General features: G+C 43.8%; 2 protein-coding genes and 1 pseudogene across 4 annotated transcripts; all 3 read left to right on the top strand.

Moving 5' to 3' along the window:
- Positions 1-20,725: 20,725 nt before the first annotated feature.
- On the top strand, positions 20,726-43,058 carry DGAT2 (diacylglycerol O-acyltransferase 2). 2 transcript variants are annotated; one of them, XM_074918771.1, is made up of 8 exons: positions 20,726-20,856; positions 28,567-28,686; positions 29,609-29,716; positions 30,575-30,645; positions 37,110-37,314; positions 39,895-40,069; positions 40,623-40,825; positions 41,641-43,058. In XM_074918771.1, the coding sequence occupies exons 1-8, from the start codon at positions 20,817-20,819 to the stop codon at positions 41,793-41,795; spliced, it is 1,077 nt and encodes a 358-aa protein (XP_074774872.1). In that variant the 5' UTR covers positions 20,726-20,816; the 3' UTR covers positions 41,796-43,058. The 2 variants fall into 2 exon arrangements, with proteins under 2 accessions (XP_074774872.1, XP_074774862.1); XM_074918761.1 differs by having other exon boundaries at positions 20,726-20,877.
- Positions 43,059-46,791: 3,733 nt separating this feature from the next.
- On the top strand, positions 46,792-47,527 carry LOC141958724 (uncharacterized; annotated as a pseudogene).
- A 17,550-nt stretch (positions 47,528-65,077) lies between these two features.
- UVRAG (UV radiation resistance associated) lies at positions 65,078-162,845 on the top strand. 2 transcript variants are annotated; one of them, XM_074918746.1, is made up of 15 exons: positions 65,078-65,194; positions 84,674-84,791; positions 86,245-86,279; positions 88,601-88,762; positions 90,874-90,948; positions 95,956-96,041; positions 109,439-109,544; positions 111,779-111,905; positions 112,865-112,949; positions 113,428-113,515; positions 114,092-114,152; positions 116,128-116,293; positions 131,895-131,973; positions 149,040-149,131; positions 160,850-162,845. In XM_074918746.1, exons 1-15 carry the CDS (start codon positions 65,078-65,080, stop codon positions 161,550-161,552), a joined length of 2,100 nt encoding a protein of 699 aa, XP_074774847.1. In that variant the 3' UTR covers positions 161,553-162,845. The 2 variants fall into 2 exon arrangements, with proteins under 2 accessions (XP_074774847.1, XP_074774850.1); XM_074918749.1 differs by lacking the exon at positions 65,078-65,194 and adding an exon at positions 66,740-66,956.
- Positions 162,846-209,021: the final 46,176 nt, after the last annotated feature.

Genomic DNA, 209,021 nt, shown 5'->3' with positions numbered 1-209,021 from the left:
CCAGGAACCATGCTTATAATTTTATTAATTTAACGCCAGACACACCTGCATGGGAACACCTTGGACTAGTCACCAGCTATGGCAGGACAGTCACTGTGCATTTCATTTTACAAACAAGGCCATTTTCTAGGGAGAGAGCATGGCCTGGAGACAGGAGAAGTGATTTGGGACAGGAAATATGGCTCACAAAGCCACGTCTGGCAGGTGATCAAAGCTTTAAATAGCTGGCTGCTTCTTGATAGCCAGAACTTTTATTAAACTCTGTACTTAATTGGATTTTGTAACGTGGAAGTTGTAGGTGGCAGGAAGCCATCTGCTCAGGTCAGCTTTACATCGCCCCTATAGAGCCCTTTTACCATCACCTTCTTCTCTCTTTCTCCCTTCTATTCTCTTTCTCTTCACCACGTCCCATTCCCCACCTCCAAGGAGCCACCAAAAATCCTGCAGAGCATGTGCACTTCATTGCACCTGGGATTTTTGTGACCGCAGCTGCAAGAGTTCCATTTAACAAGGAAAACACACAGACCTGTTTCTCAACTGACAATACCAGGGTCACCATTGCGTTTTATTTTCTTTTATACCTTTCCTCCTGGCCTGATCAAACTATTCCACCAGATTCTTAATCTGAATGGCCCACTGCAAATCCCTCCCATTCCCAGAAAACAAGCAGCAACAGGGAAGAGTTTGATGGAGTCCTTATCGACATTTCTAAACACTCCTGTAATTCCACACTTAATCCAGTCAAATAAAGCAGGTCACTTGCTATGATTTCTTGCTTGCTTTCTATTAATAGACTTTTCTTTTTGTCCATAATTAAGGACAGAGGTGACTAAGCAGGCACCAGAAAAATAAAAATAATTGTCTCACGCCTTTTCGTTGTTCATCACCATCCAAGCTTTACTCTAAGTCCAGTTGTTTTTTCTTACACTATCCTCTCCTTCCCTGTTATTGGCCATACCACCCACAGGTCCCAGCAACATCGTCATGACCTTCTGCAAACATCCTGATGGGGATCAGTGCTGGAGGGGAGCGATGGGGATGTCCCCAGAGACGCAGCAACAGTGTGCTGTTAGGATGGGGGAGGTCTCCAGGAGTAAAGACAAGATCTTGAGACGATGAGAAAAGGAAAAAAAAGGTGCTGTTGTTGGGTGAGGAGATGTCGAATGGGTGATTGGATGTGGTGTTATTGTGGGGTTGCAGGAAATGAGCAGGTTGCAAGGTTCGGTCCATGGCATGGACAAGGATGGCAAGTGTTGGTACAGACAAGAGGGGCTGGGTCTGTAGGAGTGACATGACTCTGCCCAAACCTGATGGAGAAGCCGCATTAGAAGGTGTGTATTGTCCACAGAGGCCTTAGTCTTCTTCCCCTTCGGGGACCTGGCATGGCGATGCCTCTGATGCCAGAGACACACCTACTTCGGAGGTGGGATGGCCCCTCAACTTCCTGACTGGTGATGCCATCCTGAAACAGAGAAAAGGCAGAAAAGGGGTGGTCAGGAAAAAATCCCAGGGAGAAATGAGGAGGAGTACGTTGGAGCTGTTTGAGGGCTGATGGGGTGGTCAGGGGCATGCAAGACCCAAATGCAAAGGAAGACCGCAGTACTGGAGAAGAGGGGTCAGAGGGGTGTGTTGGTTATATATAATTGGCTTCCTTTGAGTTCAGTTTTATTTCACACACTGGAACGTGTTCTTAATCCCTCAGGGACCTATATAACCCTGGAGAGGTCAGCACCTGGGCTTGGGTTACGTGTGACATCAAGAATAATAATTCATAGGTGTCCTTACAGCTGGGGCTATTCGGGGGGCTCAGTGTGATGAGAGGTCTCATCTTGAGAGGCCAAAGCTGTCTCTGAGTGCAATGTCATAAGATGAGAAACTTTTATCCTATTTCAGCCTCGCACAGAGCTATTTGGAGGATTAAAACTCCTCTGATGTAACACAGGGCAGGAGAAAACTTAAAAAAAAAACAACAGAGGAGTGCCCGGATCAGTCAGTCAAACCAAACTACATTTGGGTTTGGACTCTGCAGCTTGGGACTGGGTCAGCTGGAGGCACAAATGCTAGGACTGGGGGGCACCTAAACTGTCACCCCAAAATAAAGATCATTTAAAGCTAAAACAACACAGCATGTTTCCTTCCATCATGTCCACCCCCCTGTTTCTGCTACTGGTTTTGATTTGAGAAACAAGCCAAGGAAAAGAGATAAATTCGTTGCCTCTCTCGCAGAAATTTCAAATTTCAGCCTTTTGGGAACTTTTATGGAAATTCCAGATTGGAAAATACAGTCAAAAATAAAAGTGTAGTGATTCGGTATTGTCCTCCTGCCTGTCTCTTCCTCCAACCACTTCCCTCATGATCTTCCCAGTATTTCTGATGCAAAAGGCTCTAATCTGGATTTGCTTTACTTAACGGGTTCAGATCATGAGTCTCAGAAGAAAACCTCCAACGACTGAAGAATACAAAATACAGACTAATTCCTCAAGACGAGTAAAGCCAAGAAAAATGCCCTTTTTTTTTTTTTTTTTTTTCTTTCCCTCCCTTCTGTAGCTCTAGTCCCGCAAAATTATTTTACTGCTCTGGGAATGGGGTTAAAAGGTTGCTTGCTGTTGTGGCAAACAACTAGAAAAATGTGTTGTTTTCTGTTCAGGGAAAGATTTCCTGCTTTTAATTCAGCAACAACCCAAAATGTGGTATGTTAAACATCCCTCCCTCCCGCCGCAGAGCCTTTGCCTTTTCAAGAAAGGAAATAAAAATGCAAATACATCTGAAACCCATCACTTTGCTTTCAAAACCATTTAAAGCATTTAAAAATCAACAAAACCCAGAAGTCTCCCCAGGAATGTGGACACTTTTTTTGGGGGGGGTAATCTTTTAGTTCTGTCTGATTTGAAGCCAATGAGCTGCTTTTCTGCATCTGCCATCACCTGCGATCACCTTTTCACACAGCCTTTGTGGGAAGAACCATCTGATACAGGATTTTGGCAGACTGCCTCGTTCAGGATATTAAAAAAACCCCACCAGCAGAGAAATAACCTGCAGTGATCAACGTGCTGCATGAGGCAGGTGGAAATATGTTGGATTTAAAGAAATACTGGATACGGTTGGTCTGGTTTTTTTTAAGCTTGTTCCTAGTGTTACTCCTGCCCGTGTCCTATCCTGAACCCACTCGGAGATGCTGAGCCACCACATCCCAGGGGCACGGGGGGGTCTCACGTGCTTCAGACAGCATGAGATGTTCAAAATGCAGCCTGCATTTATCAGGAGGGGAAACATCGGTAAAGCCAGGTAGTCATGAGTCAACGCTGTGGATGTAGGCGTACAAAATGATGCCTGTGAGCTGAACGGATTCATGTTTCATTAGATCATGAGGCCAACAAAAAGCAGCTCAGACATGCTTTCAATGAGCAACTCAAGGCGCACTGAAAATTGCATGAAGAAAGCACTGATTTGAAATGGATTTGTGAAATGCTTGTAGAAAATGCATGCCCAGAAGAAAAAAAAAACAAACATGCACAGAAAAAAAAAAAAAGCAAAAAAAAAAAGCACCCCTGTCTGCAAGCACAGAACTTGGTTGCTTTTATTGCAAACAAACAATTCATGGCCAAGGGTACATGTGGATGCTAGAGGAATTCCCCTCCACATCACAGAGGACTTTGAACTGGGAGAACAACCCTGCACTGCCAAGAGCGCATAAACTATGCTATAGGATCCTTCCACCGAGGAAATACTGTCAGGTCAGGATTTTCGAAAGTGTTTACGAAGTGCTTAGCTTCGACCTGCTGAAAAGGAGATCCTTTAAGCTGCTGCACGGATCTCCTAGCAAGGCTAAGCACCTCGTTTTACTCATTGGCAACCCGAAATCTCGATTGGAGAGACTCGGTATCACTATGCACCCAGTTGCTGGAGTCACAGCGTGTCCCTCAGATGAGGGAATGAGCTGGGTTACAGATATTTCCACGCTGTATTTTATGTCGGTCCCATGACATTACCTACAAATCCCACTGTGTGTCTTGCTTCCAAGAACTGCCAAGCACTTAACAAGTAAATACGCTCCATAATCCCCGGAGAGATGGAGTGGGAGCTCCTTTAACCCCTTGGTTGATGCTGGGCTGCTGTCAACCTGAGACCGTGAGTATCACGGGGCCACAGAGCGAGAATAAACATGACCCTGTGGCCCAGATCCTTGTTGCATCTAGACCCAAGTGATTTGCTCCAGGTTGCAGGAAGACTGCATCGCAAAGCTGAGACCTGAACCCCCCATCCCATGTCTTGGGGCCTTAACCATGGCACTGCCTGTCCTCTTACAGTTAAGCCCTGAAGACAAGATTGGGGGGCAGATATCTGACCCATTTCAACCACCAAATGCCTCCTTTTAAATGTCTTCTGCTCGATGCTGCTCCTGCCCAACTGTTATAACTGGTCTTATCCTGGCAGGAGCCGGGCAGCCTGGCTCCCATCATTGCCAAAGGATTTGCAGGATACCCAAACTGCAAAGCCCTGACAAATAAACCAGAGGGGCAGGATGAACACTTTGCCATGTCCTCTAGGTCTCTGGATCTTACCTCCTTACAGGAAGAAGCCTGGAAAGAGAGAGACAGAGGTTTTCTCTTTCGAGCACTCAAGCAAGAGATGATGTGTCCCAGCACCAGTTACACCAGTACCACCATCTCCTACCACCTGTTAATTACCCGTGACCAATGCCAGGAACATCCTGGGTGTTCGTACAAGTGATGAATAACCTCTAACGATAGCAGAAGCTGAACAAATCAAAGGAACCATCCCAGGACTGTGTTTGTCTTTAGGATTGAAGTGCTCAACACACATTTTTTGCTCTATCTTCAAACTGTCATCGTATCAGAATCAAGAGGTCTCTGTATGAACACAGCCAAACGTGGTTGATTTTATATGTGAACCCAGAAAATGTCTTGGGTCTTCTTAAGCCATTATGAGACACCCTGTGGCTGTACAGGTAACACACTGCAGTTAAAGACGGGATAGAAATTTAAACCATATCTTGAAAATGGGTTTTGTAAAATTATTCTAAGAGAAGATTCCTTACCAAAGAAACCTGTGGAGCAAGGTATCCTAGAGGCGTTTATGTAAGTCCTATAAAAAGGCAAGTCCTTGGCTGTAAATCTGGTTAGAGCAGGATCAGCAAACCCCCTTCTCCCATGGGAGCAGCACTGTCCTCTGAGGACATCTTTGCTCCTCACATGGGAACAGCCATCCTGGCCAAACTGCACTTGACCCATCCAAGGCCGTGCCCACAGTGGCAGGGTTGGAAGCAGGGAATCTATAGGGTGCTTCATCCCAGCCTGGTGTGTAACAAGTGCAATCTGATGTTCTCCCTGGGTGACTTTGGTGCTTTGGGGCTTGGTGTCCTCTCCTGGCTCTTTTTTTCTGCCTCATTTTATCACTGATGTCGGTTTGCTCCTGCTTTAGATTCCCATTTCCAGTCTCAGCTTGAGTCCTGCTTCACATCTTGGCTATAGGGCTCTAACCATTGAGCCAGATGGCCATCCAGCCCCAAGACACCACCTGTCCAGAGCAAAGTGACCGTCCTTCATAAAAGCACAATAGAGTGGTGTCTGCACCCAAGGCTTGTTCAGTTGAGTTAACTCACCACTTCTCATCTACAGACAGATGCAGATGATGCTCCTGGCATTGGTCTTGGGCAATCAGCCACTGAACTACAAATCTTCCAAGGACAGAGATCATCCTACTAGAAAATTGAGGGGTTGCACATTATATATTATTAACTAAATGTGTCAGTCACTCCAAGGTAGCCAGGATGGAGGTTAATATATGGTAATTCGCTAAATAATGAGGCTCCTCTACTTGTAGTAGGTTGTCCCCTGAGATGGAAAACACTTACAGGTGGAGCAGCCTGTGCTTCACTTGTTCTCCACTTCTCCAGACGCGGAGGAGACCTTGGGAGAACAGGATGGAAATCAGAGCAACCGCAGGGCTGCCCTAAGTGAGGATGGGGGTGGATTTGGCTGACAAACACATATGAAGGAAAGAAGCAGAGAAGAACCTTGTGTGCCCTGATGATTCTTTCCTGATTGCTTCCTGAATCTGCCATCTGCATTTTTCTCTTGCAGGTTTGTTCAGCGATCTGCCACATTAGAAATTCCTCGGCCAAAAATGAACCAGTGTTTTAGGGATGCCCACGAAGAGATAAGTAGGGTTGGGGTATAAACAGGAAGAGGTGAAATACACCTTTCACAGGCCAATTTCCAACAGCTCTTTTACGTTAGAAGAACTTTCAGACTCACAGCAGTCCTGATCCCATGTTGTCCAACTCCAGAAGCTGAGATGATAATCAAAATATACATACATGCACACACAAGTATATACATGTATGTACACATAAGCACCCATACTAGTAGAGATGATGATGGAGGGTTTGCTGGACCAAACAGAAAAATCGTAGCTGGTGTAGGCTGCAGAAGTGTGGATTGAGAAGACATGATACATGAAGACACAAAGACAGAGAAGGGAATAATCTTGTCTTCATGCCCGGGAAAAAAAAAACAACAAACAGCAATGTGTCAAATTACAGCCAGGAGGATTTTGGTTAGGAATTGTTTGGCTGGAAAGGTTGTGTCATCTTCACCACAGAGAGTCTTTAAGAGCACGTTAACACCATGTCTGCCTGGTGACATATGACATGGATGGACTTGATCCTCCCTTGAGATAAAGGGCACGGCCCCACTGACCTCTTAATATCCCTTCCCAGCCCTATTTTTCTACGATTGCAGTGATGGGAACAGGAATATCATCTGCATTCTCACCTCCACTGCTCTAAGAGGATTTCCCCCAGGATGTGCCTTAGCTAATAGGCTTTGGCAGATCTTTCATGAGGCCAGCTTTAGTGTGACCTGCTAGCAAGTACTCAGTACTTCTTCCTTCTTACTGACACCAGCGTCCAATGTTTTAGCCTGTTACTGGGTTTCGTTGCTTCTACTGCTCTGAGCTGGTCAATACAAAAGAAAGTGAGGTGGTGGGAGGCCTCCTTACCAAAATAAAGATTTCAGTGAGGATTAAAAGTTTATTTCTGGACTGAGGTTCAGAATCCAGGCCCTCAGTGTAGGAGGTGAAGGCAGGTGGCTTTGAGGACTTCTGTCTCCATTTCTCCAGCGCTTGGCCCTAGGATTTGCTTCTCTCTTATTCTCTCTCTTAGAGCTTCCAAACTTATACCCTGGGCTCCAGCTCTCTGAAGACTACAAAGAAAGTGTCTGGGGTCCCAACCTCTTTTCTCCCCACACTGATGAGGTATGGGTAGGCCACATTGACTCAAATGCTATTTCTCCAGCACATGCAGAGCATTTCCAGCTTCAACTCTGCCCTCACAAATCTCCCAGCCACAGGTTAAGAAGATAAAATAGCTTTACTGGTTCAGAGCAAAGGTCCAGCTACTTCAGTTGCATTTCTGTTGGTGACTGTCATGGTTTAACCCCAGCCAGCAACTAAGCCCCACACAGCTCCTTGCTCACTCCCTCCTGGTGGGATGGGGGGGGAGTTGGAAGGGTAAAAGTGAGAAAACTCATGGGTTGAGATAAAGACAGTTTAATAAGTAAAGCAAAGCCGCCTGAGCAAGGAAAGCAAAACAAGGAATTAATTCACCACCTCCCATTGGCAGGCAGGTGCTTGGCCATCCCTAGGAAAGCAGGGCTCCATCACACATAACAGTGACTTGGAAAGACAGATGCCATCACTCCGAATGTCCTCCCATTCCTCCTTCTTCCCCGGCTTTTATTGGTAAGCACAACATCATATGGTTTGGGATATCCCTGTGGTCAGCTGGGGTCAGTTGTCCCAGCTGTGTCCCCTCCCAACTCCTTGTGCACCCCCAGCCTGCTCAGGGGTGGGGTGGGCTGAGGAGCACAAAAGGCCTCGACTCTGTCTGAGCCCTGCTCAGCAGTAACAAAAACATCCCCGTGCTATCTGCACTGTTTTCAGCACAAATCCAAAACACAGACCCAAACTAGCTAGTACGAAGAAAATTAACTCTATTCCAGCCAAAACCAGCACAATGACAACATCAGATGCCTGGGAAGAACAAGATGAGCACAATGTAAAGGTCCTCCATAAGACTTCCACAGCTCTCAGCAGTTCACAGTTTGAGCCTTCCTAACAAGGAGATCAATTTGTTTTTAACAATAAATCCCATGAATGGTTTTGCCCTGTTCCCTTAGAAGATCTTTTTTCAAACTTTGATCTTCACAGCTGATATTATTTCCAATATTAGAAAGTTTCACGTGCCTGGACTTTAAATTTGTTTCACCACATGGGAAAGAGATTTTGGAGTCCTTGTGGGTAGTTCTCTGAAAAGGTTGGCTCTTTGCTTAGCACTGGCTGAAAAAAGCAAATAGGATGATATGAATTATTAGAATAAATATTAGAATAAAGGATGAGAAAGAAAGCATCTCTCTACCACTGAATAAACTCATGATGTGAGTTAATATTCAAACGGTGAGTGAAGTTCTGCTCTGAGGAGGACAAAAAAGGATAAAGAGAGAGAGAAACCTCTTCTCTGCAAGGAGGCAAACAGTAGGAGCCCTCAGCCTGGGAAAGAGATGATGGGAGGGGATGGCAGTCTGTGAAACTCCAGATGGAGACGAGAAGGTGATGGAGCAATTGTTTCTAAGAGCTCAGGGAATGGAGAACATCCACAGAAATCTTTGGGCAGACAGTTTTGGAACAAACAAAACCAAGTTTTGCTGTGTTTTCCCTTTTCCCAGAACACACTGTCAGCAGAAGCTGGGGTGGCCAAAAGCATGCAATTTCAAAAAGAATCTAAAAAAACTGTGGAAGATAAGTCCACTGGACTCCTAAATGCAACACCTGAAATGTCATCTCCTGCTCTCCTGGGAGATAAAGTTACATCAATGCCAGTCTTTCCCTTTTTGTAACAGCTGTTGACAGTAAGCAGAGACAGGACATGGCTGGATGGACCATCAGGCTGACCCAAAATCTACATAAGCACCCATGTCCTTCAAAATGCTGAGGCAAACACACCAGCTCCCCCATCAGATCCCATCATCACTTGGCTGCTTGGGCTATGCAGGAATATGTGAACAAAGAAACATCCTTACTTTTGTGGGTTTTCTAAAAAGTAACTGTTGTGTTTAGGGTGAGAATAAATTTGGTAAGAGATGAATCCCTTTGCATTCTAGCTGGTCCTCAGATTAGAGGGGCGAGGGGCGGCTGGATGTATCCCTTAACCGGTGTGACAATTGGGGCTGTAACTACAGGTCTGACCCAGACACACAAACAGCCTGTACCTGTAGGTCCAGCTGGTCTCAAAAGAAGCCATCGGATTCACAAATAGTGCAGATTAGTGGCCGTTATTGTAGGTCTGACCCAGCCCAAACACCCCGTACACTGCAAGTCCGGCTGCATTCAAGAGAAGCAGTCACATTCACGAATAGAACAGTTTATTTTCATGCAACATCTACAGATTCTTTAAGCTTGCCTACGATGAATGCACAAAGTGCAGGTTGGCTCTACAGCCCTACACAAAAGACAGACCATTGCAATCACTCACACACAGTTCCCGGGTAAACACTCGGTGTAGCCGAGGGAATCTTACCAAAAGGCGTCCCTGCTGGCGGGGGTGAGAGGTGACTTGGTACCATGGGTGCAACGGGGTTGTATGGGAGAGAAGGGAGGATGAGGCACAGAGTTGGAAGGTTGCAACAAAAAATCGTATTTCGAGAGAAACAAGTAGAACAGGAGATAAATCTGTCCTTGAAGTGAAAGGATGGGACCGTGGGGCCTGCAGCCTGCTTCGCATCCCTCCTTGGCGCCACATCAAACACAAATCACTGGACCTTTGTCCCGTCCTGTGTTTATTCTGGGCACCCTGTGTCAAGGAAAATGTATGTTTGACAGATTTCTCACTGTTTTGCAGTTTTGCCTTCCTCACGCTTCCAATACCTAACAATAACTTAAACTCCTCCCCAAGAGCATCAGATGAAATCAAATAGAGATAATTTAGCATTAAAACAATCCCTAAGAATTAGGGTGCAGTCTGTGCAATCCCTGCACAACTGTATCAATTTAAATTCTCAGTTTCTAGTCGTCTGTCCTCTTTCTTATCCATGAAAGAGCAAACAGCTTCTTCATATATACATGACCTCAAATGGGCAGCCTGATATCCTACTCAAACAGTGAGAAGAGGAAGAGAAATAGACAACTGAAATTTTAAATCCCCATAGCAGAGCAAACGGGAAAGAAAATATCTGGGGAATATCAGGAAAACCACAGCCTATGATTTTCCACATCTCACAGGCCTTTACCTTTCATTCAGTTGCCTCTGTATTTCAACTTATAATGTGTATTTGCCCTTGAAGACCTTCCAGAAAGGTTTGGGAATCCAGAAGAGAGCTAATGCCTGTGAACTGGACCAAGTGGTTCATCTGATGTCGGGATACTGGTCTAGCAGTCTGCTGGGACCCAGTGGGAAACAGTGGAAAGCTCTGGGTCAGGCTGGAGAACGTGGCCTTTGAGGGTTGCCATGAAGGAGAGCATTTTCTGACTCAGGGAGAAGGAAGCCATGGCCAGGGTGGAAAGGGAAGGATCTGGTGGTGGAGAAGGAAACTATTTCAGCAGAAAAGTCCTTTCTACCGACCCCAGAGGGGACTAGATGTGGACTGAGATACAGAGGTGGCCACACTCTTCCTAGTTTCACTCCTGTGACAGCTCTCCTGCTGCTCTGGCCATGCCAAGCCCTAAAGTTTGGCAAGGGAGAACCAGCAGCACGTCCTGGCATCATCAGGGTCGTGTGCCGGGGCAGCAGTGACCTCTGTGCTACACACACGCTCTCAGCTAGACGTGAAATTCATCCTGTCCCAGCCCTGGGCCAAAGGACGTGGACATCCCAGACACAAGGAGGTCTGACAGAAAGGGACTGCAAGTGTTTCTGTAAGGGAGCTGATGCCAACTAGACTGGCAGGCTAAGAGGGAACGAGAGGGGAAATAGAGACTAACAGACGGCCGCCGAAAGAGGACATGAGGCTGCAGGGATTGCTGAGCCCCGGGGCTCACACGGAGGGGACTCTTGCTTTATCTGTGTCATTCACATTTTCCAAGGAAGGGAACAAGTTTTATACTTAAATACCTGTCAAATCTGGTCATCACCTCTTTACTTCTCATTTTCTGTGAAAATTTAGCAATTCTGTTTGCTTGCACTAAAATATTCAGTAATTTCAACTTGCTTGCTTTAAAACAATTGTAATTTCAACTTGTTCAGCCTATTTCTTTCTAGACTGGTAATCTTCCTTCTCCATCTCTCTTTATATCCATAAATATTCCTAGAAACCCTTCTTACACTCCAGCATCACAGGATGAGATGAAGAGCCATTCAGAGGCTCCGTAGAGAGTAAAGACAACCTACGGTGACAAGATCAGGTTTTGTCCTTCAGGTTTAAGTGCCACCCACCCTTACACTGCGTTTCCTGACCTGGTCCTGCAGCTGTGGGGTGCACAGAGAGCATCTGCAGGAACAGCCCTGCTGCAGTCAGCGTGACTCCCTGGGTGAGTGAAGGGTTGCAGGATTGGGGCTGTCTGGTGCCTACTGCCCACATGGATCTGTGGGGTGGACTCCGCTGGGAACTGCAGGAGTTGTGAAACAAGGCTGGTACCTTTTCCCTGCAGACTTTGTTAATTCTGGCTTGTTTTATATTTGGCTGTGATGCAACACTCTAAATTTAACACCACGGGGGACTGAGGCACCTCTAGTCCATTGATCCATCACACGTGATTGCTGTATAGAGCCCTGCAATTGAAGGACTGTAAAAAAGATTGCAGAAATGATGTGCTTTTCATAGAACACGAATTGCAAGCTATTGCGACACCATGGGAAGGCTCAGGTTATTGCCCAGATTGGCTGAGCCAGGAGGAATCAAAAGGATGTCCACAAACCCTTTCAGCTGTACAACTTGCAGAGCTCAGCGGGAATGGTTTGTTAGTTGACTTCCTGAGGGAAGGAGATGAATTTCTATTCCAAGATCCTTCTTCATTCATCAGGAGGAGGCATTTTCAACTGTGCATGGATTCTGGAGATGTGTTTTGAAATTCAAAAGCCAAAATAAAATATCTGAGCATCCGTGAGAGTCAAAGTCCCGGAGATAAAAGCATTTCAGTAGCAGATCCCTGCCGAGCAGGGTCTTCTGCTGTCTTAGTAACAAATGCCTAAGGAGAAATCCCAGTGGCAGGAAGAGAATGAGAAGAAATGTCATGTAGGACCCAGGTCTTTGCTCTAGTGGTTTTATGCTTTGCTCTTTGCAGCTGTATTTCCAGTTCTGCAACTGAGAACTTAACTCCTCTCCTTGCTAAAATAACCCTCAATTTTAATCAGTGTTTACCGTTAACTCACATAAAATTGGTGGCTGGTGAACACACTTGCTCTAAAACATCAAACTGAAACACTGCAAACAACCCCTAAAACTTCCCTTCACCTGTTTCTATAGCATAGAGAAGAAAAACTTCAGCTTTTGATAGACAGAGGCACTTCAGGGCAAGAGCATTTGTGCCTTCCCCCGGACTACCAACAGTGATGCCCCCCTGCATTCACAGGGGACAGCTCTGGGACAGGGTGAAAGGAGGAAAAACTACATTTGTGAGACCTAATTAGCCAGCACGGGTCTGACTGCAGCTTCTCTCAAAGGTGGATGCTTCTAAATGAGCATCTGCAGCAGATCTGGGGCCTCTTTTGGATGTCCTGGAAAAATTAAGATTTATATAATCATTAAGATTCATAATAATCGTTATTACTGATTTGTGTTGCAGAACCTTCTCACTCCTGGTCCCAGGAGTAACACAGTAAGTTCTGAGTCAGTCAGTATTACAACTCTGGTTTGTAACTGGTGATAGAAGTTGCAGACAGACTTAACCAAGTGGGAAAACCTGTGAAAATACAGAAAAAGGTAAAAATCTGTGGTAGAAATGGTGAAATTTGCTGTAGCAAAGGAGACCAAAGCCCAGATGTTCACGTGGTGGTGCTCACACCCAGTCAGGCCTCCAACGTGCTTGGTGCCGTGTACAAAGGCATCCTTGGAAAGGAGACTTGCTCGGTCTGAGACCCTCATGAGTCCCTTTGGTTGGCTCCCAACCTCTCGTCAGCAGAAACCATTTGGTTCAAGACCTCAATGGGCAGCTTGGACAGACTAACTTGGGAACCCCGAGCTACGCATAAAATACAGGTAGGTGGGTGACAGTGTGTCCCCAAGCCTGTGGGCAGACCCATACCACATGCAATGGGGAAAATGGTGCAGCAGATGCCATGTCCTTCTCTTGGACCTTCTCCCATTGCAAAGCAGCTCACATGAGCTCCGCTCCTGCAGACCGAGGATGAGATGGGGCAGCTTGAACCAGAGGAAAATTCAGTTGCAGTGTTTCAGGAATGGGATCCCTGACCTCTCATGCCCATCCCCTTGCTCTTTTCCCTTGAGAGCCCCATGCTTATGGTCATCCATGTGCATCTCCTCTCCTCCCACTGAGACAAACCCCTGGATGTAGATATCGACGTGTTCTTAACTCCAAAGCAACGCCTGTTCCCTCCAAACAGACATCTCCCAGTCTGCAATCCTAGGGAGCCCTTTCTTCCATCTTAGAAAGACCACAAGCATCCTCCCAGTTTCTAAAAAAGCTGATGAGCTTTTCTCCAGCCAAGGGAAGAGACAAGTAGCAGATAACACAGAGCAGAGACCTACCAGCTGGAGACAGTCTCCAAGGAAACAACCCAAACCCTCTTCTTGCAGAGCAGAGCTACTCAGAATATGTTATAGCTACGCCTTCAGAAACCAAATACCCGTGCAGCAGTGGTTATCTCGCCTCTCTGCCCTGTAGGAAGGTGGTCTCTATTCAAAGGGCTACTGTGCAAGGATGGGGCTCATCTTTCCTTCTTCTCTGCTCCCCCAGTAGAAGTCACGCCCTGTGTGGGTCTGAAACCCTGAGGGATGGTTGCAAGAGTCCAGAGCAAAGGGAGGATTTCCCCAGCCTCTGCTTTTCTCTGCATAAGGGTGCTGCTGCTGGATGGTCCCCAAAGGGCTCAGGAAGGTTTGCTAAAATTGGTAAAAATCCACCAAGGCTGGAAAGCACCAGAAATGGGCAAATACCATGGTGAAACTCTTGGTTATGTCCATCCAAACTGAGGGTTTTGATCCATTTCTTCTTTTTTCATCCATTTCTTCCTTATTGTCTTGGGACTGACAGATCCTGCAAGGGCTTTGGGGCCAGAGCTGTCATGCCCAGGGTGGTGGAGAGCCCTCAAGAGGTTGACCCATCTGGAAGGTCAGGGGGGAATGGACAGTCCTGGCTTCCTCGCTGGTCCTGGATGAGCCCAGGGGATGGAGGGTGTAAGAGACTTTTGTTGGGGAATCGCCTGGCGTGAGAGCTGGGATGGAGGCAGGGAGACGAGGAGGAGCACTTGCCTTGGTTTCATCAGAAATGCGTGGTCTGGGTTTGGATGGTCACCCTTCCCAGCTTCGTGCCTCAGTTTCCCCACTTGTGGTTGGAGACCGGTGCTGTCCCAGGGCTGTCTGGTTGCAAACACAGAGGTCTGAGGAGTTCACAGGGACACCTTCAGGAAAATGCAGTCTTCATCACAGGGGAGAGCTGAAAATGTTCATTTGTTGAGAAGTATAACAAGAGATTAACACGATGCTTCTTAAAAGAACATGGAAGTCTCCCACCTTTCAGTAAGGGGAAGCTATTTTTTCCCTATTATATTTAACCGATTTCCCATGTGTCATTCCCCCACACCCCTCTTAATGAAGGAAGCAAACATAATGAAGGAAACCGCTAAAGCCACCTTTCATTTTTTAAAAAAGCTTGTAATTGGATTACAAGTGGAGCTGGTTAACTGTCTATTACTAATTCTCCCGCACTCATACAGCGCAGGGACCAAAGTTCTTTACCCGTACAGTTAATTTTTAGGTGCTCTAATTTTAGACTGTAGCTAGGCAGCTATACCCTGACTTGCTGCCAACAGCCAAAATCTGGCTTTGCTCAGTGACTTGCATAAATCTTCCTATCTGTCTGGTGGGGAAAAGTGAGGGTGAGGCTTTTTTTTTTTTAAAAAAAAAAAAAAATTATTTATAAGTTTTATTTCAGTTTTAATGCCCTCCAGCACAAAGCTCACTGTGAATTCTCTCTTGCAGCTTTGGCCTGAACTTTGCTTCCACTTGTGAAAAAAAAAAGAGGTGTAAGTGCAGCTTAAAAGGAGAAGAAATGGCTACATTTCAAAACTTCTGTAATGTTAAATAACTTTTAACTCCATGAACCAAAAAGCAAGTGCGATGAAAATAGCTGATTCCAGCTTTGGGCTCCAAAGGCGTTGTACTTTTAACCAATGAGTTTCAGAGGACATACTCTTTGTCCCAATACTACCAAAAATAGTGGCTGTGTCTACAATGAACATGAAATGGGGGTTTGCAGCCTTGGTGCTCCTACCTCGGACTGCATCTAATATGTGGTGAGCCATCAAAAAGGATATAGGATCAGTGTCCTGCGGACGGACAGAAGAACGGTGGGTTGCCCGTTGGGGTTTGGCCTTATGCTCTTCCCTTCCCTGTGCTGCTGTGCTGTTCTTCAGTCAAGTTTGATTTCACCACAGTCTGGATGAATGCAAGCTTTGCCACGCTGGCTCAATGCTTGTTCTTTCTTTGTTTCTTTCCCGGGGATGTCCAGATAAAAAGGTCCCAAGGCATGCCCAAGGTGTCCATACTACGTGCAGAAATTCCTCTGGAGGAAAGGCTTTTTCGAGGCTTTATCTTGCAAACATCCCCTTCCTAAGCAAATTCTTTGAAAGACAGACCTGATAAATACCTGTGAGATAACAGCTGGGCGTGACACTGAGGTCTGGGGAGGGGAGGGTGTAAACCAGGCTGTGGAGTGGGGGCTTGACAAGTCTTGGGGCACATGAGGCGGATCCAGCTCCAGGTGCAATGACCATGGTGGTGCTCAGACATCTGCAGGTATCTAAATACGGGCTCTGCTGAGCTCTCCAGGGGAGGGAGGTGTTGCTACTGCTCACTCAGCTCCTTCTGGCTCTGGGCATGGCAGCGGATGTCTTTGCACCCTGGCAAAATATGAGCCGGCATCACTGGACCGTGCAGATGGCCTTGCCCAGAGTGACTTTATGTGTCTGAAACACATTGTCCTGTTATGCTCCAGTTAGGAAGGAGATGATCCATGGTTGTCATCTGTGTCGTGAGGGATGGGCCATGAAGAGTTTGTTGATGGGTTCGGAGATACCCCAGTTGACATTTACTCTGCTTGTCTGAAAGGTGGCTGGTTGCTGCCCTCATGGAAGAGACCTCTCTGGGGATGGAGCACCGGGAAGGAGCAGTCTGGGCTCCTAAAATTGTCATTACCTACCTCAAAAGCATGGACAGAAAATAGAGTCCAGGCACTGCTGTGCACCTGGGGTAACGAAACATCCTTCTCCCCAATTAACAAACAGGACCTGCAGGATCCCACCAGCAGCCACAACCAGGAAGGAGGAGAGACCAAGGGAGCTTTGAATCTGATGAATTCAAGACTAAGGAAAGGGGTGAAGGGCCAAGCGTGAAATTCCTACAACCGCCTACATCTGCAAAGCTTCTCCAGAAGCACACAGCAGCTTAGTGCCCCAGCAAGCTTGTGCCTCAGTTTCCCTCTCCATACCCAGGGCTTACACAGCTTTTGGGTTTATTTCAAGCTCTGTAGAGAAGCAGGTGATTGTGCGGGGATGTGGGAACATCTTTTCCCTTAGCTCAAAATTCAGCTCCATCACTCGAGCCAATGGCACACTTCCATAAACATTCCCTGGCCTGCAAACTGTTCCCAATGAGGTAGGAAAAAGGATAGAGGGACAGATGAACCCTCCCATGACTTTCTGTTACCTCTGTACAAAATGTTACAAATACCCTCGGGGAGGTGATAGATGGACTTTCATCAAGGCGAGCGCAGATGACAGAGTAGTTTTGCCAGAATTACCTCCCAAGTGGCACCATGAGGCTCAGATTACATTTTGGGCTCATGTGAGTAGTTCCTGGGCTCCCATGGATGAATTAATTGCAAAGAAAGAGGACACAAGGCCTTGGAGGGAGACTGGAGAGCCCAAGGAGTGAGCACCGTAGGCGCAACGCAACGCAAAGTAAGCACGGCCAAAGTCACATTTACAGCAGGTAAAAAAAAATAACTGTTACAGGAGCAAGAACGGGTCTTGCCACTGTTTTGCCTGCTTGGCAATTTGACAAAGCAAATCTTGCCAGCTGGCTGACTCAGGTTCAAACTCCTCGTTAAATCCAAGCTCTTATCATCTGGTTTGTCATTTACCTCACTGATGATAAGACTTCCATTGCTCCCCGTGAGAGGACGGTTGCCGCTCAGAGGAAGACGCAGGGGTGAAAGCAGAAGTGATCTGGAGGTCCCCATGGTCTGGTGGGAGCTTCTTGGTGGGGTACAATTTGGCAGCACGAACTTTGTGTGCTTGCAAAGTCCTCCTGCTCACCGCAAAGCTTTCCCTTTCCACGAGGATACTCCTCGCGCACCACGAGTGGTCGGCGATGAGAGCACATCTTATTCCTAACCTGAAATCGTCACACTGCAGACATCAGAAGAAATACACAGTGAGCTGAACTTGATCACAGTACCCGAGCTATGGTCTCTACCACAGAGATGGGCCTGTCATGTTCGTAGTGGGCTCAGGAGGAGAAATTGAGGAGAAAAGGTGCTTTTCAGATGTTGTGGTTGCAGTCTGTGCAGAGATGGACAACTCTGGCAGCTGTAAACCCTCTGTGTTTAAGGCTTCTATCAGCCCTGGAAACAAAAATCTACTAAAAATAATACTGCTGGGAAAGAGAAAACTTAAAAATCTATAAACAGAGGGTTAACCACAGGCAAGGAAATGACTCTACGTTTTTAAGTCAGAGAAGGAGAATTACAAAGACAGATAAACCCAACTTGAATGCATGTGTCCTGACATGCCAAATACAAGCAGTTTCATACACACATCCGAATACCTGGGCCCTGGGTGAAGACACTGAAGAGTGATGCTTTGAAAATAGAGCATTTTCTCCTGCTCAGTAACCGTATAGAAACAAAGCTACAGAGCTGTACACCGGCTGACTCAAAGTACTGCAAACCCACCCCACGCCTTGCAAACCGTTCTCAAGTCCCTGAATAGAAGTGGGAACAGAAAAACAAATGTGTCCTCAAGAGCTTTGTTTGGTAGGCATTGCACAAAAAATGCAGTACGTGGATTAAAAAGGAAAAAGGTGGCTACGTAAGGGTGCGTCGCTGCTTTGTTGTGAGATTCAGTCGCTGCTAAAAAAACAGAAATAAAGGAGCCTAAAACTATTGTGGGCTGGAGAGAGTTAGAAGACTGGCTCCTGCCTGTGTTACTCTGTCCACAACCCTTGTTTTTCAGGCTCAGGTGAAGTAATAGTAGGATATTTGAAAGGATGTTATTGTTCAGGAATAATCGTGCCAGACACGCGTGTTAATAAGAGACAGGGTCATATATCTTCCGCGTCAACGTAGGCAGCAAGCAAAAACAAACCACACGCATTTCCAAAAACATCTATCGAACGAGCACCATGGTGTGTGTCGTCTTGGTGGGAAAAAATATCCTCACGGGGAACAGAGCCAAGATACTTCTAATCTATTATTTGGGACTGCTTTCTGATTTTCAGTGAGCTGAACAGGAGAGAGGGAAAAAATAAAAGGTTGCAGGATAAGTTATTGGTAAAACAAGCGAAACGGGAGCTGGGTGGCAGCCAGTTCCCCACGGCTGCTCAGGTCGCGTGAAGTCAGAGCTGTCCCGGGGCTCAGCTGTGTCGTCACGGATCTGGACTCAACTTTTCCTTCCTCCCAAGAAAGGTGGTGTCACAATTTACACCTGCAAGTCACGAGTTCAAGCTGCTGCTCTGCATGGGGCTGTGTCTTTACTCCTGCAAGTTGTAATATTATAAGCACTGAGGGTGGGGTTTTTTATTGTTAATTTTTTTAAATTGATTTTCTTAAGGCATCCTTCCAGGCTAGAACTTCACTGCAGCATATGGAGCACAGGAAGGTGATCAGGATTCAGAGAATTTGCACCCAAAATATATGAAAAGGTGGGTATAGATCAATAGAAAGATGATGGATCTGGAGAGATGATGGTCCCAGCACACTAACATTTTTCTAGCTACCTATCTCATGCTGTCACAACCTGGCAGTAAAATTTTTTGCAGGTTTTTTTATTCTGGTTACGATAAGAAAAGCTACTTCAGTCCTTACTTTGCTTGCAGATAACTTAAGTCAACAGGGGACACAGACAGGCAGGAGACCATTCCCCTTTCACTCAGCAGTACTGTAATGGTGATTTTATTTGTGTTCTGGGCTGCCCTTTGGAGGTCTTATCCAAGAGCTGTTGGGCAAGATCCTTTCTTCATACAGGCTCTTGCAATTTTCCATTTTTATACTTATTTCAACAGGCCACTACAACTGTTGGAAGACGGCCCTTTGGCCAAACAAGTCCTGGTGCCAATATGACTCAAAAAGATGGGCATGGGAATGCCTTGGGGGACTGAGAAGAAAAAATAAATCAATCTTTCACCTCTGAATCTCGGATTTAAGCTCTCCACAGCTGAAAATACGCCTTTTTTTTTTTTTTTTTTTTTTTTTTGTGAAACACACTGGTAGACACATCTCTCTGGGCCAAAAAGTAGATGTTGTGGCAACATCCCCAGGAGCAACAGGAAAAATTCTGCTGGCTCAGCAAGGCATGATCCTGCACCACCTAAAATCCAGGGAAAAGTTGAAGGGGTTTTGCGGGTGTTTGGGTGGTGTTTGCTACCTGCCCTCTGCATATGGGGAGCTCTACGTGCTTGTTGCTTTCAGTGGGCTTTTTCTTGAGACATGTCAAAGCGTTTCTCAAATGCAGATTCTTTTTATTTTCTCCAAATTACAGAAGACGGAACTGAGATTAAGAAAGGGGTAGAGGCTTGACCCTTTGCCCAGGGGTATAGCAAAAAAAACCCTTTAACAACTGGGCCAGACACGACCCTGTTATAAAGAATCTGTTTAATGTCATGGGAGCCGGGACAGTCCCCATCTGTAAAAATGTACAAAAATCTCTTGGGAAGTGCAGCTACATGAAAAACTTGATGCAGACCTAAATGACAACTTGTTTCTTCTGGATCTCTTGGGTAGATCCTTAAACATCTCGTCAGGAGAAGAAAATGAGGCTTGGCCAGTGGTTGGGCATACCTGCAGGCTATCTTAATGACATGGTGAAACCCTTAAGGATTCTGTTACTAAAATTTCTACAATTTTCCTCTTTTCTACCTTTTCATCTCAGGATGCTTTTAGGAACATAGATTTCCCAAATCCCCATAGGGAAGCTAAAATCATCCAAAAGTGGAGCGGGAAAGCATTTGAGCAAGATGGGGGGCCAAAGTGTCTCAAAATATCCATCGCTCGCAGGGGCTTGGGGGGGAATTTTCCCCCACCCCGTGATGGGGGAGAAGGAAAACAGGGAGAGAAACACCTTGCAGAGGGTGTGGGGGTGCCCCCCTTACCTTGTCCTCTCCCCCCAAATCCCCATCCCATGCAACAAGCTGCATCACCGGGGCCAAGAGCTTCCCCTCCCCCTGGGATGAGGGACCCGCCCCTCCCCGCCCTCCTCCTCCTCCTCCTCCTCCCCGGGGCTATATAGGGATGCGCGGTCGGTGTTTCTCCCACTCGCCGGCTGTCCCGGAGCGGGGTCCCCTTCTCCATCCCATGGCCCTGGCCGGGACCTGACACACACACACCCCCCCCCCTCGCCCCCCTCCGCAATGAAGACCATCATCGCTGCCTACTCCGGGGTGCTGCGAGGTACCGGGGTGGGGGGTAGAGGTGGGTGCCGGGAGGATGCTGCGGTGGGGGAGCAGCATCCCGACGGTCCAAGGGCTGGGATGGAGGCAGCACTCGGCTTTATTTATTATATTCCCCCTTCTTCTTTCTGCCTGCAGGAGCGGTTGTCTAAGAGGAGGAAGAAGCGGGAGGGGGGGGAAAAAAGCAATGTGCAATGGCGGGGAGGCTGGCTGCAGCTTTTCTTAGGGCTGAGGATTACAGCTCTCTGCGTAGGTTTTTCTTTTTTTTTTTTTTTTTTTTTTTTTTTTGCGAGCTTGGAGGATCGGGGCTGTTTTCCTGCAAGCTGTTGCAAAGCTCTCTGGCTTATCTAAGTGAGTCTGCACCCTGGCAAAATGTGGGGCTGTGGCACTTGCTGAGAAGGGAGCCTTTCCCCCCCCCCCCTCTCCTTGTGATGGTGGAAAGAAAGTGTAGCAGTTTAACCAGCACTGCGTGGCTGGGAAAACTCACTGGTGCAGCCTTTTGTAATAGTGTGTTCCCCACACTTGCATCAAGAGGGGAGAGAAAAATTAAAAAAAAAAACAAAAACAAAAACAAAACAAGCATTGCTATTCGTTGTTGCTTTGTAATGAGGAGTTGGGAGATTCAGTGTGAGAGCAAGGTTTTGTGGTAGGAAGCACAGTCAAGTTTGCTTTTATAACCCTCGGTGCTGGTAAGACACTTCCTCATCGAGAGGAGCAGGTTGGGTGTCGGTGGCTGATACTCATCATGGGTAGAGCTGCTGCAGAAGCTGAATTTTTCCTGCTGCAGGCTGAAACACGTAGGTTAAAGACGTTGGGAGAGACGTAGGAAATCCCAAACTGCAGGCTCCCTTGCGTGCTTGTAAAAACAGCTCTAGGGATCTTGCAGGAATAAATTCAACAAGGCTAAATAATCTGTTTGATAGAGCCTCGTACCCCTCCTGCAAGAGTGTGTTTGTCTAGAGAAAAGTCAAATAGTAGGGACTTTGCAGGAAAACGCACTTGGACATCAGTTTACCCTGTGCCTTGCGAGGGTCCTTGAGTCATAGTTCTGTGTTGCAAAAGGCTTTCTGCCCTGAAAAAGTAAACTGCTAATTCCTCCTGGGATGAAGAGACCTGTGAAATGGCTTGTTGATTAAGCAAATCATTAGCAGAGCTAAGAGGACCTGGTGAATTAACCCCTAAACTCTTGCTTTTGCCCTGTGTGCTGCCCAGTCCTGCACGTAGAGCTGCTGGTGTCCGTATCCGTCGGAAAGACGTGGCACTGGCTGGTATGGGAGATGGATCAGTTATGAACTGATTGGGGGGAAAATATCTGCAATGATTCCCATGCTCCGATCTGGTCCTTAAAGTAACTTAGGTTGCTTATACAACTGGCAGAAGACAAGTGGTATTTTGAGTGAAGTCATTTGAATTAAAGGCATGTGAACTGTTAAATTGAGAGTTAACTGCAAGCCAAGTACAGGGAATAAATCATTCAGGAGACCTATAAAATATGTAGGGTTGACCCGAGACCTCGGTGGCCACCTTGTTGGCACTGCCATGTTAATGATGGATCTAGGACACGTGCATAATTCAAAATGGAGTGTGGTTTAGGGACAGTGATTGGCCTCATCTCTAGATAATCCTGCTTAGCGATGGAAAGCTGTCTTAACTCTCCTTGGGTCAGTTTTCTTCTGAGGCACCTCGTGGGGGTCCTGCAGTGATATTTGTGCTTCCTTACTCATTTCTTCATGTGCTTCTGCCCGGGGAGATGGGAGATGTTGCCTTGGCGACTGCAGCATCCACCAACGCAACCCCTTGCCAGTTTTGTAGCCTGCCGTGGGCAATAAAGAGCAGGACCGGCTTCAAAGCCTGCCTGTTCAAACCAAAAGCCAGATGCCTGACAGAGGAGCTCAGACTCAGGCTGGGCTTTGGGGATGATGACGGGGGACCCTGCAGATCAAAGATGGGCAGCAGTGATGTGGTACAGCAGTTTATGCACAGGATCTCACATACTGCTTGATCACGTTAGACAACTCCCCCTGCTGCATGGCATATTTACAAGCCCACTAGACTTTTTTTTTTTTCTACCTCCCCGAATGTCTTTTCCAAGTATCTTGCCAGTGCAAAGGGCTCACTTTTGTGAGGTGGGAGTCTGAGTGGCCCATGCTGTCCTTTAATCTTCAGTCTTCTTGCTTGCCTGGCATCTGGCCTTGTCCCAGTGCTTGTGAATTTGGCTGAAAATCTGATCCAATCTGAAAACAAGCAAAAAAAGTTGGAGTCATCTGCCTCTATCCATCCCTGTGTGTATGTAGGGGAACTTTCCTTGGATGCCATCCCAGTATTGCAAAAATCAGAGCAGACCTCGGATCAATGCTGAGAGCTGGATGATGCTTTGAGACCCTTTGGGTAGGGGATTTGTCATCTCCTCATCTTGACCTGCCCTGCTTGGGCTGTAGGCTGTCCAGGCACATTCCTCCTTGTGTTTGACAGAGCACCGAGGCCCTGCTCCACTCTCCTGAGGAAGGATGCTAGTGTGGCCAGGGCACTCATGGGCTGTCCTTTGAAGTTATCTTTTCTAATCTTGTTTCATTTTAGAGAAGTTTGGGGTGCAGAGGATTATTTTGCTTAACTTTACCTTGGGGTTAGTCTTAAGCTGCACCTGAGCTTTGTCAGACTTAATTTCTACTGTGGGAGGGGGTGGTGGGAGGGCTGGGGGCTCCTGTTCTGTTTAGCATCACTGCTAGCTGTAGTGTGGTGTCTTCTCTTGACAAAACTGCCTGGGAGGTGGAGGACTTGCTCATGGCTGAGCCCTTCTTCCTGAGCTCCTACATTCCTCTCCGGGCCACACTGATGAGATGTAGTAAGGTGGTTCCCTTTCTCTTGTCTAAAGATATTAAGTCTTGCTGAATTAAATCTAAAACTGTTTGCTGGTCTAGGGCAGCTGGGTCTACCCTCATGATTATATCACTTTAACCCACACACAGCTGTGACTGTTGAGACTGAAGGCCAAGGTCAGTGCTGTGAGTAAATGTAGATCCAACACGAGATAAATGTCATAACAAATTTGTTTATTTGCTGTGCAGAATCCCAGCTCTTTTCTAAAGGGGCTGAAATAAATGTTGTTGTCACATGTTCCTGTTAACTATGTTGTTGACCTCCCGTCACAGGGATTCTATACGGGCAGATAATGTGGGATGACTGAGTAGTCTCCTGGGGTATGAGCAAACTCCTACACAGCTGTGTGCACAGCAGGATAACTATACCCCACACTGATAATTTATTATTCTCTAACAAATTACTCACTATCTAGTACCACCAACAACAAAGCTGGAGGTGGTGAGAGCCTGGGCTCTGCAGCGGGGGCATCTGAGTAAACCTAAAACACTGACTAACTTGTGTTGCTCGAGGGGGTTTTACAGATGTCACATTTGATGTAGCAACTTGCTGTGCAGACTCCTGCTCTTGCATGGGAGGCTGGGTCCTCACAAGTGTCCTCGTGTTGGTCTGTTTATCTAATCCAGCTTTGGAACGCCTCCAGTGTCAGCTTCTCTGCCAAATAGGTAGCACAAATTGTTCATTTGCACCTTCTGCTTTGGAGGATCTAATTTGGTTTTCCTTTGAATAAGCTGTGTGATGCAGTCTAATTCTTGTCCAAGAATTAACACGCTAATTGTTTTGAAAAGGCAGCAGATGAAGCTTGGTTTTTAACAAGCTTTCAGTGTATTTTTAACTATCTGTAACACTTGTACTTCCTCTCAGCTCATTTATGTGACTGCTTCTTAATTAAATGCTGTTGATTGGGTTTTCTGGTGCCCAAGTGTGAAGACCTGTTTACTTCTACTCCTGGGACCTTTGGTTCTGCCTCCATAAATCATGGCGTTTGAGCACTTTCTCTGACATAAACTGTGCTGGAACTGCACCAGATGCTGTCCCTAGCTGAGTCCGGGTTGCAGGCATGAGACAGATGCTTGGTCAAACCCTTCATTGGCTCCAGGATCTCCTTGGTAACATCTCCTGCATTTGATAGTTGCTGGAATTAAGTGATAAGAGTGTAGTAAGCCCATCACCAGTTGGGGGACAGCTGGCTAATGTCACTGAGCTTCCTTGGAAGGCTGCAGATGGCTGCTGTCACTGAGCAGCAACGAGGTCTCCTGGAGAAGTCACTACTCTGCTGTCTTGACAAGTAGCATCCTTGAGAGCCGTGCATGGCTTCGTGCAGGGAATAAAGACGCCAGGGCATGAGCTGCAGAGGGGCCCAGCACCTTGTCGGAGACCGGGAAAGCTGTTGCTAAGATCTCTGCTGTGCAGACATGGTTTGCTAAGGGTTGTGACCCCAAACAGTTGGGCTGTTCTGAAACAGGTGCCATGGAAAACATTCCAGGGGCTGCACTGGGTGGCCAGATCAGGATAAGCAAGAGAAGAGAGACTTCAGCAGTAGAAGATGGAGGCCCGTGTTTCTCTAGGATTCAAAACACTTCCTTGGGAAAGAGTGATGCAAATGGATACCAAAGGCTGGGGTATACAGTATTCTTCATCTCAAAAATAATCATACTGTGTCTAATGGGTCTTATTAAACTTATTAGTCTAATAAATTCCCTGGAAGTTAGAGAAATTACGTTTCCTGTGCTTAATTCTCATTCAGACTTTTAATATGTGGATGATGCTTGGTGTGGGCCCACAGATGAGCCCTTAAAAGGAAGGGTTTTAGTTAAAAAAACCTGAACCCAGGTATCAGTGTTGGATTATTCTGCTGTGGTTGAACAGATTTCTGTTTTGCCAGAGTTCTGCTCTGTGTCACCAGTAACCAGCCTGGTTCTCCACAGCACAGAGGGATCTTCTCAAAAATGCCTTGTGGCTACCACAGCAGAGGGAGAAAGGAAGCAAGGCTTGTGTGGAGGGTTGGAATACGTAAGGTGTTAAGTCTGCCATGATGCACAGCAAGCTCAGGACTGGCTGGAAATGGCTGTTTTGGCACTAAAATCTCTAATTGCCGAGCCTGCAGTTGATGCACTGGGTCCATCTGGAGCGTGCAGGTTGTTGGTGCAGAGGTAGACTCTGCCCCTTCCCACAGCCCTTTCTGTGGCCACTGGACTCCTTTTACATTCTTAACTGGGAATTAAATGTTGTTATTATTCAGCCCATGGTAACTACTGGCTTTTCTGGTGCTGGGGATCTTGATCTCTGTGAAGGATGTTTTTGCTGTCAGCAAATAACTGACCCAGGACACCACTTGTCCAAGGGCAGGTGCTCAGCTGCCTGCCCGGAGCTGTCTGCCAAACCTGTGCCTTCCCTCTGTCTGCCGGAGTTGAATGTTGTCACAAAAAGCTTAAGGTAGTTCTGGAAACAAGCTGACTTCTGCTACTCAATACGGGTCTATTTACAGGGCTAGCAATGCTGACAATTTGCTAAAGCATCTAGAAAATGCTGAAGTACAAATTCTGATCTGGAGGGATAAGCAGTTGCTCTCTTGGGGTGAAGAGGATCCAAGGCTGGAGTGTTGGGTTCATCAATCCAAAGATGTTTTGGTAGTGTAAGTGCAGGTGCTGGAAGGATGAATTACATGGGGCTGGGCTTTTATTATGGATCACAAATAATCTCTAAGACTTTTGGCGTACTTTGAGGCCAGTGACACCTCCGTTGCTAAAAGCTCCCATTTAAACTAGTATCTAGTAGTCCTCAGACCACATGAGGATGTTTTGTAAGGCAGGTTTTTGGGACAGCAAACTCCTAGAGCTACATAGAGGCTGCCTCTAGGCTGTGGCCCCTCAGCAGGAATGACAGATTTCTCTTACCCTTAGGTGACTCTTGACTTTCTAAAAAAAAAAAATGGGGTGGAGTTTTATCACACACCCCAAATTTGGGAATTTACTGCCAAATGTGAAGAGATGCAGTATGAGATTTCTGAGTTTTCCTGCTTAGGTACTCTAGTGTTGCAAATCAGTGCCTGGTGACAGTTTAACTCAACGCATTCTCCTGTCTCATCTCAAAGGGGAGAGATACTTGCTGAATTCGCTCTTAACACTGGACTATCTTGTTTTGTAAAGAGCTGACTGCAGCTCCAGCTTCCTCTAAAGCCACCTGCTTTGAAGTACATCAACCTCCCCTTCGTGCTTTCTCCAGCTCTCTTCTAGAATATCTCCAGGTAGGGCAGCTGCTTCACCAGGCAAGAGCAAGACTTCATGAGCATCATCAAGACTCATGAAGTGCTTCAGACTGGATTGGTGCTGTAGGTTTCAGTTTATTGGCAGTTGCGGTGACATGATCCATCCTTAACCAAAACTTGGTCTGCTCTGGGTAGTTAATGCCCAAGCCATTGCTAGGATTGCTCATTCAATGTAGATTAAGCTGAGCCAAGGGTCTGAGCTGGATGGGCTGGCTGCAGGATCTGCTGTGGCTCCCTGTTGATGCCCTTTACTAGCAGGAAATGCTCAGGGAGGCACGTGGCTGTCAGCGTAGGGACTGTGTGCAGACTCAACATTAAATGGCACTTCAGAGGGTCAGCAAAGAAGCTGCCAAACTAACAGAGCAGTTCTGCAGGTGCAGCTACTGTGCATGAATCCTATTGCCTGGACTGTCAGCAAGGGCAACAGTTAGCGAAGGCTGCAGAGATGCTCCATGTCTTTAAAGGATGCTTTAGTGAAACCTGCTTTGTAAAAACTGCCAAAACTATAAGATTTTCTCTGGAGAGATGTATAAGTATAGATAAGAGGTTCTTCTGCACCAAACTTCCATCTGACTAAGCACGAGCACTTGCTATGGCCTCACCACCCGTTTGGTATCATAGCTGCTTAGCACCATCACATCCCTTCTAACAACAGGTTGATCCCTGAACAGAAAAGAAAATATGTAAACGCATCTCCTGGTCTGTTCATAGGCCCACAGTTTGGTTTACATTTTAGCCAGTTACTACGGTGCTTGTGAAATAATTTAATAAAGAGAAGTGAAGGAAGAAGCACTTGGCAAGTGCTTCTTTCTTGAGGCTGTTGAGCAGATCAGCAAATGCTGCAGTGGGTGGTTCCTCAGATAGAAATCAAGTCTTTCACTTCAGTATTTTATTTAGGTCTTTCCCCACTTGAATAGCTTGGACTTCTGAGAGTGGCTTTCAACTCCTTCCTTCCTCACTTATTGCTTTGGAAACACCGTGATAGTTTTCCTTCCCCTTGGAGCCGTGGATCCCTGGGGTTGAGCTGTTGCTCAACCAGCCCTTGAGCTGAGCCGTGTAAGGCTGGAGTGCAGACCTTTCCTTGAACACGCACGTAGGAGTTCTGCAACAGGCCTGGTGAAGGGTGGATGAGCAAGAGCTCAGGCCACAGCCTCTTGTGTGCTCGCCTGTGGCTTGGGACAGCTGATTCTTGTCTTGTGGTGAACTCAAGAGTTTCCCTGTTATCAAACACCACTTTCAGGAATTGGCAGTTTGAAGAGGGGGCATGTGCTAGGACCACGTGTTAATGTTCTCTGCACTCGTATGGCTCAGTGAACAGAGGCTTGCTCAGGTGGGAGCTGGTGTCACCCATTAATCCCCTCCTGTATCCCCAAAACGGCTGGATGTTTGCAGGTGGCAGCCCTTCCCCTTCCAGGATGCTTAAACTCCATGGGAAATATTAGCCTCGAACAAACCTTGCTCTAAAAGCAAACTGCTTGAATGTTGATTTAAAGACTCCTATTGAAATGAAAAGATTATCTTCACTCAGCGTGCAAATGTAACTTCATTTCTTTTTATTTTTCTTAGGCACAGGATCGAGCATTCTTTCTGCTCTGCAGGATTTGTTTTGGCTATCTAAATCCAAATTAGAGAAACAACTCCAGATCATCTCTGTGCTGCAATGGGTTCTCACTTTCCTTATCATGGGTAAGTAACACCTTTTTGGCCTAAAACAGAGCTTTTTTTTTTTTTGCCTCAGTTCTGGAAGCACGTTAACACTTACATCAGCTTGAATTACTGGATGTGCATTGCAGCAGGACAATTCCTGGGGTGTGTGGATATTGTAACGCACACTTGGATATTTTGTCAAGAAATAACTTTACCTGGCTCTAGAGAAACACTGGAGCTCTGGCAGAACCTAGCGATGTTAGCTCCCGTCTGTGTCTACCATACAAATAGGACTGAAGCAATTGGAAATCTCTTTTTTTGGGGAATGCCCCCAGAGATGGGCACCATGTGTTTGTGTTAGACCCGTAAAATAGTGAAGACTGCTTGTCTCTGGGTAGTTGTGTTATGTGAAGCCTCAGGCTGCGCTGCTCCATCGTATTGTTAATTAAAGTGCAGAAAGACTCTGCAGTCAGTCAAGAAAGTCTCACTGTTTCTTCCCAATTCAGTTTTTGCTAAAATGGCAACATCGTTTGTGGGTGGGATCTCTGGCACCCTGGTGGGGTGTCTGGTGTAATGTGTGGAAGGTTTGTGTAGCTGTGGAAGAAACCTTCTCGGTGTGTGCCACAGAAGTCTTTGATGCTCATGAAGTCTTGCTCTTGCCTGGTGAAGCAGCTGCCCTACCTGGAGATATTCTAGAAGAGAGCTGGAGAAAGAATGAAGGGGAGGTTGATGTACTTCAAAGCAGGTAGCTTTGGAGGAAACTGTCAGCCCTACATAAGGGGTTTTTAGCTAAATCCGATTTGATAGAGGATTAATGACATCAGGTTGAGACTAAGGCTTCAGTAGAGAAGGGTCAAAAGGCAAGGGTCTCCTGAAGAAACCCAACAAACGAATGCAGGTGTAAACGAAGACCAAAACCTGATGATACAACCTTGTTTTCTTCTTTCTTGGCCCTATCCAGGTGTTGCTTGCACTTTAATCCTCATGTACATACTGTGCACAGATTGCTGGGTGATTGCTGCTCTCTATTTAGCCTGGCTGGTATTTGACTGGAATACACCAAAGAAAGGTAAATATTGCGGAATAGATTCTTGCTGTTTAGGTGTCCCTCTCCTCATATTTGGACTAAGAAGCACTTTTTTTTGCAACGGGTGACTTCCCTTCTCGGTGGAACTTGGCTGAATCACTGACCAAAGGCATCATTTGGTGAAGCATACAAATGTCAGCACTCGGCATAAGCAGTGGCTGCAGGTTTTATTCATGCTGAGAGCAATACAAGATCACGTTCCCTAATATCATGCCATCGATGGCTTTTAGCAACATATTTATTAAGCTGAGGGTCTTCCTTTAGGTCAAAGATCTACCTAAAGATTCAAGATGCTGTTGTCCTCTCTAGCTCTTGCAGGGTTCAGGTGATGGCATGGCTGCTCAGATGTGGCTCCCCTACAGAGTCAGTGTTGCTGCAAATAAAGTTTAGTTTAGAGATCACCCTGTAGGCTGCAGCTCTGAGAACCCACTACAGGAATGGCAATGAGCTTTGATGGCAGCTGCTTTTGTAGCCAGATGAGCACAGTTCTCTGTGGCTTCAAGGCCACTGGACTCATCCAGGATTTTGGCCTTTCCCAAAGGATTAATCTGAGGTTACCACTGAGCTGTTTCTAGTTTAAATTGTCCATTGCCCAGCTACAGCAGATTATCAAGTCAGATCCTATGCTGAATTTGTAGTCAGATCTTAATTAGCTGGAAGGACCCTGGAGTCCTGAGCATGGCTGGTTTCACCTGATTTTAGTGAAAGATGCAGGTGTCCCGCTTAGAGGAATGAAATAGTTTGCTGTGTCACTAGAGAAATAAAGAATCTGGAGCCTTCTAGGCTTCTTGGGCAGCCATGTGGAAAGAGCTTTAAAAACATGTTGGCTTTTTTCTGCAGGTGGAAGAAGATCCCAGTGGGTGAGAAACTGGACTATATGGAGGTACTTCAGGGATTATTTTCCAATAAGAGTAAGTAACAGTTTGTGTATTGGGACTTAACTGTTTGTTTGGAAATAACCCCTGTGGCCATGCTGTAGCTACACTCGTCTGTCTGTGACACTGAACTGTAAGCAGGAGGTGGCTGGCTTGCCATTGTTGTACTACTGCTTGGAGTAGCTGTGGTTCTAAACTCCCAAGTGTATCACCAGTGATGGTGTCACGATTTGTAGAAGCCGCTGCTTATCACCAGACTTCTTGAGGCCATCTGCCACGTAGCAGTAAGGCTCCCTCTTCATCCCTCCAAGTTCTCTTCTGTGCTGCAGCAGTCCTGTGTTGTGCCTAACCCTCCCTTTGTTCCTCTCTTGTAAATCGAGCTCTGTTTTGGTCTGTTTTCCAGTTACGCCCTAGGGCAGCAGTGTATTGGGTAGGAGTAGTGGGGAACCCTGTGTACCACAAGTCCTACTTCACAGGGAGCAGTGGAATAGGCTCTGAAGTCTAGCTGCTTCGGAGAAAGGGGGGTTTCCAGCAGTGGGAATAGCTCCAAATCTCTAGCTTGTAACTTGTTCACTGTATGATTATATATGATTATATATGATATATATTTTCCCTGCTAATTCAGGTGTGTTGTAGACAGAGGACAGGGCTGCCAGTCTGCTCTGGGGCCTGCAGAATTAGCTGAAGGACTTGGAAGGGAGCAGGGGCCAAATTCAGCTAGGAGGGAACTCGATCCTCGTTGGAAGGACACACAGCTGAAAGGACTATTATGTAAGGCTGTTGGCAAGTTTTATTCGTCCTGAGCAAAATGGAGGGACCTTGCCATGGCCTTTGACGAACCACCCTGCCCTAACATAGTCCAGCCTCAGAAGCAGTAGGGAATCCAGTTCCAGTAGGAAGCCAGAGTGGTGTAGACTGGATTCCTCCTTTGCAAAGTCACTTGAACTCTCAGGGTGCCTGAGCGTGCTGCCGGTGAACACTTGCCGCATTCTTGCTGCTATTATTATCAAGTAATTCTTGGCAAATGTAGGTCTCCATGAAAAAACACACTGCAACTGCACAGGCTGCAAGTGGCTGGTCAACCTGGGTGTCATAGCTAATGGAGAACAGATCATGTTCTAGTGCTGAGGGATGAGTTGTCCTCTAGTACCAAGTCTTCAGTACTGCACCAAACCTTGCCTTCTTGATATTGCTGAAGGCTAAAATGGGCTAGGTCCTCCAAGGGACTTGGTTCAAGAGGGTCGCCAGTAATGGGCTGGTCCCCTTGTTTCACCACTCCTTTGATGGTGTATTTAGCCCCTTTCTTCATGGAGACGCACTCTGCACCAGCCACGCAGGTCAGATCCACTGTAGATATTAGAAGTTTGCCAAACAGTTGGGTTATTCAGGTAGCTTTAGAGATGAGATCGGGGAGATAAACTGAACTGCCTCCGTTTTAGGTGAATACTTGCTAGTTCACACAGTCCATTTGCGAGATTTTTATGGCCATAATTCCTTTGTTACTGAAGGGGTGGAGTTGTGCAAGGTTTATGCAGCCCACTGCGAAATGATATGCAAATACAGCACATGAGGGCTGGCAGCTGTGGGGTAGTGTGGGGGAACAGCCGGCTGGTTGCATGGTGCTAAAAACCTGCTACAGGGATCATGGGGCTGCGAGGTGCTGGGGCTGGTGGTCTGCAATTACGGGCATGAATATAATTTCTTGTAAGGAGTGGTACCAACCGCCAGAATGGCTTGGGCTTGAACTTGCTAAGAGCATGGGAACTCCATGAATAAGCTATTTACCTGTCTTCAGTCAAGAGGGAGGCTGGTCTAGAGATGGCCACTTCTTTCAATCTGCCTGCAGAATTCCCCTTGGCTGGATCCTGAGCTGTCTGTGTAAAGGCTTAGCAGGGCTTGGTTTGTCTCCCTGGTGTGTGGTTTGTCAGGGTGGTCATCTGCTGCACCCCATCCTGTGCCACGAGCACCGCGAGGGCAGATCACAGCAGTGACAGCCTTAGCAGCGGCACTCCTAATGCTAAACTTGGCTTTGGCAAGCTCCTCAGTGGCTGTGGATCTAAAGGCCAAGGTTTCCTCGTACCGAGCTGGCGTCAGCTCAGGATGCAGGCTGGGTCTGGCCAGCCTGGAACACCACCAGGATCGACCTCTAACAAAGCTCTGTGTTAAACTTGTGGCTAGATCTGCTGCATTCTTCCACAGCTCTACCGGCTGGCATCAGGCTGGCTTTAGCAGAGCAGCTGCGTGAGAAGCAGGCTTGGCTCTGACCTGAGTCAGCAGTGCCTCCCATCCTGAAACAGGACTGTTGTACCTGTATCTGGAGATACCGGGTTGTGTTTTGTAATACCTGGTGGATTTGAGAACCAGCCTGGATCTGGCTGAATTCCTCGGCATGAGCAGAGGTTGTCCACATCCACTGGGGCTTTGTGCAGCTGCTCTGACAGGAATAAGCTATTTTAGGCCACTAGAAGCTTAAGTTTGTTTGCTGCTTAGTGACTGGCCGTGCAAAATAGTGCTTTAAGCTAAGCAGTGCGTGAACCCGCTGAGGAAGCTGCCAGTGAGCTAAATCCTGGTGTTGAACCGGCAGGTGAAGCCCAAGCTCTTGCCAGGGTGAGCGTGGTGCTGTGGGCCTGGCTGGGCTCAGCCCCACTGCTCCAGAGGCAGGCAGGGTCCTGGCAGCCCCCCCGAGCACATCCTGCTGATCTGGGGGTGTCACGGGGGGAGTGCCACAATCTAAAGGTCTTGTTTAGGGAAAGCAGTCATCCCCTGAGCATGTGAGAACAGCTACTGCTTATCTCCACAGGCAATAGCACTTCAGATAGTGAGGACTGCAGACCTTTGGCTCACCTTTATCAAGCAGTGAGCAGTTCAGATGTGAGCAGTGGGACCTTCTCCATCTCCTGCTGGGATGGGAGAGTCAGCACTGTGCCAGAGCAGGGACTGTTGCAAGACAGTGACTTTTTTGCAGTGTTTTGTCTTGCACTCTGACTTGGCTGGCTTCTTGGCAAAGCTTCTCCTTAGTTGTTGATGTAGATGACCTACAGGATGGAAATGGAGGATTTGGTTCCTGTATGTGATGGTAACACTGAGAGGCTGGAGGGGTCTTCAGGTCCTGGCCTGCATTGCTGAGAATGTAAGAGCATGTCTTCCATACTGCTGCTGGGTGCGAAGGAGCTAATTTCAATTGTTTTGTTGTTTTGCAAACTTAAATGCTCACTTGTGCTGCAGGATGAGCTCTTAATTTTTCTGCTTTCTGCATGCTTCTGTGCTGCTCAGCTTGCAGGTAGGCTGGGCACCCACCTTACCACTCATCTTCATCCTGCTCTTGGCTGGCTCCTGGTGCTGAGCAGCGGTGTCTCTGCAGTCCCCTTTCTCCACACTTGAATGTGCTACTTAATCATCCTGTTCCTACAAATAAAATTGGCAATACTGTTCTTTGGGCACATCTGGCACTCAAATACTAACACTAAGGGTTTTTTACCATGATTGCCCTGCTTTTTTGCTTCTGTAGGCAGTCTTAGATCAGTTTAAAGAAATCTGTTGTTAGAGCAGATAGATGGACCTTTACCCCCACTGAAACAGGTTTGGTCTCGGACAGCAGCTGGGAACAGGCATGTTACTTCAGCGGGGGGAAGGTCCAGCTTCAGTCCCAGCACTGTAACGGTCCAGCTGGGATGCAGCAAGGACATGCTGCCTCTGTCTCATCATGGGAGCACCGAGGCTTCACGGAACTGAGGGCTGTGTGGGACTGGCGAAGACCTTGAAGGCAAAAGGAAAAACCTGTTGGGGGCTCAGAACAGAGATGCAAAAGTGTTGTCAAATGAGTTACAGCAGTTCCTTGGGCCAACCTGGTAAGGCAGCCCAGCAGCTCAGTGTTTGCTTGCCAAGGGGAAAGGTCCAAGAAAACCAGTAGTGAGTGATCAGCCTCCTAAGGAGAGCTTCAGTCTTGCCTGAGACTAGAAATAAGTGATTACTGCACTTCAGAAATTTTGGCTTCCAAGTGAAATGTAGGGAGACCTGAAGGCTCTGCCTTTGGTGCTGGCAGGTCAGACCCTGGGCTGAGTTTATGCGTTAGCAGATCTAAGACCTGTACCGCTTGCAGATAAGGGCACCAACCTGTCTGATGCCTGGCAGTCTGTGGCTTCCCTGGCTTGACTTGGGTGGAGGAAGACATCTTCATCTTCTGTGAACTGAGAACCTATGGAGTTGTCCCTCAGCGACAGCCTGTGTGGGACAAACTGGGGAAAAGCACATATATATGAAAGCCAGGCTTTCATAGGACTGTAAATCCCTGTTGTGAGCACCTGATTCTCATTGAGTCTCCAGGGCTGCTCAGACCTTCCCCTTCTGCCTCGCCACAGGTATGCAGGCGAGTTGGTTCCCTGCATACCCTTTGCCTTGCTCCCGCACTCCTTGTGCGAGGGGTGTGGGTGAGTGTGGTGAGTACCACCAACCCTTTGCCTCCATAACAGGAGGTTTTGGAAAGCAAACACAGAGCGATCAGGCTGCTGCTTGGCCGGGGCTTGTACAAGGTATGCAAGCGATGGGCTCCAGGGTGACCCGTGTGTCGTGGCCCATTGTGGAGTGGCTGGAGCAGGGTCCTTGCTGTGGCTGGCAGTGGCAGAACAGAATGGCTTTAAGAACAGATGCATGGCTCTGCCAAGCTCAGCTCACAGATGCCTCGTGCTCCACCGAAGGACAAGCTCTCTGTTTCAGCCAGCTTCCTTTTAATGTGGCTGTGCTTGATGCAGGTGAAGGATGAGGCTTGGAGCCTGGAAACCATCACCCTGCTCTGAAAAGAGCTCTAAGGAGGGGTCTACCACTGGTCCAACTGAGCCATGTTTGTCTAGCCACCAGGCCTTCAGTCCACGCTACGACCAAGCAAGAGCTGACAGACGGAGGGGTTGCTTACCCTATAATTGCTCTTTTTGCCCTCCAGTCTTTCCTGGAGAGTGATTTCCAGTCTGTAGTCTGGGAGCCCTGTTTGTCCTAACTGGTCAAGGGACAGCCCTTTGACCCTGGGGAGTGAAAGCAAAGCCATCTACTAACTGGGCAAGAAGGGAAAGGGGAGAAAAGATGTCTTGGTGTGACACAGGCCATGGGGGTCTACAGAGCTTCCACAAGCATCTGCACACATGTCCTGGAGCCCGACGTGACCTCAGGGCTAGAGGAAAGCATGGAGAGGGGTAGTCAGCTGGCTTAACCCACTGCTGTGTCATGTCTGTATTGCAGCTGCTGTCTTAAATAGCACGAGTGCTGTAGCGTTATCTGGGGTCAGTGGTGGGAACGTGGGGAGGAGGGAATCGGATTTCTGGGCACGCCGCTTCGGGGTGTCGCAATGGCACTTCAGCTCTTAGCAGGATTCAACAAAATGGACTTGCTTACTGCCAAAGCACTTCTTGGCTAAGACAGTGGGGTACGTAATGGTGGTGTGACGTCTTGGAAATCTGCGCTTTTTCCTACAGGAGCTGACAGTGACCTTTGCCTGTACAATTTGGGGAACAGGCCGTGGTTGTTCACCACCTCATGCTGGAGGTGAAACTGGGGCTTATAGGTCCCAGTCTGAGAGCTGCTGGGTTGTTGCTGGCAGCAAAAACAGGCACCGTTGCAGCCTGAAAAAAATACTTTATCCCTACTTATGTAGGGTGATGCAGTACTCCTGTTGTATGCTTACTCAGACCATTTGTGTACTACTAACGGAGTCAAAAAAAAAAATCCTCTGGCAGTAGTGGTACCCGGACATGGGTTGTGCTGTGCATGGCCTAGACAGGTTTGGAGTGTCCGTGCTGAGCAAACAGATGAGTAAATGGTTAGGAATATTGTTAACTCTGCTCCTGGAGCATGTCCTGCAGAAATTGGAGCACTGCTGTGGTTGGCTTGAGGGGTCTTGTTGGGCCTTTGGCCAGAGCAAAACCTCTTGAAAGGAGGGATAGTTTCCACCCCTCTGCATGTTTTGCCTCTGGGATGGTGGCCAGTAGGCGTATTAAGTGGTTGGTCTTTTTTTCAGGTATTAAGCAAACTTGCTTCTGTTATGGGATATTGATTTTTTTTTTTTTTTTTTTTTTCCCCCCCCCCCCCGCCTCATACTGGGATGTGAGCCACTAATGTGCTGAGAGCAGGGCCTGGAAGGAGGCGTAGCTGTGGCTACAGAGCCATGAAGAACTTGGTTGGTTTGGGCAAGAGGCTTGGAAGAATACCTTTGAGGGGCGTAGAGAGACAAAGGGCCCAGGTTACTGCAGCCCAAGCCCAATTGCTGCTTGTCTGGCAGTCTTCTCATGGCGAAGATCAGCCTGTTTATTCTGCTCTCTCTGCTTGGGGAACTGAAGTGGCTGTTCTCACCACAGCCTCTGAAATCCAGGATAGCCCGTCCCTCAGCTCTAAGCCTGTTCTCCCTGGTGGGAAGAGAGACAAAAGCTGGGGACTTTGACTTTTTTTTTTTCTCCATTTTTAATTATTACCTGAAAACATCTGTCTTGATGTGAGGTCACTCTTTTCTTTCCTAGCTGGTTAAAACCCACAATCTGCTGACCACCAGGAATTACATTTTTGGCTACCATCCCCATGGCATCATGGGCTTGGGCGCCTTTTGCAACTTCAGCACAGAAGCCACAGGTGTCGGCCAGAAGTTCCCTGGGATCCGACCATACCTTGCTACCCTGGCTGGGAACTTCAGGATGCCCATTTTGAGGGACTACTTAATGTCTGGCGGTAAGTGCAAGCGCACTGTGTTCCTTCTCCTCATGCCCTTGCCTCTGAGCTGCCTTCCCCTCTTTCAAGTGAAAAGCTGTGGCAGAAGCTCGTGTAACCACTTCTCTCCGATAGCATCACCCAAACGTTGCTTTCATGTAGTGATCTTACTGAGTGCTGTCACGCATCTGGGTCTTATGGTGGTGACGGACGCTCTCTTGATGCAACCCTGTTTTTAGGTGCCTGCCAAGAGTAAAGAGTCTGGGCTACTGCATGGTTTCAGCTGCTTGGAAGAGCTCCTTCCCTGCATATATTCCTATAGATGGGTCACAGGGATGAGGCAGTGCTAGAAGCTTGCTGAATGACATAAATAGGTCTGTTCTAATGGATTCCCCTATTTTAATGGTGGAGGCCTTGTAGCTTATGACCAGGTGGAAGAAGCAGTGTTGACAGCCTCAAGAAACCATGTTCTTGGATGGCCTGAGCTTCTTTTTCAGAGTGAGGATGCCCGCTGGTTAGATAGATATGAGGAATTAATGTTTAAAGACCATGAACTGAAGAGTCCAGCACCCTGTTTGCTGTTCCTGGAACAAATTAATCAATAAATTACTTTAAAACAGGTATCTTCATCTAGTATTTTAGCTGAACTTGACTCATGGCTGGGGAGAGGCTAGGAATAGCTATACTTTGCTCTGACTTGCTAGGTTTGACTGTTTTCAAGATTGCTGCCTTATTTATAATTTGGTGAGGAAGAAGAAAACCAACTGGAGCCAGTGCAGAAAAGGTGTTTGTCCTGTCTAGGAAGGGAAATATTTCAAGCTGGTTTCTGTCTTCCTGCACCAGATGGAAGTTGCTGTGTGAAGTCCATAATTCCCCTAATCTTGGAATTCCACAGGACAGCAGAGCACAAGAGGTTGGGATCTGCTTTCCAGTCTGTTGTGTCTGTAAACTTAGTCCATGTGTGCCTTAAGTTTTTCATGCAGCATCAGCCTTTCTGATATTTAAATAAAGCGCTCAATCTGCTCAAGGTGACTGGTAGATAAATCTTGTGGCCAGGCAGGGTTTGTCCCTCCTTGTTTGGAGGGAAGGTGGGAGTAGACATTAGCAGCATCACTGTGGACAGGTCTGGCTTGGCTATCCCTGAGCATTACAGTTAAATCGGCGGGAAATTCTGCTTCTGCTGTACGTCAGGTTTAAGTAAGACCATAGGGGTGATCTCTTGCACAAAGTTAATTCTCTGAAAGCCATAATTTGTCTTCACTTTCCTATACTGACACTTAAGGGTGTCACTACAAAGGATTTACACTTGGGAAGTGCTGATAGATCCCTCGATCCTTTGTTTTGTGGATGAACCACTTCAAGTGAAATCCTACCGAATATTAGTGTACCAATTCCCATACTTAGCTGGTTTACAACTGACTGTTGTGTATTACAATGTTTTATAGCCTTCTAGAGATTAGAGCTACAGCAGGGATCCCCTAAGGCATGAGGAAACAGCCAGAAAATCCTCTCTACTGTGTAAATGTGCTAAAGAGCACAGTTGCCACTTGTCTGCATGTGTTGTTGCATTTTGTAGGGGGAGAAGTTCAGTGGTTAGCATTGTGAGCAGTCGCAATCTCCTCCTGCTCACAGGTGTGAAATGGCTGAACACAAATGTGTGCTGCTGTGTTACCCAGGGCTGTGTAGTCAGTGAGCCTTGGTGTGGAGAATGGGAGAAGAACGAAGGCTTCTGTCTGTCCTGCAGAGCAGCGAGCATAGCCTGAGCCTTTCAGAGGAAACATGGTCAGAGATAGAGCTGTGCTGAAAGAAATGAGTTTTTCACCTTCAAATCCAGCTGATGTGTCTTGAGGGAGGTCTGCTCCCCTGTGGTCTGGAGCTGGGATTAGGTGGTGACCTTGAAGCCCAAATACACATAAAGGCTCGCAGACTTGTCCTGTATAATTCCACAGGACTCCTTCATTCATCATTTAGGTCTTGGCTCAAGTGAGGACTACTGTGAGATGTGCAGAATCACCTTCTAAAATTAAATTGTGTAATATTGCCCTCCCTAGTGCAATGACCTCAAGTACTCCGACATGTTGTGTGGATGGGAATGTAAATAATGGCATCTCGCTTCTCCTTGGTTTATCCTGGCCAAAAATGTGAGGCGTGAGCAAGCTCTGACGGTAACGGTAGGATGAAAGCATGAGTTTCAGGATTTAGACTCTCATCCATCAAACTGACACAAGTGCTTTGCTGCCCCAGTGAGGGTAGACCAGCCTCTGCTGCAACCTGGACTTGGAGGGAGGATGCCAAAGGCAAAGGTTCTAAGCACAGAAGAAAACCCTTGCTGAATTCTTGTGTGTTAAGGGCAGCTTTTTGAGCTACTGCTGGTGGAACTTGTCTGTGACCAAGTCCAGTGCTGTCCAGGTCTGTTAACGGCTTGTTTAGTTGAGGAGCAGGTTGGCCAGTGACACGCCCAACCCTCTGTGACCACAGGGAAGCCGGACAACTCCAGTTGCCATCAAGACACAAACTCTTTGCTACAAGTACGGCAAGTGGTGTTGTCAGGGTGAGCTTAGTCTTGCAGCTTGAGCCTTGTGTCTGTTCCTGGTCATGCAGGTATATGTCCTGTGAACCGCGACAGCATAGACTACATCTTGTCCAAGAACGGCAGTGGCAACGCCATCATCATCGTGGTGGGAGGGGCAGCAGAGTCCCTGAACTGCACCCCAGGGAAGAACTCTGTGACCCTGAGACACCGGAAAGGATTTGTGAAGCTGGCTCTACGGCACGGGTAAGAGAGAAGCTCAGTGCTAGGGCAGCGCTGCTAACACAGGAAAGGTGCTCTCATCCCCCCAAGCAGCTGATGTCTTGGATGGATTCTCCCTTCTGCAGCCCTGCTGTGTGGATGTGTGCCCAGAGCACCAGAGGCAGGGGCCTGTCCTCTGACTTCTGCCCCTGAGCAGGGGACAGGGTAGGAAGGTGCCCAGGACTGAGGCAGGTGTCGGTCACCTGCATGGGGCATCCCCTGTGCAGCCCGTGATCTCCAGGGATCCCGTGTATCTGAATGGGATGTCCACCAAAAATCAGAGATGAGAATATAGGGAAGCATATTCCACGCCTGACTGGGTAGCGTTTCATGGGCCCCTTGCCAGTACAATTCTCTCGCATGCCTTAAAAATATCTACTATATCACATCGAGTTTGTCTGACTGCTGTCAGTGCTGTGTGCTGAAAACAAAGCTCTCGCAAATGTGCAGCCTCCAAGTGCCCAGGGTAGCGAGGGGATGCTGTAGTATTGACTGCAGACCAGGGATGCGGGGTCCTAACATCTTCCCGTCTTTCTAGCGCGGACTTGGTTCCTGTCTACTCCTTCGGTGAGAATGAAGTGTACGAGCAGGTGATCTTCGAGGAGGGCTCCTGGGGAAGATGGGTTCAGAAGAAGTTTCAGAAGCACATTGGCTTTGCTCCATGTATCTTTCATGGCCGTGGCCTCTTCTCCTCCAACAGCTGGGGACTGTTACCTTACTCCAAGCCCATCACTACTGTTGGTAAGGTCTTGGTGTAAACTCTCTAGGTGTGCTTCTCTAGGTAGTGGCATACTTGAGCCTATGACATACCCCGGCTCTAGCTTGGTCTTAGAGTCTGGACTATAAAACTCTCTTCTCCCTTCTGTCTAAAACCTTCTAGCACAGCTGAGGCTGAGCTGGAATAGTTTCCATGGGCCACAACACTCTGACCATGCTCTACGGCCAGCCAGTTTTGCAAGTGAGCTCTATGGAGGAAAAAAATGTTGTAGCTGCTCCCTTCTCTGGTCTTGGATGGCTCAGCCCGAAGCAGTGGGCCCCACCACACTCCTAGGACTGGTAGTGTGATGCTGTCTGTCAGCTGAATCTTAAAGTCAAGGCTAAAATTTTCCTTTAAGTCTTTCTAACCCAAAGCAGCAAGGATTTGAGGGAGAGAGAAAAAAAATGCTGCCTTTGCTTTTGCAGTGTGTACAGGGGAATGCACAGGAACTGCAGCCTTTAGTCTTGGTTCCTGTTAACCGAGGAGGGGTTTGCCACTCTGTAAACAGAAGCAGGAGGGACTTCCCAACCCCCTGGCACAGTAGAGGCTCTGCCCTGCTGGCATTTGTGTAGCTAAAATGGATCTGAGTATTGCTGCAGATGGGATGAGGGTCCTGGGGGTGGGAGAGTTTTGCTTCAGAGCCCAGCCAAACTGGGGGAACTGGGGCAAACCTGCCATAATGGCAAGCTGTGCTGTGTCGGGGTGGATGTGCTGAACTGCCTGTGGCCATGGAGGATAAATCTCCAGGCTGTACAGGAGCATGCAACCTAACGTGTGGATCTTTCCCTCTTACCATCAGTTGGGGAGCCCATCACCATCCCTAAAATCGATAATCCGTCCCAGAGGGAAGTGGACTTCTACCACAGCATATACGTGGACTCCCTGATCAAACTCTTTGACAAGTATAAGAGCAAATTTGGCCTGCCGGAGTCTGAGGTCTTGGAAGTCAACTGAGGGGACTGGCTCAGCAGCAGCTCCTTCTCTCAGAATCACCACACCTTCTCCAGGAGTCCAAGCTGTCATCGTGTACTTGAAAGCATGTGTGGGTGTATGTGTCTCTCAAAGGAAGTGTTTAAAATATTGCTAGACCACTTTTACAAATAAAAGGCTTTATTTTGGATAAATCCCGTTACAAATGTCTTTCTATCCCAAAAAGCACAACTCCCTGTTGCGTGAGGATTTGGCTGAGGGAAATGATTGCCTTTGTAATCTGCTCTAGAATGCTGTTGGATTTCCAGCAATGGATTAGAAGCATTCCTACAGCTATTGCACCCACTAGCAGAGGATTTTTTGGGAGAGCAGGATCTTTTCTGGTTTTCAGTCAAAGCAGCAGGTTGATTTGACTGGGATGGCGATATGATAGGTGTGTTGCCCAAGAGCCATGTTGAAGCATGCTTACACAGCACAAGGGTATTTCTGCTTTGGAAAAGGCCCTTCTGAAAGCACAAGCAGGCTGCTGAACCCCTCGGTGTGGCACCTGTTGCGGATGGTGTGGGAAACCAAGGGTTATGAGTCTGGACCTCAATCCGTAGTGTGGTGGATACTCTGGTGGTTGTAACTTCACCACTTGTATTTTGAATGTCAGTTTAGAAGCAGGTCTGGTCCAGGTGCTGCTTGCACAGAGGTGTGTAGCTGGAAATATGGGACTCCTTCATCGCCACAAAACTCCAAGGACAAGTTGTAGGAGGGGTGGGATGATGCAATCACGTGGCCCCGGTGTTGCAGACCCTTAGGGTCGCCTGTAGGGATAAATGCAGTGGGACTCTTCATGGAAGTGTTTTGAATCCCAAAAGCATTTGGGGAAAGCTAGGACTAACTTCTGCCCAAAGATGGCTTTTAAATATTCTGTCCAGGGAATGTAAAGGAGTAGCCTTTTCACGTGTAGGATCTAAAGTGAGTGGCTTTTTAAAGTGTTTATAAAATGTTTACGTGAACGTTAAGGCTGCTTGTGGTGAGATTTCTTCAGAGTACAACGTGTTTTATGTGTAAACCTGAAACACTGCACTACTTGCATGTCTGACTTGCCTTTTCAGTGGTTCAGTTGAGTGTATTTTTGAGCTCCAAAACGTGCCTTTTTACCATGCAAGATGATGGTCCTTCACATTCCTGGAATCTTGCCTCTAAAGACAAATGTTCATCTGTCATATTTGATAGACTATTGTATTATGGAGTATCGATTTTTGTACAAATTTCTAGAAATAAACTTGGGCAAAAATAGCGGGCTTGCTTTGGTCTCGTTGGTGTTGCAGTGGTATGTGGCTATGTTCATGTTCCAGCAATTGTTTGTGGTGTTGCAGCTGTGCCTTGGCTTTGCTGGGGAGACAACTGGTCTGTCCAAAAGCAGACCCACACTGCTCTGCATTGTCCCTGCATGGGACACCCAGGACAGGCTGAACAAATCTTTGTGGGTTTAGTGTGGGTTTTTGCCTGTTGGTGTGTAAGGAGCTAAGGCAGCCTACATCTATGGACCTCCTTTTCTGAGCAGAGAAAGTTCACGCCCTGTTGCTCCTTTCAGCAAACTACTTTGGATTTTGTTGCTGCCTAGCAGCCAAAGAGCTCGACTGCATCCCTGGTCCTCAGCTGAGGAAATTCTTCCAGCTCCTCTTAGAGCCCTCTGCCTTCTACCACTGGAGGTGCAACGTGCTCCAGCGATAGCACACGTTGCTCTAAAGTTCCTGTGGGTTCTTTCAGCAACAAGTGAGGGTTTAACGTCTTGCCTGGTGGGCTGGGGCTGGCCTATGAGCTATGGAAGTGGTCTGTCAGTGCTGGCTGACTTCTACAGGCTGGCACTGCTGCTCTTCAAAGTGAAAGCCAAACCTACTCTTTGCCCTTTCCAGGCTTGACCAAAGAGGTTTTGAAAGTCCCATTCCAGAAGAGAAACCTGCTGTGTTGTTTGCTTCCCCTTTTCCTCACCCCTGGTAGAATTGATTTGGTCCTGTTTTCTGCTCGCAAATATTAAGGCTGGGTTTCCAGTGACTGGTCTGGAAACGTGTGGCAAGAACAGCCATGAATGCTCTGCCCAAACCATTAATGACAGTTTGTCACCAGACAAGACCCTAGACACCACCCTCGGTACAAACCGGCGGAGGTCAGTTCTTGCAGAGCTTTTTCCAAGCAATGTTTTTGATTCTCGAGTCATATATTGAAGCACAGCTGCTGCTTGCAAATCCCTCTAGAGCAGAGGAGGGAGGGAGTTACTTCAAATAAGGATCTATTCCTGCAAAGGGCTGCACTAATCGCTGTCCTGTAATCGTCCATATTGCAAGGTCACATCGGCTCTGCCCAAACTCTTGCCTGTGCTGGAAGTCCTGTTAATCAAGGTCTAACGTGAGATTGCCACTGAATATTGTTCTTTTCTACCTACTTAGCACCACTCTACTAAAGAGAATTTTCACTTCCATCTCATCTTGTGCCCAAAACAAGAGCCCAGGTCTGAAAATATTCGTATTTGTTAAAGATACTGTTAACGATGTGTTTATTGACTGAAAATTTGCTGGAAAAATTGCTTGTGCCCCTGTTGCACGGTGTTTCTGCCCTTTCTGTATTTTGTGCCCCCATGAACGCAGCAATGTGGAGCCACGGGGTGGTGTGAGGGGCTGTGTCTGCCATTTTGTCGCGGCATTGCTGTCACGCCATTAACCCCTGAGCCGCAGGGCGGTGTCAGACTGTCAGACGATGGCAGCTGTCTCTGTTTCAGCCCCACACGCCATTTCCTCGGCCGGGCCTCGACGTCCCGTTGCAGTGAGGACAAAACCTGCCTGGAGCTAGAAGGGCTGCGGGTGCGTGCAGGGCAGGGCCGGGGGATGAGGGGGACGTGAGGGGCCTGAAGGCGTCAATGGCCTCCCCGCCCCTCGGTACGAGCACCGTGGCCGTCTGGGGATGTGCACATGGGGAACACGGGGCAGGAGTAAGGCGTGAGCTCTGTGGAGACTGGTGGCGGTGTTATAAATTTTGAAGCCAAAAGCCAAATACAGTTTTATAATTTAATTGAAATAAGAATAAGCAAAACCGTGCGGGGTACCCCGGGGAGTCTCCGCTCCGCCACAGACGCACACCGTGTAAACAAACCCACCCCCTTTATAGTCTTTTCTGATACATATTCATAAGATGGGTGTGTTTAGTCTGCGCAAGCGTAGTGGAGTTTCTCAAATCTCAGATTCTCTGGTGTTGTTGAGAGGGAGGTTCTCTGGTGTTTTACCACTCCTTTTCCCACCAAAACGAGGGTCCTTCTGGTACTTTTCCGTCAAAACAAGGGTCTCCCTGATCCAAGGGTCTGTCTGGTACTTTTCCACTACGTGCCTTAACACCATAGTCAAAACATCAACATAGCCATTACATAGTCTGAGATTACAAAGCCTCGAACCCTATTTAAAGATAAAACCACAATAACATTTCTCTTAACATATATACATCATAAAATATTTACAACACATACATTTGTATTAAAGGTCAGTGTGTTTCATAAACACAAATCATCATCACACTTATTACAGCGGGGACTGTATAAGAGGGGCTGCGTGCTGCTTTCTGCCGTGGTTTTTCATTTCTCTTTATCACCTTCTCAAGCTCTCGCCTGCTGAAGTTTTTCTCTTGCTTTCTCTCCGTCACCGGCCAAGCTTTGTCTCCATCACCTGCACCAGAACCAGATCAGCAGGACGCCGCCAGACTCGTGGAGGTGGCAACTGCTCTTGCTGCATCTCTTTTGTTTGCTTGCTTAGGTATTCTGACTTTTCCTTTCTTTTTCCTTCTGTCCTGTCGCTCTTATCAATTAAGTTCACAAGGTTTGTGCGGCATCAGACCTCATTTATATCTTCATCTCGCTCTTGGGACCGTTTAAGAACCCTCCCCGATATTGGATCGGGACATTTTAAACTGGCATCACAGACAGGATCCCTTGAAGTGAGAGTGCCCCACAGCCTTGCTGAAATTAAGTGAGAACCTCTGAGCATTGCAGTCAGATGAGCCTTTGAAATGTTGTATCCCTAAGACAGCTACTCCACCTGTCAGTGATTGTAAAAGTGTTTACTTCTCGGAGAGGTAAGGAGTGGAACCCTGTAACTTCACGTGCTGCCTCTCCGAGTTGACCACTCCAGTCGTTTGATTGAGCAACATTAAGTGTGTACCTCTTAGGGATGTAAGGAGTAGAATACTGTGTAACTGAGGGGCGGCTGTTCTGCTTGGAAGAAAAATGAGTGTTGCTTCAGAAAAATCCCTGAAAGAGGAAGAGACCTCCCGAGGGAGAAAAGGGGGAAGTTCAATACTAAGGTGTGACCCTCTCAGGACAATAACCCGTTTGAGTTACTTCTGTGTTAGATTAAGGGGTGGCCTCCTGAGAGAGAAAAGGAGGAACTTGGATACTAAGGTGTGACCCTCTCAGGACGATGACCCCTTTGTGTCAGGGAAAAGGAAAAGATTGGTCACCCAGAGGGCAGCCGAGGCTTGTGACTCTGTGCCCTCAAGGGTTGAAGGGACAGAAAAATTAAATGATCTTTTGGAGGCACACTGATCTCACCCATCACTCCAGGGACAAGACTGGGTGAAAAAGCACTGGTTTGAACCCCAGAGTGTGGTGGATAGGATAAGAGTTTTGCAGAAGGAATCTAAGGTTAGGAGAGGGAAAGGAAAAGCTCTAATTTGTGTAGTGTTAGGAGTGAGTCTGGCAGCTGTGGTGGAAGAGAGAAAGCAGGAGTCTTGTCAGGCTGATACTGTAATAGACTCCCTGCAGACGGTCATACAGACCCTGCAAGAACAATTAAAAGAACGTAAACAATTGCTAGAGGAGGAAAGGAGCCAAAATATAATCTTAAAGGAGGAACTGAGGAATCAACTTTTGAGGGAGGTGGGTAGACTGGCGGAGGTAGAAGTGAAGCTTTTGGAGAAGGGGATATGGCAAATTTACCCCCAAGGAGATTTGCAGAAGGCAAAAGAAACTGTAGAAAGCCTCCCCCATATGTATTCGCTGGTTAAAACAGAGTATGTATATGAGGACAATAGTGACGACCATCCTCAGGTTATCACCAAAGAAGTCCCATTTACAGCAACTGAATTAGCAAAGTTGAGAAAAGATTTTGCAAGGACTGCAAAGGAATTGGAGACAGAGTATGTGTGGAGAGTGTCTCTGTCAGGAGGGGATGGAATCTTGTTGTCAGAAAAAGAAGCAGAAGGATATTGGAGCCCAGGTGTGATTCTAACTCCTGGTGGTCTCTGAGCCCCACGGTCATTGACTCAGAGAGCTGCGTATTGGGCCGGAAGGCTCAACCCTTGGGGAGGGGGGATCCCCTCGCCACAGCAGGTACGGTGGATCAGTTAGTGAAAAGTATGCAGAAGGCAGCCTGTCTCCAGATGATGTATGATCGGGAGCTCAAGCCTAAGCAGGGCTCCCCGATAATGATGCCTGTGAACCCAGAAAGGATGGCTCCCCTGATAAGGGGACTTCCCGACCCCCCCAAACCCACTGGGATTCAGTTACAAGGGAGGATTCAAAACACCCCCAATGGAGAAAGAATGACGGCCGCTCTGAGGGGATAGTGACCCCTGACCGTCGGTGGTCAGGGAGAAAAGTATGGAAATGGGGAGAGGTAGGCCGGGAAGTGATAAATTTTGGGCGAAAATATGACCCTGTTGGTGGATTGTCCCAAAGGCCTGAAACCAGGATCATACGGGATGCAGAGCGAGTTAGTGGGTGACAACCATCCATGAGGAAGGGCCAGGGCTTGGAGTCGCCCCGAGGTCAGAATTCTGGGAGAGAGAGACCCCTAACTCAACAGGGACTGTGGCACCCAGGGCTTCAGGAAGGAATTCCCAGGGACCTGATGGACTCCCAACCCCAAAATTAGAACAACTTGTGCAGAAATGGTCAGGGCAAACAGGACAAATGGTATGTTAAAGCACTTCTTAACCCACACAAATCAGGTTGTGCTGAGCGACTATGAGATGCAGTGACCAGCGTTAACAGTTGCTGGGGAGTAAATGGATGCCCAGAGATCACAGCATTCTGCCCAAAAGCTCCAACCATCAAACTGACACAAGTGCTTTGCTGCCCCAGTGAGGGTAGACCAGCCTCTGCTGCAACCTGGACTTGGAGGGAGGATGCCAAAGGCAAAGGTTCTAAGCACAGAAGAAAATCCTTGCTGCATTCTTGTGTGTTAAGGGCAGCTTTTTGAGCTACTGCTGGTGGAACTTGTCTGTGACCAAGTCCAGTGCTGTCCAGGTCTGTTAACGGCTTGTTTAGTTGAGGAGCAGGTTGGCCAGTGACACGCCCAACCCTCTGTGACCACAGGGAAGCCGGACAACTCCAGTTGCCATCAAGACACAAACTCTTTGCTACAAGTACGGCAAGTGGTGTTGTCAGGGTGAGCTTAGTCTTGCAGCTTGAGCCTTGTGTCTGTTCCTGGTCATGCAGGTATATGTCCTGTGAACTGCGACAGAATAGACTACATCTTGTCCAAGAACGGCAGTGGCAACGCCATCATCATCGTGGTCGGAGGGGCAGCAGAGTCCCTGAACTGCACCCCAGGGAAGAACTCTGTGACCCTGAGACACCGGAAAGGATTTGTGAAGCTGGCTCTACGGCACGGGTAAGAGAGAAGCTCAGTGCTAGGGCAGCACTGCTAACACAGGAAAGGTGCTCTCATCCCCCCAAGCAGCTGATGTCTTTCCAAAGTCTTTCCAACCCAAAGCAGCAAGGATTTGAGGGAGAAAAAAAAAAAAAATGCTGCCTTTGCTTTTTCAGTGTGTACAGGGGAATGCACAAGAACTGCAGCCTTTAGTCTTGGTTCCTGTTAACCGAGGAGGGGTTTGCCACTCTGTAAACAGAAGCAGGAGGGACTTCCCAACCCCCTGGCACAGTAGAGGCTCTGCCCTGCTGGCATTTGTGTAGCTAAAATGGATCTGAGTATTGCTGCAGATGGGATGAGGGTCCTGGGGGTGGGAGAGTTTTGCTTCAGAGCCCAGCCAAACTGGGGGAACTGGGGCAAACCTGCCATAATGGCAAGCTGTGCTGTGTCGGGGTGGATGTGCTGAACTGCCTGTGGCCATGGAGGATAAATCTCCAGGCTGTACAGGAGCATGCAACCTAACGTGTGGATCTTTCCCTCTTACCATCAGTTGGGGAGCCCATCACCATCCCTAAAATCGATAATCCGTCCCAGAGGGAAGTGGACTTCTACCACAGCATATACGTGGACTCCCTGATCAAACTCTTTGACAAGTATAAGAGCAAATTTGGCCTGCCGGAGTCTGAGGTCTTGGAAGTCAACTGAGGGGACTGGCTCAGCAGCAGCTCCTTCTCTCAGAATCACCACACCTTCTCCAGGAGTCCAAGCTGTCATCGTGTACTTGAAAGCATGTGTGGGTGTATGTGTCTCTCAAAGGAAGTGTTTAAAATATTGCTAGACCACTTTTACAAATAAAAGGCTTTATTTTGTATAAATCCCATTATAAATGCCTTTCTATCCAAAAAAGAACAACTCCCCATTGCCAGAGCTTTGTCCCCATCACCTGCACCAGAACCGGATCAGCGGGATGCCGCCAGACCCGTGGAGGTGGCAACTGCTCTTGCTGCACATTTTTTGTTTGCTTGCTTAGGTATTCTGACTTTTCCTTTCTTTTTCCTTCTGTCCTGTAGCTCCATTATTTTGTGAAATAAAGCTTACAGGGTTTGTGCGGCATCTGACCTGGTTTGTGTCTTCATCTCTCTCTTGGGATCGTTTAAGAACCCTCCCTGATCCTGGATCAGGACAGCGTGATAAAGCTGTTGTCACAGTCTGTTTTGAGAAATGGGCATCTTTGCTTTCCTGTGGACCTGTCTTGCCTTTAGCTCAGCCACCTCCCCTTCCTCTGCTGTTGTCTAACTTGACATAGGTGCATTTTGGTGTCGTTAGTGCTTTAAGACCTCCCCGTCCTCCTAACTTTCCTCGTTATACCTGCAGGTGTCCTCACAAAGCTGTCCTTATCTCTGCACTGGGTTGTATCAACCTTTTCAGGTTTCAATCTTCTTGCACTCTTTTATTTGCCCCTTCCTGACAGATGCATTTCTCTTCCCTTCTTGCTGGCATTTGTCTCACAAATTCACCTGCCTAAAAGCAGGACAGTAGTTCGGGGTCTTTCGACCTGTTCTTGTACCTGTTTGTGCCCCCTTACAGGCTGGAAGAGGGGACTTTCTACTGTCACCTCCTCTTCCTCACGTATTTACATAGTTTCTGTCCTATTTTGTCCTCTTTGCCTCTAATCAGTGCTCTCCCTCTGGCAAACAGAACTGGAACAAAAGGAGAAATGACTAAATTTATGGAAAAAGCCGGCCACCTGCAATGATTTATTCCTTCTTCTACTGCCAGCCATAGGGCATCCTGAGCACGTTACGTGAGTTTACTTGCTGCTTTTTCTCTCTCTGTGAAGCAGGGCAGCAGTATTTTCTATAGCATCAGCATGTCGTGAGGTGAGATGTCAGCAGCGTGCTTTAAGACCCGCATTAATTAAAGTAGCATAAGCAGGATAATGCCATTTGTAGTGCGTACACAGCTTTTTTTTTTTTTTTTATTCAGTCTGGATGCAGAGCAGGGTCTAAGGAAAGAAATGGAAAAAAGAAAATGAGAGGACATGCTGCCCTCGTGAGGTGCCTGTCAGTTACTCCATAATAAGGGGAAAAAAAAAAAAAAAAAGCACTTTTTGGGGAAATGCCAGGTAGTGATGCCGAGAAACCACTAACCCAGACTGGAACGACCTTGTAGGAGGAAGAGGCGCAGAGAAGAAATGGATGCATTACCCTCTGGGTAAATATTTTGTCAGTTTAGCCCAAGCAGCAGTACCACATGGAATAACAAATTAATTTCTATAGTGCAAATCCTTCTAAGCTTCATGCTGTAAAATGATCGTCAGGAAAATGGTGCTATTTGGCAGCAGCTTAGTTAAATGAGGTTTTTCCCTCTAAAGTAAAATCCGTACTATCAGAAAAATGGCATTTTCTTGCCTACTTCTTCCAGGGGTCCAAGGGACCACCTTTTGCAGCTGAAAAGGTGGGAAGAAAAATACCGATGCAGAGATTTTTCTACTCTGCTTTGTGGTTATCTTTTCTTCTGGGCTGCAGGACTTGGGGGTGAGGATGTTTTAACAGGCTATAAAAGGCTGTAAGAGAAGTCTGGAAGGAATCTGAAGTCTATCCATGGTCTGATCATTTGCCAGTTCCCTGGTTTCTCTCAGATCTGATCCACCCTTGCTAGCTGATCACACATTGGGAGTTTTTACCGAAATATTTCCTGGCTTTGCTCTGCACTTTCTGTTGTGCTTTGATTGAGGTTACAGAGTGCAGGATGGCCCTCCTGTCGTGTTTGACCAAGTCAAATATTAGCTCCTCTGCCAATACCTCATATTCCCATTGTGTGGCATCCCAAAATGACTCTTACTGTGGATTCCTTAATACAAACATTGCTGTCTAAAACCCTTCTCCAAGTCTGGCATCAGAAAGAGCTGGACTGGCATTTATTTCTATTCTCCCACCCTGAGAATGTGAGGGAAAGTACCTCAGTTCTCCAAATATTAAGTTCTCTGACTAGAGTTTGCCATAGACACCGATAGCTGCCGTCAAGCTGTTGCCCATTTTCTCTACTGTCAGATGAGCTTTTCCACCTCAAGCTTATAAAGCCAACAGAGCTTGAAGACATCAATCACCATCCTGATTGCAGGTTTAGCCCTGACTGCTCTGCTAAACAGCTTGAGACATGTCTTGTTCGATGAACTGACAGGAGGGTTAGGAAGTAGCATATAGCTCTCCTGTATGACCAGTTGGAGGTAGTCGATGGCAGATATCTTATCCAAATAGGTTGTATAGCAGCAGCAACCATAGTACCCATCCATTCTCCCTCCTTGTCACATCAGAGGGCCTGGATGTCCCTTCTGACAAGTTCTAAATGGATGTACAGGTTTCATCAGTGAAGAGTCAGTCAAAATGGTATGACCTACAAACAATACCCAATAAGTCAAAGACCAAGAAAGTCTTGACAGTTTGGTATAATGCTCCTATATTGTCCTGGAGGCGCTTATAGCTGATGAGAGTACAACGTTTGGGTACAAATGCTGTCCTGGGGAGGCTTCCCAGGCAATATGTATATTGATTTTATTTTCTCCTTACGTATGCTTAGGTTTCATATTCATTAATGGATCTTCCTGCAGAGGCTTTCTATTCAAAGGGCCTTAAAGAACTCTATAAATATTCCACAGAATGATTTATTTTGCCTATTGGTGAAATGCAAACACTTCTGGAGTGGAAAGCACGACCATTACACGTCAGATTAAGTGAGGAAATCACAATACTACCTCTGCAAGATGAAAATGAAGATGCAGTAAAGGAAGGGACTTTAAGTCAAGCAGAATTCAGAGATAAATTTCCTTCAGGGAGTTCTGACAATGTGGCAGGGGATATTTCATGACCATACCTATACAGAGGCTTTGGGTTTTTGCATCTTGCTTGGAGGACAGTCCTTGCAGCATCTTGCAGACCCAGTGCTTATTCAGTGGTGAACCACCAGCCTTTGGCCTCGATAAACGGTCCACTGAAAGGAGAAAGCGTCTTCTGGTTGATTTACATGGGCTTTCAATGTAATTTCCAGTGAGAGTGAGTGACTGGTGATGACCACGTTGAGGTGGGTGGGTGTGGTGGACCCCGTGTGCTAAATGGTCACTGAGCTGCTTTGGTGTGGATGGTCCTGGGCGGACTCAGTGTCTTGTGAGCAAGCAGAAAGCTGTAACTGATTAAATTTTGCTGACATAAAAGATGCTTCGGTGGCTGATCTGAGGTTGTAGGATTACTTTCAGAGCAAAGAAGTTGCTTGTTGTCAATTCCTTCTCCACAGCAATCGCTTGTCTTCCTTTGAAGTTAGATACACTGAAATTTTATATTCAAAAATAATGATCCCGAGGGAAAATAGCATTTGAGCTAGTTCTGTGCCATACACTTCAGCTATCGGAGGCTAACACTTCAGCTCAGTGTATGATCTTATAACAGATTTTCTAATTACTTTTCCAACTTCTATAATAAAAACAATACAACACGGAAGATGTAGACATGTTATTGACTGTTCAAGAAGCAAACATCGACAGCAGAGAAAGCAGAGAAAGGGAGATTCAGCACACCCCTAAGACAGTCCCCAAAAAGTTCAACACTGTGGCACATAAACTCAGACCTGTAACAATTATATCTGGTGTAATCCCAAAGCAAACCGTTCGGTGATGTAGCCTTCTCCTATAACCAACCGAAAACTCTGGGAAAAAAAACCCTTGGAAGATACTATTCCTTATCCCAAGCTGATTAATCCTCTTTTTTTTTTTTTTCTCCTCTGCCTTTTAGCTCAGGACATGTTAATTGTCTGTATAGTCAACTAAATTGGTTCAGCTGCCTCTGTTCACTTTACAAAGCATGTTCAGTAACCATGTATATTTACAGCATCTTCCATTCTAGAGCACATTTAATGACTTGGGGTTTTGGTTTTATAGTTGATCCAAACCAACATTTTCCCAACCATTTCAACAGCAATTCAGAGGGCAAAAGAGCACCTTGCCAATTTATTAAGCAGGATGCAAGCACTCCCCGACTCGAAGCTCATCTGTAGTCCCCACAAAGCCAAAACCTCCCGTGTTCAATGCAGACACGACCCTGAGTAAGCACAGCGCAGGCTCATGGCTTTAATCCCAAAGGTCATTTCCAGGAGGCCTTTTAAAACATCCTCCTTCCAAACTATCTTGGCCTGATTCTGCCTGGTTTATGAAACCTGGGAGGATCACAACACGACCTCGCGTGGCAGCAATTCTCATTTACCACACTCAAAACATAATACATCAAGAAATAGCTCGTGTTGTTTCCAAACTGAAAAGCTTTTGTGAGGTTCTTTGAACATTTATTGAACTTGTTAAACTTTTTCCTGGTAAAAGCTTTTCTTTATGGCCACAGTGATGAGGTAATAACATCCTTCTGAAGGCAGTTTTTACAACCCCCTGCCACTTGACCTCCCTCCAGTTCTTTTGGACAATAAGTTTTTGTTTGGATTTTTCAACAGGCTAATTCAAACAACTTCTAAACTAACTGGCAACCCTCTCGTAGAAGTAAACATGCCGAAATATCTTTTCCAAATTTAAAAAAAACAGGTTCACATACTCAGGTTACACTATAACCAGTGGGTGAGATTCCTGTAGCAAAACTGAGTGCAATTTCCCTGAAGTTTGCCAGTATCTTAGATCCAGGAATTCATCATTCCCTGAAAATAAGGCAAGTAACAATAGTTTTTTAAGGCAGTGTGGTGGTGCAATTCTTACCCCTCCCTGCCCTCCTTGTTGGGCTGCTTGGTGCCAGGTGTGATTCCATCCACATTCCCCCGAGCCATACACCAATCTATGGAGATAAGGACTGATAACCTTGAGGAGCCTGGCTCCTGCCCCTCCCAACTGCTTGGAAAAGATTATAATGGCCCATCATCTCCTGGTGGCCTGACACATCTGTGCCTGGGATGTGATCAGATGGAACAATAATAGGGTTGCATGTTATTCAAATTCTTGTGCAACTGCCGGAAGGCACCAGATAGTATTTGACAAAAGTCAATTATCTTGGATCCTATAAACTGCGACCACCAGAGAGGCCCTTTGAGCTCTCCTGGATTGCAGCGGGCTGTGACCAGCATCTCCCCTGAGCTGGGAGCCTCTCAGGTACCAAAACCCTTAAGGTGTCGTCTGCTCCAGACGGAAGGCCAGGGCGAAGTCCCCCCGCTCGAGTCTCAATTATCTCCCGTTGAGGAATGCCAAGGCATTGGGAGTATTTGCTCTAAACTCGAGAGGGAAATTTTCTTTGAGCTAGCTTCTATTTCACCTTTTTATTGGTGGGTGTGTGTGTGGGTATGTACCCTTACCCTTGTTCCTGTGTGCTTGTCCCTTTTGTGTTCATTTTACCGAATCCAAACCCCTTTGTTTCTGTACGTGTATGTCTGGTTTGTGTATGCGCATGTACATATGTGTATAAATTAAGGTACCGTTAAGTAAGTTAGAGTGAATATTGTCATTTTAGAACCTGAATAAGTCGCTTTTCTTTCTGAGTTATTTTGTATTGGCAAATAGTTGTTAGTTATTAATAAATCTAGATTATTTTTCTAAATCATTACCGTGTCAATACTTTCATCCGTGACAGGCAGCAGGAAAAAAAAAAAAAAAAAAAAGGATTTGCTATTAAAGAAAAACTTTCTAGGATAATTAAGAAGGTTGGAACAGACAGTCTCCATCACAGGTTGGTGAGAAAAGGATTAAAAAAGTGGGTCAGGGCTAATTCAGGTACAACTACTGCTGCAGTATTCATCGCTGAGCAGAGTTGCATCATGGTGTCTTGACCATTTGTCAAACCTCATCCCAAGCCAGCATGGCTTGATGAGGGTTGGGTTTTTTTTTTATAAACACTCACCATAAGCTTGATCAAAAACCCACCAAAGATGCTGTAATCTGTTGATTTCAGTGAGTTTGACATCAGCCTGGTTGGATGACTTCAGTCTACCAACACGTTTCTCAAGCTACCCAGAAAAACCAGCAAAACAAACAACACCCTTTCCCCCAGACCACAATGTTTCACTATATTGAAGGTTTTAGAGAAATAATACACACGTGGTTTTAAAGCCATAAGCATTTTCACAGAAGCCAGGTTTGTTTTGTGGGCTGTTACTCCATATTTTGCAATTGTGCTGTGAAGACACTGACAGGGGAAGAGCCCAGGTGTCAAACTTGAAAGTCCATACAGCAAAAAGACACTCAGTGCCTAAAGAAATTACCAAAATTACCAATGACTTCTTGTGCAACTGAGTCGGAATGGGAGTAAAGCTGGTTTGTAAAGGTTGATGAGGGGATGACCTTGCCCTGAGATAGTGCTGTTCTTCTCCTTCATTGCTCTGTCTCATTTAAAATATATTTTGTTTCCCTATCACATTTAAAATATGTATTTAAAATAAAGATTTGAGTCCAAGAAGGAAGTTTTGTCCATGAAAATAATAGCTCATCCTAGCACCAGGATAATAATAGATATACTAAGCATCATGTGCACTCCAAAGCACCAGGAATCCCCTTCCATGTCCTCCGTGGAAACCGTCTAATGGTTGTGAGCTGACTTGAAGATGTCTTCTACTGAAAGAGGATCTCCTCTGTGCACATAATGTCACCAGAACCACTTGATGATGTATCAAAAATACAGTGAGTCTCTCTATTTGAGGAAGAGTTTATCTATATTGGGACACGCAGGAAACTTATATTAATGAAATCAAATAGCAAAATCATTTCTGAAGCTGACAGCAATGGTGAAGTGCAAAATATGGCCAATTTACTTTCAAATTAATAAACCTCCCTTGGAGTCAAATGGGGTATAACTTGAGCATGTTTTCAGCATTTTTTGGAACATCTTCATGAGACCATTACTTTTATAGCACCAGCTGATACCTTAATGGCTCTTCAGCTGATGCTCACAGATTTATATTGCTTTTAATTCAAAACCAAGGGCCTTCATGGAAAAAAGATCTGACTTTTATTGTGCTTTTCACTGCGAGCCTCTGATATATTGCATAAGGATGACTAGAAAGTCTTAGGCGGCTGCAGGAGACTTAACAGCAGTTTAAAACAAACTCGGGATAGAGCAAACGTATTCACCTGCAATTAGAAATACAGACACTCAGAAGTACCTTGGGCATGAAAGGGTCCAGGGTTTAGCACCTGCAAACCCAGTCTCTTATGTTAAGTCTTTGTTGCTCGATCTTGATCTCTCCAAAGGCAAGGCTAAACAAACCCCACATCTGTGTCTGTAAATTACATTATTTAATAGGCATTCAGTGGCAAAACTTAAACTTTTTCCTTTTCTTTAAATAGGTCACAAACCTGAAGTATTTTGCTCTGCGCTTGGAATCCTTCCATCCATCAGTGAAGTATATTTGGTCATTTGAGTGATTTTTCAATGATCTCATACCCCAATAAGGAGCATATTTGACCCAATCTCTGGCAGAAGTAGGAATTACCATTAGCCACAAAGTCATTGCTTCCTTTCCCAAAGCTTCCAGCATGCCAGAACTTGCAGTAAAGTCTATTAAATAATCTCCATAATGACCTGCTGGCAGCATCTCTCCACCACATGGCATTTGAAAGGACACTAGCCCATGTCCCTCAAATTCAATGCCACCAAGCAAGAAGATACAGGAGTGCTTCAAGAAATGGCACTTAAGTTTTGAAAAAGCATTTCTGACAGCTGCTGAGTGGTATTTCATCCATCTTTCTTCAGAGGTTTTTCAAAAATATGCTTTATTCTGCAAGACTGTTTACTCTAAATTTTTAAAATTGGATTTTGAAATTCTGTTAATAATATTTTTAGTTATTTTCTGGCTTTGCTTTCCACAAAAAAATGTCCGGAAGAAACTGCTTCTGGATTTCCATAAGGTCAAAGTGAGGAGCTGCTAGTGTGAGTTTCGATCACATGTGAACACAAGACATGCTCAGTAATCAAATGGTGGTTTTGAAAACTTTTTTTTTCCTGTTTGTCTGTTGGATTCACTTGAAGAAAACTGAAGATCATAGAATCTTAGAATCACAGACTGGTTTGGGTTGGAAGGAACCTGAAAGATCATCCAGTTCCACCCCCCTGCCCTGGGCAGGGCCACCTTCCACTAGCCCAGGTTGCCCAAAGCCCCGTCCAACCTGGCCTTGAACCCTTCCAGGGAGGGGGCAGCCACAGCTTCTCTGGGCAGCCTGTGCCAGGGCCTCACCCCCCTCACAGGGAACAATTTCTGCCTTAGATCTCATCTCAATCTCCCCTCTGACAGTTTAGAACTTTTACCCCTCATCCTCTCCCTCCCCCCGATGACGAGTCCCTCCCCCCGTTCCTGCAGCCCCTTTCAGCCCTGGGGGGCCGCTCTAAGGTCTCCCCGGAGCCTTCTCTTCTCCAGCTGAACCCCCCAACTCTCCCAGCCTGTCCTCACAGGGGGGCTCCAGCCCCCCCAGCATCTCCGTGGCTCCTCTGGCCCCGCTGGAGCAGGTCCGTATCCTTCTGCTGTTGGTGCCCCCGAGCTGGACCCAGCCCTGCAGGGGGGTCTCCCAGAGCGGAGCAGAGGGGAGAATCCCCCCCTGGCCCTGTGCCCCCCCTGCTCTGGGTGCAGCCCAGCACACGGGGCCTTTCTGGGCTGCCAGCGCACGGGGCTGCCTCACAGGCAGTTTCCACCCCCAGCCCCCAAGTCCTTCTCCTTGGGGCTGCTCTCCAGCCCCTCCTGGCCCAGCCTGGGTTTGTGCCTGGGATTGCCCCGACCCCTGGGCAGGACCTTGCCCTCGGCCTTGTTGCCCTCCCTGAGGTTCAGAGGGTCCCCCCTCTCCAGCCTGCCCAGGTCCCTCGGGATGGATCCCTTCCCTCTGGAGTATCAACCACACCAGTCAGTCTGGGCAGAGGGGCAGGGTGCGGAGGTGGGAGCGCCGCATGCACCCCTGCACTTACTGCAGCCCCAGGAATTTTATCTTTTATGATAATCAACTGCAGGCAAATCCACCGGGACGTAATAAAAGTCATGCTGTGATCTTCAAAACGATGCAGATGATAACGCTGGCCTTTTTATGTGGTTAAAAAATTCAAATGACAAGTTACTAGGGCATCAGTAAATTACATCGGGTCCTGCATAATGCCACGTACAGAGCTGAGATAGGCTGTACTGCTCCAGCATTACTGCTCCGACTAAACCAGGGATGAAAGAAGTCACAGTTCTCCCTGGCTGCAGCTTGCAAATACTCTGGTTAAAATAATCCACCAGTCCTTATTAAATTAACTCATTATTTTAAATCCAAAGGGGATATTTATTTTGCTCAAATTCAGGCAAAATCTGGGTTATTAAATGATTCTCATTATGCTGAATGGTCACTGTGGTGAACTATGCAAGGGATGGAATTAAACTTTCAAAACTGATGAAAATCAAATGTAAAACTGAAACCTTATCCCTAGAAAATCCTCGTTTTATAATGCTCTTGCAAATAATTCCTTGTCACGCCAAGACAGCAAAAAGCAAAGATAAGTCTGAAATTTAGGATATGAGGCTAAAACCTTAGCTAGCATGAGCTGGAAATCTGCAGGGACTTCTTTGGAGCTCTATCAGTTCCACTGCCACAAAATAATTAATAACTCAACATAGAATTTGGGGTCATATTTGAATTTTCCTCTGGGGGAAATTTTGCTTTTTAGTCCCTGAATTATGGGTTAGAGCTCTCAGTGTACATTAAGCAGCAAATTAAATGCAATCTCCATATATAGGGCATGCGAGCTGCTATGTTAAGTAACTCATCTGACTTTTCTAAACATCAGTATTTTAAGAAAGTTTTGAGATAGTCATCTGCTCCTGTGGAAATGATGAAAAATAAGAAAACCCTGCTACAGTAGTGTCATATGGACTTTAAATTCAACAAATCAGCATAATTTAGTCACAGAAAAGTCACGTATCATCCAAAGATTGATTTAAAAAAAAAAATCTTTTGATGTTTTCAGCAAACAAGCAGTGGCATCTTCACGCTGTTTCCATAAACTGTTTATAGTGATTCATCTCAGGAATAACTGTACTTACTACTGTGCTCCTCTCTGATTTTAGATGTAATTCTGAGCTAGAATTAGTTTCGCTGACTGAAGGAGGCCTATCTAAAGAGTTTCAAATTCAGAAAGCATTCCCAAATCTCTTGACATTAAGATAAATTTTGTCATTCCAAATGCATTTTTCACACCTTGGGCACAAAACCTCCAAAATTTCATCTTAAAATACAAGTTTTGATCCTCCAAGGTGAAGACGGAAAGTTTAGAAGGAAGGAGAACATGCATTGTAATGAACCAGAAACGAGGAGGTGAATCAAACTGATACAGCATGTCCAAAATGACTGTATTTGAACCTCTTGATCTCCTGCATGCTTGAAAATAGCACATTTTGCTGTTGAAAACACTGAAATAGCAGAGCTTTTTTTCATGAGAAAAAAAAAAAAAAAAGAGGAGATGCACTGGTTTTCAGTTCTTCAAAAAAACGGCCACTGTTTTGGAATAATTTTCCTGATCAGAGACAGTAACATGCAGAACTGAAACACAACTCCAGGCTCACAATGCCCAAAACTTAAGCTCGAGTTATTGAATTTATTGGGCAGTGACATGTAGAATCACACAACTTGGTAAAAAACACCCACACAGACGTGTTACCATATGGTAAACCAGGGAATTACCGAGGGGAAAAGTGGCAGCTCCATTTTCAACTCCTAGGAAGTATTTTGGAGAAAGGCTGCACAGGAGGGTAAGTATTGAAAAGGATGGAAGAGAATGGAAGAGGATGACTTCTGTGAGGATGCCAATCAAACTCCAGAGAACTGGATTTTCCACTCCACCTTTCAGTGTTCTTCCTCTTTTTTTTTTTTAAATTTCTAATGAGTTCACCATTGAATAACCAAGACCAAAATGCATGCTGAAGACAATAGCGGTACAACGCATGTCAACATAGCATGAATATTGCAAAACCATGAGTACTATTTGCATTTAAGGTGATGAATTAATTTGGTAAGAGATGAATCCCCTTGTGTTCTAGCTGGTCCTCAGAGATTAGAGGGGCGAGGGGCAGCTGGGCTTATCCCTTAACCGGTGTGACAATTGGGGCCTTAACTATAGGTCTGACCCAAACACACACACCACCCCGTACACTGCAAGTCCAGCTGCATTCAAGAGAAGCAGTCAGATTCATGAATAGTGCCGTTTATTGTTATGCAACATCTACAGATTCTTTAAGCCTGCCTACGATGAATGCACAAAGTGCAGGTTGGCTCTACAGCCCTACACAAAAGACAGACCATTGCAATCACTCACACACAGTTCCCGGGTAAACACTCGGTGTAGCCGAGGGAATCTTACCAAAAGACGTCCCTGCTGGGGCGGGGGGTGAGAGCACAAACCCGTCGATCTGTCCCTCTGATTTGGTGTTGAATTATTGTCCCTCCAGTTAGCTACAAACTTGGGGTACTACTTATCTCAGTAGGCACGGGTGAGTGGGTGGGACTGTAGCCGAGCCGTTATCTTTTGAGTAACAACACAGTAAATTCCCCGGTGCCAGGGGTGCAGATGGTTTTTTGGGGACAAAATGGAGGATGAGGAACAAGGTCAGCTCAATGCGAGGGGTGCAGCTGGGTTTTGTGAGAAAAAGGGAGGATGAGGAACAAGGCCGGCAGGCTACTGCAAAAATCATCCCCTGAGAGAAAAGGGTAGAGCAGGAGATAAATCTGTCCTTGAGATGAGTGAAGGAATGGGACCGTGGGGCCTGCACCCCGCTTCGCATCCCTCCTTGGTGCCACGACAAGCACAAATCACTGGACCTCCATCCCGTCCTGTCTTTGCTCTGGGCACCCTGTGCCAAGGAAATGTGTGTTTTACAGATTTCTCACCGTTTTGCTTTTCTCACGCTTCCAACACCTAACACCTACCCCCCGTGACTGCAGTCACACCCACACACTTGAATGTGGTCTCCAATTAAGGTCTTCAGGACTAGGGATGTCGATTGGGTTCTCCCCCTCTAACGGGGTATAGTTCGTTTGCTGAATCATTCTTATGTTAACAGTTTTCATCATGGCTGATTTTATGCAACTGATAGCTATGCCTAAGACAACTATAAGCACAATGAACATTAGTATGCTGTATTAGATTTTGGATCCAACTGGTAATACCAAGTCCAAACAAACCAAACCATTTTGAAAGCCAGCTGTCATTCATGCACTCTCGTAGCTCGCAGACATCTTCTGCTACTCTCTGTATCTTTTTTAGCTGGATGTTGAGGTCCTGTGTAACCTTAGGGATGTAAACACAGCAGTCAGTACTGGATGGTTCTAATAGCCACGAAGTCCACTTTGATGTATTAGCACCAAGTCTAGTGCCATGCTGTTCTGCGGAGCTAACGTTGAGGTGGCTTGCAATTGATTGTTGTGCAGATGCAGACTAGCGGCAGTAGCATTAGCTAAGTTCTCTACTTGATAAGACTAATCTGCTTAACCGTGTTTGCGTTCGTGTGGTGGCATATCCAAACGCCCAAAACCCTTCCAGTCCCCAGGCTAGGCGAGTGGCTGCCCCTGGGTCTTGCCATCCCTCTATGTTTCCTGGAGTTTCGGCAATCCAGCCCATAAAGAGGCGTACATATTGCCACCATTACAGGCCCAGATCAAAACAGCTGGAACATCACCAGACGCAACGTGGCAATCATTGCGAGGTCCAAAATCTGCACCGACTGCTTTGTCACCACTTGCATACGTTACCATCACCCAGACCCGCAGTCGCTGGGCAGCCCCGGGTGCAGCGAGGGTTTGGAGAGACTTTCCCTGCAAGTGGGAAATCCTACGGGGTGTATCCACCCATAGGTGAGGCATCCGAAGTCACTGTGAGTGGGTCCAGCCTTATATACTAAAAATCAGCAAGTCGGAATAGCCGGCACCTTTGTTTTGAGCAGGAAATACCTGGTTTCATTCTCCTGTTGGATTCCACCCAAAGCCTGGCCAGAGCTCGGTGTGGGGGAGAACCAAGGGAGTTTCTAACAAGGCCAAATATTTGGGTTCTCAGCCTTGAACAAGGCTGAGCAAGGAGAGCTGGACACATTCTCTCAGCACTTCATCCTCACCACTGATTATATTCTGCCCAAGCTGCACCTTTCACGAGTGAGGTTACATGCTTTGTTCATGACTACATGCTAAGTTAGCAACTTCAGCTCAGGGCCTGCTGTTGGCTTCAATACTTCAACACTTCAGCACTTTTTACATCGCCACAGGTGGTTTGTTTACACAGGCCCAACTACAAGACGGTTTACATGGACCCTTACAGGGTGAACACATCCATACCACAAAGGACAATATAGCAAGAGCTAACAGAGCAACCGCCACAAAATTAAGTATCAGAAGGGAATACACTGTGGTTGGTGTAGCTGAAGATGGGGGTCTGACTCGCTGGAGTATGAGGGGGTTGCCTATGCAGCAGGAAAATGAATTTCCACACCCCCAGTTTAGAGCACATGTGTGGTTTAGGCCTTGATTTCCATCTCACCTTCATGGGTCCAGTAATGACCTTTGAAAGTCCAGGGACCTTCCCCTGATTTGGTGTCTATTGTTTGCTCATTATACTGGCAACAGAATGACCTAAATCCACAAATTCATTTTCTTCCCATTCTTGGTTAACACTTAGGAAGCCGGAGCTTCCCTTGGAACCAAGGGAGAGGAGAACGGTCACTCAAAGCAATTTTTGCAATGATAGACAATATATCCTAAAAACATTAATAAGACAATGAACATTGACACTATACAAAAATAGAGATTTATGTAAGGATCTCCCATTGTGACTCAGGATATCTGTCTCCGGGGTGTGTGTGTGTGTGTGTGTTTACCTGCAAGAAAAAGGAAAGAAAAGCATCTCAGTTCGTTTTGAGGACCAGAAGTAGGTTATAATTAGAAAAATGGCATAATCCACCTCGGTTTAATTTCGTGCTCCTTTCCATGAGCATCTTTGGCTTTCCAGGTATATTTGTTTGTTGGGGTATCCAATACCAGTGATACTGCTGCCACTGTGGGGAGTTCAGCTAAGACAGGTTGTCCTGAAAAATGAGATGGATTTCTGGGGTGGTCAAGGCCATGTGGTGCTGGCATGATTGTTGGAGCTTTTGGACAGAATGCTGTGATCTTTGGGCGTGCATTTACCGACACGTTTAACTCCTCTTCTCCTTCCTGCAGAGGCCATAAATGTAAAGCCTTTTGAATGGTTTCTTTAGCTAACTCAAAATCAGCTTGTTGTTCATTTCCCTGTTAAAATTAGTATTTTTTCCTTGTCACCTTATACAAAGGGGTTAAAATTGGTCCCAAATGGGGAATATGTTGCCTCCAGAAACCGAATAACCCAATAAATCTTTGAGCTTCATTTTTATTTTGCGATACAGCAAAATCCAAAATTTTTTTGATGGGCTTTAGAAGTGTTAGGTGTTGGAAACGTGAGAAAAGCAAAACGGTGAGAAATCTGTAAAACACACATTTCCTTGGCACAGGGTGCCCAGAGCAAAGACAGGACGGGATGGAGGTCCAGCGATTTGTGCTTGTCGTGGCACCAAGGAGGGATGCGAAGCGGGGTGCAGGCCCCACGGTCCCATTCCTTCACTCATCTCAAGGACAGATTTATCTCCTGCTCTACCCTTTTCTCTCAGGGGATGATTTTTGCAGTAGCCTGCCGGCCTTGTTCCTCATCCTCCCTTTTTCTCACAAAACCCAGCTGCACCCCTCGCATTGAGCTGACCTTGTTCCTCATCCTCCATTTTGTCCCCAAAAAACCATCTGCACCCCTGGCACCGGGGAATTTACTGTGTTGTTACTCAAAAGATAACGGCTCGGCTACAGTCCCACCCACTCACCCGTGCCTACTGAGATAAGTAGTACCCCAAGTTTGTAGCTAACTGGAGGGACAATAATTCAACACCAAATCAGAGGGACAGATCGACGGGTTTGTGCTCTCACCCCCCCCAGCAGGGACGCCTTTTGGTAAGATTCCCTCGGCTACACCGAGTGTTTACCCGGGAACTGTGTGTGAGTGATTGCAATGGTCTGTCTTTTGTGTAGGGCTGTAGAGCCAACCTGCACTTTGTGCATTCATCGTAGGCAAGCTTAAAGAATCTGTAGATGTTGCATGAAAATAAACTGTTCTATTTTTGAATGTGACTGCTTCTCTTGAATGCAGCTGGACTTGCAGTGTACGGGGTGGTGTGTGTGTTTGGGTCAGACCTATAGTTAAGGCCCCAATTGTCACACTGGTTAAGGGATAAGCCCAGCTGCCCCTCGCCCCTCTAATCTCTGAGGACCAGCTAGAACGCAAGGGGATTCATCTCTTACCAAATTAATTCATCACCTTAAATGCAACAGTACTGCAGGTGAATGAAGGCTTGGCGGGTTTTCAGCAGGGAATGTCTCCATGGTGTGGGAGCTTCATGGGGCTGATGACAGGAGAAAAGGAGGAGAGGGAGAGTAGAAGAGTGGAGGACAGGACTTTCCAGCACTGCATGCCACGCTCAACCCTTCCAGAGCCTCCCGACCCAGTGGGAACAGGCATTTCCAGTGCCACAGCATGTACTGGGGACAGGCGTTCCCAGTGCTGCTGCTGGGGTGGTGGGATGGGCGTTCCCAGCTGTGCAGACGGGTGTGTTTCAGCACAGCCCGTCCTGGTCCTTGGCAGCGCGATGGGGACGAGCATCTCCAGCGCGGCCGCCTACACCGGGCAGGTGCTGCAGGGCACCGTGGGGACGGGTGGCCCCAGCAGGGCGCAGGGACAGGACTGGCGGTCCCGTTGCTGCGTGGTACGTGGGGATGGTGGCACCCCAGGTGGGGATGGCCCTTCTCGGTGGGGTGGACATTGACTGGGTGGGGTGGGATGGAGGTGGGTGCTGGGGCTGTGGCTGTGTTGGCATCAAAGGGCAACAAACCTGGTGCAGGGTCTGGAGCATAGGTCTTACGAGGAGTGGCTGAGGGAACTGGGGGGGTTTAGTCTGGAGAAGAGGAGGCTGATGGGAGACCTCCTGGCTCTCTGCAATTCACTGACAGGAGGGTGCAGAGAGGGGGGATGAGTCTCTTTAATCAAGTAGTAAGCGATAAGACAAGAGGTAATGGCCTCAAGTTGCGCCAGGGAAGGTTTAGACTAGATATTAGGAAGGATTTCTTTGCAGAAGGGGCTGCTGGGCGTTGGAATGGGCTGCCCAGGGCAGGGGGGGAGTCCCCGGGATCCCTGGGGGGGTTGAAGAGTCGGGCTGAGCCAGTGCTGAGGGATCTGGGGGAGTTGGGAACGGTCAGTGCGAGGTTAATGGTTGGACTGGATGATCTTCAAGGTCTTTTCCAACTTAGACGATTCTGTGATTCTGTGATTCTGTGATCAGGGTTGGCCTGATGCGGGATGCACTGGTGTGATGTGGGACGGGTTGGCATGGTGTGGGGTGGGTTAATGTGGTGTGGGATGGGGTGGTGTGATGTTGGGTTGGTTGGCATGATATGGGGTAGGCTGACCTTTTGTGGGGCAGGCTGATGTGATGTGGGCAGGGTGGTGTGGTGTGGGGCAGGTAGGTGTGATCGTGGGGCAGGTGGACATGGTGTGGGGCAGGTTGACATGATGTGGGGCAGGTAGGTGTGATAGTGGGGCAGGCAGACATGATGTGGGGCAGGTTGGCATCGCATAGGGCAGGTTGGTCTGCTGTGGGCCAGGTAGACATAGCGTGGGTCAGATGGACATGATGTGGGGCAGGTTGGCGTGACATGGGGCAGGTGGACATGATGTGAGGCAGGCTGGTCTGCTGTGGGGCACGATGGTGTGATGTGGGGCAGGCAGGTGTGATGTGGGGCAGCAGGGGGACACGATGCGGGGTCCAGCCGAGGGACAGCAGTCGCTCGGGGACGCCGGGCCCAGGCGCCCCCCGGCAGGCCCCGGGCCTTGGCGGGGCTAGGCCGCTCCCTGTTGCCATGGCGACAGCGCCCCGGTCCCTCCCTCCGCCCCCCCTCCCCGCGCACCCACCCAGCAAAATATTTTCGTCCCACCACGTGATAAAAACAGCTCCCCACACACGTGACGGAGGACAAGCGACGTCAATCAAACCCGCTTTTCTCCAATCATCAGCCGCTCCTTCAGGCGACGTCCCGCCTTCCGGAAGTCGACGCTCCAATCCGCGCCGGCTGCCGTGCCAACGGTTTGACAGAGGCCGCGGCGGGGGGGCGTTGATTGAAGTTCCTTTCAACCAGTAGCGTCTCCACGACGCACCGGCTCTCCCGCCTCGGTGGAGCGCGGACCAATGAGCGAGCGCAACGCGCCTTCCCTCCCGCCCCCCGCCGCCCGCCCCTCAGCATTGCGGTAATATGGCTCCGTAGCGAGCGGCCCGGGTCGGTGCTGCTACCGCCATTAACCCCCGGGTGCCCGGCGGCGGCGGGGGGGGAGCGGCCCGCGGGGCTCATGCGCAGGCGCTGCAGTCGTTGCCCGGCCGTTGCCCTGCTGTGAGGATGAGCTCGGCCGCCGGCCCCGCCGCCTTGCCCCCGGGCTCCGCCACCCGGGCCCTGCATGTGGAGCTGCCCTCGCAGCAGGTACGGCGCGTCCTCAGGGGAGGGGCGGCCCGGAGAGCGGCCTTCAGCTGGGAGGGAGGGGTGTGCGCCTTGGGGTGAAGGGGGGGTGCTCCATGAGGTGTGGGGTACCCCTCAGGTGTAAGGGGGGTGCTCCCTGAGGTGTGGGGAGTGTTCTGGGGTGAAGAGAGTATGGTCCCTGAGGTGTGGGGTGCCCCTCAGGTGTAAGGGGGGTGCTCCCTGAGGTGTGGGGTGCACTCAGGTGTAGGGGGGATGGTCTCTGAAGTGTGGGGTGGCCTGAAGTGAAGGAGGGGTGCTTCCTGAGCTGTGGAGTGCCCTAAGATGAAGAAGGAATGGTCCCTGAGGTGTGGGGTGCACTCAGGTGAAGGAGAGGTGCTTCCTGAGGTGTGGGGAGGGTCCTGGGGTGAAGAGGGGATGGTACCTGAGGTGTGGGGTGCCCTGAAGTGAAGGAGGGGTGCTCCCTGAGGTGTGGGGTGCCCCTCAGGTGTAGGGGGTTGGTCCCTGAGGTGTGGGGTGCCCCTCAGGTGTAGGGGGTTGGTCCCTGAGGTGTGGGGTGCCCCTCAGGTGTAGGGGTGGAGAGGTGCTTCCTGAGCTGTAAGGGGGGTTTCCCCAAGGTGTGAGGATGCCTGAGACATTGTCCCTGAGGCAAGGGGTTTTGAGCACACTTCTCCTGGGCTGGTAGGAAGATGAGAGTGTGAGGTCCCCTTTGCCTGTGCCCATCTCCTGGCAGTACCGGAGAGTCAAGGGGTTGGGGGTCCCTTTCCCAAGGGGTTGGGGGTCCCTTTCCCAAGGGGTTGGGGGTCCCTTTCCCAAGGGGTTGGGGGTCCCTTTCCCAAGGGGTTGGGGGTCCCTTTCCCCGAGAGGCTGCTGCTGTGCCCACAGCGGTGCTGGGTGCAAACTAAAGCTGGGAGTTGCAGCATAGATAATGCCCAGATAAATTGGCTTTAAGCTTGGGGAAGTGATGAGGCAGGAGCAGCTGGGGTGCCCTCTCCCCTCCTGCAGTGTCTCTTAACAGGGTGGAGGGTGAACGCAGATAAATCACACACTGTGTTCTGAAAAGCGGTGAAACGTTCCCTTCCCATCACATCCTTCCTTCAGCTAACTCTGTTTTTCCTGTTTGGTGATAGTTGGCTTTTGGATTACTGGGCAATTGTCCCACATTTTAATTTTGGAGAGCATTAGGAGCAAGGTTAAGTGAGGAAGTCTAGGCTCTGCGTGAGGGTTTAGCAATCCATATCAAACTAAGTCTGTGCCCTTTCCCCTCCTGCATGCAGTGACTTTTATTGTCCGGGAGCTTAAGCAGTAGTGGTGAGAGGGGAATAATTACTTCGCAAAGGCATGTTTTTCTTTAGGAATACTATGAGATGTGAGTCTGCACTTGGAAGTTTTGGTTCGTTGCCTCGGTGCAGCTGGCATTAAGAAGTAGACATACAATCTGAGCTACTTGAGCTATGTGTTACCAGGTGTGAGAATGAAGAGTTACTAGAGAGAAATCAATAGATGTCAACTTGAGATGAAGATATAACTGTGCCTTGGATAAACGTGATTTACCAGACGTCCACTGAGGGGCAACGGGAGGGAATGGAGACAGCTCTTGGCCATCAGAGCTGTGCAAGTATTGACCCTAATTTGGGAGCAAGCACTTTAAAATGTGGGCCTGTTCTGTGTTAAGGAACATAAACATGAGCACTGCTTGGGATGAACTTTACAGGGAGCAGTGGATCGTTCAGGAGCTCAGGTATGGCCTTCTCCCTGCTGAATTTTTGATTTTATTCTTTGCCAGGTTTGTGCAAGAATCAAGTGAATGCTGCAGGGAGAAGCCTTAGTTATTAGTCATTGGACTTCATTTGTGAAAGTGAGACCAAAACACAGTCTTTTTTTTTTTCTAGGAGCAGAAACTTTGTAGGAGTTCGTAGGAGCAGAAACTGAATCATCAATTATAGGATGTTCCAGACGAGTAAATATTTAGTTTAAACCATGTAGGATGCTTGTATGTGTGCTGAAGAGATGCTAATTGTAGCAAGTGTGAGTCTGTGACAAAGTCTGAAGTATTGTTTTGCTGTGTGCTCTGCAAATATAAAGACCGTGTGCTAAGGTATCTGTGTGCTGTGTCAGTGCTTGCAATCAAATCAAGGAGCTCTGAAACTACAGTTGGAGACACTGATAACAAATCATGCTCTTTCACTGTATTATCTGAGCTTAAAAGTCTGTTACTGAATTGCAAGATACCTTACCTTGAAGGGACTGATCACCCTGGAGATATTTTACTGCAGAATCACGAAAAAAGAATGCAAAAGTCATTCCTGGTCTATTGTACCACTCTGTAATGTAAAAATCTGGCTGATCCAAGTGTGGTGCTACATAACATAAGGTAATTGTTTGCTACCTGCCAGCACAGAAATCAACTCGGTGATTTGTTTTAGTAGGCAATTTTCTCTAGAACACCCAGTGCTGTATTTTATTCTCATCCTTACAGTCATAAGATGGTCTGAGTCATGGCTACAAATCTCTCTAAAGACCAAATTCTCAAATGTGCACTTAAGGTGAGTGCTTTTGATGACTGAAGTGACTTTTTAATGACTGAAGTGTTGCGGGTGTAATTTGGGTTTAGTCTAGACTTAATTGTGCTAGTGAAATTTGCTTGGATTAGAAAAAGATCCTGCTACTGACACATTTGCAGGAGTGAAAAGTCGTGTCTAAAACCTTTTGGGAGTGTGACCACACTTGTGTCGGCCTAACTTATTCTTTAACTTGTTCGTTGGTGACAGGATGACCTGGCCTAAGAATACCTTTTGCTGTTGTATTCTACGTTTTAAGTTGGGGAAATAGAGGATATGGCTGTAAAGAAATGCATCTGGTTAAGCATAAAATTCCAGTTTGTATCCCTAAGTAGTTCTGCCAGATGTAGTATTCTTTTGCCGGAAGAGTGAGTCTGCTGGAAATGAAAATGTGCTGTGAAATAATTACAGTTTAAAAGCAGAGATTCTCTAGCATTATCTCTTCCTAGTTGCAAGAAAGCCAGGAGTGTCGTGATAGCTTACTGATTTCTAAATGCTCAAACCAAACTTTTCAGTCCTGTCATTAAAAGCAGTTCAAAGCGATGGGGGAGCCAAACCTTTCAGACTCTTACATTCTAGATGGAAGGGTTTGCACAAAAAAAATTCAGTCTTAACTTAGAGAGCCAGTCACGCTGCAGTCAAATGATCTGTTGAATGTCACTGTGCTAATTGCTGACCAAAACAGATGTCCTGTGTGGTTGTCTAGAGATAGGAAAGCACAGCTTTGTGGACTCCAGAACCAGTGCCTCCTGCACTTCAAACTTCCCTGATGCTGAAATTGATATGCTTTTACTACAATTCCAACATGAGAGAGACTGAAGCTTTTAATGAACTGTGAGATAGTGTTTGAAGACCTGCAAACACTTTGCTGGGTAAAAAACTGTCTGATGGCCGGGCCCAGAGAGTTGTGGTGAGCGGAGTTAAATCCAGCTGGCGGCCGGTCAGGAGCGGTGTCCCCCAGGGCTGGGTGCTGGGGCTGCTCCTGGTTAACATCGTTATTGATGATCTGGACGAGGGGATCGAGGGCACCCTCAGTCAGTTTGCAGGTGACACCCGGTTGGGTGGGAGTGTTGGTCTGCTCGAGGGTGGGGAGGCTGCAGAGAGACCCGGCCAGGCTGGAGCCATGGGCTGAGCCCAACTGGGGGAGTTTCACTGAGGGCAAATGCCGGGGGCTGCCCTTGGGCCACAACAACCCCCAGCAGGGCTACAGGCCTGGGGAGGAGTGGCTGGAGAGCTGCCGGTCAGAGAGGGGCTGGGGGGGCTGAGAATGAGCCAGAGTGTGCCCAGGGGGCCAAGGAGGGCAACGGCGTCCTGGCTTGTGTCAGCACTGGCGTGGCCAGCAGGGCCAGGGAAGGGATCTGAGCCCTGGGCTCGGCACTGGGGAGGCCGCCCCTTGATTCCTGGGTTCAGTTTTGGGCCCCTCACCCCAAAAAGGCCATTGAATGACTCGAGCGTGGCCAGAGAAGGGCAACGGAGCTGGGGCAGGGTCTGGAGCACAGGTCTGCTGGGGAGCGGCTGGGGGAACTGGGGGGGTTCAGTCTGGAGCAGAGGAGGCTGAGGGGAGACCTCCTGGCCCTCTGCAACTCCCTGCCAGGAGGGGGCAGAGAGGGGGCATGAGTCTCTGGAGCCAAGGCCCCAGCGCCAGGCCCTGAGGGAATGGCCTCAAGCTGCCCAGGGCAGGGTCAGGCTGGCTCTGAGGAAGGATTTCTGTGCAGAAGGGGCTGTTGGGCGTTGGAATGGGCTGCCCAGGGAGGTGGTGGAGTCCCCATCCCTGGAGGGGTTGAAGAGTTGGGTTGGCTTAGCACTTAGGGATCTGGGGGAGTTGGGAAGTGTCAGTGTGAGGTCAATGGTTGGACTGGATGATCTTCAAAGTCTTTTCCAACCTAGACGATTCTGTGATTCTGTGAACTTTAACTTGAACTGCAGGTACTGTACAAACTTCTATGCTGATACACAGATTGTAGTGACTTGGGAGTTGTAAGGAAGAAAAAGAACCCATACTTTTTTTTTAAACAAATGATTTCTATTCAGTCTGTGGTTCAGGCATTCAGTCAGATCCATGTCCACAGACTGAATCATCTCTCTTGTCTAGATGGCTAACCAAGATGTGAATCAACTATAGGTATAATTGGTTTTGGGTGGAGCAGAGGAGGATCCCTCAGAAATAATGGCTACAACCATTTTAGAAAATGACAAAAATGTCCCCTACTGCTTCATTGTGATAAAAATAGATGACAGAAGAAAAGTGAACAAAACCCAACATAGATTCCAGCCTAGTAGCAGCTCATTCTCAGGTGGTTTGACCACACACCAACCCCAGGGAAAATGCTCGTCAGTGGGTGCATCTCTGCTACCAGTACTTGCCAGCTCTGAGCTAAAAAGTTTGGTCTCCTCATTTTGCTAATTTCCACTGGTCTGACTGATGATCAGTTGCAAGAAGCTTTCTTCTGAAGATCATCTGTGGCTTACTTCCAAATTATAGGGGGAAGACAAAATGTGATGTTTATACTGTACGTAAGGCAGGCCTATAATAGGACCACAGATCACCTCCATCTGTATATGCTTTTTTCCTCTGGAAACTGTTCAGCTTTTGGACCCATTGATACCTTGATGTAAGCAATCTTCTGGAGATAGCCTGAGTAATGGGGGGGGGGGGGGGGGGGGGAAGGTATTATGGATATAGGGGATACACAGAGTGAGGACTTCTCCATCAGAAGTTGTAGTTCCAGTTCAGTGTCAGTCAATCACGTTTCCATATGCCCTGGTGTGGTCATCTCCAGGGTGGTTTTCCAGGTGCTCAAAGATTCAGGATATATTGTGCGGGAAGGTAGATGTGAGGGAGTTAGATATGCTCTGGGGAACGTGGACGTGGTGGTAAGAAGGGAAGTGGTAAATCTGCTGCTGTCACAGCCATGATCAGTGTTAGTCCAAAGTCCAGGTGACCCCAACATCTTCTGTGTCTTTCAGTTCATAGACATCTCTTGTCAGATGGTGAAAGTTTCCGTGGAAAGGAACAGCAATGAGTTTTCAGCCACAGACGTCTGAAGTGTTTAGGGCAGAGCAGTTAGTGAAACTTCCCAAGGACACTCTGTAGCCTCCATTAATTTTCAGGTTGGGATTCATAAAGAACCGTTGGAGTTTGATGGATTTTTAGGAGCCTGAGAGCAACACTCAGCAAACATGGCTCTTGTGGCTTCCCCAGTAACTTAACTCTGGGAGCAGTTCAGCTCACATGGTGTGGGAAAGAGGCTTGAGATAAGGGCAAGGGACCTGAACTGGTTCCATAAGGAGCCATTTGAGGCTTCCTTGCACTCTGATTTTGGCAAACCGAGAGCATCCCATGTTCAGTACTGATACAGACTTGTCCGACTAGATGCACGTTGGTTTCATGAAATGCATGTTGGCATTTCCAGTAGCTGATTTAAGTGTCATGTGGCCAAAATGTGTTTTCTCCCATCCCACCACTGCTCAAACAATGGGTTATCCCTGTCCTAAACCTGTTTGGCAGGGAAGGGTCCTTTGTTTTGAATACTGAAGATGGAAAATCTCACTTAGGAACTGAAAAACTTCTTTCAGCCAAACAAAATTCTGGAGCAGACCCCTAAGTGGTAGGAAGAAAATCCCCCAAAATCTACTTTGACCATGAAACCATGCTGTAATATTTATCTTCCATGAACTGGCTGACTAATAAAGGGATTGAATTAAAAAACTGTGAATGCCCTTTTCAGGTTTATACTCTTATTGCATGATCCTTCCTGTAAAGAAATACGAAGTTGATGGCAAGATCTGAATATCTCACTGATGACCATAAAAGTGAAGATTCTATCTATTCTGGAAAGATTTCTTGTACAAGAAAGTTTACATTGAGCTACATTTAAAGAAATGTTCTAACTAAACTAAATGTTGAACTAATCTTTTGGGATTTTAGTAATTGCAGAAGCTTGATGTATGTGCTTCAGAAACTCGCATTGCTACTCTGTTTGAACCCAGGGTACAAAGGAGTGGAAATTATGAGTGAAGTGAACTTTTAAAGTGGAAGATTTTCTTTCTTTAGAAAGTGCTTCTGGAAAGATCTTCCCAGGAAAGAAAGAAAAAGTACTTTTGGGCTGTAAGTACTTCTGGATTCAAATAATAAATAAACCCATACTTTCAGCAGTTGGAAGTGACAATCCAGTACCTTGAGCGTGTGTTTAGATACTTGAGGTGATCCAAGTGAGGTGAAGCAACATGAGAAGATTATGGGTGAATTAGAACAAGGCAAAAATTTCATAGTTAACTGTATTTAAAGATGCATACCACTCGCACACAGCTTGAGTAACATGGCAGAAATGGGTGATTCAGAGTGCGCTGGCAAATAAGTTTGAGAGGTCTTGTATGTGAGACAAGTGAAGAAAGATATTGTACAGGCTTAGGGCTGCATGGGAGCTAGTTTTGCAACTAAAACAGTGTGAAAAGCATCTTTTTTTTTTTTTTTTGAAATAGTGTGATATGCCTATTGATATATATTCCACTGAGTAATGTGAAAACAAAGATTGACTCTTAAATATTTTACTTCCTCTTTCCTACTGAATATGCTGGGGGAAATCAGAATAGCAGATGGAAAGTGTCGTATTTGAATCTTGCTTTCACTTCTCCTTGATGTGCGCTGTTGTTAATGCTGAGTGGGGAGGGAAGTGCTGCTCCAGGAAAACACCATCATGTCTGTGTTGACCTGGTGATCTTACACAGTTGTATCTCTGTCCAGCTCTGTCACTGTCTAGGGTTTGTTGGAGTCAATTAGCAGGAAACAGTTGTTAAAGTTATTTTAAAATTGCAATTGTAGCCCAAAAGGCTGGCTGTTGATCTAGGTGCTAGATTTTTGCTATCTGCAGTGTACTACTATATATTTTTTTCCCCCCTAAAAAGTGCAAGTGTGTTTTGCAGAGGGAATAATCTATCAATAAGTGAGAGACAGTTCTGTCAGAAAAAGCTGTAGTAAATCAGTTTTATTCAGGAGGTTTGTGGGGGAATATTCTTAATTGAGTGAAGAAAAGGTATTGGTAGCTGGTAACTAGACTCATCCCTTATTTGTGGAGAGAGGCTTACTGGTTTGCCCTTGGTTTGTCATCCAATAACATGATAAACATTAATATGCTTCAGGTTATTAATCAGTGTATGCTGTTTGCTTGTGCAGCTTAATGCAGGCTTAAAACCAAGTGGTTGTTTAAGGTCAAAAGTGACTTTCCTTTGATTTTTGTTGATGCTTTTTTCTCTAAGGTCCTGTAAACTTTTTGGGTCATTCTGAGCATCATCTTATTTTCCATTGCTTAATTGGTACTCCCAGGTCATTCCCACAGCTAATATGGACTAATGCTCTCTTGCCCAGGGTGGTGTTAAGAGGCTTAAGGGACTACTCTGAACTGCTACAGCATGTTATTAATGAGGCGCAACTTGCACCCCAAAGTTCCCCTTTCTACCCCGTGGCATAGTTCCCATGTTGTGTCAAAGAAGCAGTTGTAGTGTTGGTCTTTCATCTTGCAAATGAGTAAATATTTATTTAGACAAACTCAGAGGAAAACATCAGTAAGGAAAGATGGTATTTCTAGTTGCTGCTTCTTAAAAGTCTTGGTTAAAGATGGAAAGACATTATATCTAGTTTATTGTTATTTGTATCTTATATAAACACCTAGCAGGAGGAGCTTGGTCTGGCCAGCGGTCAGGGCTTGTGAAATTTTTCTTAACCCGGGTTTAGAGCAATTTTTTTAGGGCGTGCTGACAGGTTTTATTCTTCAGAGTTGTGGTGTTTGCCAGCTTGCTTGGTCTGTCGCTCTTGATGTTGTAGTGACCATAACCAAACACAGCTGTTGAAACAATACACAGAAAGAACTTCATTTGCCTAAGTCTCTGCATGAGGTTATGATTCTGCTTTTGAACCCTTCCTGCTAATATTATATTTAAGTCAGTTCTGTGTTTTGAGTCTTGTTTTGTCACACCTAACCAGCTATCCTGTTTGTATCCTAAGACTGAATACCAGTGTCTTCTGTACCTGTCCCTACCTTATGTTTTAAAGAACAGGCTCTTTCCAGCCTTTCTGCAGAGATGAACACACATTTGGATGTGGAAAGAAGGATGAAGATGCAGAAAATTAGTGAAGAGTGTGAACATTGTGGACTTGCATTGAATATCAGTTTTGTTCTTGGTTGGCTCATTGGTTCTGAGCTCTAAAAAAGCAGTGTAGATTTTCTACATGTGATTATGGTGTACAAAGAGAAGATTTCTTGTGCCTACTGAACAGTTACCAGCTGTTTACATCATCCCAGTGTAAATTTAGTTACGTAGTGAGGAAGGAGTTTAGTGAGCTAGCTAGTGAAGAGAGGGAGGGCGCAAGGGAGGACAGACCAAAGGACATAGCTACCTTTTAAGAGTAATATATAGCCGTATTGGTTTTATTTTTTTCAGTAATTATGTAATTAGATATCTTAATTATTTTCTGATACTACTGTTGCTGTTTTAATTAGTATTAAAGGAGCAGGTTGTGCCATAGACTGACGTATTTTGTGAGATACAACATTGACTTCACACGATGCATTCTTTGATTCTGGGTTGGGCTAATGAAGGGCTCTTGCATTCAGGTATATGGAGAACAATTCTATTTCTGCATGGGCCATGTCAAATAGAGAGAAGTTTCTTATTCTTCTTCCTCTTTCACTTTCTCCCTGTATGAATTAGGGAAGACTCAATGCCTTTTGGTCAGCATCTTCCATCTGCTGACTGTCCTTGCTGAAACTCATTGCAGTACAGAAACAGGAGCAGTTGTGCTGGAGTATGGGTGATTAGAAACCTGTACTGAGCCTTAATGTGTTCATGTGAAAGCTTCATAGGTGTTTTCTGTCTAAAGTGAACCTTTCAAAAGCCTTTCAGATGGCCAGAAGAGTAAAGGAAAGAAAGCACCTTGATTTAAGGAACTGTAAACTAAAATCCACAATTGCATGTCTGAAAAATCCACAGTTGCATGTCTGAAAACTTTTGAGCCCATGTTGATGAAAGTAATTTTGACTTTTCTTCTCATTTAGTCTGGGTAAATCACACTGCACAGATTCAGTGTGTCTCATTCCTTGCATCAAATCTTCAGGAATGTGAGGGAAGAAGGTGTTGGGTATGTGTATGCTGCATCTTCACAGGAAAAAATCAAAGCGGTTAAATTCCTACTGTGCATCTTTGAACTGGGGTTGGCCTCAGGTATGATTCATACCGGGCGTAACTTTTGGAAGAGTGTTCCCAGAAAGTAGCTAAGCCTTAGAAAGGGAAATGAGTTACTGTTGAATCCCATGACTTGACATGAGGAAATTGAGATATGAAGAGTGTGCAATTATAAGGAGATCCACAAGCCATTCACTGAACTAATGATGGTTGTGTAGCTTTGAGGGCCTTGCTGTCTTCAAGTGCGTGCTGAAAGGACATTAAAATAGAATTCCAAAAATTCCTTATGGTGTGTCCTACAAAATTGCCTATCAGATGCTTCTCCTTTGCTTCTGAAATAGATCTGAAATCACGTGTGATTCTCTTGACTCTGAGCTGTCAAAAGCTGAACTGTGGAAAACTGTTTAATTACTAAACTTCTAAATAAATCTTCCTAGCCAGTGTGTAAATTGGAGTACCAGCATTTTCTTGTCCTTCCTCTGGTTTTAAGAAACAACGTATCTGAACTTCCCACTGTATATTCCTTTGCTATTAAAGGCTTCACATACTGCAGCAGACTTGACCCAAACCTTCTGTGAGGCTGTGAGGTACCTTTTTTTTCTTTTGTAGTGGAGTGTGTCAAATTGAAAAACAAGGCAGCTTGAAAACTTACATAAAATTGAATGAAATATGAAATCTTGTCTACCATTTGGCTTCCAGGCACTTGCATCACATGATTGCTACTTACTGTTCAAACAGGTACAGATAGGTGAATGCAAGTAGTAAAAATGTGAGGAAGTAGAAAATTGTAGTAACGAGGTGTAGGGCAGTGCTGTGATGATAAATAATGCTCATGTTTGCTAAATACAGTTCATATTTAGATTTTTTTTTTTGAGCTAGAACTTTTATGCTTTTTAAGAAAAAAACCCTCAACCAAACAAAAACTCAACCTGATTGCTGTGAGCTACTAAAGCACACTGTGTTTTTGTGGCTTAGTTATGACAAGTATTCAGAGACCCAAATAGCTGCCCTTGCAAGCTTAGTTCTGTTAAGTTCAAAGCAACTAGATTTGCTGTAGTAACATTTGTCTTGCTAACTAATCTTTGCACCCTGCTTTAATGCTAAAATAGTTGGAAGGATTTTGCTTAAATTGTTCCAGAGCTATTGTGGGTCATAAAGCAGGGAAGCTAGGAAACTCATGTGAAAGCCAGGTAAAGCTAGAATGTGTACCAGCTTGTACAGAGGTCAGAACTGATCCTGACCTGAAAAGGCTTTATGGAATATTCTCCCTTGAAACAATCAGGAGGAGGGCAGCAGTCTGAAAATCAGAGATGCTATCCAGAGATGAGGACTATGGCTTGGTGTTTGTGTTAGAAACCATCTGATATTGGTAGGATGCTCCAGCTAAGCAAGGAGAATTGGCGCTGGAATTGTAGCTGGTGTTGAAAGTCCTGTACGTTGTGTCTTCTGGAGAAAAAGTGATTCCTTTCCAGGCCTCTCTGAGAACCCTCAGTGGTGATTTGCTTTTGTCAACTTTAATTTCTGTAAATTTTGACTTTGCTTGTAGAAGATGATTTCCCGGCCTTCTTACACTGGTTTTTACCCTTGTATTTACACTTAAGGCAAAAGTAAGGTTGTTTTTTTAATTTCATTTTATCCCCCCCCCCTTGTTGAATCAGAAACACTCTCTTGAACCTGTATGATGCTTTGCATGGGTTATGTGGGATGTCACCAGCAGTGGGAGAGAGGGGGGGAAAAAAGCTTCTTTCCAATCCAGCCACCGATTTATAAAAATTTCTTCGAGGCCAATTGAACTTAACACATTTTCCAGAACGAAGTTTCAAATTTGTAAATTCTTTAAAAATTAAGACCTATTCCAACAGAATTTCTGAAACTTGCTCACGGGCATGGATGCAGTAGGCCCCCTGTCACTGTTTTATTAATATCTGAAAGAGTTTTCAGCCTAACCCTTCTTTCATGGGGGGGGAGGCTATTTGACAGTGTCTTGAATGGCTGTTACTGAAAGAAACTAAACTGCCTGCCTTGTTTAGCTTTAGATGCTCCTTTGACACCTTTGCAAATTGATTTAATGTGTCAAAGTGCTCGTGTTTCTGCTGGGCGCAAGAATTCATGAATAGTTTTGCTGAAAGAGCCAGTGCTAAAGAGAGCAGACCATGCAACTGGGAGGGAGGATGGGGGTGACAGATGTGGGATGAAAAGAAGACAGACCTTCCCAGCAGTGAGCCATTAGATCATCTAAGCTAATAATAAAATTATAGGCTTCATGTGATAAAAAGTAATCTTAGCCGTTGCCCATTTTAATGACTTGAGCTTCACAATTTATATTTGGAGCCTGAGCTAGGAAGTGTGGTAGACCAGTCACGAAGATAGAAAAATGGGCTTTGGATGTGTTCTCATCCAGCTTGGATATACTTATATTTTTATTTTTTTTTTCCCAGGGTCATCAGATTCTTGTAAGAGAATAATAAAGTGGTTAAGATGGAAGAGGATTCAGAACTCTGTGCTTATTTTTGCTACCCATTATGTGGCCTTGAACAAATAACTATGAAATTCCACAAATACTTCAGGCTGTTGTAGGTAGTCACTGTTCTTGTGGTTCCACGAACAGTCCAGACCTTACGTTAACAACAGTGCCCTTCTCTCTCTTGTTTTGACTTACTATCTTTTCTTCCCTCCCTCCCTCCCTCCCTCCCTCCCTCCCTCCCTCCCTCCCTCCCTCCCTCCCTCCCTCCCTCCCTCCCTCCCTCCCTCCCTCCCTCCCTCCCTCCCTCCCTCCCTCCCTCCCTCCCTCCCTCCCTCCCTCCCTCCCTCCCTCCCTCCCTCCCTCCCCTCAATCTCTGAAGTGATTTTTTTATTAATGGTACCAAATTGTTAGGCCAAAAAAAAACCTACCAGTGAATAACTTTGTCACTTCAGTTTCTCAGGCCTGGAGGGAAGCAAAGAATGGTGTCTGGATCAGTTTAAGCCATCAAAAAACTGCAGTGCTTAAAAAAAAAAACCCCCGTCTGTCTGCTCTGTCCTGCTTTTGTGGTAGGCACATCTGTGTAGCTGTAGTGAGCTGGACTGGAGGAATTTACTCAAGTTTCAAACTAACTTCTTTCTTTGCCAGCTTTACCTTGGTTAAATGCCCTGACCCTCACCATGAGACTGCACAAACGCACGAGAAAATGCGGTGTGGGATGGGAATGAGTGTCTAGATGCAGAAGGTGGTATTTTAGGCAGAGGTAGTGGAAAATTGTGGTATCTTAGTGTTGAGGTAACTAAAGCATGAAGGGACCAGGCAGTTTCAGTCCCTTAAACCTCAGAAGACTTGGTAGACTGTAGAGTTCTGGGATCATCTGATGAAAAAAAAGCAAAGTATTAACAAGGTTGTTGATCAAAATACTTTATTCTGTAGCAATCTGACTTGTTTATAGCCTGTGGTAAATCTGGAGAGTTTCCCAGAAAGTCATTGAATGGGAACACTAGATACATTAAACAACTGATAATGGTTCTTCAGAATGATGAAAACTGAGTGCTTTTCTTAAATGAGAAAAAAGACCCCTGACTTCTGAGAGAAGCTGGTCATTGCTGAGTGTGGATGGCCTCGCTGCACTCCAGCTCTATCAAGATGCTGCTCTTGAATTCTGGGAAGCCAGTTTTGTGGTTCTGCAGGCAGGAGGGATGAAACCTGATGGTAGGCTCTGCTCTTCTTCGTGATCTGTCTTTCTGTGTATCTTTGGGATATCTGTATGCTTATAACCTGTGACATCTTTACCTCCAGCAGTGTTTTTAAAATATAAGCTGCTACCCAGGATTTCTTCTAAGGCAGAATTAGTGGATCTCTTCTGGTTTGTGGTCATCTATCCTCAAGGTAGAGGGAAGCACTAATTTCTTCCATGTAGGTCAGCGTAGAGTTGCTATATAACAATTGCTTCTACTCAGTTGCAACTTAGACTAGCAATTAAATCAAATGATAACAAGGCCTAGGATGTAATTTCACTGCTCCATTGACTTTCTTGGGAATTGCAAAGGACTAGGACAACTGTGGTAATCAAAATAGCTTCTGTGTCACAAACCCCCTAGAATGAGCTGTTAAACCTGCTCTACTACTCTGCTAAGCAGTGATCCAGATATGCCATCATTCAGGCTGCCTGCACTGAATTGAGCTGTTGGAAAAGTTAAATATCCTTTTTAATGGTATCAGTTCTGCTTGTCAGAGCTTACCTAAATCAGTGCTCCGCTGAAAAATAATGTTTTTTGCAGTAGGATATCTCATTAAGATGCCTGGTCTAGTGTCTGAAATCTTCAGTACTGTGTTATTGATAGACTGTCAACTGTTTGAGGAGATAGTGGTGAAAATTATCCGTACTCATCTGCATATTTTGCTTATCTTTTTTTATGAAAGCAGGTCCTGCATGATCAGCTTGCAAACACAGCTGGCCATTTTTAAGTTAGGTGACTCATGAGGCTGCCGAAGCACTTATCATGGTTTTTTTTTTAGCACTTTGATTTTTAAACTGGGCTTTTTGGAACGGTTCTTCTACTTGCACAGCATCTCAACTGTGGGGATCCCTCCTTGTGATGAAGATTTCTTGATACTTTTATAGCAAGAGCAAATAGCTAAAATTTATTTCTCATGAGAAGTGATCGCTCTTTCCCACTTCATTTAAAAGAAAAAGGAAATGAAAGAACTCGGGATTATTTGCAGCTACTGTATTCGGTGTAATGGGTCACTTCTCTGTGAAGAGTTGATTTTGCAGTTTGAAATGCTCTGGTGACTCATTGTGAACCGCTTTTCACGTTGCTTATAGAAGTGCCAGGCGGTACGTAGCTCCACACATACTTTAAGCCAACAGTTTCACTTCAGCGGCCCCGTCCGCCTTTGGCTGCTTGTTGCTGCTCTGTCCCTCTTTCATCCACTCAGCTGCTTTTACAGCCACATTGTGAACCATATTGAGGAACTGATCTGGTGAAACTAACCCAGGGAAAGGCAGAGGTGGTTAGTTTTCATCCAGATCGCTTCCCTCGTGCGATTCACTGAGCAGCTGCACAAGTGCTTATTTATGGTGGTAGGAATGAGGAGGGCGATGCAGCCTGTGAGTAAGCAGCGGGGCTGGCAGCGGAGTGGTTTGGCTGATGGCACCGATAGCTGAGCTGCAACACAGTGCAGTTGCTGTGTATTCTAATCTCTTGAGGAAAAAATGATGTGAAACACATAGGTGGTAACACTTAATAGAGATTTGAAAATTCCCTTGCATTAATACTTATTGTCACAGAACAGCTGCAAGCCCTTGAAGGATTTTACAGCCTCTTTCGGTTGTCTTCTGGATATGTCTTTGTAGCTGATGGTCTCCTGGCTAAAGCTAATTATCTTTGGTCAGGAGAGGTTAATTAACTCTGAGTGCTGCCTCTGTAGAGTTCTGAGAAAATCTGAATAATGCAATATAATATCTGCCACGGTGTAGTGAGCAAACTGGAAGGTGGCTTATTTTCAGGATCCAAGTCCCTCTGTCATCATGACGTCATACTAAAGAATGTGAACAAGAAAATTGTCCATATAATTGGAAACTTGTTCCCTATCAGCTAGGCTAAATGGACAAGTAATGGGACAGAAGGGAGGAGGAGAGTGATGACTAAGTTGGAGATTTAAATAGGCATTCATTACCTGTTGCATGTTGAGTCCTCAACTGTGTTGTGGTCTAACAGCCCCACATTTAATGTTCCTCTTCCAACTGGTTTGGGAGAAATGAGACTTTAAACTCCAGGATAAATTCCAGACTTTGAAGGGTGCAAAGAAGTCACAAACCATGGAGATAAGGACTTCATTCTCTCCCTTCCGTCCAGAAGGGCAGGTGTAGGTTATGACACACTCCAGCTTTTTCCAAACCTCGCTGCATGTACTGAAAGACAAGAAACCTGTTTGGCTTTGCTTGAGGGCTACTTCATTGTAACGTGCTACTTAAACCAGTCACACAATTAGTTTGCAATCTTAAAAGGACCTGGAGAAAGTTGCCTCCTTTGTTAGATGCTATGTGGGCTATTCTTCTTAGGTTGTAAGGGAGTTTTGTTGTTTTTTTTTTTTTTTTTTAAAAAAAGGTGGTAACTAACATGGTAGAAGATTGATTTGTATGCTACTGAAGTTAATTAAAGGAGAGAGAGAGCGCACATAAAATGCTTGAATCATTTTTATAGGGAGTGCAATGTATGTTCAAAGCTGTTTCTTAAGGAGTGTATACGTTGCTCATAAAAATGGCCAGCAAAACTAAACAACTTTAAGGTTAGATTTGAAAGAATGTACAAGGTCAGTGTAGTTAAGCGAGGCTTAATCTTTCTGTTGACATTCTTGATACCGGTTTCTAACAAAGACCATATAGTTCTGCAATTAGGCAGCTTAGAAGGTTTTTTTTTGCATTGTTTTGTTGTTGGTTTGGGATTTTTTAAATTTTGTATTGCACGTATATACTAGAGGTACTGGGCATTCTGTCTCAGGCTCTGTTTTGAGTCCAAGTAAAAAATTTTTAAGTCTATCACGTGAACAGCAATTTAATATTCCTCTTTATATATTTCCAGGAAGGAAAACTAATACATCACTTAAGTGATAACAAGTGATATAAAGTGTCATACTGTGATTCCAAAACAGATGACGGCCTTTCAACTCTTGTTAAAAGCCTTTTAGGACAAGCTGCCAACAGAAAAGTTGTCTTTTGGTTTCAGAAGCATTTTAAATCCACTTTTGGTCAGTGTGAGAGTGTTTCTTTTAAGGCTGATCCAGATTTGCAAGTTAACAAGCTTTTGGGAAAAGGTATTATTCTGCAGACTTAACTTTGTGGTAAAAGGATGCACTGAACCAGTTGTTAGTGACTTGTAGGTGGTTTGTGGTGATCCAAAAGGGATAGGTGAGACACAGTGGTTGGTTGAGAGACTAATTGGGATAATATGTTACTTGAAGGATTTGGTGAGAACTTTATATATTTGAAGTGGGAGTTGGAGTGCCAAATTCTGTTCTAAGCATGCAGGGGTTTTCAAAGTTAAAATCAGAACCACAGGTAAGCAATGATTTAAGAGTGACTGGTCAGTCCTACAAAACTGCTTTAACTAGTTAAATTTAACAGTAAGGTAGTGATGTTAAGTATTTGTCAAAGACGAAGGGTGTAGAATGCTTTGAAGCTGAGGATTTTAGCCACAGCTATTAAAGCTGTTTGGCACTTGGAGAGAAATTGCTTCAATCTGATGATTTTCATTCAAGATAAAGTATTGTAGAAAACTAACATAATGTTGGAGTTGGATAAAACCACTTAAACTAAAGATTTTAGTGACACATTCTAGTGTATTCAATCCAAGAGAAAAATACTCAGTTATCAAAACAGAAAGTAGCTGACAGACATCACAAATTTGACTGTGCCCTTAATTTTCCTTGAAAATCTAGATGGGTCTTTCTGATGTATTTTCTTTTATTTAAGGCTGTTACAGCAGTTTCCAGGATTACTGTGAATTCAGGAAGCTTTGTTCAGCCAGTTATGTATGGCTCTGGATTAGGTGGTGGTTTATTTTGGAACTCCGGGTCCACTAGTGCTTGTTGAAAATAGCTTTGGCTAGGAAGTGTTTCCAGTGTGATGAAGCAGAACACCTGGGTGCTGGTGCTGCTGTTTGATGCTAATAGTGTCACATATTTGCTTGAAACTGCTCGAGTAGTTGAGGTGATTTAGACATGTTGAATAAAAATTATGTAGAGGACATGAGTAAGACCAGCTTGTCTTGTATATGCGTGTTGATTAATTCGATCTCTTCGGAGCTAGTTGTTGCTTGTCCAGTTGGTTTCCTGTGGCTTTGCTGAATGGGTGTTGTTTACACTAGCGCTCTGCCAAAGAAAATTGAGGGGTTTGGTGGGATTTTTTTGACAATAGTGCTTTGGAAGTCATTAAAATGCTTTAATGCAAAAAAAAAAAAAAAGTTCCATTTCAACTTGAAGTTCTTTATTTTGTTTTTTTTCTTTATTTTTAGCGCCGGCTGCGTCACCTTCGGAATATCGCTGCACGTAACATCATCAATAAGAATGGTTATCGCCTCTTGGATACGTACTTCACTCTTCACTTGTGTGATAATGCCAAGATATACAAAGGTAAACCAGGCTTTGCTGCCAACTTTTTTACATTTTAAATACTTATGATACGAATTCTCTGTCCTTTTTTTTCGCCTTGACGACCTGTTGCCGCTACTTGCGTCACGTATGCCAACAGTGGAAAAGAGCTCTTTAGTTTCCTGAACTTCATAAAAGCTTTCAGCAGCCAAGGAAGCAAAAGAGATGGTAGATTTGGTAGAGTCTCTTAAACCAGCCTATTTTTTTGCTCTCCTCTTCCCCCTCCCCTGATAATTTGAGAAACTTGGGAACTTCCAAGAGCACATAAAAGTTAAAGCTTTTGAAGCCTGAGTTTCTTTGTGTGGGGGAGAGTGTTCCACTCTGTGTGTACCAGTTATTTTATGGAGCATAAACCAGCACTTAACTATTAACAAAGTTTTCCAAAAATAGAATTGTCAGCCAATGGCATGAAGCATCCAGGCATCTGTTCTGCTTTTGATAACTGTGTTTGAGTGTTAGATCTCATTTCTCTTTAATACTTTGCTTCCCACTACAATGTATAGTTCTTCACTGTGGAAAGATGTTATTAAAATATATTTTTATGCTCCTTTTGATATGATTGACAGTTGGAGCTTTGCAGGCAAATGTTGTTTTTTCTCCAAATTTTTATTTTCAGCTAGTGTAGTGGAACCTTGGGGTTTTGTGTTTTTTTTTTTTTTTTTTTTTTATTTTAAGGTGCTGGTTTAAAAGAATAAGAATATGTAACTTGAGCTTGCTACCTGCACTTTCTTATGGTGGTTGGTTGAACTGATCACTGTTTCTGCAGTGTTTGGTGTGTGGAACTGTTCTGTGCTCCATCAAAGCTTTATCCTCACACCCCAGCGCACTGAGGGATGTTGCACAAAATCTGTATTCCAGCCTCCAGAGCTGTCTACCTAAAGACTTTAAGCTCTTACTTCAGCTGGGAAAGCCAAGGTCCGTGTGTCAGCAGTTGCTTATTTTCATTTAAATACGGGGTTCTTGGCACCTCTGCAAGGTAATTTGGCTTGTTCACTTTCTAAGCATCTGGAACAGGTCACCCTTGCTCTTCAGGAAAGCAGTGCAGTTAGTTTATCCCTGCTGCACTGCTCCAGGAAGATGTCATATGATAAACCAGTCACCTTGCAGATGTCATCCACATATTGTAAAGTACCGGGGCGCCTTCTGTCCCCAGAAACCAAAACCACAGTAAATCTTGAGGATTATCTTGGGTGTAAAGATGAAATGCTAAATTTAAATAATGACTTCTAATAATTAAGTGTGCATGAATACTTATAGTCAAAAGCATGATGGCATTTTAAAGTCTTTCTCCTGAATCTGTTACTGATAAAGTAGACCCACTAGCATTTGTCTTCCATGAGTGTTACTTATTTTAGCTCTTTCTATTTCAACTATGAAGATTTGTATCAGTGTTTAAGCTAATCTAAAGGTGGTTTTTTTACTCATTTTTCTTTAGAATTCTATAAGAGTGAGGTGATCAAGAATTCTCTGGTAAGTTATTTTAATATGGTAACACTTTCTTTTTAAAATTTGTATTGTTACTGCAGCGTATTGATTTCTCTGCTGAATACCATAACTGTTAAACGTATTTCTACTCTTCAGTTCTGCTAGGAGCATCACGTGCTTCTCCTCCTTTTCAGGTTCTTTTCACAAAGATTGGAATAGTGAGTTATTGAATAGTAGAAATGCAAGTTCATTTTAACAGCTGTGGAGCTACAGTCTGTCGGGCCTTCTGCAGATAAGACCAAATATTCTCAAGGGTAGGGCATTTTCATGTGAGAACTGTTCAGTGCTCAAGTTAAGCTTTACAATATATATCCATTTTAAATATTGAAAACACTAAATAGGCAAAATCACGTTAGCTGGATTTTTACTGGTTTAACTTCTTCCAGTATCTGAGGATTGTGTGCATCATAACTCTGGTTTGTTTACAGTTCATCTTTTTTTTTTTGTTTGTTTTCCTTGCTGTTCTTGCTGGCGTTAGCAGCAGAAATAGCTGCTTTTACTTAAATGTCTGCAAATTGCTTATTCAAGAGCACTCATATATTATTTTTCTGAGTGTGCAGATGTATTAGAAGCTCAGTTTAGCAACCTTGGTGTAGAAGCAGAGGCCCTGCTTGTAACACCCCAAATAAAGGGAGAGTCAGTGTTGCAGGATATACCACTGGTTTCTTTTAACATTTTTTTGTTGTATAGGTGAACAGTAAGGAACATGTACCTGCATATATAAATGTGTATATTTGAAGATTTAACAGCTTTAAGAAACTGAAGTTTGAAAACATTGCAAAGTTTCTAAATTTTCCAATTCATGTCAGTGAAGGGACCAAAACTGAGCAGGGGTAGATCTCTTTGTGGGAGTAGGGTGTTGCAAATGTTGGATAAGGAAGTCTGAAAACCTGCTAAACAGACTTTTTAACGTCTGCATTAATGAGATAGAACTGCGCCATTTATAGCACTGGACTGTAAATGCTTTTGAAAACCTCCTGGATGGAGGGAAAGCTGTCTACATCCTCAAGGCTGTTAACTCGTCCAAGAGACAAGTTCTTGCGACTTTAGGAATTTGAGTTCTGCCTATTCTAAATCAGGAAAAGGAATAACAAGAAGGGAATCTAACCAAAGGAAATACCAGATGGAATGATAAAAATCTGAATAAAAGAAGTCCTGAGCAAATTCCATACATCATCTACGGGTATTTTAATGGCCTGGTAGTTCTGTGTCTGAACAGCTACCAAATATCCCTTCTCCTTAGGAAAACTTGATTAATGCATTCCTCCTGTAATACTTACAGGGTAACTTTGCCCCTCCCTTTATTTCAGAGGCATCTTATTCTGAATTGCCTCATACCAGTTCAGAGACGTTTGTCCTGTTCCTGGCAGCTTAAGTGATCAGAGAAGAGGCCTGTTCTTTCGTGGGGTGGTTGGTTCCTACCTTTTGTTTTAGAGGAGCTACCCTCTCTGTGTGCAGCAGAGGAGGGAGGTACACATACAAAGCACTTCCCCATTTCTGCATTTGGACACCCTGTGATTTATGGCCTGTGGAAGTCCTAAAGTTGATATCTGGCTCTTAGATTGACTTGGTTTGGTTTCACCTTGGACCAATTACAACAGTTTCCATAAATCTTTAAATTAAAAGTTGTCAGAGGTGAGTGCAAGTTCTTGGAATGCCTCGCGTTTGCAAATCTGAGTTCAAGTGGAATAGATGTTTGCAGTTTAGCTTAACGTAGGCTTCAGTTTAGCTTAACGTATGCTGCTTTTGCAAAGCTTGAGCTGCAAGTCTGATCACTTGGAGTGAAGAGGAGCTCTTTGTAACAACATTTGAGGATTGCCATCAGCATCAGTCAAGGAGGAGAAGAATGTGGACAAACCTGTCAATAAATGATGCAAACTTAATTACTGGGGAATAGATCAGCATTTAAAATTTAACTTTTGCAACGTAAACTATACCCTAGTTTTCAGAAGCTGAATTATAACTTGGAAAGGAATGTTACTTCCACTTTTAAGGTTCCTGATTTAGCTAAACTGAATTAGTAAATTCTTCAACATCTTGTAATGGGAGGAAGCAGAGTCCACTCCGAGTTTCTGAAGTACTTCTTAGCATGTAGCTTTTAACCCTGGAATTCTGTCTAGAAAACAGAATAAGGAAGCAGCAGAGCCTGTTGACTTCAACTCTGTGAAAACCTTGAAATGATGGGTGTTCGTTATTCTTAAGGGGTTTTTTTTAATCTTTGAGGTGGACTTCGGTACTTTCTGAATTGTCAATTTTAGGACTACTTTCAGCTTGTTTAAGTTTTTATCCCTCTTGAATACCTACAGAATCCGACATGGAGAAGTCTGGACTTCGGGATAATGCCTGATCGTCTTGATACCTCTGTCTCTTGTTTTGTCGTGAGGATCTGGGGTGGCAAGAAGGAGCACTTTCAGCTTTTGATTGAATGGAAGGTCAATCTAGATGGGTTAAAGTACTTGGGCCAGCAGGTAACGTGAAAACGGTTTTTCCTCGCCTTTTTACTTACGGAACCAAAACATCTGGATGATTGAATGTACAGAATGCTAAGAAAAGAAATTAATGCATTTGAAGGGTGTGTTTTAAAATTTGATTGCAGAGGTTCACGTTAGCTTACTTCAGAGCTTTAAATCTTGACTAGCTGAATATTTTAAGCTACCATTGTTCACTGAGTCTTTTAAACGATACTGCTAGCACTAGGTGCTTTAAATTGCAATGTCTTGATTCAAGGAAATGGCAGTATGATTGTACAGATGGTTAAATGAACGTAGAGCATAATGTCTGTGTGTCTTAGTTTTAATCCATTCTCATGGTAGTGACATCCTGTCAAAGATCTTCAGTCCAAGGAGCTTACTCTGTGAGATCTGTTTTAATTCTGATACTTGTCTCCTACTAGTAGCCTTCTGAAAGAGGTCACAAATGAGGTGTTTTCTGTACTGTGGAGCTTATAGTACAAGTGACTCGAAAAGAAACCCATATCGTATGAAGAATAAAACCACCAAGAAAGTGTCTTTTGAAGTCACTGGATTGTCCTAATTTCAATGGGCGCTTTTTGACTGAATAATTGATAGGATCTATTTAGACTAGATCACAGTTTATTTCTCACTTTAAAGCTAAATATTTATTAAAAAAAAAAAAAAAGTGATGTTTTGAAGCCTGGAAAAGGAAGCTTTATAGGGAATGAATGCTCTAGCTTCACATGTGCATTGATCCTGGCCAGGGTACCCGGCACTGGTGGGCTGGGAGAGAGTCAGAGGAGCAAAAGCAAGGAAAAACTCGTGAGTTGAGATAAATACAGTTTAATAACTGAAAGGAAAAAAAAGGGGAAAAAAAAAAAGGGAGGGCGGAGGGAGAGCAGCACACAAGTGGTGCGAAAGTAGTTACTCACCACCTCCCACCAGCAGACTGATGCCAACTGGTCCCTGAGCAGCAGTTGCCTTGTGAAGTCTGACCTGTTTTTTTACTGCTAAGCATGATGTTCTATGATGCGGAATATCCCTCCGGTCAGTTCGGGTCAGCTGTCCCAGCTGTGTCCCCTCCTAAGCTTTTGTACACCCCCAGCCTACTTAGTGCAGAGGCAGAGTTAGAAACAGAGGAGGCCTTGATGCTGTGCAAGTGTTGTGCAGCAATAGCTAAAACATTGCTGTGTTCCCCACAGATCTTAAACACGGCACCATACGGGCTGCTGTGAAGAACTCCATCACAGCCAAACCCAGTACCCTTCATATTATAGCTTTCTTTCCATTTGTTTTTACTGGACAGAAGAAATGACTCCCTAAATAATATGCTCTAGTGCATGGTTTTATTTGAAATAATGATTAATAGCAGGGTATTAGCTATAGTACTGAACGCTAATTTTAAGTCTACCATAACCACAAAAGCCTAATTTTGAGTATCATTTTAAGTAATACCATGTGAAAGCTAATTACTCTTATCTCTGGATAATTTCCTGGTCACTTAGTTAATTTTCTCAGCTGTAAATACAGCAACAGGAAAGATGCTCTGGTCAGCGGTTCTGATTTCAAGGTAGAATGGCTGGACATAAAATCACAGGCTGGTTTGGATTGGAAGGGACCTTAAAGACCATCCAGTTCCACTGCTCATTCCATGGGCAGGGCCACCTTCCACCAGCCCAGGTTGCCCAAAGCCCCGTCCAACCTGGCCTTGAACCCTTCCAGGGAGGGGGCAGCCACAGCTTCTCTGGGCAGCCTGTGCCAGGGCCTCACCCCCCTCACAGGGAACAATTTCTGCCTTAGATCTCATCTAAATCTCCCCTCTTTCACTTTAAAGCTGTTACCCCTTGTCATATCACTGCACACCCTTTGTAAAAAGTCTCTCCCCAGCTTTCTTGTAGGCCCCTTTAGGTACTGGAAGGCTGTACGTACTCAGCGACTGTTATTAAAGCTGTGAAACAAATGCATTTTCTATGGTTAAATTCATTTTTCTCTTAGGTTTCATGTGTGTCTATAATTAGAGGTGCTGAAAACCTGCATTTGGTTATCAAACAGAGCAGTTGATGCTCGTTTGCAGTGTAAAGTCATAGTAAACTGACTGTAAAATAATTTGAATTCTCTTCTTACAGATACATGCAAGAAACCCAAATGAGATTATTTTTGGTCTCAATGATGGCTATTATGGAGCTTCATTTGAACAGAAGGTAAGGGTGTATCGTATTTGTTCTGGCTTGTTATTACTGGTGACAAGCTGAGATTCAACTTCTAAACTTAAATTCTCACACTTGGATGCTCAGAACGTTAAAATGTTTAGTTTTGAGAAGAAATACTTTTTTTGACATGATGGATAAGAACTGTTATCTCGCCTCTGTTGCCTGGATATCTGAGCTGTTCTGGGAAGACTTAAAGCACGGCATTTTAAGTCCAGAAAAAGTCTGGTTACTGAAAATAAGCCTTGACTTAATTCTTTGAGGCAGACATTTCATTCAAACATAGAAAGAACATTTTGAAAATGGTGTGGCTGTTAAGACTCAATTTCATGCCAGATACAAAAGCATGTTATGTTTTGGTTCTTGCTCTTAAAACCAGAGTTTGTAGCTTCTAAATGGGAAGCTATTTATTTGCTCTGTGTTGCAACTGTTTTGCCCCATAGTTGTGTGGTTTTTGTTTTTTTTTTTCCCCAAAGTCTCCACTGTAGTATTTGTGCTTGTTCAGCCAATATGGTGACTACAGCCACATTAATTAGATGTCACTGCTGATTACTACATCCATGATGGAAAAGTTTAAACTTACCTCTTGTAAATAGCACAGTTGACAGGATTTTTTTTTTTTTTTTTTAAATCCCAAATTGCTGCTGGCAGTACTGTGGTATAGATAGGTTGTGTAAGGAGTCCTTGGCTGGAGAGAAAATGACTCTTGACACACAGCTACAGTTTCTGTATTAGCCACAACCAGCAAGTCCAGTCTTGTGGGGATTTGAACGAAGGCAGTAGCTTTCTCTGTGGGGAGAGTGGAGCAATGGACAAGAACTCTGTATGCAAGCCTCTGAACTGTTTGGTATTCTGATGGTTATCCTTCAAATTACAGATGGTTTGATACGCAGCTCAGATTCTGCTTCCTGGCGCTGCTAACTCAGTTTTCCTGAAACAGGATGAAATTCTAGTTTTTCATGGTTTTGGTATTAATAACCTGGGCCTGAATTCAATGATGGTAACACTATCCACTTTCCTGATTATTTGTTGTCAGGACTTGCTCCCTAGCTCATCAGGTTTAAAAGTAGATGTTGGTTTTGGTTCTTGTACACGCTCTGTAGCGACGTTGCAAATACAGTCGTAGCACAAATAATCTCCTTCTTTGTACTTCCCTAAAATTTATTCAGTTCTTGCTGGCTGCAAGAGCTAGGAATTTATTTTATCACCCTGCTCTGGAGCTTCTGATTGCTTTCTTTCAATTTCTTGACCTAAATCTCTTCTATAGTACTAAACTTCCTATTTTTAAGTGATCTGTCTGCTCTTCAGACCAAACTAGTTGACACAAGCAAACAACTTCAGAAGCTGTGTGCACTTAAGGGGTATTTCTGCTTATGCTTTTCATTCCAATGCTGGATATTCTAAATATTATACATCCTCACTTTGGTTATACTAAATATTATTTATGAAGCAACATCTGAAACCTGTAGGAAGTGACTTTTGTTGTCAGGTTTCTGATGGTGCTTCTGTCTTCCTGGTGGTTGTGGTTGTCTCTGTAATACTTTAAAGCATCTTAGTCATAAGCCTCAATTTTTGAGATAATACATGAATGAAATGGCAATTTTAGTTTCTTTGCACTGGCATGTATGAAACTTGGGAAAATAGATGCTTATAAATATAATTTTGGAAGTCTAATGAAAACCTTGTGCACAAAGACACTTCAGTCTTTGTTGGAAGTGTCCTCTGTCCATACTGAAATGTACAAAAATAAAGTTAAGGTATGGTACTTTTTTTCCCATTGCTCAAAAACTCGTTGTTACTTTAATAATTCTTTGGACTATGAATTAATTGCCAAAGTAGATTTATGGAGTCCTACAATAAAGTGCATTTTGTTAGTGTATTAAATGTATTTGTCATTAATTAAGACCACTTATGAGCCAAAATAAGAAAATTGTTGGAAGCTGACTAAGCCATTCTGGAGATAATCCATCATTTTAGAATTTCAAAACATGCTCAGAAATACATCTACAGTATAGCTTGATCCATCTGGAACTAAATGCACATTCCTATTTTTCTCTCCTGTGAACTTACCTGTGATAAAAGCCTAAAAGATCTTGCAGCAGAATAAACTGAAGTAGGGCAGGAACATTAGGGACTGCTACAGCTGTTGCTTTTATTGATACACCTTTAATCAATAAATCTACAATTTTTATCTCCCTGGTAAACAAAACCACCCAGAGCAACATGCTCAGATAGGAATATTCTCATTGCTAAATTATTTCATTTAAAATTGGAGCACTGGAAGCTTACAGCTTCACTATGTGATGCACTTTAGCTGCTGTTTTAGAACCTTCAAGTCCACTTGCATATAAGGTAACCTTCAAAAATGCAGGTTTGTGCTCAAAATGCTTCCTTTGTAGGAAGTTCCTGTCATATAAAGGAGCAAAGCAGAAAACTCTAGCAACAATACTGGTGGAGAAATTCTAGGTAAACCAGACAATTTAGTATAGCGATTATTGTCTTAATAGAATAAAAAAAACATATCCAGGGCCTCTTTATTGTTGTTAATATCATCACTGACTTTTCACCTTTTTTCCCTACTGATGTCAAAAAGCTTTTAAATTCTTTATCCTTGACATTATGTAGGTATTAGGAATTTTTCCTTTCTTCCATCTCTTCTGTCCAGCAGCAACAAAGCTGTTGCTGATATGCAGATGAAAAGAAAAATGAACATTTTCTTATTCCAGTTGCAGTTTTCTTGGAGACACAGCACAGCAAGAAAAAAGTTGGAAAATAAGGTATCAAAAGCCTTTGTGTGTTCCTTCTGAGCCCTCAAGGGTATTTACTGCTTTACTGTAGCTGTCTGTTAGTGGTCATGTAACTCCTCTTCCATCATTTGCAGCTTTTTTTTCTCAATGTAGATACAAACGTGTGTTGCCGGTGTAGTTACTTCGTTCATAACCACATTTGACTTCCCCATAATTGTACCTCCCACTTCTGTTTTTGTTCAAGCTCTTTTTATTATTATTTTGTAGTAAATTGTGCAGCAATTTTGCTAGAAGGCTTCAGCAGGATTCTGTTTCTTTCATCACAACCATGTCCAGTTTATTTTCCTGTTTCCTTTCTGGCATAGGACCACTGAAGCACTTGTTCCTCTCTTAGTTTCATTCTCTCTAGTAATCACACAGTGAATTGACTCTGTTTGGATTTGTTTGAACTGGACCAATGTTTCAATAAGGTAGATGTGAGCTTCAAAGATTTTTTTTTTTTTTTTTTTAAAGCTGTCAACCAGGACTTAAAATATTCCCAATCCTTCAGCAGTTTTCTGAATCTGCCTGGTTTTGTCCGAGACTGCATGCTTGTGTGTAAAACCACTTTTTACCCAGGTTTAACAAAAATCATTACTGGGTGCTATACAGGCTTTTCAAAAACCAGATTTCTTCTTCTCTGGTTTCCTCAGTGCCTTCCTGGCTTTCTAATTTTCTTTCAAGCATTTTATGCTTGCTGCTACTAACTGATAAGACTCATCCTTGCTCTTGCAGTGATGTCTTTTCAGAAAGTGCATTTAGGGAAGCAAGTGTAGCTTGTAGGTAATGGCTAACATTCTGTTGTCTCCTTAAGAAATAAAACCAGCTCTCCACAACTCAAAACATTTGGCTGTGGCCAGGGGTATGGGGGAACAGAAGAATAATTCATATTCTTCAGGGATACTGAGTTGTAGCTACCTTTTCATCGTCAAGCAGGAAAGACCCTTATCTTTGGAAAGCTGCATCTCTCTTCACTGTGTGGTCTCCATCAATGCAGGTAGAATCTTTCCCTGCATATGGTGGGGTTTTTTTGTTTTGTTTGGTTTTTTTTCTTCTCTTTAAGCAGCTAGATCCTGGCCACTTTGCACAAGCAAAGCCTTTTTGTGTGTTGACAAATATATGTGTCTGTATGTAAGAAATGTGACAGAAGTAGACCAACTCCCCTTTCAAAGGGCAAACTTCTTTAATAAGTCTGAAACTCTTCCATTGCACAGTCTGCAAATTTCCTCAGAATAGGACAGTTTGTATAGACCATTTGGTGTCTGACTCTCTGGGAATTTCCTTTCGTAGTACAGGGAAAAAAGAAAAGGCTAAAATATTATTTTGCTGTTCCAAATTTCTTTCCCTCCTGAAATTCTTGGCCACTCCCCTTGTTCTTTGAAAAATTTTTCACTTTGCTTTCTGAAGACAGTGTTTTTTGAAATGATATCAACTTCATGCTGTACAATGGTGATGCTGGTAGCTGTGCATTTCCCATTTTCCACCATCCTAGTTCATTCAGGCATTAAGATGTTGTTATTTTGGTATTTTTTCAGGGGATATATATATGGAATTCAGCATGTAGTATCCACATCTTGAGCATGGAAATGAGGAGCCAAGACAGCTGCTGATATGGTGTCTCTGTTGCAATATGATTCATAAATTATGGATCTCGCAATTCTTTAGGTGGAACCTTATTTTTGGTGGAAAGGAATGTCTGCTGCATGGCAGCTGTGTCTGTAGATGTTGACATGTAACTGCATTTCAACATCTGTATGGAAACAGCCTGTTGAGTCAGGGAACAAGATGTAGGCAGGGACTGTGGTACTTGCTACCTCGGTATCACCGCTGGAAAATGAACTGATCACGTGTACTAGCTGGCACATTCCTAAATAGATCTGAAGCTGAAGAATGGCAGTACTGTAAATTGTATCCTTCGGTATTTCTGTGCATAAAATGTTGTGCAATAATAAAGTTCAAGAAAACACACTCCATGTCTAGAGTACAGAGAAAGTATTAGGACGTTAACATCTTTATAGGTAAGTACTTGTTGTAGACCAGACTTGAACTTGTTCTTACTGTCACCTCAGTTTGCTTCTACCTGCCAGACACAAAACTCTGCGACAGATTTAAAATACATTAAATGCCAGATCGTTTTTTTCTACCAAAAATGCGTGCTTTTAGTCAAGGTGGAAAATTTTTGATTCTTAAATTAACATTCTTTCTTTGCCTTAAGGATCACTCAGGTACCCTGAAGAATAGTCTTCTCCAGGTGGATCAGAACTGTGTTCGTAACTCTTATGATGTCTTCTCTTTGCTTAGGTAAGGTTTTTGAGAATATTCTGTGTAGCTCTTGCAACTTTTTCAATGTGTGTGGAAGGAGCCTTTCCAAATATAAAAAAAACCTTCTGGACTGGAATATACAAAGGAGATATCTAGGTAGTGGCAATTCCCTGCTGGTAGCAAGGAGATGGGCCTTGGTGTATGTGTATAGTGCCTTGGTGGTCTCTAGGGCTCTGCATGTGGATGCTTGAGTGCTCTGAACTAGAGCTGGCTGTGTTGGGGAGCTTCTGTGGAAAGCCCCTGCTGTGCCCTTCTCAAGTAAAATGTAAATAAATTAGAACAATGGGGAAAAAAAAACAACTTGCCAAAACTTAACTTGGTAGAACGATGTTGTAGTTGGAACAAACCACCTATACACCTAAGTGTGTGGGATTTTTTTTGTTTGTTTGTTTTTAAACATTGAACGCTGAATTTGTTTTGCATAATTCTCCTTTGTAATCCATAGCAGAGGCATCTGGGTACTCAGCACCCAGTTACTCCAGCGCATGTATGGCATAAGAAAGGGATGGTAACTGCACTTTTGGGTGGTTACTTGGGTGTCTCTGCTGGTGAAAAACACAAAATGCTAGTATGAAGGTAAACAAAAAGGTCTTTTTGAGATCTGCTTCAATTATAAGAGTTCAAGAATGTTTGCTGGGGGGAAATACAACAGAGGTTTTAAACACTCAGTAGGTTGTTTTTGAGGAATTTGTATTTAAAAGGCATTTTACAAGCCAAGTTGATAACTTCAGCTCTGCAAGAATTGCAATAGATGTGCTACAAGGGAAAAATCTCGAAAACGAGAAGTTATTCTTTTAAAAGTCTTTGGGAAAATGCACTTTTTTTTTATCAGTTGTCGAAGTTGAATCCATTCGGTGGCTTTACAGTAGGTGTCACTGTTGCCTGCGGGAAGAATTAGTTTGGGTTCTGTGGTGAAGCAAGCAGGAAAAGTGAACCCTGGGTTGCTTATTCAGAAGTCTTTATTTTATAAGCTGTCTTAAAATTTAAATGTGCTGCTTCTTGATTCTGTAAAGCATATTGAAACTAAAGGCTGCTTTCTAAATGTCTGTGTTCTGTACTTTTAGTGGAAAACAACCAGGGGGTACGTTACGAAGTTCTGGTTATGTTCTGGCACAGTCCATCAGAGGAGAACTCCTACTCTACCTCACATTAAGTCTGTTAAATAGAAAGAAGAAAACATGTGATGGTCGTCCTGATTGCTTTATTCATGCTTCTTTTTTTTTTTTTTTTTCCTCCCTGTATTTCTTTTGCACTTCTTTGTAGTATGAAGCATGCTGCAGAGAAGGCACTCACTGTTACACCAGCTGGTCATGAACTTGACCAACTAGAGCCCTGTCTAACCCTGTCTATTCTGAGCTGTGGTGGTTCTTCTGAAAACATCTGCCTGTCTATCATAGAGCTGACAAGAAATGATGGTGTTGGCTTTGATAAAGCTCCCCTTGCTGGATACTCACCAATGCTGGTTTGAAACCTGATTACTGGAGCCATGTGCTTTGCTCAGTCTTGGGAAGGTGAGAGTCCAGGCACTGTCTCTTACAGTTTATAGGCATGCCGTTGGGTGTAGCTCCTGTTTAGCTCTGCCTCTGAGCTAAGACATCCTCCTTTTCTTTTTGCTTTGTCCTAAAAGGAACAGGTTTTTCTCAGGCCTCAACACCAGGTCCACTGCTGATTATACTTCAGTGGATTCTACATACCTTGTCAAGGAATATGTATTGCATTGTCTAGTTCCAGCAATAGTTAGGAGTTATAATTTGTGACCATACCTAGGTGGTATTTTTGCCTGTTTCCTTCCTAGGTAGAAAAGTTCTTTGGAAATGGAGACAAAGTCCTCTGTGTAGTCCAGAATCCTTTTTTATTCCTTCTCACATTAACTCTGCTTTTTTACAGGTGCACTTTCTCTACTGCTGCTTACCTTCATTATCTAGCTTAAAAGACTGGTAGCAGTGTTTATTTCTTTCAGAATCATCTCTAGTCTCTTTTTGTCAGGTGTCCTTTTTTCTCCTACCAAGCAGTCTGGTTTGCCACCTCCAGGAGTCCAGGCTTGAGTAACTAGACTGTGAACTCTTTCCAAAGATAGTTTTTGTGAGAGCATGTTCCACTTACAACCAGAAGAGAGAGAGGTGGGCATAATTTGAGTTGTGATTCATTTGACAGGACATGTACTTTGGGAGAAAATGAATTGCTGTCTGCCTGCTTCTGTCCATTGGCTATAAAGAGAATAGGGAGGTGTCTACACCGTAAAGGTTTGCATCTGGTGCATAAATCCTGCCATTTTGAGGACTTTCTCATGATGTGATACTTGTCTGTAGTAAAAACTGACAAGCTGCACATGTGGTTTCCTAATGTTTTCATGAGACATGTGAATATGAAGAACTGCTTGTACTGGTTTCGTTTAAACTTCTCGAAAAAGGAAGCAAGTGCTGGTGATGGTGGTATCTGCATCCCAGTTATTCTGATGGTGCCGTGCTCCCAGGTGTGCCATAGCCACTGTCATCAGCTCTACAGTGTGAAAATCGATTGAGAGAGCAGGTTCTAGCTCAACCCTTAAGTCTTGGAAAAATTGCGGCCTGAGAACCTCTGTGGTCAATCTCCACCTAACTATCAAAGCTGCTTTTCTGGGAAAGAAATTACTTTTTTTTCACTGCTGAGAAGAAGGGAATAGCTAAAACTTACGAAGCTTGTGAATAGGCCTTAATGAAAAGCACGTTCTTGGCTCGAATTATGTTGATTTAAAAAAATTAATTAGGAATTCCAAAGTGTGTGAACAGTAGAAAACTTTTGGAGTGTTGGATTAAAATAGTGCCTGTGTGCTCAGATGCTTAATTACATGGATTTACAAGTTAATTAAACAGGAGGAAAAGTTTAAGTACCTAAACAGCTTTGCTTTACACAAGGAAGTTCTCAGCACCTCTGCAGCTCGTGAACCTTCTTGTTTTGGGGCAGGGACAAGATCCTCAGGCAAATAGAGTGCTGCTAATAAGTTGTTCATGCCATATGGAAATGACGAACGTTCTTCCAGCCATTTGTTTTAAAAAGGCTAACTAACAAAAATTAACCACCCCAACTGGAAAGCTAAAATTCTGAGGTTTTTGTCCCTTGGCCATATTGTCAGATTTCCTGAAAAGAGGTCACTTAAAGGCTTTCTAAATATTATGTAGCTGGTAGGAATAGGTTGTACAGTAACACGTTTCACCTTTCACATAACACTCAGGATGGGCCAAATTCATCTGAGGTCATGTTCTGGACATGTCTCCATAATCAAGCTCTCGGCACGTTTGCAGCACTAATGGGAATAGGTTTATATTTAGTATTCTTAGTTTTCTATCCTTTCTTTCTTTAAACTTTGAACAATAGACCTTTTGGTATTAAGTGGTGTTGGGAAGATGGGATGTGCTGGCAGTCACTAAAGAAAGGGCTTAAAATCCTGTATGTTAAAGCTTTACTTCAGTTATTAAATACAAAAAATAATATATTGTATTCTACAACTGCTTTTCATTGTGTTGTGACACTTAGAGCAATTGGCCTGCCAATAGCTTTTGTGTCTCTTAAGTATGCGAGTGCCTGAAATTCTCCCAAATTCTGTCTGGAGATAAAAAGTGCTCTAAGAAATAGTGGAACTGCCCCTTTGAAGTTTTGCTTCCTACATTTTAATATCTCCAGTCAAAACTACTTCCTCTAGGGTATAACCATTCCTTGAGCGGATGGGATGGCACATTTGTGCTATTTAGCCAACTAGTTAGTGCAAATTGAAAACATTTTTTGTTGTGTTTTTTTAACAACGTCATAATCTGATATTGGTACAGTTTGAGTGCTGGAGATGAATAAAAGACCAGCTCCAGGCAACTGCTGTAATATTGCTAATATCTAATCTGTCTGAAGTTGATTTAAATAACACTTCTAGGTGTTAAAGAGCTTTGCTACTGCCACATGTGCATCTGATCTAGTGGATTAAATCTCAAAAACTAGAGCAACTCCAGAGACCACACAGGTTGTGCTTTCATTAAAAGCAACAAGTTCTCGCAGTTCTGGTGATAAGCAAATAAATCTGGCTGCGGTGCCCTGGACAAGTAAACATGACTTTTTGAACCAAATTCTAACACTGAGCGAACAATTTCCCTGTATTTCACGTCACAGCAATGATGGCCCAGGTTCAGGGACTTTAAATGATCCAAGATTGCCAGTGACAGGACACTGCTCTGAGGAGGACCAGGACGCAGCTTCTCAACTAGTTACTACTAGTTAGTTCAGAGAAACCTGCAGTGCACTGTTGACCATTTGGCATGTTGATACATTACCAGTAAAGATATAAGTTACTAGAAGTTGTCTTAAGTCCTAGTGCCTTATATATGCTAGTTGTCTTCAGAGTTCATAATCTGTTTTAGGCCAGGGGTGTGTGTCAAGTGACAGGCTTTGTTTCAGGATCTGCCATTCATAATACAGCTGTTCATTTAAAGAAGAGTGCATGTCTTATTGCTGAAGAGATATTATTTAAGAATATAAATGTAGGTAGTGTTCGTCTGCAGTCTGAAACTGAGATGTTGGCAAAATCAACTATTTTAAATGACCAAAAACATGGGGACACAATATAAAATCAGCTTTTGTTTAGCTCTGTTTATCTTGGGAAATGAGCTTTTTAATAGGTACGTTGCTTCCATCGTTATTAGCAGTTTTATTAGACGAACAGAACTTACGCTGCTCTCTGAAACTAGAAATAATGACAAAAGTATGCAGTCAACATAAACAGTTGTAGTGTTGAAAAACTCATTAGTAGCTCAGAGAAATTTCTCTGAGACTGCAGGATCAGTGGAATTGCACATGCCAAATGTAGTAACTACCTTTTGGGCAGCTTTTTTTAACACGTGGAAATGATGCTAAACTTGAAGCTGTTTTTTCATAAGCTCACTGAGTGGGCAGTGATGGAGCGAGCGAGGTCATCATGGGCTTAAACTGCTTTGTGCTGAGGTGTATCTCACGAGTATATTGACCTGCTTACAGCTAAAGGAGAAGCACAAGACAAGTCAGTCTTGAACCATGTCAGTGTCCTGCCTTGACAGCCAATGCCTCAGTCAGACTTTGCTATTGTATAGCTTCTATAAGCAGCAATTCCAAACTTAAGGCTTCCAAGTGTTTGGTGGGGTGGAAAGGAGGGAAAACAGCACGAAAACATGCTTTCAGCTGCTCTCTGACTTTGGAGGGTTTTACAGCATCTGATAACAAACCCAGGGGTGACCCACACAAAGCTGTCTTCTGAACTTCCCTGAGGTTCCTCTGTTTCCATCCCCACCTCCACGAAAGAAGTGAACCCCGTGGAACTGTACAGTAGGCAGGAGTCAGCATCTGGCCTCTGCAGTTCTGACTGCATGGAAATGGAGAGTTGCTCCTTGCTACCCAGTTCCTTTTAGAATGCTGGTAGATGCACAGAGATAAGGAGAGGTAGGAAAGATTTTAATTTTTTAAAAATTAATATGCATTGACAGTTAAATCTTTTGTTTTTGGCTTTTTCCTTTGCTGTTCTTTCCTCAGAGAAGGGTCCCAACTCGTAGCTGCAACCAAAACCTTTCTAAATGTTTCAGCTATGGATGTTCATGCAGTAGGAGCAGCGCCATATCCTGAGATGGCATATATGTGGCAGTGTCTTATTCTAGCTTTTCCAGTGAGTATCTTAGCAATCAGATTGCTGGCTCACATTGCAGACTTTCAGACTTTAATGTTGCTACTGCTGCTGCCATCACCCTCTCCCAGCAGATGTGGAAATACACATGAAATGGGTAGTAGGATTCCTCTTAGCCTGACTTCGCTCTTAAATCCTTAAGTTCCTCTGCTAAAACTTTCCTTTACTAGTGATAAGTGTGATTGTTTTCCTGTGATGGCCAGGCTTGATGTTTCTAACTAGGAAAGATTTCCACCTGGAAGACTTGGCTCTTTGTACTGTATAGGCAGCCAAGACAAGGCAGGCATCCCCTTGGCTTTGGACTTGAAAACCCAGGTGGCCTAAGGCCAGCATAAATAAATACGAACTGTAATCGGATCTCTTGAGTGCCTCTGTATACCCTAATAAGCAGTACTGAAATGGATGAATAGTATAATAAGTGTCATCTCTCTTGGCCTAAAAAACCATGTGGGTTGGAGTTTGTGGGGTGGTGTCTTCCTGGGAAGTAGCGACGGAGATGGAAACTGGGATCTGCTTTTTTTTTTTTTTTTTTTTGGTCTGAGAGAGAGGTTCCTTAGGGGTTTTGATCTGTGGAATCAGACATTCGGACAAATCTGTTCCCAGGCATTTTACTTGTGTGGTGCTAAACTATATGGAAATTGAGGCTAATCAGTCATCAGAAGAGTCAATTTACAGGCCTGTCTTTTTTGCCAAAATCTGTAGAAGAGAGCGGCATGGGTCATAGCGAGTTGAAACAGTCCATGAAGCATGAGAGAGAGGTGGGGTTTTTTTGTATGTTAACTGCAGGGTTAGCAGTCTTCCGCTGCTGCTGCTCTTATCTTCAGCTTTCCTAATATGCCATATGGAATAAAACGCCCCTACAGTGGCAGATTTTTAGCGAGCGTGATAGGCATGTTGCTAACTCTTGACCAAATTCGGTTTCAGAGCACTGTTGAAGAGAGAGATTACACAGAGCTGTGCAGAACTTCAAAAATAGCCTTATTCTGCTTTATTTGTGATGGCATGTAAAAGACCACATCAATGAAGCAGTGTTCAATTAGATTAGAAGTCATAACCCAGTCCTTCTCCTGTTTCTGACTTTATTAGAGCTGAGGAAAAACAGAGCATGTCACTTAACTCAATAATTTTTTAACAGATACCTGAAAGTGTTTAAGAGGGAGGATTTTGTGAACAGTGGCATCGGGACACTTTATTTTTGTTATAACTTTGTCCTGGATCTATGGCTGTAAGACTGGTGCTGCTAACTGCTTTATCTTTCAGCTTGGGCAAAGATTTCAGTGAACGCAGTCGTGTCTCCAAAATGCTCAGAAATCCCTAAGCACATCAGGGAAAGTCAGTGCTGCGTTTTGACTGAGAAGAAATCAAATGGCTTAAAGGTCTTGCGTTGGGGAAAATGCTCTCATGTCTTTGATGGAAAAGAGGGCAGGGTAGGGAATGCACCTGTGACTGAGAAGCTGCAGAAGGCTCCTGTGAGTGTTATGACCATCTTGTTGTCTGGTGGGAGATCTCACTTCTCTACTTCAGCTGCAGTATTCCGCTTCTCTTGGAAGTAAACTTTGATTTGAGTTTGGGGATGGCTTCCAGGAGAAAGTGCAGCAGTATGCAGCTTGAAAAAGTGAGTCACCTGAATATCGATTGGTGTTTCTCCTCCTTCTCCCTCCAGTGGGTAAGGCCTGTGCTCAGTTGTCACAAACACCTTATCAGTTGTGTGGACTAGGATTGAGAGAGCACAATCAGCTTGAGAGCAGCTGTTTCCCTTTTTGGGTTGAGCTCTTAACCCATTCAACCTGAGTTCATGCATCTTCCTTTATAGTTGTGCAGGGAACTCCAGTCTTAGGCTTGCTCACTGTCTCAGAGTGACAATTGAAATTTATATTAAGTTTTATTGGCAAGTTACATGTCAGCCAAAGGCTGTTGGATTCTATTAGTGTCGCTGTCCTTCTGGTAGGAGTTGTCTTTACGTGTTTATGTCCTTTGGAAATTTGATTTGCGTGCCATTTCCCTTTCTGCTATATACAGTGTTTAGAATGTGATTCTGTTGCCCTGGCAGCAAGGTTTCTGTCATCACAGACTGATAAGCACCAGTACAAAGAACAAAAAGAAACTTTATTTGCCATAAATACATTTGTTTTTTGAGTAAAACAGTGAAGCCATAAATCCATCTCAGCACTGGACTTAAATCTGTGGATTGAATTAAGAGGACTAGAGGCATCTCAGGTTTTGTGACTTCATTCCTGGAAGAATTGTGCTTTGTGTTAAGACTCTTCTCTTCTGCTCATGCCCTGTGTGTATTAAAGGTGATCTGTATACTAGCTAGCTCCTTTAAATGTTCCTCACACTGGAGGCCAGGACCTCCCCTGCTGCCAGTCTGATAGACGTATTTTTCTCCTTCTCCATTTGCAAATAGCTCAAAGCATCCACTGTTGCAGTGTCCACGTGGACTTGATTATTCCAAAGCTTAATTTGAGTCTTACACATGTAAGACTGAAATTAAAACTGTTTGAAAGAATGATGGAAAGTATCTGTGCTTCGACAACACTCTTTTGTTGGAGTTTCTTACAGCACTGGCTCTTGTAGAGCTTTAATGCCATAAATGAACAACTCAGACTTGCATTTTATTCTGTTTTTACTCCCTACTGTCTTCTCTCGCCCTACATCTGTTTTTGACAAATTGTAGGTATAGATTTCTGAGGAAATTGGGAAAGGGAGTATATGATTATAAATTAAAAAAATTTTTCTTGTGGGAAAGCAGATGTAGCAAATGATGGTTTAAGGGGCTGTGTAAAAAATATGTTATAGCTGGCTGGCACTCTCCATAATCTGATTTCTGGACTCATATAAAGTAGTGTGCATTCCATTTTTTCTATTTAATAGGAAAGTCTTGGATTATTTTTTTTCTTTAATAATAGGTTGGGGTATTTTACTTCCAGAATCCTACATCTCACTTATTGCCAGAAGTGTTCTGTTCTATTTTCTAAATCCCTGGTAGTAATTCTCGGTTTAAATTTAGTCTCATTGTAAACGAAGGTTGTTCTGGCAAATAAGACCATAGGCATGGCATTTCTCTTGTGAGAAGTAGCTGTAGTATGTGACTGCTGTAATTAATTGATGTATTTATGGCTTAAAGTTCCGTACATGAAAAATCCAGATGTGTCTGATAGAAGCAAATAGATATTTGGAGTGTATGATAGAACTGCAAAATCATGTATCAAATGTCTAATAAAGTTGAGAGACTTTCATTAATGTAAATATAAGCATATGTTAGCTTAATAAGCACAACTATCACTACACTCCAGCTTTCTTTTTTTTTTTTTTTTTTAAAGATTGCAGCCAGGAATGAACTTGCTATATAAACTAGTAAATCACTTGGCTAATTCATGGCCAAGAGGAGTATCTCCATTGCAGGATACTGCAGCGTGTCTTAAAGGAAAGTGCTTCAGCTGAATCTTTAAACATTGCATCAAACTTTACTGCAAGCTGCAAGACTGCAAATGTGTTGTTACAGCACATTTCCAGGTTGTGAAGTCAAGTTCTGTCGGACCACTGCATTGTGCAGTCTTGGGAAGTCAGGAAAACTGCTGGATCTTGCAAACAAGACAAGGGTGTTACTGCAAAGAAATCCTGTAATGGTGAAGAAGTACAAAACTTGGCAACCTTTTTTTTCCCCTCCAAGTCAGTACCCACACTGATTTGATTGGCAGAACATTGTATGGTAGAATTGTTTCAAATCATACAGCCAAAGTAGAAAGTAGGGTTGGGGTTTTTTTTGAGGGGAAGGAAATAATTTTGTTAGACTTGAGAAGCCTTGAAGAAATACCCCAAACATCCCGTATTTCAGCGAATAATTGCGAATAATCCAGCAGAGAGGAGAGATGTTGAAATTTTGCCTGCTGGTTCTTCCTAGGTCAATTAGGGATGCAGCTTTTGTTGATCTTAGCTACATTACATGACTAATGTTTTTGTATCTATCCCACTGTCTTTTCATCTTCAAAATGAAGGGAGACTATTTTTCCTCTTAGTCTTATTCATCTCAGAAAGCTGGTGATACTAGAATGGAAGTAGAACAGCAGCTTCATGGGTCTCCATCTCCAAACTACATTAGAGTGGCCTTCCCCTGTAAGGAATTTTAATGTCTGTTTTGCTTTCCAGTTCTTTCCCAGGCAGCAGCGTGCGACTCACCTGATGTTGGACAATTGCACGGCAGCTCTCGGGGCCCCAAGCAACAGCAGTAAATCTGTCACACTTAACATTTGTATTACTCTGCTGCTGGCTGGCAGTGGCTGTGAGCTGCTGCAGGGACACCAGAGCAGCCTGCAGACATGGGATGACGACACTGTTGGCTGAGCTATCTCTTTGAAAAGGCTTGAGTTTCTGCTGTATCTGGCTTGGCTTTCCTGACCGCTGAAGGAAATTTGGTAGCAGGCCAGTGGCCTCTTGAAGCCCTGAATTAGCTCTTAAAGTGCTATGGAAGTGCTAATGTTAATAAAGGATAATAAAAACCCCTCGAACAATCTAGGAAGAATCCCACATTGGCTGATAGCACGTAGATTATGCCATCAGTTGGCTCATCATTGTCGATCGCTAAACCAAGCCAGATTGTACTCTAAGCACAAATTGAGCTAACTTTAGGCTGTAGCATTGGACTTGCATTCAACCTAGAAATGGAAACAATATGCAGTCAATTAGCGTTGAAGTTTCTCTCCATTCATTATGTATTAACTTTAATCCAGATTTATGGCCTCAACTTGCTGATCTCCATTCATTGGTGCAATCATAATTGCCTCCACCAAGTCTTTCTTATGCATGTAGAAATGATGGACAGAATTTCCATGCTGATGTTCTTATAGCTTAGTGTGTATTCCCCTTGTTGGATGACCAAAGATTTCCATGTGGGTGCAGTGGGGGCTTTTTTGGCTGGGAAAGGGAGACTTCTGTTGATAGTTGCTGCCTTTGTAACATGAAGTCCCCAAAATTTTCATTTTGGAAGGCTTAACTTCGGATGTGGTCATGATCTTACTGTTACCATTTTAAAGTTCTTGGAACAACAGTGAACATACTGGGATTGAGTCAACTAGTATCAGTTAGTTTTCTGTCTTGCAATGCAAATGGCACTATTTGACATCAAGGCAGCCAAGTTTAAGTGTAGGGGTTTTTTTTATATTGCAAGAAATATCTGGATGATGTTTGCCTTAAGAAGAAAACCATTTCTTATTAAAACCAGACTTGATTACTGAATTATTTTATATAGCAGTTTTTTTAGGTTAGGAATATATCTTTAGATGTAGATTTAGCAAATGGAAGAATTCTAAGTACGTACTGTTCTGAGAAGTCAGTCTGAAAGATGTTCGTTCCTTATACTTGGACACGGGTAGAAGAACCTGAAGCTATTGCAAAATGTGTAGGTTTTTAGCTGTGTATTGATCAAATCATTGTCAGGAACTTGCATGTCAAGTGACCCCTCTAACAGTTTACCAGTTCCATAAATACTCTTTCAATGAATAAAACACTTTCCAGCAGTCAGATTTTGCTACCTAAATGGCGTGATGTGAGAACTTGTAAAACTTTTCTTAATCACCTAACAGACTAAATGAAGAATGTTCTTCCAGTATAAAATTAGATGAAGAGGAGAGAAGGGTAAAGGGAAATGACACTCAGTTAATTACCCAAAACTAAAACTTATAGGTAAAGAGTAAGGCTTTCTTATGTCTGGAAAGAAAGTGTTCCAGACTTCTGGAAAGAGGTGGGTTGGAAACTGTTGAAGTAGGAAACTTAGACTCTGTTGTATGATGTTCAAGATGGTCAGCAAACCTTGGCTTTGACCTGTGCAAGCATATGTTACCTAGCTAACAGCCTCGAGATGCATTCGGGAAGGTGGGAGGTATAAAGTAGTAGTTCCCATTAGGAACTAAGTGTTTTCAGGAGTTTTCTACTCCATTAGGGATGTGAGACCAAACCCTTGGGTGACCCAACCTCAGCAGCCTTACACCCTTACCCCCCCCGCCTCTTCCCACCCCTGGCAGCAGCCAGCAAGAGCCATGCTGCTCGGTGGTGGAGTTGTGAGCAGTCAGTGTGAGGTTAATGGTTGGACCGGATGATCTTCAAGGTCTTTTTCAGCCTAGATGATTCTGTGATACGTGATTTGGATGGGGTACAGCTACCCCTAAAAAGCTCTTGGGCTGCTTGTGCTATGAGCAGTCTGAGAATCTCTAAAGAAACCAAAGAAATCCCTTAGACTTTTGTTTCCAGTTATACTGTTACAGAAGAGTGGTGTTTAGAAGAAGCAGTGTGAAGGAACTAAAAGTGTCTGATGGCTTAAATGTATTCCCATGTAAAAGTCCTAAATTGCAGTGACCTTGTTTTAATCTTACTAGCACTGCTTGCTCCCTGTTGTCCATGTAGAATCTCCTCTCTGTGTGTTTGTTTGCTGGGCTAGGTGGTGTAGGCACTCTCCTCATGCTGAATAATACCTAAGTGTGTGCTGTTGACGTAAGATGGGGCGCTGAGGGGAGGTGCTGTGAGGAGGAGTAACGCTCTGTGGTCACTCATACTTGAAGCATGTAGCCTGGTTATACTGGTCTAGCTGCATCCAGACCGTTAGGCAAAAACTTTTCAATACCAAGGCCTCAATTGCTTATAAATCTGCAAGAGATTAGAGAACGCAGAAGGAAGGAGCTGAGTAGCCTCTTTGCTGTGCTCTAGTGCTTCGGTCCTGGGTGTACAGCAAAATTTGTAGCACTGATTTAGTAAAATGAGGCATTCCTACGAAGAGGCAGGGATTTTTAATTTTGACAAAGCGGAGATGATCATTAAAGCGTGCGTCGGAGCAGGCTTGGTCTTTTTGTCATGTTTACCTGGCCAAAGCACGTTATCTGGCCATTTTTGCTATTCTGGCAAGACCTTAGTGGAGCTAAGGGTTCACTCCAGCAGCAAGGCTGTCTAAAGAATATCCTTACAAAAGAAGAATCCATTAATAGTGAGACTTCAGGTGGGTTTATATGCCTTAAAAGACTATTTTTTTTCTAATAAATATATTCATGTCTACTCCACGTTAATTCTAATATAGATATTAATGTCACTCCTAGACCTGTTGTCACTGCTTTCCTCTGCCTGACTTTTTTTTCAATAAATATGGCAAATAATCAGTTTTTCTTCTTCATCCTGAAGCTAGGGCTTCATCTTTTTCATGCTTCAAATGTGATTCAATTAAGAAACCCGTGTTTTTGTTACAGAAGGGCCCACAGCATATTTGAGTGTACCGAAGGGCGTTTCATGCTTTTGGCCTGGGTAGCTGTGTGTTATCAAAAGGATACTTGCACTTTTTTTAAAGCTGGCCTGTGTTAACAGTGCTCATGGTAACTGTCATGTGTGAATCTGTCTTGATGTTAACAGTGGTATAACTTAATTGTGACATGACATCCCTGTAGTTACCTGCTTTCTCATCTACAGCTTTGTCTTATTGGCATCTATTGACTTTAACAAATGAAAAGGAGATTTGGTACTGGATGGAATTTAGAGACTTGCTGTTTTTTCCTTTGGATACTCGTTTCTTAAACTGTGCAAATTATGATTACTCTTTTATTTTAAAACAGAAGCTGACAATGTGAATTTGTATTACCGCTGCTGATTGTGAGGCAGCTGGTGTGTTCATCATTAGGACACGTGTGGGGAACCTTTAGTACAGCCATAACTTCTCTTCTCCTTACAGGCTTCACAGAGCCCAGTGTGCAATTAAACAGACTCAGGTAACTGTTCAGAAAATAGGAAGGGAGATTGAAGAAAAGCTGAGATGTACATCTACAAGCAATGAACTGGTAAGTTTGATTATCTAAAACTTTAGAAAAAAAAAAACCAGGCTGGCTGAAGCATCTGGCTGATGTCTTGACCATAAGCTTGTTTTTTTTAACGCTTGAACTTGAAATCTGTATTTGACCCTCTCATTTTAAATGGAACTCATCTGAGGAGTGTAATGTCAGTGGATTTTAGATTGTGTGTGTTACTCAAATGGATTGATAGGTCGCTTACTCTATTTTTACCTTTATTTTGGATAATTGCTTCTATGCTATAAAAGCATAAACATTGCACAGTGCATGAAAGAGGTTTATCAGGAAAACCAAACTTTTAATGATTTAGATAAATCTTGACAGGAACCTGTGGTGGATTTAAAGTAAGGTGAGTCTACTGGCTGTATCTTCTTGCATCCCAACTTCCTTTGGGTGAACAGAATTTATGCAAAAGCTGTCACTCAAGTGGCACATTCATTTTAGGCAGGAATTATATTAGATCTTGCAATAGCTTTTGACATTTGTTTTGCTTGTCCTCTTCCCCTTTCCAAAAAAGTATACTGGTACTAGTTTCTATTTTCTGCCCAGAAAGGCTGAGCTCAATTCGAAGAAGTGAGTTGACAGAACAAGAGTGGCTCATGGTGATTTCATTATTTTGATACTCACTGGCATGTGTGTAAGAAAGCACGAATTCGTGAAGTTATTTTATTGCTGTAAGGTAGATTCTGGGCTGAGAGAACTCAGCTAATTTCCAGAAGTGTCAAAGTGGTTTAAGGGTTTGACAGAATAGAAAAAAGAGAGTTTGTTTATCGGCTCTAATTACAGGGGCTGCATTGTAGATGAAGCAAAAAAGTCAACTCCCTTACTGGTCAATATAACATCTCTTTCAAGTGACTCCAACACAGAGCTTCTTTGCCCTCTGCTGGTATTTTGGCCGTTAAAAGGATTTTTACCATCTTTTTTTTCAGTTATGGATATCCTTGTCTCTCTATGCAAAGACTTCTCCTTTATAAATATGTGTGAGCAAAGCCATATGAAGAACACATGATCATACATGTGATGCAGCTTCTTAGCAACCATGGTCTATGGTATAAGGAAAGGATTACCTGGTTTTCTTTTCCTTTGTTCGATAGTGGAAACTCTTGTTGGGCTCCCATTCCCCTTAAGTGTGGAAACTACAGTTTCATTCTTTAATATTGAGTCCTGCTTCCTGCTGAAGTCTTGGACCTGAAGGATGAGCGTGCATGTGTAACTGAAGCTGAACAGTTCCTTCCACTTCATATTTGCAAGAGCTACCTTTTTTTTTTAAGACAGCTAGTGTTGAAGTAACATTATCTTCATTAACTGCTTGAAAAAGTGAAAGCTGGCAGAGTTACACAGAGTGACAGTGTTTGGCAGTACTTACACAGACCTTGCTCACGAGTGTGACTACTTCAGTCTTTGAACTCTATCAGATTCAACTGAAGAGATGCAACTTCTCTTTTCCATTTTGAATCTGTCTTCAGGTATTCTCAATAAGTATCTATTAAACATAAGTATTTCTGCCATAAAACAATATAAAACCCCACTTATAGTAGACAATTCTGCTTCACCATGCACATGGCTGCACAATTTCTTAGTGGAGACAGTGCATCAAAGAAAAAACCAAATTCTTTTTAAACACAGGAATAGATTTAGAGGAGGTACAGGACAAATCCTAAAACTTTTAAAGAAGGGATCCTTCAAGTATAATTGTGTGTAACGATGTAATCTGCTCCCCCTCTCTGTGTTCTTTCCTTTTGTATCCTTTTCTTCCTCATCACCCCGAAGCTGGCAATTGCATCTAATAGTGCTGCTTAGACAGCTTGAACATTTTTCCAGCTCCCTGCCTCAATTTAGTGTAGACTGCTCATTGCTCATCTTCCTTCTTACTGCCGAACCCTTGGCCAGAGAATAGTGAATGCTCATTGTGTTGTTAATGCTATGCTGTTAGTTTCTATGTATTTGTCCTTTTCCTTCCTCTCTTGATTTCTGCCCTGGGCCAGGTTGCATTGCTGAGCACAGGGGAGGAGGTGCAGCCCACAGGAGGAACAAACACTGTGGGACACAGCTGAGTTTCTCTCCTTCCTGAGCAGCAAAATGATTAGGGTCTTTGGTTATCTATGAACTCAGCCTTTAGTCTGGCAGACATTAGTCTTGTCCTATTCTTCCATTTCATCATGCCTTTTATGGAACTGCAGAAAAACTTTTTTTTTTTTTTTAAAAAAAATCTATTCTTCCAATAGAAAAAGGAGAGTGAATGTTTACAGTTGAAGATCCTGGTGCTACGTAATGAACTGGAGAGGCAGAAGAAGGCCCTTGGTCAAGAAGTAGCCTTGTTGCATAAGGAAAAAAGTACTTTGCATGACAGAGGTAAGTGTAGAAATATTACTGCTTCTATTAGATATCTATAACCCTCTGATCAGAAGGATAGTAGCCTAACTTATGATCATGGTGACCAAAATAAAGGGGGTGGATTGTTTTTTTCAGTCTGTCTCTAATGTGCTTGTGTTTTTCTTTATCTGAAGTTTACAGCCAGATATATTCTCTTCACCATCTGTGTCATACTGAATTCTGGACAGCACTTTCTGGTATCCTGTCTCTAAGTTCTTACTATGACACCTCTCTAATCTTAAATCGGTGTTTAATTAAACTTTTATGAGAAAATCAGAACTGCTGCACTGTAATATAGTAAACAGTGGCTTGATGCAGTCACATTATGTCAGGAGAGATGTTATTGTACCTGTGGTTAGGATTCCATTTTAAGCGTTAGAAGACAAAAATCCCTCTTAATAGCTTATTCTGTAAGTGAAAGATGAAATGCTCAGTCTTCTTGGTATTTTCTTTTACTAGGAAAGTGCCCTGTAATAAAATGCTGTATCGTTGTCTCTTTGGAGCTTACCAGAGACCAAACTACACGGATGTTTAATCTTGTTGCAGGACTTTTTTTTTTTATTTTTAACACTTAGTTGAGTCTAAAATAATTAGTTACGGCTGAAAATGAGTGTTTTGTCCCCCTCAATTCTGGCTGTGCAAGTACTGAGATGCCTTAACTAAATTACTCCACTACTGTGGACACGAGGGGAATGGGTGTTAACAGAGAACGAGGATTTGTTGGTTGTATTTGGCTGGTGGATGGTGTGTAGTGCATGAAGACTTGTGTTCCTCCTGCACTGTCATTACCAAGTTTGGCAGCATAAAGTGGAAAATGGGCATCTAAGAGTAAGTGGAGGATTACTGCCAACGTTTGTGTCAGTATCTACTTTTAAAACTTCAACTAACTAAGAAAATATTTGATACTAATTTTTCTCCTGATGCTGCATGTTGTTTAGGAAATGCATTTGAGACTGAATACCAGAAACTTCAAGAGCATAATGAATCCCTGCATGAATTAAGAAAGGAATGCACTGCTAAGAGGTAAAAGGACCTATGCTTTTTCTGCAATTGGAAAGGAAATAAAAGCTTGAGAGAAGGCCACTTGAAGTGGGCATCCTAGCACCAAATTCTTCCTAATATCACCCCAAAACTTTTGTTAAGACATCTCTGCTACTATTTGTGATATATAAAGGGATAATGAACAGTGGGAAGTCCAGAGAGAAGAAAACGGATGCTTGGTTGCATGTGTAGACTACGAAAGCACTTTTATGTCTGATTTACTGTAACACAACTTTGTAATATTTAATTGTCATAGTCAAAACACACCTACTATGAGGTACAACTGAAAATGAAAAGTTAGCTTTGTCTTCTGTATTTTTTTTTCTTGTGGTGAAATTACCCAGCTTTTTTTGGGAAGGGGAGGTGATACTTGGAAATATGCCGAAGGGATACAAGGGCTTGATATCTTTACTTAAAGCTTTTGAAGAAACTAATTGTTTTGGGATCTCTTTCCCCAAAGAGAACTGTTTTTGAAGACAAATGCCCAGCAGACTATTCGATGCAAGCAATTGCTGTCGGAGCTATCCTATATCTACCCCATTGATCTGGTATGTTTTTGATGTTCTAAAAATCTGCTTGATGTGAAATGAATTTCCTATTTATTATGCTGTGAGCAAATATCATGTTTTATTTGTGATGAAGCTTGCTCTTCACTCACGCTGTTTTTTCCAGCTTTTTTCTGGATTTGGTCCTCAGATTGCAAACCTCACGGGGAGAGGACTTATGCCAGCATCTCTCATAGTCTCCACTATAAAAGTAGAATAGCTGTAGCAGTAATTTAATGGATACTTTTCATTTTGTTTACAATTATATAACGTAACCCTGACAGTAGGCTAGCTGGACTTTAATGGAGTACATATAAACAGATGTCAAAATACTGAGCTCCAAAACCTTTTATATAATGAGTTGATTAAGATGAACTCTTCTTTTAAAGAAGTTGCATTTATTTCTGAATTATATGAAATGTGAACTAAAACACTATGTCAAAGTCACTTTGGGTTCCATTGAATACTTATTTTTTTCTTTGCAAAAATGCTTTGTTGTCATTGGATTTTGTGCAGGTTTCTGTTTTCTAGACGTTATTGTTCCATTCTCACTTTCCATTGTTGATTTTAAACTTACAGAATGATCAAAAGGATTACTTTGTTTGTGGAGTCAAGCTTCCTAATTCTGAAGACTTTCAAGGTAGCTGGATATTCTTAATTTAGTTGTTACAGTTGACACTGCTTCTAAACTTCATAAAATTAAGTAAATGGATAGCACTGGCTTAGCATCCAAATTTCTGACTGGAAAGGACTAGACTAGAAGAAAACTTATGCATTATTTATTCCTACTTCCTAGCTAGTACAAAGGTAGTTACTGTTGGCTCTTAAAAAAGTACCTCTGTATTCTGAGACTCAATACTGAAAGGCTGGAACAGGCTGTGGAGTCTCCATCCCTGGAGATGCTCAAAACCCAACTGGACACAGTCCTGGGCAACCTATTGTAGCTGACCCTGCTCTGAGCAGGAGGGCTAACACTACAGAGTTTCCAGAGGTACCTTCCAAACTTAGTGATTCTGGAAAATATTTGTGTCTGACCTAAAAGTCCGTTGTGGCTGCTTTCAGTCTGTAAATCTTGATGGGACAACCTGCATAAATCCCCATTCAATTTGCTGTAGTTGCTGGTGAACTTAACAAATAAATATCTTGCATAAATAAGACTTTAAAGCTGCCTGACAGTGTGGAGTATTTTACAAGTCAGCTTCTACTTTAGCTGTCTACAGTCATCTTACTGCAAAAGCAAATATATAGTACGCCTGTCTGTGTAACAGTTGTACAGGTAACTGCATGCATTTATCTGCAAATGTTTGATGTGAATTGGAACTTAATTAAAATCATCTTCAGAACTTCTTGCTCCCAGTACTTGCTTGCTCTGCAAGGCATGTGGTTCTTTGGGCAAAAACCTCAATCAGTTGCCTAACTCCTTAAAGCCATCCTATACAAATGAACTTGTGCTAACGACGTGATTATTGGATGCTAGGATAATGGAGGAATAATCTTTAAAACAAATTTGTTTGTCAATATGACAAAAATCAGTCTATTGCTTTGTTTTCCTGATTGCACTAAATGTGGTAATGAACTCAGTTTGGTTAATCTTGAAATCAGTGGTTGTGCATCTTTTGGCCCATTTTCAGTTTACTGGTATTAATTCCTTACAAGGGAATTACTAATTCTGTATGGAAGTCTCTAGAAATATTGTATTACAAGGAAGAAGTACTAAGCATTCAACTTAGTGAAATATGCAGTTACATTTGAAAACCAGCTGTCTGACGTGTATCTTATTTCAGACTCTTAGTAGATAATATTTAAAAAAAAAAAAATCAGGCATCTGAAGTATCAAAAAAATTTTATTCCCTAAAAAGTTAGTTTTGTGTTGATTTCACAGGACTCCCTTGTGCCTCAGAAGGGATGACTCTGTCATGTTGTTTTTATTGGTGTGTTCACTCACGAAGAAGAAAAAAATAAGAGAAAACAGAAAGGAAAAGCTCTTACATGGCTAAAGAATATAATTTGAATCACAAGACCTGTGTGTATTCCCAGCAGGTGAAGCTTTAAGGTTGAAACCTGAAGTGTCAAATTGAAAATGATACTTTAAAATAATGGGTTAATGTGAGTTCTTCCAGTTATTGGCAGAGAACAGAGTTCATACCCTGGGGTCGGTGTCTCTCCAACTGATCTCACTAATGAATAAAGTTATGGAGGAATGCAGCTTTTCCCTGACCCCGATCATACATGTCAGCTACATTTAGAGAAATGCAGAAAGTTTAAGACTTGAATTTTGTCTTGGGAATTTTGTTTCACTTTTCCCATCTCTTCTTCACCCTCCCCCACCCAGCCACATGTTGAGACGAGTAACTTTTAACTTTGAAAGTGTAAAACTGGAAGGAGAAAAAAGCCATCACCCGTTTACACTGCCCTTTAATGAAAGAGTCAACGATAGTGAACTGCAAACAGTTGGAAAGCAGTCTAAATTTATTTCAGAATTGCACCCGTTCTTAAGTTATAACTTGTGATAGCTTCATTAATGGTATCATTCTCTAAGCAATAAGGATGAACTTGTGCTGAGCCTGCTGAGAGATACGATTGATTAAATAACGAAATCTTTTTGTTATTGACAGCAAAAGATGACGGAAGCATTGCTGTTGCCCTGGGCTACACTGCTCACTTGGTTTCAATGATATCCTACTTCTTACAAGTGCCACTCAGGTATCCTATAATTCACAAGGGCTCCCGGTCTACAATCAAAGATAATATCAACGACAAACTGACGGAGAAAGAACGAGAGTAAGTATGTCATAAATATGCTTAAACAACAGATCAGCAACTACAAAAAAAAAAAAAAAAAACCAAACAACAAACCTTGAGTTTTGGGCAGTCTGAAGTGACATGGAGTTTGAAGTTATTTGTTACTTTTTTTCAGTAGAGGTGGGACAGTCATTTGAGTTTCTTATGTTGGAATTTAGTGATCTAATAGAGCTTTGTCATTTTAGGTCTGTTGGCACACACATATTGTTGATTTGTTTTCTAATAATGCTAGAAAAAAAAACTTGTGTCTTAGATGTTGGTTTTGGCTGCTGGTTGGAAAACGTGCCTTTCGTGTTTTGCTGCTGGCCATGGGAATAAACTGCAGATAGCAGAGTAGCTTCACTGAGGAGTTCCTTGCCAGTACTGGAGTAGTGGTTGATAACCATGAGGAAAATAAAGAGCTTTCTTTAACACAGAGGATTTTAATCAATTGAAAAAGAGCACTGTAAAGCGTTATCTAGTATAAATCAACTTAATATTCAATGCAGAGCTTTTCATTTGTTCTGTAATAATTGTTTTTCAACATGTAGCCACGCTGTTGTTGTTGTGCTACTAGGAAACTGTCTTGCTGTCCTTAAATTCACTGGCTGCCTCCTCCTGCATTTTGGCACTTCGCCTGTTTTCCTGCTGTCTCTGCACCTGTGTGCTCCAATATGAAAATAGTGGTAATTATTGGTTTTATTCATTTTGTAGCCTTCAACCACAGAGCTCAAAGGAATGTAACAGTGACCAGCTGTGGGAGGCCAGCTGCTCTGCTCTGATCCTGTGCACGTATGGGGGGGCTGCAAAGTCAGGCTTGCAGCACCAGTAACTTTGATTTTTACATATGCAGGGTTTGAGAAGGGAACGAAGTAAATGGCTGAGGGGAAATGAATTTGTGGAAAGTAGCTGTCTCTTGACATAAAGCCTGTGAAACAAAACCCAAAAAACCCTCTTTTCTTTGGAAGTATGCAGTCAAAGTACTGTGATATTTTAACACATTCCTAATAGTCTAAATCAAGATGGAAGGGTCTTATCATGTATAGCTGAGAGGATTAGGATGCTTGGAAGTGTCTGATTTCTTTTTGAAGCTCAGTGACTCTTGACAGCACAACAGAGCTACCTTGCCTTAAGAGTTAAATTTAAAGAGTTTTCCTGTTTTGACACAATAAAATACGAGTCTTGCAACTTAATTTTGATACCATTTTAATAATTTGGCCAAACGCTTCCTGGGTAACTTAACAGAACATTAGTCTGGCTTGCTTGATTTCGGTTCTCTGAGCATATGATCATACTCCTTCCTGTACATCGCTTTCAGAAGGGTAGCAAGCTAGAACATTTATATCTGGAAAACAAATTTCTGAGGAGTAGAGCTGCCTGTGTGTGGGTGTATAAAGATTAAACCAATTTCCTGTTGTCTGAAACAGATTGGATGGTTCAGTCCTTTAGGCTACAGCCTTCCAAACCCTCATGACTTAATACTTTATTTCACAATAGAGTTTTGAAAAGGAGAAAGTTTAACTAAGCATATGGATCCCTGTTGGGCCATTTACCTGTGTTCTGCAAGATTTTTTCAGGATTAGCTCCTGCCTGAGATCTTCTCTTCCCAGCTATTGGAGAGTCAATCCTACCAACTCTCAAAGGACTTTGGTTGCTATAGGAAACCTCAAATATCTTCACTTGCAGTTTTCTTTCTAAGCTTATAGCTCATGTTTCTCACCTGCTCCTAACTGAACTGAACATAGCAATGAACAGTCATTCTTAAATTTATTTCAGTCACCTGTCCTTTAGCAGCTTTTCAAACTCCAACATAAACTGTTGAGTAATTACAGTGAGGCTTTCTCTGTACTGGGTCTTTACTTTAACACATAGCATCATGATTATTGACTAGGTTAAACATTTTACTTGGCTTCATGCTTTTCTTCTGGACTGCAGGGTTGCCCAGAGATGTCTATTAAGAGCTTCTAGAACTTGTGCACTGGGGGAATAGCTGATGTTTTTTCACTTGAGAGCAATTTCATAAGTACACGTGTTTGTTTTTAACGTTATACTGTATAAACGTGTTACTTCACTTTCAAATTTCTTTACCAGCTTTTTAAAGCCCTTAGAATAACTTGGTTAAATATTTTGAGAGCTTTCAGAATGTAAGTTAACGTTTGGGAAATACTTTTATTTGCTTCAGATTTGTTTACTTGGATGATCCAGGTCACTTAAATCTCAAAGTTCTTGTAGAAGTATTCATTCTTTTCTGCCGCAATTACTGTTAAATTGGAATTTAAGCGTGTATAAAAGAAGTAGGAGTCTGTGGTGAGATCTTAGCACTCGTTTGGCTGCGTTACTAAAGGCAGAATGGGGTATAGAATATGTGCCAGTAGCATACAATATATGGTCAGCTTTGTAATACTAGAGATGCTAGTGTTTATAATCTATCCAGTAACTGTTCCCTTCTTGTATTCCATAAAATAGTTTTGTTACCCCTAAAAGGCTCTAAGTTTTCTCCCATAAATCTCCTTTTATGACTTTCTGAACCACCAAGGTAAGGCAAGAATATAGTTTTCACTAAATATCTCATTAATGCGCTTCAGTCATCCCTTTCAACATCTCCAGAATGCATCAAAGATGTAGGAAGAAAGAGTACTATTCCTCAAACATTCTGGAGTCTGAAAGATTTCAAAGGAAACGATGGATATGTAACTCCCAAACTTAAGCCACTTAGGACAGCAGCATGTTCCTCTCTCCAGTGACAAACGCATTTGCTGAATAAACCACCTAAATTCTTTGGCACTCTTCCTGCAGAATGGAAAGCTAGCACTTCATTGTGTTCTCATAAACACAGTGCGAATGCTGATATCAAACTATTTATGATATGACCTGACACTGTCTGTCAAGCCCTGCATTTAATGCTTCTGTTAGTCTGCTCCCAGATTTTTAGATAATGAATAGCTTCCAGTTTAGGCCGAAATAAGGATTGTTATGTCTGAAGCGAGACGTTGTGAAACTGCCTGTGTTGGTGTTGCTGCTATTGTAGTGGTTTTTTACACAGTCTTCAGTTCTTCCAGTGCCAATGGAAGAAACATCTCACAAAGTAAATGCCTGCATTTTGCTGGCTGGAAGCTCCTGAATCTTTTGAAACCACGTCGGTCTCCTTGTTAGTTAAAGTGAGTACAGGAAAGCAGACATGCCATCTGTTTGGGAGTCTTTTGGCATCTCTGTTAACTCAAAGCTCTGCTCGGTGCCTGCTTTTTATAATTGGAACTTCACATGACACTTCTACAACTGCTGGTTGAATATTTAAGAACAGAATATTTGCTTAATCGAATCACATTAGAAATATGTATACTCCCCTAAGAAAAATAAAGTTCTTTGGAGTTTAATCACCTTTCTGATGCCCTGTGTGTGCCTGGACAAATGAAATGCATCTTCTGAGAAATTATTTTTGAGGTATTTTCGCATTCTCATTCATATCGTATCTTTTAAATATTTTCAAGAACTCTTACCTGCTAGGTAATATGGAAACAAAAATGATTTCAAGACATAGTTTTTCTAACGTTGTTTCATTGTAGTAATAGTAAGCAGAAATCAAATAGTACATGCAGTCTATTCTACCCCATCTTCCCACCAAAAATGTGTTAAGGGAGGATTACAAAACTAGCAGTAGTAAGAAAGTAACCATCTCAAAAAGTCATATTTCAGGTTAGGGGGGAAAAAATGAAGGGGTAGAATACATAATGTAAAAAAGTTTTGTATTTAAAAGACAAAAAGAACATTGCCGTTTCCAAGGCTAGCTACTGGAGCACATATAAGCATTTCAGAGTTGTCTGGTCTTGAAGAAGTGATTTTTTTTTTTTTTTTCCTTGTGTTGTATGCTTTAAATATTAAACTTGTTGCCACTTAATGTTATAAAGATAAAAAATACAGATACGTTTAAAAGTAAAATAAAAACCAAACAGGCACTAGACAGTCATGGAAGAAGCCTGATGTAGTCTGGTGTGTTTTTTGCAGGAATATTTGGCATTAGCTGATCTGAGGTAACAGTAAACTACTGTAAAGTTTTCCTTGGCATTTTATAATTTATAGAAAGATTTAAGGTCTTGTCTTTTCCACTCTGCTTGACAAATAGACACCAACAGACTGAAGGATACACAAAGAACTGTGATGCAGTCTTGGGCATCTGACAACTTTGCAGATAAGACTTTTATGTACCTCAGGAACTAAAAAGTTGTATGAAATGGCATAAGGAGGAGTGAAATTTAGCATGCTGCCATGGCCTTCTAAATTATGCTGCTACCTGTCCTATCTGAACATCTCCTGTTGTCACTAAACATAGGAAATGTCTGTCTATTGCATTATTGTGTCCTCATAGAAAACAGGACCAAAATCGTACGCTTTGTTTGCAGCTGAAAGTGATGGGTCTGGTCCTGAAGTAATTTCCTGGAAACTATTTCTGTGATGTGAAGTTATACATTAAAATTGTCTTTTTCTGGAGCTCTGCCTCATCATTATTGAGAACTTCAAGCGTGCCAGAAGACTGTAATTATTAGTTAGTTTTTGTCTTGTTGTTTAATTTGGGTAGGGGTTCTAAGAAGTGGCTGGTTTGAGTCAGGGTTGTGGAGATCTGCTGGCATCAGACTTGGTCTGGGAAGAAAGTCTGAGTGCATCTGACCTCCTGTATCACAGAGGCACTGCAGCTCCGCTGTGATCCTTAAAGGCCAGTTTCATTTCATTGCTCTAACCCGTGTGGGAAGTGCTAAGGTACGAATAATCAAAATTTTTTCACCGGGATGAAGCAGTCTTTTAGCAACTGAAGAATATATCAAGCATGAAATGCAGCTGCCCTTGTTGGATCTTCAAGAGTACTTCTGGATTCCTGAAGGATGTAAAGCCATGAGTGAGTTTGTCCTCACGCAGCTTCTGTACAACTAAAGCCAACACGCAAGTGCAGGGCCAAAGGGCTGCAGCACTGTGTGTGGTGAATGTTAACATAGCTGCATGGCTTGTTGATTGAGTCTTGAATTCAAACCAGCAGGCTGGTTTGCCCCAGTTTGGGATGCTTTTAATTAGGTTAAGGAGCCAAATTTCAGAGAAGTGGAAAAGTTAAGAGTAAGTTGGGCCAGATGCACTTTTAATCCGCACATATTCAAACAATTTAATTTGATATGTTGGTGTTGTATTTTTAGACATACTCATTTGCACTGATAAAACTTGCATTATATTGTGTGTGGTTCACACAGTATTAAGTCGTGCAATATGAATTAACGGCAGCGTAAGTTCTGATGTAAAAAGTTTCACTTCTAAGGCCTGTGAGTAAAGCAGAGTTTATATCAAAACCAGTTCTGCTACAAGACTGCTTCCAAATTTCCTTTCTTGATGAACTGGGGTGTCTTTCAATTCTTTTAAGTGTGACAAGCTGGATTTGCAAATAAGTGGAGGTAAGTATTATTGAACAGGCATATGGGTAATTTTGGAGCATTTGGAAGCCACTTGTTGAATGAACATAGTCTAAAAGTGGTCCTCACTCCTGTGGCATTGCTCCTGCTTCGAAGAATGGGAAAATCAGAGTTTCAGTTTTAGCAGGCTTAGTATAACTGAAGGTGATTATTGCTTTTTGCCTGGTAACAGATAAGCCACCTATGACAAAGCAGTCTGAAAAGTTGTGACACAAACAACTGAAGAATAACTTTTCACTGACGTTAACATCTTCCAATTCAATTGAGAAGTCTTTAATCATATTTGGTACTTTGGCTGAGATAATGAAATGGCAGCTTTGGGAAGAAATCTTGGCAAACTTAAATCAGATGGAGGGAGATGGTTGAGAAATCTAATAGCTGTCAAAGCAAAGTTGATTCTTTGTGGTAGATTGAGTGTGTGTTAAGTGTTCAACTATATTGCTTAAAGAATGTTTTTTGCCATGAACTTGTCTTGAACTGTATTTTTACGTTCCACATTCTTGAGGATATTTAGCTAGAATCCTGGCTTATTTTATTCTTGATCACCAAAATAATGCTTTTGCCTTCACTAGGTCAGCAAATATTATTGTGAGTAGATTAAGAATTAGATCAGGTGTTCGTTAATAAATTTAGATACTGTTAACACGATTCCTGGGAACTAGAAGCGTTTCCATGCTCCTGGCCAGTCTGAGAAATCAGACTGTTTACTGCAGTAGATGAGACCACTGACCCCAGACATCTACAGCTGAGAAATGTTTCTGTGAAGACATACTAGTCTTAATTTACTCCCATTGGAACACTATACTCCTGATGAGATTATTTTTCAAAACATTACTTCATTTTTCAATAAACGGAGACCTGACCTGTATAAAGTGTTCTCTAGTTAAAAATGATCCTTCAGTGGCAGGGAGATTTACAGTTGTGATAGTGAGGTTGTCTGCTCTGTCCTTACAGATAGTCCTTGCATTGTGATATCCATCATGGCTTGTATGTAGCAAGCCTTGAATTCAAGCTGAAATATCTCACAGAAATGCACAATTTACAAAAAGCCATCAGTGTTGCTTGTTCGATGGATTGCTAGCTGTGTTTCAGAGGTGTTTTGAAAGCATTATTTGCTGAAGTAGTAGAATATACATTTATAAATATATAAATCGGTGACTGTTTTATCATGAACAATCTGCTTTTTTTTCTTGCTTTTCCTGTGTGCAGCCTGTACATATTGAAGCTATTGTACGTTCTCCAAGAGCAAGGTCACAGCAGTTACACTTCTTAATAGAAAGATGGCAGTGCTTCTGCTTTCGATTATCATCTTGTTGAGCTATTCAGATAGGCATTTTGAAAATACATTTCATAAAGTTAAACTGCCAATATGTTTTCCTTTCCCAGTAAACTAATTATCTTTGTATTGTGTAAAGCTTGAATGAGGATATGCTTTTTTCCCTTGGCAGTCTGTATTTTTGTCATCAAGTTTGTTTTACAAGTGTAGCTCTTTCTCTCCAGTAGAAACTAAAAACCGTATTGTAATCAAATCTGAATTCACTTGTGATTTGTGATTCATATTCATGTCTTAATCTCATCTCTAACAAAGCAAAGCGCACACTTGTAATCCTTCTTTTCTGTCTTTTCATTTGATTTCGGCATTGCTCACCAGGTGGGGATCTTAACTTTTTCACTTAAAACTTTTCCAGTCATGCTGATTGTTGGCAGACTAGTTAGCTGTTCCCGGTAGGCTAGTAGTCACCCAAAGGTCAGTTTGCAGCCTACACCGTCAGCTGGTAGCTTGATCTAAAAAGGATCCAAAGTGCTGTGTGTTGCATCTCTACTTGAGAAATTGAGTGGTGACGGCGGTTTCATACTGCTGCGTTTTAGTTGTGTTCCTTCCAACAAGCACTCAGCTGCTTAAGATCTGTGCTGGTTTCTGTTCTGAAGCTGATAGAGCTGTGGTGCAGCTTATCTGAGAAGGAAACAGGTTTTGAAGCTGTGTGGCCAAAGCTTCTTCTGCCTTTGTCTTCTGGTGGAGTGCAAAAAGGTTGGAAGTGCTGGGGGTTTTGGTGCCTGTGACTCTTTAGCAACCTACTTTTCCTAATACTTGATTCGAAGTGTCCTTGGGAACAGTGATTTCAAGTGAGCTGGTTGGACAATGGTAGGCCTTCTCGCTTAAAAGGCTTTCAAGGTTTGCTTTCTTCTGGTTCAGAAGTCCCAGCACTTTTAAATAAGGCAAGCTTTCTCCTCTGGATACAACATTCCTTTAAAATGAGCAAAGAGGATGTGGTTAGGTTGGAGGGAAAACACTAAGTCCTTCCTCCCCTGCCTGCCCCCCCTCACAGACCCCCAAAAGGGGGGTGAGGTTGAAATAATTCAAACTTCAGTAAATATTTAAACCCTGTTGTTGAATACTCCTCATACTTCAGTCATATCGAGCAAGAACTTGTGACTTTTTCAGGTCATTATCTTATCTGGATTGGGCTGGTTAGTTCTGTCCTTGTATAGGGTGTCCTATCCGTGGGCTTAAGCTTGAAATTCATCATTTTGTAAAGTGTCCTAGATTTTGGTAGTGTTGCGTGAGGCACGGTTGTTCCCTGGTTCTGATGGATGACCCTGCTATCACACCAGTGCTGTTTCAGTTGCAGAAATTACATCAGTTCTTTATCCGTATAATAGTGAGTAATTGGGTTGCAGCTGCATTCTGCCAAGTCTGCTCTACAGTCACCTCCCTGCAGCCATTCTGCTTACTGTCCTTGAAAATAAGAAGGGAAGGAAGAGACCGAGTCAAGTTTGTTCACTGGCAAAGTCAGGGGATGCAGTTGGGCAGGAGCTCTCAAAGGTACTGCAAATATGGTGATGTGAAAATACAACGCTATCAGCTTCGTTTAGTCGGTGGGCTAAGTCTCTGATCTTCAGTTAACTACTGGATAATTAAGCATTCTTAAAAAGTGAATGTCCTTGCTGTTAATTTCGCTTGCAAAGCTACAAATATTAGTGGTCCTTGAACTTTTGCATCACTTCAAAAATTAAGGTTATCTAACACAATTCCAAACTAGATTTGAAATTTTACTTAATATTTGCCAAATGGGATGTAGTAGCCTGTTTAAATTGGGCCACGCTTTAGCTTGTGGAAAACAGTTAGATGTGATGTGTAAAAAAAAAAAAAAATCATTATTTTGCTGACTTCTTCCCTAAAGAGCTTTCTGAAGTAGAGACTAAATTTTGAGACTTTAATATAAATTGGGATATGGCAGAAGTCTGAACAGAAGAGAGAATAGAAGATCTAAAACATATGGTGTAATACCAAAGTAGAAGCAGGTGAAAGCAGTTAAAAATGAAGCAATTTCTTAAGCTTTAAAAATAGTTTGTATTAAAGACAGGCGGTTATAGTCAATAAAATTTGGCCACCAATATATTGGTACATATGTGATTTTTCTGGATACAGAAGAGTTCATAAATCAGAACACAACAGTAAAAGTATTTGGACTCGAATTCATAAGAGATACTTGAGGTCTGAAATAAATGTATGGAATAAGGATTCTTTCAGCTTTTCCTAACAGTTACCATCTGACTGAACCAAGAATCCTGTGGTGATTTACTGCATGTTCATCAAACACTGAAGTAACTATGTAAAACAGTTAGATTAGCAGAGGATATAAAATTAAATGAGATCTTGATGGCTGCTAAGTACTTGTCTGAGGTCAGCTAAGAAAGGTGGGACGGAGAAGAGAAGTTCTTAGTGGTTAGAGTAGAATATTTGGCACAATTTGAGTTGGAAGAAGGATGGTCTAATGCATCAAACACTGAAATTAGGCTAATCTCTTTTTCAGCTTTGAAACAGACCTTTAGCTTTCCAGAATCAGTATTTGTCTGCAACACAAGTAATCTTTAAAAGACCTTTTTTCTGTAGTCAGTTTTCTGATTTTTTTTTTTTTTTTTTTTTAAATACATCAGTATTAGTGAGCAGTTTAGGTTGGAGACACTAGTCACAAACTTCCTCTGCGGGCTGTCTTATCAAAGCCAGTGGTTTAGTCCATCTAGTCAGAAGACAGTAAGAGATGGGTTAAACCCCTCTTATTAAGAACTAACTAATACTTTTTATAAGGCAGGACCCCACCAAACCTGACTGATCCAAACTGTAGCCATCTCACCTTAACTGTAAATATGAAAGGGAAGAATCCTTGCAAGAGGCTTTTCTCCGCTGTCTACCCCTGAGATTTCTCAGACTCGCTGTCAGCAGCATATAGGCAAAGTCTCCTTCATTCTGCCTTGAATCATAGAAAATCAGGCTGAAATCAACATCTAATTTTAGACAATCTTCCTACCCCAAGGAAGGATGAAGTTTATTTAGAAGGAGAATACAGGGTGGTTTGAACTTGCCTTAGAGACGATACATTAGATTTTCTTTGTGCCTGTAACTTTATGATTATAAGATGATCTGCTTTTATCTGGATGAACAAGTAGTTTCAGCAACATGGAGTGATGGCTGGTGGTCTCGTGGGGCCAACGCTGCAGGTTTTGGATCGGATTGATGCGGAGGTGCCGGAGAGTCACAGAGTCTGCCTCCAGCAGAAATGTTTTCAGGCCCCTGGACAGGTAGAGCTGGCAAAGGTGCTCATTGAAACTCATGTCTGCTCATCCTGTACGACTCCCAGACTGCCAGCTGTCTTTAGACATAGTCAAGTATACATCTCGAACTGGAAATGGAAATGGTTTAACACTGATATTTCTGTTCAGCTGTTTGCATCTTAATGATTCAGCTAGAGTGGAAATAATGGCAACCAGCCACTGTTAGTTTTCCATATTGACTGGAAATGCATATACTGAGTTTCTTTTTTTTTTTATAAAAAGACATTTAAACCAGAGTTGACACAGTACTCTGTCTGCAGTCTTTATAACCTTAAAAATGTGATCTACTGTAGTAAGATTATACTTAGCTTTTCAGTTTCTTAGAGGTATGCCTGTTATGTCTAAGATATTTCTACCTGACTAAATACCATGTAAGGAAAAAAAAAAAAAATTCATTAAAGACTAGCTCCAAAGTAACAGCTCCCTAAGAGTCCTGCTGATGGTGTAGTTGGGTATCTGTAAGCTTGATACCCATCAGAATGGTATTTCTTATGCAAATATTCAAACTATTTTAAAACTTAGCATTTGTGAAGTGTTGTGAGATCCTTGAAGAACTCAAAATCTAATTCCATTGTTGATGGTAGGGTGATAGTTTAAACTTGGAGAATAGGTAGACTTTCAGCCTTGTTTTTTATTTAAAAGGCTGACTTGAGGTTACTTTTCCCCATCAGAGTAGCTCAACAAAGCATGTAAGTAACCTTTGCCTCGCTTTTTTCTTTTCACAGCTCTTTTGGGAGGGTTTAATGAGGCTTAGTACCCTAGAAACTTTCACATAGAGTGTATAGTGTAAAAGAATACCAATGTTGACACTTGACTTAGCCACTCCTTTTAGCTGGGATTTCTTCCTTTTCACCCCTGTTTGCCTGGGCGGTTTACAAGGAAATTAGAGATTCTTCCTTTCAGGCTTGCACTAGTTTGTATTCTGATACTTGAGTGCACGCTTTGATTTGTCGGTCTCATTTGAGTTTCTTACAAGTAGATATATTTGGTTACGTAGATCAGCAGTACTCTAAGCCTTGACCTGCTTATACTTGTTTGCTTACTCATCCTATCAGCAAAACCTGCCTGTGTGTACATAGACTGAAAGTCGGTTGCCCTTCATACTTCAGAAACCCCTTCTTTGTTCCTAGAACTGCTCGTGGCATCCAGTTGTGTTAAACACAGGATTTCAGTGCTAAGAATAGTATCCGATTTGAATATTAAGTGCCTTTGATGGAAGAGGAGCGTTTCATGACTAGCTGTTAATAATGTGCTCCCTTCCGACTTCCATGCCATTTTTTTTTTCTTGGCTGAGGTTTAAGCTGAAGAGTTCTTTATCCAGCAGCTGACGTCTGCTTAGGAAGTGTGGCAGTAATTAATAGGGGATAGGCTGAAATAAAGCGGTTGATGTAGACTTGGAATTAAGATTGCAGGTAGAGAGGAGGTGCTTATTCTTGGGAACCCTCCAAGCAGGAGAGATGGGAGAGAGGCATGGTGGGGGCAGATGAGTTGCTATCCCTATTCTCTATTCTAATCTCTGCTAAAATTAAACTATGCAGAGATGTTTGGAAGTACTTTGTAACTGCTTCTGTGACTTTTTAATTTATTTTTTTTTAAACTGAGAAACAGCAGTCAAAAACCTTTTCTTGTGAGACTGGGAAAACTTGGATCTTGAATGTATTAGCATAAACCTTGTGTGTGTTTTGAGGATGTAAGCATGATATTGTTCTGGTTCACTGTGGAAAAAAATACTCTGTCATTGTGGTATCACAAGTGGAAGAATACAGCTTTTGTCTAAAGTAACACGCCCTGAAACAGGAGGTGAGACACATGTCTAAAAATGTTATGCATGTGTATGTTTTGTGGTTTATTATGGATGTGCCTCTGTTCCTGTGGTGTGGTACAGCTGGGTAATGCTGGTCATCTGACTTGTATCCCAGGGAGTCCTATAAAACAGGGTACATGACTCAAATTAATAAAAACTTTACATTTGTCACAGTTCTTCAGGATGAAATAAGCAAAACATAAAACTTCCAAAGCAAACGTAAGCTTTTAAGATCGAGAATCCTCTTTGTTATCTTAGATCTTAAAGGCACATTTTGACCATCTGGTTAAAATCAGTCTGGTGTACAGTTTGGATCACTCTTACACAGTGTTCTCCACCTTCTGAACTCAGAGTGGGACTTGTTTAGTTTCAGCATCTTTGGCACAGTTGTCACAAATCCTAAAGCTGCCTTTCCACCAGCCTGCTGGCTTGTTATTCATCACTACTAGTCCCTGTGCTCTTCCCCAGCACTGGCTCTCGTCACTGCTGACATGTCAGATGTCTCAAATGAAGCAAGAATAGCCTCGAGTACAGCGGCAACATGAGGTGCACAAAGACCTCCAAATGGAGTTAACATTTAGTAACTTCTAACAAGTTGTTGTTTTTCCTTGCATCAAGTGAATCTTCTCTGACCTAAGATCATCTTCATGAGTCACCGTTAAAATTATTGCTGCTGTATGCTCTTTATAGACAGAATATCTGCTGTAAACCCCAGGGTGTATTAGGGCTGTGTTTTAAAATGTCTACACACTCTTGAAAAGTAATATTCTGTAGTCATAAAATAAATATCAACGTATTTTTACAAGGGCATGCTTAGAACCTCACTGAGCAGAAGCTGTTTTGTTCATAGTTGTTGCCTCCTAGGATGGTAGGTGTGTGACTTCCGTACAGTGTGTAAGTACTGCTCTGAGGAGGACCAGAGCTCAACTTAGAGTGGCTCTTAGGAAGGATTTCTGTGCAGAAGGGGCTGTTGGGCGTTGGAATGGGCTGCCCAGGGCAGGGGGGAGTCCCCGGGATCCCTGGAGGGGTTGAAGAGTCGGGCTGAGCCAGCGCTGAGGGATCTGGGGGAGTTGGGAACGCTCAGGGGGAGGGTCATGGTTGGGCTGGAGGAGCTGCAAGGGCTTTTCCAGCCTCGATGATTCTGAGTGTACTCAGAACAAGTTTCCTACTACTTGGTAACTTCTCAGATGATGTTTTAGTGATTATACAACAGAAACCTGTAGCTTGTTTTTTTTCTTCTTTCCACTAAACATGTGTCACACCTACTCATTTGAGTTTGTCATCTTAGAGTGAGTATCTGTGTTTCTGTGTTATGTTTTAAAGGAGCTTAATTTTTTCCCCAAACATATCAGCAAGAATGGAAACAAGGAAGGTACATGTTGGAGTAGAACGGGCAGGCGGATGCTGTTTTGCATTTAATTGAGTGCTTCATGATTATAAAAATACTAAAATAGTAGTTTTCAAACGTATGTTTTGAGCAAGTATAACTAAAACCTCACACAGCAGACTTAACTTCTTGCAGCGTGCCAAAGTCAGAGATTTAGCTTACAGTTGTGCTTTTCTAAGGAGCAGGCAAGAAAAATTTCACATTGGGAGCCAGCAGTTAAAAGTTGTGTTCAATTATACTCAGTGAAGCACTATATAAAATGTCGTGGTTCCTCTCCCTTAAGTTTATTGCTTGTGACCAGGCTTCATGGGCAAGCAAGATAACACACAAAGGAGGAGACGTAAAAGTTGGTAATACTTTTCTCTGAGTCATAAATGTGCGTACACAGACATCCGCTGACATTTTTCAAGACTTTTGTGTAAATGATTACGTTATGAAAGCTGACACGAGGATGTATGTAGTTTAGAGTCTTTCAAGGTTAATTAGTGGACAGAACAGAAATGTGAACATTAGCAAAGAAGCAGGCCCAACATGATAAATATAAAAGCTTCATTTTACCACTTAAACTGTATATGGTAGCGAGCGCTGTAAACCACTTTTTATACTCTTTTTCTATACTGCATGTATCGAAGAGCTCTGTGTCTAATAATAGAATATATGGTTCCCATTACTAGTGACTTAATGAAATATTATCTTCTAGTGAAACATGGCGTGTGTTCCTAATGGTGCTTTTATTGTCAAGCTTGAGTTAGTTTTACACTGTTAATTGTAAAGGTATCCTTTAAATCTAAATGCTGCTCTGTTTGGGTAGTGTAATTGTAGATATTGAAATGAATTCTTCCTGATTTGTATTTTACACTTAGGGTAATGCGTCGTAGAATTTTTGTAGCATGTGTTCATTTTGAAAGGTTTTATTTTCTTGCATGGGGAACTAGTTGGATTTATAGATCTATTAAGCAAGGTGAGCTAGATATATACTACTCAGGGTGATTTTTATATTCCTCAACTTGAAGTGACCTAGTGAGTTTGAAAGTAGCATAAAACTTGAAGCTGACATCTTAATATTCGATCTGCTGTGATCATGACCTGTTAACCTTTAGCTTTAATGGCGCTATATAATTCTCCTTAAAAGTTGCAAATGTACTCTGCTGTGGGGCTGATTGATGATAAAATACACTCTGTGTAATCACCCCTCTAGAATGTGTGTTGTTTCTAGTAGATATTGATCTCCTATGTTTGTTATCTTATATTTGAGAGACTTTGGCTTCTGATGTAATGTGGGTTTTCTGCAGATAATATGCTCACCATCTTGATTAGGAGCTACAGAACATACAATTCTTGAAAAGACAAAAAACTTATTTCGTAGCGTAGTTCCCATAAACATAAATTTTAGATTGTACTAAGATGACTGTATTGACCGTGATGATCTCATAACCTCTGGTGGAAAGGAAGAGTCAAAAGACCATCCTAAGAAATACAGTCTACAAATATTAAACGTGTTTGAGAATTGCTTCACTTAAGGAGATTCCTAGCACATAGGCATAAAATGATATTCTTTAATGCAGACTGTCAAAGAGTTTCAATGCTTTAGGAACTAAAGTTTTGATTCACTGATCTCATGTAGCAGTTAAGACAGAAATAAGCTGTGCTACTTTCTTCTAAGCTACATCTAGATATTTAAAATTGTGAAAAATGCTTTATTGATTAAACAGGAGGTAAACGTTAGGAATATATTTGCAAGGGCTGTAGTGACCGATGATGCTGTAACAGACTTTGAGCCTTTAGGGGGTGTGTGTGTGTGAAGCTTCTTGAAAGAAAGGGAATCGCACTCTGAGCATTGTTCTGGTGTGGTAGGAAGTGAGCCTACAAGTGTCTTCTGTGTGCGAGAGATTTGTGCTCTTTCCATCACAAAAATAACAATCCAAGCACCTTTCTTAAAAGGTTATTTCTGTTTGGAAATGAGCAAAGCAAATGCGAATGGCTGAATACAGAGGGATGATACGGGATCTGGTATTATGCTGTATGCTGCTTAAAATATGCTTCACTTAGTGAGAGAAATGCTGCAGCACTGGGAGAGTCCTAAAGCATCTTTTAAAACCCTAAAATACTTCAGAAAATGTAATTCATTAGCTGAATTTTGACATCAGTTTTTTTAAAAGGCTGGTTGACTGGAGTTGTGGAGGGTTCCTAAGTCCATCCTGTGGAGGGGGTTTCTGGGAGAAGTCAGCAAGGGAGGTTTTTTAAACCTTTACCTTCTCAGAAAAGGAATCTGGGGCTTTTTAATGTTAAGCATCTGAATAATTTTACCTTAAACGCTTTTTTCTTTTTTTGTTTCCTCTTTCCCATCAGATTTCCTTTATATCCAAAAGGAGGAGAGAAGCTTCAGTTTGAATATGGAGTATATCTTCTCAACAAAAATATAGCACAGGTTGGTATACAGAGGTTGTTTTTTTTATTTTTTTAAATGAGTATCTACCATCTGCCTAGTGTCAGTATGACACGGGTGTGCATCTGCTGTCTCAGGATGCTGTTCTCTGTGGTGAACACCTGAGCTCATGGAGGGATTCTTCAAATCCTTGTCTTCACTTACCTCACTCATTTGTGCTCAAGACCTTCTCTTGTGGTCCTTGGGAAAAGGGCTCACCAGCTGATAATGAATCTTTTCCTTTTCAAATAAATACTGTGAGTCTCGGCACACACTGTTTTGAAAATTGTAAATGTCTTCTGTTGTTTTTTTTAAAATTTATTTTGTCATACTTGAAGATCTATTTGTGTCATTCTCATTGCTACTTTAATTTTGCTGTATTATGACTTTAACTAGTATTCTACTTCTATACTTATAGTAAGAAAAAGCAACAAGCTGGAAAATCTCGAGTCTTACCAGTGCATGACTTTAGAGGACTTTTTAAAAAAAAAAAAAATCATCCTTACTTCCTTGTCCTTAATGTATTTTTAAAAAATCATCCTTTACTTGGCAAACTCATGAAAGTTTACAAGTTTATGAACTTGTGTTTGAGATGATACTAATACCTGCTGCGAACTCATTTAGTATGGAATTCAGAAAATGTGCAGAAAACTGGTCTGAAAAGGACCAGAGAAGGACATTTAGACTGTTGCCTAGTCCTAGGGCAGGCTCAGCTGCATTTATGCCATCCCTGGTGGATGTTTGTATAACTTACCCTGAAGGAAAGCCTGTGATCAGTCTTTTCTGGTGATTGGCTGTCCTGGCCATGAAAGTATTTTCTGACATCTAATCCAAATCTGTTTTGCTTCTGTTTAATCACATAATCAGTTGTTATCATCTGTTCATTTAAGTCTCTTCCCCTTTGCAAACTTTCATGCATTGGAAGACAACCTCTCCTTTTTAAATTGTTTTCATGGTCCACATCTCTTAATTTCTCAGCATTCTTGTCTCTGTTTAAATCCATATATTTAAGTGCAGAGCCATGCCCAAAGCTGGACACAGTGTGCAACTGTTGCCTTCAAAACATGGGGGAGAATTGGAGAAATGCTTTGCAGATCTTGTTGGTTTTTTTTCAGTTCATTATGTTCCAGCAGGTTTGTACTCTTAAGAGCCTAACACAATGAATTTTGTGATTTGGTGCAACCAGCGATCCCAAGTTTCTTCTGCACAGCAACAAAATAGTCCATTCTGAATTTGTAATTCATGTTTTACATGCTGTACCTTGAATGTATCCTTAAAGATGCACCTTTTTCTCCTTAATCATATTTCTGATTTGGTGACATAACTCTGGAAGATGAGGAAAGGTTAGATTGAGAACTTAATCTCAGCTTTCTGCTATCTGCATCTGAGTCTATTCTCTATCCAGGTTACCTCATGAAAATATTGAATAGAACTGGGGTAAAGCCTAGACCCAGGTGGAGCCCCGCTTCACCACCAGCGAACCATTGTTTAACTACACCCAAAGAGTTTTTGTTTGCTCTGTATTCATTCATACTTCATCAATATCCCATTTCCCCAGAATGCTTGCGAGCATATTACACTGTAAAGTGCCAAGAGATTTATTTAAATTCCAACAGAAATCTGACATTTCAGTGTCTAACCTGTTTGTAAGGCTTGCAATTAGATTGGTCCGACAGTTTTATTCTTGAAAATTCTGATTTTTTTTAAAAAATGCTTCGTTTCTAGTTGTTTGATTTGTTTTTCCAGTTCTCTCTTCCACTGCTTTTTCCCCATTCCCTACCCCAAATTGAAGTAAAACTTCTGGGTCTTTTTGTGTTGTTTGTTTTTTAAGCTTGGATTACATTTACCATTTTCCAGACTTCTGGTATCTTGCCCATGCTTAGTGTATTTTGGAAGATAACCTCCAGTGGCTTTGAAATTACTTAAAGGCTAAAATATCTTAAGATGAAGTTAATCAAGCCCTGCTAATCTTGGAAATTCACTTAAGCAGGCTGTTAATATAACTTAGACTGTGACTCTTTGTTGCTGGTATTAATAATGGCAGCCAGCTGTTCACACTTGACTTTCATATGGAAGACTAGTGAGAGAAAGGGATTAAATACTCCTTCCTTCAAATGCTTTGATAGCTTTCTCTCTCCATTACTATCAAATCAGTGCTTTCCTTAATCTTTTCTTATGTAAATACATTAGTTCATTCTGTAATTTCTGAGTCGTGATGCTGCTTGCTTTGCTTTTCAGCCTTTTGTGGTTTTATTCCTATTCTGGATTTTGCTGTTCAGTTATGTCATGCAAGTACTCTGTGCTGCTTCCTTGACTGAGATTATGAACTCTTCATTGAGCCCAGGTTTGATAGTCTTTCTAGTTCTTCTGGTCTGGGTTAGCTGACACTTGTGCCTGTAGGATTTTTTTTTTATGTGAACTCTCACCGCTTCACTTGTTTCCCTGTTTTTCTCTTTGACTTGTCATCTCTAAGTTGTTACCACTATGGGACCTACTGAAATATTCTGATTTTGTTCTCGTCGTATTTCTGAAGTTGAACACGTGGTCGCTCACCCATGTTGCCTTCCAAGTCCTTGCAGTTGGTTTCTGAAATCATTGGCATGTGTTTAAACTCATAAAAGTAAATGAAGACTTTAAGTACATATTTGTATAAAAAAGATTCCAAGTGTACATGGGGTCACTGGTGCTGGTACAAGCTGGAGTAGTCGGTGGCCACACTTTGAAGTGGTTTGTACAACACCAGTGGTTCACATGTTAATGCTTGAGATTTTATGCTATTGAATAAAAACAAAATAAAAGTAAATTGGAATTGGGGGGACGGTGCTTCTAGTACTTGTTTAATCAGGAAAGTGTTATTGAAGTCCATATAAGTTGTTGTAGTCACCTTTTTTTTTGATATCCTTGATCAAATATTGTAGCTTTTTATAGTTCTGCCAAGGGGAAATTCCATTGTGAAAGCAGAACAGGTAGATAACATGCAGAAATATGTCACAAAACCTCTGTACTCGGGATGACTTGATCTTAAAACCTGAGGTTTGAATCCTTTCTGTGTTCCTTTGGAGGCTGGAACTGTTGAATTTAAGCAGCTTTTAGAAGGTCTTAAGGCTGCTTCAAGAGAAGCTTCCAGATATGCTTAGTTCATGTAAATATAATTAAGTTTGGATGGAGGATGAGCAGCTGCCTCTTACTTATCTCTAGACTGTTACAACCTGTGAGGGAATCCTTTATAGGCCCAAAGGTGTTGGCCTTAATTCAGAGAACCAGTCCTGCAAATTATTCTCTTGTGAATAACTGCAGATCAGTTGCTTAATTCCCTCGGGGTGCTGTGGGAAGATTGGAGGTGCCTAGGAGGGACAGTGCTGACTCTGCTGGGGTGTTAAGAGGAGAGCTTGGGTCTCCATCACCTTACTCGAATCGTTCATGGAAGTCTGGATCACTGTGGGTGAGAAACAAAGAGCCCCAAAAAACTTCTATCAACTTAAAGAAATGTTTGAAAGGATTTGTACAAGCTTCCCTGGTTTCACAGATATTTTATTTTTTTGCTTCACAGTTACCTGGAGTTCTAGCAGCAGGGAGAAATGTGAGTGGGTGAGTGGGGAAGAAGTGAGACTGGGTTGATACTAAATAAAATTACTGAAATAAAAACTCTTCCAGAGATAAAGTGGTACTGTTTTGTAAAACAGCAGGATAATAACAATGAAAACCGCATCTTGCACTCGGGAGAATTCAGCTGGAATTAGAAGCAGCTTAGTGCTAGCTTGATAGAGCATTTATTTGGAGAAACTTGCTTTGCTGTTACATTCCGAAGTCAAAACAATGTGTGTTAATTCCGAGAGTTCGTAATAACTTCCATCTGTATGCGCGCACAAATTGTTTCAATCCCCGTATTTTCTATTTGTAAAATCGAATCCCTCATGAAGTTCAGAGAGTAGCTTTTCAAATTGGATAATATTGGGTACGACCATAAATTTACAGTTAAGATTTCAGCTCTTTGACTCAAACATGCAAATGTGTGATTTTTTTAAATTTTTTTTTTTCCAAAGGGAAATTAGTGATTTATGTCTAATAATATCAACTAGAAAAAAAATCACTGTCGTTCCAGACTGTTGTCAAAGGTGAAGCACAATACAGTTGCTAAAAATGGGAGTGAATTGTTCAGCTCTCAGAAGCTTTAGGCACTGGGAGATCCTTCAGTAGGTAGCTGGCCTCACAAACGCTGCAGCTGCTAAGTTATGGATGTGCGTGGAGTATCTGAGGAAGATGAGGCTTTCGTAAGAGAATGAAATAAACTTTTGCATAGATTTTCACAGTAGAAGAGTTGAGATTACACGTGAAAACCGTCCGTTGCAGTGAATGAATGTTAGGAACTCACTGAAGCGTTCTGAGGGGGATTTTTGTGGGTGGTAAGCACACACACAGCATGGGTAAGCTCGCATCTCTCGGCACGTTCTCATTGCTCTGGGCATAATGCATGTGGCACACAGCTCAGCTAGGGCATAGACTGAACCTTGCTAGGCTGAGCTCTCACAAGTCCCTGAGCAGTGATCTTAGCACTCCAGTTTTTTTCCTCTCGTTTTTTTAAAATATTTTTTTTAACTTTAGAGTCTGTGGGGTTGAGAGTGTACAGTGCCTTTTTGAGTTTCGAGTCGATAGAAAGCAAGCAGCTTTACGGCTGCTTTACTGGCTGTTTGGCTATCTCTTTCCTTCATTCCCAGAGCCTTGATTGCTTGGGCCTGACTTCAGTGTAGGCTCTTCATTACATATGAAGAGATGATCTTATTTTAGTGACCATCCTTCTTGAGGTGAGTCCTCAGTGAGCGTGCACAGTGTCACTACCAGAGAATGCCTGGCCCGGAGTGGTATATAAGGTGATATTACATGGTTTCTTTCCTGTATTGGTCATTTTTTCTAACCTATGTATATCTGATGTATAGCCATTGAAGAGAGCATGATTATCGTGTTCATGAAACTCCCAATTCCTTTAGGTGTTCAAGAGGAACATCTCTTGCACAATACTTGACAGGCACTATTCCTCGTCCAATTACAAGATTGCTTGGAGAGGAAATAATTGTGTTGTAGCTGTAGAGCTAGTTTCTTCTGGTCCTGGTCGGAAGGGGATTTACTGCAGCTATTTTCTTGCATGGGACCATCAATTTATTTGCAAATCTCCGTATCAAATGATGATTTTTGTATTTCAGTCAGCCACCGAAGGGGGTGGAAGTTAATTTGTCTCTTGATCTTCTGGATTTCTTATTCTGAGTCTCAGCCCAGCTTTGCTGTAGAACCACAGGCCGGAATGATGATCACCACACGACCCCTTTTAGTCTTGTTGCTGTGACCTCACTCACTACTTCTGCCTGGCTTTGGTGGACGTGGCATCAGAAATGGTGGTGTTCTGTGCTTGTCTAAGTTACTGGCTCTTGAAAGGAGACTTGCAAAACTGGCTATCAAATAATTTGGCCTGTTCTACAACTCTTAGATTTCCTACAGCCAAGCTAAGGAGTGAATGTGTCTAGTTTTACCCCAGTTCGGTGCTGGTGTTTCTCAGGGAGGCTCTGCAGTTGGTGGCAGTCAAAGTATCGCTTCCAGAGTTTGTGAAATCTTTTTGATTTGTTACACTGCATGAGTTAAGGTGGGTTTTTTTCTGTTCAGCCTGAATGCATGCTCAGGATCACCTCACCAAGGGTAGGCTTCTCCTCTGAGCCAGCCTTGATTCGTTTTGTCGGATAACTATTGAGTGATGTTAGACTGATACTCCTATTCACGTTGGCATGATTTGCTGAGCCCTGGCCAAAGAATAGTTCTGCTTTCATCTGACAGTCATTAGCTACAGATGAACTTGCTGTTTGACATGAAAAAACTCACTCAAACAATCTTTTGTCAGCTCCCCCAAGGATGTTTGTTTTCACATCAATACCATACAGATCTAAGCAAATAACTTGAGTCTAGCCCTCCTTTTGTGTGTCCAGAGTTGCTGTGTCCACGTGGTGGCAGACAACATTTACATGCTTTTATGTAACCTGCTGGAGATGTTGATCAGCTGGTGCTACTCTCGTGGGAATGGTGCTTTTTGGTTCAGTTGCTTGTCTAATGCACGAGGTAAGTAACATTCACAGGAGCGTAGAAAGAAACCAAAATACTTCTTGACATATTGAGTTGCAGTCAAACTGATATCTTTCTAATAGCTACATGGAATAGAAGTTGAATGCTTATGTACTAATGCCATATGTAAGAAACTGAACTGAAATTCAGCTCTTGAACGTGAAATGAGTCAAGATGTTCAGTTTCTGGCTCTATTAGACTATCAAACATGTGAGAAAATCAGCTTTATAATAGAAACTATTAAACTTTTCCATGGGAAGTTGAGCGGCAGAAATGTTAGGACTAGAAATTTGTTTTGGCAATAAACACTAGCGAGCAGAAGTGTCTTTAAGAGTTCTGTGGGTATTTGTGTAGATGCAGTGGTTATGACCCTTTGAGTGTAGGATACTGTGACTTGCACACTACATCTTTTATGAGGCCCCTAAACTAAGATCATAAAACGTACAGTTCAGAAAGAATGCACTGTCTGAATTTGTGGCCAATTTAACTGCATAGGGAAAAGTGTTCTTGAAAGAGCACAGGTTGAAGCCAGAGTCGAGTCCTCATCTTGTAAAGTGCCAAGCATTCATTTTAATGTTAAGAGGAAGGGACTGCACCTGAAAAACCACAACGTACCTTCTCCAGCTGCGTAGAGCCAAAAGCTTTTAGGAGAGGTTTCATTCCTGAAAGTCTCTTAGGGTAGCAGTGGGCTGATACCTAGCCAGATCATTTAGAATTGGGGAATTTACATATGTTTTTTTGCAAACTTGTTGGAAAGCTTTCTTTTTTTCCTTTCCTATTGCCCATGCCAAGATAAAATCGGTTGGAATGAGGCTGGATTAGCTGTAACAACAGTCACCCTTTCATTCAGATGAAAGCCTGGCTATCCTCGCCCGTAGGCAATCTGTACTGATCAGCAAAGGCCAAGGTTAACTTGCTCTGCGGAGGAGCAGAACTGATCTCTCCAACCTGTAGCAGTCACGGCACCTGCAGCTGAGCCCAGGCGGCGCGGGAGGCTGTGCTGCTTGCTGCGGGGAGTCTGGAGCAGATGAGGTGGGATGAGCGACGTGGATGGGTGAAATAGGAGAGGTGGCATCACCAGATGGGCCTAGAGTCACTTCTCCAAAATAATTTTGGGGACAACCCCCCTGCAAGCATGTTCTGTGTGTTAGATCACTTGTGTACTGTGTAGCTGTCATCGTCTCTGTGCCTTAACTCTTCAGCCTGCTAAGTTTGTTTTGTTTTCTTTTTTTTAACAAAAGAGTACATGTTTAAAATAGAACCAAAATTTACTAATCAAAATGAAAATGGATTCCTGATACAGTTAAGCTGACATAAACACATGTGATTTGCCAACTTAAACTGCTCTGTAGTATATATTAGCACTATATTTTGAAATTGAAAAAGATAGGGAAGTGGGAAGTCAGTTATCAAGCCACGGCACAATGTGTTAGTGTAGCAAAGAGACATAGTGTATAATTTTTCCTGATGAGTAGAGTGTGTACTCTGGAGACAAAGCTTGACTTCCAAATATAAAGTGTTAACGCCTGTGGAATTCATGGCCCTCACTTGTAAGCCAGTCTCTTCCTTCAGGATCTTTCTCATTTTTTGCCATGTTGCCATGTGTTAATGGAAAATAAAAGTAATGCTAACATGCGTATAGTTTCCTGAAAAGTTGCTTGCTATAATGCATAAAAACTACCTGTCGTTAGCAAACAAGTGACAAGCTGTAAATTCTTTTTTTTTTGTCTGAGTTTCTGTTATTTTCACTTCTCCATCCACCCACACCCTTTGTTCTTCTGTTGTATAGTTTAATGTGTATGTTTTATGCTCCATGAGACAGGGTTTGTCTCCTACTTCTGTGCATAGGATTTAGCACATCAGGGCACAAATCCTGTTTTGAAAGCTTTGGGTATGACAGCTGCTTAATCATCCGTAAATGCCTTTCAGGCTTATTATATATTGTGCTTGAAGTTTAGAGCAAGTTGTTCTCCAATAAAAGGAATAAAAGTGTCTGATCTTTATTGGCTCATGTACTTTTTTTATCAGTCCAGAATGCTTGGAAATCCAGAGCTTTAAAGTATTTTGTTTTTTGAGAGGCTGAAAATACTAAAGGGGCTGTTGTATCTTTCTTTGCTGGTCTTGTGCATAATTCATGTGAATATTTCTCAAGTTAATGTTGTATAAATAGTAAAAACAAGCTCTGGTTCCATTTAGCTAATATAAGTTGCTAGTTGTTTTCGGGAAGGCTGTTGCCGAACAGAGCTTAGTTTAATTGTTCCTTGACTTCAGCTTTTAAGTTTGAAATATCATCCATCATTTGAGAAACGATGTCCTGCATTGCTGTGTCTTAGTGCTGTTACGTGTTCACTGAATGACAGTGTTACCCTGATAGGAAGCAAGTCTTACACAGCTTAAACTATTGATTCTGTACTCCTCGGATGAGAGGCTTTCCCGTTTGTCTTCTAAAAAATAACAGGTTTTGAATCAATCTCCTTTGCCCACTAGAAGTATCATAATGGATACCTGGGATGCAGTTCAGCTTAAGTGAAACGTGGGGCTGGGAGCTGAGAATCCCCAAATTCTTCCTACATTTAGGCTCTGTGACATGGGCCACCTGAGTAAAGCTTTCTTGAAGCGGGAGCCTTTTCACTTGAAGGAGCAGGTTTCACAGACCTGAATGAATGCTTTAGGAAAAACTGCCAAAAGCTCAATTTTTACCCGTTTTAAAACAAGGGCTTTCCCAACATAGGGTGAAAGAACAAATAGCTGAAAGACTTTGTGTTTGCAATGCCTAATGGAGTGCATTGTTTGTGCATACTGAAGTAATTCTGCAGGTTCCTTTCCTGCAACATCTTAAAGTACAAGGTAAAGCTCGACTGATGCCAGATGGGAGAGTTGACTGGTTTTGAAGTGGTTTTATCAAAATATGAAGATAATGAATAAATGAAGGGGAAATGAGTAGCACCATATACAAATTTCCAAAAACTTACTTGCAAACTTTACTCTATTGCTCTGACTTGTCATCAAGTGATGAAACCTCATCGCTAGGAGAGAGGGTATTGTTCACAGGCTTGTGCAGATGGATGTGGGTGCTCGTCCGCTCCCCCCAAGCTGACAGACCAGCCGTGGTGTGGCTACGCATCCTTTCAGTCTGGCTGATGAGTTTGGACTCTGTGCTATAGTCACTCTGATTTCCAACCAGGACGAGGTGCATGAGTTCTCTGTACCTACCTGTGCGCTCCTTGGACTCCTGCCCTTGGTGTATATGTAGGGAAAAAAGCAAATTTCAGCTGTTCTTGTGCAGTGCAAAATTATACTTGGAGAGCTAAATGCCATATTCAAGATGGAGGCACAAAATGTTACTTAACTTTCTCCTCCTGGCTTTTGCACGTCTGACCTTTTGTTCTCTGCCTGATGTAATGATTTTTAATACAAAAGCTCTGGATGAATGAGGTCATAGGAAGTAAGTGTGCCTGTGCCTTATAATCCAATAAACATCACTTTGTGATACCGAGCCGTTTTAAGAAGTTCTGACCTGAACCTGGGAAGGTTATGCTGTAGAGTTTCATCTCATCAAGCTATCCTACAGCCGAACAGTAAACATGGTTTTCGTTATTTGAGTGCTTCACTGGGGAAGGGGGGGAAGCTTTTCTGAGGCTAATAACTGCTCTATCTTCTAAATCGCCTTTTTTTTTTTTTAATGTTCTTTTTGTGAAATGGTCCTGGTATATGAGAGGCACCTTTATGGGCAAGGGGGCCCATATATGTTATTTTTATAACGAACCCACTAACCACCAAATTTTACAGCAATAGTTGACTTATGTAAGTGGCTGTTTCCCCCTGCCTGTCTTTGACGATGGTTTCCCATATCCTTACTGGGACACCAGACTCGAAACACGAAGGCTAATGTTTGAGACCCCTCTGGAGGGATATTGTGTTTACTCTCAGGAAGGGTTTCACGAATATGAGCGAGAGGAAACGTGGCTTTTGGCTCATCTGAATGTTTAGTTCTACAGTGTGTTCTGCATGTACTCCAACACGTACTCCGATTTCCTTATTTTCTTGTGGTCTATCTCCAATAAACACTATTGCTGTGAAACCAAAAGCCAGTATTGAATATTGTCTATTATCACATTTCAGTTTTAAAAATTAGAAGAAAATTACTTCGTAAATGTTTGGCAGAATATTACAAGTTGCTGAGCATTAGCATCCAGGCTGCTGCTGTGTTTGAGTCATGATCAGAATTTGTATTTTGGTGGATGTGAGGGGAAGCAGCAGCTTGATGTAATTCTGAGGCAAATTAAAGAAGGTAGAAGGGAATTAGATCTGTTATCGTATGAGAATATAGTTTCCTTGCTCACTGCTGAATCATTCCTGTACTTGAATTTCATACATGAATTTCCCCTGCCTTTCAGATGGAAATGAATTAAAATTCTTCAGGCTAAGAAGAGAGGAAAGGAGTCAGACTATTCTTGGGGTAGCAAGAACAAGTGTGTGAGGAAAAAGTTGCCATATGAATTTGATGCAGTTTGTGAAAACTCACTGTTAGCGCTCCATGCTGGCCTAATGTGTGCAGACACAGCCATAACTTAGAAATCAACATTTTTCTATCTAGCACTGGCTTTCTTGGACCAGTGACTGCAGCATCTCGTCTGTTGGTTGTCACTGTTACAGGTCAAATTAAAAGAGGAGGAAAGTATCTTATTGATAGCAGCCTCTAGCTTGTAAATGGGGGGAAAACCAAGCTAGTTTAGACTAAGAATATTTTAAAAATAACAGCATGATTGTAAGCAGCCTTTGATGGGACAGCATAAAATGGAGTTGTTGTCTCCTGCTACTGTTCCCATTGCTGTTGGTATGCCTTATTTGTTACTGCTAAATCAAAATTGTGATGGGAGTCCTTTAAGATGATTTTAATGAAGGCTTTCTTAAGCACATTGGGTCAGCTTGAAGAACTTTAAAGTGTGTGCCCAATGGATTAATGAAGGACGTGGGTCTTCGAGGCTGTTGATGTAACTTGTTTTTTCTTGTTAGTTTAGTGCTCTTAGAAGAATTGCAAAGTAAACAGCCGCTTTTCAGGGTGGACCTCTGAACAGCATCGAAATCCACTTGGGAGAGGGAGGCAGGTGTTGGCATAGCAATGTACAAGTCAGCATTTTCATAAAAATAGCTGTGTATTTGAGCACTGCTTCTTGCTTGGATGGGGGCTGTCACTTCTGTGGCAGTCCCCTACGTGCTCCTTCTGAAAGCAAGACTGAAGCCTTGAAAACTTGTTATAATCAGTGTTTTCTATGTTGCTTTCTTTCTCTCCTATTTCCCCAAGAAGCTTTTTTTTTTTTAAAAAAAAAGAGTCTTGGTTAGATTTACTTTCAAACTGTGATAGATATATACAGACAGTCTTATAAATCTGTAAAATAAAAATGAATTTCAAATGTTTAGTTTTGTGAGATGCTATCTAAAGAGCTAATTGATACCACAGTGTGTTTCACTTAATCTTGCAGTTTAAGGGTTTTTCAGTAAACCCACATAGCTGTTCAGAGCTAGAACAACTAGCTAGATATCATAAAACAAAGGCGAGCAAGATGTTAAGAGTGCAGATAATCTAAAATTTTATAATTTCCCCCAAAAGGTATAAACACATACAACTGTTTATATAGCAGCAGGCACTATTTCACTGATCCCCCAAGGTTGTTTATATAGCAACAGGCATTATAACAACACTTTCTGTTTTCATTATTGCAGTGCTTAGTCATCTGAATCCCAGCCAGTGCTCCTTCATACTCTGAAAAGTCATCCAGGATCTTGTAAAACAATTAACTATGTCATTTTATTAAAACTTGCATTTTTATATTTCTGTCCCAGCATTTGACATTCTCTGAAAACCTTATGTAAATGCTTGGCTTCTAACCAGTACTGCGAATTTGATTGAAAGAACACTTTTGCTTCTATTTTTGTTTATGGGTTTTCACATTTGCGGAGCAGATGTCCTTTTAAATGCTTGACGCTATCAAGAAAAACTCCTCGTTGAACTGAAAATAATTCAAAAATTGCTCTTGACTGCTTTAACAGTACATGAGCTTGCAGGGTGTAGTAGTGTCCACCTCTCGTATAGATACATCAAAGACCAGTTGCCTGCAGTAGAGACAGGAAAGTGCAAAAAAATCATGGAGGTTTTGGTGTAGGCTCGAGTATTATGCATAATGTGTACTGAAGTGGCTGGTATTTTGAACTTTATTAACGTAGTCTGAACTGTAAGACTGCTTCCACATGTCTTAGAACAAGATGAATATGGCTGGGGAAACAATATGGTAAACGATGAACAGATGAGTTCAGAATTGGAATCATTCTGCGTTCCCCCCCAAAAAAATATTCCAGTCGGGGTACTCGGTGTTTTCTGGCTGGATATAGATGTATATGCTTGTATACCATTAGTCATTAAATACTGTTACAGGAATTAGTATGAGAAATGGGCTGCTATTCTTTCAATGCAAATGCAGGATATTGTTGTTTTTTCTTAAGAGGCAGTCCCTTAGTGGCAAAAGCCCTAATTTTGATCTTGGGTGGAATCTAATACTACCCAGAAATAGATAGCTAAATGGTTTGGTTTTAAGGCAACATATTTGAAAAATTTTAATAGTTCCAGTACTTCTTACCTCTAACTTTGTAAGAGAGGAACTGAACCTTTGCAGGTCTGTATTTTAATATTAACAAGTGAAATAGCTACACTTGTCATGATTTGGTGAGCGAATGTTTTATCATGGAATTGTTACCTTGAGGAAGGTGGTAATCTTTCATGATGGCTGACATGATTTTAATTAAGTATAATTGTCTGGTTGACAAATTCAATTACCTGGAAGGTGCTTGGATAAGCAGGAGTGGTTTAGAGATGCTCAGGGTGAAGCTGATTCACTGCTGAGAAGTGGCAACTTCCTTCCAGCAGAAACTCAGACCCTTGGACAGAAGAAAATGCAGGTAGAAACAAACTGGAGCAACTGAATTTGATTTTTTTTTTTTTTTCCTCAAGAGTCTGAACCAATTACGCCCGACTTGTTATGAATTAACTTTGTCATGCCTCACCTACAGCTAATACTGTGATTGTGTTGGCTAGATCAATTTTCTTAGTCTTTGATGGAGATTAAGTGTTTAATTCTTACTAAGACAAGCTTTAAGAATAAATCTACCTTTCTGTTTGATAACCATTGTTTTGAATGCAGTTTATTTCAACATTTATGGTTTTCTGTGATGTTGGAATAAATAGCAAGTATAATACAAAATACCCACTAGTATGATAGTCTGGTCTTGTACAGAGGTGGAGTTGGCCTTAATATAAATTTAATATCCTCGTTCTTCAGATTCTCCTGTACAGGTACTTCCTGAAATTGTCTTAGGATAAACAAAACCCCTCAGACTTTACAAAAGCAGCCCTATCCCCTTTTCAAACTCTTTTCATAATGCTGAGATTCTTAAGTTTATCACACTGGCTTTATAGTGTTGGAGTTTGGGGATACAAGTTTTCTGAGAAAGTAATCAAATTGGATGAATCTGGAGTTGTTTTCTAAAATCTTGTGGAAACAAGTATCTACTTTTTTAAAAAAATCAATTTGGATGAATCTGGAGTTGTTTTCTAAAATCTTGTGGAAACCTAAATATCTACTTTTTTAAAGTTACATTTGACTAGCTACTTCTTTACATCTCTAAATAACTTGGAATGATGTCAGTTAACTTAAAAGCCAAAGTAACAAAGGACAGTAAAATGTTGAAATTTTCTCTCTTTGAGTCTGTAAATGAAATCAATTGCAAAGTGAGATTTATTTTTTTTTTTCCTTAAATATATCAGTACTCTTAAGTTCTTTGGTCTTGAACTAATCATAAAATATGATGAATCTCATCTGCTACATCTTGTTTCTGTGGAGCAAGTGTTGCTTATAACTGGTATGAGAGCAGACTCAGACTCGTGTCTGATGTTTTAGCTTATTTGTTTTCCCCTTCATGTTTACTACGTGTTTTTGTTCAGTCAAGTAACATTTCACACAGCACTTGGGAAAACAAAGCTGTATATAGCAGCTAAATATTGGTAAGGAAATGGCAATTAATATTTTATTACTTGAACATCATTAATGATTTACTCACAGCCCCATGGAGGATACACGGTCATAAATGTGAACATGAATCTTGGACACTTGTTCACTCAAATCAAAACAGGCACGTTTTCTTTGGAAAGCCGAAGCTGTAATATCCTGAAGGAACGATCTAATCTTTAAATAAAATGCTGCTTTTGCAAGTGATACCTGGTTCCTTTGGAAACTTGGTGTGGGGCAGATGGATTTGGGTGATGTTTAATAGCAACAATTGAAATGTGAACTCGGTTTCTTAGAGACTCAAGACAGCACTGTCTTCCAGCATTATCTTCTGTAATGCTAAACTCTATCTTTAAGATCCTTTTAACTCTCGTGAGCAAAGCAGCTGTCTTCTCCCTACGTTATTCTCTTTTAAAAACCTGATTTTTGATGATAAAAGGTACTTGTTTGAATCGTACTGCAACGGGTCACAGGTGATGGTTTTTATTGTTGTTCAGTGTCGTACTATTTATTGGATGAGGTGTGGTAGCTATCCCTGTATGTGTGGTGTTGGCTGTTAAAAAAAATACTAAACTTAAGGAAAAGTCTATGAGAAATGTTTTACGGTTTAGGGAAAAAAAAATCCCAATCCTTACTAATGATGCAGCGTTGTCAGAGAGCAGGAGTATGAGGAGGAGGAATTTTGCTCCTTTAAGTAAAAAAAAATATATATTTTTTTTTTTCTCCCTCCACGCTCCTGTTTGCGGTGCACGATACACGTTGAGGGTTCTGTCACTCAGTAGAGGCAGAGAGATTTCTTTCTTGGGCTATGAAACTCTTGCAGACCACTGCAGGGTGGGAATTAACCTTGTTGCAGTAATGGGGAAATAATTTTGGAACTAAACAGTTCCAAATTTGGAACCTGGGAAGTAACTCATGGCTCTGATGCTTCAACTGATTTTTCTTTTTTAATTTTTCCTAAAATTTTTTCATTTTTCCTGTCACTAGAAGGCAGATGAGTTTTTCAGCAGCTTGTGGGTTTACATGTAGGTTTGTTTGATAGAGACACATAAGGCAATATTGCTATATTTTTAAGCTATTACAAAGCCAAAAGAGAATGCAGTTTATAATTTTTTTTTTTTTCCCAGAGGCTTCACAAAGCTTACGTTCTGAGTTTACTTACTATGCATCTCTACTATTTGAATATTTGAAAATGTGTTTTAGCAGAAACATTGCATTCCTGTGATCTTGGCTGTTGGAAATGGAGAGATCCCTTAATCCAATTCTTTTCATGCTCTGAAACCTTAGAATTTAAGGATGACTATAAAAAGGGGTATTCTATGAAGGTTTGATTGTAGTAGGAGGAACAAATGTAATGTTTTTGATTTTGTTTTTCTTCTTATTTATTTCTTTTACCCCAGGCTAGTTCTTTGGTTAACCAAATCCACTGTAATCCCATCAGGAGAATGTGGTGATCGTTTAGTAATTTATATTGTATGGTTGTATTAATCCAGGTTCTGTCATTGTAGCAGAAAATATGAATCCAAGCCCACCATATGACTTGGCTGTGTCCATATGGAAATAATAAACTCTGTAATAAATGGCCTCCTGTTGTACAATGCAGTACTGAGGATGATTTTCTTCCAAAGCAATTTTTCTTTCTAAAACTCAACAAGCATAGAAATCATTCCCATTTTCAAGAGTTTTTTTGCCGTTAAAAACTGTTTGGCCCATTGTTTGGGAGAAGTCAGAAATCTTTCTAACTTTGAGGATGCTTGCCTGCACCTTTAATGAATTACGGGAGTGTGTGTAATTCTAAAAAACAAATTTAACTTTGAGTGGGATTGTTCCATGTTTCAGCAAGTAGCTCTATCAGTATCAAATTTGTGTTGTTACTGTATGTGTGTATTGGAGGCCAGCTGTGATTTCTAGAAGCTGTTAACATCTGCTGAGAACGGCATATTAAATTGATACCGCTTCATTCCAATAGTCTTAAAGATATTGGAATTTAGGGATGGGTTTTTTTTAATATATTTTAACCACACGAGGGATAGATTTCCCTGCAAAGTTTCCCTGAAGTTGTGAGATTCAAACTTGAAAGAAGGACTTTCTCCCTTCCATGTGCCATTTTCTTCAGAGGTATTTTTAGTTTGGGGACTTATTTAAGAAGTTGTTTATAATTACCAGCAGTGACAGTTATGTCATGTGTACTTCATTTGGTAATCTGAGGGTAAAAACAAGTTGTGGTTTGCATGGAGTCGGTGTCTTGAATCTTTTCATTTATGTTTGCACCCACATAGGAGTTAATACTTGAGTTAAAGTACGTCAATGTTTGAAGCCTTTCTCTTAGCTACGTGGCATTTTATTTGAATACTGTGTTTAATGATGAGAATAATAACAGTTTAAATGTTGATGTAAGCTGTGTAAGGGACACAGATTTAGGTTAGTTGTGTGACAATATGTATCATTAGCAGTCGATATTACTGTAATTCCACTGGTGATTCCAGCATACATTGATACACTCAGAGTGATAGACGACAACTTGCACGCAAATAAATGTTTTGAATCTGTGAATATAGAACGTTGTGTTGAAATTTGGTGTTTTTCCTTAATGGCTGTATTTTTATTGAGCTGTGAGTCTGCTCTCCTGTTACAGATAGGAAATGGAAAAAGTGTAATGAGGTTTAACAGTTGGATTGACTGATTATTTTGTCCCTGTTCTTGGGTGGGTTTCACTAATATGAGGTTATGAGTATTAAATGGAACATTTCCTTAAGGGGAATAGATACCTTGGAACTGCTTGATTATCCTACACTTTCTTTGAAAACCTACTAAATTAACTGACCATAATGTTATATTCATTGGAATCTGGGATCTGGAAAGCAGTGCTAACTCTATTTTTTTTTCTTTTTTTTTCTGATTTTGTAGCTTAGATACCAACATGGGCTGAGTACTCCAGACCTAAGGCAAACTCTTCCTAACCTGAAAAACTTCATGGAGCTTGGCCTAATGGTTAGATGGTAAGTAATTTTTTGTAATTTAAAAAAAAAAGAGGTGGATGCTACAAAAAAAAAAAATTAGATGTGATGATTTTTCCCAAACAAGCAGCTTGCATGCTTGGTGAAGATTGTGACTTTCCCAAAATACAGACCATGTAAATATGTCCACAATATTCTACTATTTTCTTCTGCTCTTCTAATATTTTTCTTATGATGGGCCTGCAGACACTTCTCAGAGGTGTACTGGTTGAAAAACAATGTTATTCACTAGAGGGAGGTGATTTAATCATTCTGTTGAGACTGTACCTAGGAGTTGGTAGCAGATGCACCTTCTGTATTATGATAGTCCAGGAGAGTGGAAAGGTGTAACCATCTTAGCAGAACAGGTCAGTACCTGGTTTCCCACTGACTTAAATGTGTAATTCAGATGAGCCGTGTGGGAATCTGAATTATAATCAACACAGTTTTGTGTTGAGTGTAATTGCTGCTAATGAAAACAGCTGTTGCACGTTGAGTGTTGTTGCTAAATGGGAAGCTACATTAATAAGTAGCTGAAGGTTGTAGTAACCTTCCAGAGAGATGTTGAGTGCTTCTGCTCTAATTCACTCTGGAGGATCTAGGCTCACCCTCCACTGTCTGTGCAGAAAGCAAAAGCAGACTCTTTTCTATGTTCTAAGACTAAAGTTAACGTAGGCTTACCTTGGAGCAGTTGTTTGAGCATGAGGCTTGACCTGTTCTCCTGAAACCCACTGAGATAAAGTTTAGTAAATGTGGAAGGCACAATTTACTAGCAATCGTATTTCTGCATGTGTTAGATGCTTTGTGTTTGCTTTTTAAAAAAAAATAAATTATGGTCTTTGAATCGTAGCCTCTCACTGTAGCCACTCATGCAGCCTCTTACCTTAAGCAATTATTTTATCCTTCATTCTCATCTTCATTCTTTGGGTGCCAGAATCCCACCCAAACATAGCATTGTCCCATTTTAGGATCCCTAGGTTAATTATTCACTGCTCCAAAGTTGCAGAGGTCTTGTGTGGTCCTTGTGTCATACCCAGCCCCGTGCAGATGCCCTGGATACTCCAAGGTATTGAAAATATCATCCAGTCTGAGGTAACCCCACCAGGTTTTTGCTGCCAGATGCTCTGGTGATGGATGTGGACTCCCTCGCTGCTTCAGTTGGTCTAAGAAACAGTTTCTCCTGGCACATACTATGCTAAATTGAGGTGAAAGAGTGTTTCCAGTCTTAACAGAAACTAGTTGTTCCTAATAAGATAACAAACTACAAAGCACTAATAGCCTAATTTTAATATTTTTGGGGCTAGCATATGGCTTTTAGGGGAGACTCAAGCTTGAACTAGTTTTTAAATCTGATGTGAAATGACATTAAACATTGTGACACCAGCCCTTCTTTTAACAGTGAAGTTAAAGCTTTCTAGTGCTATTCTTATTATCTGAATTCCTTAGATGTTAAACCAGCAGAAGTAGCAAAGCCTTTACTAGCATAATGCAGACTAGTCTCATGCTCCGTCTGACAATTGTAGAGGCAGCATAGCATAAGGTGGTTTTTTTTTTTTGTAGTGATGGAAATAATGGAAATATTTGTCTGAAATTAATGCAGAAAGAGTGTCATGTGTTAAACAGTTTTGGGTTGAAAAACAGCGGGCAAAACCCCCTGATGTACAGCCTTCTCTTATGTACCCATTTCTGCAACTTTTAAAGGATTTTTACTGTGCCACCAGCATTCTTACTGCTGTATTTTAGTCGGGTCCTAAAACGTTGCTAAGTTCTAAAAGTCTCTATTTTTTTTCCTGTAATATGCAGAACATGGGAAGAAGAACACATCAGTTCTAAAGACCATATGTGATCACACTTCCTTCTATACAAAACCAAACTCAAGCTTTTTTTGTTATTTCTCCATTTGAAAATTATGAGAGGAGGCTTCAAACAGAGTTAGAGCCTCAGAGTAGCACAGCTCCATATATCAGACTTTTGGGACAAAAGTTGTTCTTCAGCGGGTAGCAGTGATGAAAATCCTGGGGGACATCATCAAGCCACAGCTCTTACCAACCCTTATTTCTGTCAGTCTTTGCCTTTATCTTCCATTCCTTGCATAGAAATTCTGATCCGTGTGAACTCTAAGCTAGTGTCCAAATCACTGATTCTGGGAGGAGAGTCTTGGCAAAGGAAAACAGATACGGGAGTAGAAAAAGTAACATCTTTCAGCAATACTGTAAAAAGTGTTGCCTGATGGAAGTTCAACTCAGCCAACAAAACAGTGGAAGTAAACAGGCCCTGAGAAAAGGAAGCTCAGTCCCTTGTGCAGTTTTATTCTGTCAATAATTTCAGGCGCAGCTGAAAAGATTCTCCCTGCTTTTCTTATCCCTTAGCAAGATGTATCAAGAAAAACTTTCTTCAGCAAGGAAAATATTACTGTGGGTTTTTACAGGGCATCCATCACTGTGGTGTAAAAACCCTAAGATGATGTGTGGTCCCCTAGGCAAATCTGAAAATGAAGGGCCAAAATACCTAAACCGTGACTTCTGTAGCACTCGTGTGTCCCCATCAGCAGAGCGGGAAAGGGTACAGGCTGTGGATGTCTGCTTCACTCTTGAATAAGCAGAGGTGGAATGACTGTGGGATACGTTAAATGGGAGCAATTTTCGAAGCATAGGTATCTGTTCTTCCCCTCTGGTGCGTGCTGGATTTGAAGAACTGATAATAGAAGCTTTAGTTATGCCTTAGAGCTTTTGCCATCATACAACCAGAGTGTTTTTTTCCCTGTAGGTGATACACAGTCATTAGCAAGACAAAACACATTTTTTTGGGGGGGCTGGATAATATTTCAAAACATGTAGGAATATTAAGTGGAGTTCGCCGGGAGTATCACATTCCTTCCTTCCCCCCCCCCCCCCCCCCCCCCCCCCCCATGAATGTCTATGCCTCATTTCCTTCCCACCTCCAAAACTTGTATGAATAGTTGTTCATTTTTAACTTTTTTTTTTAAGGCTAATGATGCTAAACAATGCTTCTTAGTACTTCCTAATAATATAAATGGAAATGAGGCTTTACAGGGAGTCTAGCTCAAGGGGAAAACTGGCTAGACTTTCATAATCGGGCATTACAGTTGAGCACATACATAGAGTACAGATGCCCACTGTCTCGTGGATCATATCTGATTACATATATTTAAACAAGCATAAAAGCCACCAGCTGTTAAAATGAAGATTTGAAGGATTTTTTTTTTTTTCTGGATACTGCAGGTGAGTCATCTGATACCCTCTGCCACAAACCAGAGTCAGTAAAGCATTTCCAGGTTATCCTTCATTTGCAGAATGAGGGCAGGAACATGAGAGGCAGTGATGGGTTTTTCTTATCTACAGATTCACTTGCACTGCCTGGTTTGCTTGATTTTTGTTGTTGCCAGTCTTCGGTTCCCTTTCTTAGCACTGCAGCTGGGTTTTGCTGAATTAAAGTTCCATCAAAGCATAATCACACTGGTAAAAACAATACTCATACTTAGTTTCTCTTTGAACAGGACTGGTTTTAACTCCTGGCCTGTGCATCGTCCTCATTTTTGCTTTTGACTCTTTATTTCTCTGTAGGCTGGAATGGAATTGAATCCCCTAGGTATTCAGGGTAACTGAAATACGTACTTATTTCAGGCTTAAATGTTTTCTTGGATAAGCATCGATTTAGACTTGCACACAAAATTAAATTCTTTACCCCTTCAGATTAAAAACAAACAAAAAACCCCCAGAGCTTTTGTAGAAGAGCTCACCTATTTCATACTAATATCAGAGCAAATTTGTCTTTAAAAGTCTCTGCTTCAGGCTTTTGTGAACTCCGTTGTTGTGCCTGGAGCTCTGGGGGCAGCCCTTGGCCCTCTTGAAGGTCTGCGGAGTGCAGTGCTTTTGCATCAAGATTTAATTGCGTTGCTGCTGGATCCCTCTGCCTGGTGAGATTTGTGTTGTTTTGGTTTCTCAGGCATGACACTTAAATGATTAATACATGTTTTCACATCCCAACACACGTGATTTATTGCAGTAAGCTTGCAGGTCTACAAGCTCTGCTTCCCTCTTCATATCTCTCCTGGCACCTATATTCTGCTGTGTTTACTTTTCTTCCCCTTTACCCCCACTATAAAATATTATTTGTACTGTAGGTAGATGAAATCAAGACAGATCTCTTAGTTCCTGCACACTCTGTTACAGAGGCTGCAGAACTGCAAAAACTTACTTTGGTGATACCAGATCTGGATCTTGACAAGGTAAAAGGTGATGAGCCCAAGTTGTTGTTGATTTAGGCAGTCTAGTTGTGATGCCCCAAATCTTTTCTGTTTTCCTTTTGGGAATAATTCTCTCTGTTCCCAGTTTTTTAGTCCTGGAATATCACTGGCTTCCAGAAAAGCGGTTCATTTTTAAGATTAGCTTTTGCTGATGCAAAAGGCCTTATGCAGTTTTTAATCTTAAATTCTTTTGATTGTGCAGTTTATTCCAGGATTTGAGACTAAATCTCTATTTACGCCTAGCCTGTACATCTTGAACATAGTTTCATTCCTATTTTCATGTTAAGATTTATCTCTCCTAAGGCAGGAAAGATCTAAAGATCATGGCTGCATTAAATCAAAAAGACTCTTTCATTTTCTTTCCTATTCTTCAGCTTAATTCTATTTACTCTGTGTAATTTTTGAGGGATAGCATTTGTGATTATTAATGGCAAGTAAAGAGCACACTGGAAACTTGAGCAGTCCGATGAGGAGACTTTTTTTCTTAGTGAATAGATTAGACAATAGGCTTATCTAATGCTGGTAAATATGAGATACTCCTTTAGAAGGCCTTGTCTGTAGTCAGGGAGATGTCCTTTTGAGCCTGCATTCAAAAGCTTTACTCAAAAACACTTGTGTGCCAAGGCTGAAATTTGTGTTTCAAAGGTATGTCTTGATTCATATACTGCTAGATTCAAGAGGAGCCTAAAACTTAATGTTTGAGTTAAGAAAACTCTGGTAGCTTAATTTATGAAGATTTTTTTTGTTTTGTTTTTAGAAGCGTGGGTCAGAATTTCTTAGCTGCCAAAGGACGCAGTTTCATCTTAACTCCATATTGGCAGCCTCCCTTTGCAGCCCTGTCACTATTGTGCGTTATTTAACCAGTAATCTCTAAGAAGGTGAGAAACTATTATTGCTTTTTAGCACAGTTGACATGATATTGGCTTGGAGCTGTGCTTGGAGCTTCAAACATTTCAAATGGCTATAAACCAACTTAAACACCTTCATTTAGCGTTCTTACTGCCATGAGGTCATAGTTTGCAACAAAAAAGATCAAATGGTGTTTAAGTTTGGGTTTGGTTTTCTTTTTTTTTAAAGTATTCTCATACCAAAGAGCTGTAGCTGTGGATTTTGGCTTTTGGCCAGACAATCAAGATTTAGTATTTTGACCAGCTGTGATCCAGTAATGTTCCTCAGAGGAAACATTTTGTGGGGAGGAAAAGATACATATTTGAGCCTGTGAATTGTATTCTGTCTCTCATACTGCTTTACAGTTTCTCTGAGCCCCTTGCAGACAGATTAAATAATCACAACCGAATCGGACCGAAGAAACTATTTCTTACTATCAAAACTGCAAACAGATTACAACCAGAATCTGTTCACTAAGAGAATAACTTCAGAAATGTTTGTGTCCTACTTCAGTCGCTTTATCTCGCCTGTTTACAGCATGGAGTCTGTGTCTTGTGCCTTAGGTCTGTAAAGAATGCTCAAATGGACTAATTATTAACTAGTCAAAACTAGTATTTTGGGGAGAAAACAGCTACTTTGTAATTCTGCTGCCAGTAAAACTTACGGCTGAAGTTAGATTTATGAATTTGGCTTTTGAGATTTGGATGCAATCGAAACATTGAGATTGGTGATGATGTAATTCTCTTATCTATAATGTCCAATAAATCTGAGGTTTCTCTTCTTTCCTTTTTTTTTTTTTAAACTTAAATCCTGCACCCTGATAGGAGCTATATCTACTTCGATATGTAATCAGTTCTAGCGTGATCCAACTTGATGACTTGAGTCATTAAGGCCTGATGACAGTTCATCAAATCAGTTTTTGTACTCCACTAGTCGCAGGCTTTTTTTTGGACAGGTGTCCACGTCTGTGTGCTGTCTCAGAAGATGGACCATGGCAGGAAGCCGAACCAGCTCAACCCTGGTAACCCAGGTCAAGGCTGTACCTTGGAGTAAAGGGCTGTGCTCTTGCAAGCCAGACTCTTTTCACTAATGACAATACTTCACAATCTTTAAAGTTTCTGGGCGGTTGGATGTTAGTTTTTTAGTGTGACTTGCTTTTTTTTTTAATATATATATTTTATTAATTCCATGGGCTGTGAAGCTGATAAAGCATCTCCTCCTCTGGACGTTGCCTTGATGCACTGCTGTGAATTCTGGTAACAGTACAGCCTTTTCCTCGAGGGAAATGCAAACAGAATAGAGACCTACCATCAGCTGCTTGTTTTCATGATTAATAGCAACCTAGTATTTCTGAGCTCTGTGTCTCTCTGTAAACATTACTTTTGAACAAAAACCTCAATTTGATTGTTTTTTTTTCCCTTCTCACCTGGAGGGAGGTGATGGAACAGGAAAAAACTCCTTGACTTAACTTCTTAATCCACTGTGCCTGTTTTTTTTTTTTTTTATTTTACTTGCCTGCACGACTATGACCATTGTTCTACTTAGAAGTATACAGAAAGCTTTTCACCTTCTCGTGTTTGCCTTCTGGACACCCATCACCCAGCCTGAACTAGTTGCCTGGGTTGCCCCTGTGGTCAAGAGGAGGCATCTTGAGAGGGTGATTTTTTTCCCACTGATCATAGATGGCTGTCAGCGGGGTATTACCCACCCTTCTCTCCAGTGCTCATTTTCTTTCTCCAGTGACCGTGGAAGGAGCCTAGGCAATGAACTCTTACATGGCTGGTCTCCAGAGTCCTCCATGCATATTTACTTTTATCCAAGTGCCTTAGATAACATTTGATAAGCAGTTAAACCATTCTATTAACTTCATTCCTTTCTCAGATTTGGGCTGTTATCCCCGTATTTATTCCTGACTTGAAGCTAAACCCATCCTATTCATATTTACTGGCAGCAATGGGCACTTTCAGAAATCTGCCTGTGTACGTCTCCAGCAGCTTAAAACCTGGTTTTGCTGTCTTAAGTAAGGTCCGTTTCACTGCAGTTTAAGGAACTGCAAGTGCTTTTTGTTCTAATTCATTAGTTGGAATGCTTGCATGATAAATGAAGATCATTCCTGCTTTACTGCCCTATGGGGCATCCCTTATGTACTCTATTAACCGGGAAGTTATTTTGTAGATGAGGGAGATTAGCTTTGTATTGCTGCTACATTTATCCTGTTAGATCACTTAGTATAGATCATTCTGCCAGTTTAACTTACTAAGGAAGGGAAGATTTTTTTTGGCTGCTGGACTAAAGAGGTATTGTTCAGGCATACATAACGTTTTTGCTTGAATAGCCTTGTCATAACAAGCTCTTTAAAAACTCTCCTGCTCCTGCAAACTAATTAATTTCTCAACCATTTGCCTGTAAGGCCTAGATTTAGAAAGGAATTTAGGCATGTTTCTTTTTAGGAGGCATTTAAATTTACATGCCCATCAGACCAGTTTGTAAACCTGCTTCTCTCAAGCTAGTAAGGCACCACAGTTTTCATGTTGGTTTACTCAGACACTTAAATTTCTTTCTTCTGCTACATGGAAAAGTTGCTGTTGTGCCTAAATTGGCCTTATTAGCACTTGTTGAAGATAATTTGGGGTTTGCCAATTATGCCATACTTTGCCCTTTAAAGAGGCTGATCTAAGATACATGAATTTGAGCAATTTGAAGCACAGTCCGGCACAACAGATAATGAGTAGCAGCTACTACTCGTTCAGATGGTGAGGAGGCTTTGCCTTGAGTTTGATCTCTCATAAGAATTACTTGCGTTTTGCATGATGGTGTGCCTCTGCAACTTTAAGAGCCAGGATTAAACCTAGGACTGCTTTCAGCTCTTCTTTCCCTATATGTCCTCCTCATCCGAGACGGCTCTTACTCTTGTGAGGTCTTGCAGTGGTGAAGGTGGTACCGTCAGCAGGAGAGCCCACTCCAAACCTGTCTGTAGCCTGGTGTTCAGGCCGCTGTGTTTGTAACTTGTCTGCATACTCTTTCGACTGCTTGCATTTTCAGGCAAGAGCTTTTATCACTAAAATATATTGTAAAGAACAGATAACCTTGTGGCTATTTTGAGAAACCTTCATCTGTACTTAAATCCACATGGTACACCTTGAAATCCTTCCTGGATTTGATTTTAATCTCGTAAATGCCTGTTTCAACCAGTGGATGGTTGACTAAAATCCAGAGAAATGCCAGAATTTCCTAGAAGCCCTTCTTGTCTCTGTGCCTATATCAGGAGATAGGAAGCCCTCACTGCTGTACGGGCATCTAATTCTTCTTTTACTTTGCAAAGAATACAAGTATCTCGTACCATAACCTCTGCAGGTGGCATATAGACCATCCCAACTGTCACTGCTGAAGGTGTGAAGATGTGTCACTAACATGACACATCTATATATCTGCCATCTGCTGTGCACAGGGGGGAAGAACATAACTTTTTCTGCCTGTAATTCTTGTGTATTCCTAGTCTTTTTTTTTATTTTAAATGTGTCAGGTTGTTTCTCTGGAATCTGCAACCCCCTTTGTGTTCCAGTTCGGCAGGAATACATTCCTGTTTGACTCATCTCTGACTTCTTGAATAGAAACCAAGCAGAATGGTTTTTATCGTTACTGTTGAGGGGATGTAATATTGGAATCAATTCTGGGAATCAGAATTGAATCAAATTAAATCTAATTTATTTTGGGGAGGGATGGCAATAAGTGCTGTTCGTTTTTGAAAAGGAGCTTCTGTGGGAGTGGCGTTCTTCTAAACCCCATCTTCTCTTTGAATTGTGTACATGGCCACTATTTTAAGTTGTATTAGACAACTGATTTGTCAACTACATCCAGACTTAGGAACCCGTTTGACGCAGCTCATTCTAGAACTGCAAAAAGCAAGCGTGTTGCCCTTTGGGTCTTGAATGGACAATACAGTACAAACAAAGCAAACTTCAGCAGCAGGGTTTCTTTTTTCCCCTAGCCTAAAATACTAGACTGAGTACAGAACCCATCTCTCCTTTTTGCCTATTTCTCTTCTGAGCCTCCTGCATTTAGAGCCACTAAGTGCTGGTTCACCACAGTGCAGATATCCAAACCCTTGTAGCACAAAGCTCATCGCTTTCCTGCCTGGAGGCTCCCCTTCGTACTCAAGACTCGTGGCAGGCTTAGGCTCCTCTTAGCAGCAAGACTCATCATAGCCTGTACTTTGGGCTTGGTTTTGTAAGGAAGAGGGATGGAGGAAGGCCTTCCCTGCCCAGTTCCATGGCAGACAGCCACTGCTTGTCCTTGTTTCTGTGCTTCGACATGGGACATGCGTCTGATCTCTTTGGTAAGAGATGCAAATCACCGTGTTACTGTCTTGTCCAAGTAGGAGAGAGAATTCAGCTGTGCAATATCTCTATATCTGAAATGGGAAAGGCAGCAAAACCTTAGATACCTTGCACTGAAAAACACCATCTGCTTAAGTTCTAGAGTGTCTTATAATTTGAACAGTGATCTGTAGTCATCAGTTATCACTTGTCCATGAGGAATTAGTTCACATAAGCGTATGATGATGTGCCCTTGGGCCCAGGGAAGTGTCTTGAATAACTTGTGGCTTTGTGAATATATGCACTTCTTGGAATCTGGGCAAATTCCTAAAATTGACCATTTAATTGTAAAGTTTCTAATAAAGCAAAATACCGTCTTTTCCTGCATTTTGCTGTTAAAGCTGAAAACAGCATTTTCTGTGCTCGCTCTTAAGGAGGATTCATCAAACCTAGTGGGAATGTGAAAATGTTTCATAGCTAAGATTTAAGATAAAAGGAATTTAATCAAATAAATAATACTGAGTATTTATTTATTGTCTGAATCAAGGCAGAAAGCACTAAGCAGGGGGAAGGGGGAGGAAGAACAGATTATCCCAAATATGTTGGCAGTGCACATGGGCTGAGTAAAGTTTGCAAGTGTCCCGCATCACATTCTTGTGTCTGTCGTATTACATCATTTTAAAAATAAATGGTTGATTGTGTAGGGGTCAGCTGAAGTATTTTTAAAGTCCCTGGTCAGTAAGGGACTTGAAGGCTGGTCTCCAAGACCACGTATACAGCACTTATTAGCATCTGTGGCACACACTGCTCTGTTTTGTCGCCTCTGCTAATGTTCCAAACCTTTGCAGACAAAGCCACAAACGCTATGCAAAGTTTCCATTAAAAAGGTCTGAAACAACAGTTGCAATCGAAGAAGAAAGTTGATGTTTTTGCTGCTAACTGCATGTGTGGTACTTACCTCTCTACTTCACTGTCCACAACCGTAAATTCTCAAAAGTAACTTTTCCTTAAGGTGATTTGAGGTTTTTATGGAAAAGAAGGAAGCCCTACACGTGTATTAAGGGGCAGGCTGGGTGGAGGTAAGATGGGAGAGGAAATGAAAGAGCTGTAGTACTCCACACTGCCCTCCCGTGGGGTTGCTTATTTTTTCCCAGAGGGACTTCTTGCAGTCAAGCTTATCCAATTTACAAAGGGGAGCAAAAAAAGAAAAGTAATATGGAAAAGGATCCACGCTAGGGACTACTCATAACTGCTATTCCAAGATTTTTCCCTGCAAGACAGATCCCAAAATCTATTCAGACCTTGAGTGGAAGGGAGTTTCTTTTAAATTGAGTTAATGAAGGAGACTCATACTGACAGCAGTTAAATCTTGGAGTTATATATTCGGCAGATTCAGTAATAGCTGTACTTTAAAATTTTTTTTTTGTTTTAATCTGGAAGGAAAATGAAGCAGTTGCTTAATGTACAACATACTATTTGCATATAGGATGGTGATTGTATTTGGATAAGGATTAAGCCGATGAAGGAAAATTCACATAACACACCCCAGATGATGTAAAGCGGATGTTCCAAATCATAGACCCTGAGACAGTGTAAGTGGCTTGTGGAACTGTATAAAATAGTAAAATCAAACTTGTAAATTAAGCTTGATTAGTTCATGTTCCTCAAGAAACTGAGCCTGACATTTGCCCAAAAAGTTTTGGAATGATTGGCGCAGAGAAGCAGAAGATCTGGCAAAAATGATCCTCTGCAAATAGCAAAGTTAGTGTGTTTTTTCTCCTTTGTGCAGCTGTCAGGAAAGTCCACTGTTGGAAGAAGTGGCTCTTAAAGGATTCGGCCATTATTATGCACTTTTGAAGAGTTTATGACGGCCCAGTACAGGCCATAAATACATAAATGTATGGTCAACAGTAATAATTTCTAAAGTGCAGCTTGGTCTTATAAAATAGTGTTAACAGTAGGAATTAACGTAATGTGGTGGTTTCTTGGGTGATTGACTCTTCAAACCATAGAGCTTTGTAAATGTTCCTACACGATCTTACCGGGTTTCAGTAAAGTTGTCCTCTGGGGTGTCTTCTGTAGTTCATACAGCATTAAACACATTTGGGGTTTTAGCACTTTAGGATACAAGTAGTTGGCCAAACGGAGCCCGGAGTTGTGATAAAATAATTGCTTCAGCCTTTGGTTAAACATCTGTATTGCTCGTGAGCGTGCCTGACAGCTGTGATTTATCCTTTCCTTCTTTTATAGTGATCGACACCATACATCCAGTGCAATTCCCGTTCCAAAGAGACAGAGCTCTAGCTTCGGCAGATTGGATATTGGCTTTTCCAGTGGGCTTCCTTCTCCGGATAAAGGACTCCGAAAACGAGCCAGCACGGGAAACGAAAGACTACAGTACAAAACTCCTCCTCCTAGTTACAACTCTGCTTTAACGCAGCCTGTTGCCATCGCAGCCCGTGTAGGAGAGTTAGATAAAAAACCTGGATCGATATCTTCTTCCTTGGATACCTCTATGGACTCCTCAAAAGGAAATACCAAGAAAGGCGAGGACTTGTGCAGCAGTTTAAATGGAGAAAACGGGAACCTAAACAATGCCCAAGAGCAGCAGGAGTCTTTCCTAGGACATAGTAGTGCAATAAACGGGGCGTTTCTGCCTGCTGAGTGCTCTGGCACTGCAAGCAACGAGCAGCCCTGTGAGTTCCGACCCACGCTGGGCCCTGTCCTTTGCTGCACCGTGGAGCAAGCGGAGGAGATCATGGGGATGGAAGCGACGGGGTTCAGCACAGGAGACCAGCTAGAAGACTTTAACTCCATCCCGGTGGAGCATGCCGTGGCAGTGGAGTGTGATGAACAAGTCCTAGGGGAGTTTGAGGAGTTCTCTCGAAGGATCTATGCACTGAATGAAAACATGTCCAGCTTCCGCAGACCGCGTAAAAGTTCGGACAAGTGAGCTTGGACAGGGATTTGATAGCAGACATTGAGGTGAAATCAGTGATCTGGAGTAGAGATAAAATTGCACTTATTCTTTATATTAATTATAAAAAAAAAAATAAATAAAAAGCTAAAGCTATTCCTATGGTGTTAGACAAATGGACTTGAGCACGATAACACAGGATCATGGTATATTCCCAGCCCAGGTAAATTTTGATTCTGCTTCCAGTCCTCTTTTGTCTGGTATTTGTAATCTGTTGGAAATTTTTTTTTTAGGGATTGGAATCCGTTTATAAATGCTTTCGTGGAAACGACTTCTAGTGCTGATCAGGCCCTTCTATGAATATTTGTTAATGTCTTAATTATTATTTAGAGTTAAATTTAATCTTTTCAGAAGGAAAAAACCCTGTAATTTAAAAATGCCATAAATTACCATTTCTGGCAAGACCTCTTTACCTTCTCCCGTGTACTCCTGTGTTTTCCTGAGCAATGTAGCCAGCGTTACAGAAATACCATGAATTTGTTATAATTGGACAGCTTTCTCTTTGGCTGTGCTTTGTAGCCTTTGAAGTTCTAGTTTGCACTGATGGGTCTTCAGTTGGCGGTGTAAACTTGCCAGAGAACGAGCACCTGTGTGATATCTGCAGTTTCCTTGCACCTGACTAGTCAGAAATTACTTTTATTTTTTTCCCTCCCTTCCTTTCCTCCATACTCACTGTTCCTACCAGTAGAAGCCTTGAGGACTAAATTGCCTCTACGGTTTCGTATAAAACTCTCAGCCTGACCATTCCCTGCTTCAGTTGGGCACAGACCTCATTAGCAGAGACCTAACGAAGGCACGACCTTAAGAGGGGTTCAGCTGCCACCCTCCGCGGTGTCCATCGGGGACCGCGTGCTGTGAGGCACTTCACAGATGTCTTCATAATAAAAAAAAAAAAAAAAAACCAGACTGAAAATGCAGTCAGCACTTTGGAATTAGGTGAATTTGTGGAATCGCTCCACCCTCTGTAGAAAGGAGGCACTTAACGTTATTCATCTAAATTAATATCCTTTTAACCATCTGTACTTTAAAGGAAGAAACTTCCAGCAGTTTGCTGGAGGTGCAGTTTGCTGTTTGGTAGGTTACCACTGGCACATGTGTTCAGCTGCACTAATGGGAAAGCAATTTGCAGCCTGCTTTGTGATTCCTGGTATTTGTTTCAGTTTGGATTTCATTGCTCTTGCTTTCTATATTGTATACCCAAGAATTTGGGCTCAGTTGTGAGCTCTCAAATATAAAAATATATAGCAGAATAAAAAACACTTCATCATGCCTGGCTTTTTTTTTTTTTTTTATTTTTCCTCCCCCCTGGTCTATGCTTTCTTTTGAACCAATGACCTAGTCTTTTTCCTAACTTCACCGTAAGGCTAGCCTAAATTAACTTTTTTAGAATGTGGATATGTGTAATCTCAACTATCTGTTGTCGAAACAAGACGTGTATGTGAGAATCAGTATACATAATAGCACTGTTCTAGAATATGCATTTTTCCAGGTAACACCTTAATGATTGTATTAAAATTATATTCACATTTCTTCTGTTAGCTTTTAACGGTTGTGTCTGCAATTGAGTTGTTGGATCGAGCCTTTCTACGGCAGTTTGTTACCTTTGGTCTGTCCCAGCACGATGTGCTAGATAGAAGCTCTCAGAAGCAGAGACCGTGATTCTGTAAGACGTTGAACATGATTCCAGGTGCAAATTTGGGCATGGAATTGGACACACTCATGAGTATCTTCTCCCCCAAATAAGCTCCTCTGTTCCAACCTCATAAAAAGCATCCCTAAAGGAAATGCTTAAAGCACTGCCATCATCTTTGAGAAGAGATAGGTTGGAAGTTCTTGCTGTGCTTGGGCATCCCAAAAGCCAGAAGTAAGCACCTCAAAGCATGGCACTTATTGATTTAGTAGGCATAAGATACTCTGTCCTGTGACTTTACCTTACCGTCTTCTGATAGCTCTCTAATTTTAGGGGAAATTTGGTAACGTTGAGTCAGTCGTGCACCCTGCGGGATGGGATCTGGCACGCTGGAAGCAGCACAGACCTGTTTGTAGGCACACTCGCTTTCCTTTGTAACAGAAAGGCAGTAGCTTGTGTGTGGTGGTGACTTTTCAAAGCAACCCAAAGAGTAGTTGTGCAGTCGCTATGTTTCGTAGGCAAACACGGAGCGTCTCAGTGCAATTAAGCGACACGTGAAATTAGGTTCATAGAACATCAGTGGGACTTTGGATTTTTTTTTGTTGTTGTTGTTTCATTAGTTAACGTGTTTTCTCAGGTTGCACCCGACCAAATGAAGCCTGGTTTTCCTCCCTGATGTTGTGTTGCTGTTCCTGTTTGAGCCGTGTAATTGTTAATGTGTCAAAGACGATGGTTGGTTTCTGTCGCATGAAGCTTCTTTGACAGGATTTCTATGGCTGTATCTTTAATAGGCCTTAAATTGTCCCCACGTTTCTTTTCCACTTACATCACTGCCCGTATGGAAGGTGGTGTGAAGGGGGGACGGCATCCTAGGGCTAATTAAAGCATTGACAAACTTCTCTTTGCTGTGAGGATGGGGGATTGTACAGAGTGCAGCCACCTCATAGCTTTCTTTTTTGTGTTGACCCCCCCATAAATTACTTTGAAAATAACGTAGTGGGAGAGCAACAAATAGTAGGTTTGAAGGTGAGATGATATATCACAGTGTGCTTTAATCTATCAAGAGCCTTTCAGTTCCTGCACAGCTGTGACACTGCTAAATGTCTGCAAATGTCTTCAAGTGGAGAAAACATTTCATTGCAATCTTTTCCCCTCACTAGGAATTCCTAAGATTTTTGAGAATATTAGTTTTGGAAGATCGTATCCCACTATATTTTTATAGCAAGCACAACAGCATTGGCTTATCTTTGCTTGGCCAGGTATTTAAAATAAGCAAAACCAGAATATCCCATAGTAAATGACACATTAAAACTATGTTGGTAATTGCGGGAAAGCTCATCTGTATTTATAAAATAAAACTGATTAGTATCTCTCAACCTGTGTGTGGCTGCTTTGTGTTTGTTTTCTTTACAAGCCTGATTTGAACCACAACATCCTCCCCAATCCCTCCAAACTCTTTGGCTTATTGTTCATCAGGCCCGTATTGATCAAAAACGTGAATATTTGGGCAAGAGGGTTTGCTAGAGGACCCCACTGCCTTGTTGGCTCCAACTCCTATTTCGCACGAGATGGTGCTGCAGTTGTTTTTCATGCTCCTTCCAAAAAGATGGCACGCAGCTGGAAAAACAGCCAACGGTGGGGCTGGGAGGCAGCTGGGTTTGTAAAACTTTACGGCTAGTGGAAATGCCGTCTTCCCTCATCAGGGAGGCATCGCTACTCATCCAGCACCTTCTGTGATCCGAGCTAATAAGCAACATCTGTCTGCCTTAAAAAAAACTTGTGTTCCTCTTGAACAGGAGTCTGCTGCACGAGCCTTGGGAGGAGACCGGCCGCGACACGCACTCGCTGGTGCGAAGCGCTGTGATGCGAAGAGCTACGGGCACTCTCCAGGCGTCATCAGAGCAACAGGTTTTGTTGGGTTTGTTTTTTGTCCTTTTCTCCCACCCAATCTGTCTGTCAGCAGAGTGTAACATGCCGAGACACCAACCGTATAGTCCAGGAGCTCAAGCGGGAAGATACAGGAGAGAAATTTTACTTCAAGCTGTTTTGCAACATTGAACAGCGTTGTTGAAATATCATTGCATTGAAGTGAAGAGTAAGCTATGGATGGGAAAGGCTTGTATGGAAACGCAGCTGGAGGTGCTGCTGGAGAGAGTGGACTTGTTCTAGGTAAACCTTGCGCTCTTGTATACCTCATTTTGTCACCTTTCAAATGGCCGGAGAGGGCATTTCTCCTTGCTTTATGGATTTGGACCTTTTTCAGGTGGAAGTGTTTGCACATGCTCCGTGTCCTCTGAAACAATCCGGTTTAGCTGGTAACTTTGGGCAGCCGTGAGCCCCTCCTGTCTGCAGACAAGGTCTTCTTGACCCCAGGTGAAAAAAACATTTTCCAGGAGAAAAAAAAAACCAAACAAACAACTAAGACTTCGTTTAACTGCTGGTTGTTTTGGTATCAGCTTATTTTGTGTATGGCAGAACGCAACACTGTTTTACAACTTTACATTAAATAGTATGAAAACCTTTTTCCACTAAGTAATTGATTGTCAGACATCAGTCTGCTACTGGTGATATTTGTCCTATATGTATTACATCGACTAGCTTGACGTTTAATCTGTTGGACTCTGCAATCTGGCTTTATTAGGTTACTTTTAATAGGTTGTTTTGATAAAGCCATACTTGGATTCCTGAATTTCCCACTTTTAGAACACCTGTATCCATTCTGGTCTTGGTTTTAGCAGGGACAGAAAGTCTTTTTCCATGTTGCACTGACTTGTTAAAGGAAACTAAAGCAGCGGCCATCAAAAAACTGAAAATATTTTTAAAAATTAAGGAAGAAAAACTGCTTTCTGGTAGTCAGGCATTACAAAGGTTGCATTGACCCGGGTCCGTTAAGCCTTAAATTGGCTTGAGTAACGCCTGCGCAGTGGCGCTGCTTTCCCCAGCTGCAGCAAGCAGACGCTTTCTGCTCTTGCACAGAGGAAGGTTCTCCCAACATGCCTGGTCGAGGAGAACATGCCCCGTGTGTTCTGCTGAGCCTCCAGGCCTGCAGAGCCGGCCAGCTCTGGCAGGAGAGGGGAGCAGCAGCCCTCAGCCTGATGCCGAGCGCCTATATCGATTACCTGCGCTAACTGAAACGAGTTCAGGCTGTTTATTTAGGCAAAACTAAATGTAGTTTCCTTGGCTGGGCAGAGGTGAGATGAGGAATAAATCTAACACTTGCTCTAATTATTGATTTTTTGGCATTTTAGCAGCAGCGCTCTGGCTTTCTGTCACGCGTCCACCTGCCAGCAGTGGTTCACAGCCTGTGTGCCAGAGGCATCATGTCACTGCAGCAACCAGCCCCTTCAAGGGACCTGTCGGAAGGAGTTTGTGCCATTAGCTTGGTTGCAGGCAGTGCCAGCAAGAACTTCATCCCACTTTTGCGAGAGAGATAACGCTCTTCAGCAAACATCACTGAAAGCAACTAATGCCTTTTGGGGATGCTGCTTGAAACGTGAGCTGAGCCTAAACCTCTTGAGTCAGTCTTGTCAGCTGTCTTGCGTGGTGTGTGTTTCATGTCTCTGTTTAAAAAAGTGTTTGCAGATCAGGTTGCCTGGTCACATCTCAAGCATTAAACTGAAATCGTGGACAACTAATGCCCTAGTGGGCAACTCCTGAAGTACTGTAGCGTATTAATGCTGATACAAACAGATCTACAAACGTGGAACGGTCCGAGTTGCTAAAAATTTCATATGAAACGCCTGTATTTTTTTAAATAGCATAATGAGGTGGTTTGGTCAGTTAAGCTGCGTGTATATGAGAAGCTGTTAAGCTTGAACATCCAGTTGGTACTGGTGGAAAACCCACCAGCCCAGCCATCCTGCTTCTGCCAAGCACGTTGGCCTGGGTGTGGGGACTGCCCCTCGTGGATGGGATGGGCAGAGGAAATCCAGCTGTGGAGAAGTTTCTCTCTGCATCATCCATCGAGGAGAATTTTCTCTCTTCCTCATCCTTCTTTCAGGCGGTGGAAGATCAGTGGCATGGTGTGGTGACTGGATTACCTGTGCCTACCCAAATTTTAATCTCAGCTCTACCTCTCAGCAGCTGTTCTGCTTGTGAGTCTCCTTGGGCTTCTCTTCTCAAGAAGGCAATACCCTCCAGCTGGCTGGTTCACTGCTGCCAATGCTGCTGGTGCTGAGTGCTGCTATTTTCAGCATGAACATGCTACAAGTGAGGCGTTCTTGGCGAAAAAAAAATTTTCTCCTTTTCCTTGTAGGATACCTCCTGATGGAGGATGTGCACGCCGCCTTTACCATTCCTTGGTGAAGCTCTGCAGCAGAAATCTGTCCCTTCCTCTCAGCTCTTGCTTCTCTGGTCTCGTTTTCAGGAGACTGGTTTCAGCCGTTGGTCTGAAATCAGGAAAAGTCTTGGCGTGGTTTGGGTTTGTCTTCTGCGGTTTCATCTGACCTGTCTAGCGCTGCTCGGAACGTGGCTGTTGGGTTTGGAAATCATTTTCTCATATTAATCTTCTTCTCCCTGTAAATTTGCAGTGATGGTGAAATTTCACTGCAACCCGATACATCCTCAATGGTTTAATTGGAGACACGAGTGAGCTGGCAGAAAGACAGAGGACCCTTATGTGTATCTGTTTTCTGTGGCTTTAGTTCTGTGTGCCCTACGCAGGACCGAGAGGGAAGGATTCCTCGAGGGGGGATTGGACACCTGACACAGTGCAGATGCTTTGATAACATATCAGCTTTGTGGTAATCTCACAGAGTTCCTCCTTTCTTTCACAGATGTTTAAGCCCATGCTGGAAGGAGCAGCAGTAAACCAAGTTCACCTCTGTCTGACTTGGACCCTACAAAGTTCTCCAGTGTCTTGATGCCTGGTCTGAAAGACGGGGAGGATCCCCCGTTAATGGAGCTGTGCTCCTGGCCACAGCTTAACACCCGTCCCTCAGCTGAAATCAAATCTGCCTGGCTTTTAAAGATCCTTGGGCAGCTACAACTCTGGGTCTGGAGGAGCCTGAGCTTTTTAGCGCTTCAGTGGCTAATTTTGCTCAGCTCCACAAGTGTGTTGGGTTTCTCCAGTCCTTTTCAGGAGGCAGAGATGCTCTGTGCAGTATTGCAACAGCAGCAGTGTGCTGTTCCTTAACTTCAAAATGCTGGCTACAAGGCTGTTTTTCATCTGTTCCCTGCAGGTAATGCTCCAGTAGTGAATGCAGAGCTGAGCAGCTACGGAGGAGCTACAGGTCCCTCCTCAGGACCTGGCTGTGATTGCCTTGGGGTGGGCATTGCGTTGGAGGAGCATGTGTGCTGAGATGGATTAAAAGGAGGAATTTCAGCTGCCGTGCTGGAATTAAAAAGCGCCTTTCTGGAAGAAAATAAAGGTAATTCTGTGATGGCTGTAAGGGCAATTGGGGCAGCACGCAAGCGCAGGCACCTCTCCTGGTGATCAGAAACACAGGGCTGTGATTCTGGCCACAAGATACTTGGTTTGAAGAGCAGGAACACAACTATTGGTGATGGGCTTTTCCTCCTTTCTCTCAGGTTGTGTTGTGTGTTCAGGCAGGAAACCTTCACTTCCCGTGTGAGAGGAGGACAAAAGCAACAGGATGGTTGTTTCCTGCTGTCCAGGAACCCCTTTTTAAAATAGTATTAACAAGCTAAAGGGTAGCTGGGGATCTCTAAAAACTTTCCCTGTTTTCTGTTTCTCAGTAAAATTTGTAAAAATGAATCTGTTTGCTTCCAGAAGAGGTTATTTTATTTCATGTATCCTCAGATGGCCTTCAAAGGAGGGAGTGCCCTGTGGATTCTGTAGGGCTTCTCCACCCCTTGATGTCTGTCCATCTCCCTTTTTTTCCGTCATTAGCACGGTTTTAGAATAGGGTGTTTGCAATGCAGTTAATTGCAAGCTCTGCTGTTTCTGGGCTCTACCAGCAACTATAAGAGATCTACGTGGATATGTCTCTCCTCGGGTGTTTGCCAAACCACGAGCCGTCAGCAAGGTTTAAGCATGTTCCCATTAGCTGAAACCCTAGGCTTGGCGCCCAAGTGGAAAACAGGTATCGTGGTTGTGAAGAGCTGCTCGTGTGTGTGTAGAGCAACCACTGAATGAGGAGATCCAGCTGCATGTGGAGAAAGGGCAGGAGGCACCGGGAGGTTCTGCTTCACAGGTTGTCTGTGGAAGGGGTGCTTAATGTCCATATCACATCACACACATTTCCACTTCCCCTCTGCATTTGCTGAGAGAGCGTGTGCCAGGGGGCTAGGCTGAGTTTTAAGACTGGTTTTGCCTAGCCCATTATGCTATACAGGCCACAGACTTTCACTTAGATTATTCAGTGTACTTTTTACAATATAAACCACAGTATTTCAGAAAAGCATGGAAATCCTTCCTAGCCTAGCAAGTGGTGAGGAAGAGACAGGGACTGTTCAGAGTTTGGCAGCTAAAAGCCTCTTGCAACTGCAGCATCTTCTCATTTAATTCCCAGTTGAGCTTAAGCACATTCAACCACGTTCCTGTTGCACCTTTTAAATCATCTACCTAGTCTAGTTTTAACATCTAGCCTTTGGATTTTAGATTTGTCTACCAGACAGAGCCTTGCTTTTACAGATCACCTTTCTCAGCCCCTGAAACGCTGGTACACAGCAAGTGCAGCTCCGCAACCTGCGGCAGCAATCTTTACTTTTGCCTCCGTGTGTATTTTTAATAACCTTTTCCCCTGTGCTAGCAGGAAATGCTCTCATGCTGGAGTAGGTGGAGGGCCCCGGTTGGCTTGGCTCCGGCTTGTTTTTATAGCGATAACTTTGTCAACAGCGCGTAGTGCGACAACGCAAGGCGGTTGTTTGGTTACCCCTTCCTCCACGGAGGAGACTTGCTAAATTGGGGTAGGATTTGTCCTGGGTGAGAAGTCCAAGATGCTGTCAGCTTTGCTGGGAACTGCAGACGATCGAAGAAGGAAGCTTTAATCCTCCCTGCCCTGACGTTAGCCAGATATCAGGCACTGGAGTACGTGGGCTGATGAGCGTGGGCTTGCTCTGTGCAGCAAAGCTTCCGGCATTAATGCAAAACGTTGCTGCCTTAAGTGAGTATTTGTCAAGTTGGAGACCAGCAGAGTTGAGCAGCGGTTTTCATGCTCTTTGGCTGAGCATCTCTGAACGTCTGTGACTTTCAGCAGAAGATGAATCGACCCTTCCCTACCTGCCAAAGCAAAGCAGACCCAAGGGTTTTCATCATTTTCATTAAAGGGTTGTCAAGATTTGGAACAGGCTGCCCAGGGAAGCGGTTGAGTCACCATCCCTGGAGGTATTTAAGAGACATGTAGATGTGGTGCTGTTAGGAAACATTAGGTAACCGTTACATTAATGGTTGGACTCGATGATCTTAAGGGTCTTTCCCAAATGATTCTGTAATTCTACGATTTACCTTCTTCCCCGACAAAACCAGTGTAAAACAGGTGGTGGTTTTATTCTGACCCAATATCCCTGACCATCATTTTGATGCTGGTGTAGTTTGTGAGAGCAGAGTGAATTAGAGGCTCAGGAATACAAACCATGCAAGTGGTCACCCATACGGAGGAGGGAAAGGAGAGCAAGCTCTCTCCAAGGGCGATTCTCAATTACTTGGCTGGGGCAAATGCTTCCACCCTGAGCTGTTCCCAGTGACTGGAAACCAAAGGGATGGATGGACAAAGGGATGGAGGTGACCAGCTCCTCACGTGGCTGAACATTTGTAGGGAGGAAGGGAGGCTGCAAGTGCCCTGCAAACCCCATCCCTGACCTCAATAAATGCACGGGGGCCCGTGGCCGTGGTCTCCCAGCTGAGTGTGTGTGTGTACCTGCAAGGGAGGGGAAGCTCAACATTTTCTCAGGGCAAATAAATGTCTCATCTTATTGCCAGCTTCACAACAAACTGCTCTAAGAATTATGAGGGAGAGAGGGCAGATCTGGGCTTATGAATGAAGATTTTAAAAATTTTATTTAATTTTTTAAGACTCTGGTCCCCTGACCTTTGGCTGGAGGAACCAAATTTGACCTTCCTTGTCTCTAAGTATGTTCTCCATCCAGCTAGCTATAAAAGGCTCCATGAGAAGGATTTAGGAGGAAATCTCAGGGAATGTGACAATAATCGGGGAAAACACCAAGGCTGCAGGTAATAATATTAGCGCCTAACTCATAGAAGCTTTAGCAAAACCATTGTTTTAGAGGAAGTGTGTATTTGGATTTTTGTCTTCTGCTTTGGAATTACTTTAAAATCCAGAACATGACTTGTATTTGGGATTTAAACTTCCACTTGGCATCCTGTTGGCAGGGTATCTTTTCTCATCCCTGTGTGAGGGGATTACCCCTTCTGCAGAGAGCTGGTGCTGCCTGCTCTGCCTGCCCCGTGGTTGCTGCTCTGTGGTTGCAGTGAGCGATGGGCACCAGAGGAGGATCAGCTCTCACCTCAGAGTGCTTGGGATGGAGCATGAGACACGAGCGGAGATCCCCAGCTTTCTGGGCCAACCTCCCTGCTGCTGCCTGCACCCGGGCTGTGGAGAAAAGGGGATGGATGGAAGGAGAGGCACGAGCTGCCTGCAGCCACTGAACAGGGGCAGGGCTGCGGCCACGTGCCTGGAGAGGAAGGTGTAAATTATCCCTCCTGCCCCTACGCACATCTCCCCTTGCATCCCATGCTCCGGATGAATTCCGGTGTGTCTTTAGCCCAAGGCTGGGGAGCAAGAGCTTGTCTTCACCTGTGCGTGCTGAGTGTCTGGGAGGATGGGAATCCTGACTGTGCTTTGGGCTCCCAGAATGACACAAGTGGCAGTGATTTAGACATGCACTAATAGCAGGGTTTAGCCTCCCAACGCATCTGACTAGTCCTGAGCTCTTCAGGCAGCCTCTAATGAAGGATCCCCAGCCAAGGAAACCCTGTACAAAGTGGAAGAAGGCACTGGGGAGAGGAGGAGGGGGCTCATCTCCAAGATGCAGTAGGTTCGTCCAGTCTTAGCTGTTGTATTTGCACAGGGAAAAATATAAATCAAGGCTTTGCTGGTCTCTATCTGGCCAATTTCAGTCTGAAGTTCCTGACAGGTGACCCCAGGGTACGGTTGCATGCTCTCAAGTGCTTATTTTTGACATCGTAATCCAAATTGACGTTCAGTGCTTGAATATACAATAAGTTCATTACAGCTAAACCCACCGGCTCAGGGATTTCCTGTTGGTAAGTCTCGGAAAAAATCAGGATTCCCAGTGGTATTGGGCTGAAACTGTTTGCAGATAAAATTCAACTTACTAAGTTATGCCAAAATGTTTTTGGAGCTGAAGCAGAGCTGTATTTTCTGTCCGGTGCAGTGATGCCTTATCCTTCCTTGTTGCTTGGGATTGGAGGCAGAGGCTCCTGCCCTGCACAGCTCCCAGACAGGGTTTTGGTGCTGCTCTCAAGAGAAGCTCATTAAAAAGCAGTGGATGAATCCACAATCCTATGGCTAAGCACGTTTCTGGAGTATTTTTGGAACCTAAACTAAACTGCTGCCTTTTGTCCCACTTCCTGAAGAGCGAGAGCAAAATCTGCACAGCATCTTATCAAAACAGTCTGTGATCGGCCACGATAAACTCCACAAGCAGATAAGGCTTTAGATATCCCCATTTCCTCCAAGAGCAGGACGTATCTCCCACTCTTCCCATGTCTACGTGAGGATTGCAACACCATGGGGTTACTACTCAAGCCCTTGACCTGCCGGTTAATAAGCTGTTATGATGAGGTGTGAACTTGGCCTGGGACATGTCCGTGCCCACATGGACAGCATCTCTTCTGCTTTCACCTCCTCCCCTCGATGAAACAGACACCTTATAAAAGCAGATACGGCGCTCTCCATCCGATGGGTCTCAGCTGGGATTTTCTAACTGTCAGTGGAATTTGAAGGGGAAAATGTTGCTGTGTCTCAAAGGGGAAACGTGAAGTGTCTCCATGCGGGGGTTGAGTGGTGGAAGAGAAGCTGAGAGGTTCCACATCACAGGTGGAGCGAGAGCCCGGAGGTAGTGCTGTTACAAATTAAAAAAGGTGCATCTCAACAAGAATGGATGCGAAGAAGAGAGTAGGAAATGTCTCATTTCTGCACATCCGCTGCCATGTGCTGAGAAATGCATGTGCACACAGCGAATGTGCACTTGGTGTATTTTAGGAAAAAATTCAGAACTTTAGAAGTGGAAAATATTAGAGGAGGTGATCCTAGGAAACAGTAATCCCTGCTGCTGGAGGGTGTGAGAACAAAGACATATAGAGTAACCAGGACTGGAAAGGCCAGTTTTGAAGTTTGATCTGAGGTGCTCCAGGGTTTTTTTTCAGGAGAGTTTTGAATATTTTCAGAGATGGAGATCCCCTAAGGTGGACCCCTGTTGCAGTGTTTGACCACTTTCATGGGGAAAAATATTTCTTAATGGGAATTTCTTATATTTTCACATGGGCTGTTGACTTCCTTCCCATCACTGAGTATCTCCCAGGAGAGCTTGTCTCTCAGTCCACACCATCCCAGCTGAGAGTTGCAGAGAGTGATAGGATCCCCCTTTGTCTTCTACTCTCACTGCACGCCCAGCTCTCAACCTCTCCTTTCATGCCCTGAGCTCCAGCCCAAACCATCTTGGTGGCCTCACTGGGTTTTCTCGCCATCTGCCTGGTATTGGGAAGCCCAGACTGGTCCCAGTGCCACGTATGACAAGAGCTAAATGGAGAAGGAGAATCACTTCCCCAGCCTGGCTAGCTCCATTCCTGCCACCACCACCCCCACCAGGGCTGGTTTTCTTTGTCCCAGGTCCTTTCCCCAGAAGCTGTTCTCCAGCCCATCCTGTGCTACAGCACCCCTGAGAGGTGTCCCTTATCAACGTGATCCTGTCTCAGCAACCAGGGGTGGTCTACACAGGCTCCTCAGCTCCTTCCCAGCCCCATGCTTTTGTTCATCCAAATCACACATATCTGTAATTCCCTAAGAATTCAATAAAAAGCTCGGGAAAAGGTTGCTATTTTTTCCTCCCCTGGTGCTTTTTAAATTTTACACATCTTAAACCCAATTAATTTGCTAGTCACTGGAAGCGTAGCATCCTATATGGCTCCTGTGAGAAGAACAAGTGATAAAAGTAGGATTATCACTTACAAGAACAGCGCAATGGAACAAGAATAAATATGGTAACGTTTCCTTCTGAAGCATGGGACCTTCTGTCGAGGATCAGCCATGAGCTCTGCAAAGAAAGCTATTAACCACTGGATTTGAAAACAATTCCTCACTGTGGTCTGTGTTCTGCTTCTCTTGATGGCTTTTTGTTAGGGCAAATGACACACAATTGCTTTTCTTACAGGCTTGTGTTTGTGTTGCAAGGGTGTCTGGAAGCAGCAGCTGAGGTGGAGAGCCTTGTTCCTCCAGGGGCTGCCTGGGCACCCAGAAGGGGATGAGGCTCTTCCTGGTGGCCACGTCTGGCCTTCCCCTAGGATTTGGGGTTTGGCAAGGGATGGATCCGTAGGGGAGAGAGTCTTGCAAAGCTTCCTCTTTAGAAAGGCCCTAAAGGAAGGAGCAGAAACCGGCTCAACCTAGAGGCATAGACCTTCCCTGTCCAGGCTCTTTCTGATGACTCTGAATAGATTTAGGTCTTAATATTTCACTTTTCTAGGACTTGTACATTCCGGATTTGTTCCTTCTCCCTGCCCCTGTGTCCTTCCTCCTCCTCCTCTTCCCCAGCCATGTGAGGGGAAGAGGCTGCCACCGCCAGGAAGGGAGCACGGGGTTGCTGATCCCCATAGCTTGGTGTGATGACCAGTTGCTGTTGCAGCTATCGCCTTTGCTGGAGCAGGGGCAGAGCAGGACCCTCTGTCCTCATCCGAGGTGGGACTGGGGATTCCTCCTGGGTGGCATTCACTGCCCAAGGAGCTGCTACTCATCTCTGAGGAGGGGGTGAACTGAACAGTGGGGGCTGGTGTGGCAGAGGATGGAAATTATCTAAGTGTTGGGTCCCTCTCTATCTTGCTCCTCTCTCCATAAGTGGAAAAAAAGCCATGGAGGTTCAGTGTTTTTTTGTCCGGGGGAACCAGAGCATCTCTCCCACTAACCAGCATGTTGCTCTTATTATCTGCCTTCCCTAGGGCTGTAGGGGTTAAAAATGTAAGGGTGAGTGTCTACCCTGTTATGTTCCTCAACAAAATACGTGGAACCCTTTGCAGGGTCGAGCTTTTCCCAAAAGGATCAACCAGGCTTTCTTCTTGTATGCTCCATACGCTGACATCTCCACCTTTCGGGGGCCACCATCCATGTACCTTGGGGAACCCAGGACCTTCTTTTCATCCAAGGAGTGTGGCTTGTGCACTTAGCTATAGTTAAGACCCTGACCCTGGGAAGTCAGAGCCAAGGATGCTGGCTGGTGCCACACTGCTCAGGTGACAGGCTGTGGGGAGAGGGATGGGTTGGAAATAGGAATTTGGTTCAGCTCCATCGTGTTTCCATCAGGTCTCGGTTTATAAATAGATCGGGTCAACCATGTGCCTCTTACTTTGACACTGAGGATGCTTTGGGTTTTATACTTAGAAACTTTCCTTTCCTGGCTACCCCCGTCTCCCTGTCTGCCAGGAAAGTCCAGCACAAGAGTCAAAAAGGTGCCTGTCTGGATTAACCAGGAGCCTGCCGCAGCCAGCGCTGGCTTTGCCCAGGGCATGGCCTGGATGACACCGAGGAGCCAGTAAAGCAACATGGGTGCTGGTGCTGAGCTGCTCTCGGGGCCGTGTCCTCTGTGAGGGAGAGGATGGGGAGGGGGTTTCTCCTCCATCCTCAGCCATGGGGAAGCAAGCTGGGAAGTCAGGTAGGAGTGATGCTTGCGAGGGATAGTTAAACATGTGGAAATGATTAGCTGTCAAGTCACAAAAGCATGCAGAACTATCTTCCTTTGCTGAAAAGAAATTATTTTTGCCTCCTGTTCTTGTGCATTTCTCTGCTGAGCAGACGGGTGTTGCAACACCCGCCTGGCTGGCTGGTGGCCGCGTGGCCAGACTCCAGGGCTGGGGAGGGGTGTTGCTCCGAGAGCTCTCTTCTAGCCATGTTTGGGATGGCGAGAAACTGATGCTCTTCTGGTTGTTGGCTGGGCAAACTCAGCATCACAACAGCCATCTCCCGAGGATGGGTGAGGACGGTAAGGCTGGAGGGAAAGAGCTTGCTCGCAGAGATGCTTGCACTGCAGATTGCTGCAGTTTTACTGGTGACTCCAGGCTCCAGCTAGAGCCAACGAAGAGAAATGAGCGTGGGGTCCTGTTCTCGAGACACCTGCTTTGGGATGTAGCTTTATTTTTTCCAATCAGCCACAGAAAGAGCTTGGGAGGAGCAGCACATACAGAGCCATTCCCCAAGAGCTGCGTCCCCAGCCAGACCTACAGGTCACACTGTTCCCAGGAGACTGTTTTTGCTTCTTTCTCCAGGATTACACTGTGACTTCACGACTCAGATGTCTCCCCAAACCCAGCCTCCAAATCCCAACTGAGGAAATGCGCAGGCAGAACCTGAGCAGCAGGGTTCGATAGCTCGTACACTTGCCCTCAGCAGTGATGCCTGTGATTAGCTCTTGTGCCATTCAGAGTAAGAAGAAACGCTTAGAAATGCTTCATAGTTTTGGGGTTGTACATACCATTCACTTGTGTTTAGAATGAACCTTCCTGCAAGTGCTGCAGTACAGGTCAGAATGTGAGCTGGAACACGCCTGGAAACCCAGAGGCTGAAGAAACATCTCCAGGAATTACGATAGATGAAGTAATTTTGTTGAGTTGCGGGTCCTAATTGCACAGTGGTTGGGTGTGATTTCTGACCACCATCCAAGTCCTCCCAGAAACTGATCTGTTTGCTGCTTGTGGTGATGGGGAAAGAGAGAAGCCACATTGTTTTCCTCAAACTAGGTGTTGCAGCAGGGTCAGCTCCAGTTGTTTGGTTTTTTTTCAAGCCTGTCTGAAATGTTTAGATCAGGGATCTGCAATCTACAACATGGCCCTCAAAGGTGAAACGTGGGGTATTTGCAGTGACTTGCTGCGAACTTCCAGCACTTAATAGAGACGACAGGCAGCACCTCTTGGGGCTTGGGTCCCTCTGAGGTCTGAACACCAAGAAGCAGCGACCTCAGAGACATCTGAGCTGAGCCACAGTCAATCAGAGGAGATGCTCTCCTCTGGTTCCTTTGCTTTTCACTTGGCGTGTTGAGTTCTGGACGTGGCAGGAGAAAGCGGGTCTGACACAGTGCTTCTGAAAATCTGTTGAGCTGTTGTGTGTGCAACGCGTGGCTGTCCCTCGTTGAGCAGTACATCAGTCCACAGCTGCAGGGAGAGGGTGAGGAAAGAGAAAAAGAGAGATGCCTGTCAGTGAGATCCTCTTCTTACTCTTTCTGGTGTTGGAAATGGATGCAACCTTTGAGTCGCAGTTCATCCCAGGCTCAAGTTAATTAGTCTGGACAGGTGCTAAGGTTGACAAATTCATGCTGTTGGGACACATTCATGCTGTTGGGACAAATTCATGCTGTTGGCTTGTTCCAGGCTTGTTCCTGTTCATGAGCATGGGCATGAGCACCTCTGATGAGCACAGTGTTGCAGGATTCGGTGTTTCATGCTTGCTAACCATCACTAAAATCTATCTGCATGGTTTATTCAGTCAAAACGAGGATGGTGGGACAGCACGATAGAATCCTTTTCTTACAATAGATATCCATACACAGTCACATCTTCAAGATTGTTGCAGGGACAGTCATAGTGTTGGTGGTCTGCTGATACTCCCTCCAGCTCATCAAATCATCTATTTTGAGCTGGGAGTTCTGAAGCAGAGATCACGGTGACTTTGTTAAAACCAAAATCCAGCCTGGGTCCTCAACAAAGGGATGTGTTGGACAGAAAACTTCTAGGAGGCTTTAATGGAAGTGGTAGATGGAATGTTTTCTGAGTGCATCATGTCTTTCTTCAAGTGGAAGGGTTATATCCAGTCTTGCTCCAGCCATGTGGAGACTTCGGCATAGATGAACTGAGTCAAAGCAACCCCTGCCCCAAAGAGATTCAAGTCTAAATGTGGAAGAAGAAAGAGAAAGAGGATGCAAGTGACTGAGAAAATGATGAAGCAGAGTAAATTAGCAAGGAGGAAAGTGTTCTTTGTACTTCAGATCTTTAATCAAATCCTTCACAAGTATCTTGATGAGTGAGCGTTTTTGCAGCCCTGCCTCTACAATTGGGGGTTACCCTTGAATTCAGGCACTGGGACAGCCCTGGGATTATTCTCCTCATTTCTGTTTAAAAATCGGAGATCTCCGTGTCTCCTGGGATATCAATCTGTCAGGCTGCAGAGGTTATTAGTACATTAAAATCCTGCACGGAGCACCTGCAACCTTGGCTCTTTATTATTACAGGTGTGCATTTGCACGCGGGAAGAATTTAGGTATTAAAGAGAAATTTAAAATTAAATTTTTTTTAAAAAATTAAAGAATTAAAGATAACACTACTCTAAAACCTTGGAACAGCGCAGCAAGCTGATGGAACAGTAGATTTAGCCACGAGGTTGTGGCAGAACGGTATGTTTTTCCCACCCTCACAGCTCAGGTCTAGGAGATATGGTGAGATCTGCCATTTGCTGTGGAGGTCACAGTTTGCTCTCTCCAAAGGAAAGTGGGGAGAACAGCAGCATTTTGTGTGAGAGCAAGGCTGAGCTGAACTGGCGGGATCAGGGTAAGGCTGAGCAACCGGATCTGACAGTGGAGCTGGTCCTGCTGCTGGCAGAGGTTGGACCACAACCTCCAGAGGTCCTTCCAACCTCAATTATTGTGTGATTCTGGTTCACCGTGACGATGGCTGGAGTCACGAGTAGCTAAGCCTGGTGCAAACACCTCGCAGGGTTATGCTAAGTGGTGCAAAGTCCACCTGGCAGCCTATAACTAGTGGTATCCTTCAGTAATCGATACTGGCATGGATAATGTTGAAATTTCTTCTTCATTGATAACCTGGATGGAGTCCGCACTCAGCAAGCTTGTGGATGGCACCAGACTTGGGTAGGGGAGTGGCCAGTGTGCTGGAGGGCATGGCTAATAACAGAAGAGGGTCCTGGGTGGGCTGGAGAACTGGGCTGACAGGAACCTGACAGAGTTCAACAAGGGCACGTGTGAGTTCTTACATCTGGGATGGAATAACCCCATGCAGCGCGAGGGATGGGGCACTAAACCTGCAGAGACAGCTCTGCAGGAAAGGAAGGACAAGGCTCTGTCCTCATCATCATCTTCTGTGGGTAGTTGAGCCCTGCAGGCTCTTTCTGTCACAAAGAGGGGGTGCAGTTCATGGGGTAGAAGTTTGAAGGCTGTCCTGGATAAAATATCAAGAAATATGCCATGGGGAGCTACTGCACAGCCAAGGAGAACAAGCCTTTTCCCATCTGTTCAGCATGTCCTGGAGCTTTTGCCAAGAGTTGCATCTTCCAACCCCTGCCTTTCCACCCACAAAAATAACAAAATGATGCACTTAGTTAGGAGAGGAGGCTTTTCACCCAACATGTTGGTCTTTGCCTTTCATTATTCCTTTTAAGTGATGAAGGAAGAAAACCAAACCTGGTGGACACCTGAGGGACGAAGACCAAACTTGGTGGACACCAAGTCCTGCATTCAGATTTGTGTTCTGCCCCAAAAGTCTTCTCTGTTACCTCTCCTCATAGAGGAGTGTCTCTAGGAATCCTTCTCAGGAGCGTTGTGGTCCAGATCCATCGGAGAGGTGTCAGAGCTCGGAGATATTCCAGGGCTTTGGGTGCTCACAATCAGCTGTGGTGGGGCAGCGATGCGTTATGTCCAGAACCAGGAGAAACACATGCATCTGGGTTACTGCTAACCCTCAGAGACAGCTGGGGTGTTCTCCAGCCTCCACTGCACTGCCGAGATGCTCGGCTGGAGATGTTGTGCTGCTGAAAAGCCCAGGTTGCCTTCTTAGTGCCAGTCAAAATAAAAAGCTTGGCTTCTTTTCTTCATTGGCTGCTGGTTCTGAGACCTCTCCGGGGATGGCGCTGGAAGGGCCAACATGCAACTGCCCGCTGATGACAGGTTTGGTGAACACCTCCTCGGGCTGAAGAAGTGAAAAATGACAGTAATTTCCTGCCCACGCCAACCAAGCAGAAACGTTCTCCCGTGAAGTTTTATGAGGCTGCAGAGCCTGGAAATGTATGAAAGGCAGAAAGGACTGATCAGCAGAGAGGGAAAAACTGATTGAAAGGAAATTAATGTTGTTGAAACCTTGTGGAAATTTAGAAACTCCTCCGAAGACCTGAGGCTTGATTCTGACCCAACTCAGTGAGGCAGCAAAGCCTCACCGAATGCAGCGCCGCAGGTTTGCAGAGCCCCTCACAGAGGCTCCAAGAAGCTAAAAGTGTGCAGGAACCCATGCAAAGCGTGGGCACGAAGCAGATGGGTGCCTAGAGGCTGACGTTTCCCTGCCCTGATGCTAGAAGGGATCTATCGTAGATATCAAGAGTTTTGTAGGGTCTCATGGTGTCTTCAGGAACAACCCAACCACCAGTGCTCCGCGGGGGCTCCCTATGTCCTCCTTGGTGAGTCCTTCACCCTAGGAAGGGATGGCCAACCCACCCCCAGGGTGCATGCACTTGTGGGCACATATTTTCTGATGTCCTGGCTCCAACCCAGAGGTTGAGGCTCATGCAGGGACGACTCCAAGCCCTGGCTGCTTCTTACACCGTCCACCCCCACCAGCCAAAGCCAATGGCTTTCCAGGGGCTGGGTCTTTTCCCAGCCATTCAAGGCATCAGGACCCAGCTTTTCCAACCCTAGCCTCCTCACAGAGCCTTGTGTCCACCTGCAGACCCAGGAACAAGAGATTTTTGGCTTGGTGTGGCCTTGGGGCACCAGCTGCTTCCCATGGGCTGGACAGGATGAACTGAAGCAGCATCTTCTGTGCAAGAGTCACCGGAGAAACACCCGCTCTGGAGGGGACTCTGTTGTGTCCTTGTTCTGCTCTTGCACCGTGAGGGATTTCATTGATGCTGGGGAGTCCCAAGGCAGAGGGGAAAGGGGAGAATGCAAATGTGACAAAAATTGCAAACTGGAGGAAAAAAACCAAAAAAAACAGAGAAATATTCTAATTTGTATGTGGCTTTTGGTATTTCAGCTTGCTGAAATGCTGGAAAATACAGTAATCGCACTGAGTGCAGTCATGCAGTTTGTGTGAGGTGTCAAATGAGTGGCTTTTAGAAATTAACACCTTTAATGTTTCACTTGAAAATTACTGAGTTCTGATAGAAAAACAATGCTTTTCGAAGGATCCTGTTTGAGCTATGGGGAGAATACAGACACGATTTTGCAAACGGAGGGCATCCTGGGCTTTTCGCAATCCCACAGCCAGTTTTATGTATGAACTCATGACTAACCTTGTTGTTGACCTTATCGTTGCTGTTTTGCAGAGAACATCCCTATGACACGAATACCTTTCCCCTCTGGATCTCCAAGTGCTTTTGAGACAAAGGCAGGTTTATTATCTCTGCTTTAGAGACGGAGAAAACAAGACCTAGAGATGGGATTGGTCTGGCATAGTAGTTTTTTACACCTGAATTAATTGCTTGAGACTCCCGTTATTGTTGCTGGAGACAAACAGACACTTCTATTCATTTCATCATAATATAGATGATTAAAATAGGTCAGATGACTGGCTTCAATGTATTTATGTAGTGTTTGTGATGGGCACCAAGGGAGAGGAGGGGGGAGTAGATACAGCCATGCATCTATATATTTTTTCTCTTTAACTACATATGCAAGATACGAATATCTGAATACTCACAGGCTCTTTCCTGTACTAGTACGTGATGATGGATGGATAGATAACCTTTGTCCATTAAAAATATACATAGTTAAGGGTAAATTTTTCATTGTCATCTCCAGCTTGTGTTTAACAATTTCTTTTCCTCTTATTTTTTTTTTTCTTTTTTTCTCTTGGAATATTGTTGTGGGTGGAGAGATCTGACCTGTGTCTAACATAATATTCTTGGATGGGTTTTTTGAGTAATGGCGCTGTTATTGTACAACCTCCAGCAAGAACAATTTGCAAAGTGTTGCAAACTTTTCAAAATGACCTGACAACAGCTCTCGAACCGAAGTGGTTTTGCAGGGATCTGTTCCAGAATTGCAGGGCTTGGAAAGAGGGAGGCAAACAAGGCATCAGAGGTCTGCGCAAGATTCCCTTCAGGTTTGTAACGTTGGTAAAGGGGCTTGAGGTCTGATGCTGCAACCCCCACGTAAAGGAGTCATTCCTTTTGGGGCAAGAGAAGCTCAAAATACTGAATGATTTTGGAATAGCCTAAGCCTGGAGGTACAGGGTCACCCTTTATGATTATGTCAGAGGGTTTCTCTTCATCCGTGGCCATCTACTACACGAGTGCAGAGCAGGCGTGTGAACATGGAGCCAAAAGACACAAAAGCACAAAAGACTCGAAAGACTCAAAAGCACAAGCTCAGACCCTGCAGGGACCCTACAAATAAGAAGACAGCCACATGAATGTAGATGTTGATGCCTTCCTTGTGGCCACGCTACTCCCGTGGGCCGCCAGCCAGCCAGCCCTGCCACTGGGACTTCGCTGCTGTCTATTTCTTCAGACCATGGTAAAATACAGTTCTAATTGCCTTGGAATTAGGGAGAAACTATACTTAGGGGGGACCCTGATGCAAGTTGCTACTGTAGGAACCGAGGTCTTCACGACCATGGGCTGGTCTGATGCATCCTGGTGTTACTTCTGCTAGCTAAGATTTTTAGAAATTAATTTCTTCCTCCCTGTGGGGTTTGGGTCCCCCAAGGGGCTGAACAGAGAAGGTGAATGTTCACAACCAGGCTTTAAATCTGCTGAAATCCAATTGTCTACCAAGATTTATTGCACAAGCCTGTGGCAGACAGGTCAAATGTGCAACTCCCGCGCCGTCACGGCAGTACTCAAAGCGACGAGAGAAATCGGATACGGTGTCTGGGTCAGATGGGGTGGGGCCCTAATGTTATATTAAGGTGCTCTGATGGTTATTGAAGGATTTAAGAGGGGTTTTGCTGTGTGGGTGGGATGAGGAGACTGCGAGGGAGAGAAAGAGCAGGTCATGGTGAGCGGGTGTGGAGAGACCTTCAGAAGCGTGGTTGGGTCCAGAGTGGCAGGAGCCCTGATGCGAGCACCCTGCGAAAGCCTGTGGAGGGAGGACAGATGGATTTGCTGCCTCTAATGAAGCAGCGACTGAAAGCATCAGTCGGGGACCTGTGTCTGCGTGTGCTCGGTGCTGTACAAACACCCTCCGGTGTGTGCCACAGCTCTCGGGCCCCGAAGGAAGTCAACATCTTTCCCCTGATGCTGGGGGTCCCTCACTGTGCAGATTAGCAGGATCTGGTCACCTCTCCCACCTCACCCCTTCCAGTGGCAAGCATTTCTCTTTAGTGTGACAAGTGTGTGGGGTCTCAGCCAGGCTGTGGCTGGAGTGCCAGGCGCTGCGCACACACACAGCAAAGCCAGGACAACCACAATGAGGGGAAAAGGCTGCCTTAATTAATTGCAGATGAGAAACCAAGGGCGGGGATGAAGCAAACCATCTGAGCTGGCAGACTAGATGGTTGGAAATCTCCTCAAATTGCCTCAATCCTCTCCGTGTTTTAACTGTGGGACCCCCGTGTTGGTGTCCGCCTCACAGCAACCTCTGACATTGCTCCATCCTCTGAGACTAAAAACAAGAACACAAGCCTGGACCCCCACAGAAGCGTGCCCAACACCCCCTTTGCTCCTCACTGAACAAAACAGCGGGCAGCAGATCTCCCTCCTGCGTTCCCCTGTGATGAGCCCTTCCTCCTTTATGCTAACAGGCTCCTCTGGAAGCAGTAAAGCTGGCTTGAACCATTATTAAAATAATAGAGAGACCCCAGAGGATCTTTAACCAGGAGATCTTTAATAATTACTACCTCCAAGACTCTTGCTACTCTGTTTGAACCAGGTTTTCTCATGCTATCCGCGTCCTGGAGCAGAGCTCAAGTCTGTTTCCACGGGGCTACGAGTGCCATGTGACTTAATTGTCCTCGGTATTTTTCTAGTCATGTCAAGGGCTTCCTTGGAAATGTTATATAGCTGAGAAAGAGTTTATTATTTGCTGTCGGGGGAAAATAACACCAGGGCATCTCTGAAGACATCTATAACATATCTGTGTAATGTGAAGGTTAAAATAAATCAGTAAAAAGAGACACTCTCCTGAGGGCAATATACTGTAAAATATTTCATCAGAAAGTCTGGATATTATTGCGCTTGTAATTAATCTTCCTGGTAATCGCACAGCTTGCTTTCTCCTGTTGCGTTATCTCTCCGAGTGTTTTCACTGGCCGCTAGATGTCGGGGAAAACCCTTTCGGCATTGGTTTTGAGGAAATTTCTCCCCAAATTGGGAGTTGCTGCGCTTCTTCCTTCATTTGACGTCCAGGAAAATGCCTGGTGTGGTTGGGAAGCGGAGATGCCTCGGCTGCTGTTCTCAGCTGCCAGCATGTGACCTGCAAAGGGACACCCCAGCTTCTCCCCTTGGTTTGCAGCCGTGGATCACTCTGTACAGCTGAAGAGGCAAAATTATACCCACAGCACTGACCGTCTCTCACCCACTGCACGCGAATCATCTGTATTTTTATCATTACCATCTTCAATTTTACCTGGGTTTTAAACCCAGGCTTTCCCAAGCGTTTCTAACCCTTCTGTTCTCAGATCATCAGGTTGCAAGCATGCCATGACTTGATTTTTATAACCAGGAGGAGTAGTTTATGTCTGAAAGATGAGTGATGGGGACGAATCTTGTGCAACGAATAAATGCCTGCAAGGAGCCATGACTCAAAATGGACTTTGGGGGAGCCGGTGGTGTGGGAAAGGTGATGGGAGAAGACGCTTTGTGGTGGTTCATGCGTGCAAGGAGGCCATCTCGGTGCAGATGTTCCCCTCCTATCACACACACACAGCTGAGGCATGAACCTCCTCCCCGGGAAGGGTCAGACTCCTTCACTGAAATAATTCAGCAGGAAGGTGCTGGAGATCCACATGTCACTCCCTGTCTCCGAGAGTCATCGCAACACATTTTTTTTTTTTTTTTTTTCACACGGGGGAAAGAGGGAACAAATGCAAACCGTGAGTCCTGCAAAACGGAAATGCTATTGAAATGTTTTTTTGTTAATTAACCTCCTCGACCGTGCGCTTCCTGACTCTTGAGCAAGAGCTGATTGCTGCAAATAGCTCTGCCCCTCAAAGCAATGACCTGCTGGAGAGGGCTAGCACTCTTGTGAGGGGTCGTGTTTGGGAAGAGGATTCCTGAAGGTAAAAGGTTACTGCAGGAGGACAGAGAGGGGGTCTCTGACAGTTGGAGACGACAGAAGTGCTCCCGCTCGTCGTCTCTCCTGGGACCCCCTCCTTGCCCTTGGTCTGCCTTTGCCTTTTAGCCGACGCGTCCTACCACAGCTCAGGCAACGCTCATCTGTCTCCTTCATCCAGCTGGAAATGTTTCAGTGTATTCCGATACTGTGAAATGCTGAACATTTGCCACAAATGAAACGAAACAATCTTTGCTCTTTTCTGTCTTCTTTTCCACTGGTCTTGCTGGAATTTCTTCAGCAAGGCCAAAATCTCATGTAAGCTGCTTACAGAAAGACTTTATACTTAATGTTACCGAGAACAGGATTTGATTCACCACCTCCATGCTCAGCCTGGTGAGTTAAACCTCTTTAACCATAACCAGTCCCTGTAAACCGTGGTGCTCAGAGGTAGGGCGTATGGGAGTGAATGGGTGTCTTTGGGCACCAGCACCGTTTTGAAGATAAGGTGAATGTCTCTCTACTCCTCTGCTTTCCCTTGGGGTGTAAGTTTGCGTGGTGGAGCTACAGAGGGCCATATATATTATATATATAGATATATTTATGGGCCATATATAGCACAACCTGTGGAATTTCTTGTTCTCAGGCATGGAGGAAGCTTTGGGATAGAAGAGAGCTCAAAAGACCACCTGGTCTAACCGCCTACACCAAGGACCCTGCTGCCAGTTCATAAAACCCCACAGCAGAAATGAGTCCAGATTTTTTCAGTGTTTCTTGTCCATGGACTTAGTAGGTTTTCCTTTGGAGCCAACCTAAATCTTCTTTGCTGCAACTGGTGCCAAGACAGTCATCACATTCCCTCTATGAGCTTCTTTTCTCTGGACTGAGTCGTCACCACTCCACCAGTCTTTCTTCATAAGTCCCGTTTTCTGCAGTCTCTTATCATCCTTGTTCTTCTGTGAGCTTTTTTTTCTGTGTTTGCTCAGCATTTGGCTGCCCTTTATTGCAGTGTTGGTGCTGTCTAAAAATGTTATGTCTCATATCTATGGTTGGATCCTCAAGATGAAGCTAAGATGAAAAGAGAGAGGGTAAAGATCACTGAAGAAAGGCCTTCTCTTTCCCAGGGCTGACCCAATTCATGTCTGTCATTCTCTTCCTTTATGGCCTAAAGTTTCAGAATTTAGTTAAAGAGACATTTAGCTTTTTTCTCAACCTGGGACACAAGATGGGGATTGTGTCTGTTAACTGACTTACAAGGCACAGTTGATTTTTTGCCCAAACATGAGGTGCCTTCCCCAGAGAAGCAAAGACCTGTCTCATTGCTTGGATCTTCTGAACTTTTCCTGGAAACCAAATGAAAATCACAGTCTGACAGAGTCTGTAAGGCTGTTGTGACAAAATGAATTGGAGCAAAAGATAATCACCTATTGTTACGCTGCAGAACTCCTCGACCGGTTGGGATTCCTCCAAGAGCCAATTGGACATGATGAATAACAGTAATTTCAGAGCTATACATGTTCTCAGGGTTTGCAGTTTTCCACATCTATTGGATGATGGAGATGGGGGGGGTGGGCACAGAATAAGGTTTTTAATCAGCTCCAAGTCATCAGCCTGGACTCTATGCTGCAGCTTCCAGCTGGTGAGGTGTTTGCAAATGAACGATTCATGTCTGCAGCAAACATAAGCCACTGCCCAGTTTCCAAAATGCTCATTTATACAGTCTTTGCTCGAGAAGTTGGGAAGCAGATGTCTCCTTCATCTGGATTGAAAGACATTACACTTTTGCATAATCTTTCCTACAAAGCTGTTGCCTCTGAGGAAGTTTTCTTCGCACGTGGCATCCTTTACCATGGGGGTTTTCTTTCCTATTGCTTCTCTCTGTATAGAACTGATACACCAAGAGCCCTGGCTGCACCCATATCCCTTATTGCAGTCTCCCCTGTAATGTAAGAGTTACACACTCAACACGCTGCCCTGTCCTTGCAAAATAAATTCCCCCAGTGAGTTGGACATTGGATCCCACTGTAACCAAAACGTATTCAAGCAGACTCCACGTCAGAGCCAGGAATGTGAGAATTAATGTAAAAGTGCCCTCTCGTGGCAAATAGAGTAGGTATCATTCATCATAATGTTGGGAAAATCCGTAACGTCACTGGGGTTGCAGTTTGCGTGTGGTTTCTAGTCTGGACACACCTTGAGACAGGGGACAGCTTCACTGTGAGGTCTTCACATTGACCTGCTCCAAATTATTCCTCAGGGCACCCAGAGGACTGGGCGTTCCCTCAGCCATGAACAACTGAGAGCTGGCGGTGGTGGTGGTGGGCTCAGGGAGGAAAACACGTCTTGTGGGGTGCAGAGTAACCAGGAAAGATGTTGGTCTTGCAGCAGGGTGATGGGTGGGAGCCTGGCTCTTGGGAACACGCAGCCAACAGCGAGCTGTCGGGGTCTGGAGTTTCCTTTGCTTCAGGTGGATTGGAGAGGAATGAAGTGTTTGCAGCTGCAGAGCAGAAACTAGACTTGGTCAACCCTCCTGCCTGAAACCCTGAGCCGGTTTAAAACAACACCCTCTCTAGAAGGGATGATTTAATAACAGAAACGTAATAAAGCAATCTGGGGCTTTTGTTCTGTCTGTTCTCAGGCCTGTGATTCAGTGCTGCTCACTACATTAGCCGTCCCTGCACACTGTCTGAAGCAGTCACCCGTTACGTACCTAATTAATCAGAAACCTGGGCAGACCCGTGTCTCTATGATATGAGCCGTAAAAGGGGAGTTTTATGGACCTCTTTCCTACATTCCCTTTTTATTTTGAGAAGGAATATGGGGTTTTCTTCGTGCTAATGATTATTCTGGAGCACCCCAACATCTTCCCTTCTCCTGCTTGCTCTGTCACTTGCCTTGCTCCATGGAAGACAGATTTATGTCCGGGCTAGCCGGTCCTGCTTCTGAGGAATTCACCACTCGGGGAAGACAAGGAGCAGAGCAGGGATGGGATCGGGTCTCCCAGTCCAGCTCAGCCATAAGGAATTAGGCAGCTAGATGAATGCTACAGGCACCTTGCGATATGTCCCGCTCTTCTGTCCAGGGGAGGTCAATGTGTCCCAGGTGGGACGGTTGTTACCTCAATTACTCAGCTTTTCTGTGCAGCACCTCGGTCTCCATAATTCATCTGCATTTCCAATGATGTGTTGGTGGGTTCAGCCAGGATCTCATCTTCTTTTGTGCTCATATGACCAAGGGTGGCTTAAAATTCCCACCTGAACACACTTCTCTGGTGAAGAAGGGTGAATGAGAAGGTCAAGGCACGGTGCTGTGTTGGGACTGCTGATCAGAGGCACTGTGGAGGCATAGGGCAAATCTGAGCCTAGACCTTCAGGACAGGAATGAGGTGCTGGTCACCTCAGTGCCTGTTTGAGGAAGGATTCTCTTTTATAACCCAGTGCAAAGCCAACCTGACCCAGCGCTGGGCCCTTAGGTACATCTGGAGTACAACTGGCAGCAATGCTAACGAGGACCGACCACCAACATGCATTTTGCTAGGTGACGAGGAGCAGCGTTACAACTGCTTGTCATGATGAGGGAAGTAAAAATAAGTCCCGGGCATTGTTACTGCTTCCACACTTTAGTGGTTAAAAGACGGAGGAACCAAAAATGATCTGAAGTGTCCGGGCCAGGAGGTGATGGGAGGAAGTGCCAGTACAGCAGAGCCCGGAGCAGTCCAAACCAAGATTCAGCTTCTTACCAGCACTTGGTTTGATGTTCATGAGATTATACAATAACATACAGCTTTGATGGCCATGTTTTCTGATCTTCACTTTGTTTGCTATGACTATGCCAATTTGTGAGCTGCTCTTTTTGTCTGGAAGCCCGTGATGGTCCAGCTTTGAGCAGAAGGTTGCAGGTCCCCACCAGCTGACACTGCTGTGATTACATGATGCCCACGTAGTCCCACAACTCGAAGAATAATTGGGCTTGGTCTTACTTCCAGATGGGAGGTCTTGAAAAAGCTCATTTCACCTCTGTGGAGCCCTCACTCCCAGGAGGGTTCTGGAGGTCCTTTAAGACAGCGAAGGTCTCCCTCTGCAAAGGTGCTGATCTCCATGGGAGCCTCAGGATGCTACTGTAGTGGTCATGACTGATAATAACACTATGCTGGGGGGCCACTTTATCAGAAAACACCATGACGGGAATTATAATCACCATTTAAAGGCATTTTCCCCCTTCCTCTGGTGGGTTATCAGATTACAGGAAATGAGAGCAGTTTTGCTGCCTTATTACGAGAGATGGATGCTACTGTTCAGAGTGTTTGCCCATCGATCTACTTCCCCGACACCCTCACTCGTCAGGGGATGCACTACTTATTTGATGTGCAAAGGCTTCCCAAGCGCTCTTACTTTGCTCCCTCCTTGCTGGTGGATTTATCTCTGCTTTGCAAAGCACCACTATTTATTCCGCTGCTTCCCTGAGCTTTCCTCTCCCAGCAGCAGGCCCGCTTGCATGGAAAGATGGATCTCTATTTTCTTAAATGCTCAGGCAATTACGTTCATTCTGCAAGTGGTCCCGGAGGGGAGCTCTCCAGTCAACCTTGCCTTCAGCTGCAAATCCTTTTTCAATATGGCAAGTGCCTGTAGCTGACCTCTCCTCAACCCAGACTGTGCTGCTGACACTCCCCAGCCCCCTGATGGCCACACTTTAGGGGAGTTCAGCATCGCTGTCAGCTGGGTTTCCGTGGGGTTTGTTGCCCTCTCCCTGCGCCTCCTCCATCCTTCCCTTGTGTGAAGGCAATACCTATTGCAGCCCTGGCTGGACACCAATTCTCAGGTCCATGTCAAGCATTCAAAGGGGAGCACCAGGACAACCTCAGATGAGACTCGTTACGGCACCCACCACCATGGCTCCAGGTCCTGACGTCTGTTAGGTCAGTTCTTGTGCTTTGACTAAACCCTCGCTCCCCATCTGAGCTTGGGAGGTGAGACTCAACCATTCTCAGGGACAACATGAGGGTCTTGAGAAAGAAAAAGTGCCTTGGTTTCTCTTCTTTACCTTCCCATTCCTGGTCTCTTGTCTATTATCAGCACAGTTCTGCTGCAATATCCGTGTCCCAGTGCTGCAGGATGGATGTACCCAGGGCAATTTACCCTGAAAAAAACAGTAGCAACTTTATTCATCCAAAGCCAAATTCTGCTCTCAGTGTACAAATGCTTTGGCTGAGACTCTGCAATCCTTATGACTGATATCACCTATATTTGCATCACTTGTTTATTTTAATTTACCCAAGAGTTACAGCTACCCTCACAGCCTGTTTCTTCTTTCACCCGCTTAATCCTCACCACCATGATCACTTTCACAAGGGTTCCTTTACTAAGTGCCTTTTGGGTTGAAGTCATCTGGCTTGCTTTCTACTTGGCTCCCTAAGAAAGCACAACTTATATGATCATGTTCTGGACATGCTTGTGTCTGTCTGTTTATCTCTTCAAAAACCATTAAGGCTGTTGGCCAGTTTAAGCCAGAGAGGGAATTTCTAATATGTTTTGTGAACCCAAGCAAGCAAGAGAAAGAAATCCTGCTGATGCTCAGTGAAAGAAAGGGGTGAGGGGTGAGCACAACTCTTGCTAGACGTCAGGAAACCCAAGTTACGGGGGACCAGATCCTTCAGTTTCATCCTCATGGGAATGACTTGCAGTGTTTTTATGATTTGCTGTTCAAACATTACAGCATCTCAGAGATGTGACCGATTAACCCTGAAGTAAACTGAGGCAGGATATGGGCATTTCAAGGGTGAACAGCACAGATGTCTCATAGTGTTTCTCCTCTATGTTTTATATCTAGGAAGACTGGTGTGAAGTCACTGGGCAGGTTTTTTACATTATTATTATTATTATTATTAAAAGGCCAACTGCCATGGCAGACATAAAAGAGATATCATGTTCATTGCTCATTCCTCGGGCTGCACCACACATGTTCAAGAACGAACAGATCCTGCCGAAAAGGAATTTCTAGTCCAGTTAGACTGATAAATTGGTGCTTCCCCACGGAGACTCCTGTTACACGTTTCGGCTTAGCGAGAGCTTGGTTTCATTACGAGGATGCTTTCCACCACCAGTGTGTGGCACGGGAGGGAGGTTTGCTGGGTGTCTTGGCAGCCTTCCACAGTGCCAGAGGGTTTTCATGATAAAATATAAGTATCTTCTCTATTGAGTGAAGGTGTGGGAAGGAACAGCCAAGGGAGGGGGTCTGTGATCCTCCCTGCCCATGCCTGGAAGCAGAAATGTGGCATCGTGTGTCCCTGTGGTCTCTGGAGAGGATGCACTCCTCTCACATGCCCTGGCGATGAGCATCCCGTGTTTTTATTCTCCTGAATTCCTGAGCTATCCCAGGTGGCTCAGCCTGACGTGAATTTAATAAGGCATCACAGAAAATATTCCCAGTGGCATTGCATTTTGCATCCTGTGGAGGCTTTTCCATTTGATCCATGTTGGGCCTGAGCAGTGCCTGTATGCTGTGACCCTTGTTTGTGCGTGCTGCCATTCCTACAGAAGCTGATGGGATTGGTCACCTCCAGAAGTCTGACTCTGGCTGAAATTCAACCCCGTGCCAGGCCAGGATCCATGGACTCTTGTGCTGGTTAGTGTTAGCATTAACTAGGGCTGGGTTTCTTTCTAAGATGCTACAAAAGGAGAAACCGAAATGCACCTCCGTTGGACGGATGGAGATTTTGTGGTCTGCAAGCACAAGGTTAAGAGCGTCAAGAGCAGCTCTAAGGCTATGACAGATGTAGGCAAAGGCTTCAGTTGCACAAGGAGCCATTTTTTCAGCTCAGTAAAAGGAATAATTAACATCTCTCCTGTCTTATGGACAGCAAAACGCAGCATGGTTACCTCAGTGAAACACCCAACAAGTGAGTAAGTTTGCTGCTGCTTTTTCCCAGTAGAGAACACCACTCTACTGCAATATGCTCTCCACGTGGCTTTCAGAAAAGCCTGATATCCCTCTCCACAAGCAAAATGGTACCAGCAAGATGATTCAAATCTGCCTACATGGGCTCCTGCCAGGATTTCTTCTTGTTCTTTTTCGTACCGGTCCTATCGCAACTCCTCCCTCATCTTCTTCAGCCAATGGAGATGTGTTAGAGGTACAGGCTAAGAGAAGACATAGAAACAGAGCTTTTGGGGAACAAACCACGCATGCATGTAGACCTGGGAACAGATTGAAGAAATGGCTCCTTTTGTTTGATTGTTCATATATTTTATATTTGTAGGTGTTTTCTACAAACAGCCAACATCCTACCAAAGCCTACAGTTTGGCTTGTTTCCCCTGTTTGTCCCCCTGGGTGAAATGAGCTGTTTTAATGCCCAAAATACTAACAGCCTCTTAGCAGCATGGCATGGGGAAATTTTTTTCTAGTGGATCAGCAGTTAGTGTGTTTGCAGAGCGGAAGAAAGAGTTAAAAACATTGAAAACTGGGAGAGAGGAAGCCAAAAACCTTGGGATAATGATATGTGGAAACCCATGGGGTTGGAGAATTTGACCTTGCAGACACGCATGACACAAATCTTTCCTGTCCCTCCATGAAGCAGGCATGACTTGGACACCATGGCTGGGGCAGGACCAGAAAAGCTTGGAGAACTCCGAGGGGAAAAGAGAGCAGGACACATGGATTCGCTCATCTACAAAGGCTTGGCTGGAAATGTAAGAATTTAAACAAACTCTCCAGCAGGAGAAATACGCCAGGCCATCATAACAAACAGCGGGAGATACAAGTGCAAATTCACTCCGGCGTTGTCCTGCCAGACTCCAGTGATAAAGCTGGGGTCGGCAGAGGGGTGGTGCATAGGAGGAGGCAAAGCGCTCCTGGGGAGGAAGGTGCGAGCAGGATGAGATTAAAATGTCCCTGACTTGTAAGGGGGAAGCGGGAGAGCAAGAGGAGATGTGATAAAACCATAATGCCAGCCAAGGAGACACTTAGGACTTGCTCAACCCGTTGCGATCAGCACTGGGGACCCCAGGTCTCTGCAGGAATTTCTGTATTTTGAGCAACGAGGAGCAATGCACCTTGATTTAAAAGGATTTCTGTTTTCTGGTTTGGGGTCTCCAGCGTCTACTAGCTACGAAGCTTGCTGAAGCTTTTACAGTACTTGAGATGTTCACAGCTTGTCCCGTGTGGATCTTCTAGGGTCTAATAAGGGCAGAAACTATATAGCTTTTCCTCAGTGGGGACATTTATATTGTCTCCCTCTTTCTCTTTCCGTCCTTCCTTCACAAAACATGTTGGAACTCGTGTACTTTGGAGACTGCTGCTTTTCTGTCAAATTAGGTGGAAATTGGTGAAGGGGCTCAAAAATTACTGGAGGAAAAGCAGACAGTCCGTCAGACAAATATATGCTCTCTCCCACACACTTCAAGAGTGACTGTACAAACTTTGTCTTCTTAGGATGCAACAAATCACTCCCACCTTCGTCAAACCCTGGCAGCAAAGAGAAATTGCAGCCCTCAGGATCTGTCAGCAGTGGAGTTGCTGTACTTACATATTTCCTCTGCAATATCCTACTTCTGCAGAAGAAAGAGTTAGAGCCTGCAGCACTGTTTGATTTTCTGTAATTCCTTTTCTGTTTACTTCGTGGTGGTGGTGATTTCTATGACCAAAAAAAAAAAAAAAAAAAAAAAGTAAATGACTGCAAATTGTGTTCGGTGTGGGTAGGAGATGCTGTGGATACCTGTAACCTCTGCTGTGACAGCCAGGAGAAAATAATGAGCCTCATATGGAGGTGTAGTATCTCTGTGTGTCTTCAAGTACTACTGGCTTGTATAGTGATGGAGAAACAGGTTTATGGGGGTTTGATTTGACCAGCTCAGACACCAGGGAGGGTCAGGGTGCTTGGCCAGTGGTCTGTCCCGTGAGTGGGAGAAGTCACAGGGAACTGCTCGGCCAGCAGGCTCAGCAGGCACTTACCAATGGCAACAGGCTCCTGATGGTAAAAAACCCAACTGTGCTCCAGCTGCTGTGACCTAAGCTGTCCTCCTGCAGCCCCGGAGCTCTCCCTTGGCTGTCCCCGTAGCTGTCTCCTTCTCAGGCTTGGGGCAGCCTTGTCCCCCTATCCAAAGGACACCAAATCTCAACATTGCCACTGAGAAGCTTTGATCCAGCCATGCCCGTGCACCTCAGTGTTGCTGAGGAAAAGCCAACTTCAGGATCCCTCTCAGGGTGTAGGGCTATGACCCACTTCGTCCCCCACGGCTCCATTTTGTCCAGACCACAGGAGGAGGTGAGCGAACCACGGACTCTCTCCCTCCTGGGACTCCCGCATCTGTGAGTCAGCCTGACTTTGAGAGGATGGTTTTGCCTTGTGCTTGGCTGACAGGGTGGACATTGGGGAACTCAGATGGGTCTCTAATTTCGCCAAGGGTCAGGCAATGGAAGGGGAGTCAGCATCCAAATGGGGCAAGACCCTGAGAAAGGGGGACCTATCTGCGGAGGGGATGGGAAAGACACGTTCTGCTTTCCACACTGTCTCCTCCTGCCCTTCGTCTGTGGCATTTACTTGAACCATAAACCATGCAAGTCATCAACTCTTAATGTGTGCTCACATGTTGCTTAGATGCTGGGGATCTTAAAATCAACTGTAGCTCCTACACTTTTCCTTAGCAAGGCAATAAATAGCAGATACATCAAAGGAGCACTGAGCACTGTGTCTTGGCATAGCAGAGAACTGTAGGCTTCTGATTACAGCCTGAGAAAGGGTTGCAAGTGGCACGACCCCCCAGGTTTGGGATTATACCCATCTCTCCTTTGGATCTGGAGTCTTCGTGCATAGATTTAAATGCTCCCTGCAGGACTGCCTTCATGTCAGTGTGTAATTGTTTTCTTGGCGGATGATTTCTTGTCCATATGGCACAGAAAATATCAAAATTGCAAGGGAAACCACGGAGCTGGGGGTTCTTCCACACTGGAAGTGGCTGGAGAACCAGATTCCCAGCAAGGATTGTTGTGGGTTGGTCTTCCCCTATCCCTCAGGGCAAGGCACGTTAGGCTTAGCCCTGGAAGGCTCTCAGTGAAGGCTCTTTGATGGCAGTGGATGCTTTGAGAAAGGGTGGGCAGCAAATATGTCGCCCACAGCAGAAGAGGAAGGCAGAGAAACTTGGGAGAGGAGATTGAAACTTGGAAAGGAGCATCACTGAGTTCAGTCCCCTGCTTTCACAGACAGCTTTTCAATAGGGTCCAGTATAAAGAATATTTACTCTTTTTCCCCAAAACACTGCCTTATAGCACATGTCAGTACCAACACACCAGCTGTAATGTGCCAGAAGACACAGTCAAGAGATTGGGACGTTGCTCTTTTCTGAAGGTTCCCACAGAAGCAGAGTCCCCAGGCATGCGTGCCTCATGCCTCTGGAGAAAACGTGCTCGTGGAGGAGCCTGCTGAACAAATGCTCTGGATTCGGAGCACTCCCATGGGAGGTAATTTTGCAGCTCAAAGGCATCAGCAGCCAGAGGAATGCCTGAGCCATGGGGAGAGGGACCGCAGCCTTTCGTGCATCTTTGCAGCACCAGCAGCCTGGTCCTACTTGGGGTGTCTGCTGAAATGCGATCATGGTGGTCCTGGGATCCAAGAAAGGAGTTTGATGGCTCAATCCAGCTGGAAATAGGAAGATACTCCATGATGCTGTGGGTCTTCCAAGTGGGCTTCAGCTGCTACCCAGGGGTATCATTGTACCCTGGGGTGGGGGGCGAGGGCTCCTCTCTGTGTGGACCAAGCAGAGGTGCTGACTCCTGCTGCAGTTTGGGGCTGAGTTTGGTCCCACACTGCTGTCCAGGAGACAGGAGGTCCGCCTGGACCAGATTTCAGCATTATGGGACCTTGATGGTAGCTCCCCAAGCTGTCTGCTCTGGAGCTGGGTGGAGGAGTCCACCATGGTGTCTGGCAGGCTGGATGCGATCTGAGAGCTGCCGAATCAAAAGCCTGGTCCTAGAGAACAGAAACAAACTCCATGGGTGGGAACCTTTCCTGAGAGGAGGAAGGAGACAACCAGATGGGATTTTGTTTTTTTCTTCCTTAGCTTTTATAAACATCAAAAGAAGTTGGAGAAGGCCACAGGTTTACAGCCAGCCTTGGAAGAGCTGATATCCAGTGTCTGGGGGGAGTTTTGGTATTACAGTTGTTTCTCAGTAGGAGACATTCCCATAAAGCTCCCCCGGACTTGGACATGGCTATCATTAAAGCAGGTGTCTTTGTTTTTAAGAGATGCTGGAGCTCTGATGTTTCCTTTGTTGTCTGGAACAAGTGTAAAATTGTCAGTAGGGCTCCTCTGGGCTGTTAGACTTCTCTTCTTACAGACAGAGCCACCTCCACTGGGTACGGCCTGCCCAAGGTGAGGTGAGTCCAGGAGGACCAGAATGGCCCCTGAAATCCCATACTGTTTAGTAAAAAGCAGTGGCAGAAAGCCCGTTTTGACCCCCAAGTAAATCTTCACCTGCACACAAACCAGCTTATTCCCACTTCTCTTTTTTTCCTCCTTTGGGCAGAGCATCTTCAGCCAAAGATTCCCCCCATCAACCACCTTATACTGTTTGATTTAGAGCAAGCGGTAACAGGTCATTGCAATCCTGGGACAGGACTGTCTGTTTCTCTTGCACCTTCATTCCTCCTCCCTCAGGCTCCCGAGAGGAGCTGCTTTGAAGAAACAACCACCGGCATGTGCAGAGTAGACTGTGAGAGGCAGACTCATCTTTCGGGGCCGGATCCCAGCAGGTCAGTTTGTTGTTCAGTCCATATATCACTCCACATGGACTGCAACATGACAACCCCATCATAATATTTGTGAGGAATCGCTTCCTCAGCATCTTATGTTACACTAACATCAACGTTTTAGAGTTGCAAAGGGAGAGTGGGGGTTACATGTTGCTAGCTGTAGGTCAGAAAACATAACATTCTGAATTCTTCCTTTTTTTTTTTCTTAATTTATAAAAAATAGCAACTTAGAGTTAACAGACTGTTTCATTAAAGTCAGGGCTTGGGAAGGGACGACTATCATGGCTTTGAAGCAAATGGTTTGGTGTTCATGGGTCTGTGCTCACTCAGATGTTGGCATTGCTATTGAACAAAGGCAAGGGCTGTCCCTCATGGATGGGCCTTATCCTGGGGGCTGGAAAGACTTGCCCTCAATTCCTGGTGATATCTGTGGAAGCCGAGGCTGCTCCACAGCGCACAACTCTTTAATAAAGGCCTTGTCATTGTCACAAACTAGTGCCAACCTGCCGCTCAGTTCAGAGTGTCCCAGGGGTGGACTCTTGGCCCCTGCCAGCTCTGTTGGCATAAAGGACTCATAAATCTGTAAGATGAGGGGTGTGGTGTGTTTCAGACCTGGGCGTGTAAACTTCAGTGCTTCTGTGATGTCTATTCTGCCTTTGTAGTTGATGGAGATCTAATCAACCAACCATTCCTGCCTGTGATATCCAGCTGGTTAAATGTAAGCACTTAGAGGTGCTTTAGTGCCTAGAGCATGCCTAGAGACTAACCCCACAAATACAGCCAAAGGCTTATGACAGACTATTGCCCTTCTGCAGTGCCAGCTGGAGCCCAGGGCAGGTGCTCTTAGGGCATCTCAGATGAGTCCAGAGATCCCCACTGGGCAGCTGTGCCCCTCTCCAGGTGTGTTGTGGTAAGGCATTAGCTGTCTTTTTCTATCTGTTAAGCCACGGAAATGTGGCGCTCAGATCACAGCTAACCCTTGCAGGAGGTTAAAACCTTCACGGGAACAAACACACAGACACCAATATGATGGTTGCTACTTGTTCGACTTATCAGCTGCGCAGTTGCCTTATATATGCTCCTTAAAGGGATCCACCTTAAGCATGGCTGTGTTTTGGTAACATTCTTCTTTGACATGTTTGATTGGTTCCCTATTCTTCCCGTACATCGCGAGGTCTTCCGAGCGCCTCTCCCTACACAGGTGGATAGCTCTCTGAGCTCCACAGCCTTTTTGACTGGCCTCTTATATATTGGAAGCTCAGGGATCCAGCACATTTGGTGATACCTTCATGAAGGCACCCCATGCTCAAGCTACCCCTAGACATCTCCCACTTTTGCCCCTGGGTCTGAAGTTATTTCTGTTTCCTGCTCCAACACATAAGGCACGAATAGGTCTAAAGGACAGACACTCTCTAATCCCATTCCTGTCTCTGCTGTGAAAGGGAAGAGTCTTCCGCCCAAATTTAGGTGTCTTCAGTGTGGCAGCTGACATCTGAGTTCATCATCGGAATGCCCATGGAAAGGACCAGCCTCACCCTGGCATTCTTCATCCGACACCAGGGCAAATAGCTGGGTGGAATGATCTGTGCTTCAGACCTGCCTCTTCTTTACACTTCAGCAGACTCCTGACACCTGGTTGGGACATCAGGGGCTCCTCTATCTGCTCACAGATACCCAGTGGAAGCTGATGCCCAAGAGTATCCCCCATGGTCTCCAGCTTCTGACATAGGGCATCTGTGTCCTGTAGGTCTGGGGTCATATCTGCCAGCTCCAATGTACCATGCATTGAGCTGATCGTGGTTTTATTGTGCAATTTCTTTACTTGTTCTCTTAATACCTTCCAATTTTCCCCTGCATTGTTGCTTGACTTAGCCCTGGTGGAGGAACAAAAGGAATCACCGCTTGACCCTTGACTTGAGTATGGGTTTACCATGGACTCAGACCTCTATTTCCATTTTATTTTTATTTTTTTTTCCATCATTCCCCTGGGGCAACGAGGGAATAGGTGGCAGGACTCTTGGCTGTTACTCCGTCCCCTGTCACAAGCTCCTAGAAATAACGTCACCTTAATTTCCTTATCTGCCACACGGCAAAGATAGCGTGACTTCGCCTGGGGTTAGCGGCAGTTCTAACAAATGTTCGTGCAGTGTTTGGAGATATTTGGATGAAAGGCACTACAGAGCTATTAAGTAGTTGTGGTTTTTATTGTGCTTTCCCAAGTGGATCTCCTTAGCGATGTAGTGTGTCAGTAGTGTTATTCTAGCACCCCCGTTGACATGCAACATACTGCACTCCCCACGTCCCGCTGGAAGGGAATATCCTCCGTGCAAATTCACGACGCTGCAGGTAGAGCACTCACGCACGTCTCGTTTCATAAAACACACCTGCTTGCTTTTCCACTCTCCTAGGCTGGTTTTCCCCAAGGAAATCCTTTCAGTCCAGTGGAATTTGATCAAGACAGGGCTAAAATGAAATTCTGTCAAGCTGCGCTTCTGGAATTGGACAAGGCTCTTCCTTCTGATACTCTTGGATGCCATGCTGTTGCTTCTCAAGGGCAGCAGGGAATAAAGTGAGAAGAATTGGATTCTTTACAATTTTCTTATTGGAATGATTGATTTTTTTCAGTCTCATTTACTTTCATTACTTTTATGTTTAGTATAAGGGACAGAAGCAGGCACTTGGTGATGCAATTCATTTAACTTACCGACAACATCCAGGTTGAGATGAGTTATGTCCTAAATACGCTCTCGATGACATCACCGAGCAATTCAAAACTCCAGTCTAGAGGAAAGTGCCCTACTTTTTTTTTTTTTTTTTTTTTTTACAGATGTCCCCTTAAGGACAGGTGGTGGTTTTGAAGTCACCACCAGTTTTAACACACCTGGCACTGGTTGCTCTGGCCTCTGTGCTGGGCTGAGGACCATTTTGAAATGGTTTGCCTCCTGGCTGTGATGAATGCACTGCATCTAGGGACTGCAGCATGCAAAACACAAATGGAAACCATGTGAAAATGTGCTTTCTGGAAGAATTTCCAATACTTTCTACTCAGATATTTCTAGACAGCCTGGAAATACCAGAGGGATTTACCTTTCTAGCAGGGTTTCAGTGGACTCAAATCCAGACAGAAACTAGGAGAACAAAGACTGGCAGCAAGCAGGGTCTGATCATTATGGATTTATGTCTCAAAGTTGATGGCTCGTTAAACTGATTTATTTTAAGATTGTCCATCGTTTTCTGTTGCACCTTTAGGATTCCCTTGTTCTTCTTGTACAATTTGTCTACTACAATCTGTTATGTATGTCCCCTGCCCTCTAGGAATCAGCTAATGGGGATAGAAATTAAGAAGAAACTGTTTAGATTGAAATCACTCCTTTCTCTGAATCTGTATTTTAATGTGGAAATAGGAACATAATTTCTTTGGAGACATTCAGCTTTCTGTCAAAGCTGGTTGAAAAAACAGGTGGAGAAATCTGTGGGGGATAGATAGAGTGAATGACCATGTAAAACTAAATTCCAGGGGGGAAAAAAAAAAAAAAAAAAAGGTATATAATAAAATGGTAAAGAGAACTCACAAGTGGTTCCATCACTGTATTTCCTGAACTGAATGGAGGGGAAGAAAATTGTGAAAAACCTTAAACCAGGTCTGAATTTGGGGGTTGAGGCTATCTTTAAAATAAATTTGATTTTTTTAAAGCAAGTCTTGATTAGACAAACCTTTCATAGATTCTGAAGCACTTCCTTTAGTGTCAAGCGTATCTAATCTGCCCATCATGTATTCATCGCTGGAAGAAATCCAAATGAGTTGTCGAAGCGGTGAGGGAAGGAAAGATATTACAAAATCCTAATCATTGAGTCTTTAGTGAATATCCTAAAGCAACGGAGTACTGGCTCCAGTGCAGTTCTCGGAGGACTGGGGCGAGAGCGTAAGATTGACTATAGAAACCAGGACTGCATACATTTCATTGTTGTGTCCCCATGCCTGAAAAAAATGGGCAAAGGCCTGATTTGGGGTACGTCTGTCTGTTCAGGAGGACCAGTGAGTGCTGCTGTAGGCTTCTTCCTTGCAAGAAGGAAGATAACGAGCTAGGAGACAACCTGGGAGAGAGAGAGGAGTGGTACTGCAATGGAGAGAGACTTGAGACCTTTGGGTTGGAAGAGTCACCTTTGGGGAGACCTTAAAGGAAACACAATTTCAGCCCAATGCTGACCATCCAGCGGCATTTCAAACTTCTGGGCACCAAACATTTTAGAACTGGAGGCAGACCCCTGCTGGGATTAGATAGACCCCTCCAGCTGTTTGCCCTCTTTCCTGGGACCACAGTCTTCATCTCCAGCAACGGGAATTGTGCTGGGTGCAGAGAGCTTGATTTTAGGTGCTCAGCAAAATGATGTTTGGACAGATAGGAGTGCCTCGTTGCTCCTGGTATGTGAAGTTCATACCTCGCATGGCACATTTATCACCCCCTCTTCCCTCTCGGAGGAGGAGCAAGGGAACAGTAGGAGGGAAAAGAAAGTGGAAGGCAGGAGAGGGGGGACGCAGACAAGGGAGGAGGTTGTGTGGGGTGCGTCTTCCCAGGTTGAGTGATTTATTTTTCTTCTGGGAAACATTGAAACTTCCAAGTCAAAATTAATGGGACAAAAACACTTTCCAGGTGCTCAGAAGCGCAAAAGCATAATAAATCAAATGGGTAATCTAAAGGATGAGGCTCGCAGCTGAGAGAGAGAAAAACAGGCAGAAGAGCAGACTCCTGAAGCTGTGTCTCCTCTGATGTGTCAGACTGTCTCCAAGCTCCCGTGGTGCAGTGAGGACATGTTTTGGGCTGCACAAGGGGCTTTCTTGGGCTGCTCCAGCCTGACAGTAGAGCAACCTGGTGTAGGAGCTCATAGTCTGGGTCTGAAGCACAGTAAGACATGACACAGATGGAAAGGGCCAGGAAGGACTGAGAGGAAAAACTAGCAAAGGTAGGTGACACATACACCGGTTCTCTCCCCATTTTCACCCTGGGACCCCAGAGCTGTAGGCTCGCTCTCTGCTGACATCCGAGTATCCTCCAAAATTACATTTACTTAAGCTTTTATTGAAGACGTACAGGGCCAGCCTTAGGGTAGACAGCCCCGCCACGAGATCTGGCTCTGCCTTCCAAATTGTCATCCTGATGGTGAGGAGGATGAGGAGTTGCATTAAGCTTGGGCTTTCTACCCTTGTGCAGGGAAACACGGCTCCATCCCACCTCACTGATGAACCCCTGCCAGGGCACATGTGGCTTCATCTCACGTGGGGTTGCAACACCTTTGGCATCGGCAAAGCACTCTGGAGCGTGCTTAAGTGTAAGGTCACGGACATTGCTGCTCCGTGGGCTCCAACCCCGGGCATGTGTTTGAATGCATTGCTGATGTGCCGAAGGGATGGCTTCATGGCCAGTTTGGGACTGGTTTCCTCTGCTGCAGGCCTCTGGGCAGCATGGTTAACTCACTTGCAGTTACTGATCACCAAAGGGACTCTACGTCAGTGCTGGCCTTTTTCATCTGTAGCATTCACCTCACAAGAGCTCCCTCAGTGCCCATCACCCCAACAGTGCTGATCTTGTTCTGACATCTCAATCAATTATTTTATTTTATTTTATTTTATTTTATTTTATTTTATTTTATTATTTTATTTTATTTTCACCAGAGAACACATTTCTCAAGTACAACTGGGGTTTTCATTAGAAGAATTTGCAATGTCAAAATTGGCCGTATGAACACTTGGAAAATGGAAGCAGCTAGACTGTTTTTGTGGAAACATTGCCCCATCTTTTTTATACATCACCTCCACCCTTTATTACTATTTCTTATTATTTATGTTTTATTATTTATTGTTATTGCTTATTATTATTTCTATTGTGGGAACACCTAGCAGCTTTGGGTCAGCTCCGGCCTGCGCTGTGCTAGGTGCTGTGCAAACAGACAGGAGAAATCTGGTCTCTTACTTTCTTTTCTATTTATCTCAAGCTGTCCTGGACTTGGCCCCAGCAAGCATATTATCAATTAGTCAACTTGCTGACAGCTGTAGTGCACAACGAGTCAGTTCCCTACTTGAGATGAGCCATTGGTCAATTAAGCTAATAGTGAAAATCTCTGGGCATAAGAAAGGAAACATTTATGAGCTAATGTTAAGTGTGCAAGGGCTAAAGGGAAATAAAAACCCTCTACAATTATAACAGGGGAAAATGAGAACCCAGGCTCATTAATAAACAAAGAGCAGGATGTAATTAATAAATGCCACTAAACCCGCCAGAATATGGAATTCCTTTTAAAATATGTCATTAGCAAGAAAAATAAAGAGGAAAAAATATGCTGATAAAGACGGGCTTGGAAACTTTGAAAGTATACAAATGATAGCATCTGGCTGACATTTATCCTGCTTGTTAAAGGGATTTAGCTAAGGAGTTAAGGAATCACTACGGAGTGATGGACATGTGGCCACAGGATATAAAAGCAAATGGTTGTAGTTTGCTTTTGTATGTGGCAGAAGTTGCCCGCTGTGCTGGTCGCAGCACAAACACAGCAGAGGAAGATGGTCCCTGGCCAGAGGGGAACACACCAGTGCTCTCGGTCCGTGACATGATCCCAGGGTGAGATTTGTAACGTGTAGGGAAAAAAATAAGAAAAATTTCTTGATCTTCCAACCTCTGGAAAAAAAAAATAAAAAAAAGCTCTTCTACAAAACAGTCATGCTGGTCACGTTTGTAGTGGGGAATAATGGTGCACAGAAAGGAAGGACATTATGATTTAAAACTACTTCTAACTATTGGTAGGTCAGTTGCTTCAAAACTTTTTTATGTCTTGGACCTCATGTTCACACTCATGGTGCCCCTTTGGTGCATGGGCCCCAAAATCTCCCTTTTATCTTCTTGAGATGTAGCCTGAGGGGAGCAGGGAAGGACCCACCAGCCCCAGATGTCAAAGAACTTGAGTAACACCATCTCCTGAACTTCATTTGCTCACGTCCCTTGATGAATCCAGGCTCTGGCCAGGAGAGAGGCATACATCTGAGAAACCTGAAATGGGCAGCAGATGCAAAACCTGGCATCGAGGAACACCGGACGCCGGCTGAGGGATGACAGGCTTTGAAAGCAGGGAGGAGCAGCTCGCGTTGCATGCGGCACAGATGGGGGGGATCTGAGGAGAGCTGCTTGGGGAGGAAGAGACATGATCAAAGAGATACTCGCTCAGGATGAATATCAGCAGGACGGGATGGCGTTTGTCAAGATCAGAGGAAAAGAGGTTCCCACACAAGGGTTCGGTGGCGCAGATGGGTTGGAAAGGGGAGGCTGCAGAGCCAACATGTGTAAGGCAACCAGCCAGGATTGTACGTAAATGCAGGGGACAATCTGACTCTCCACTGGTTAACGTATTTAAATCAAACAGTTATTTTTCCTTTCAAAAGGCGTGCCCTTGCTCGGTCAGGAGTTATCCATCGGTGATGTGGAGGTCTGCAGTAAAATCGCATGATTGTAGAAACCGACCTCTGGACTGCAAATCCATGCATTTGCTGAAGGTCGATGCTCTGCTCTGCATTAGTCCTCCCTGTTTTGTTTTGGTTTTCCCTAATTTTCTTTTTACTGGGAGAAGAATCAGCCCCACAACTGTCTAGTCCAGCTTTTTCCCAGTACACAACACAAGTGACAACATTTTGGCAACCTATCTGGGGTATTTTTTATTTTTTTTAGCAGCCTTGTTCTCTTTCTTTTCTGGACTTTAGTAAGTGTTTCAAATCTTCACTGCAAAATGCGAAAAGTAAATAAAAAGACAATTTAGACGGGTAATATACAAACCTAACAGAAGATGGAGAAGAGAAACAGTAACAAATCAACCTAAATAAAGAGTCAAACTCTTAATAAATTATGTCCGACCACCAGACAACTGTGGCAAAGCAGCCAAATTAGCTGCCATACCCTGATGCTGATAGCCTAGATAAAATATTAAAACAAATCTGAACCAAAGAGAGGCTCTCAGCAACGGTACAACAGTTTGCTTTCTAGCCGAGGCAAAAATAACATGTAATCATTTAATACAATTTCTTCAAATAAACTTCATTTTGAGATAATGGCTTCCAGATGCATGAACGTTTATAAACATCTCTGCCACATGATATGTTCCCACTGGGTAATGGAGAAGGTAAGAGAGTGGTTTAGTCGCTGCGTCTATACCAGTAAATTAAACATGCCCAGTGCTGATCCCCAGCCCTGAGGTCCATGCTGCTGTTCCTTCTTGCCATCCAAAACCAGGTGGCTGCTTCCAAATTACCTGTTTGGAGTCCCAGTTGTGCCTGGGAGGTGCTCATGAAAAGGTCTGGTGGTCCAGACCTGACTGGTGCCAAGAGCATCCTAAAAATTAAACCATTTGGAGGAAGGAGCTCTCATGCCCGGGAATAATCACCCCAGTGCTGTTCGGTTTACTCATATGGACACAGCCCAAGGGAAACTTTGCAGAAGACCCTACAACCCTTTCTGCATCAACCAATACCCTCCTTCAAACTATTTTGGAAGCTCATCTAAGGCTTCAGGGCTGGATTACCATGGCCAGCTTTGAAAACATGGAAGCTCACATAAAAGATCAAGTCACAAAGAGTCACACTCAAGGCCAAGGCAAGAACCTGTTCAAGATGTCCATACAGTTCGTCAACTAATAGCCCAGCACCTTTTTGGATGAAATACTAGCCTTGAGCTCTTTGGAGCCAAAGCTGCTAGTCAGGCTGTCAGTGTTACACATGTATTTGATTGCTTTGTTGGGTTGGGGCCCTGCAGAATCAGCGCGAGGAATGTGAAGGAAACAATGGCACTTCACGCTTAGCGTGGAGAATTTTGAGTGTTATTAATTATTTTTCGTTTTGCTGGTTAGCATTAAGAGACAGAGGGCTGAAACAAATCCAGGCAGAAATCAGCCACAGTTATTAGTGTCTCAAATCTTTGTCTTGTAGGCTTCAGTCTGGTTAAAACAACAGGGGAAAAAAAAAAAAAAAAAAAGCGCTAGACATGTTTCAGATGAAGGCCCCTAAGGTATGTGGGATTTTAGATAAATGACCTGGGTTGGGTCCAGCACTAATTATTTCCCTTTAAAACCTCATTTTTTTTTTTTTTTTTCCCCCCCCTGTTTACAGGGGATTGTTTGTTTCTTTTCCCTCAGTTTCATCCATACCTCCCTCCATGACAATACCTCCATAGACCCCACAACTAAAGTCTAAATGATCCATGGAGACAGTTGGATTTAATCAGAAACCTGATGGAAAGTTGGCGTGTTTCTAGCTTGTCCTGCTTGGTTTTTCACCTGGTGGGTTGGGAGGAGAGTCCTCAGCTTCCAGAATCCTACATCTTGGGCAAATGGACCGCTGCAGAGCTGAGACCAGAGGAGCCCCAGTTCTCCTCCCCAGAAGTCCCTGCAGTCCATGGGTGTCTACAAGGACTCCCATGTGGCCAGGTCCTTTGCATCCAGGCTGACCTTAGCCTTTCAAAGCAGGAGCTGTGAGAGGAATACAGCAGTGTCTCGAAGCTCCAAAATTTCCCAGTCCCTTGGAGTTGCATGTTTCTGGGGCTTCGGGGCAGGCCCTTGGTGGTGAAGGGGTTCCAGGGGCTCTTCTGCCCTGCTCCACATAAAAGCCAGCACATTTTGAGGTGATCAGGTGATCACTGAACAAGCAGAGAGGCTTTGGGATGACATTTTTAACTTCGTGAAATGTTGTAAAGGGTAGATCTTGAGACGAAGGGTTATTGGCGGATTACATCCCTAACTGGGTATGATGAGACAGTGATACCCAACGTGAATCCTCCTGATTCTGAGCCATGGATGTTCATCAGAAGATGGTGTCACTGCAGAGGTTTGCTGAGAGAAGACCAGAAAATTATTTTAATATATTTTATCTAAGTGGAAAATGAGGCAAAAGACAAGAAAGGATAGGCTTTGGGTTAAAGGTCCTGCGGACTTCAAGGTTGTTGAATTCAACCTGTCCTCATCCCATCTGAAACGGGGCTGGACCTGAAGTTACACTGTCTCCTTGCTCACAAGCTTCATAGAAAGTTGATGAAAAGGATGCAGGTGCTGCAGTGGGTGCCATGTTCCTAATTTAATATCTCACCTCCAAACCTGAAGTTTCATGACCCTGGCAGCAAAGGAAAGGGGGAAGGTGCTTGTTTAGAGACATTTGCCTATTCCATGGCAAAGCGTGCCAGTCCAAAGGCAGGTTCCTGGATATCTGAAGGGAGACTCTGATGAAGATTTTCAATGGCTGAATCTTCTCCCTGCCAGTTTTCAGGAGCAGCTCAGAAGGTTGCAGTGCTGGAGCACCTTTGCTCTCAACTGAAGAGACCAGAGATGCTGGGCCAGCTCATCTGGGGCAAGGTGAAAGCTGTGTTTCCAGTCTGGACAGCAGAACGTCTCCAGTGTCCGCTCAGAGCCCATGCTGAAATTCAGGACCATGCACAGATTATTTCTTGAAAGCGTTTAACCTTGACTGTAAGAACATCCGTGGATGAGTCTCTTGCTGGTTAGACATCAGTGTGTTACACATCAGTTCATATTCCAGCTACATTTAACAACCATCTCAAGAAATGTTAAACCCTGTGTGGTTTTTTTTGTCTCAAACCCTTCATGAGAGTATCGGATCCACTGCTGCCCAGCTGAATGCCAGGTCTTAGAAAGGTGGGAGAAGCCACAAGCCTATTGTGCTGCCCTTGAACTATATATTCCAGCAGCAGTGTGGAGGTCTTGCTCAACCGGTTCTGCATGCCAAAATCTCCCCAAGCTTCCTCCTTCACCCTCCACTGACACGGCAGATGCTTTTGGACACCTTCCCAGTTTCATCAGGTCAGTTCTTAGAAGGCTGGAAATCTCTGTTTCCCATATAGTCCCCCCAAATACAAACAAATATCATCTGTGTTGGAGCTGAGCGGTGGAAGTGTGTATGTCCTGTTATAGATTCATGTTTACATTATTACTGGGAACAGATTAGGTGGTTTCATCTTTTTATAGGTTTTTTTAGTTTTCTTGCATGTCCCATGGCTTTGCAACACAGAGTAAATGCTGGGACTCCTGAAAAGGAGAAGCAGCTTAGAGAGGTTTCAAACCTCCTCTACTTTGAATTTTGCAAGCCAAATGTTATCCATCTTCCATGACCAGGGTGTCTCTTTCATGTCATCCACTCCAAGTAACCTCTGCTAGGCGTGCAGTCCCATCCTCTGCTGGCACAACAAGGGTGAGTGTTGACTGTAATCGACACTGAGCAGCTGCAGACAAACTGGACGAACTCTTTCGTGTGTGTCTTACGCTGCTCCTCTCTCATTAGAGACTCCACTGTCCCCACAGTAACAGCAAGCATGCGAAGACATTGCTTAATGAATATATAACCAGCCCAACGTACTTGCTAATCAAGCCAACGTCCCCAGAACTGGCAGAGGAACTGAATGCTCTTGCTGAGTCAGCATGTGGGCCATGAATATTACTTTCCATCAAATGCACACTTTGCTGCCAAGTCTGGGCCAACTCTTCAGCATGGTTGAAACCAGACGAGTATCTGGATTAAGGTTCCACTTGGAGGGGAGAGTCCTGCAGAGCTCCTTGCCTGTTTGTTTTGTTTTTCACCAGTGAAACACTAAGCCCCAGCAGTGATCTTTCCAGATGGGAAAGGGCTCAGCTGATCCAGTTTGTGCAGAAACCTTTCAACCCAGGAACTGGTTGGAAACTCCTGCCTGCTGGGTCAAATCTATTACAGAGTGGAGCCTGTTGTGCTGTTGCAGGGGT

Source organism: Athene noctua, chromosome 1, assembly GCF_965140245.1.
Source record: "Athene noctua chromosome 1, bAthNoc1.hap1.1, whole genome shotgun sequence".
Taxonomy (NCBI): Eukaryota; Metazoa; Chordata; class Aves; order Strigiformes; family Strigidae; genus Athene; species Athene noctua.
This window is presented reverse-complemented; position numbering and strand designations above follow the sequence as displayed.

Excerpts from the sequence above, each read along its gene's own strand:
- DGAT2 (XM_074918761.1), top strand. The coding sequence starts at position 20,817 with ATGAAGACCATCATCGCTGCCTACTCCGGGGTGCTGCGAGGTACCGGG. Across the intron at positions 29,717-30,574 it reads CTGGAATACACCAAAGAAAG|GTGGAAGAAGATCCCAGTGG; the intron begins GTAAATATTGCG and ends TTTTTTCTGCAG. Across the intron at positions 40,826-41,640 it reads CAAGCCCATCACTACTGTTG|TTGGGGAGCCCATCACCATC; the intron begins GTAAGGTCTTGG and ends TCTTACCATCAG.
- UVRAG (XM_074918746.1), top strand. The coding sequence starts at position 65,078 with ATGGGGACGAGCATCTCCAGCGCGGCCGCCTACACCGGGCAGGTGCTG. Across the intron at positions 96,042-109,438 it reads GATGTCTTCTCTTTGCTTAG|GCTTCACAGAGCCCAGTGTG; the intron begins GTAAGGTTTTTG and ends TTCTCCTTACAG. Across the intron at positions 113,516-114,091 it reads ATATCTACCCCATTGATCTG|AATGATCAAAAGGATTACTT; the intron begins GTATGTTTTTGA and ends TTAAACTTACAG.